Genomic DNA, 256,769 nt, shown 5'->3' on the forward strand with positions numbered 1-256,769 from the left:
AAAAATAAACCAAAACCCCAAACTAGTAGATGTTTCAACATAGATTTGGTGTTCAGAGTATGGCAAGTTATCTCATTAACACACTCTATTAATTTTGTTTTTCTTTTTCATTTGTTCAAAATATTTGAAGAATTATTTTGGGGCTAGAGAGATAGTACAGTGGGTAGGGTGTTTGCCTCCTAGGTTCAATCTCCTGGCATCCCATATGGTCCCTACTAGGTATGACCTCTGAGCACAGATACAGGAATAATCCCTGAGCACCACTGAGTGTGGGCCTTTAAATAAAGGTACAACAGAAATTTAAGTGCCATAAATATTAAGCTAAAAATGGGTCTTAAGTATTCAGCTTTTTTAATGTTATTAAAACCTTTATTTTCAAGGTTTTGTATTTATTTAGTATTAGGTAACAGAACTCAATTTTCAGGCAAAATCTCTAATTTTGGTTGCCAAGAGAATTTTGAAGCTGAGAAAAATGATTTAGCTTAAAAATTTTTTCTTCCTCTTTTGATTACAAAAAATAGAGCAAAGAATTTACACATGTCTTTGTGAACTTGTATATGGCGCAATACTCAAATATCCAACTAAAACAATGAATTATATTTATAAGAAAATGTTCCGGCTGCTTGAACCCTGAGCATAAACCGGAACCTCTGAAACTTCAGACTCTACATACAACCAGAAGGCCACCCATGCCCTGGAGGACAAAGGAAATAGCTAAACTCTAATGTATATTCAAAGCAGCCCAAACACCCAACCAAAGGAAGTTTCCCATATGGAACAACTTGCATTTGTGTTAGCAAAAGATTAATGTGTTTACAGCTGATGTTTTATTTATGCTTGCTGAGTAAAATTTATAAGATCCTGTTTGGGTAACGTTTTTACATGACTCGTGCTTTCAGTACAAAGATAATGATTAGCATTTTACATGTGCTCAATGCTACCTCTTTACCCCTCCCTATTTCCTGCCCCCAGCTTATGCTATTGAGTGCTTTCAAGCTGTAATTGGTGGAAAGTTGAATGATGTACTTGTAACACCCCCCCATGACGTTATTTTCCCTTAAATGCTAGTCTCGCCCGGGCAATAAATCCTTTTGGACAGCGTGAGTTGTCTTAAGCTCTCTCCTTACTAACCTCTTCAAGTTTACTTCACAGATCGGCCTCTGCTCTAGGGAACCCACAAATTACCAGCGACCTTCAATTCCCAAACCCCCGCGGGTCGGGGGTCCCTCATCGGGGGTCACAAGAAAATGCACAGTATAATGATTTGGAGGGAAAAGTATACAAATGTCAGAAAAAGTAAATAGATATGTATTCATTTCTCTTTAATTCAACTAATTTCATCAGTTAACCAGTAATAGTTTTTGAAAACTGGTATAATGGCTCTCTGGGAATTATTAGCTGACAATAACAGTAGTTTGAAAAGAACACAACCTTGTAGAGGAAGAGGACAGACAAATTTGAAACATCAAGGAACTATCCCGAGAATGCTAAGATATCAAGCATTGTAAGCAGGACAGGGTTTCATAGAAAGATTTAAAATCTGTGCACAAGGGCCTAAGGGAATAGGGATATTGGGGTGGTTTAAACGCTTTATGGAAAAGTAAAAATTGAGCTGGGCCCTGGAAGAATGGTTGATCATTACATGGGAGTTGGATGGAAACTGTGGCCCTTGTGGCAGAGGCAGTAAAGTGGCCAATTGTCAAGTGAGAACATCTGATTTTTCAAAAAGGTATACGTTAAAGAGTACTGAGCAAATGCAGCTACCCCCCAGAAAATGTGGTGATTAGTCGGGAGCTGAGAAGTTGCTATGCTGTAATGTGATTTTTTGTTTTGTTTTGGCCACAGCTGTGACACTCGGGTTACTCCCGGCTATGCGTTCAGAAATTGCTCCTGGCTTGGGGGACCATATGGGACGCCGGGGACCGAACCCGGTCCGTCCTAGGCTAGCACAGGCAAGGCAGAGTCTTACCACTTGCACCACCACTTTGGCCCTTGCTGCAATGTTTTAAAACCATGCTAAGCAGAGCCCGAGAGATAGCACAGCAGTAGGGTGTTTGCCTTGCATGCAGCTAATCCAGGATGGGCAGTGGTTCGAACCTCAGCATTCCATATGGCCCCTTCTGCTGGGAGTGATTTCTGAGTGCAGAGTCAGTAGTTAACCCCTGAGTGCCAACAGGTGTGACATCTCAAAAACAAAAAACAAAACAAAAAAATGCTAAGCATTATGGAGTCTGAGGAAAAATACTGTAATTTTGTAGCACTGTTGATCCTGTCTCTTATTTGAAATTATGATATTTTGTTCATCATGGCTTTTTAAAATTTCTTCTGAGTTTTAAAAATAATCATTAAAATATTGTTTTGGTTTCTGTGATTTTTGGTACATTAAGACCTGTACCCATTAATGAGTGAGAGAAGTAGAGTGCCTGTCTCGAATATAGGTTGTGTGTGTGTGTGTGTGTGTGTGTGTGTGTGTGTGTATGTGTGTATGTGTGTGTGTGTGTGGCAGGTCGGGGGCATTGATGATGGGAATGTTGCACTGGTGAAGGGGGGTTGTTCTTTATATGAATGAAACCCAACTACAATCATATCTGTAATCAAGGTGCTTAAAGATATTATAAAAAAAAGAAATAAAATTAGAATAATCCTTGGGGGGAAAATAAAGACCTGTACCCATTGCCTAGCCTTCCAATGTTCTAATTATGAAGTGAAATGGTGGGGGCATGGGCAAGGGCTTTATTAATTATAGCTTAATAATGTTATAAGTATTTTTGTTAGCAGATATTATTTGATATAAGCAATTAAGAAAATAAGTTAGAATTTTAAGATTAACATTAATTAATTGAGATCTAGAATTTTGGAATGTGGATAAAAACTGGCAGAGAAAACATCCTTTGTGTTCTTGAGTCAATCAGGAAGAACAATTACCTTGTTGCTGCAACAAATGCAGGTCAAGCAGAAAAGGGACTTGGCCTGTATCTCAGTGGGTAAAAATGAACTCTGTGTGTGTGTGGGGAATCATGAGACTAGAGGTTGCTGTTCACTTAGATAAAGGTCTGGTGCAACCCACCTGGTCTAGCCAGAGAGACTGCCACTCCATTTCAGACAGGTTCCACAAACAGACCCCACAACGTGGGCCTGAACACATCTTCCATAAAACCAGATTCCATCCACACACATGATTTGTCATGCTAGAGCCTTGGATTCAATCCTAGGACCACTCTCTTTACTAAGAATGAACACTGAGCAAGAAGGAGCCCCCCGTACCACAGGATGTGGCCCCAAATCCCAAACCCAAACCAAGCTAAGAACAACAACAAAAACAACAAAACCCATACCCATCAGCCCTGCTTCAAGAGAATCTGCTCATGTGTGTGCAGTGTTCCCACAGGACTTTCGCCCAAGAAGCAATGGAAAGTTCATGACCTCTATGTCTCCGGGCGACTTGGATCCAGGAGGAGAGGAGGTGGCTGGCTGACATAAAGAATATTAATAGTTCACTGAAGATGCAAAATCTGAAAACTGCAAAATCTCTCTCTCATTAGTAAACTAGTGACTACTGGTCATGTCACAGACTGAGAGGAGGGACAAGGGTACAGGCTGCTCCATGTGCTGCTCAAGGGTGCGCTGCTCCATTATTCGATGCGAACCTCCCAGTCAACACCAACACTCAGCAAGAGGTTCTCCAGATGCAGGGTGGACGTTTTGGCACAAAACGTGAAAGCCACAGGCTGATCTTTACTATCTACATGTCAAGAAAACAAATAACAGGAGACAATGAACAAATAGCAGTAAAAATATTTCCTTTGAATATGGAGTGCCTTTGATTCTATCATTAAACTTATGTCCACTTAGGAAAATGCAAATTAATAGCATTTTTAGCCATAGATTTCTGTATTTTCCTTTTGGTCTACCTAGTTATGCTGAGAGCCAGGGGGCTTCTCCCAGTGATATTCAACTTAGCAGTGCTAGTCTTGATGCTTAGGTGCTTGGTATCTAACCCTGCAGTTTTACTTGGCCTGGAAGTGCTGGGGGGACTTTCTGCAAATGCCTTACCTGCTGTTCTATTTCTCCAGCCCAGACTTCTGAGGTTTTTTTTTTTTTATTATTATCTTTATTTAAGCACCATGATTACAAACATGTTTTTAGTTGGCTTTCAGTTATATATATAAAAAAAAAACCCTTCACCAGTGCAACCCTCCCACAAACAATGCCCCCCATCTCCTTCCTCCCCCACCCCCTTCCTGTCTTTGAGACAGGCTTTCTGCTTCTCCTATTAATTAATATTGCCATGGTAGTTGTTAGTGTGATTATTTCTCTAACTGCATTCTCCATTCTTTGTGGTAAGATTTCTGAGGGTTTTGGGGGAGGGGGCTGGAGAGATAGCATGGAGATAAGACGTTTGCCTTTCATGCAGAAGGTCATCGATTCGAATCCCGGCGTCCCATATGGTCCCCCGTGCCTGCCAGGAGCAATTTCTGAGCATGGAGCCAAGAGTAACCCCTGAGCACTGCCGGGTGTGAACCAAAAACCACACACACACACACACACACACACACACACACACACACACACACACAAAAAAAAAAAAAAGATTTCTGAGTTTTTAAAACATGAACATGTTCTTCATATTGTGTGTAAGATTGGTTAAAAAAACTATTAGGAACTAAGTGATTTGTTCAGAAATTTCAATAGATTTAATAAAGAAAACATCCCATTCCATGCCCTTTAATACATGAATAGGATTCTCTAGGGCTTCTATCATAGTTTAAAACATCTTCAGAGAAATTATATTATTTCAAGCTTCAAAATAATGTCCTTTTGGTGAATATTTATAGCTTACCAGGAGCAGAAAGAAGCAAGATGATCTTACTTTTTTTTTCATCCTAGTATACATTTATATGCGTATATATGTAAATATGAATTAGAATATATAGTATATACACACATTCTTTGAGGGTCACACGCAACAGTGTTTCAGGGGCTATTCCTCATCTGGTGCTTGGAATCACCTTTGGAAATGCTGGGGAGCCATGAGGTACCAGGGATGGGAGCATCCCAGAAAGTGCGGTGTCAATATGGGCTAAGCACATCAAGTCCCTTTTAGGAATTATCCTTGCTTTGCTGCAGATACATGTATGTTTGTTAAAAGCAAGCGGCCTGTTTCCTTACCAGATGAGTGGGTGGTCACAGAAGATGGCTGCTTTTTGAGACCTAGGACTAAAATCTGCTCCACTACGCACTTGCTGGGATAATGACCTTTTTTGTCAGCACATCTAAAACAAATTAAATACAAATGTTATTAGGAAAAAGTTTGTATTGCTTAGGTCAGTGTCTTTAGTTTTACCAGATCTCCGTATGAAGTTATAACCCACGTAATTATCATATTTACAAAGATAAAGACAGATGGAAAAAGATGACTCTATATGTGGAAGACTAATCAACCAGTGGCCAATCCAAGCTCCTGGTAATAAGTCATTTGGACAAGGAGATAAACTAAGGTCACCAAAGTCACAAATATGACTTGGAAATTGTAGTCAACTTGTAGGAAGTAAGATTATTAATGGATTGTTGAATGGGCTAACAGGAATTAAAAGTAGCTCACGTTCTTTTAAAAAGTAGTTAGTTATTTGGTTTTAGGGCCACATCCCAAGATGCTCAGGGATTACTGCTGTCTCTGGGCTCAGGTGTCACTGCTGGTAGGTCTGAAAGGCTACGTGAGAGGCAAGCACCCTAGCTGTTGTTGTACTATCATTCTGGCTCCATTTTGTTTTGTTTTGTTTTGGGGCTATGCCCAGCAGTGCTCAAGGGTTACTCCTGGCTCAGCTTTCAGGATTTGCTCCTGGTTGGCTCAGAAGAACATATGGGTTGCCAGGAATTGAACCTGGGTCCGTCCTGGGTCGGCAGTGTGCAAGGCAAATGCCCTACCACTGTGCTATTCAAGCCCCTGGCTCCACTTTTTAATTTTTTGTGCCACACCCAGATATACTTAGGGGTTCCTCCAAACTCTGTATTCAGGAATCACTCTGGATATTCTCAGGGAATCATATGGGTCAGACGCATGCAAAACAAATGCCCTATCCATTGTACTATCTCTCTGGCTTCTCCTTTTTATTTATTTATTTTGGTTTTGGGGCCACAACCAGTGGCACTCAGGTTACTCCTGGCTTAGTGTTCAGAAATTACTTCTGGCAGGCTTAGGGAACCATATAAGCTGCTGGGGGTTGAACCTAGGTCGGCCAGAGCAAGGCAAATGCCCTATCCACTGTGCTACTGCTCTAGACCCTCCTTTTTTATTTTTTAATAGAGGAAGAAAGGGAAGACAATTTTATTATGTAAAAAATAAAATTGGGGGGCCAGAGAGATAGCATGGAGGTAAGACATTTGCCTTTCATGCAAAAGGTCATCGGTTCGAATCCTGGCGTCCCATATGGTCCCCCTTGCCTGCGAGGAGCAATTTCTGAGCGTGGAGCCAGGAATAACTGCCGGGTGTGACCCAAAAACCACACACAAAAAAATAAAATAAAATAAAATTGGCTAGAAACTGTCCCTTTGACTTTAATAGTATACGTGTTGAGAAGACATTCCTTGCTCTAGTTCATATTTGTTGTCCCTTTATCAAAAATTAATTTATCATATAACTGGGGATCTATATCAGGATATTCAATTCTTTTTTTTTTTTTTTTGTTATGGCTTTTGGGTCACACCTGGCAGTGCTCAGGGGTTATTCCTGGCTCTATGCTCAGAAATCGCTCCTGGCAGGCTCGGGGAAACCACATTGGATGCCAGGATTTGAACCACATCCTTCTGTCTATAAGGTAAACGCCTTACCTCCTTGCTATCTCTCTGGCCCCAAGATATTCAATTCTATTCCACTGATCTGAGCGTCTGTTTTTATCCCAATACAATGCCGGTTTTAATTATTACTTCTTTGTAGTAGTTTGAAGTTAGGGAAAGTGAAGAATTTCATCTTCTCTTTTCCAAGGATTAGTTATTTCAGGAGGTTTATTGTTGTGTATAAATTCAGAAATGTCTGATTTATTTCTTTGAAAAAAGATCATGGGTATTATTATAGTACTTGCACTGAATTTGTACTATGTTTTCAGGAATATTATGTTGCCATTTTATGATGTTAATCTTCCCAATCCATGAGCAGAGGATGTGTTTCTATTTCCTCATGTCCTCTTTTATTTCTTGAAGTAGTGTAGTTATAATTTTCTTTATATAGGTCTTTCACATCTTTAGTTGATTCCAAGGTACTTAATTTTCTGATGCACAATTATGAATTTTAAAAATATCTTTAGTTGATTCCAAGGTATTTAATTTTCTGATGCACAATTATGAATTTTAAAAATATCTTTCTTCTCTTTCATTACTTGTATATAGAAATACCATAGACTTCTGCATATCAATTTTATAGTCTGCCACTTTATTATAAAAATCTATTGTTTCTAAAAGCTTTTGTAGACTTTTTTTTTTTTTTTTAGTTTTTGGGTCAGACCCGGCGGTACTCAGGGGTTACCCCTGGCTGTCTGCTCAGAAATAGCTCCTGGCAGGCACGGGGGACCATATGGGACACCGGGATTCGAACCAACCACCTTAGGTCCTGGATCGGCTGCTTGCAAGGCAAATGCCGCTGTGCTATCTCTCCGGACCCTTTTGTAGACTCTTATAGGATTTTATAAATAGTATCATATAATCTGCAAATAATGAGAGCTTGTCTTCTTCCTTTCCTTGATATCTTTTTCTTACCTAACTGCTATGGTAAGAACTTCCAGTGGTATATTGAATAGAAATGGTGAGAGTGGGCAACCTTGTCTTTTGCCTGATCTGAGGGAAACATTGTTAGTTTTCTCCATTGAGTATAATGTTTGCCATGGGTGTGTGGGAAGTGGCTTTGAGTATACTGAGGAAAGTTTATTTAATTCCCATTTTGTTGAGAGCTTTTTTTTTTATCATGAATGGGTGCTGGATTTTATCAACTGTTCTATCTGCATTTATTGATGTGATCATATGATTTTATTCTTTTATTTATTGATATGGTGTATTATGTTGATTGACTTGCATATGTTAAACCATCCTTGCATACCCAGAATAAATATGAGTTGGTCATGGTGTATACCCAGAATAAATATGAGTTGGTCATGGTGTATGACCTTGAAGTATTGTTGAATTCTATTTATTAGTATTTTGTTGAGGATCTTTACACCTGTGTTCATCAAGGAGATTAGCCTGTAATTCTCTTTTCTGTTGGTGTCTCTGCTTTTGGTATCAGGGTAATGTTAGCTTCATAAAGCTATTGAAAAGTATTTTTGTTTTTTTGGTTTCCTGGAAGAGCCTGAAAAGGATTGGCAGTAGGCCCTCTTTAAAGGTTTCAAAGAATTCACTAGTGAATCCATCTGGGCCTAGGTTTGTTTTGGGGAAGACTTTTGATGACCATTTCAATTTACTCACTAGTCATAGGTCTGCTAAGTATTCCAACTCATCTTGGTTAAGTCTTGGGAATTTTTTATCACTCTGATTAAGATGGGTCATCGAATGTTTTTGTTTGAATCTCTTATAGTTGGTACAGTTGGGACCACCAGGATGTGAGTGCATGAAGTACATCAAGTACTTCAGCTCTGGGAAATTCTCATAATGATGTCTTTATTGCTTCTTCAACAAAATCTGGCTCTCGGGGCCGGAGAGATGGCATGGAGGTAGGGCATTTGCCTTGCATGCAGAAGGATGGTGGTTCAAATTCTGACATCCATATGGTCCCCTGGGTCTGAGAGGAGTAATTTCTGAGTGCAAAGCCAGGGAGTAACCCCTGAGCGCTGCCGGGTATGACCCCCCCCCACCCAAAAAAACAAAACAAAACAAAAACAAACCCTGGCTCTCTGGGACCTCAATGATTTTTATGTTGTTTCTCTTGAATTCACCCTAAAGTTCATCATTTATTCATTTATTTTGAAACTTTTCCATCTTCTGTTGTTGTCTATAGTTTTTATGCACTTCATCTTCAAGTTTACTAATTTGGTCCTCAGCAGCTATTACTCTGCTGGTGAGGCCTTCCAATCAATTTTTCATTTAGCCTATCAAGTTTTTAACTTCTGACATTTCTGTTTGTATTTTTCTCATTTCTTCTCTCACACCCTCTTGTGTTTTATCAGCAGTATATTTTATTGTTTCTTTGAGCTTATTGAATATCCGAAGCATTTCCACTCTGAACTCCAATTCAGACAGTTTATATGGGGATTTACTACTGATTGGCTCTGCAGGATTACAATCTTAACCCACAATAAAAGGTGGGAATTGGTGTTGCTTTGTCTTGGTTCCTATTATAGTCTTAAGGTGAATCTTTCCTATGTCACTGTCAAGTCTTCCCCACTACCGGGAGATCTCAGGAAAGCTTTACGTAGGTACGAGGTTATCTTGTAGCCACTCACATGGTAAAAATAATTTCATAATATATACATAATAAATCACCCCCTTGTATGCTTTCTCTCTGTATGTTTAACGTAAAATTTGTTTAATCATATCTCAATTAAATTTAAAAATAAATTCTGTACAAGTGGTGTTTATTAATTTCTTTAGATAGTACCTTAAAACATCACCTATACATTTGAGTATAGCAAAAAGATTGCACAATTCATAGAAAATAGAAGCACGCTGCTTGGGCTGGAATGATAGCACAGTGGTTGGGCATTTGCCATGCATGCAGCAGACCCGGGACAGAACCGGGTTCGGTTCCTGGCATTCCCTATGGTCCCCTGAGACTGTTAGGAGAGATTTCTGAGGGCAGAGCCAAGAGTAACCCTTGAGCACTGCTGGGTGTGGCTCCCCCCAAAAAAACATAAAAAAAAAAAAGCAGAAAAAAAAAGAAGCATGCTGCTTTTTAAACTTTCATTACCTGTTGATCAAAAGACCTGAATCGAATGAAAACTTCCTGTGCAAGAACTCCTTCTGGTAAGAGTATTGGAAAGAGTGGCCATCATCAAGATACAGTTCACCCATGGCAGAACCCTGGAATGTAAAGCATAGATAGAGAATATACTTAGATAATTGCTTTATAGATAAACACTCTCCCTTTCATAGTAGACCCTTCTCTACTCTTACTGCACTCTCTACTCTTTGTGATAAGCTTCCTATTATGGAATCAAGGGCCTACTATGAAAGTGATAGTTGGAATTGATCACTCTGGATAAGAACTGGGTGCTGAAAGGGGATAAAGGGGCAAGCATGACACACCTTTATTAACAGTAGTGTAAACCACAGTATCAAAAATGAAGAGAGAGAGAAGAGAGCGAGAGAGCGAGATGTAAAATGCCCATCCCTGAGGCAAGCAGGGGAGGGGGGGTTGGAGGAAAGAGGGCATCAGGGAGGGTAAGAAGTAAACTGGGGACATTGGTGGTGGGAAATGTGTACTGGTGAAGGTTATTGTATATTGTGTGATTGTATCATGAACAACTTTATCTGTGGAATAAAACTATATTATGAATAACCTTGTAGTTGTGGTGTTTAAATAAAAACCAAACAAAACCAATGTCACTTTCCACATAGTAATCAATGCCAATTTTCAGAGCACCAAGAGTTGCATGCTTTAGAAGGGCATAGCAATCAGTTCTAGTTCTCAAGAGAACAATTCCAGGAAAGTAAGTTAAGCTGGATAATGACTCAGAAAAGCTTCACTTTGTAGGTGAACACTAGAAACACCTATCCCATGCTGCTCAGACCCTATTGATACCAGAGATATCCTAGCCATCTTGCAGTGTTGGTAATGGGGGCCTATACATCTGTTGGGAGATGCTGGAGGACCACATGATGTCTAAAATCAAACCCCATAGGATGATCAGTACCATATTGTGTTGTCTTCAGCCCTTTTCCATAATCTTTTTTTTTGTGTTTTGGGCCACACCTGGTGTTGCTTATGAGTTTCTCCTGGCTCTGTGCTCAAAAATTGCTCCTCGAAGGCTTGGGGAACCATATGGGATGCCGGGGATCAAACCAGGGTCTGTCCCAGTTCGGCAGCATGCAAGGCAAATGCCCTACTGCCATGCTATTGTTCAGGCCCCCTTCCATAGCTTTTTATTGCCCAGCTGTGTCCTGAGTTAGCAAAAGCCTTAATACTTAAAAAGAAAAGAAACCCCTATTCCATAGATGCTGTTCACCACTTTTATACTGTGTCAAGCACTCAAAAGGTTACCACCACAAAGAGAAACAAATGAGATATATAAAGGTAATAAATACCTCAGTGCTTAAAGCCACCCGGAGTCCATATGGGGAATCAGTCATGCATCCAGTAGATTTCCCTATAGTTGTCTTTATTGGCACTATACTTCCTCCTCGTTGAAACACTGGTATCTATAACAGAGCAACTCTCAGGAAAGGATTGTTCATATAAGGCAATTTCAAAGCAGAATTTAAAATTACTTTATTGCATAAGACATATTCTTCACAAGTGTAGACTTGAAGACATATTCTTCACAAGTGTAGACTTGAAGACCAATAAATTTATGAGCAGAGAACTTTGGGGGGGGGTTGTGCCACACCTGGTGGTGCTCAGAAGTTATTCCTGGCATTGGTAGGCTCAGGGGACCATATGGGATACTGAGATCAAACCTGGGTTGGCCGCATGCAAGGAAAACGCCCTCTCTGCTGTGCCATTGCAACAGCCCCTGAAGAAAAACATTTTACTCTCATCAATTTATTATCTAGTTTGCTCATCCTATATGTAGTCCTTCCTATTTTATATTTTTTTAATTTTTTCTGTCAATATAATAAAGTTTGTTTATTGGGCCCTGCCAATGAGTGAGTTTTTCTGTGTTAGTATGCCCAGATATATGAAAAAAAACCTGGGTGGGCCACACCCAGTAGTGTTCAGTAGTTATTCCTGGCTCTGTGCCCTGACTCATGGCACCCTGTTGGTGATCAGGGGACCATATGGGATGCCGGATATGAACTTGGGCTGACTCCATTCAATGCAAGCAACCTACTCAATGTATTATCTCTCCAACCCAATGTGTAAAATAATTTTATTTGGGATTGGGGTGTTGGGCCATACCTGGCAGTGTTTGGATTCACTCCATGCCTAGGGAATCACTCCTGGTAATTCTCAAAGTAACATATGTAGTGCTGGAGATTAAAGCAAGGTCAGCCATATGAAGGGCAGGCACTTTATACCCTATACTATCTCTTTGGCTCCAATAATTGAGTTCATTTTGCTGCTGACAACTTTAACCTCTTATATTATAATCTTTTTTTTTTTTTTTGGGGTCACTCCCGGTAAGGCTCAGGGGTTACTCCTGGCTATGTGCTCAGAAGTTGCTCCTGGCTTGGGGGACCATATGGGACACCGGGGGATCGAACCGCGGTCCGTCCAAGGCTAGCGCAGGCAAGGCAGGCACCTTACCTTTAGCGCCACCGCCCGGCCCCTTATATTATAATCTTATCTCTATTAATCTTCATATTATTTAGAACCTGTGATGGTGGTTGTATCTTACCTAAAAAAGAAAATTTCTTCATGAATTCCAAATGAATGGGCTATTTTGGTTCTAACATCATAACTCACAGTGTCTTTTGGACCCTCCCCCTTTCCCAATTGTAGGCAACCACTAATATGTTTGTCACTACATGCATGTGTTAGTAGGCAAAGCACTACTAACTGGCTTTTAATATACTGTAAAGAACACATGTGTCCCACCCACTAAATCCAGATGTTAAAGTCCTAATCTCCACTGTATTGTATTTGAAGATAGGAACTATCTGGAAGTAATTAAGTAGTTTTTTGTTTTGTGTTTTTGAAATGCCAGGGATTGAACCCAGTATACTTCATATTTGTATGAGCTTTTATCATTGAGCTGTATCCTAGACCTTAAGATAATTTAGGTTAAGTGAGGTCATAAGATCTTGTAGAGACATGTTCTTTCAATTCTGTGTTTTCTCTTGAACATACATATCTCTCTGTTTCCATCCTGGAGAAGCCCGTGTTCGATCTATTTTTTGTTTTGTTTTGTTTTGTTTTGGACCATACCCAGTGATGCTCAGGGGTTACTCCTGGCTGTGTGCTCAGAAATTGTCCCTGGCTTTGGGGGACCATCTGAAACACCGGATTGGAGGATTGAACCGTGATACATCCTAGGCTAGCGCGCACAAGGCAGCTGTCTTACAGTTTGAGCCTACCACTCTGGCCCCTCATGTTTGTTCTTAAATTTCTTTCTTTCGGGGTGGAGAGATAGCATGGAGGTAGGGCATTTGCCTCGCATGCAGAAGGATGGTGGTTCGAACCCCAGCATCCAATATGGTCCCCTGTGCCTGCCAGGAGCAATTTCTGAATGTAGAGCCAGGAGTAATTCCTGACTGCTGCCAGATGTGACCCAAAACAAACAAACAAACAAAAAATCTCTCTTTCTCTACCCTTACCACTAAGCAACTTTTGGTCAATAAAAGCCATATTCACTGAAAAATAAGTAATACAGAGCTCCAATAAGGTACAATTATTCTCCTTATAAAGAGAGTCTTGTGTATGCATGTGCTCTCTCTCTTTCTCACTGCCTTCCCCCACAACACACACACACAAAGTACACATGAGCTCTCTACAAACCAGGAGGCACTTTCATCAGGAAGATAAAAGTGATTGCTGGTTTGTTTTGCGAACTTCCAGCCTCCAGAACTACGAGAAAATAAATTGCTGTTGTTTAAGCTTCCTAGACACCACTATATTGTTATGACAACCCAAGCCGACTAATACAGCACAGTAGATAAAAATAATAGTATAAAAATAACTTACAGTGTCTAAAGCTACTGGGATCTTCACAGTACATGCACCTTGCCAAAGAGAAAATGTCTTCAAGTCATACCAGACCTGGAAGGGAACAGAAAGAACTAAAGAAGCACATAAATAACTTGGTTCATGATTTCATTATTTAGCAACACATTTATTCAATTGGATTTCAAATAACCAGAAGACAAAATAAGTGGAATTTAAAAAAACCTGAATATACATTATGTAGAATATATATTTGTAAGGATATATAAAATATAATTGTACAATCAACTTAGTCATTTATTTGTCCAATCATTCCTCCAAAAGTCATGTATGGATGAGCCCATGATGGTAGATACAATTCTTATCTGCAATGTTTTATAATACAGTAGGCTTATAAAATTTTATTTCAAGTAAAAGAGAAGAAAGAGAGAAAAACAAATTTAAAGAAAAAATTACAAATTAATTACAGTTGAGAAAGGAAAAAAAAGGCTTCAGAGAAAGAAACAGATCTGAGATAAAAAAAAAAAAGTGGAAACTGGGGCCAGAGATATAGCACAGTGGTAGGGCGTTTGCCTTGCAAGCAACCGAACCAGGACTGAAGGTGATTCGAATCCCAACATCCCATATGATCCTCTGAGCCTGCCAGGAGCGATTTCTGAGTGTAGAACCAGGAGTAACCCCTGAGCACAGCTGGGTGTGATCCAAAAACAAAACAAACAAACAAAAAAAAAGTGGAAATTGAGTTACTTTGTTTTATTTTTTATTTATTTATATTTTTGGAAGAGGGGGTCACACCCAGTGGTGCTCAGGGGCTACTCCTGGCTTTGCACTCAGAAATCACGCCTGGCAGGCATGGGGGACCATGTGGGATGCCGGGATTTGAACCACCGTCTGTCCTGGTTCGGCTGCTTGCAAGGCAAATGCCCTACCACTGTGCTATTTTTCTGACCCCTATTTTTTGTATATATATATATATATATACATATATATATATACATATATATATATATTCGGGGGACCATATGGGATGTCAGGATTTGAACCACCGTCCATCTGCATGCAAGGCCAACACTTTACCTCCATGCTATCTCTCGGCCCTACTTTATATTTTTAATTGAAAAAATTTTAATTACCCATCACTAAATGTTCCTGTGGTGGCTGGAAATGTTTATGGGTGAAAGGTGGTACACATTTTAAGACTAAAATTCAATCATGAACAACTTTGTAATCATGGAGTTTAAATAAAAGGGAAATAAACGGGAAAACTTTTTAAAATTAAAGAAAGTTACAAAGTTATTGATAGTTGAGTTTTAGGTATATAAAATTTCAACACCAATACACCACTAGTGTCAACTCCTATCATCAGTGCTCCCATACATTGTCACCCCCTTTTTCTATCCCCTCTCCCCTATCTGCTGCCTTGCCAGGCATATTACAAAGCTCACAGTTACAGCTTAGATCTCATATTTTCAGTGTTGCTGAATCTGTGCTTTTGATGTATAGCTATATCACTTTGACACATCACCAATATAACCAAAGTACTAACCCCTGTTTCCCCGTTACTTCCCTTTCTCATCTTCTTCATTCCCACCCTGATTTCATTTATTTTCTTATCTGTCCTTCAACTCCCTAGGCTCTGGGGTAAGACATCTCCCCTTTACTATATTATATGTCTTCATAAATTACTGAATTTCTAAAAGAAAAGGAAAAAAGGGGGCTGAAGTGGTGACACAAGCAGTAGGGTGTTTGCCTTGCATGCGCTAACCTAGGATGGATTGCAGTTCGACCCTCCGGCATCTGGTCCCCCAAGTCAGGAACGATTTCTGAGCGCATAGCCAGGAGTAGTAACCCCTTAGCATCACTGGGTGTGGGAAAGAAAGAAAGAAAGAAAGAAAGAAAGAAAGAAGAAAGAAAAGAAAGAAAGAAAGAAAGAAAGAAAGAAAGAAAGAAAGAAAGAAAGAAAGAAAGAAAGAAAGAAAGAAAGAAAGAAAGAAAGAAAGAAAGAAAGAAAGAAAGAAAGAAAGAAAGAGGGAGGGAGGGAGGGAGGGAGGGAGGGAGGGAGGGAAGGAAGGAAGGAAGGAAGGAAGGAAGGAAGGAAGGAAGGAAGGAAGGAAGGAAGGAAGGAAGGAAGGAAGGAAGGAAGGAAGGATAACAATCAACCCCCTACAGTACAATTCAGGAGTCAGAGAGTTAGTACAGCAGGCAGGGTGTTTTCCTTGCACACAACCATCCCAGGTTCAATCCCCAGCACCCCATGTGGTCCCCCAAGCTCAGTGGCAGTGCAGAACCAGAGTATGTCTTGAGCTCTGCTGGGTGTAGTCTAGAAAATAAACAAATAAGAATACAATTTAGGAATGAATTTTAAGACCTTATTGGGGTCTCTGTCAAGAGAAGGATTAACCACTAAGTACCAAAAATATCCTACAATGTAACTTAAGAGACCAAAATGAATAGTATAAAAACAAAACCTTTTCTATCTCTTCTAGCCCAGTAAAGTTCATGGCAGAAAAAGTTCATTTCGCAATTTTACCTCATGAGATTACCACAGCCCTTATATAGATGGGGTGGTTGCATCTCACTGTCCTGTGATATGAGACATAGAGGATTTAACTATCATTAGCTACAGTGAACTCTTAATTTAGTGAGACTGACATAATGTACTAGCGGTGGCTGGATTCAGTTTGTTTATATTATGTCAAGAATTTTTGTCTGTGTTCACGAAGGATATTGTTTTAAATTTCTTTTTCTTGCAATACCTTCTTTGGGAAATTCTCAGGGCCTTAAATAAATAATTATTCAGTTATCTACTACCTACCCACTGTTTTCAGAATGAATTAGAATGAGAGGTATAGAATACGTGTAAAACAGACCTAGAGCTCAGTGACCAAGCTCCTCACACAGCATGTACTTAGAGACCTATTTTATACCAGCTATCAGAAGTGAGCTTGACAAATAAATATCACAGACCTAAAGAAACCTACATTCTGATGGGAACCATAAATAACACACAAAATATATAAATAGCAAAAGGACATTAGAAGGTGGCAAATTCTGAGGAAGGAATAAAGGGGGATAAAGGAGTACTAGAGAGAATTTTCCTAGTTCTCAATGAGATGGCCTGTCATGTTGAATGGATATTTACAGAGGCCACAATGAGGATATATGAAAAAGAGAGGAAATGGGTATATAGACACATGGGAAAGACTGACCATGAGGACTCAGATGGCCCAACTGTTTACACAGTGAGATAATCAGCAGGTAAAGGGCCAGAAAGAAATAGAAAGGTCCAGAGGCTGGAGTGATAGCAAAATGGGCAAAGCTGTCTTATATACAGCTACCATGGGCTCTATCTCCAGTCATCCCATACGGTTCCCCAAGCCCTTCCAGGACTGAGATTCCTCAGTGCAGAGCCAGGAGTAAAGCCTGAGCACTTGTGGGTGTGGACCCAAAACAAACAAATGAACAAAGGAACAGGTCCTTTGACCCAGGATTTGTGAAGTTGTAGCCAGAGAAACCAGCATAGAGCACTACAGGAAACTGTTGAAGAAGTATATTATAATCATAGCAAGGTACCTGCAATGCTAGAGGCTAAGTACCAAGTCACTTAATGGGAACTTTGTGCTTTGCTAAAATCAACTTAAGTTTCCCAGTAGAAATGTTTGGCAGGTCACCTTATTCAGCTGACGTTATATTCAACCTTCTACTCAGGCTTCTACTTGGCTGGGGAGCTTAGGTAAAGCACCCTCATGTTTGTACTACTGATTATTGGAGAAAGCAAGTCGAAAGAAAATAACTTACAAATATTTTGGCAAAGTCTAGTAACTTCATATCAGTAATGGCAAGTGAGTCAGCTTAATGTTTCCTCTCAAAAACATATATTAATTTACTTTTTAATGCCTGGAAGGAGTAGATATTATCTTCTGTTATAATATATTTGACTAAGTTAAAGATCCTACAAAGAGGAAACTATCTGAATTATCCTGAATTTTCTCCCAAATGACTTAAAAATAAACAAAAAAGGAGAAACAGACACACAACGGGGAGCCTTCTTTGTGAGAGGCAGAGATGGGACAGGTGTGTCTAACTGTCATCCAGGGTTGGGGCATCACCACCAGCTGGGGGAGATGCAGGGCTAATTTCTTTTCTTTTTCTTTTTTCTTTTTTCTTTTTTTTTTGTTTTTGTTTTTTGGGCCACACCCGGTGGTCCTCAGGGGTTACTCCTGGCTGTCTGCTCAGAAATAGCTCCTGGCAGGCACGGGAGACCATATGGGATGCCGGGATTCAAACCAACCACCTTTGGTCCTGGATCGGCTGCTTGCAAGGCAAACATTGCTGTGCTATCTCTCCGGCCCCACAATTTCATTCACAGTTTCCAGAAAGAAGGAACCTGCTGAAAGCTTGGTTTTGGATTTCAAATATCTAGAACTGTGAACGAATACATTTTAGTTTGTATTTTTTGAAATGCCAAGATTGAACTCAAGGACCAAATATTCTGTGTGAACCCTGATGCCTTTCCCCAAATATTTGTCTTTTCAGTAATTAAGTTCATTGCCATGTGTTACAATACACTCAGAAAACAAATACAGTGAATATGTAAAGCTGAAATGAAGGAACAATGGGAGAGAATACTCCATATGGTTTGAGGCAGTGAGCACAGTCTGACTCAGTTACATCACCACTTGCCCAGACAGTCTGTTATATTTGGAAATGGTGCTCCCACATCAGCACAGTCTCTTTTGTGGCTCTTGCCCTTGTCTACCAACACCTGTGGTGGGAACCAGTGATCCTGAATGCTATTCTGGAACTGTGTCTTTTACTCTATTTTTCCACCTCTTTACTCACCTTACCTGGTCTGGTACCCACATTTTCTGCCCTGACTCTTCTCTTGGCTACTTTGGGATATTTGTCTTTGAGAGGTTGTACTTGTCAGTTTGCTTGCTTAATTTTGAGCCACAACCTTTTATGCTCTGCACCTGGAATCACTTTTGGTGGTATACTGAGGGCCATACGAGATGCTGGGGATCAGACTTGGGTGGCTGTCTGCAAGGCAAGTGCACTACCTGATGTACTATCTCTCCACCACATCATTCTCATGATTAGATTCAATGCTCTCTGCCCTGCAATCCATTGGGTTATTTCTACCTTTCCCCATTCCTTGGCTTGATTTACTGCCCTGGGATTTAGACTAATAAAAGAAGAGAGGAAGACTGGAGGAGCAGAAGGAAGCCACTTTTGTTATTTTTTACCCTTTCTGGTGTCTGGAGACAACCTTTTGGTACGAAAACTCAGAGCTCAGATAAATCCAGAAGCAAATCTTCATACTTTCCTCCACATACTTCTGTGCTTGATAGCTCATGGTAGACTAAAGATCGCATCTCACCTCAAACGTTAGTGTTTACAAAGATTAAATTATAGGTCTCAGTGTGAAGGTAAAGAAACATTTTGAGGGCCCGGAGAGATAGCACAGCGGCGTTTGCCTTGCAAGCAGCCGATCCAGGACCAAAGGTGGTTGGTTCGAATCCCGTTGTCCCATATGGTCCCCCGTGCCTGCCAGGAGATATTTCTGAGTAGACAGCCAGGAGTAACCCCTGAGCACGGCCGGGTGTGGCCCCTCCCCCCCCAAAAAAACCATTTTGTTTCTTCTTGGTGTCATCACTTATTCAACCTTCCTCCCTGGTTATCTATTTATGAAACACTCCTGGAGATACTCTGGCTGCCAGAAATCTAATCTAATCTGCTGGCAGCATAAAACCTACCTGCTGTACTATACTATCTCTCTGGCCCCAAATCCTTTTATTCATAAGCATCAATTCATCACAATGAAGGGATGAGACATAAATGATATATGGTATTTTGTCATTTACATTTACCTCATTTGATCCTGGCAGAAACACATCAACCATAGTAGCTTTTGGTTCTGTGACTGGATGAATTAATAGAGCACTTCCTGAACAATAAAGAGAAAATAACGTTTAAAATCATTATTAGTGGTCTAAGATTATCCTTTTAGTTCAATTGCACACTTTGGGGTTTTATTTATTCTTGAATAATTTTCTCAACAGATATATCAATTTTATATTTATATTTCAACAACATGAGGACTTTAAAATAGAAGGGGTCCCTTCTCAGTGATGCTCTGGGATTACTCCCTTTTTTTTTTTTTTTTTTTGGTTTTTGGGTCACACCCGGCAGTGCTCAGGGGTTATTCCTGGCTCCAGCTCAGAAATTGCTCCTGGCAGGCACGGGGGACCATATGGGACACCAGGATTCGAACCGATGACCTCCTGCATGAAAGGCAAACGCCTTACCTCCATGCTATCTCTCCGGCCCCTGGGATTACTCCTAGTTCTTCACTAGCAACTACTCCTGGCAATGTTGGAGTATCATATTGGGATGCCAGACACTGAACTCAAGTTTTGGCTGCAAGTAAGGCAAATAATACCCTACCCGCTATACAATTGCTATACAAAAGCCTAGTCTAAAGGAGGCTAACTAAATAACTATTATAGGGCTTAAAAATGCTTTAAATACTTAAAAATATATAGTTACAAGTTGGTATTTCAGAATGCCCACCAATTGGGTATTCCTATAAGTGAAAATTGTCTCATAAAAATTATTTTCTCAAAATACAAAATCAACATAATAAAATTCAAAATATACTAGCGTATCAAAAAATCCATCTTATAAATGAATTAATGTGATTTGCCCAAAACCCTGTTTTTTGTTTTTTGTTTTTGAGTTTTTGAGTCACACCCAGTGATGCTCAGGGGTTACTCCTGGCTATGTGCTCAAAAATCGCTCCTGGTTTGGGGGACCATATGAGACACTGGGGATTGAATCCAGGTCCATCCTGGGTCAGCTGCATGCAGGGCAAATGCCCTACCACTGTGTTATCACTTCAGCCCCCCAAAATCCTGTATTTTAAAGAACAAATATCTCTGTTTGCCCTTCCTCTGCTAAATTGGAAGGCCTAACAGTATTCTAATTGTGTGTTGTGCTTAAAGTGCTACTTTTTTTGTGTATTTGGCTTTAAAGACTGTGAACTTTAACTACCATGAACAGGTAGGGGAATTCCTATCTAAATTTTCAGGGATTCTACCTAGTGGTGTTTGGAAGATCATGTTAACAACAGGGATTGAACAAAGGGCTACATGAAAAAACATGCTCCAGCCCCTTGAACTATTTTCATGGCCCAAAACTGTGAACTTCTTTTTTTAAGCCACAGTTGGTGGTACTTAAGGCTTACTCCTGAGTTTAAGTTCAGGGATCACTCCTGGCTGATTTGAAGGGCCTAGGGTGGCAGGCATCAAACTTGAGTTAACTATATGACAGGCAAGCTTACATGCTGCACTATCTCCTGGATCCTGTGAACTCCTTTCTACAAAATTCCTAAAATTTATTCCCAAGTTGGAGGGAGGAGATTGGGGCAATATCTAGTTGTGCAAAGGAGCCATTCCTGGATCAGTGCTCAGTAGTCATTCCTAGCGACATCTTGGGCACCATATATGAGGACCAAACCAGGGTTGGTTGCATGAAAAGCAAATATTCAACCCCTGTAATAGCTCTCTGTCTCAAACTAAACTTCTTGAAGGTTTCTATGAATTAAACCAATTATTTGCCAAAGAGATATAACCTATTAGAGGAAGAAAATGCTCGAAGAAGTGGTTGTATATTTTGTTTGTTTTGGGACCACACCTGGTGATGCTAAGGGGTTACTGCCTGGCCCTGCACTCAAGATTCACTCCTGGTGGTGCTAAAGGGACCATATGGAATGCCAGGGATCAAATCCCAGTAGGCTGATGCAAGGCAAGTGCCTTATCAGCTGTCAGAAATCCTGGCTCTGAAGTAACTGTATTTTTACCTATAATTAACCACTTATGAATATTAGAATTATAGGAGAGATCCTGGCATAGTTTATCACAGACTCATTCTGCACCTAGCTGCTCATGTACTAGTAGTGTGAAAGCACTATCATATGTCTCCAATAGCATCACAGTTTGCTAGAAGTGAATCTTATGCTAGAGAAGAGAGAAGTGTAGCTCAACAAATCCAACTGTGGATACTCAGGTTCTTGTCCTTCAGCAATTGTTATGGGGAAGGCTATAACTCTCTTAAATCTGCATTAGTAATTTTTTGTTTGTTTTTTTGGGTGACACCAGGCAGCGCTCAGGGGTTACTCTTGGCTCTATGCTCCGAAATAACTCCTGGCAGGCTCAGGGACCATATGGGATCCTGGGATTCAAACCACCGTCCTTTTGCATGCAAGGCAAATGCCCTACCTCCATGCTATCCCTCCAGACCTGCATTAGTTATTTTTGATACTACATGTATGTGAATTCATTGACATTAATGGATTTGCTCTTTATTACTAAAGAGTTTATTACTGAGAGTCTATCAATAGACACTATGCTAAGTTTGATATGGCAAAGAAGACATGTTCCTTTTCCTCATGTAATTTACAATCAGTGAAGACATATTAAACAGTGAAGACAAACTGATTAAAGATATATGTATACCAAAAGAGCAAAAGTATATAAGTGGAACATGAAGATTACAGCACAGAAGTGACTGAACAAAGCAGATGGAATTAGAATGAAGAAGAGGGGCTGGAGTGATAGCACAGTGGTAAGGCACGTGGCTAATCCAGGATGGACCTGGGTTTGATCCCCAGCTTCCCAGATGGTCTCCCAAGCAAGGAATGATTTCTGAGTGCGTACCTGGGAGTAACTCCTGAGCATCACCAGGTGTGACCCAAAAAAAAAAAAAAAAAAGAAATGAAGAAGCAATTTTGATCAGGAAAGGTTTCTCAAAGGGTGTATATATTTAAATTGAGGTTTAAACAAGGAGTGAAGATCTATAGATATAGGAATTTTCAGTTTGGAGCCTCCAACACTTAAAACAGTATTCATCTTTTGAGCAATTTTCTGTTGACCAACACCTTTTCTGTTCCCAAGCCCTTTCCCCAAGATGATCAAATTTCCTGTTATGTATTTGGTGGTTAATCTATGTTACAAAAGAGCCACCTCTCACCACTTTTACTTTGCAGAGAAAATAAGGTATTTTACGTCTCAACCATATGATTTTCCCCCTACTTCCTGCAGTAATATCATAAAGCTTAGAAGTGTGCCCAGAGTAAAAATTCCAGGTGTATCTGCAGATAAAGTTAAATTTGGTAGTGATTCTAGTCATTTGAATAACTGAATAGACTAATTTTAACAGACTAATTTGAATAATTTAAATAAACTAATAGGCAATATTCTGAGAAGTGTTACATGACAACAGATTAGGTTAAAGTTATAATCTAGGGGCCGGAGAGATATCATGGAAGTAGGGTGTTTGCCTTGCATGCACCGTCCTGGTGGTTCAAATCCCGGCATCCCATATGGTCTGCTGCACCTGCCAGGGGTGATTTCTGAGTGCAGAGCCAGGAGTAACCCCTGAGCACTGCTGGGTGTGAACCAGAAAAAACAACAGCAAAAAACAAACAAACAAAAAAAACAAACAAAGTTATAATCTAAAATGACATAAAAAGGGGCTGCAGGGGCCTGGAGAGATAGCACAGCGGTGTTTGCCTTGCAAGCAGCCAATCCAGGACCAAAGGTGGTTGGTTCAAATCCTGGTGTCTCATATGGTCCCCCGTGTGTGCCTGCCAGGAGCTATTTCTGAGCAGACAGCCAGGAGTAACCCCTGAGCAACGCCGGGTGTGGGCCAAAAAACAACCCCCCCCCCCCAAAAAAAAAAGCACAGCAGTAGGGCATTTGCCTTGCACGTGGCTGACCTAGGATGGACTTTGGTTCAATCCTCGGCATCCCATGTCGTCCCCAGAGCCAGGAGTAACCCCTGAGCATCACAGGGTGTGGCCTCAAAATAAAATAAAATAACATATAAAATATATATTATCTAAAAATCTTAGTGGCAAAATGTTCGATATTTCTGATTTTTGTGATTAAGGATTATCTATAGCAGGGGTGGTGAACACGCGGCTCTCGAGCCGCATGCAGCTCCCGGCCAAAATGAATGCGGCTCTTTGCCTCTTATCATCATTTTGTATACTGTGGCTCTTGCCAAGTTTGGATTTCGTTCTGCTGCTTCTGAGGAGGGACCTCTGAGGAGAGATCTCCGTGCGCGGAGTCCCGCCCCTAGGCTATGTCATCCCGTCTCCCATCCCTCGGAAACAACTGCACGGGCCAGCGAGCGGGGGACCCATGTGTCACATGTTAGGGCACATCTTGCCGTCAGTTCTTAGTGTGGAGGATGCAACACACACTCACATCACTGCAGGATTTTGACCCTCACTCAAAATGGCAGATGCTTTTGTGTGAGTGTTTGTCTGTTTTGGCAAGTCACTGCGTGGTGTGGCTCTCTGACTCTCAGTTTAAAATTTTGGCCTGGCTCCATGCTCAGAAATTGCTCCTGGCAGGCACGGGGGACCATATGGGACGCCGGGATTCGAACCGATGACCTTCTGCATGAAAGGCAAACGCCTTACCTCCATGCTATTTCTCCGGCCCAAATTTTGGCTCTTTGTGTTGAACTTGTTCGCCACCCCTGATAGTATTCTTATCTATAAAATATAATGAAAATAGTCGATATTTATCATAATAATTAATCGAGAAATGCTCACCCAGCATGTACTCATCTTCCACACCAAAAGTTTCTAATTCCTCAGGGAACTCTATCCACAGAGGCCTATGTGAAGAAAAGAAAAAATTTTGTGTCACTAGATCCTTTATTGTAATTCAATCTTCAGTTTTTAAATAAATATACAAAGGAAACTGGAAAAAACTAAAGGGACAAGTCTTTTTTTTTTATGTGACTCATGCTTTTATGAGCCAGTGCTTATTCTATATATTTTTCTTATGTGATAGAGTTATCTGTTAGCTTACACATTCCAATGAAAGACTGATACATGCAGTTGCAAATTACATTATTTTCAAATTCTGGTCCTTGGAATTTTTCTTTCTGTTTGCTGTGTGCTGGGATGTGCAGAATCAGTGTTCCAACCAAGTAGAAATGCCTGACACTTTTTGTGTCAAACAAATATAATATTTGCAAAATAATTTTAATAGTGATAAAATTAGGTAAAGTTACCATTTGTGGGATTATGACTGAACAACTCTCAGATCTGTGCTGTTTTTCATGCCATCACTTTGGTGTATCCTTAATCATTCTCAATTTAAATGAAAGAAAACTGGCTTTTTTTTTTTTTTTTTTTAGGCCACACCCAGCGGTGCTCAGGGGCTACTCCTGGCTGTCTGCTCAGAAATAGCTCCTGGCAGGCACGGGGGACCATATGGAACACTGGGATTCGAACCAACCACCTTTGGTCCTGGATTGGCTGCTTGCAAGGCAAACGCCACTGTGCTATCTCTCCGGGCCCAAAACTGGCTTTTCTTGTTTTCAAGCTGGAAGCACTTGGAAAGTTGAGAAACTTCTGAATATTTAAAAAGTTTTTACTGATTACAATCAATCTAGGAGGCATTTGGGGCTTATAAAAATAACAAAATTGGGGGCTGGCAAGGTGGCACTTGAGGTAAGGTATCTGCCTTGCAAGCACTAGCCAAGGAAAGATCTCGACCTCGGTTCGATCCCCCGGCGTCCCAAATGGTCCCCCCAAGCCAGGGGCAATTTCTGAGCCCTTAGCCAGGAGTAACCCCTGAGCATCAGATGGGTGTGGCCCGAAAAACCAAAAAACCAAAAAAACAAAAACAAAAACAAAAATAACAAAATTGGAACTAGAGTGATATCAGAGAAGGTAGAGCATTTGCTTTACATGCAAGCTGACCCAGGTCTTTGGCATCTCATATGGTCTTTCTAACTCTTCCAGGAGTAATTTCTAAGTCTGAGCACTTCTGGGTGTGGCCCCCAAACAAAACAAAACAAAAATAATAAAATTGAGACCAGAGAAATAGCTTAATGGGTTGAGCACATGCTCTGCATGCATGAGACCCAGGTTTAATCCTCATCATTGCATGGTCCCTGACATACCCTATGAGCATTAAAGAAACTTCAATGAATTCACTGACTTTTGTAATAACTTTTCCTATTAAATAAATGGTAACAAAACAGTGACTGCAATGAACTTGGCTAATGTCAAGAAACATCAGGGAAATGTTCAACAAATACAGACCATAGATTATCCTTATGTAGAAAAGGATAATCAAAATAGTTTGGAGGTATAGCCTTAGAATCTATGTAGTTTTACTCTGGGGCACATCAGACTGTGCTAGTTCTAGTTCACTGCTCAGGGATAGCTTCTGACATTACTTGGAGTATCATTTGATGACAAGTATTGAACATTGGCATCCTACATTGCAAAGAATGTGCTTAACCTGTTGAGCTTCCTCTGGCTCATAAAGAGTGGGGAAATTTTTTTAAATCCCAGGTGGATACAAAAAGTTCTAGTTGGTTCTGATCTGAGTCAGATATAGGAACTAGAAGTTTTGGTTTCTCTACATACATTGTTCTAGAACCTAGAAAGTGTGTGTGTGTGTGTGTGTGTGTGTGTGTGTCTGTGTGTCTGTGTGTGTCTGTGTGTTTAAAATCCTGCCCTCAAAATAGAACCATGATGTTATTTATATATCAGAAAAATAGTTGTTTTTGTTTTTGTTTTGTTTTTTGTTTGTTTTGGGGCCACACTCGTTGATGCTCAGGGGTTACTCCTGTCTATGTGCTCAGAAATTGCTCCTGGCTTGGGAGGACCATATGGGATGCTGCTCTGGCCCCAGAAAAAAATTTTTTTTAATCAAAGTTGATAGCATCAAATTTTGGTATTTAAACGTGAGAGTTTATCCATAAAATAAACAGTTTATTTAATTCAGTCATTCACATTTCTTTTAAAAAAAAAAACCCTTTGTCATTTGCTTATCAAAGAGTAACATGTATTGTGGAACCAGAGTGATAGCCAGTGGTAGGGTGTTTGCCTTACATATGCTGCCAACCTAGGTTCAATTCCCGGCATCCCATATGGCCCCTCAAGCCTTCCAGGAACCATCTCTGAATGCAGAGCCAGGAATAACTCCTAAGCGCCACTGGCCCCAAAACAAATAAGCAAGAAAGAATAATGAATCACAAAGTAGCCAGGAATCTAGTTTTATCTCCTGTGACCTCAACTGCATCACTCTGCTCACAGTTTACTACTTAGTGAGTTGACTACACTTGATTAAACATGTGACTTTTTTTAACTCCTCTCTTAAAATCACAGTGTAATTATTTATCTATCCCTCGAAGCTGAGGGAAATCTTGCACAGATTTGTTGCTGGACTCTAACTGTTAAAAACTTTTTACCTCATGACAGGTTGGGAAGCCACATGTGCCTGGTAGAACAGAGAATACAAATAGGGCAGGAGAGTGTAGCGAGCTCTGATGGCCTCTCGGATGAGCCTGGTGGGCTTCTGCCCGAAGAGCCAAGGTTCCCGCCTCTTAGTATCCTTGGTGGCATGTCCACGGAAAAAGGGCTGGTAGGCTCCAGCTTGATACCATCGCACTAGAAGCTCGACCTCTGGATTCCCAATGAAGCCACCTACATCAGCTGATAAGTCAAATAAAAGCTAAATGAGGAAACCAGATAATTCTTATAATTACAGGATGACAGGATAATGAGGCCTCAAATTAGGATGCATTTCTTTTTTTTTTGTTTTGTTTTGTTTTTGGGTCACACCCGGTGACGCTCAGGGGTTACTCCTGGCTATGCGCTCAGAAGTCCCTCCTGGCTTGGGGGACCATATGGGAAGCTGGGGGATCGAACCACGGCCCGTCCAAGGCTAGCACAGGCAAGGCAGGCACCTTACCTCTAGCGCCACCGCATGGCCCCCAGGATACATTTCTTAACAATTCATACTGTATTCATATTTTTTGTAATAATTCTATGCAATTTTGTGGCATGATGTTTCTTCTACTTGTAATTTTTATGTGCTTTCATCACAAATGCAAAGGAAACAATAAAAATTTCTTAACACAACCCCCCCCCCCCCAAATCCATACTATATATGAATAGTCTTTTCTTGCCCAAAGGTCTGGATTTTTCCTGAAAAATCAACATTCTTACGTGTTCCAGAACTTGGATAACACTTTAATTGCAAAATGCCTAGATAAATTGGTGTTTGGGGACAAGGAAATAAGAAATTGTTTTTCTTTCATAGAAAGAGCAGAAGAAAAATAACTACTAAAATCTCTATATATAGGAATCTATGTAAAATATATCTTTAATAAAATATAAAGAGAACCAAAGGCCCTTAAACAGGATACATATTTCTTCCACTTGGAATCTGAGTACATCTCTATTTGGGGGGCGGTTTGCTTTTGGGGCCACAGTCAGGGGCACTCAGGGGTTACTCTTGGCTCTGCATTCAGAAATCACCTCCTGCAGGCTTAGTGGACCAATGGGATGCCAGGGATCATACCCAGTCCATCCCAGGTAGATCACGTGCAAGGCAAATGTCTCACCACTGTGTTATTGCTCCAGCCCAAGAATTGATCATTTTACCTCCACAAAAAGAGATCCCAGTAATGCTGAGAGTGAGTAACATTGGGATAGAGATTTTCAGGTAACTCCATTCTGCTCTGTTGTCACCTGTCCAGACAGCACCTAGGTCACCAATAACAAAGTATTTAAAAAAAAGACTCACAAATAAAATGAAGCATTTAATTTCATATGTATATCACCTACTCTTTTGTAATAAACTAACATTAAGGAACACATTTCTCTTATCTTAATATGTATATTCTGATTGATGAAGCCCAGATTATTATTTTTCTTTTGTGTTTTATGGTTATTTTTGGTTTTTATTTTGCTTTGTTTTGTTTTTGGGTCACACCCTGGTTTTTGATAACCCAGTGACACTTGGAGGTTACTCCTGGCTCTGCGTTCAGAAATCGCTCCTGGCAGGCACAAGGGACCATATGGGATGCCGGGATCTGAAACCATCCTTCGTCCTGAATAAGCTGCGAGCAAGGCAAATGCCCTATGCTGTGCAATCTCTTCGGCCCCTTTTATGGTTATTTTTATAACTGAAAACATTTATTTTTCTTTCACTAAAATTTTATCTTGAGGACATAACTGAACTGTGTCATCACCCATTAAAATGGAATGTTTCTTGAGTATGCATATCATCTTTGCATAGGGGCCATACTAATCTTTTTTGTATCATTCCAATTTTAATAGAGGTGCTGCCAAAATAAGCATGGATTTAGGGTTTTTATGCTCTCCCCATTATCTCTTTTATATCAAACACACAAAGGTGTACTTTATCTAAGAACATTTTTGTTTTACTTAAATGATTCAGGACTGCATCCTGGGTTTTTTGCATTCTTTTTAAAATTACTTTTTATATAGTATTAAGGGGGAGGTATCACCCTCCTGTACATGATATAAATTATTTGGTAATGTAAATTAACTAATCATATTATGTCAAACTATTTTCTGAATATTCTGTTCCATTTAGTTACATGCCTATCCCTCCATCTTCAATATTCTCTAAGTTAAGGGAGTGGATACAGATCATCTAAGAAAGATATAATAGTAGTGTAATATATTCATATTTATTGAACCTTTACTGAGTCATTAAAGGCTATTTTCTTGAATTAGTCCACTTAATAATCAAAACAACCTTACAGGTAAATATATTTACTTGATTTTACAGAGGAGGGAAATGTGGCAAACAGCAGATATTATAGTTTACTTAGAGTTATATTGTTATTAAGTGGTAGAGGCAGGATTTAAAGAGTCTGACACTGGGGCTGGAGAGAAAGCATGGAGGTAAGGCATTTGCCTTTCATGCAGAAGGTCATTATTTTGAATCCCAGCATCCCATATGGTCTCCCGAGCCTGCCAGGAGTGATTTCTGAGCATAGAGCCAGGAGTAACCCCTGAGAGTCGCCGGGTGTGACCCCCCCCCAAAATAAAATAAAATAAAATAAAGTAGAATAAAATAAAGTAAAGAGTCTAACACTAAGGTCAGTGTTCTTGTCTATTGTTTCTGTTCATCTTTTATTTACATGTTTTTCAACTTTTCTTTGACCAGAGTGTCCCCTTCCAAAACTGTTTTCTTTCTGTGGGACCCTCTCCCATCCTTCTTCTTGGCCCCCTAGGCTCATGCTGTACTGTGTTCCCTGTTTAAGTGATTTTCACCTGTGGTCCCTTTGGAATATTCTGGGAGCCCATTAGGGGTTTCATTGACTTGCCATGGTTTAGTTGATATGAATTTATGAAAGTTCCATATCACTATAGGAAGTCATAAAGGAAAAAAACCCAATTTTACTAAGTCTAGGTTGCTCTGGTAATATTTTTGTCTTACATTCTACCAAAATATTTTTGGTAAATATTTTTGTTTTTATATTTCTTAGAAATTTTAGGCTGTACTGTACATAACAATGAAAAATATGTGCAAAGGACCATGGTTTTTAAACATTACAATAATAATTTCTCCTTGACCTTTAATAAGTTATCTACATAATTACTTTGAACTCCAATAAAATGATAATATTCTTTAATTCTCAAGAATTAAAGTTCATATAAGTATGCAGATGTCTTTAACATCTTTTTACTGTTTAGCCAGAAACTCTGGCTGATGATCTTATCATATAATAACACCATGGTATTCTTGACAATAGCTCATTCAATATATTTTGGGGCAAAGATAATAGTTTTACACAGAACACTGATGACAAGGCAATGGACAAATATTTAAGAGAAAAAAGATTCCTCAGCATGCATATATATTTAACATCTGCTTATAAGTATTCTTTTAAATACTTCATTTATTTTAATGGTTAAAATAATATGTGTAGGGGCCAGAGAGATAGCACAGCGGTGTTTGCCTTGCAAGCAGCCGATCCAGGACCTAAGGTGGTTGGTTCAAATCCCAGCTTCCCACATGGTCCCCCGTGCCTGCCAGGAGCTATTTCTGAGCAGATAGCCAGGAGTAACCCCTGAGCATAGCATAGCCCAAAACTTACATAGCCCAAAAACAAACAAACAAAAAATAATATGTGTAGATAATTTGAAAACGAGAGATATATTGATTATAAAAAATAACTCATGACCACCAAGATAATATACTTAATTATCTTGCTTACTACCAACATGCACTTTTTGTTTTTGTTTTTGTTTTTGGGCCACACCTGGCGGTGCTCAGGGGTTACTCCTGGCTGTCTGCTCAGAAATAGCTCCTGGCAGGCACGGGGGACCATTTGGGACACCGGGATTTGAACCAACCACCTTAGGTCCTGGATTGACTGCTTGCAAGGCAAACACCGCTGTGCTATCTCTCTGGGCCCCAACATACACATTTTAATAAGATTCAGAATATATACAAACAGATAGGCCTTCTGTTTTTTCTTTATTATATCACAAACATGTTCTAGTGAAATTATTATTAGATAATAATTTTACATAGCCATATAATAGTGTATACCATATGGATACTCTATACTTTTAACTATTCCTTTTCTTAATTATTGGGAGTTTCCTTTTTTGTATTAGGGACTAATGCTGCAATGAGCATCTTTGAAGAATCTGAAGAATTCTGACAGATCTCTGTCTGAAGTAACAATGGTTTGTTCTTTTTCTGAGTACCAGCAATGTGGAGCAGGAAATCTAATCATATCTATGGTTCAGTAAAGGCTGGATTTTTCAAACTAAGACCTAAGCTCTGTCCAAGGCCGGGGGACTTTAAATAGCCTACTTGCCACAGGTGGTTAAGTTGACTTAGATTTGCTTTAGCTAGTAAACCTGATACAGTTATAGACGATCCTGACTACAAGCAACAGCCAGGTCTATTTTAAGTCATATTGCTAAGTTGAACAGGTGGTTAAAGGAATGTCATAAAAAATGTTTCCAGTGCTTGCTTCGGCAGCACATATACTAAAATTGGAACGATACAGAGAAGATTAGCATGATCCCTGCGCAAGGATGACACGCAAATTCGTGAAGCATTCCATATTTAAAAGAAAAAAGAAAGAAAAATTTTCCACTGGTTTTGATACCTCAGAAACAGGCTCACAGATGTCCATCCCAGCAAATAGATACTCCAAAGTATTCTTCCAACATCTAAGTGGGAATTTCTTTCATGGAAAATAAGTAACTAAAGTTTGTTGTTGTTGGGCCACACATGGTGGCGCTCAGGGGTTACTCCTGGCTTTGCACTCAGAAATTGCTCCTGGCAGGCTTAGGGGACCATATTGGATACTGGGGATCAAATTCAGGCCTGTCATGGGTCGTCTGTGCATGCAAGACAAACGCCTTACCACTGTGCTATCACTCTGGCCCCAGGTACTAACCTTTATTAGTGTTATCTTTTTCTGTCTGAGTAAAATGATTTTGCTCTTCCAAGTGACAAAATACTTACTCTAGGGCATATTGCTCTCTATGATCTAGGGTCAATCAATGGTCACAGACAAAATAGGCAACATATACAATCATCTCATAAGACAGATTCCTAATTTATGTTCTTAAGTCTGATCATAGGAGCCATCCCTTACCATACTTCTGTGATCCAGCAAAGAAAGAACGGGTAAGAACAAAAGGTCTCTCCCTCCCTTTAGATCGTTGTATCAGTCCTTCTGCAGTAGCCATTTGCTATAAAATCAAAGGATAAACATTTCTAAGACATTACTGAGTCAGAGCATTATTCAGACAAACATCCCTTGTAAGTTTATTTAGCAGGCAAAAGAAATGGATGTACATTTCAATATGAACATAGATCAAAGAGAAACTTTCCTATGAGAGGAACAGAAAAATGATTAAAACAGCAATAAGATAAAATATAATAATCTAGCAGTTTTGTTTTTATTAGTAGTAAAATTTTTATAAGATTTTTTTCATGTAATCTATGCCAGTGATTTTCAATTTTTTTATTCTGAAGACTGGTATCAGTACATATACCAGCAGTGAAAAACCTTCTTTTTTTTTCCTCCCTCCCCTCCTCCTGAAAAACTTTCTTTTGAGAGATAATTTTCACTGATGAAAAAGTCCCAAATAAATGTATTGAGATTAAGTAACTTGCCAGACCTACATAATAAACTTTCTAAAGTAAATTGCAATTAAAGCAAGAGAATATTTGAGAAGTAAACATATGCTATACAAGTTTTGTGGTATCTAGCTGGCAGATCTCACTGGAAAATAACAACTGAAGAACAACCTTAGGAATCTAGGTATATTCTTAAAATGACTAAGAACGTGGAAGTTACATCTCACCTCATGAAGCTCACCACAAACAGGGATGAGTTTAGTTAGAGAAATAACTACATTTTGAACTGTCCTAATAATGAGAATGTATGAGGGAAATGGAAAGCCTGTCTAGAGTACAGGCAGGGGTTGGATGGGGAGGAGGGAGATTTGGGACATTGGTGATGGGAACGTTGCACTGGTGATGGGTGGTGTTCTTTACATGACTGAAACCCAAACACAATCATGTATGTAATCAAGGTGTTTAAATTAAAAAAATATATATATAAAGAAAAGAATTTCCATTTCTAAAAAAAAAAAAAAAGAATGATAAGAGGCAAAGAGCTGCATTCATTCTGTCCGGGAGCGCAATGCAGCTTGCCACCCCTGGTATATATTATACTATGTTTTACTATTATACTATATATATTATATTACTGCAGGGGCCATATCCTATAAATGCTCAGGGGCCCCAGGCCAATGTACCACCAAAAAAAAAAAACAAAAACAAAGTAAGAATTATAGATATAAAAAGGCATGTGATTTCCAAGACTTCCGGATGTGTGCAGAAAATGGGAGGCAATTACATCATTTTCTTTTAAGAGAGCTAAGGACTTAAGGAAGACTTTCTACTTTTGTGGGGGTCACACCCGGCTGTGCTCAGGAATTACTTCTGGCTCAGCACTTAGAAATCGCTCCTAGCAGACTTGGGAGATTCTATGGGATACCGGGGATTGAACCCGGATCCATCCTGGGTCAGCTGTGTTCAAGGCAAACACCCTACCTCTTACTATCGCTTTGGCCCAGACTTTCTACTTTTAAAAAGTATATTTACTGGGATTGGAGTGATTACACACACAGTGGATAAGGCATTTGCCTTACAAGCAGCCAACCCAGATTCGATCCCTGGGTATCCCATATGGTCCCCTAAGCCTGCCAGGAATAATATCTGAGTACAGAGCCAGGAATAACCCCGAAGCACTGCTGAATGTGGTTGAAAAACCAGAAAAAGTATATTTATTAAAAATAAATGTTTTAGATATTATTTTTTGCTATTAACATAAGACTTTTGCTATATTTAGACATTTAAGAAATTTAAATCCCTTTTGTGAGGGGTCCCACAAATGGCATTTCTCAGGAACTAGTCCAAGTTTGGTGTGTATGTGTGTGTGTGTGTGGTCACTCTCCAGAGGTTCTTGGAGGAGCATACAGTGTCAGAGATTAAATCTGAGATTCTGGCAGGCAACACATGTACAAAACAAATGTTTCAATTGCTTTTATGTATGTATACACTGACAACTTAAATAAAATATTTCTGGAGTAGTTTCCACTGCCACTTATTAAGCTCCTACCAAGGAAAAATATTTTTGTGATTGATCAGTTTTATGTTGCTGGGTTTTTTTGGGAGGGGGAACAAACCCAGTGTTGCTCAAGGCTTACTTCTGATTCTGTGCTCACGGGTCACTCCTAGTGGTGCTTAGGGGACCATATTGGGGTCTGGGAATCAAACCTAGGTCTGCCACATACCTTAAGGCAAGTACCCTAACCACTATATTATTACTCCAACTCTGAGGAAAACGTTGGTATATTTTTAATCTCACAAATCTGTAAATTTATTAAGTTCATTATAGAAGGAAAATATGCAAAAGGAGACATAATAGAGAGCCTTAGGTTGGTCATATTGGTGTACTTTCCTCAGAGAACTAGAAGTTGAGATTTCATTTAACTTAGTAATACTGCTCCTTGTAATATACGCTAGGGGCCCAAAAATACAATGCAGAAAAGGCATCTGCACTCTCATGTTCACTGCAGCACTATTCACAATAGACAAAAATCTGCAAATATACAAGAAAGGATGAGTAGATAAAGAAATTGTGATATATCTATACAATGTAATACTATGAAGCACTTAGGAAAAATGAAGTAATGAAATTTGCTTAAACAGAGTTAGACTTGGAGAGTGTTATGCTGAGTGAAATAAGTCAGAGAGAAAGGGACAAATAGAATGACTGCACTCATCTGTGGGATATTAAAATAAATAACAAAACATAGAATGAGAATACCCAAAGAGAATAGAAATAATGATTGGAAATTACAGTTAAGACATGTGAAAATAGGGGCCAGAGCTATAGCATAGCAGCAAGGTGTCTGCCTTGCACGCAACTGACCTGGGACGAACCTGAATTTGATTCTCGGCATCCCTTGCGGTTCCCTGAGCTTGCCAGGAGTGATTCTGAGCACAGAGACAGGAGTAACCCCTGAGCACCACTGCCAGGTGTGGCCCACCCAAATAAAATAAAATGAGGGGCCGGGCGGTGGCGCTGTAGGTAAGGTGCCTGCCTTGCCTGCGCTAGCCTAGGACGGACCGAGGTTCGATCCCCCAGCATCCCATATGGTCCCCCAAGAAGCCAGGAGCAACTTCTGAGCGTCACAGGGTGTGGCCCAAAAACCAAAAAAAAAAAAAAATGAATGAAATTTAAAAAAATGACATACGAAAATAGTTGGACATGATCACTTTGAGCAAAAACTGGGAATTGAAAGCGAGTAAAGTGATATGCATGATATCCCTTCAGTAACAGTATTCCAAACCCATAGTGTCTAAAAGGAAAAAGAAAGACAGAGAAAGTGTCTGCCATGGGGACAGACTGTGTGATGACAAGAGGGTAATTGGGGGAAATTGGTAGCAAGAAATGAACACTGGTGAAGGAATGGGTATTGGAACATTGTGTAACTGAAACTCAACTATAAACATTTTTTAATTATGTATCTTATGATGATTTAATTTTTAAAAAAGCTTCATACTGGTACAACTTTGTAACTGCCTTTGTTGTCAGAAATGACATGTAAAAAATGAACAATGTAGTATGATTTTTACAAAGCAAATGACTTTCAATCCAAAATGTAGGACATATCTCTTTAGATGTCTTACCTGATAAAAACCATAGATGTTGTGAAGTTCTCTGTGCTCCCAATTGCCATGATGAATGGCATTCTTCTGCATCGTGAGCTCTGGTCCCCTAAAGACAGAGGGCTCATTCATGTCATTCCATATGTAGAGAATGTCAGTAGATCCCTACAAAGAAAGTTGTGGTAAGAATACTTCTACAGTACTTTCAGTTTTGTAACTTAGAAGGGTTTTTCTTTTTCCCAGTAACTCAATCTGCTATGAGAGTGTGAAAGCAGTCCTGAATAATTTGAGAAGTAAATAGTCATGGTGAAATTTGGCTCCAGGTGGCTTATCCTTGATCAAAGTGGTTTTCTATATATCAGTATATGATTCTCTAAAACTGGAGTTTAGTGATCAGGAGCTCAGCCTGGGAAATAAACAGATATGAGCCCAAAGCTTGAGTGCACTGCTTACAAGTAGATAAATGAGCAAATTGGAAAAAAGCTTAGCAAGTTTTAAAACTTGTTCATGGGCTCAATTTCCTCATCTTCCAGAATATTTATATCTTGAATATCAGATAGATAATGAAGATAAAATAATTCACATCAAGTGATTAGCACATAGCAAATAAGTTATATTTACACATTATATTCATGTACTCATACCAGTTCTGTTTTTTTTTCCATTTCTTTTGCAGCACCAGGGATCAAGCACGAGGCAAGTGCTATACCAATGACTTTGGTCCCAATGGCTCTTTGTAAAAAATAAAGAAATTTAAAAGTTGGGGGAGCCTTGGGTTATGTCTAGCCATAATCAGGTGCTATTTCTGTCTCTGTGCTCAGGAGTCACTCATGGAGGTGCTCAAGAAATACAAATATGATGGCAGGGATCAAACAAGGGTTCTTTTATTTATTTGTTTGTTTATTCATTCATTCATTTAGGTTTTTGGACTACACCAGACAGTGCACAGTGATTCCTGGCTGTGCACTCAGGAATCACTCCTGGTGGGCTTAGGGATCATATGGAATGCTGGGGATCGAACCCAGGTCAGCCATGTGCAAGGCAAGCACCCTACCTACAATGCTAAGGCTCCAGCTCCAGGGTTCTTTGTTTTAAATGGAAGCATAATTGACATACAACACTATTTGTTTTGTTGGTTTATTTGGTTTGTTTTTGATCTACATCTAATATTGCTCAGGGGTTACTTCTGGTGGACTTGGGGAAAACATATGGAATGCTGGGGATCAAACCTGGATTGGTTGTGTGCAAGATAAATGCCCTATCTATTGTAATACTGCTCTTCCCATTATTTGTAATGATCACAATATAATGATTTGACATCTGAATCTCTTGCTCTTGTAAGATTAAAACAATAATTTATCCAGGCTGGAGAGATAATACAGTGGGAAAGGTTCTCGTTTTGCATGCAGTTGACTTAGGTTTGATCACCAGCATTCCATATGGTTCCCCAAGTTCACCAGTATAATTCAAGAGTAACTCCTGACCACTGTAGGTGTGGTCCCCTTCAGGCCCCCACAAATTAATTTACCCATAGGAATAGCATTGGAATGACTTGGACACTTTAGTGGTAATGGGAAACAGTAGCTTTAAAAATAAATATCATACATGTTAACATCATTGTAATCATGTTATTTAAATATAGTAAAATATTTATACAAATAAGCAAAATAGGATTTGAAAAAAAAATGTACCTTTTCTTAGGTTGTTTTAAGGCCATACCCTGCATTATTCTGGGTTTACTCTTGGCATCTGTGCTCAGGAATCATGCTTGGCAGTGATTAGTGGACCTTATGTGGTGCTGGAGATTGAACCAGGGTTGGTTGCATACAAGGCAATTGTCTTTTTTTTTTTTTTTTTTTTTGGTTTTTGGGCCACACCCGGTGATGCTCAGGAATTACTCCTGGCTGTCTGCTCAGAAATAGCTCCTGGCAGGCACGGGGGACCATATGGGACACTGGGATTCAAACCAACCACCTTTGGTCCTGGATCGGCTGCTTGCAAGGCAAACGCCGTTGTGCTATCTCTCCGGGCCCACAAGGCAATTGTCTTAATCTATATACTTACTATCTCTCAAACTCCTATATCTTTTATTTATTTATTTACTTTTGATTTGGGAGACACACCTGGCGGTGCTCAGGAGTTACTGCTGGCTCTGCCAAGTATGCAAGCATTATTTATCAACAATTACTGAGTGAAACATAGAAGAAATTTGATTTAATCACACCTTCTTTCAGCCATTCAAGTAACTAAGAAAAAAAAAAAACGGGAAAACAACAGTGACCAGAAAAATAATGGTAGACAGTGATTATGGTGCTGGCCTTGAACACAGTTGACCTAGATTTTATTCTTGGATCCCCATTTAAGCACAGAACAGGATGATATGGAATGATATGAGCATGATATGATACTGAACATAGCACGGTATGATCCCAAAGCAACAACAATGTCAACAAACTAATAAAAATACAACAAACCTGATAAAAAGAGAAAGCAAAAAGACCCGAATACCATTCTCGGACTTTGGGATTGGTGAAATCCAGGTAAGAGGAGAGACCTATAGAAAACAGATGAGTAAACAACCTGTGAGAAACACTGGTCTTGACAGAACATGTTACTGTAAGAAGGCTGGATAATCAATGAGTCCCTTATATTAAATGGAAAGATAGTGGAAATAGAGGCATACTCTTGAGAGAAGAAGATGCAGGCAATACTGAACTGGGCACAATGCTTGAGTTTTCAACCTAGAGGCTCAGAGACAATGTTCATAAATGAAAAAAAAGATGGAGCCTGTCTTCACTATAGGTCTAAGATAGTCGGACTATGCAAGCAGATATATTTTAGTGCATCCTTTTCTTAAAGAGCAGAGAAATTTTTTTATTTTTCAGGCCACTCCCAGTGGTGCTCAGGTGTTACTCCAGGCTCTGCACTCAGAAGTTACTCCTGGGATGGTGCCAAAGAGATAGCATGGAGGTAGAGCGTTTGCCTTGCATCCAGAAGGACAGTGGTTCTAATCCTGGCATCCCATATGGTCCCCTGAGCCTGCCAGGAGCTGTTTCTGAGTTTCTGTTTCTGAGCTGTTTCAGGAGTAACCCCTGAGCGCTGCTGGTTGTGACCCAAAAACCAAAAAAAAAAAAAAAAAAAAAGAAAAGAAAAGAATGAAAAAGAGGGCCAGAGAGATAGCATGGAGGTAGAGCGTTTGCCTTTCATGCAGAAGGTCATCAGTTCGAATCCCGGCGTCCCAAATGGTCCCCCGTGCCTGCCAGGAGCAATTTCTGAGCATGGAGCCAGAAAAAACCCCTGAGCACTGCCGGGTGTGACCCCAAAACCACAAAAAAAAAAAAAGAAAAAAAAGAAAGAAAAAGAAAGAAATTACTCCTGGAAGGCTTGGGGGACCATGCCAAAGTTAGAGTCTAGTTGGCCATGTGCAAAGGCTAATGTCTTGCTTGCTGTACTATTGCTCTGGACCCAAGAGAAAAAAATTTTTTTCTTGTTTTTGGGTCATACCCGGCAATGCTCAGAGATTACTCCTGGCGCTAGGCTCAGAAATTGCTCCTGGCAGGCTTGGGGGGACCATATGTGATACCGGGTTTCAAACCACTGTCCTTCTGCATGCAAGGCAAATGCCTTACCTCCACGCTATCTCTCTGGCCTGAGGAAAAAAAATTTATAATTGTTATAATTAGGGAAAAAATAAGTTTGGGGGTTTCTTCATAGCAGTGATTTCCAACCAATGGTCCATGATCTGGTCTGTAATAATTTTGTGCCAATCTGCAAAAACAGTTATTGATGTTTACTCACTGGGACACCTGAATCATATTGCAGAATGGGGTGGGACAGTGGAGTGGAATACTGCTTGCTTCAATGAATATAAATGCTGGTGTATATCTGCTTTTTTTCTCCCATTTTCACTGCTCCACTATTGTTCTAGAGTGCATAGATTTGTGATAGGATGCGTTGATCTGACAGAGTAGAGATTTCCTTTTGTCCTTGAGTTTCAACCAATAGTATAATAATTTCTGGAATAAAGAATCCAAAGCTGCCCGGGGTAGTTGAGGTCACTCATGAAAGATTGGTAATTTAAATTATGAATAAATAGTACAAGACTACTTTTTTCTCCTCATTTCCTTTTGCTCAGTTAAAATTTTATTTGATTACGTTTCCACTGTGCTTTGCTAGTTTATTTTTATTTATTGATAAATGTCTATGAGGCACATTGCAGTTGGCATTATGAAACACATAAAAAAAGAAATACATCTTTCTTTTTTTTTTAATTTTACTTTGTTGAAACCATTGTGATTTAGTTGAGTTTCAGACATACAGTGAATCAGGGTCAATGCCATCACCACTGTCGACCTTCCTCCACCAATGTTCCCAGAGTACATCCCCCAGGCTGTTATTATAATAAGCCCATTTAAGTTTCGATTGTTAAAGTTTGGGTCTCTTGATTCTATTGTTGTTGCTTTTGGCTTGGATATTTAGTTCTATCTTTTTTTAACACCACAAATGCACTTGAGATCACTTGGCCCCCGGATTCCATTCTTTTATGCTTGTATTTCTTCTCCTCTACTCAGTTTCTTTCTTTCTCCTTGCTATACTCTGGGGCCAAGGGTGTTTAAGAAAACTCCCATTTAAGACCATGGCACTTCTTCATGCAGTTATTCTAAATACCACATATAAGTGATATCATTATGTATTTATCATTCTTCTGACTTACTTCATTTAACATAATATCTTCCAGTTCCACCCATGTTGCAGCAAATTACATAAATGACTTCATTATTTCTTATAGCTATGTAGTATTCCATTATATATATATGTAACACATCTTCATGATCCACTCATTTGTTGTTGGATATCTAGGTTGATTCAAGTATTAGCTATTGTACTGAGTGCTACAAATGAATAGCAGTGTATGGATACATCCTTTTGGATAAATGTTTTTTCTTTTTTTTTTTTTTTTTTTTTTTTTTGGTTTTTGGGCCACACCCGGTAACGCTCAGGGGTTACTCCTGGCTATGCGCTCAGAAGTCGCTCCTGGCTTGGGGGACCATATGGGACACCGGGGGATCGAACCTCGGTCCGTCCAAGGCTAGCGCAGGCAAGGCAGGCACCTTACCTCTTGCGCCACCTCCCGGCCCCATGGATAAATGTTTTTTCTGTCCTGAGGATAGATACCCAAAAATGGGATTGCTGGGTTGTGTGGCAGTTCAATTTTGAGTTTACTGAGAACTGTCCATACTGTTTTCCATAAAGGTTGAGTCAGGCAGCATTCCCACCAGCAGTGTATGAGAGTTCCTTTCTCACCACATCCCCACCAACACAGATTGTTCCCAGTAGAAATACATTTTTTAAAAGGACTTCAGAATATAGCACTTAGAAGAAACAAGAATGATGGTCATGACCGTTCATTAACAGGTAAAAACAAGTGGAAATAGAAAGTATATAATGTGGAATCTTACCAGGCCAGCATATCCCTTCAAAGTCTCCCTCATCATGATTTCTCACAAAGAAGCCCTGTTCTTTGGCCTTAGCATACACTGAGTAGTTGGGGTCAATTTTGATGTGAGGGTCACTAATGACCACAAGCTGTCAGAACAGAAAGGTTTGAAGAAGTCATTAGTTTCATATAAGTTACATGCTTATTTATGGTTTACTATAAATTAGGGGTTCAATTTTACTCAAAAAATAACTATTAGTATTGAAATAGTCAAGATTACTGGTTTCCAACCTTTTGGCAACAGACCATTGCTGATTCACAGAAATTCATGCCAATCTGTGAAAAAAAATCATTATTGTTTGTCTTAGCACTATCGGTGACTAAAAACCAGAGGAGGATGAAGAGATAATATAGGGGATTAAGTCACTTGGCTTGAATGTAGTTGCACACCATCTTTATCCCAAATGTGGTATCCCAGGCACTGCCAGGAGTTACTCCTGAGTACTTCTGGGTGAGGCCCCAACTCCCATTTCCTAAAACAGATAAACTGAATGGATCTTAATGAAGCTCTTTGATTTTCTGAATCAATGCTACAGTCATGGTGATAATATTATAGAAAAGAACCACCAGCAGATTTAGCACTCATATGATTTGAATTAAATATTGCTTCTCAAAAGTTCAAGACTATCAATTGAATTTTTCTGCTCAGTTTCTAGTTAGTTTAAATTTAAGTAACTATAAAATTTTCATTTTATTGTATTTAAAATATGTAAAATTCTATGGTAAATTATGGTTTTTCTCTGCTTTAATATTCTACAAGATGTTTCTTTATTGTTTGTTTGTTTGTTTTGTTTTGGGGTCACATCCGGCAGTGCTCAGGGGTTACTCCTGGCTCTATGCTCAGAAATCGATCCTGGCAGGCTCGGGGAACAATATGGGCTTCTGGGATTTGAACCATTGTCCTTCTGCATCCAAGGCAAACACCCTACCTCCATGCTATCTCTCCGGCCCCATCTGCAAGATATTTATAATTTCATTGATGTGTAGAGGTAAAAAGGCTAAAAAACGTTGTAACTTCTAATGTATTTGTAGAAATATAGATGCCAAAACGATACCAATGTTGTTTTATAATTGCTACTGTCCAAACGATACATATTCTTTTGGGTTTCATTGTTGTTTATTTATTCCTGGCAGTGATTGAGCACCATATTTGATGCCAGGGATTGAACTTGAGTTGGCCACATACAAAGCAAGCACCCTACATAGTATATTATTGCTCTAGCCACACCCCTGTCAATACATATTCTTTTTATTTTCTGGCCCAGTGCCAGAAAAGCATTGAGTACTCAGTTATTACTCTTGGCTCTGCACTGAGGAATTACTCCTGGCAGTGCTATGGTACCATCTGGGATGCAGGGGCTCAGACTGGGTCATTTGCTTGCTAAGAAAGCATTCTACCCACTGTATTATCAATCCAATCCTCCTAATAAATATTTTTTAATTTTTTAATTTTATTTTATTGAAAGCATTTGATTTACAAAGTCCTTCATAGTTGGGTTTCAGACATATAATGAATCAAGGCCAATCCCACCACCAGTGTTGACCACCGTGGAGTTCAAATTTAAGTAATCATAAAATGTTTGTTTTATTATATTTAAAATATGAAAAAGTCTATGGTAAATGATGACTTTCTTCTGCTTTAATATTATGCAAGATTTTTCTATGTTCCTGAAGTGTACCCCAACTACCACCCTTTGCTCCCATCCTGCCAGTATAACTGGCCCATTTAAAGTTTAGATGGTTAGAGTTTGGGTCTCTTGATTCCATTGTTGTTGACTTTGGCTTGGCTATTTAGTTCTGTCCTTTTTTTCCTCCACCAAAGCACCTGAGACTGCTTGACCTCTGGCCCCCATCTCTTCATATTTCATCTGAATGAATATGAAATTTCATATCCTCTTTCACTTAGTTCCTTTCCTTCTCCTTGCTAAATTAAACTCTGGGGCAAGGTCAATGCACATTCTTAAGAAAGCATTTACCAAGCTTCTGTCTATGCTGATGAATGCTATAAAAAAGGGTTTTAAGTAGGCTGGATTTTGACTCCTTGTATATCTATAGTCCAAGATAATACTGACAAAAGCAAAACTAAGTAGAAAATAGCTTGGGGATGGAGCAATAGCACAGTGGGTAAGACGTTTGCCTTGCATGGGTCCCCCGAGCCTGCCAGGAGTGATTTATGAGCGCAGATCCAGGAGTAACCCCTAAGTGCTGCCGTATATGGCCCAACAACAAACAAACAAACAAACAAACAAATGAACAAAAACTACTCACTATTCAAGTGGTATACTTAGAAAAGAGTGTCAGAAAGGCAGTAATTAGAGCTCTGTAATTAAATTGTTTTAGCATTTCTCTCTGCCTTCTAATGCTTTAATTTCCCCTATTTTAGAATCTCAAAAACACTTGATTTGAGTAGAACAACCTTCTAATTTTTCTTCCTCATCTCTATTCAAACCTATTCCATACACTAAGTTTTAATTCTCCATTGCTCAAATTTAATTACAAATGTAAAAATACACATTAAAAATTCATCAGCTTAACTTTTTGGTTTGGGGGTACACCTGGCTCTGCACTCAGGGATCACTGTTGGCAGGCCTCTGGGGACCTCAACAAGGAGTGTCTGTGATGGAGCCCAGTTAACCACATGCAAGGTAATTTCTTTGATCCTGTCTGAACCACCTTTAACAAACAGTTCATTAGTGTTATATACATTCTAATTGTTGTACAACCTATCTTCAGATCTTGCAAACTAAAACTCTGAGCTCATTAAAGGATATCTCCCTGTTCCCTTTTGATCTTGATCACCATCATCACCATTCTACTTTTTATTCCTATGATTTTGATTACCTTCAATGTTAAGTGAATTGGCTTATTTCACTTAGTATAATGCCCTCAAGCTTCATCTGGTAATGACACATACATATAAATTTTCTGTTTTTGTTTTGGGATCACACTTACCAGTACTCAGGGCTCATGCCGAGGGATCGCTTCTGAAAGTACTTAGGGTGATATGTGATGCCTCTGATCAAATCAAGGTTACTTGTGTACAGGCAAGTTCAATAACCCCTATACCTTCTCTTTTGGCCCTCCTTTCCTTTTAAGGTTATTCAGAATAATATTATTCTGTATTATAATCTTATGTAGACTATTTCATTTCTATATAATGAAATGTAGATACCATAATTTAACCTTTATCAGTAGACACTTGGTTTTAAAAGTGTCATGATGGGTTCTGGGGTAAACTTGTGTATAATAATATTAGCTTGAGCCCCTTGTTTTCACTTTTGAGGTTGTATACCTAGAAGTAGGATTTTTGTGTCATATGATATGTTTTCTTTTAAAATCTTGAGAAGAGGGAACCAGAACAATAGCACAGTAGGTAGGGCTTTTGTCTTGCATGGCATAAACCTAGAATAATTTCTGAGCACAAAGTCAGGAGTTATCAGGAGTTACCCCAAGCACTGACAGATATGGCCCATAAACAAACAAACAAGCAAATTGAGGAGGGGCCAGAGTGACAGTACAGTGGGTAGGGCACTTGCCTTGCACTCTGATGACCTGTTTCAATCTTTGGTGTTCTATATGGTCCCACATGGCCTGAAGTAATTCCTGAGTGTAGAGCCAGAAGTAACCTCTGAGCACTGTGGTTTTGAGGAACTGTCATTGTTTTCCATAATGGCTGTCTTTAACACTTCCATAAATGACAAAGTGTCCTTATTTCTCTATACAACCAACAGTTGTTCAATTTTTGGGGAAATAACTATTATAATAGTGTAAAGTGGCATTTCATTTGCTCAATGATGATGCTGAACAGCTTTCATGTACTTGTTGGTTTTAGGAATATTTATCAAAATTCTTTACTAAATTCTTAATCATAGTATGTTGTTGAGTTATAATTTTTTTCATATAATCTGAGTAACAATTCCCTTGTTCAAAACATTTAATGTCTCTGAACCATACAGAGATTCCACTAACAAAGTCAGATTACCAGTAATCAAATCTCATACATGCTTTTTCTTCCGTTTTAGAGTAACTCTGCTACTTTCCACACAATTTCAGGTGGTCTAGCCTCTAATCACTTGTGCCCCCTCCATCTCCACTTTACTAATTAGGGACACGTTTCTCAGAGCTGTGCACATCTAAAATATACACCTTGTAGGTTCTATATTTCCTGTTTTCATCCAGTTGTTTAGCAACTTCTTTCTCTTGATCCTACCCTGACTTATCTTTAGTCATTATGTTACTGGCTTGTTTTGAGTTCATTGTAAACTACATTTCTCCTTACCCAATATAAAATTCCAAAGGATTCATCATCACATTCCCTTTTACATTACTGCAGCAACTTTAATTTTTTTTTTGTTTGTTTTTGGGTCACACCCGGCAGTGCTCAGGGGTTACTCCTGGCTCCATGCTCAGAAATTGCTCCTGGCAGGCATGGGGGACCATATGGGATGCTGGAATTTGAACCAATGACCTTCTGCATGAAAGGCAAACAAACGCCTTACCTCTATGCTATCTCTCCAGCCCCACCACAGCAACTTTAAACACTTTGAAGAACTTAGTCAATAGCTGCAAATACAGGCTCTGGAGTCAAGCACATCAGGGGTTAGATTTATACCCTGCTACTTATTCATTGTATGTCTTTGTTCTAAATATAAAATTAACTCTAAATCTCAGTTTATTCATCGAGAATTAAAATAAAAATCTATCCCATAATTTTGGATAATGTGTTTTATCATAGGGCCTAATCTTTAATAAATGTTCATAAGTGGTTGTTACTTATTGAAAAATTAGAAGCTAGCAGAATTGGCTTTGATCACTTGTGTAAGGTCTGGAGATCAAAAAAGTAGGCTGAAAGACAACTTCCATTGCAGAAAGTTGCCTGTAGAAATACATTTACATGATACATATGCTCCATTATACAGGGTTCCTTTCCTTTCCCCTTATCTCAATTTCCTTCATGTCCTCCTTCTTTCCATTATTACTACTACTATAAATATCACTTCTGCATTGTACTGTCCAAGGATTGTCCTCCTCCCCATTTCCTATTTTAGTTCTTTTCTTGACCAAACTAACATGTAGTATTAACAGATAGATAGAATCTGTCATAAAAAAGTAAAATAAAGAATATGACTCTTTTCCAAGTTTAACTATTAAAAGTTTTCAAGTCTCACCGTTCTATTCTAGCCTTTTGCCCTTACCTCACCTGGACATGCTGACAAAAAAAGCCTTGGTACTCCCTCTCTCGATGCCAGCAAAAAGTCGAAATCAAACAATCCCCAGAATACTCTCTATCACAAAATCAGAGCTTGTCCCTTTTCCAGTTCTTGAGTTAGTCTCAAACCAGGAACAAGCCCTGCTTACCCCTAGAGAGTCTCAATATTTAATTATTTCATACTCTCTTGGTACTGATGAACAATCATCCGTCTTACATCAAAATTAAATTGTATGTGTGTGGTGATGGGATATAGTACATCATTACAGGGTAATGGGGCTGAATTCTGGGTATCTTCATTCTTGTGAGGACTTACACTTAGTCTAGGAAAGATGGGGTCCCCACTGTTTCACCATTGCTCTTGTGTTTTCACAGAAATAATTATATTAGAAGGTACTGTTTTCATGGCTTTTTTAATTAGACAGTTTTCTATTAAATTGCCCAAGAAAGTTTTAAACACTGAAAGAAGAAAACTTTTATGATTGCAAGCCTCAGAAGTGTTTCCTTACCGCACCTTTCGATTTTTGCTCCTGAGTAGTTCTTGCATCCTGTTGGGGTTTGGGAATCTTTTCTGGTCCCAGGTGAAGTACCTTTTGCCCTTGGTGTGCTCTATGTCCAGCCACATGACATCGTAAGGAATGTCATGTTCATCAAATCCTGCATCTACTTTGTTTACATCCTGCTCATCTTCATAGTTCCAGCGGCACTGATGGTATCCCAGGGAGAAAAGAGGAGGCATGGCTTGTGTTCCTAAAAAAAGGAAAATGAAAACTGGGCATCTATGTCTGAAACAAAAGATCAATATTTTCTTTTAACAAGCATGACCACAGTAGTTTTGATAGGGATTGCAGTAAATCTGTAGCTTTCTTGTGGTAGTATTGCCATCTTCATAATATTAAGTCTTCTAATACGGGGCTGGGAAGGTGGCGCTAGAGGTAAGGTGTCTACCTTGCAAGCGCTAGCGTAGGATGGACCGTGGTTCGATCCCCCGGCGTCCCAGGGGCGATTTCTGAGCACATAGCCAGGAGTAACCCCTGAGCGTCAAAATGGGTGTGGCCCCCCCCCAAAAAAAGTCTTCTAATACATGACCACAGATGTCTTTCATTTAGCAGGGGTCTCAAACTCAATTTACCTGGGGGCCGCAGGAGTGATCCTTGAGTGCAAAGTCAGTAGTAAACTTTGAATATTGGGGGGTGTGACCCAAACAACTAAAACAAAACAAAACAAAACAAGATTCCTTTAGGGCAGGGCCACAAAATGTTGTACGGAGGGCCGCAAACGGCCCCCGGGCCGTGAGTTTGAGACCCCTGATTTATGGGCATTCTTTAATTTCTTTCAGAACTGTTTACTAGTTTTCAGCATACAAGTTTTTCAGTTCCTGGTTAAATTTATTCTTTTGTATTTTGTTCTTTTGAACAAGACAAGGCAACAATGTATTTCAAACCAGTGTTTAAAAGGGAAAAAAGGAAGAAGAAAAAAGAAGAAAACAAGGAGAAGAAAAATGTTTGCCATAAAGGCAGACAATGGAGGAGGGCAGGAAGGAAACTGGGAACATTAGTTGGGGGAAATGTGCACTGGTGAAGGTCGTTGACATTGTATGACTGAAACTCAGTCATGAACAATTTTGTAGCTGTGTATCGCCTGGTGATTCAATTAATTTTATTTAAAAATAAAGATAAAGTGATTTGGTGTTACAATGATAAATGTTAATGAAGAAGAAAATAGAAAAGATCATAGTAGAATAGAAGCCATCTGAGATAGAGAAAAAAAACAGGAGTTAAGTGTTCCAGAGAAGACAAATGGCATGTATTAAGGATTAGGGAGTAGTGAGTAAGACTTAGCATAATGTATAACTGTGATGAGTGGAATGAAGGTGGGAATAAAAAGCTCCTTTAAAAGCTTTGGTGTATTCATAAATTCTACATGATATAACATATAACAAATACTAACTTACAGTACATGGCAAGAAGAAACATGCTAACAATAAAATGACACTTTTCCATGAAAGTACCTGTAAGGTATGAGTACTGCATAAAGACATCAGAAGGCGTGGGTCCTGTTAGCAGAAACACATCAATAATTCCACTCTCTGACATCCAATGTACATCAGTTCGAGATCTGACCTTTCGTTCAGCAAATGGGTCCACTGGGTTCTGTGTCTATTAGGAATGGAACCAAGGTCTAAAAATTTTTCCTCTAACCTATACCACCCAATCAAATGCAATAACTCATTCCTTTAGTAGTTACTATTAATAGTCACTGACTTTTTTTTTTTTTTTTTACAAACTTTGAAGCCAGAGAGCTGCCCGCACAAAGCTAAGAGTTATGATAAAACTGCACAGGTTTTGTTTCTTTTGTGTGTCTTGTGCTCAGCTTACCTCTACTGCAGGCTCTGTATTGATTTCCACTAGTGTTTCTGAGGCATTCAGCCATAAAATACCAAGTGTTCTGCCCAATTTGTGGGCTAGGAGATAAGGCACAGAACCATAAATGCCCATTTTGTCATGTATTTTATACCCATAGACATCCAAGTTATAAAGACGGTAAGCATCCCCATCACTGAAACACACAAAATAAGGATGATCTTTAATTAATTCAAAATAATATTATTAAAATGATCACTACTAGATTACTAAATTATTAATGATAAATAATATAAATAATTCATCAGCCTCTTCAAACATGGGTCCTATGCATCTTTCAAGGCTCAACTTCCCACTCCCCTAAAATTTTCCTACCACTGCTTTGGCATTGACTTACTCCAAAGAGTGATTCCAACACCCAGACGACTCAGCAACAGTCTGCATGCAGGGCAGATTGCTCCACATTTAATGGTATGCTGAAACTAGAGGATGCTCCACATCAGCCTGACATCGATGAAAGAAATGCATAGAATCCAGAGTCTTTAAATATAAGAATCTGATACTAACAATAGCTAAAGTGTGAAAAAGTTTCATTGGGACCATGGAGAATGACTCAGTTTGGACGGACTGGTATGCCTGGAACTCAGAGTTGGTCTTATGCCAATAAACTTCTGGGGTGAGGCCTTTTTGTAATCAGGTCAAGTATTTTTTTCCATTTTCCCCATTTTTCTGGACCTATGCAAACAACGGCAATTGCCACTATCACACCTTTACTATATATTTTTACTCTTCTTAATCAAACTTGGAAACTATAATTCTTCTCCTTTAATTTACTTGGTATCCCCTTATTGACAATTGGCTTAAACGATCTTATATTCTAAATATATATTTATATATTTCTGACTATCTCTTGGGGGGAAAGACTGTTCCCTGTAAAGTCTCTACAATAGCAAGTATACAGTAAGTATAACAAATTTTGTAAGTAATTTTCTGCCAGTAAGACAAAAGGGTGCTACTCTGATATGCTTCATAGTGCTGAGTAGGAAAAGGGTCAGGAATTAAACTAGGATGGTAAGCACAAAGCTCAGGTTAGTGTGAGAGCAGCATAAAGTGACTGGTGCACTCACTGCAATACACACCCATTAAGTAAACAGTCTGAACTTGGAAAACATGAGTGATAGACCTTTTGTTTTCTTGGAATTTACTTCCTCTTAGTCAGATGTATTTGGCATATCCAAATAGTTTTAGTTTGAAATGATGGTGAAAGAATTACATTTGAGATTCCAGGATTTTCCATTTCATTTCTTTCTCCATTCACTTTACCAAAAAATTTTACCAATTTTTTTTTGGGTAAAAACCATTTTCTAGGTCAGTGTATTTTCACAGTATTTTTCACAGAGTTCCATAGAAAGACCTCTAGAGATAAAAAAGAAACTCACAAATGTTTCCAATTATAACACAGCACAAAACAGCTCATTAAATTTTTCCCTATACTTTTAGGTTCAACATTATAGCTTTTATTATTGTTTTATTATTATTGTTTATCATTTATAATATTTACAATATTTTATAATATAATATTCTTATTATAATTTATTGTGATTTATTTGTTTATAATTTATTATAATATAATAATTTTATAATATATTCTATTATCTTGTTACATCTTATTATATATGACATATATTATATATAAGATATATTATTATCTTATAATATCTTATTATTATTTGTTATTGTTGTTTTATTATTCCTCCAAAATTAAAGTCCACTGTTCTGAGTGACCATTCAAGTATAATTCTTTTTTTTTTTTTTTTTGGTTTTTCTTGGGTCACACCTGGCAGCGCTCAGGGGTTACTCCTGGCTCTATGCTCAGAAATTGCTCCTGGCAGGCTCAGGTTACCATATGGGATCTGGGATCCAAATCACCATCCTTCTGCATGCAAGGCAAACACCCTACCTCCATGCTATCTTTCTGGCCCTCAAGTATAATTCTTTTTTTTTTTTTTTGGTTTTTGAGCCACACCCGGTGTTGCTCAGGGGTCACTCCTGGCTGTCTGCTCAGAAATAGCTCCTGGCAGGCACGGGGGACCATATGGGACACCGGGATTCGAACCAACCACCTTTGGTCCTGGATCGGCTGCTTGCAAGGCAAACGCCGCCGCTGTGCTATCTCTCCGGGCCCTCAAGTATAATTCTTAAAGCTACACTTGGAATATCAAAAAGGAGAAGTCAGGCATATATTAGGGTTTTTTTGTTTTGATTTTTTGGGCCACACCCGACGGAAATCAGGAATTACTCCCGGCTCTGCGCTCAGAAATCACTCCTACCAGGCTTGGGGGACCATATGGGACACTGGAATTCTAACCACTGTCTGTCCTGGATTGACTGCTTGCAAGGCAAATGCCCTACCCCTGTGCTATCTCTTCAACCCTTGTATATTAGTATTGACTCAGACATATAACATACTTTCTTTTTTTTTTTTTTTTTTTTTGGTTTTTCGGGCCACACCCATTTGATGCTCAGGGGTTACTCCTGGCTAAGTGCTCAGAAATTGCCCCTGGCTTGGGGGGACCATATGGGACTCCGGGGGATCGAACCGAGGTCCTTCCTTGGCTAGCGCTTGCAAGGCAGACACCTTACCTCTAGCGCCACCTCACCGGCCCCAACATATTTTCTTTTAAAAAAAAAATTACAATCCAGAAACCAGAGCCTCCTATAAAACTTTTCGCTTTACCTAGTATTTTTAAGTCGATGTGATTCTGCATGTTGTGGGATTCCATAGAGATGTTCAAATCCATGCAAGGAGAAATCCAATCCAATGGATGTAGGACCTGTTGGAACCAGAATACATACTGAAATTAGCTTTTCAGTGAGAAAAATCAATAAAGGAGACTCAGTTAACTTTACATCTAGCAAGATGACTATGATGATTATGGACTAGGAGTAAGAATTTAGTTTTCTCTTATTAATCCCCTTAGTTAATTAATTAATTAATTTATTACCTTTCCTAAGAGGTTGTATTCAGGTGTAAGGATATAAAAAATACAAAAGGCAGGGGCCGGGCGGTGGCGCTGGAGGTAAGGTGCCTGCCTTGCCTGCGCTAGCCTAGGACGGACCGCGGTTCGATCCCCCGGCGTCCCGTATGGTCCCCCAAGAAGCCAGGAGCAACTTCTGAGCGCATAGCCAGGAGTAACCCCTGAGCGTCACAGGGTGTGGCCCAAAAACAAAAACAAAAAAAAAAACAAAAAAAAAGAATGAAAAATACAAAAGGCAGCATTTTAGACAGTTCTCTTGTATTTCCTTAGTTGAGTGTTGGATCTTTGTATTCTTATTTATGTAAAATCTCTTTTCTCTCTGTACAACATGATTACAGTTTTAGATTATTTCCTAAACTAAATTTTTCTAAACCATAATGTCTGTTTCTTTGATTTAGGATTTTATATAGTTTAAATTTTTTTCTAGCTGTATCTTCTGCCTGTTCATTAAATCTTAGTGTGTTTAGGGACTGTAATGTCAAGGGGTTCAAGAGGGCCTTTCCAGTCTCCTCAAATTATCCATGGCCTATGTTTAAAGATCACATTTCCTCTAATCAAAGTCCTTTATTTAATGGTTTTATTATAAGATTTAAATTCATTCTTAGGTAAAAGAATCTGGCATTAAATGGTTATATATTTGAAATGGTATCCATAGAGTATTTAAAAAACATATTGCTATATTAAGGAAAGCTTGAAGATTCCCACTTGTAAATTTGAGACACTGTCAATTCTGATCTTAAGAGAGGCTACAGGTGTAGACGTTAGAACAGGGGTTCTTCAGGAGTTAAGGAATTTTATGGGATATTGAGAAGGAAGGAGGGACATTTTCCACCCAACTATATAGTCCCACGTATCTGAAAGTCATCTCTTAAAAAGACTAACTGCCTATTTGTACATCTGGCCCACCTCCCACTGAGCCAAATTAAACAATGTCACAGACAGGAATAATTATGGCTATTGAATTAAGGGGTGGTGTTTAGTTGAAAACTACAGGCTTGAAATGTTAGAGCTGTTTAGCTTTATAAATTGGTATGCAACAGTTGAAACTCAGAAAAGTAGAATGTGTAATTTGAGGTTCTTGACTTCAGATTGTGTGTGGACCTAGAACCCTCCTGAGATTATAAGGCCCCCCGAGGCCTAAATGAGTGTACATTCCACAGAAGACCTATAATCACCATTGCTCTTTTGCAATGCACTGAAGAACTGAAGGAATCTTCAAATATAAGACCTTCTTGATCTGACAGAAGTATTTGTTTAAGTGATAAGGCTCAAAGAGTTCCATAGTGTAACATTTAGACGTTTTGGAAAGAGATGTTTTCAGACTAAAACAGTGTCTATTTTACCGTTAGCTTTGATATCCACAAATCCCCTAAATTCCTCTTCCCACAGGCCTAGATCTTCTTGATTTTCCTGTTGGCACAGAAAAATGGGAAACAAATAGAGTTTATAAATTGTAAGAAATTTTGTGACAACAGCATATTTCGTTGGGGTTATTGAAAAACTAGTCTGAAAAAATTAGTTAATATTTTTCTTGGTTTGTTTTTGTTTGGGGGCCATATCCAGAAGTGCTCAGGGATTACTCATAACTCTACACTCAGAAATTACTTCTGGCAGGATCAGGGAGACCATATGGGATACCAAAGATCAAACCCAGGTTGGCCGCAAATGCCCTACCCACTGTACTATTGTTCTGGTTCCTATATTTATCTTTTTTATTTATTTACTTTTTTGGTTTTGGTCACACCTGGCAATATTTCAGGGCTACTCCTACCTCTGCACTCAGGAATCACTCCTGATAGTGTTCAGAGGACCATATGGGATTCTGAGAATTGAACCTGGGTTGGCCACATGCAGGGTAAGCACAAACCCACTGTACGCTTTCCATCTCCCTGAATTAATCTTTTAAAAAATGGATCAATTTAAAAAGTGATAGCATAATTAACAAATTAAATTGTATTCTAAATAAAATCTCAGAATCTTCCAAATCCAAATAAGCAAAAAAAAAGAAAAAAAGAAAAAATCTCAAACCCCAAACCCAAACCCCTACCTCCAGTTTCTGGCAACTACCATTCTACTTCCTGTTTCTATGAAATTTGTTATTCTAGATATATATTCTAGATATATCTTTTTTTTTTTTTTTGGTTTTTGGGCCACACCCAGCGATGCTCAGGGGTTACTCCTGGCTATGTGCTCAGAAGTTGCTCCTGGCTTGGGGGACCATATGGGACACCGGGGGATCGAACTGCGGTCCGTCCAAGGCTAGCGCAGGCAAGTCAGGCACCTTACCTTTAGCGCCACTGCCCGGCCCCAATTCTAGATATATCTTAATCTTTCATATAGTATTTGTCTTTTTCCATTTGCATCTTTTATTTAGTGTAATGTCAATATTCATCCTTTTTTTTTTGTTTGTTTGTTTTGTTTTTTGGGCCACACTTGGCAGCACTAAGGGGCTACTCCTGGCTCTATGCTCAGAAATCGCTCCTGGCAGGTTCGGGGACCATATGGGATGCTGGGAATCGAACCCAGGTCTGTCCTGGATCAGCTGCATGTAAGATAAATACCCTACCACTATGCTATCTCTCCAGCCCTTTCATTCATTTTTTTTTAGTGTATGTCAGAATTTCCTTTCCTTTTTTTGGGATGTGGGTGGGTAGGGGATAAAGGGCTCTTAACCAGAGCTCAGAGGATCAAAGACCACTCCAGATCATTCTTCATCCACCAGGCTGGTGGTTCAATGCAAGAGGATTCAGTCACTGCCTGCTCAGATTATGTGGGCTCCCTTGGCATTGCATATCCTGGTGTCCAGAGATTCTTGGGGGACTGTGTGGTGCTGGAAAGGAACTAGGCTTGGTCCACTCCTCTACTATGTCTTGGCTTCTCTTTGTTTTTTGAGTTGCATAATACTCCATAATTTATGTATGTATTCATCTGTCAGTGACAGATTTCTAGATTGTTGTCACCTTTATCATATTGTAAATAATGATGCTATGAATGCAGGCAGATATGTATCTGTTTGAGTAATTACTTTTACTTTTGAACATATACCTGTAAATGGAACTGCTGGGTCATGCTGTAATTCCAGATTTAACTCTCTGAGAAACTTCTATGTCACTGGAAATAAAAATCTTTACATAAACCAAAATGATAGAAAAGATGTTTGGAGGTACAAACACCAAGATCACCAATTACAGAAGACTGATTAAAACAAGTGTTAGAACAGAACTTCCAGAACCGTAAAAAAAGACTCTATCCTAGGCTCCATCCTATGACTGTGCAAACACCAAGATCTCTAGTTACAGAGACCTGCTTTTATCATCCATGACCGAGTGGAAAGTTTCCAGACATCACAAAAGGGCCTAGGGGAGAGTAAAAGAGCATGTACGGACCCTGTAGTTATTCCCATGACAGTATGCCTCAAGGGCAGAGAAACCCTATATCTCTTAGGCCAAGGGAATTCCATTTCTAATCTCCCCAATACTTACTGTGCCTATGCAAAAAAAAAAAAAAAAAAAGCGGGGGGGGGGGGGGGAAGAAAGCACAATTTTTTTTCTTTTTATTTCAGGCTTGTGATAATTGTTTGGTTGTTGTCTGTATTGCAGTGGTGCTTTTCGGTTTTGTTTGTTTTGTCATTGTAGTTTTGTTTTTGTTTGTCTGTTCTTTTTTTGTATTTCTTTTGTCTTTCTGTGATGTTTTTCTTCCTTTTTCTCTTTCTTCTCTTAAATTGTTATTTATAACCCGCTAGATGGAGTCCTCCCAGTTTTTAATTTTAAATTAAATAATTTTTATTCTGACCAAAATAAATTACAAATCTTTCACAGTAATATTTTAGGTACATAGTGACATTGAATCAGGGACATTCCCACCACCAATGTTGTCCTCCCCCCACCCCTGTTCCCAGCATGCATCCCATATCCCCCTCCTTTGACCCCCAGGCTGCTAGTATAAGTGGTCCCCTCTGTGTCTAGCTTGTTGCAGATTGGATTTTGATTTTGTTGTTGTTGGCTTTGGATTTGGTGTTTAAGTATGATCATTTTTCATTTCTGCTCAATGTTCATACACCTATTTGGTCTTGGTACTCTCCATTATTTCCCCCTCAATTTGTGAGGCAGAACAAGATGGTTCAGTTATGTGGTTCTGTTTGGACGGGAAGAAAAAAGAAAGAGAAAAAAAAGGGGGGGATAAAAATCAAACAAGAAATGGGAGGAGTCCTTCTGGAGGCTATAAATATCAATTTAAGAAAAAAGGGAGAAAGGAAGTAAAACATAAAAACTATACAAAAAAAATTGAACAAAAGAACCCAAAAAACACCACAGCAATAAAGACAACAACCAAATAAAAACCACAGTCTTGAAATAAAAAACAAAACAAAACACACAAAAAAGAAAAAAACAACAATAACAAAAACAACAATAAAAATTAATTTGTGCTTTTTTTTTTTCCATAGACACAATAAATATTGGGGAGCTTAGAAAGAGAACTCCCTTGGCCTAAGAGATAATGGGTTTCGCCACCCTTGAAGCATACTGTCATGGAATAACTATAGGCTCCATACATGCTCTTTTTCTGTTCTCTAGGTCCTTTTGTGCTGTCTGGAAACTTTCTGCTCAATCGTGGATGATAAAATCAGGCCTCAATAGCTAGAGATCTCAGTATTTCCACAGGTCATAGGATGGCAACTAGAGTGAAGTCTTTCTTTATGTTTCTAGAAGTTCTGTTCCAACACTGTAATTTTAATTAGTCTTGGTTTTTGCACTGATCCTGGTATGAAGCCTAGGATAGAGTCTTTAATTATGTTTCCAGAAGTTCTGCTCAGTTGCAGTTGTCTCAGCCAGACCTCTGGGATAACTATGTGCTCAGAAATCGCCCCTGGCTTGTGGGGACCAAATGGGACACCAGGGTATTGAACTGCGATCCTAGGCTAGCGCTTGCTAGGCAGACACCATACCTCTAGTGCCAAGTACTTCTCTGGCCTCAGTGCCAATGTTTTTTTTTTTTTTTTTTTTGCATGATTTTTTTGTGCTTGAAATAAAGCCAATGGTCTGTCTTACAAATGAAAAAATAAATGTAGACATACATAAACTAAATAAGGCAAGCAAAGGCTAAATGGTGTGATTTATTGATAAAGCACTTAACAAGCACCCATCTGTGGTAGAAGGGTATTTTTACATAAGGACATCTCCACATAAGGATGAGGATGGTGAAAAATACTAAAAAATTATGAATAGCTCAATCTAGATTACCTGAGAGATATTAGTTGATGCATCCTCTTCATTTTCTTTGGTAACTCTGTTTTAATATAAATAAAGTTGCTTCATTCATGTAAAGACTGATAGAACTTTCCTTAATAAAAATATTTTCGTTTCTGTTTCAGATCCCCTTAAATTACTTATATATTTTAGCTTATCAAAAATAACATCATTAGAAAATAAAAATATGTTTATAAAACTGAAAATTAATCCAACATCTTGACTTCTTATAAAGGACTTAAATTTCTTACATTTTAAAACTTTTGTAAAAATGTACAATAAATCTTTTAAAATTAAGAGTGTAATACATCTTTATAATATTTAAACTAAAGATAAGTTAAGTAAATGTAGTTCAGTCAACCCAATGTTATCCTACCACATGGCAATTGAATTTACTGCCTTTCAGATGATTGTGACAACTTATTCTATTATTCAATCTAACATTTTAGAAAAAGAATGTATGTCCATTTGTATTTCTAGAATTTGTTATGTAAATTACCTTTTGTAAATTAAATGATATATCTATTCATTTATCTATTCATACTAATTATACATTTTCTTTACTATAAAGCAGTATAAAATACAGAGAGTGTATGCAAAGTTAAAAAAATTATAAATACAAATGTGAACAACTATGAGCATTTCTCTGAGTAAAAGCTACAGAATGACTTGTTCTTTTGAAGTTCCTATGGGCCCCTTTTCAAATGCCTTTGCCTCCATCCTCCAATCTTCAGACATAATTACTAAATTTTGTGCAAGCTATTTCCTTACAGTTTTTTTTTGGTGGTGCTCAGGGGTTATTCCTGGCTCTGCATTCAGTAATCACTCCTGGTGGGCTCAAGGGACCAACCCAATTCCCGGGATGCCTGAGATTAAATTCACATTGACCACATGCAAGGCACATACTTTACCCACTGTATTATTTCTCTGGCCCTCCTTTTCAGTTTTTTAAATAGTATTCTCACTTGTGTTACAATTCCTAAATATATATAATTTGGCCACCCACATAATGGGAGAAACTATTCACCCAATACCTATCAGATAAGGGGCAAATATATAATATATACAAGGTACTGACAGAACTTTACAGAAAAAAAATTTAACCCTATTAAAAAATGGGGAGAAGAAATGAACAGACAATTCCTCAAAGAAGAACTACAAATGGTCAAAAGACACATGAAAAAATGCTCCACATCACTAATCCTAAGGGAGATGCAAATCAAAACAACAATGAGGTACCATCTCATGCCACAGAGACTGGCACACACCACCAAGATCAAGAACAATAAGTGCTGGCGGATATGTGGGGAGAAAGAAACTCTCATTCACTGCTGATGGGAATGCCATATAGTCCAGTCTTTATGGGAAATAGTATGAAAAAAAAAACTGAAAACTGAACTCCCATCTGATCCAGATATACCACTCCTAAAAATATACCCTAGGAACACAAAAATACAATAGAAAAAAAATGCCTTCTGCACACCTATATTCATTGCAGCACTATTTACAATAGCCAGAATCTGGAAACATCCCAGATGCTTGACAACAGATGAATGGCTAAAGAAACTGTGATACAAGGGGCTTGAGTGATAGCACAGTGGTAAAGCATTTGCCTTGCACATGGTCAACACAGGACAGACCCCAGTTCAAATTCTGGCATCCCATATGGTCCCCTGATCCTGCCAGGAGTGACTTCTGAGTGCAAGCCAGGCATAACCCCTGAGCGGCACTGAATGTGAAATGGAGAGGGGGGGGGCGGTGTGGTGATGCTAGAGGTAAGGTGCCTGCCTTGCCTGCGTTAGTCTAGGACGGACTGCGGCAGTTCGATCCCCTGGCGTCCCAAATGGTCTCCCAAGCCAGGAGCGATTTCTGAGCGCATAGCCAGGAGTAACCCTTGAGCGTCACCGGGTGTGGCCCAAAACCCAAAAAAATAGAAAGAAAGAAAAAGAGAGAAAGGAAGGAAGGAAGAAAGGAAGGAAGAAAGGAAGGGATGGAGGAAGAGGGAGGGAAGAAGGGAGGGAGGGAGGGAGGCAGGGAGGAAGGAAGGGAGAAAAGAAAAAGAAACTGTGATACATATACACAATGGAATACTATTCAGCCATCAGGAAAAATGAAGTCATGACATTTTCCTACACATGGATGGACATGGAAACTATTATGCTGAGTGAAATAAATCAGAGGAAGAGTGATAGACACAGAATAATATCACTCATCTATGGGATTAAAAAAAAGATATTATTATAATAACACCCAGAGACAGTAGAGATGAGGGCTGAAAGGACTGGTCCATGGTATGAAGCTTATCACAAAGAGTGGTGAGTGCAGTTAGAAAAAAACTGCACTGACAACTATCATGACAGTGGTAGTGAGTGAGAAAAATGGAATGCCTATCTCGAATATAGGCAGGGGATAGGGGAGGAGGGAGATGGGGGGCATTGGTGGTGGAAATGTTGCATTGGTGAAGGGGGTTACTTTATTTTATAACTGAAAACCAACTACAATCATGTTTGTAATCATGATACTTAAATATATTAATTAAAAATTAAAATGTAGGGGCTAGAGCGGTGGCAAAAGCAGTAAGGCATTTGCCTTGCATGCAGCTAACATAGGATGGACCATGTTTTAATCCCCAGTATCCCATATGGTCCCCCAAGCCAGGAGCGATTTCTGAGTGCATAGTCAGGAGTAACCCCTGAGCATCACCAGGTGTGGCCCTAAAAGCAACATAGATATATATTATATTTCTGGTGTTCCCATATGGTTCCCCAATGACTGTCAGCAGTAATTCCCAAGTGCAGAGCCAGGATCAACCCCTGAGCACCTCCAGGTGTGGCCCCCCATAAAAGCAAAACAAAAATTTATATATGGTTATAAATGATAAAGCCAGAGAAATAGCTCAGCGGATTGAGCACATGCTTTTCATGCATGAGCACTGTAGGAGTGACCCCCAAGCACCAAGTCAGGAACAGCCCCCTCAGTGCTGCCAGATTTGGCTTAAAAATTAATTTATTGGTATATTGCTTTCTCATTAAAATTAATTTAAGAACAATTTAGGTTCACAGCCACATTGAAAAGATAAAAGAGGTCTCATACACTCATTATTCTCAAGCATCCATAATCTTCCCCAATTTTAGCATTCCACACTAGAGTGGTACATTAACAACCAGAATCCATAGTTTATGAGGGTTCATGCTTGGTACTATATAGTCTATTGGTTTTGATAAATGTATAATGCCATGTATTCGCCATTGTAGTAAAAATAAAAACAAAATTCAGTTCGCTGCATAGACATTCTCCCACTTCATTGGCTCATGGCATTCACTCATTTTGAAGACAGATTTTCATATTGTCAAATAGTTTAATGACCTTCTTGTCTTTTTAGTACTCGATAGCTTGTTTCTCTTTTCCTTTTATTTTTTGAGTCTCAAAAAATAAAATCTCGGGCCGGGCGGTGGCGCTAAAGGTAAGGTGCGCCTGCCTTGCCTGCGCTAGCCTTGGACGGACCGCGGTTCGATCCCCCGGTGTCCCATATGGTCCCCCAAGCCAGGAGCAACTTCTGAGCACATAGCCAGGAGTAACCCCTGAGCGTTACCGGGTGTGGCCCAAAAACAAAAAAACAAAAAAAAAAAAAATAAAATCTCAAGTAGTGCTCAGGGGCTCTGGGCCACTCCTGGTAACTGTTGGATAACTGGACTGGTGTTCAATGCTAAGGACCAAGGATGCATTGCTGCTAGGTTCCTGTGGTGCTGAGAAATACCAGAGCCAAATGGAGCAAATCAATTTTCTTTCTTTCTTTTTTTTTCTTTGTTTTTTGGGGGGGGCACACCCGGTGATGCTCAGGGGTTACTCCTGGCTGTTTGCTCAGAAATAATAGCTCCTGGCAGGCACGGGGACCATATGGGACACCGGGATTCGAACCAACCACCTTTGGTTCTGGATCAGCTGCTTGCAAGGCAAACGCCGCTGTGCTATCTCTCCGGGTCCGCAAATCAATTTTCTATGGTGACATGTTTGTTCTTTATATTTATGTCTACTATCTACTAATTAGATATATTGCCTTATAACATATTATTCTCAATCATGTTTGCTTAAGTTCTTTATGGGTCAAATACTTTACAAAAATACCTTTGCTTGGGAGGATTCTGCAGGTGCTCAAAGTATAACTGGCCCAGGGAGTTTATGCTTATCACAACCTCTTTTTTGGACACAAAGTCTATCCTGAATGGGTTTTCAAAGATACAACACTTCAGATCTCCTTTTCCATCTTCCAGTACTAGACTACCTATATCTCTTGAGCATGAAGTCAGCCTGGAAAAAAAAAGCAGGAAGAAACAAATTAGTTGCTATAATGCAATTACTCAAATGCAAGTAATTAGTAAGTCAATATTAGTGTAATATAGAATATATAAGGCATTAGAGAGTACTCAGAGCATGGGTTTAGATATCAGAGAGAGGCTAACTTTGACATAGCTTTTACATGCACTAGATATATAAATTTGGCAAATGAATATTTCTGTTTCTTGGTTTTCTAACCTTTAAACTGGAAATAATAAAGGCAAAAATGGGATTTTTTAGAAGAAAATGAATAAACACAATCATGCACTTAATTCAGTTTGCACAGTGCTTGATACATAATAAACACTCAGCAAGTGTTAGCCCTTGTGACCATGATAGCTTGGATCTGGACAGTGTAGCAATAATTTCATGCATAGAATCTAAACACTGTTTTTCTTCTCATTCAAACTATATATTTAGAAACTGAGGAAATAACATAGGTTAAAGGACTTAACCACAGAGTCCAAATGAAGATAGACATAGATTACTCTTTCATTTATTTATCACCGGGCTCTCACCAGGTCCAGTTTAACATACTGATAGTGTGCTTTGAATCCTCAGGAATTATATAAGCTCAGAGTCAGCATTTACAATCACACCAGGGTCTAGTTTGTTTTCCCCCCTCTGGCATCACCCTGGAATTGATCAGAGTCCTCCATAGGGAAGGTTAGAAAGAATGGCCTATGTTCTTTGTTATGGTGGTGGTGATGCTAGGGGTCACACTCAGCAATGTTAAGGATTGTACTTGGTAATATGGTTGATATTGGGGACAGAACATAAGGGTATCACATATGTAAGGCGAGTGCTTTATTACATCTTCATCCCCTTAGCATATGTCCTCATTATGTCCTTATACAGTCCATCTTGACAATTTCTAGGCCTCTTTAAAAAACAGTTCAATTGTGAAAATTGAATCTGTATTTATTCAAGAGGTTATGTAACTCACTGTTTTTTTTAAACCTATATAAAGATCTTTCAGAAAAATATTGTCTCCCTATTTAATTTATTAATTTTTTGTAGTGGTGGTATTATTGGTATGTGTCTCATTTGTTGATATTCCATGTGCCATATACTTCTCTTGTGGTGCTTAAGATCATACTCAATAATGTAAAAGTGGTGTCAAGGATCAGATCTACAGCATCATATATACAAGACATGAGCTCTACTGCTGAATCAACATCTTAGGCCTAAACTGACAGAGCATAACAAATAAACCATATTTACTACATTAAGCTAATATCACTTTGATCCCCAAACATGGCAAAGCAGATAGTGGATGATTAGAAAATAAAACGGATAAGTACAAAATAGAATTATTTATCCCACAAATAACTAAAATCCAATTCTATAAGTGATTGTAGCTTTGGGTAAATAAAATGTGAGGAACATACAAAATTTACAACTCAAAGTATGGTAAAGAATATATTGAAGAGCATGGAAGGTATTTCAGCAGTAGAGCACTTTCCTGGCATGTATGAGGCTCTGGATTTGATTCCAAAAACTGAATATATGCATATGCATGTATATGTATATACATACATGAATATATAAGATACCCTGTTCTTTGGCTTACCTTACAGTGCTTAGCTTGCTTGTGAGAACATCAGGAACTTCATACCTAGGTTTCAGGGGAGTCTCTTCATTGATTTTAAGTCTGAAAATATTTCCCTTTATACTATAAATTTCAGCCAGGAGAGGTACCTGGAAATGAACACATGGGATTAACTTCATCATTTTTTCCCAGTAATATATATAGAATTTTGGACAAGCAATGTTCAAAGCTTTACACAATAATATTATAATAATTAGAAATTATTAGATGCAGGGCCAGTGAGGTGGCACTAGAGGTAAGGTGTCTGCCTTGCAAGCACTAGCCAAGGAAGGACCGAGGTTCAATCTCCTGGTGTCCCACATGTTCCCCCCAAGCCAGAGGCAATTTCTGAGCTTAGCCAGAAGTAACGGGTGTGGTCCCAAAAACCAAAAAAAGAAAAAAAAGAAATTATTAGATGCAAGAAAACTGGAGAATGATATCAGTCACTCCACGTATGTACTTGTTTAGCTAGACCTATGATAGAAATACCTTTTCATGTTATATGGTTCTGTAAATATGTAATTGTCCAGAATAGGACCTATAATGAATGAGATGTTTGTGATTCTACTGAAAAAGATGCATAAACTGAAAATTTGGGACATCTGGTCTCTGTGTCATAAGCTATGACATATCTTTTTTTTTGTTGCTTTGGTTTTTTTTGGGCCACACCCGTTTGATGCTCAGGGGTTACTCCTGGCTAAGTGCTCAGAAATTGCCCCTGGCTTGGGGGGAGTATATGGGACTCCGGGGGATCAAACCGGAGTCCTTCCTTGGCTAGCGCTTGTAAGGCAGACACATTACCTCTAGCGCCACCTCACGGGCCCCAGCTATGACATACATTAAGCATGATAATGGTGTTGAAACCATAATGACTGAATTTAAGATGAGAGAAAAATGAATAAAGATGGTTATTTGCTTGTGAAGTACTTCAGAAGATGAAATATTGTGACTTACAGTTTTCTTTTTTTTGGGGGGTCACAACTGGCTGTGCTCAGGGGTTACTCCTGGCTCTATGCTCAGAAATCGCCCCTGGCAGGCTTGGGGGACCATATGGAATGCCAGAATTTGAACCACTGTCCTTCTGCATGCAAGGCAAATGCGTTACCTCCATGCTATCTCTCCAGCCCCGACTTAACAGTTTTCAATTACCTAATCCTTCTGACTTTCTCCCTGTTCACCTGCTAAGGTTTGGATACTCAGTGAATTTGTAATTTGTTCAGATTCCAAAACTGTGTCATATGTGTAACAGTGACAAAAAGTATAGGTGCATGACAGGCAATGCAGCAAATTTAAGTGAAAATTATGGTTACTAGCACTGTGACCTTGACCAAGTGACTCTCTAGAATTCATTGTCCTTATTAGAATGTGGGATAACACAATGTACTTCTTCATTATAAAAAATAAAAGGAAATTTGTCAAATAGTTACAACAGCCTATAGCTTGATATTCATATTAGTGTGTGTATGGATAGTAACTGCTCCACTGCTAAGTCACACACCTATACTACTATTTGTATTACATTTAAAGTAGTATTAAATAGGTAAGAAAAGGATGACATTTTTAAAAATAATATCTTTATTTAAACACCTTGGTTATAAACATGATTGTGACTAGGTTTCAGTCATGTAAAGAACACCTCCCTTCACCAGTGCAACATTCCCATTACCAATGTCCCAAATCTCCCTCCACCCGACCCCACCCCCACCTGTACTCTAGACAGGCTTTCCAGTTCCCTCATTCATTCACATGGTTATGATAGTTCTCAGTGTAGTTATTTCTCGAACTGCACTCACCACTCTTAGTGGTGTGCTTCATGAAGTGAGCTGGAAGTTCCAGCCCTCCTTTCTTTGTCTCTGAGGATTGTTGCAAAAATGTCTTTCATTAGAAAAGGATGACATTAATTTTCTAACAAAGAATTTGGGGGTGGAAGAAATAATATAGAGGGTAAGGTGCTTGCCTTGCACATGGAAGACCCAGGTTCAATCCCCAGCTCCCTAGATAGTCTCCAAGCCTGCCAGGAGTGATCCTTGAGCACAGCTGAATATGGGTCCCAAACAACAAAAAGTAAATTTTTACATGTATTTTACCTATTTTACTTTATTTTATTTATTGGTTTATTTATTTTCGGTTTGGGAGCCACAACTCGTGGTGCTCAGGGGTGATTCCTGGCTCTGAGCTTAGGAATCACTCCTGGAATGGAATGGGTGATCATAAATATGACGAGGATTGAATCTAGGTTGGACATGGCAAGCACCCTACCCACTGTACATTCACTTTGGCCCTCTATTTTACATGTAGTTTTAATTAGTTTTTATAGATTTATCTCATTTAAGCAAAATTACCAAGAAAATAAATTCTCTAGAAATTATTTGCTCTTACCTTCATTGTTTCATTGATAATTTGGAACCTGGTGCTGTCTTTGTCTGTTGTGACTGATTCCAATGATGTCCGATAGGTGGACTTCCTGGAAAGCCAGTGTTTCTGACGTCTATAGATAGAAACAAAGTAGGCAGATGGCCATTAGTCCCTTAAATTATTACAATGTTAATGCCATTAAAGTTTCCTATGCTAATAAATAAATAGAGCATACATACACAGTACTATAATAAAAGTATTAACAGAAGTATTATTTTCAGAATGCTAACAAAATTAGTAACAATAAAAAGAAACTAATACGATTGTTCAGTGTGACATTGCTCAAGGATGGTATTTTGTTCCCGTTATTAAAAATGTGGGGCAGTTTTAATAGATGACATATATGAGCTTGTTACTTTTCCTCATTCATTTCATGAAATGTATACCCTACTAGAAATAAAATAAATTCTAGGGGCTGGAGAGATAGCATGGTGGTAAGGCATTTGCCTTGCATGCAGAAGGATGGTAGTTCAAATCCCGGCATCCCATATGGTCCCCTGTGCCTGCCAGTGGCGATTTCTGAACCTAGAGCCAGGCGTAACCCCTGAGTGCTGCCCAGTGTGGCACAAAAACAAAAACAAACAAACAAAAAAGAAATAAATTCTAATGGAGATTCAATATAATCTAGTGGTTTAATAAGGTGATAAAACTTTATTAAAGAATCCCTCTAAGACATCTGTTCAGAATAAAAACAGTATTTTTTCTTTTTCTAGATGTCAATAAAGATAATGACTTTTTACCCTCTAGAATAAGGTGAATAATTAAAAATTAAAATAATAAAAAAGGGCTGGAGTATTTCTTTTTTGTTTGTTTTTTTGGTTTTTGGGCCACACTCGGCAGTGCTCAGGGGTTACTCCTGGCTGTCTGCTCAGAAGTAGCTCCTGGCAGGCACGGGGGACCATATGAGACACCGGGATTTGAACCAACAACCTTCGGTTCTGGATCGGCTGCTTGCAAGGCAAACACCGCTATGCTATCTCTCCGGGCCCTGGAGTATTTCTTAGTGTAGAGCCAGAAGTAAACCCTGAGCATCATCACATATGGCCCCAAACCAAAATAAAATTATTAAATATTTGATGGTATTTTAATATTTATTTAATTTTAATAAATATTTCAGGACTGAGGGACATTAAAGTAGAAGAGCAAACATCTAGCATGTATAAGGTCCTGACTTTGATCTCCAGCACCATATGTCCCTAAGCACTGCAGGATATAATCTTCTTTTTTTTTTTTTTTTTTTTGGATCACACCCGGCAGCGCTCAGGGATTACTCCTGGCTCCATGCTCAGAAATTGCTCCTGGCAGGCTCAGGGACCATATGGGTTGCCAGGATTCGAACCAATGACCTTCTGCATGAAAGGCAAACACCTTACCTCCATGTTATCTCTCCGGCCCCAGGATATAATCTTAGTAGTCCCCAGCACTGCTGATACAGCTCTTGTGGTCTTTAAACACCAATGTGCCCGAGAAACACCACGTCATCTATAGTGAGCACTGACAGTGTGACACTCACTGCCAGGCCAAGCACTGCTTTGAATGACTGCTAAAAAATTATAAATATTTTTAAGGACTGGAGAGACAGTATAGCAGGTAGGAGACTTGCCTTGCTAGTGGCTGACCGGGGTTTAATTCCCAGCATCAGCCCTGACAAGAATAAAGACAAGTTTCACAAACCCTGACAGGAGTGATCACTGAGCCAAAAGTAATCCCTGACTAAGTACCAGTTAGGTATGGCCTTTAAAAGCAAAATAAAAATAAATAAATATTTGTGTGTATGTATATATTCTGGGGAAATAGGCAATCAGTAATATAGTGACATACAAAGTGATATAATCCCTATTAAGGACTATCTAATAAAGTTGAAAATTCAAATGCATTTTCTCTTTGGTCCAATAATATCATTTCTGTCAATTTAGCCTATAAAGACATATTAATGTATATAAAATATAAAATATATATTTTTTATTCTAGAAGTGTTATTATAGAACAATGAATTAGAAAAACCAATGGGGTTTAGTAATAGTAAAGAGATGCGATAAATTATAGTGCATCTACTGAATGGAATAATATATAACTATAAAAAGAGAACAATTTCATGCACCATATGTAGAATAAATTATGAAGTAGAAAAGAACAAGACATACAATAACTTATCTGGAAAAAACCTAGTGTAATAAAATTGGTTACACAAGAATATATACATTTATAAGAAATCTTAGAAGGCTAAGAATTAATAAATATAGTAATTTACAGTGACAAGATGTGAACGGGGTTATAAGAGAAATAAATAAAATTAACAATTTTCATTGCTATTTAATTTTTTTTTTTTTTTTTTTTTTTTTTATTAATTATTTTTTTTATTATTTTAATTATGACAACAAAGATGCAAAGAAAGAGGACAGGGTAAAGTTACAGTGGAAGCCCAATCACCCATAAACAGGATTCTCAGTAGTTCCATCGATGATATCCCAGCCTTGAACTTTCAGTCAAAGAACATTAAGAAAAACAAAACTGAACCCATGTACAATACAATTACTTTGTCCCTCAAATCCCCAGTTGTAGTACATATTGTTTCTTAGCAGCACACCATATAATCTAAAGATATTAGACTTATGTAACTCTTTAAACATTGAGGGCAAAGTACATTTATCTAGTTCCATGCACATGCTTACTAGTTTAAGTTAACCTCAAAAGTTTTAATGGGTTGTTTTTCTTAAGGATTGGAGTCAAGAGAACATAGTAAAAAACGATATTAAAGTGGCATTTGTTTGCATAGGCCCACCAAAACATAAGGGACATGGAAAGACAAATTATGGTCTAAATACATGGAGACCCTACCCCTGAAGTTTCCTGGCACAGGACTGGCTCTAGGCTCCAGGCAAACTAGTTTGTCCAATTCAAGTCATAGTCTGTAGTGGCAATACACCTCCATTCCTCACATAGTCTCTGTTGTTGGTATCATTCTTCTGTATTAAAGATCCTGGAGTCTGCATATCCCATATTGCAGTCAGGATGGTGCAGAGCATCCTCTCGTTTCACCTCACACTTAAGGGGCAATAGAGAGAACCATGTCCTGTAGAGCAGGTCATCGTTGTTGTCATGTCTTCTCGCAGGTCATTGTTGTTGTCACGTCTTCTCAGTGTAAACGGAAGTGTCTTATTAGGAGGTCGATGTCACACCCTTGGTAGTGTCTTTCCTGGTAGAGGACTGCTTCCAACTGTTGCTATAAAAGACCTTGGATGTTTCGTAGATAGCTTGCCTGGTTCCAGCGTGAATGGAGAATGCCCATTCAACTGAGGCCTATGCCAGGTCATTATATCAATATTCAGGGTGTAAGGTACATTGTAATGAGATTTATTAGATAATAACTAATCTGTATGTATAGTGTTTTCCCATTTTAATGTGTCTATGCAAACAAGGATCAATGCCACGAAGCGTTATTGGTGCATCTGGACGCAATAGGAACAAGACCAGCAATTTCCATGACATAGTTCAATCATAGGCATCAAACTGAGGGATAGTTCCACCACAATCCTTACTGAACAGCTTACAAAGAAAAGACAGGATGAAAAGTGGATAGAAACATCATGGTAGAAGAATATATAGAGAGTTACAGCAGTTAAAGAAAATAACCATAAAACATTCAAAAAATATATGTGTTCAATATGTGTTCGATTTGTGTCCTTCTAAATAGTTCTGGGATTTGTAAGATCTACTGTATGTCTTTAGTCAGAGATTGAAGCTGTGTGTTACTGAAGTTAAGAAGGGTAAATCTGGGGTACTGATGGTTGGGAGGAGCATATGATCGCGCGGGGGCGCTAGCACCCGCGCGGTTTCAAAATGTGGACTGGTATGAAAATGGCAGTGATAGACTGAGTATAGCTGAGAAATTATTTGCCTCACCCCAGATCAAACTACACCCCCTGATCCACCCTCTAGACCCGGCCTGGGAGTGGGGAAAACCCAGGGTGCCCCATGAGCTCCTCCCAGAAACCCACCTGGAGATCCGGAGGAAAGGGGGAGAGGGGGTTCGGGTGACCCAGGTCCGGGCCCCCCACCCTAGGCCAGGCCAAAAGGCCGCTGGCACATACGGAGGTCTGCCAGCTGCCCGCCCGTGCTGCTAAAAATCCAGCTCCAGGAAGGGAGAGAGACCCTCCCAAGCCCAAAGGACAGGGATTTAAGCCCAACCTAGGCCGGTCCCCAGACCCGGCCTGGGAGTGGGGAAAACCCAGGGTGCCCCATCAGCTCCTCCTAGAAACCCACCTGGAGATCCGGAGGAAAGGGGGAGAGGGGGTTCGGGTGACCCAGGTCCGGGCCCCCCACCCTAGGCCAGGCCAAAAGGCCGCTGGCACATACGGAGGTCTGCCAGCTGCCCGCCCGTGCTGCTAAAAATCCAGCTCCAGGAAGGGAGAGAGACCCTCCCAAGCCCGAAGGACAGGGATTTAAGCCCAACCTAGGCCGGTCCCCAGACCCGGCCTGGGAGTGGGGAAAACCCAGGGTGCCCCATCAGCTCCTCCCAGAAACCCACCTGGAGATCCGGAGGAAAGGGGGAGAGGGGGTTCGGGTGACCCAGGTCCGGGCCCCCCACCCTAGGCCAGGCCAAAAGGCCGCTGGCACATACGGAGGTCTGCCAGCTGCCCGCCCGTGCTGCTAAAAATCCAGCTCCAGGAAGGGAGAGAGACCCTCCCAAGCCCGAAGGACAGGGATTTAAGCCCAACCTAGGCCGGTCCCCAGACCCGGCCTGGGAGTGGGGAAAACCCAGGGTGCCCCATCAGCTCCTCCCAGAAACCCACCTGGAGATCCGGAGGAAAGGGGGAGAGGGGGTTCGGGTGACCCAGGTCCGGGCCCCCCACCCTAGGCCAGGCCAAAAGGCCGCTGGCACATACGGAGGTCTGCCAGCTGCCCGCCCGTGCTGCTAAAAATCCAGCTCCAGGAAGGGAGAGAGACCCTCCCAAGCCCGAAGGACAGGGATTTAAGCCCAACCTAGGCCGGTCCCCAGACCCGGCCTGGGAGTGGGGAAAACCCAGGGTGCCCCATCAGCTCCTCCCAGAAACCCACCTGGAGATCCGGAGGAAAGGGGGAGAAGGGGTTCGGGTGACCCAGGTCCGGGCCCCCCACCCTAGGCCAGGCCAAAAGGCCGCTGGCACATACGGAGGTCTGCCAGCTGCCCGCCCGTGCTGCTAAAAATCCAGCTCCAGGAAGGGAGAGAGACCCTCCCAAGCCCGAAGGACAGGGATTTAAGCCCAACCTAGGCCGGTCCCCAGACCCGGCCTGGGAGTGGGGAAAACCCAGGGTGCCCCATCAGCTCCTCCCAGAAACCCACCTGGAGATCCGGAGGAAAGGGGGAGAGGGGGTTCGGGTGACCCAGGTCCGGGCCCCCCACCCTGGGCCAGGCCAAAAGGCCGCTGGCACATACGGAGGTCTGCCAGCTGCCTGCCCGTGCTGCTAAAAATCCAGCTCCAGGAAGGGAGAGAGACCCTCCCAAGCCCGAAGGACAGGGATTTAAGCCCAACCTAGGCCGGTCCCCAGACCCGGCCTGGGAGTGGGGAAAACCCAGGGTGCCCCTTCAGCTCCTCCTAGAAACCCACCTGGAGATCCGGAGGAAAGGGGGAGAGGGGGTTCGGGTGACCCAGGTCCGGGCCCCCCACCCTAGGCCAGGCCAAAAGGCCGCTGGCACATACGGAGGTCTGCCAGCTGCCCGCCCGTGCTGCTAAAAATCCAGCTCCAGGAAGGGAGAGAGACCCTCCCAAGCCCGAAGGACAGGGATTTAAGCCCTACCTAGGCCGGTCCCCAGACCCGGCCTGGGAGTGGGGAAAACCCAGGGTGCCCCATCAGCTCCTCCCAGAAACCCACCTGGAGATCCGGAGGAAAGGGGGAGAGGGGGTTCGGGTGACCCAGGTCCGGGCCCCCCACCCTAGGCCAGGCCAAAAGGCCGCTGGCACATACGGAGGTCTGCCAGCTGCCCGCCCGTGCTGCTAAAAATCCAGCTCCAGGAAGGGAGAGAGACCCTCCCAAGCCCGAAGGACAGGGATTTAAGCCCAACCTAGGCCGGTCCCCAGACCCGGCCTGGGAGTGGGGAAAACCCAGGGTGCCCCATCAGCTCCTCCCAGAAACCCACCTGGAGATCCGGAGGAAAGGGGGAGAGGGGGTTCGGGTGACCCAGGTCCGGGCCCCCCACCCTAGGCCAGGCCAAAAGGCCGCTGGCACATACGGAGGTCTGCCAGCTGCCTGCCCGTGCTGCTAAAAATCCAGCTCCAGGAAGGGAGAGAGACCCTCCCAAGCCCGAAGGACAGGGATTTAAGCCCAACCTAGGCCGGTCCCCAGACCCGGCCTGGGAGTGGGGAAAACCCAGGGTGCCCCATCAGCTCCTCCCAGAAACCCACCTGGAGATCCGGAGGAAAGGGGGAGAGGGGGTTCGGGTGACCCAGGTCCGGGCCCCCCACCCTAGGCCAGGCCAAAAGGCCGCTGGCACATACGGAGGTCTGCCAGCTGCCCGCCCGTGCTGCTAAAAATCCAGCTCCAGGAAGGGAGAGAGACCCTCCCAAGCCCGAAGGACAGGGATTTAAGCCCAACCTAGGCCGGTCCCCAGACCCGGCCTGGGAGTGGGGAAAACCCAGGGTGCCCCATCAGCTCCTCCCAGAAACCCACCTGGAGATCCGGAGGAAAGGGGGAGAGGGGGTTCGGGTGACCCAGGTCCGGGCCCCCCACCCTAGGCCAGGCCAAAAGGCCGCTGGCACATACGGAGGTCTGCCAGCTGCCCGCCCGTGCTGCTAAAAATCCAGCTCCAGGAAGGGAGAGAGACCCTCCCAAGCCCGAAGGACAGGGATTTAAGCCCAACCTAGGCCGGTCCCCAGACCCGGCCTGGGAGTGGGGAAAACCCAGGGTGCCCCATCAGCTCCTCCCAGAAACCCACCTGGAGATCCGGAGGAAAGGGGGAGAGGGGGTTCGGGTGACCCAGGTCCGGGCCCCCCACCCTAGGCCAGGCCAAAAGGCCGCTGGCACATACGGAGGTCTGCCAGCTGCCCGCCCGTGCTGCTAAAAATCCAGCTCCAGGAAGGGAGAGAGACCCTCCCAAGCCCGAAGGACAGGGATTTAAGCCCAACCTAGGCCTGTCCCCAGACCCGGCCTGGGAGTGGGGAAAACCCAGGGTGCCCCATCAGCTCCTCCCAGAAACCCACCTGGAGATCCGGAGGAAAGGGGGAGAGGGGGTTCGGGTGACCCAGGTCCGGGCCCCCCACCCTAGGCCAGGCCAAAAGGCCGCTGGCACATACGGAGGTCTGCCAGCTGCCCGCCCGTGCTGCTAAAAATCCAGCTCCAGGAAGGGAGAGAGACCCTCCCAAGCCCGAAGGACAGGGATTTAAGCCCAACCTAGGCCGGTCCCCAGACCCGGCCTGGGAGTGGGGAAAACCCAGGGTGCCCCATCAGCTCCTCCCAGAAACCCACCTGGAGATCCGGAGGAAAGGGGGAGAGGGGGTTCGGGTGACCCAGGTCCGGGCCCCCCACCCTAGGCCAGGCCAAAAGGCCGCTGGCACATACGGAGGTCTGCCAGCTGCCCGCCCGTGCTGCTAAAAATCCAGCTCCAGGAAGGGAGAGAGACCCTCCCAAGCCCGAAGGACAGGGATTTAAGCCCAACCTAGGCCGGTCCCCAGACCCGGCCTGGGAGTGGGGAAAACCCAGGGTGCCCCATCAGCTCCTCCCAGAAACCCACCTGGAGATCCGGAGGAAAGGGGGAGAGGGGGTTCGGGTGACCCAGGTCCGGGCCCCCCACCCTAGGCCAGGCCAAAAGGCCGCTGGCACATACGGAGGTCTGCCAGCTGCCCGCCCGTGCTGCTAAAAATCCAGCTCCAGGAAGGGAGAGAGACCCTCCCAAGCCCGAAGGACAGGGATTTAAGCCCAACCTAGGCCGGTCCCCAGACCCGGCCTGGGAGTGGGGAAAACCCAGGGTGCCCCATCAGCTCCTCCCAGAAACCCACCTGGAGATCCGGAGGAAAGGGGGAGAGGGGGTTCGGGTGACCCAGGTCCGGGCCCCCCACCCTAGGCCAGGCCAAAAGGCCGCTGGCACATACGGAGGTCTGCCAGCTGCCCGCCCGTGCTGCTAAAAATCCAGCTCCAGGAAGGGAGAGAGACCCTCCCAAGCCCGAAGGACAGGGATTTAAGCCCAACCTAGGCAGGTCCCCAGACCCGGCCTGGGAGTGGGGAAAACCCAGGGTGCCCCATCAGCTCCTCCCAGAAACCCACCTGGAGATCCGGAGGAAAGGGGGAGAGGGGGTTCGGGTGACCCAGGTCCGGGCCCCCCACCCTAGGCCAGGCCAAAAGGCCGCTGGCACATACGGAGGTCTGCCAGCTGCCCGCCCGTGCTGCTAAAAATCCAGCTCCAGGAAGGGAGAGAGACCCTCCCAAGCCCGAAGGACAGGGATTTAAGCCCAACCTAGGCCGGTCCCCAGACCCGGCCTGGGAGTGGGGAAAACCCAGGGTGCCCCATCAGCTCCTCCCAGAAACCCACCTGGAGATCCGGAGGAAAGGGGGAGAATGGGTTCGGGTGACCCAGGTCCGGGCCCCCCACCCTAGGCCAGGCCAAAAGGCCGCTGGCACATACGGAGGTCTGCCAGCTGCCCGCCCGTGCTGCTAAAAATCCAGCTCCAGGAAGGGAGAGAGACCCTCCCAAGCCCGAAGGACAGGGATTTAAGCCCAACCTAGGCCGGTCCCCAGACCCGGCCTGGGAGTGGGGAAAACCCAGGGTGCCCCATCAGCTCCTCCCAGAAACCCACCTGGAGATCCGGAGGAAAGGGGGAGAGGGGGTTCGGGTGACCCAGGTCCGGGCCCCCCACCCTGGGCCAGGCCAAAAGGCCGCTGGCACATACGGAGGTCTGCCAGCTGCCCGCCCGTGCTGCTAAAAATCCAGCTCCAGGAAGGGAGAGAGACCCTCCCAAGCCCGAAGGACAGGGATTTAAGCCCAACCTAGGCCGGTCCCCAGACCCGGCCTGGGAGTGGGGAAAACCCAGGGTGCCCCATCAGCTCCTCCCAGAAACCCACCTGGAGATCCGGAGGAAAGGGGGAGAGGGGGTTCGGGTGACCCAGGTCCGGGCCCCCCACCCTAGGCCAGGCCAAAAGGCCGCTGGCACATACGGAGGTCTGCCAGCTGCCCGCCCGTGCTGCTAAAAATCCAGCTCCAGGAAGGGAGAGAGACCCTCCCAAGCCCGAAGGACAGGGATTTAAGCCCAACCTAGGCCGGTCCCCAGACCCGGCCTGGGAGTGGGGAAAACCCAGGGTGCCCCATCAGCTCCTCCCAGAAACCCACCTGGAGATCCGGAGGAAAGGGGGAGAGGGGGTTCGGGTGACCCAGGTCCGGGCCCCCCACCCTGGGCCAGGCCAAAAGGCCGCTGGCACATACGGAGGTCTGCCAGCTGCCCGCCCGTGCTGCTAAAAATCCAGCTCCAGGAAGGGAGAGAGACCCTCCCAAGCCCGAAGGACAGGGATTTAAGCCCAACCTAGGCCGGTCCCCAGACCCGGCCTGGGAGTGGGGAAAACCCAGGGTGCCCCATCAGCTCCTCCCAGAAACCCACCTGGAGATCCGGAGGAAAGGGGGAGAGGGGGTTCGGGTGACCCAGGTCCGGGCCCCCCACCCTAGGCCAGGCCAAAAGGCCGCTGGCACATACGGAGGTCTGCCAGCTGCCCGCCCGTGCTGCTAAAAATCCAGCTCCAGGAAGGGAGAGAGACCCTCCCAAGCCCGAAGGACAGGGATTTAAGCCCAACCTAGGCCGGTCCCCAGACCCGGCCTGGGAGTGGGGAAAACCCAGGGTGCCCCTTCAGCTCCTCCTAGAAACCCACCTGGAGATCCGGAGGAAAGGGGGAGAGGGGGTTCGGGTGACCCAGGTCCGGGCCCCCCACCCTAGGCCAGGCCAAAAGGCCGCTGGCACATACGGAGGTCTGCCAGCTGCCCGCCCGTGCTGCTAAAAATCCAGCTCCAGGAAGGGAGAGAGACCCTCCCAAGCCCGAAGGACAGGGATTTAAGCCCAACCTAGGCCGGTCCCCAGACCCGGCCTGGGAGTGGGGAAAACCCAGGGTGCCCCATCAGCTCCTCCCAGAAACCCACCTGGAGATCCGGAGGAAAGGGGGAGAGGGGGTTCGGGTGACCCAGGTCCGGGCCCCCCACCCTAGGCCAGGCCAAAAGGCCGCTGGCACATACGGAGGTCTGCCAGCTGCCCGCCCGTGCTGCTAAAAATCCAGCTCCAGGAAGGGAGAGAGACCCTCCCAAGCCCGAAGGACAGGGATTTAAGCCCAACCTAGGCCGGTCCCCAGACCCGGCCTGGGAGTGGGGAAAACCCAGGGTGCCCCATCAGCTCCTCCCAGAAACCCACCTGGAGATCCGGAGGAAAGGGGGAGAGGGGGTTCGGGTGACCCAGGTCCGGGCCCCCCACCATAGGCCAGGCCAAAAGGCCGCTGGCACATACGGAGGTCTGCCAGCTGCCCGCCCGTGCTGCTAAAAATCCAGCTCCAGGAAGGGAGAGAGACCCTCCCAAGCCCGAAGGACAGGGATTTAAGCCCAACCTAGGCCGGTCCCCAGACCCGGCCTGGGAGTGGGGAAAACCCAGGGTGCCCCATCAGCTCCTCCCAGAAACCCACCTGGAAATCCGGAGGAAAGGGGGAGAGGGGGTTCGGGTGACCCAGGTCCGGGCCCCCCACCCTAGGCCAGGCCAAAAGGCCGCTGGCACATACGGAGGTCTGCCAGCTGCCCGCCCGTGCTGCTAAAAATCCAGCTCCAGGAAGGGAGAGAGACCCTCCCAAGCCCGAAGGACAGGGATTTAAGCCCAACCTAGGCAGGTCCCCAGACCCGGCCTGGGAGTGGGGAAAACCCAGGGTGCCCCATCAGCTCCTCCCAGAAACCCACCTGGAGATCCGGAGGAAAGGGGGAGAGGGGGTTCGGGTGACCCAGGTCCGGGCCCCCCACCCTAGGCCAGGCCAAAAGGCCGCTGGCACATACGGAGGTCTGCCAGCTGCCCGCCCGTGCTGCTAAAAATCCAGCTCCAGGAAGGGAGAGAGACCCTCCCAAGCCCGAAGGACAGGGATTTAAGCCCAACCTAGGCCGGTCCCCAGACCCGGCCTGGGAGTGGGGAAAACCCAGGGTGCCCCATCAGCTCCTCCCAGAAACCCACCTGGAGATCCGGAGGAAAGGGGGAGAAGGGGTTCGGGTGACCCAGGTCCGGGCCCCCCACCCTAGGCCAGGCCAAAAGGCCGCTGGCACATACGGAGGTCTGCCAGCTGCCCGCCCGTGCTGCTAAAAATCCAGCTCCAGGAAGGGAGAGAGACCCTCCCAAGCCCGAAGGACAGGGATTTAAGCCCAACCTAGGCCGGTCCCCAGACCCGGCCTGGGAGTGGGGAAAACCCAGGGTGCCCCATCAGCTCCTCCCAGAAACCCACCTGGAGATCCGGAGGAAAGGGGGAGAGGGGGTTCGGGTGACCCAGGTCCGGGCCCCCCACCCTGGGCCAGGCCAAAAGGCCGCTGGCACATACGGAGGTCTGCCAGCTGCCCGCCCGTGCTGCTAAAAATCCAGCTCCAGGAAGGGAGAGAGACCCTCCCAAGCCCGAAGGACAGGGATTTAAGCCCAACCTAGGCCGGTCCCCAGACCCGGCCTGGGAGTGGGGAAAACCCAGGGTGCCCCATCAGCTCCTCCCAGAAACCCACCTGGAGATCCGGAGGAAAGGGGGAGAGGGGGTTCGGGTGACCCAGGTCCGGGCCCCCCACCCTAGGCCAGGCCAAAAGGCCGCTGGCACATACGGAGGTCTGCCAGCTGCCCGCCCGTGCTGCTAAAAATCCAGCTCCAGGAAGGGAGAGAGACCCTCCCAAGCCCGAAGGACAGGGATTTAAGCCCAACCTAGGCCGGTCCCCAGACCCGGCCTGGGAGTGGGGAAAACCCAGGGTGCCCCATCAGCTCCTCCCAGAAACCCACCTGGAGATCCGGAGGAAAGGGGGAGAGGGGGTTCGGGTGACCCAGGTCCGGGCCCCCCACCCTGGGCCAGGCCAAAAGGCCGCTGGCACATACGGAGGTCTGCTATTTAATTTTGAACCACATAAAAGTATTATCTATTCAAAGACATACATTTTTTCTTTTTTTCTTTTTTTTTTTTTGGTTTTTGGGCCACACCCGGTAACGCTCAGGGGTTACTCCTGGCTATGAGCTCAGAAGTTTCTCCTGGCTTGGGGGACCATATGGGACACCGGGGGATCGAACCGCGGTCCGTCCAAGGCTAGCACAGGCAAGACAGGCACCTTACCTTTAGCGCCACCGCCCGGCCCCTTCTTTTTTCTTTTGTCTTTTTTCAAAGACATATTTTTTTATTTTGCTTTTTGGGCCACACCCTGTGACACTCAGGGGTTACTCCTCGGTATGCACTCAGAAATCACTCCTGGCTCAGGGGACCATATGGCACGCTGGGGATTGAACCAAGGTCCATCCTGCATCAGCCATGTGCAAGGCAAAAGCCCAACCGCTGTGCTATCACTCCAGCCCAAAGACATAATATTTAATATTAGGGGCTGGGGATGTGGCTCAGCGATAGAGTGCATGCCTCACACTAGGGAAGCTCTAGATTCAAATCTAGTTTTAGAACACTTTGACTTTAGGGACTGGAGTGATAGCACAGTTGTTAAATACTTGCCTTGCATTTGGCAGACTCCAGTTTGATCCCTGGCATCCCATATGGTTCCCCAAAGCATAACCAGGAGTGATTCCTGAGTACAGAGCCAGCGCTAACCCATGAACATCAACGAGTATGGTTAAAACCACCCCAAAAATGATTTTTAAAAATGACTTTGACTTTTAAAATAAAAATACTGTTAATTAAACAAAATTATAGTTTTTATATAATATTAAAGGTTAATATCTCCTATCTGATCGATTCCCTTCCCAGTGATTCTCAACCAGTCAGATCAGCAGTTCACTGCAAGGGCCAGAGGACATATTGAAGCTTCTAAAAGGCAGGGAAAATAGACACCTGGAAGACAGGCAGGGGTGGAGGAGGAGAATGAAGAGGGGCATTGGTGGCAGAAAGGTTGCATTGGTGAAGAGGGGGTATACTTTATGTGACTGAAACCCATCTACAAATATGTTTGTAACCATGGTGCTTAAATAAAGATATTATAAAAAATAAGATCCTCTCTTAGTGGTCTTGGAAAGAGCTGGTCCAATAACTTGCTTCATTCTAAGAAAACTCTAGTTTTTCCCCCAGAAAAATTAACATAGGGACAAAGTCACTGCCCCTTTTGATGAGATTACTAAAGTCAGTAGTGAAAGAGAATATAAAAAAAGGAGAACAATGGATAATTTGCTCATAGACTCACTTTCCTGCTCTGAGGGTGCTTTCAGGGCCTCCCCAAATTCCTTCCTGAGGATACATATAAACCAGACAGCTTCTGGTTCTGACACTCAGACCCTGCAGTGCTAGAGATTGCCCAGGCCATCATGGTGGTACTCAGAGCTTCAGGGTCATTCCCAGTGATGCTTAGGGGCCACCAGGCTACACCTGGTGGTGCTTTACCTTGTGGCATTAGGTACAAGGGTCTGCAGAAAGTAAATCATATACCTTAACTTCTAACTACCTCTCTGATTCCTCATTGAATTTTCTAATTAGTTGTTTTATAAAAGGGTTCTTTTTATTTCATTTTACTTTATATTTTTGTTGTGCTGAAGGCAAACCCAGGGCCTCATACATGCACTCTACCCCTGAGCTAAATCCCTGAACCCTGATACCTTCTTTAAAAAGCCTATCTGCTCTCAAAATTAAATATCTATTTTGAAGTTCTGTTATAAATATTTTGAATCACTCAGAAATTATTTCTACTCCTTACCTGTAAAAACCAATGTTGCTACAGTCTTTGAAAATATTTTTCTCCACAGCTTCATCTTCAACACTAAATAAAAAGACATTTTCAAAAACTTATACAAGGCTTGTGAATCCAATTTTTATACCTTCTTGCCAATAGCCTGGGCATGGTGAATACCTCTGCACTGCAAAATTGTGTCATAGTCATAACATAAATCAACAACACATATGCTGCAGAGTTACATGCTGTCTAAAAGCACTCAATGAAAACAGAACATTTGGGCTACTCTGACAGCAACTGTAAAAGGACACAACCACGTATGAGGAAGAGTTCTAAGAAAATTATAAGGGAAAGCTATAATGTAAACAATAAAATGTAAGGAGAAAAAATAAGTTTTCCAATTAAACAAAAACAATTCACACTATTCAATAAATATTTTCATAATATCTTACTATGCTTTCTGTGAGAGCTCAGTAAGCAACAATCATAAATCAACTTGACAATTGCTTTAACAGAAGCAGGTGGAAGATAGAATAGAAACAAATGTAGAAGGAATGGAAACAGATGTAGAAGGAAAATCTTTTGCTTTTTTTTTTTAAAGATGGAATGCTTCACGAATTTGCGTGTCATCCTTGTGCAGGGGCCATGCTAATCTTCTCTGTATTCTTCCAATTTTAGTATATGTGCTGCCAAAGCGAGCACATCTTTTGCTTTTTAAAGACAATTTGACAATCAAGGTCCCAGTGTTTGTAAAAATGTTTCCAGAGATGTTTCTAGATCAGAACATTAACAAGATGTATATGACAGCTACTTGAGTTTAGTTTCAACATAAGTTGAAACCAACACAGACTATCAGAAAAAACATTCTTTTTAATGCGAAGATGTTACTGAATATAGCAGCATTTTGCAAGTCCAATGATTAATTAGGTAGGCAGTTGAACAGAAAATTCAAAATATTATGAAACAAGGCCAGATACATTTGTCCATACTTTGAAAAAGTTTTCTATGAAGTAATAAAAATTCTTCTGAACTCAATCTTTGTCACTGCTTCCTTTAATAGAGTGTGCAAAGATAAGAGAAACCTGCTCTTTCATTCAAGAAACTTCCTTCTTTTATTATTAAGAAAGGAGCTCTGGAGTGATACAGGAAAAGGTGGACATAAGGTGAACTTCAAACACACTTAGGATCATAACTATTTCATGATTTTCCAAAAGAATCATAACATTTTGTGAGGGAGTTTAGTATTAATGCCAAGGTACTGTAAATCAAGAAACAAACTCGATAAAGTGCATAAATACAAACATGCAAAAAAGAAATAGTGCAAATAAAATCTTCAAAGCCAAAATGTTGCTTCCATTTACTCCCAGATTCCCCTCCTTCCTGCCGATCAAGATCTGTGCTGGACCAAGGGATTTTTTTTTTTTACCTTATTTCTTCTTTCTTAGCTGATGCCATGGCTTCCAGTCTCTTCACTGATAGGACTCCTGGGTAATGTCCCCGACACTTTTTGGAACGGTGATTGGCCTTTGCTAACTTACAACTAACACAGCACACAGCAGCTAGTCAAGTTTCTGGGAAATGTGAACCCTTACAGACCTTAAATAATGACAAACTGGGCCCGGAGAGATAGCACAGCGGCGTTTGCCTTGCAAGCAGCCGATCCAGGACCAAAGGTGGTTGGTTCGAATCCCGGTGTCCCATATGGTCCCCCGTGCCTGCCAGGAGCTATTTCTGAGCAGACAGCCAGGAGTAACCCCTGAGCACTGCCGGGTGTGACCCCCCAAAAAAAAAAAATAATGACAAACTAACTCTTGCTCCTGGGATTCCAGGTCCAAACCAGAGTATAATCTCTATAGGAATTTGCTTGATAAATTAACAGCTGATCAGACACTTTCTTTTTAGAAGGGTAATTTTCTTTGCAAGGCAGGATGCAGCTACGCAAAGGATCCTTAGCAAGAGAACAAGGAAGTTCACGTGCAGCTTGGCAGGCTGTGTTCAAACTTCTGAAAGTTCATCTCAAAGTTTTGAGAACAGAGTCATTCTTTGCACTTTCAGTTTTCAGTAAGAAGTACCAGTTCTGTTTTTGCAGGAAGTTATCCTCCGGCCAAACTGCAGTGATCTCAATACTTTTTAGGGTTAAAAGAATGCTCTCTAGAATAGAATTCAGTTTAGGAGTTTCTGAATCTTACTCGAATTTTTGTTTGAATACCTCTAGAATTGAAAAAAAACAACAACAACAACCCAAAACCTCACTACTGGACTCTGATCAGGTAGCTCGAGTTATTCTCTCTCGAACAGTGACCCCAGCTTCTGACTAGGATTGACAAAAGAGGCCACTAGGGAGAACTGGAGGAGAAATCAAAAAATAAGCCAGGTGCTCGTCCGGTTGCCCGAGCCCTTTAAACACTGGAAGAGAGAATAAACGACTTGGGCGAAAGTGGCTTCTGGCGACCATCCTGTCTTTTGCAAGGTGACAAGAGTGTTTTGACAGGACGACGCCTGCGCAGTAAGGCCAAAGCTCACGCCCTTGACGTCACCGCGTCGCAAACCCATCAAACCTGGCCAGAGTTCGAGGACCCGGAAGTCCCGCCTTCAGGCGCAGAACCGGAAGTGGGCGGGAGAAACCGGAAAAAGGTGCAAAGCTCTCGCTTGGCAGCTCCTACGGGGAAGATGGCGACGGCTTCGTGGCTTCTGGCGTGGTCCGTCCTTCTTATTCTTCTGGGGCCTCAGCAGCCTCCACTGTCATTTCTCACTATGGGACCGGCCCCCGTCGAGGCTGCTGACCGATCTAAGTGGCACATTCCGATCTCCATGGTGAGTATTCGCGTCGGGCGCAGGAGCCCTGAGGGAGTGCTTAGGGGGGTGGGGCTACGGCGGCTCTCGAGGTCCAAAAGGCTTCGCTCGAGTCCTCTTCGCCGACGTCTGTGTTGGTTGCTGCGGAAATCTGGACCCCTCTGGTGCTGCTTTGCCCCGAGGTGGCTCTACTTCCGAAGGGGTTCTATATATATAGGCTTTTAAAAAATATCTAATATTTATAGTGAGTGCTCTGTATTTTTGCTACCAAGTTTTATTCATTGTATATGTCTATACAAAATTTTTTCTGAAGGTCCTTTGCAGAACTTTCTAAGTTATTGGGTATGGAAGTTTTCATCTTGAGGTTCATTATTTTATACAAGCTCATGATGTCATTACGAGAAAACTTTCAGTCTTTGTAAAATTTTATACATACATCTATGTTTATATTTTTTTGTTGTTTTGCTTTTTTAGGCCACGCTTGGTGGCACTAGGGGTTACTCCTGGCTCAGCGCCCAGAAATTATTCCTGCAAGCTCGGTGGACCATATGGGGTACCAGGGATTGAATCTGGGTCAGCTATGTACAAGGCTAACTCTCTACCCATTGTGCTATCCCTCTGGCCCTTATATATACCTGGCAAGCATTCAGGAGTTACTCCTGGCTCTGCACTCGGAAATTGCTCCTGGTAGTCTTGGGGGGGTACCATATCATATGGGATGCTGGGATTCGAACCACTGTCCGTACTGGATCGGCTGTGTGCCAGGCAAATGTCCTACCACTGTGCTCTCTCTCCAGCCCCTCGGTTTTTATTTTGAATGTGGAGGTAGGTGGCTCTTCTAAGCTTTATTGTGTCTGCCATAAGGAAGCCCAGGCATTTAAAATACCTGTCGAGTCAACTTGACAATGGCTAGACAGGAAGGGGTAGGATTCTAAAGCATTGCCAGGATAAGCATTGCCAGTCTGTCTGTTGGACAGTGATCTAAATGGGATGCAGGGGTTATTTCTACTTTAAATCACCTTTAAAGTGAGATCTCCAGTGCAACATTCCTATCACTAATGTCCCAGCTACAATCATATTTGTAATCAAGGTGCTTAAAAGAAGATATTAAAATAATAAATAAATAAATAAACAGAGAACTCCTTTCTTGTGAGCAGACAAGTCCGATAGAGGCTAACGATGTTGAAAATCAAGCCCCAGTTCTGCTCCAGCCCCGTTCTTGCTGTGCTCTGCTCAGTGCTCACAGCATACACATATTTAAACTTTCCTTTGGCACGCCTTGTTTGTTTAGTAATACTCTTCCGGTAAGCATTCACTTCCCCTTAAACTTAATTTGTAGTTAGAGCTTGCTACTGGCTTGCAAAATAATTTCGTGGAAGAAACAGACAGTGAAGGAAAAACTGATTAAGGAAGTGGCATGTGTTGAAGTTTGACGTTGGAATTTCTAGCAGTCTTACTTCTGTCAGCTTGATGATGGCTGGGGGAGAATTCAGTCCTTCCCGCCAAGCTGTAAAAACCTGCAGGTTAAGATATAGCTGAATTTTACCAAAGGAAGGCTACTGATGTCATTTTTTATTTTTATTTTTTAAAGAAAACTAACACATTTTCTAAATTTAGGTCTTATACTACCACTTATAGTTTGCTTCAGAATTAAAATCACTCGATGCTAATTTTCTTTTCTTTACAGGAGAAATATCATTTTAGTTTTGGAAAAATTCTCTTCAAAAATACAACTATTCTACTGAAATGTGAGTTCTTACATTTATCAAGTTCTTACTAGCATTTTTGAGTGATCTTTATACTTTAAAATTACAATATATCTCATACTTCTGATCTACTTTCATTCTATTGGAGTTGAACCCCAAATAATCCATTGCATATGATTCAAACATAAAATTTGAAATTTGGTAGTCTGGCACTATATATGTGTATATATATATATATATATATATATATATATCTTGATAACTAAGGATCTTCCCTCTAAATGGACTTTTGAATATTTGTGTGAATTTTCTTTTCTTTTTTATTTCATGGTATCTAAAATACACAAATTATGATAGCTAATTACCTGCATTGAGTTATAGAAATAGCATGAGTTTTGCTCTTGTGTGCTTGTTATGTGTTTATTGAACATATGACCTAAATTGATCTGGCCTTTGGTATTGAATTAATGTATTCAGTAAATCTTTTGTTTACAAAAAGGGTATTTACCACCTGTATCTTGGGAAGTGGAATCTCAAAGATAACAAGAACTAAGAATTATAGAAGACATGGGGCCTGAACGGTGGCGCAAGTGGTAGGGTGCTTGTCTTACATGCGCTAACCTAGGATGGACCACGGTTTGATCCCCTGACATCCCATATGGTCTTCCAAGCCAGGAGCAATTTCTGAGTACATAGCCAGGAGTAACCCCTGAGCATCACCAGTTGTAGCCCCCCCAAAAAAACCAAACAAACAAAAAGAGAGAGAATTATATACGACAAAACCTATCTATCCAGTAGGAAAAGTACTGCATCTAAGCCCCAGATATTCTTTTATATATAAAAAAAATCTTTTTAAAATTTTTTTGAAAATTGGAGTACAGCAGGTTGGGCTTTTGCCTTGCATGTGGCCAACTCACGTTCAGTCCCCAGCATCTCATATGCACCCCTCCTAAACTGCCAGGAGTAATTTCTGAGTGCAGAGTCAGGAAATAACCCCTGAGTGCTGCTGGGTGTAATCCAAAAACAAAACAAAACTTTTTCTTTTTAAATAAATGGATTTATTTTAGAGAATAAATTAAAATAATCAGCTTTCTTTCAAGATAAGAGATAAAATCCAGATTGTCTATTAGTGCTCTCTCTATGAAAGTATCTCCCTATGAAAGTACAAAGTTGTTTTTTGGGGTGTAAGGGTGGGACCACACCCAGCAGTGCCCAATAGGGCTTCTTCCTGGCTCTATGCTCAGGTGGCATTCCTGGCAGTTCTCCAGAGACCATATACAGTAACCCAGAATGAACCCAGGCCAGCACCATGTCAGCAAAGCTCTATTTAGCAAAATACTATCTGGCCCTAAAAGTGCCAATTATAAATCAGAGATAGATGCTGTTATCCTTTTGATAACTTAATAAGTTATCACTGTTTAGACAGCATGAATGTGCTAGAAAAGGCCTGCCTCTGGTTGATTTTACACTGGGGGGGAAGTAGAGTTAAAAGAATACTTGTGAAGAAAGTACACAATTCATAGTAATATAATCTTCGATTTGACTCAAATCAAATATGCTTCAACACCTTTCTTGTGAACTTGTTTTTCTAGGGAAGAATATCTTTTAGGGATAGCTGTATTTTGACATTTTGAATAGTCTGATGGCCTATATGCTATTATATATTTTTTATTATGTACAATATTTTCTAACCTTTATTTTTTTTGGGGGGGGAGGAGTTTGGACCACACCCAGCGATGCTCAGGGGTTACTCCTGGCTCGTGCTCAGAAATTGCTCCTGGCAGGCTGGGGGACCATATATGGGATGCCAGAAATCGAATTCAGTTCGTCCTGGATCAGCCAAGTGCAAGGCAAATGCCCTACCATTGTGCTATCTCTCTGGCCCCTAACCTCTATTTTGATTATAGGCTGTTTTGATAAATTATATGAGCATCATATTTTGAAGTGTCTGTATTTCATAGCTTTTGGATAATTTACTGCCTCTTAATAGTGACAGTAACTTTCTCTGATTTCTAAAGTTTCTCATACTTACCTTAGCTCTAATTTTATACTTTTGTGGGTGTGGTTGATAACCCATGGAATTTGTAGGTCCGTTTTCAATTTAAGGTTTGAGCTTGTATTTTTTTCCTTTTTTTTTTGAATCAGTTTTTTTTGCAACCAGGTGTTGTCAATGAAAGTTTACAGTACTTTCATATGCAGCGGTGCTCAGGAGTTACTCCTGGCTCTGCACTCAGGAATCAATTCTGGCGGTCTTGGGAAAAACATATGGGATGCTGAGGATCAAACCTCGTAGACTGCTATCAAGGCAAAGCCCTACTCACTGCAATTTTACTCATAACTCTATTTATACTGTCTATTTTTTATTTAATTAATCTTATATCTGAATGAGTAATGTATGCAGAGTTAAAAATTCTTTTTTTTTTTTTTGTTTTTGTTTTTGATTTGTGCTATAGCTTGCTGAACCTTCTTTTAGGCCCTGCCTTTTTGTTTTTTTTTTTTGTCTTTTGGGGTTTTTGAGGTTGCTTGGTTTTGATTTTGATTTACACTGGTGATATTCAGGGGTTACTCCTGGCTCTAAGCTCAGGAATCACTCCTGGCAATGCTGGAAGGGGGGGGGGAGGGAATATGGGATGCTGGGGATCAAACCCATGTCTGCCATAATCAAGACAAGTACCTGACCCTCTGTATTATTGCTCCAGTCCTGCCTTGCTATATTTTGTTAAGAACCCAAAATACTTCTCTGTAAGGCTCTGGAATCAATCCCTGGTTCTGGAAAAAAAAATGTTACTAGGTAATCATGCCGACAAACACGTCACCATGTTCAAACTGGGCCAGCTCCATAGACTTTTCTCAAATGAGATGTAAATTGAGCCATGAAAGATTATGGCTACACTGACTCAAATAGCAAAAACTGTCCATCTCGGGAGAAGGTAGGCCAAGCACCTGCTGTGCCAAAGCCATGCTTGCCGCCTCCATCACCCAGAATCACCGTCTGCTCTGCCTCATCACTGACCCTCTACAATTCCCTTTGGGACTTCAGACTGACCACACTTCAGATATATGGTTTGGAGGCTGATATCACCAGACCATTATGGAACAAGTGAGGCACCACCCGCCATCTTTCTTCTTCTGGAAGCCTGGCAGTTGTAACCACACCCACAAATGCATTCACCATGTTTGAATCCGGCCAGCTCCACAGACTCACTCTTTTCTAGAACGAGATGTAAGCCAAACTATGAAAGATTATTGCTCCACTGGCTCATACAGCAGGAAGCTGGCCATTTCGGGAGGAGGGGGTGGGCCAAGTTCCCACCATGCCAAAGCCACGCTTGCTGCCTCCATCATTCAGAATCACCGTTTTTCTGATGGCCCTGCCTCATCACTGACCCTCTACGATTCCTTGTGGGGACACCAATCTGACCATACTTCAGGTACGCCAGTTATTTGGGCAGACATCACCAGGGTTTTTGGAGCGAGTATGGGCATCCTCCTGTTTCTTCCTTTCTCCAGAAGGCCTGCCAGCAAAATACATGCTCCTAAAAGTCGTAGTATTAGTATAGTGCTTTGAATTTCAGACAACTTTATTTCTTTGATGCTGTCATCCCTAAAGGAACACTCCAGTTTAACAGAATGGACAGCTAACAACAAGAGCTTACTAAACTTTCTGCCATTGTATTAATACTTCATTGGAGATACAATAATTTTCACAAATGTGCTTGCTACTCTACTTTTTCTTTCATTCTTTTTTTCTTCTCTTACATTTTGTTTTTTCTTTCTATATTTTTTTCAGTAACTTTGCTTTCATTTATCTGGAAGCAAATGTATTATGATCAGTTGTCAACTATGGGATGTGTTTTCTTTAAATAAAAAATGTCAAAAAAATGTTACTGGACACAGTTATCGTGTTTAGCTTTGTTATATTTACATAAATAAGTGTCTCTAACTTCTCCTAGGTAAAATTGTTAAATCAATCACATTGTCATATTTAGGCTTCTTCAATCTTCAGGCTAATTGCTTGTTAGACTAGAATATGGTGCTTAGTGAATTTATGTGAAGCTTTATGATTTTGTGAGGTTTCTTGAGGTCTCATAAGGTAGGTTTTAAAAGGAATCTAATCTTTTATCATTGCTAGGGGTAGGGCTGGGGTTGTTGGACCAAATCTAGATGTGCTTCAGGGTCTACTTCCAGCTCTGTGCTCTTTTTTTTGTTTTTGTTTTTGGGTCACACTCGGCAGCACTCAGGGGTTACTCCTGGCTCTAGGCTCAGAAATTGCCCCTGGCAGGCATGGGAGACCAGGATTCGAATCACGGTCCTTTCCTTCGGCATGAAAAGTGAACGCCTTGCCTCCATGCTCTCTCAGGCCAGAGCTCTGTGCTCTTTTTTTTTTTTTTTTTTTTTGGTTTTTTGGCCACACCCGTTTGATGCTCAGAGGTTACTCCTGGCTAAACGCTCAGAAATTGCCCCTGGCTTGGGGGGACCATATGGGATGCCGGGGGATCGAACCTCGGTCCTTCCTTGGCTGACACTTGCAAGGCAGACACCTTACCTCTAGTGCCACTGCGCCAGCCCCAATAACATTTCTTTTTTTTGTTTTTTGTTTTTTGTTTTTCGGGCCATACCCGTTTGATGCTCAGGGGTTACTCCTGGCTAAGCGCTCAGAAATTGCCCCTGGGTGGGGGGACACCGGAGAATCGAACCGTGGTCCTTCCTTGGCTAGCGCTTGCAAGGCAGACACCTTATCTCTAGCGCTACTTCGCAGGCCCCGAGCTCTGTGCTCTTAAGATCATTCTCAGTGGTACTTTCGAGGGCCATGTGGTGCGAGGAGCAAACCAGTGTCAGCTGCATGTAAAACAAGTAACTTAACCCCTATTTTTAATTAGTGAAATTATTATTTTTACTACCTTTTGTTGGGGGACATATTGACGGTATTTGTTCCTGTCTCTCCTTAGGGAGTACACCTTTCTGTGCTTGGGGACCATAGTAGTGCTAGAAATTGGACCCCAGTTGGTTATGTGCAAGGCCAATGTCTTACCAACTGTACTATCTCTCTTGTCCTCTAAGCTGCCTTTTAACAATCTTGAAAATTATCTTGCGATATCCTTAATGGTAATTTTATATCTTCATGTAGTCTTTTTAAGGTCTTTGGCAATTATTCTTATTTTTGGCCTACTGGGTCAATATATATGTAAGTATATGTAAATGCTCTATTCATTAGGTATATGAGTAGGTATATGAGTTAGTCTTCACTGCTTCTCTTTTTTGTATGAATAGGATGGGATCACTACCTCCCACAGTATTCAGGAGTCCTGGGGGTCCACCAGTGATTCTGGAAAGCCAACTTGGCTTTCGAATTAGCACAACAGCTTGCAGTGCTGGTCACTCAGCAGTGGCCAGAATATCCAGGCCACTCCAGTGGTGCTGGAGGCCACCTGGGCCACACCTACTTGGATGGGGTGGCCATGTGGGGCTGGGTACGGAATCCAGGTCAGGTGCATGCCTGGCATGCCCAGCCCCAACTACTATTTTTATTAGCAATAAATACATACACCTTATATGGTTACTATTCAATTATTTTTTACCTATATTACTTCATTGCCTTATATTTGGAGAAGGGATGGACTTTGCTATTTAATCACCAGCAAATAATGGGATGCAGGATGTGAGGGTAAGAGTTTAGGGAAAATTCTGAGAATTCACTTTTTAGAGGCTGGAGCAATAGTAAAGCAGATAGGGTGTTTGCCTTATATATGGCCTACTTGGGTTTGATCCCCAGCATCCCTGGCATCCCGAGCACAGCCATGAATAATTCCTGAGTACAGAACTAGGAGTAACCCCTCAGCACCACCAGGTATGGCCCCAAAACAAGACAAAATAAAACAAAAAATAATTTATTATTCTCATTTTTTTATAGTTGATGGAGAACCATGTGAAGCTTCTCTGAATATAACTTGGTATCTGAAAAGTGCTGATTGTTACAATGAAATCTACAACTTAAAGGTAGGAAACATAAAAGTATAGGATTTATTTGGACTTGAGTTCATTGGGTCCCAGGACCTCTTAATTTTATTGAGAAAGGATACATGTATAATATTTGCATACATCCCATTCTACTTCAGTCATTTAAAAAGGTCTGACCTAAAAAGTAAAAATTTAGGGCCGGAGAGATAGCATGGTGGTAAGGCATTTACCTTGCATGCAGAAGGTCGGTGGTTTGAATCTCAGCATCCCATCTGGTCCCCTGAGACTGCCAGGAGTGATTTCTGAGCATAAAGCCAGGAGTAACCCCTGAGTGCTGCCGGGTGTGATCCAAAATCCAAAAACAAACAAACAAACAAACAAAAAGTAAAAATTTAATAGCATCTAATAATCTTTAGTCAAGAATTTTATTTTTTTTTTTTACTTGTTAGTGCTCATGGGACCATGCAGTTTTGGCGATTGAATCCATGAGTTTCCCTTTTTTGCGAGTTGGGGAGAGGGGTTGGGCCATACCTGATGATGTCCTACTCAGTGTAGTCTATTCCTCCAAACTCGGTTTTCTTCTTAGCTGTAGTGTTTACAGATCTGTTAGTAGAATGGTCACACTCCCTTATCATGGTACTCCTTACATCTGCCTAGAAGTATTCAGGAATCATATATGGCACCAGGGATCTCAGACTATAGAGTTCCCAAACTCCAAAGAGCAGAGCTGCCAGTATTGAGCTCAGCATGCATGTGGCACAGGGATTCATTTCAACTTTGATCTTACACTGCTTATGCAAAGCAGGTGTTTGAAAGCAGCATTCTTCACCATTTTACTCCCACAGATCAGCACTAATCCATGGGTCAGAGGTTGAAAAACCTGTTTTGAGGCAATAAGCTATTTCCCCAGCCACCAACTTGATACTAATTTTTATTTATTTATTTTGGGTTTTGGGTCACACCCGGCAGGGCTCTGGGGTTATCCCTGGCTCCACACTTAGAAATCGTCCTTGGCAGGCTTGAGGGACCACGCGGGATGCCGGTATTTGAACCACTGTCCTTCTGCATACAAGGCAAACACCCTGCCTCCATGCTATCTCTCTGACCCTTGATATTAATTTTTAAAATAGCGACTTCCAAGCTAGTTTTGTACTATAAGCAATCCTTTATCTTTTAAAGATCTTATTTGTGAAAGATAAATTCTTTGTATTTTCTCTCTTTTTTTCAGACAGGAAACGAGGGCACACATTTCGATTCCTTTAAGGACAAAAAGGGCATGTCTGGAAAATATCAAACATCATCAAAATTGTTCCAGAACTGCAGTGAACTATTTAAAACACAGGTAGTATTAAGTAGTGATTGGAGAGAAAAAATTAGAGGCATGTTCTGACAAGTGCATAATTAGCCACTTATCTTATCTCATCAAAGATAGGATGTTTTCCTTTGTGTGTAAAAAGTAAACTCTGATTTTTTTTTACTATAATAAATGCATGTAAAATAAAAATTGCTTTTCTAACCATTTTTAAATGTGCCTGTCAGTGATACCAAGTACAATTGTATAATTCACTTTGTGCAACTTTGATCCTGACATCTTCAGAGCTTTTATTTCAAATTGACACTTCCTAACTAGTAACAATAATAGTTTCTCCACCTATTTATGTCCCTATTCTACAATTATTCGTCTATCTTTATAAATTTGACCATTCTTGATACATCAAGTGAAAAGCTGGTGTTTTATTGTTTTTCTGCTTTCATTTAGCAAAATATTTTCAGGGTCCATGTAGAAAACATTAGAATTTTATTCTTTAAACATTAATGTTCCAGGGGCCAGAGGTACATTGCAGGTAGGGTGCTTGCATTGCACATGGCTGACTGTAGTTTGATCCTTGGCTCCCAGGTGTTCTCCTGTGCCCCACAATAATGATTCCTAAACACAGATCCAGGACTACGCCCTGAGCACCACCAGATGTGGCCCCAAAATATAAACAACCCCAAATAATTGTCGAGTGTATGTATATAGCACCTTTCGTTTATGCAGTAAGCATTTTGTTTTCTAATATAGTACTTTTTGTTTATACATATCGACATTTTTTACCTGTGTGTGTGTGTGTGTGTGTGTGTGTGTGCGCGCGCGCGTGCTTTTTGGGGGGCTACACTTGGCATCACTTACGGTTTTCACTGTCGGGTGCCCTATGTACTGTATTATCGTGTGTGTGTGTGTGTGTGTGTGTGTGTGTGTGTGTGTGTGTGTGTGTATGTGCATGCTTTTTTGGGGGCTACACTTGGCATCACTTACGGTTTTCACTGTCGGGTACCCTATGTACTGTATTATCTTCCAACCCCATAAACCCCAGTTTTGGAGGCTTAAAGTATGGCATTTGCCTTGCACTACTGACTCAGGTGCAGTCCTTTCCTCCACATAATATTCTTTGTACTCCATCAGAGCTCCACTGAATGGTCCAAAATTATCCCCCTATGTTTTCTTTTCCTTATTTTTTTTTTTTTTTTTTTTTGTGCTGGGGATCGGATCAATGCTAGATCAGGTCTTACCCATGCAAGGCGTGCATTTACCATGGAGCCACATGCTTAGCTCTAATCCTCCAAAAGAATCCATCTCAAAATAATTTTTTTTAAGTTTTGTTTTTTGGCTATACCTGGCAGTGTTTAGAGGTTACTCATGGTTTTGTACTCAGGAATTAGTCCCGGTGGGCTCATGGGATGCCAGGGATTGGCCTGAGCCAGCAATATGAAAGGCAATTGCCTCACTCACTATACTATCACTCCGCCCCCACAAAATTATTTTTTAATTCTCTTGTTACCTTATCTAATTGGTATGTCTCCAGAACTGTCAGCATCTGTAATTCTAAAGTAAAACAGTTGAATTTCACATCTTTTTGGAGTGGGAGTACAGGACCTTTCCATCCTGGAGATATGTGACCAACTGGGTCAGACACTTAGTGGTGCTTGGGGGAACCGTGCAGTGCCAGGGATCAAACCCAGGGCTTGGTTCAAAAACATGTTGTAGTCCTGGAAACATATCTCTAAAATTCTCTTCTTTTTGGCAGTGGTGAGGTGGGTATCTGGGCTACACGTGGTGGTGCTCAAGGCTTACTCCAGTCTCTGTGCTCAGAGATCACTCTTGACAGTGGCTCAAAGCAACATGGGGAGAAGGGAGATCTAACTGGATTAGCTCCTTGTTAGGTATATGCCTCATCTGCTATACTATCTCTCTACCACCATTCTTGTTTTTTTTTTTTTTAATAAATGACTTTTTTGTTGTTGTTATTGTTTGGGTCACACCCAGCAGCACTCAGGAGTCACTCCTGGCAGGCTCTGGGGACCATATGGGATGCAGGGATGTGAACCAAGGTCTGTCCTGTGTTGGCCGCGTACAAGGCAAATGTCTTACTGCTGTACTATTGATCCGGCCCCTAAATAAATGATTTTTTTTTTTTTTTTTTTGGTTTTTGGGCCACACCCGGCATTGCTCAGGGGTTACTCCTGACTGTCTGCTCAGAAATAGCTCCTGGCAGGCACGGGGGACCATATGGGACACCAGGATTTGAACCAACTACCTTTGGTTCTGGATCGGCTGCTTGCAAGGCAAACGCCGCTGTGCTATCTCTCCGGGCCCTAAATAAATGATTTTTAATAAATACAATTTTAATCACTGAGTTCTTCCTCATCACTGAAATATGTGCTTTCTTTATGTTGGGTGCCTTGAATCACCTGATGTTGAGGGACCTGCTACACTGGATTTCCATTTATTTTGCTCTTCAATTTTGGCTTGCTGGAAAGCTATGGCCTGACAAAGGCTGTCAAGTGCAGGATCCTTACCTTCATCTTCACGTGCTTCTATTTCGTTAATTTCTTCTTTGTTCAGGGATTTTCTTCTTTTTCTTTTCTCTTTATTTGGAGGTTCACGTTATCCCAAGTGTATTTTGGGGATAGGCATAACTTAAATGTCTACTTTCCTCACATTCATAACACCTAGTTGTGTCAAAGTAGCTTTGTCTTTGGATAAACTCAGCTGCCCTTTCGTTGTCAATAGCAATTCTTGCTTTTATCACTCTACCAAATAACTGTTGTTTACGGCTCTGGTATAGTTTTGTGCAGTCTTATGCAAAAACAAAATAAATGCAATCCCTTTACTCTTCCTGTTATCTTTATCTTTCATTATAGTAACTCTGGTAGTGCACAGGTTCATTCCTGATCATTGCTCAAAAGTGATCTCTGGCAGTGCTCAAGAGATTTACAACTTTGCTGTACTTGGAAAATATCTGGTATAAGTCATTGTTGGTCAGGGAAAAGGGCAAGTTGGAAACATACATGGTTCTTTTACTTGGGGCCAATCCACCACTCATTTCTTCAGGTCAGCTGGCTAGGGAGCTCTTTTTTCAACTAGGACTGACTCCGATTCATCTTCTCTAACCACAACTGAGGCTTCACAGCTCAGGGAGAAGTACTGGAGCAGCATTATTTCTGGGCTCAGACTCCACCAATTCTGAAGAAAAAAATTGTATAATTATTTATGTTTTAATACTCTGTATTTCTATTTTAGTTCACAACAGATTGTGGTTAATTGGAAACCTTATGTTTGTTAATGTCTATCACATACTTAATACATATATGTAATATATAATGTGTTTTGTTCTGTTTCTGTGAGTTTTTGAGATATACTTTTTACTATTTTATATCTTTAACTTCAGTTTTATGTTTCTCATAGAGCTTTTCTGCAGATTCTGTTCATCGTCTGCCACTTTTAGGAGAAAAACAGGAGGTAACTATCTTCCTAGTTAGATATTTTTGAGAGTACAGTAAAATTTCTGAATTAATTTTTCTCTTATTTATCTTATTTAAAGGCTAAAGAGAATGGAACAAACCTTACCTTTACTGGAGACAAAATTGTGAGTATTGTAGGGATTTGGGGGCATTGGACACATACTGTTTTTTTGTGCTTATGTATTGAATTGTCTTGGTATGCTGACATTTAAAAAGAAACAAGAGGGGCCGGAGCAATAGCACAGAGGTAGAGCACGTGGTCAGTCCAAAACAGATCTGGTTCAATCCCCAGCTTCCCATATGCACCCCCAAGACAGGCTCAATTTCTGAGCATAGGAGTAATCCTTGAACATCACCAGCTGTGGCCCAAAAAAAACAAAAAAAAGAAAAGAAAAGAAACAAGAATGTAAGTTGCACACCAGAATGTTTCTCATAAGTGATTTTTGTCGGGCCCGGAGAGATAGCACAGCGGTGTTTGCCTTGCAAGCAGCCGATCCAGGACCAAAGGTGGTTGGTTTGAATCCCGGTGTCCCATATGGTCCCCTGTGCCTGCCAGGAGCTATTTCTGAGCAGACAGCCAGGAGTAACCCCTGAGCAATGCCGGGTGTGGCCCAAAAACAAAACAAAAAAAACAAAAACAAAACAAAACAAAAAGGTACATAAGTGATTTTTGTCTTGTTAACTTTGTTTTATATATTTTCCATGTTGCTATGATCTCTAGATTCCCTACTTTTAATACATAGGGTTGTGACCCCATGTAGAGTCTTATAACTTAAAAGAATGCATAAATGAAACTTTTGTTACTTACCAGTAAATTTTTGACTTGCATACCTTTTTTTATTTTTTTGCAAACCTATTTTATATCTTTATATGCCTAAATTTGTGTAAAATTTCCTTGGGTGAAGAGGAGTTGAGAGTGGCAAAGGTTTTTTTGTTTTGTTTTGTTTTGTGCCATACCTGGTGATGCTTAGGGGTTACTCCTGGCTCTGTGCTCAGAAATCGCTCCTGGCTTGGGGGACCATATGGGACCTTGGGAGGATTGAGCCATGGTCCATCCTAGGTCAGCCAGATGCAAGGCAAACACTACCGCTGTGCCACCGCTCCAGCTCCAAGAGAGTGGCAAAAGTTTTAAGAAGCCCTGCTATAGAAAACATTAGAATGTACAGCACAGGGAGCTTGGGGGAAAAAGAAAAAAAAAAAAAAAAAGAATGTACAGCACAGCAAACTTCCATACAAACAATGGACTTTGGTAACTCAATGTAGGCTCATTATTTTATTGCAATTGAATTTAATACATTAATATACACACACTGGTACAGAATACTGATAGTGGGAAAGACAGAAAGTACACTGTAAAGGGAGTATGCAGAGATCTTTATTTTTTTTTGGTTTTTCGGTCACACCCGGCCACGCTCAGGGGTTACTCCTGGCTCTATGCTCAGAAATCACTCCTGGCAGGTTCAGGAACCCATATGGGATGCGGGATTCGAACCACCGACCTTCTGCATGCAAGGAAAATGCCTTACCTCCATGCTATCTCTCCGGCCCCGCAGAGATCTTTTTGTACAATTTTGTTGTGAAGTTAAAATGCTCTTAAAAATTAAAATTCATTAATTTGAAAACACCACTATATTCACATTACTGTTTACATTCAGCATTGGAAACAATTTAATCAAAGTATCAAAGTGTTCTCTTTAATCAGTCTAAGAGAAAGGGACTGGGAGAGGAACTTTCAGTTGCCTTGTGTAAAGTCCTATAGTCCAGCCATTTAGCATGTATGGCAGAAAAATCCTTCGAAAGGTTCAGGTTTATGTAAAAAACTAACTGACCTCAGAACAGATTATTTTTATGTAATCAGTTCTGTAATCATAGCTAGTGTCTATGCTTCCTTGATCTTGTGGGACAGTTACTCTTTTAGCATATCAAGATCAGATTGAACCTTGTCAGAAATAATTTGGGTAATATTGAGAAGGGAGTTCAACAAGGGAATGATGATCAGGAATTGGTGTTTGTGATTCACTTCATTTCAGTATGAATTTTTAAGGTGATAAACATAATCTTGGTGATTTTTGTTTGTTTTGGGTCACTCTTTAGTTCATGTTATCTATGTAAATGTACCTTACAGGAATTTAGTAAGTTTAGTTGAGGGTTTTTTTGGGTAAAAATGAATCATCTTTTTGTCATATATTTAACTATGCAAAATGTCTAGCCTCCCAGTAATTTATAATTTATCTACTTTATTGTATGTCCCTTAAACCTGTTGTACTTTACTGTTACAATGAATGACAGTGAAGGATTCTATGTTTTTAGGCACAAGCTAAGTGCAAACTTTTCATATCATGATTTTTTATTTTAATTCTTAGAACTTGTAGATTCGGTGCCTTTTTTCTTTCTAGGTTATGCATGAACCATTGAAAACATGGCAAGATGCACCATACATTTTTATTGTCTATATTGGTATTTCATCCTCAAAGGAATTACCAAAAGAAAATTCACTGAATAGTCTTTTCACCAGTAAGTTAATATTGTTTCTCTTTAACCTTTATCTTAGTACTATTTAATTGTGTGCTCTGTGTTTGGTGACCAGTCTGAAATTGCTTTAAGAATTAGAAATATTTTATTTAAAATAGTAGAAAATGAGCCAGAGAGATAGTACAGTAGGTAGGGCACTTACCTTGCCAGGATTGATCCTGAATGCAAACCAGGAATTAGCCATGAACCCTGCTAGGTGTGATCCAAACCTTCTATCCTACCCCTCTAGTTTATAAAATAGAAATATTGGGGGCGGAGAGATAGCATGGAGGTAGGGCATTTGCCTTGCATGCTGAAGGATGGTGATTCTAGTACCGGCATCCCATATGGTCCCCCAAGCCTGCCAGGAGTAAACCCTGAGCGCTGCTGAGTGTGACCCAAAAACCAAAACCAAAGCCAAACGAAAAAAAAACCCACTATAAAATAGAAATATTAAAGGAAAGAAGATATACTATATTTTTCACTCTGTAAGACGCACTTGTCCTTAAGACACAAATAGTTTTTCTCTTATTTATTTTGTTTAAAGGCTAAAGAGAATGGAACAAAGTAATTATGTAATTATTATATAAGTAATAAGCACTTGTTAATTTATTACAAGTAATAAGTAATTTTATTTGCTAGTTATATTTATATAACTAATAAGTAATATTAAAAATATTCTAAAGCAAAAGGTGTACTAAAATATTTAATAAACTATAGCAGAAAAATATTTCAACTATGTTACGTGAACAGCAGTCAATGTGACATTAAGAGTCATTATGACTGTCATTAACAAATGGAGAGAGTTTAAGTTTCGAATACTCTTCTAGTTTTCTGGGAACCCCAAGAACTCCTTAGTTCCAGGTACATTCGCTCCATAAGATGCACAGTCATTTTCTCCCATCTGGGGGCTGGGGAGTGCATCTTATGGTACGAAAATGTTATGTCCAATTTGCCCATAGAAAATAAGTATAGAATTTTGGGTGAATAAAGGTATTTATTAGACTGTCTCTGGATGTCATTTTTCAGTTGAGATTTTTTTTTTATTTTTTAATTACGCTTAGAATTTATCCAAGTAGTTTTATCAATTATAATTTTAAAATATTCATAGCTTATTTAGTAAGGCCAAATCTGCTTCAAGTTCTTGTTAATGTGTCGGCATGTATCATTTAATGTTATAATTTATACCTATCCAAAACAGCACATTATAATGTAGCTGTAAAATTGAAGTAGGAAGGGGCTGAAGAGATAGCATGGAGGTAAGGCGTTTGCCTTTCATGCAGGAGGTCATCGGTTCGAATCCCGGTGTCCCATATGGTCCCCTGTGCTTGCCAGGAGCAATTTCTGAGCGTGGAGCCAGGAATAACCCCTGAGCACTGCTGGGTGTGACCCAAAAATCACACACACAAAAAAAAAATTGAAGTAGAAAAAAATAGTTACAAGAGAGAAAGAGGACATAGGTCAATGGAATGAAAGAATAAAGTTCTTTCAATGAAGGAAATAAAATTCTGTTCGTTTTAGAGTGATATTTTGTTAGAGTAGTTCTAGGCTGATTAGGATTTGTATAGAAAGTACATCAATCTAGTGGGAATAAAGAATAAAGAACTTTTTCATTTCAGATACTGACTGTAGTAGAGGCATAGGGGCCTTTGTGGGACACAGTATGAACACTATGAGTTTCCAAATGTTCTATAAATATAATGTCTACACAGTTGGAAATGGCTAAAAGTAAATGATATGACAGTTTTTTCATTTATTTAATCAACTCATTCAAGATTTTTATGTAATTTCTGTATTCTTAACATTAATCCTGAGCACTGTGTTTTGGCAGTGACTGTTGAGGTGAAGGGTCCCTATGAATACCTCACACTTGAAGATTATCCATTAATGATTGTAAGTATACTCATATTCTTATAATTTTGGAGGGCAGGGATGGTGTAATGCGGGGCATTAAATATGGGCCGCTAGGGGCTGGAGAGAGAGCACAGTCGTTAGGTCATTTGCGTTGCATGCGGCCAACCCAGGATGGACTCCGATTCGATTCCCAGCATCCTATATGGATTCCTTCCCAGAGCGATTTCTGAGCGTGGAGCCAGGAATAACCCCTGAGCACTGCCGGATGTGACCCAAAAATCCCCCCCACCCACCAAAAAAAAATGTGGTCTCTAAAGTGCATAAGGCATATACTTTACTACTGAGCTGTAGCTCTAATCCCAAGACTCATATTCTTTAACTTTAGCATTAGATGAGTTAGGCTTGTATATATGCCTATATTGTATGGCATTATGCTTTATGAGATTACTAGAAACTGGTTGTAGTTTCTTTACTTCTTCCTAGAATGTGACCTTAGGAATGTCTGCAAATCTCTCTGTCTTATATTTTTTATATTTGTAAAGTAAAGATGCATAATTTATAGAGTATCAGAGTGAGAAAGTACCACAAAGATCATTTCACATCCCATATTCTCTAGGATCCAAGAGGGGTACTTTTTTGTTTTTTTTTTTGGGGGGGGGCATACCAGCGGTGATCAGGAGTTACTTCAGGTTGGTTTCAGGGGACCATATGGGGTGCCAGGGATCGAACCAGGGCTGGCCATGTGCAAGGCAAACACGTTATCCACTCTACTATCATTTAAGCCCTCAGTGGCACTTCTTTTAATCTTGTTCTTTTTTTTTTTTTTTTTTTTAACTATATTTTTAGTACTTTTCATCCTTTATTTTGGTGTGATAACTGACCTGGAAGTTTTCACACACTTAGTTGTAATCATATTTTGTTGTCTCTGATTGAATACGTTAGTCAGTACTCACACTGTTAAACTCTAGGAACTCAACTTTAGGCTCATGCTCACTGGGCAAGCCACTGAGCTATCCTCAAGCTCAACATTGTGTTTTCTTTTCATTATGTATGTCTATACACCTGTGTGTATGTGTTGTATATTTGTCTGGCATTTGTGTGTTTGTATTTATTTCACAGTAGTTTTAAATTTCCTTTGTTCTTGAATACTGTTTCTTCATTTCTCTTTTCAATTTTCCTACTTTGTCATGTTTCATTACATTCAGATGTTTCCTCCTCACCCTGTCATGCCTTTTTTCCCTCTTCAATACTATTTCATTTTAAATTTTAGGTTGTGAGCTCAGGAAGTTTTTTGTGGGTTTTTTTTTTTTTTTTTTTTTTTTTGGTCACACCCAGCAGTGCTCAGGGGTTACTCCTGGCTCTATGCTCAGAAATTGCTCCTGGCAGGCTCGGGGGACCATATGGGATGCCGGGATTTGAACCACCATTCTTCTACATCCAAGGCAAATGCCTTACCTCTATGCTATCTCTCTGACCCCTTAGAAAATATGTTTAATATAGGACAAATAGTCCCTTTTGATGACAAGTCCTTAGGTAGTTTCCTTCTGCACAAGAGGGAACAGTTTTTGTTTATTTATATATGAAGTACAAAGAAGTAAATAAAAGGAATACTTTTAAAATAGACAAAACAATAGGTATGTTTTTGGTAGTTTGTTGATTCTAAAATGTCTCATGCTCTAAAATGTCTCATGCTCTCTATTCTTTTTTATTTTTTCTACTTGGCTGACAGTTTTTCATGGTCATGTGTATTGTGTATGTCCTGTTTGGCGTTCTGTGGCTGGCATGGTCTGCCTGCTACTGGAGAGATCTCCTTAGAATTCAGTTTTGGATTGGTGCTGTCATTTTCCTGGGAATGCTAGAGAAAGCTGTTTTCTATGCTGAGTTTCAGAATATCCGATACAAAGGAGAATCTGGTATGTAACCAAAAAGCTTTTGTGAATGATCAGCAGGTAAGATGTGGCTATTTTCCTAAAGTCACAGTGATTGAGGAATAGTTTGGGAGGTGGGGGCATGGGTGCCTCACTGAGCAGTCCTTGGAGGCTGCTCTTGGCTCTGTACTTAAGGGACCATAAGGTGCCATGATCAAATAAATCTGAGCCTCTTTCATGGAAAGCATATACTTACCATGGTTCGTCCTAGGTTAGTGCGGGCAAGGCAGATGCCTTTACCCCTTGCACCACTGATCCAGCCCCCGAATTTGGTAATTTAAGAATAGTTCTGGGCCGGGTAGGTGGCGCTGGAGGTAAGGTGTCTGCCTTGCAAGCGCTAGCCAAGGAAGGACCTCGGTTCGATCCCCCGGCGTCCCATATGGTCCACCCAAGCCAGGGGCGATTTCTGAGCACATAGCCAGGAGTAACCCCTGAGCGTCAAACGGGTGTGGCCCAAAAACCAAAAAAAAAAAAAAAAAAAAAAAAAAGAATAGTTCTACTGATATATTTGCAGAAGTTACAGTATTATTGACATTTTGAGAAAAATTATAAGCATTGATGAATTTCAGTTGCTGTTGAATTGTGTGTGTGTGTGTGTGTGTGTGTGTGTGTGTGTGTGTGTGTGTGTGTGTGTGTGGCGGGATATGTTGTTGGATATTTAAATCCAGGATTACTATTGATTTTTAAGATACCATTATTGTATGCATCTAAGAATTGAGGTAAATGCTGTCAATTTGATTAAAGGCATGTCTTAATTTTCAAGATCTTAAAATGTGTATAGATAGAGGGTGCATTTCAGAATAAAACTCAGTAGTTCCAAAAAATTAGGAGTATATGTACATTCACTAATATAAGTCCAGAGACAGAAGCTGTTACATATTAAATTTTTTATACTTTTATTTTATTGAAGCCATTGTGATTTACAAAGTCCTTCATAGTTGGATTTCAGACATACAATCAGGACATATTCAAGTTTTTTTTGTGGTGGCTTCAGTTCTCTTTTGTAAGATCATTTACTAATTATTGTTGCATGATATACTAGTGAAATCTTTTTTTATTAATATCTTTATTTAAACACCCTGTTTACAAATATGATTGTAGTTGGGTTTCAGTCACGTAAAGAACACCCCCCTTAACTGATGCAATATTCCTACCACCAATGTCCCAAAGCTCTCTCCTCTCCACCCCACCTAGTCCTTGAAATGCTTTAAAAATAGATTAAAAATGAGGTAGAAATTATGTGTTACTTTTTTGTATATAGCTATATTTTATATTATATAAATCACATTAGATCAGTGGTTTATAGTTTTTTTTTTTAATTATAGTATCATGTATTTGCTTTTAAATCCAGTGTTAAAAAATGAAAATTCGGGGCTGGAGAGATAGCATGGAGGTAAGGCGTTTGCCTCCTATGCAGAAAGTCGGTGGTTCAAATTCCGCTGTCCCATATGGTCGCTTGAGCCCCCCAGGAGCAATTTCTGAGCATAGAGCCAGGAGTAACCCCTGAGCACAGCCGGGTATGACCCAAAGTCCAAAAAACAAGAAAATTCCAGGTTTGATCCCTGACATCCATATAGTACCCCAAACTGTCAGAAATGATCCCTGAGCACAGAGCCAGGAGTAAGCCCTGAATACTGCCAGGTTTAGGCCAAATGAAAATAAAATAACTAGAAACTTGGGGCTGCAGTGGTAACTCAACAGAGGAGAATGCATGCTTTGTAGGAGGATTGGATTTGATCCCCAGCATCTTATGGTCCCCTGATCACTACCAGGGACAGCCCTCAAACTCTGAGCTGGAAATCGCCCTTGTGCATTGCTGGATGTGACCTTCTGTGTAAAAAAATAACTAGGAAACAATATGAAAATGCTAATAATAGGATGTCTTGAATTTTTGAGAACGCAGTGTTCAATTCACATAATGTCAATGTGAAATCTGCTGCTTTATTAGACTATTGGTCATGGCTGCAGTGTTTTTTTAAGAGATACTGGGGCCTACATTGGTAGTCATTTGGTATTTCTGGTTTTTATCACTGAGAGGTTTTAATAGTTAAGTGACAGTAAGTTTTCCATGGACTGTCATGAAGTTTTACATACCACACCAGGTCATAGATCTGGTTGAAATATACTGCCTTAGCCGCTATAAAATGTTCATGTAGTAGGGTAAATTATTCTGCTGAGGTTTAAAGAAAATGGGGGTAAAGGGGAGGAGGGAAGATAAATTGAGCATGTCCAGTTTGCAGTACAAATAAGTTATAGCAGTATATATATGGGAAGAAATTGAGGAAGTATTTTTTTAGTAGGATTACTAGTGCTTATTCTGAATAGTATTAGATTACTTCTGGAATGCCTTTTTTCATACCTAAATTACAGTTCCCTTTTTACCTTTTTCCTTTATAGTTCAAGGTGCACTGATCCTTGCAGAACTACTCTCAGCCGTTAAACGTTCACTGGCTCGAACCCTTGTCATCATAGTCAGTCTGGGATATGGCATAGTTAAGTAAGTACTAATTTCTTGCATAGAAGGGTAAATTAAAATGCTGATTATATTTAAACAGTAGCACAGGTTCCTAATATAGTAGTTCAGAAAGAGTTAAAATAAGAACTATTTCTGAAAGAAAAAATTTGTAAAAATTTGTAGAAATTTGGTAAAAAGTGTTTTATTTTACTTCTTAGAGCTTGGTGAATATCTGCAGAAAAATCCACAGTGTAGTGGATGACATTGAAATTCCATTTATAGATTGTTTACTGTTTATTCTTCGACGATATTTATGCATATCATATTTTAGTGGGAAGACATTTTGCTGTAAGAATATAAAAATTTTTACTTTTTAAAAATATTTGTATTGGGACCCGAGATATAGCACAGAAGTAAGGCTTTTTTTCTTGCAAGTGGCTGACTCGGGATAGATCTGGTTCCATTCCTAGCATCCCATGTGGTCCTCCGAGCTTGCCAAGAGTGATTTCTGAGGCACAGAGCCAGTAGTAACCCCTGAGCATTGCTGGGTGTGGCCCAAAAACCAATCAATCAATAAATAAATAAAAATATTTTTATTAAGTACCTTCTATAACAAGATGCTTTGTTCTAGCTTGGGATATGGCAAGTAAATAAAAGATGGAGTTAACTTGTGAAGAAAGAAATGAAGACAAAAATAAGTGAGCAGGGAAAGAGTTATAAAAATGCTAGCTTGTCATTATATATAAGGTAGTTAGTGAAATTTAAGCATAGATCTTAAAGAGAGAGATTCTAGTTTGTAGTCAGATTCTGAATATATTTTCAAGGTAGATCTAGTTATGATATAAGCTGAAGAATCAAAAGTCTGATCTGACAGAGAGAAGAATCAAGGATTATGTCAACTGTTTTGGTTTCAAACGAGAATCGTGTGTAGAATAAGTTTGGAGTGGACATAGCTATCAATTCAGTTTGATATCCAAAGTGGGCATTAAAGGAAGAGAAATCAGGGCAAGTATATAAATTTGGTAGTCATTGGGATTTTAATTATTTGTTTTTTATTTTTGAATCATACTCGAGTTCTCAGGGCTTACTTCTGGCTTTGCATTCAGGGATCATTCCTACTGGTAATCACAGAACTAGATATAATGCTGGGTATTTTATGGCAGTTTGTCCTTGTGTAGGCAAGTCCATAACCATGTTCTATCTCTCTCCAGCCCTGGTAGTCATTGGAATTTTATTTGTGTGTGAATATAGAGAAAAAGTCAAAGTACTAAATTGAATATTTCTTACTATTTATGAGTCAGTAAAACAGAGTAAAATTGGAGCAGAGGACATTGAGGAGTAACCAGTACTGTGGAGATCAAAGTTGAAGACTTTTCAAGAAATATATGGTTAATTGTCAGATAAGAACATTACTGGATTTTCTTTTGTCTTTAGGGCCATACCCCACAGTGCTCAGAGCTTACCTCCTCACTATGCTTGTGCTTGGGGATCACTCCCGGTAATGCTCAGAACCACTTGTAGTGCCAAGGACTGAATGAGTGTCAGCCCTGTGCAAGGCAAGCTCCTCTCTCTCCAGTATTATCTCTCCAGTCCTCATCATTGGACTTTTAATCACATGGGGAATATTAGTTACTATTACAAGAATAGTATTGGTGAAGTGGTAGAACTAAAGCCAATTGGAGTGAGTTTAGGAAAGAATAGGAAGTATAATTGGAACTAGCCAAATAGAGAAATTATTTCAAGGAGTTTTGCATTGAGTGGGAATTAAAGACATGGGAGCTTTAAATTCCCAAAATTAAAGTTTTATTTAAATTGGACTTAAGGAATGGGAGGCTTTAATTAATTTTAGTTATTTATTTTAAAATATATGAGTAATGGGGCTAGAGCAATAGCACAGTCGATGTTAACCTTGTAAATGTGGCCTTATACCTTGTAAGTGGTCAGCCTGATTTGATCCCCAGCATCCCAAATGGTTCTCCAAGCCTGCCAGTAGTAATTTCTAATTACTAATTTCTAATTCCTGACAGCTGCTGGATGTGGCCCCAAACCAAAAACAAACAAAAATATATGAATATCTCCTTTATGCTATTGTAGTTTTTAAAGACTAGTTTTCTAACTAAGTACTGTTGTTTCCTAAGACATATCAAGTGGTAAGAAAAATCCCTGTCTATATTGTACATTTCTGATGTGTAACCAGACCTACTAGAATAAATGTTGCTAAGTCATGATTTGAGGCAGTCCATTTCAAATAATAATGACTAATGAGCAACCTGAGTATTTTGTTAAATTTTAGTTCTTAATTCAGTTGAATTTGAAGATCAGGAATCTAAAATTTTCTTAAAAAGAAATCGCTCAAAAACTACAAGCTTATTGGATTTTGAGCTCGGAAATAGACAAAATCCAACTCGTTGCAATGGGACATCTGATTATATGATAAAGATTTATGGTGTTTTGAATCTCTCAGGCCATGGGAATTCCCTTTATTCCCCAATACTTACTGGACCTATGCAAAAAAAAAAAAAAAAAAAAAGTGAGGGTAACACCAAACCCTGCCACTCCAGCACTCCTTTTTCTTGTTTTGTTTTGTCTGTTTTTAATATTATTTTCCTTCTCTTTTTTTCTTCCACATTTTTCTTTCTTTTTCACTCGTGTGAATATTATTTGGTGATTTTTTTTTTTACTGGGTGCATTTTTTCTTTCTCTCTCTTTTTATTCTTTTTTTGGTATTTTTTTCTTCTCTTTTCCTTATCCTTTTTATCTCCAACAGAATCACATAACTTGAATCATTCAGCCTCATAAATTGAGGGGAGAAAATGATGATACCAGGAAGAGTCCTATAAACATGTAGTGAAAATAAAAAATGATCAGACTTGAACACCAAACCCAAAGTCAATGACAACAGAATAGATACCCAATCTACAACAAGCTGTAAAGTGGAGACCAGTTACACTAGTATTCTGGGGGGGTAAAGGAGGGAGATATGGAAAAAAAAAAAAAGATTTATGGTGTTTAATTTAGATTTTTCTGGCTTTACTTTAAAAAAAAAAAAGTCTGGGGCCGGAGAGATAGCATGGAGGTAGGGCATTTGCCTTTCATGCAGAAGGACAGGGGTTCGAATCCCGGCATTCCATACAGTCTCCTGAGCCTGCCAGGAGCGATTTCTGAGCACAGAGCCAGGAGTAACCCCTGAGCGCTGCCAGGTGTGACCCAAAAACCAAAATAAAAAGAAAGTCTGAACATTGGCTGGCTGATAAAACAAGTGTAGGAAGTATGCTACATGAGGGCCAAGATTTTTCCAACACCACAGGGGTCTTTGGTCCAGTGAATGGCGTTTGATAGTAATTCTTGCTACAAATAACTTTTTTTTTTGGTTTTTGGGCCACACCTGGTGACTCTCAGGGGTTACTCCTGGCTATGTGCTCAGAAGTCGCTCCTTGCTTGGGGACCATATGGTACGCCAGGGGATCAAACCTCGGTCCGTCCTAGGCTAGCGCTGGCAAGGCAGACACCTTATCTCTAGCGCCACTGCGCCGGCCCCTTGCTACAAATAACTTTTTTTTTTTTTTTTTTTTTTTTTTTTTTTTAGTTTTTGGGCCACACCCGTTTGAACCTCAGAGGTTACTCCTGGCTATGCACTCAGAAATCACCTCTGGCTTGGGGGGACCATATGGGACGCTAGCGCTTGCCTCTAGCGCCACCTTCCCGGCCCCAACATTTTTTTTTTATTGTGACTGAAGTTCATTACACAGAATTATTTACAGTACATAGTGACAATGAATGAAGGGCTTTCCCACCACCAATGTTGTCCTCCCTCCACTCCTGTTCCCAGCTTGTCTCCCACATATCCCTCCTTTACCCCCCAGAATCCTAGTGTAACTGGTCTCCACCTTACAGCTTGTTATAGGTTGGGTATCTATTCTGTTTGGTGTTCCAGCTTGGTCATTTTTTATTTACACTACGTGTTCATATGACTGGTCCTTGTATCATCCTTTTCCCTCCTCAATTTATGAGGCTGAATGATTCAAGTTATGCTATTCTGTTGGAGATAAAAAGGTTAAGGAAAAGAGAAGAAAAAACTTGGTATCAACTACTAAAATAGAAAGGAAAAAAAAATCACCAAATAATATCCACAAAAGTGAAAAAGAAAGAAAAAAGTGGAAGAAAAAAGAGAAGTGAGACAGTATCAACAAACAAACAAAAAATAAAGCAAAACAAAACCAGAAAAAGTGGTGTAGTGCCAGGGCTTGGTGTTACCCCACCATTTATTTTTTTTTTTTTTTTGTATAGGCACAGTAAGTATTGGGGAAGGAAGGAAATTCCTGTAGCCTAAGAGATTCAGGGTTTCTCCACTCTTGAAGCATATTGTCATGGGAACAACACTGGCTCCATACCTTCTCATTGCCATATCTCAGGGATACAAATAACTTTTAATGTGTACGTTTAGATATTATGTACACATGTGGAAATATGGCCTGATTCTAATGTTTCAATACCTAGGTGAGTCTCTTAGGTATGTATGACTTGACCTTTCTTTTTATTTATTTGGTTTTTGGGTCACACTCAATGGCGCTCAGGAGTTACTCTTGGCTTTGCACTCAGAAATCACTCCTTGCAGGCTCTGGGAACCATAAGGGATGCCAGGGATTTGTTTTGGGTTTGTTCAGGGTCAGCATGCAAGGCAAACGACCTACTGCTTGTTGATAGATATGCAGGAATTTTTATACTCTTGAATATGTTACAGAAGTCTCTATAATAAAAAGTTGTTTTGTTTGTCTTTTAATGCAGTAAGAGGGACTTACACTATTATGTATTCACTGTCTTGTTTTCTTTTTGATGGGAAGTAAAGGGTGGCTCCCAAGTAGTGCCCTGTAGGTTTGAACATCCTTACACAGGTGATTCTTGGCCAACCAAGCTAAGATCCAGAGCCCTGGCCTGTGGATGCATTGCTGGTCAGGTCCTGCTGTGTTGGGGATACCTCGGCCACCTTAGCAATTCTAGTCAGATATAAGACTATATTTGGATCCAGCAAACCCAGGTTGAGTGCATGTGCCCCTATAAGATCTCATAGCCCTCCCTATTTTGTTTTAAGACTTACATCCTTTTGAGAATTTTCCCTCTTAGTTAGAGATAAAGAATAGTGTCTTTATCAACTAATATGTTTTAGCCTTCGTAATTCTGTTTTTCCGTTTTTTGTCTTAGAGCTTTTTTACTCAACCATCTTTGTTTCCTCGCTAGACCTCGCCTTGGAGTCACACTTCACAAGGTTGTGGTGGCTGGTGCTCTCTATCTTTTGTTCTCTGGCATGGAAGGAGTCCTCAGAGTTACTGGGGTGAGTGAGTACAACTTAGTCCGAATTTTTGTGGTCAATACAAGAGCATCAATTTAGATTTAAGGATTTGAGAAGGTGGATTAGAAATGCCGATGGGCTTTTTTTTTTTTTTTTTTTTTTTTGGTTTTTGGGTCACACCTGGCAGTGCTCAGGGGCTACTCCCGGCTATTTGCTCAGAAATAGCTCCTGGCAGGCACGGGGGACCATTTGGGACACCGGGATTCGAACCAACTACCTTTGGTCCTGGATTGGCTGCGTGCAAGGCAAACACCGCTGTGCTATCTCTCCGGGCCCGCTGATGGGCTTTTTTTTTTTTTTTTTTTTTTGGTTTTTGGGCCACACCCGTTTGATGCTCAGGGGTTACTCCTGGCTAAGTGCTCAGAAATTGCCCCTGGCTTGGGGGGACCATATGGGACGCCGGGGGATCGAACCGCGGTCCGTTCCTTGGCTAGCGCTTACAAGGCAGACACCTTATCTCTAGCGCCACCTTCCCGGCCCCGCTGATGGGCTTTTTTGCTGTTTTTTTTTTTTTAGGTCACCTTTGAATTCTGATTTTCAGAATGATACATAATTCATTTTTCTTTTTAATCTTTCAGATCTTTATAAATCTAATGGATAACTGGAAATGAACACTTTCCCAAATTAATCATTTGCTCCTCTTTTCATGCCTCTCGTTGTGAAAGTGGCAAACATTGCAATCATGTACTTACTGCTAATCTTATTTTTATTTTAGAGTGATGGTGTTTTTTAGCTTAACTTGAACTTTAATTTCAAAAATGTTCTTAAATTTAACTACATTAAGTTCACCTTTTTTTTGTGGAGCACATAAGTAATTTTTGCAAGGGAAGGAAGACAAAGTACAACATTTATGTTATAGCTAGATTAATGTGAAAAAGTGGGCCCCACTAGATCATTCTAATAATTTTTAAAAGATCATTACTCTGTTAACTGTAACAGTGATGGTAAATGCTATAAATCTGACTTTGTCCTCAATAATACTGGGTTCAAATAAATTGACCCCTAAATAAAATATTTTATTGATACAAATCATACTATTCTGAATAGGATTTTCTTAGACTTTTAGCAACTTTAATCCTGTCAAATGCATTTTCTTTCTTCTATAGTTTTTTTCTTATTCCTTGACTCTGATAATAAACCTGGCCCTCTCATCAATTGATGCCTGTATCATTTTATGGATATCCTTTGCATATTACCCTAAATAATTGGGGAACTTATATATACATATATAAAATATAAAAATTATTTGTACTTATGTCTATGGAGATGCATACACACACACACACATACACACACATATATATACTGGTAAAAACAAAACTTTGAGGACAAATACTTGCCTTACATTTTATTTTGAGGTGAGGTTATGATTGTATAACTGTATTATTATGGAATTCATTCTTACGATGTTAAAGATGCATTAATTTAAAATTTGAGATGGTTTTACTTACTCTAAATGAAATAAAAATGATAGGAAAGGATAGAACTTCCTATATGAGCTTTGGGGTTTGTTTAGTTATATCACTTCTCAACATGGATCTTAGTTTGCTAGGAACTCTAGTGGTGGTTGTCTCTTTATCGCTAGTAGCATGGTTCATTGTGTTGAGATTATAATTCAGTCTGTACAAATTTGTTGATGTCCAAAGTTGTTGATGGTTTGTCAGAGGGAAAAATAAAGTAGGTGTTAAGTATCTTTTATTTTCTTTCATTTTGAGTATAAATTCATTCCAGATGATTATAAAATATGCCAGAATCATGTGGTAGTTTCTTCTTTGTGTCTGTCTAGACATCTTTTTTTTCACGACTTCTTTTTCTTTGTCTGCAGGCCCAGACTGATCTTGCTTCCTTGGCCTTTATACCCTTGGCTTTCCTAGACACTGCCCTGTGCTGGTGGATATCCTTTTCATTGGCTTGTTTGATGGTGCTTTATTTTTTTCTTGGAGATGGGTTCCATTGATCTTTCTGCAAAGGTGTATTTTGGTTGTTGCTTTTGTTTGTTTTAATTTTGTTGATTTTTATCTTTGCCTGGCACATAGGATAGTTTGAGTTTTAATAACCTGAGGGCACAGGTAAGCAGTTTTTGGTTTCTTTTTAGTTTTTGGACTTATACCAAAAGTTGGTAATTGTAGACTAAGCACGAAAGAAAATTTTTTGGTATTATTTTGTGTCTGTGTTTTTTTTTTTAATGGGGTTATTCTACCTTTTTCTTTTCTTTTCTTTTCTTTTTTTTTTTTTTTTTGTTGTTGTTGTTGTTGTTTTTGGGCCATACTCGGCATTGCTCAGGGGTTACTCCTGGCTGTCTGCTCAGAAATAGCTCCTGGCAGGCACGGGGGACCATATGGGACACCGGGATTTGAACCAACCACCTTTGGTCCTGGATCGGCTGCTTGCAAGGCAAACGCCGCTGTGCTATCTCTTCGGGCCCACCTTTTTCTCTTTTATTTATTTATTTTTTTTGGTTTTTGGGCCACACCCTGTGACACTCAGGGGTTACTCCTGGCTATGCGCTCAGAAGTTGCTCTTGGCTTCTTGGGGGGACCATATGGGATGCCGGGGGATCGAACCGAGGTCCGTCCTCAGGCACCTTACCTCCAGCGCCACCGCCCGGCCCCCCTTTTTCTCTTTTAAACTTGTGTGCCCTACTAGTGTTAGGATCATTGGATGTTCTGATTCTACTTTTCTTTTCTCTAGCAATTATAAAGGCATTGAAAATTATGAACATATTTTGATACTTAAAATGTGGGCATTCATACTACATAATTACAAGGTTGTTCACTATTTAAGTTTGGCAGATTTTTTTTTTTTTTTTTTTTTGTGGTTTTTGGGTCACACCCGGCGGTGCTCAGGGGTTACTCCTGGCTCCAGGCTCAGAAATTGCTCCTGGCAGGCACGGGGGACCATATGGGGCGCCGGGGACTCGAACCGATGACCTCCTGCATGAAAGGCAAACGCCCTACCTCCATGCTATCTCTCCGGCCCCAAGTTTGGCAGATTTTTAACCCTTTATGTTGTTTTGTGCTCTCATTCAAAAGGTGACTTGGGATTGTATAAAGATTTCTTTTTTTTTTTTTTATTTTTGGGCCACACCCAGTGACGCTCAGGGGTTACTCCTGGCTATGCGCTGAGAAATCGCTCCTGGCTTGGGGGACCATATGGGACACCAGGGGATCGAACCATGGTTCGTCCTAGGCTAGTGTGGGCAAGGCACTATTACCTATTACCTTACCATTTGTGCCACCGCTCCGGCCCCTGTATAAAGACTTCTTTATTTTGAAATAAATATCAGTTTGTTTACAGGTAGATAAAAATTTTTATTTCAGTAATTTTTTCCTGTAAAGTTCAACCTTTATTAGGAATTTAGCCTATTAAATGAAGGATCTAATCTTCTGAATTTATGTTTTGGGAATTGTTTTGAATTTATTTTTATTTTTGTGTATTCAGTCCTTTATGCAATTATGCAAAATTATTGTCTGACAGAATATAAACAAGATTATGATTTTATGGATTTGAGTGAATTGTCATATCAAAAATATTTGAAATTGAAATGTTTTTAAATTTATATGACCAAAGCATTTCTGTCAAGTGTGCTTTGTGAACCTCTCCAAGTACTGGGAAGAGTGGAAAGAAAAAAATGAGACTGGAACATCAGACAAGAAGATATAACCTGTGAGCAGGCAGTAAAGTCCCTATCAAAAGGCAGCCTGGATTCCAACTCATTTGTATATGTGGTCATTTTGAAAACTGAATATGACAGTAGATACCATCTTTAGTAGAAAGATGCTTTCTGTGGCAGCTTTTATTTGGGAATAATGTTCTGAAAATAAAGTCATTTTTTTAGTTCATGTCAGCTAGTTGTAATTGTATTGTCCTTTCAGTTCAGGTTAACTTATGCAAACTGTTAGGCAAATTCTCTAGCATAGCATAACTAAGTTCATACTTAGTTATGACCCTAGAAAGACTTCACATGAAGTCTGAATAGAAATACTTGTCCTCAAAGAAAGAGACAAGATGATGCTAATTCCTATTTCTTTGCCTTTTACTCATTTTTATTTTCTTTCTTTTGTCTTCTTTTTTGTTTTATTTTGTTTTGTTTTTGAGTCACACCCGGCAGTGCTCAGGGGTTATTCTTGGCTCTGCATTCAGAAATCACTCCTGGCAGGCACAGGGGACCATATGGGACGGGATTTGAACTCCCATCCATTCTCAATTGGCTGCATGCAAAGCAAATGCCCTACCACTGTGCTATCTCTCCGGCCCCTCTTTTGTCTTCTTACACAATTTTTTTTGTCTCTGTAGTACCTTTCCTTTTTCATTTCTGTTTTTCCTCTTACCTTTTGCATCTTTATTATATTCTGGTTCTATCATCTCTTCAGTGTCTCAATGAAAAAGACTTCCTTAATCATAGTGACACTTGAGGTTTGTGAGACTGAGAATAAGAAAGCTGTAAAGGCCTCTGGATTTTTAGCTATAGCAGTATGACCCCAGATTCTCAAACTTGAATATTAATTTACTTGCTTATTGTGTTTTTCTGAATGTTAATTTCCTTGACTTGCAAACACATATTTATTAGCTTGACTCAAACAATGAAGCTGTTAAAACTTCGGAGGAACATTGTAAAACTCTCCTTGTACCGACATTTTACCAACACACTTATTATGGCAGTGGCAGGTATGTTGGGGACTTTCTCTTGTTTAAAAATAGTTCTTTAAAAACGGATTCTTAACTTAAGAGGCTTGGTTCAGCTCTTTATAATTACATGGAAAATTTTGTATTTTATATGGGAGAAAAGGATTTTAGTTTTTGTCATATCAAAGGGTCTTCAAAAAATATTGAGGGCTGCTTATTTCAAATATCCTAGCTAGAAATCAACTATATGTAATTTTAACTCAGTATATCTCTTCTCTCCATTCTTTTTTTTGTGTGTATTTATTATTCTTTTTTTTTTTTTTTTTTTTTTTTGGTTTTTGGGCCACACCCGGTGATGCTCAGGGATTACTCCTGGCTATGGGCTCAGAAGTCGCTCCTGGCTTAGGGGACCATATGGGACGCTGGGGGATCGAACCGCGGTCCGTCCTAGGCTAGCGCAGGCAAGGCAGGCACCTTACCTCTAGTGCCACCGCCCGGCCCCTCTTTTTTTTTTTGTTTTTTTGGGTCACACCTGGCGGTGCTCAGGGGTCACTCCTGGCTGTCTGCTCAGAAATAGCTCCTGGCAGGCACGGGAGACCATATGGGACACCGGGATTCGAACCAACCACCTTTGGTCCTAGATCGGCTGCTTGCAAGGCAAACGCCGCTGTGCTATCTCTCCGGGCCCTTGTTTATTATTCTTAAGGTCACATCTAGTGGTGTGTCAATGGAACATTCCTGACTCTATGCTTGGGGGTTGCTCCTCTGAGGACTGTGTAGTGCTGGGATTGAACCTGGGCCTCTCACATGCAAAGCATGTAATCAGCCCACTGAGCTCTCAACTCAGCTCAACCCCTGTATTATTCTAGAGGTAGATTTACTTGAATGCCATATTACATTTAGTTTTCTTTTAGAAGACTTTAGTTTTAGTTCTAAAACTTTTAGATCAGGTTACCTTGCTGTTATATTACATTTCCGTATCACTAAGTACACATAAAATAACAATACACTAGTTATATTACATAATAATAGATTACTTAGATCATAGCCAAACTAGACTGGTTTGCCTGCTTTTTTGGTTCTGGTACCAGACCTTTTTGTTTGTTTTGGGACCACACCCACTTAATAGTACTAAGGGCTTACTCTTGACTCTGCACTTGGATCACACCTGGTGGGACTTGGAGGGACATATGGGTTGCCAGGGATCAAACCTAGGTCTTCCATGTGCAAGGCGAATGCCCTACCTACTGTACTATTTCTTTGCCCCATTATAACAGATTTGGTATATAGTTGGAACCAACTTTTCCGTTTGGTGTTTTAGTCATCTGACCTACTAAAGAAAAACAAGCAATGCTGTGAATATGAAGGCTATATTAGAAATATAATATATCATAACATTAAAGATATAATAATAAAAGAAGAAATTATATCAATAATGCTGGAGAAAGCCATATTTACAGTATTTTTATTTTCCAATTCTTAGGGTTGCTGAAGTAGCATATAGTATTCAACAATTCTTTCAGAGAAGGGAAGTGGTAAATATGAATTGTGTTAAGTAAATTTGTATACTATAAATTCATATTAAATAAACAAATCTCTTTAGATGATTGTGTTAGATCAAGGGATACAAATATAGAGGACACTATTTAGACAGAATCAGAAAATGTAGCTTATAAACAGTATTATGTTCTGATCAGGTTTTCCACTTTCTCCTAGCATCTATTGTGTTTATCATGTGGACAACTATGAAGTTCCGGATAGTAAATTGTCAGTCGGTGAGTCATAATCCTTTGCATTTACAAAATGTGTTGTATTGTGCATGAGCTATATTGATGACAATTTTAAGATTTGACAACAATAAAAGAGTAGATCTAGGTTTACACTCTGAAAATTAGACTGCTTCCCTCATCCTAAGTATTCCAAATAATATAGTTGCTTTGCTGTATGATTTTATAGCCCATAGTCTGTCATCACCCAATTTTACCTAAGCTAAAAGTTCTTAAATAAGAAATCTAGAGTTCTAAGCCTTAATTATTAAATATTAGCATAAAAATGCTAATCGAGGGCCGGTGAGGTGGCGCTAGAGGTAAGGTGTCTGCCTTGCAAGCGCTAGCCAAGGAACGGACTGCATTTCGATCCCCCGCAGTGCAATCCCCCGGCGTCCCATATAATCCCCCCAAGCCAGGGGCAATTTCTGAGCGCATAGCCAGGAGTAACCCCTGAGCATCAAACGGGTGTGGCCCAAAACAACAACAACAACAAAAAAATGCTAATCGAAATAGAAGCTTTGATCTTAAGAGCTGTGGGTAAAATTTCACAAGTAGTCTTTCTTTGGAGTAATAACGATTTTATTACATGAATTCATAATATTTAAACATTTAAATAAAAAATATTTAAAAAGCAACCTAATGTTACTTATTCTTACCCTGTATAAAAATTCTTCTCAAAAGATTTTCAGAGCTATAATGAAATACTGAAATGTATTTTCTTCAGTTGTTGCCTTTTCTTTAATAACAGTAGACACTACAAGGGAAGAAACTCTCGTTTTATAGACCAGTGCTTAGTATAGTGCATCCCACATAACAGGCTTGCTGTGAATATAACTTGAATGCATAATAAGTGATTTGTACTTTCCCCTTTTGGTAGGATTGGAGGGAGCTGTGGGTAGATGATGCCATCTGGAGGTTGCTATTCTCCATGATCCTCTTTGTCATCATGGTTCTCTGGCGACCATCTGCAAACAATCAGAGGTAAACACTTGTTCCTATTCCAATTCTCCTGACCTTGAATGATCATATTTAGGGTAGTTCAAAGGGTGATTGTAAGGGTCATGTCATAAAGTAGAGGAGACTTCATTATGTGTAGAATCAGGATAATTGGATTCCTGTCTCACTTAGTTCTTCTATATATTTGATTGGGTGTGAGGGACTGGGGCTGGGGTTGTTTGGGCCATAAGCCATAGTGTTCAGGGCTTACTTCTGGCTTTGTGCTCAGGATTCACCCTTAGAGGTGCTCAGGGGACCAAAGTTGTGTTAGGGGAGAATAGCATGTAAGGCAGGTGCCTTAACCCACCTTGTACTGTCTTACAAGACCAGAACAATTTCTGTGGATAGTAGAAAACTAATGTAAATGACTTTACAATTAAAAGTTCATATGAATTTGCTTTATCCAACTAGGCACATCATACTTTCAAGGCAAGTGTCTTAAACTGTACTATCTCTCTAGCCATTTTGTATTCTTCTTAAGAAGTACTTTCTAGGGGCTGGGCGGTGGCGCTGGAGGTAAGGTGCCTGCCTTGCCTGTGCTAGCCTAGGATGGACCACGGTTCGATCCCCCGGCGTCCCATATGGTCCCCCAAGAAGCCAGGAACAACTTCTGAGCGCATAGCCAGGAGTAACCCCTGAGTGTCACAGGGTGTGGCCCAAAAACCAAAAAAAAAAAAAAAAAAAAAAAGTACTTTCTAGGTCTCCTGAGAACTCAGGAGTGATCCCTTATTAAGCTATGAGTAAGCCCTGAGCACCTCTGTGCATGGCCTGAGAAACAATCTTTCTAGGGTCTGGAAAGATAATTTGAAATGGTGGAAGACATGCTTCAGTGCCTAGCACCTCATGGTATATTCTTTTTTTTTTTTTTTTTTTTTTTGGTTTTTTGTTTTTGGGCCACACCCGGTGGTGCTCAGGGGTTACCCTTGGCTGTCTGCTCAGAAATAGCTCCTGGCAGGCACGGGGGACCATATGGAACACCGGGATTTGAATCAACCACCTTAAGTCATGGATAGGCTGCTTGCAAGGCAAACGCCGCTGTGCTATCTCTCCAGGCCCAAGATTTTTATTACAATTTGAGTTCATTGATTAAGACAGTTAATATATCATTTTTTGATATACTGTATCTTTATTTGGTGCTTTGGTTAGATTTGATAACTTTTTTTTTTTTTTTTTTTTTTGGTTTTTGGGCCACACCCGGCGGTGCTCAGGGGTTACTCCTGGCTGTCTGCTCAGAAATAGCTCCTGGCAGGCACGGGAGACCATATGGGACACCGCGATTTGAACCAACCACCTTTGGTCCTGGATCAGCTGCTTGCAAGGCGAACGCCGCTGTGCTATCTCTCCGGGCCCAGATTTGATAACTTTTATCTGAAATTCATTAGAAAGTTTGACTGATGTATACATACTTTCCAAATAATTCATGTGCCACAGAGATGAAAAAGGGCAGGCATATACATCTTATATGTGGGAGCCTCTGGTTGGATCCCTAACCTCAGGGTCCTCAGCATTATGCTAGCTATTTCTTCTGAGCACCTGTGTGGTGTGGCCCCAAAACAAAAAATAAATAGGTAATCGTTAATTGTTTTCCAAATATATAGGAATGTTATTCACTTTTGTCTGCTTCTCATATTACTAATCCTCCCACATTATCTTATTCTGAAATTTTCTAGAATAAGAAACTTTGATCCTTAGACTGACCCATATGCCAAGTATGTTACAACTAAATTGTGTAATCTCAGGTATACCAGAACAAGTGTGTGTGTGAGCCAAGCACCTGAAATATGCAACATCCAGTTATTGCAACAGCAGTGAAGGGGGAAATAACAAAAATCCATCTTGTATATTATAATAATTTTTAAAAAGTATAATAATAATTAACCTCATAAAATTCAAGCATTCAACAGTGGGGCAATTTTTATTTTTTTTCTAATCTTATTCCTTCTACGTATCTTTGTTTGGTCAGGTTTGCCTTTTCACCATTGTCTGAGGAAGATGAAGAGGATGAACAAAAGGAACCTATGCTGAAAGAAAGCTTTGGTAATGATAAAATTCACCATCTGTTTATGCTTTAAATAAGCCTCTCTTATTTTATTCTTTGGTTTTTGGACCACACCCAGCAGTGCTCCGGGTCCCCCTGGCTCCAAGCTGAGGGGTCATTTCTGGCAGTGCTTGTGAGACCGTATGGGATACCAGGGATCGAACCCAGGCTTGCCACATGCAAGGCAAATGCCCTACCCACAGTGCTCTAGAACCAGCCTTTCTTATTTTTATAATTTTATAAGGTTATAGTGCTTTAGTTATAGTATAACATCTGGGAGTATCAAAATCAAAGTAGTTTGCTTTGAGTAGTTACATAGTTTATAGTTTGAGCTATGTTATACCTTAATTTTGTATGTGGTAAAGTTAGGGGGAAGCAACTTTGTTAAGGATTTGGATTTTAAAATGAAACCATGATAAATTCTGTAAATATTTATACACTAAATATGCAGTTTACTCGCTAGAAATGAGCTATGAATTTGATTTTGAACTTCTTGACATAAATGTAATGATGGAGAAATATATGTTGCTTTGAAATAGGTTTTTTTGTTTGTTTGTTTTTTGTTTTCTTTTGGTTTTTGGTTTTAGTTTTTTTGGGGGTCACACTTGTTTGATGCTCAGGGCTTACTCCTGGCTAAGCACTCAGAAATTGCCCTGGCTTGGGGGACCATATGGGATGCCGGGGGATCAAACCGCGGTCCTTCCTTGGCTAGCACTTGCAAGGCAGATACCTTACCTCTAGCGCCACCTCACTGGCCCCATAGTTTTATGAAACCAGTTCTATATTGAAATATTTAACTGATTCACTTATTTTTCTCCTACAGAAGGAATGAAAATAAGAAGTACCAAACAAGAACCAAATGGAAACAGTAAAGTAAACAAAGTAGTAAGTAGGAGTTCTTTCCTTTGCTTTTCTATCTATCCTTAATGATTATTTCCTTTGTGGTATTTAGGTTTGCTGTATGAATCTTTTAATATATATTGCATTTGCCCTTTTTATTGGGGTGCCATATCAGGCAGTATATCAAAGCTAGACCTGGCTGTGGTAGGCCCTTTGCAGGAACTCAAATATAATAAGCCATTGGCCACATCTAACCTTTATATTTTTAAAAATAGCAGGTTATTCTGCTTAGGATCTAGTTATCTTGAACTGGATGGTTTGCTTCTATGCCCTGAACAAAGTACCAAATCAGTCTTAGGTTCTTTTAAATAGTTTTCATAATGAAATCACACCCCTAATAGTGGTCAAGGAGTAAAGATCAAAGTTTCTTTCCACTGTAAGGATTTTAGAATTTATCTGTTTTAGTAATTAAACTTGGAGCAAAGTTTACATGACACAAACTATGTAAAAACCATTGAGAAAAAAGTATTTTAAGGGCATACATTTTGGGTATAGTTTTTAAAATGAAATTCTTTTAATTTTTCTATTAATTTTCTATTTTTCTGTTTGTATAATTTTTATATTTATATTATACATTGCTATATATTATATATAATTATATATAATGTTTTCTATTAGAAAATATTTCATATTTTAATATATACATTAATTTTCTATTTTTTTATCATGTGAATACTTCTTAAAAGGGTGACAAAATGTTAAAATGCAAGATTTTGAGACTTCCTTAGATGCCCTCATGAGATGTGTTATTTGTACAATTTAGTAATGACTATTATTTGTATGTTCTCAACAGGAAGATGATTTGAAATGGGTAGAAGAGAATGTGCCTTCTTCTGTGACAGATGTGTAAGTTTTTCAATCATCATCACAAGAATCTAATTTCAAATGTATCTCTTACTGAATTTGTTGGAGACCATACTAATGAGAATGTTCATAGTTAACTTTAGAATTAAAGTATTAGGGCCAGGGCAAGGGCCAGAGCAATAGTACAATGGATATGGTGTTTGCCTTGCGCACGACTGACACAGTTTTAATCCCTGGCATCCCATATGGTCCCGACCTAGTTAGGAATGATCCCTGAGCATAGAGTCAGAAGTAAGCCCTGAACACAGCCAGGTATGTCTCCAAAACAAATTTTAGGACCAAAGAGGTAGTACAGTGGGTAAGGCACTTGATCCATATACACTGAACACGGGTTTGATCCCTACATGTCCCCTGAGCCCAACTTAGAGTGAGTGATCCTTGATGTATAGCCAGATATATGACCCCTCCCCCACAAAAGAAAAGCAACAGGGGCTGGAGTGATAGCACAGCAATAGGGTATTTGCCTTGTATGCTGTCAACCTGGGATGGACCAGATTCAATCCCCAGCATCCCATATAGTCCCCTGAGCCTGCCAGGAGTAACCCCTGAGCACTGCCAGCTGTGGCCCAAAAACAAAACAATAAAAACTTAGATTAAATTAGACTATTACATTTAAAAGCGATAAAAATAAAGATTAGAGGGTCAGAGCAATATCACAGTGGTAGGGAGTTTGCCTTGCATGAGGCCTACCCAGTATGGACCCAGGTTCGATCCCTGGCTTCTCAATGATCCCTCGAGCCTGCCAGGAGCGATTTCAGAGTGCAGAGCCAGGAGTAACCCCTGAGCACCACCAGATGTGGCCCCAAAAGAAAAAAAAAACAAAAGATTAAAAATTGTGTACAAAATGGAGCCGGAGAGATAGCATGGAGGTAAGGTGTTTGCCTTTCATGCAGGAGGTCATCAGTTCGAATCCCGGCGTCCCATATGGTCCCCCGTGCCTACCAGGAGCAATTTCTGAGCGTGAAGCCAGGAATAACCCCTGAGCACTGCCGGGTGTGACCCAAAAACCACACACACAAAAAAAAATTGTGTACAAACAAAACAAATTATTATTTGTCCAGATGACATTACTAATCAAAAAACTTATTCGTGGGGCCGGAGAGATAGCACTGCGGTGTTTGCCTTGCAAACAGCCAATCCAGGACCCAAGGTGGTTGGTTCGAATCCTGGCGTCCCATATGGTCCCCTGTGCCTGCCAGGAGCTATTTCTGAGCAGATAGCCAGGAGTAACCTCTGAGCACCGCTGGGTGTGGGCACCCCCCCCAAAAAAAAAAAAACAACTTATTCTTTCTGTAAGCAATGTTTTTTCTTATGTACTAATTAGCAGTATAACTAATACTTCCAGTCTCCTTCAGCCATTTTTATTAGATCGTTCAGTTGAATTAGTAAAGTTGCACATCTTTATAAATTAGAAATTTACAAATAAACAGCTGGCTGATCAGGAGATTTTGTTTTGTGAACCTAGGGTTTTGAAAGATGGTTTGTTTGAGGAAGATAAGTAATCTTATGTTAATGGTTGAAAGCATAGGATTTGGGGTCGGTATCCTTGAATTGTAGGTCCAATTCCAAAATATACATATTCTGAGATTCCATTTTCCTCCATTAAGAGAGAGAGAGAATGCATTGACTCTAGAACCTCACACATTTAAGACATTTCTGTCATTGAGCCAAATATCCCCAAATGGGTATATTTTTATTTTTATTTATTTATTTATTTTTGGTTTTTGGGTCACACCCGGCAGGGCTCAGGGACTACTCCTGGCTTCACAAGCTCAGAAATCGCTCCTGGCAGGCTGGGGGAACCATATGGGATGCCGGGATTCAAACTGATGACCTTCTGCACGAAAGGCAAATGCCTTACCTCCATGCTATCTCTCCGGCCCCATATTTTTATTTTTTATGAATTGTTTGGAATAGAGGCTAGAGAGCTAATATAGCAGAATAAGACATTTACCTTGCACGCAGCCAACCCAATTCAATCCCCAGCATTTCATTTGGTCCCCTGAGCCTCTTATGAGTGAAATTTTGTTTTGTTTTGTTTTGGTTTGGTTTTGGTTTTTGGGTCACACCTGGTGACACTCGGGTTAATCCTGACTCTGTGCTCAGAAGGCCTGTTCGGGATTGGCCACATGCAAGTCAATTGCCCTACCCCACTGTGTTATTGCTCTGGCCCTTATGGTGATTCTTAAGTGCAGAGTCAGGAGTAAACACTGAACACTATTAGGTGTGGTCCCCAAACCAAAGATAAATAGAAGTATGGAATAAATAGCACATAACTCAAACAAATTAGTCTAGCATGTATAAGACCTTGGAGACAATCCTTGCCACTGGGAGTGTGGGGTGGGGCTGGGGATTAGATTTAACTTTGAATCTATATAATGCAGGACATATTTTGTCTGTACAACCCCCAGTTACTGCTGCTTGTTTTTTATTTTATTTTATTTTATTTTATTTTATGTTTTATATTTATGCTCTCTTTGGCTCTCATAGCACTTAATGAGAGTCAAATCTTAACTATTAAAAACTTTAAATTGCATTCAATCATTTGAGCTGCTTATGAGTTTATCTTACATTGTTCAATTTGATGTTTATCTCTCTGCAGAGCTCTTCCAGCTCTTCTGGATTCAGATGAGGTTAGTAAATAAATCATGTACATATAATGTGGTTCTGATGACTTTATCAGGGATCATTAGTTACATATTCTGGGAGATTTTATTTGATTCAGTAGTGATCACAGGAAGCTGTTTTAGCTAAAGATGTATGAGACTAGAAATAACTGATATGAGGACTGAAAGGTTGAAGGAACTTCTTATCTGTATATGTCATTATTTTTTGTGGTAGGGAGGGTACTTTGAAGCAGTGTTCGGACAGTCTATAGGAGCTACTCTTAACAATACTTGGAGATCTAAACTGCTTGAACCTATTGATGCTAGATGTTGCAAATCAGCCCCTGATGAGGTTGATTGATGGAGGGATGGAGGATGAGGCCTTTCTCCTCCAGCTCGGACCACACGTCTGTTACCCTGTCTAGCCGGCCATTCTGAGGTGAATGCAGCGGGAAGAAAGCCAACAGGCAGTCAGGCTTCCGAAGAAAACAGCTCTTTATTCCATAAAGAGGCCGAAGCCAAAAGGCCTAAGAATAGGCCCTAGGAAAAAAAGCCCCTCACCTTCCACATACCCTTGCTTTTATGCCCCAGAATCAGGTACCACCCACTGGTGGGATCAAATACCACCCAATGGTGGGAGCAGAATCAGGTACCACCCTAGGGTGGGAGCAGAATGCCAGGTCACACCCTAGGGTAGGGCACAATCACCGATCAGGGTAGGGTCAGTAACATAATAATCCCATAAAAATGTTTACATACACAACACTAGGGACCAGAAGGCCTTATATGATTATCCTGCAAATTTATTCCTGCCTCTCTTTGTTGGATTTTTTATTTCCTGGATTTCAGACTTTCTCTTTTTTTTTTTTTTTCCTCATTTCATGAAGAACATCTTTTCTTACTTTCCTAATATCATACAAAGGATGTAAGTTATTATTTTCTTTCTAATTTTATTTTACTGAGAATTCAATATTCTTGTTTTATACATAGGATTGCTTGGGAATTCACGGGCTACTCTTCTCTCTCTCTCTCTCTCTCTCTCTCTCTCTCTCTCCTCTCTCTCTCTCTCTCTCTCTCTCTCTCTCTCTCTCTCCTCTCTCTCTCTCTCTCTCTCTCTCTCTCTCTCTCTCTCTCTCTCTCTTTTTGGTTTTTGGGTCACACCTGGCAGTGCTCAGGGGTTACTCCTGACTCTATGCTCAGAAATCGGTCCTGGCAGTCTCGGGAGACCAAATGGGAAGCCGAGATTAAAAACCACCGTCCTTCTGCATGCAAGGCAAATGCCTTATCTCCATGCTATCTCCTCGACTCTTAAGGGCTACTCTATAGTACTCAGCAACCAACCTTTGAGTTAACCGCCTGGTCTTAAAGGGTTCTTTTTAAGTTTGCTTTGTTTGTTTGTTTGTTTTTGATTGAAATTATATCCAGTGATACTTGGGGCTACCCCTGACAGTATGAGGGTAACGTGTGATCTCAGGGATGAGCCCAGGCTTTTCATGCAAAGCATTAATCTCTAGAACTATTTGATCAAATGTAATTTAATTAAATTATTTATTTGAAGACACCATTCTTAACAGTGTTTGGAGGACCATACACTGGCAGGGATTCAAGTGGGCTTCCTGTATGCAAAGCAAAAGCCTTTGAGCCCTTTCCTTGACCCTGTCAAATTTTATTGAGTTACATATTCATTATGATGTATCAGGATTTTTTTGTTTGTTTGTTTTTTTGGGCCACACCCCTTTGATGCTCAGGGGTGACTCCTGGCTAAGTGTTCAGAAATTGCCCCTGGCTTGGGGGGACCATATGGGACGCCTGGGAATCGCCGCAGTCCTTCCTTGGCTAGCACTTGCAAGGCAGACACCTTACCTCTAGCGCCACCTCGCCGGCCACGGATTTTTTTTTTTATATACAAGATAATTTATCTGATATTTTCTTATAATCTCAATGTTGCAGTAAAAATGCTTGTGACTAATTTTTTGACTAGATCTTGTTAAATTTCTGAATCGGCACTGTACAAGTAGTTCAAGTACAGGTTAAGGTTGCCTTGAATTCAACCCTGCTTCAACTTCCAGCAATGCATGTGGTCCCCGGAGCACAGTCACTAGAGTGATTCCTGAGTATTGTTGGTTTGAGTATTGTTGGGGGGAGTCCCTGAGTATTGTTGGGAAAGCCCCTTCCCCCAAGAAAGATAATAAAATGTATTCCTGAGTCAGGCGATGTACAATTTTGGTAAGGATTGATCTAAGCAGATATTTATGTAATCATATTAACTTATTCTAAAATATTCAGTTCCTTTTGATGTCCAGAAGTGTAGAGATTTGATTCAGTTAATTGTAAATAATTGTGTGTTTCTTTGTGGGTGGTTAGAAGCTCTTGTGCAGGGGCTGGAAAGATAACACAATAGTAGGCGTTTGCCTTGTACACAGCCAACCTAGGAAAGACCTGGGTTCAATTCTCAGCATCCCATATGGTCCCCCAAGCCTGCCACAAGCGATTTCTGAGCACAGAGAGAGCCAGGAGTAACTCCTGAGTGCTGTCTGGGGTGGCCCATAAAACGAAAGAAAGAAAAAAAGAAAGAGAGAGAGTAAGGGAGGGAGGAAGGAAAGAAAAGAAAGCTTATGACGCTGGAGAGATAGTACAGAGGGTAAGGCTGTCTACCCAGCTGACATGGGAACTATCCCTAGCATCCTATACAGTCCCCTGAACATGGTCAGGAGTAGTTCCTGAGCACAGAGCCAGGATTCAACCCTGAGCATTGATAAGCCTGGTCCCAAACAAAAACAAAAAAAAAAATAAGAAACTCTTGTGCTAACTAAATATCTGTGGAAAATCTGTGTTCATTACTTATGTAGAAGCTATTCAGGTATCAACCATTAAAAATAAATATACTGGGGCCGGGCGGTGGCGCTAGAGGTAAGGTGCCTTGCCTTGCCTGCGCTAGCCTTGGACGGACCGCGGTTCGATTCCCCGGTGTCCCATATGGTCCCCCAAGCCAGGAGCAACTTCTGAGCGCGTAGCCAGGAGTAACCCCTGAGCATCACTGGGTGTGGCCCAAAAACCAAAAAAAAAAAAAAAAAAAGTGAATATACTTCAAATAAATCTTTTTTCCCCTTCTAGGAACGAATGATCACACATTTTGAAAGATCCAAAATGGAGTAAAGAGAAAGAGTTGAGGAGGAAGATGGCTGTATCTAGGAAGACATCAGTTTCTGTGTCAGTTGTCTATACTCTGTGGGATTAAAGGAGGCAATGACACCTCATGTTTGGGATTGAAGCTAGTGAAAGGTGTAAGAAAAAGGAGATAAAAACAGAAACAAGTCCATCGGATGAGGAAAATCTGCAAGTTTCTTATTTACAGTTTGATGCCCAAATTTCTCCCACACCCTGACATGGATGTTTATTCAACTTATTGTGTGTTGTTCCTGAACTTTCTATAATGTTTCAGTTGTTTAATCTGACAAACTAAAAAGTTTAACATCTTTTAAAGAACTACGACATCAAAACCATAATATGTAATTCCCAGGCAACTGCCTGTAAATTTTATTTATTTAGGGAGTTACATACATGATGGGGCAAATTGTTAATTATCTTTCCATTTCCTGGGTAACTAAGATTACATTTTGCAAAGGTACCTTTAAGGAGAGGTGTGGGGAGGAGAGTCCTGCATTAAGGAGCCATGGTTCTATTGATGATTAAAAAAGGAAAAAAAAAAAACTGTTACAGAATGATTCAAATCATTTTTAAAAAAAGTAAAATCAAGTGCAATTTTGTTTACAAATGGTGTATATTAAAGATTTTTCTATATCAGATGTACTTTAGAGAGAAATATTAGTTTAACTCTTTTGACATCTGTTACTGTGACATATCCCATTGCTGGCAATGCGGTGCATACTCCAGAACTTTTAACCACTGTTTTGTAAGCCTCCAGGGGCAATGTTTTGGAGTGCTCCTGTAGGTAATGCTTTGTTTACCTTCCTGCCTTTCACCAGGTGTTACTGATGCTGAGAAGCACTTTATATTTGAAGTGCTTGTGAATGAGCACCCTGTGTAAGGGACTACGAAGCTTCAGAAGCAGGAGCTAATATAAAGGAAACGGGTCCTTCTGGCTTAATTTAAACAATTTTTCCGGCATGGAAGTGGTATGGAGACCCTGGATTGCTGCTCATCTTTTAGGATTGACCTTGTATCTGGTACTGGTTTAGAAACTGTTAATGAGAACCAGAACAGTAACACAGCAGGTAGGACATTTGTCTTGCATGCTCCCAACCCTGCTTCAACCCTGGGTATCCCATATGATCCCCATGAGCCTGCCAGGAGTAACCCTGAGTACCACCAGGTGTGACCCAAAAACAAGACAAAAAAAAACTTAATGAGAGAGATCACAAGGTCATGGGATTCATGTGAAACATTATTTTTTGCCTTTCCGAGATTTTTGTTCTACATAGAATAGAAAGTTCATGCCACTTTTTAATATTAAAAAATTTTAACAAACTTATATTCCTCTCATTTGTTTCTCATTCCCCCCCCCCCCTTCCCCTCCCTTTTGTTGTTGCTGTGCTGTCTGGGCATCTAACACTTGGTTATAGTGTTCTCATATTTGATTGCAGTGTTGACCAGGGATCATACATGGTTAGTGGCAGTGCCATCAGGATCACTTTCATGTGAGATGGGGCCATTCTGGAGATTGAACAGAGCTTCTCATTCAACCACTGGACCACATCACAAAGCTGTTACATTATAATTTTTTAAAGACTTTCTCTAAAATTTGTTCCGTCAAACCCTTATAGGAATATTTCTTCCATAGGTTTTATTTATCACCTTATTTTCTGTTAAAACCAAAGACTACATGATCACCAATCTTCCCTACTCTTACTTGCAGGGCAAGTGGTAATATTTATGTAATATTTCACTATTGGGCCAGAGCAATAGCACAGTAAGTAGGGCGTATGCCTTGCACACTGCCAAACCAGGGATCAACCCCTGGAATGATCTCAGTTTAGAGCCAGGAGTAGTCACATGTAAACTCCCCTGGATGCGCCCCCCCCAAAACAAAACAAAACAAAACAAAAAAGTCACCCAGGCAATAATATTTCCAAAGAATATTTGACAAACTAGTTATAATCTAAGGTTAATCCATTAGCAAATAACTGATTTCACTGTCCTTTGTGTCCTTTCATGAAAACTTAGCAAGTGACAATAGTTTGCTTTAGGATATTAGCCAGATATATAAAGGTTTACTAGGAAAATTATTGTTTTAAAGAATGTAGGGTAAAAATTTTGTAACCAAGATAATTTTTTTCTTATGATTTCTTACAGTGATTTGTTATGTAATCTTAGAACAGGTTCAGAGAAATAGTATATTGCCCATTTTTTCTTTAGAATTAACATTGTTTATTTTGTTCTTGATCTGCCTAGAATTAAATGGCCCTCAAGCACAGCAACTGGTGATTCTAAAATTTTAAGGTGTTCAGCTTCTATAATGAAAATTAGCCAGAGCACAAAATTTATTTATCAAATTTATCTGTTTTTAATATTTGAAAATAAAAAACTTGTTAGATGATCAAAGAGTATTTAGGACGAGGGATGGCAATGCATTTGTTCATTTCACCAATTCCTAGCATCAAAAACCACAAAATCAAAGCTAGATATTTAGTAAAGATGGGGCAAAATTCCTGTTTCACTGATCATAGCTTTATTCCTTTTTTAATTTTGAGACAAAATGCATTTAAGTGCCATACCTCTGTTTCATGGAGCAGGGAGAATATAAATATACTTACATGTATTATATAATATATATATAATTTTTGCAGGGCTCCTACGTTTAAAGTATGTAGTCCTTGGGGACCAAAATTGTTGGACACCCTCTCACCCACCCACCCACACATGCTAGTGGCATTGGTGGTTCATTGGGTTTCTGTAAGGATCAAGACCATTTAATTTAGAGGGTGCCCTCCCCCTGTGTGCTGTAGCCACTCCCAGCAATCCTGGATTCAAAACTCTAAGATGCTCATGTATAGAGCCTACCTCTGAGCTGTCTCCCTGGACTCTGAGTCTATATGTTCTTTAATAGTTTTGTATATTGGCAGAACTCTAATAACTTCTAGTGATGCTGGAGAACTTGCAAGACAAGTTTTTTTTTAATCTGCATTATCTCTGGAATTCTTGAGACTATGTAACTTCCTCAGAACTGGAGAGATAGTACAGCAGGTAAAGTGCTTACGTTGCATTGGCCTTCCTGGGTTTGATTCTCAGTGTCATCATATCCGGGTCCCCAAACACTCCTAGAGTGAGCCCTGAGCACAGAACCAGAAGAGAACCACAAATATAACTGGGTGTGCCCATACATACCAAAAAATAAGTTTTTCAGTGATCTTGATGTTGATCTAAAGCCACTAACCTCAAACAACCTTTAAAATTTAAGTACAGGGAGCTGATGCGATAGTATAGGACATAGGGCATTTTCCTTGCATGTGGCTGACCAAGGTTCAATTCCCAGCATGGTCTCCAAGCATCACCAGGAGTAACTCCTGAGCATTGCCAGGTATGGCCCCCAAACCAAAATAAATAAAATAGAATATAAGAGTCTGGAGACTCTTATCTACAACAGGTAGGACGCTTCCTGTGCCTGCAGCTGATCTGGGTTTGATCTCCAGCATCCTATGTGCTCCCCCCAAGTCCTGCCAGCAATGATCCCTGAGCACAGAGCTTGTAGGGAGAGGCCCTGAGTGAAGCCATGTAGGCTCAACATCGATGAATACTTGAGGAGGTCCCTGAACTAGTTCACTCGTTTCTTGACTGTCAAGCATTATGCAGCACTCACAAAGCTAGGTATGCATGGAACACTGCCACTTTGCAGAAAAAAAGAAACCAAGACTTGCAAAGAGAAAACTTCTAAATTTACTAAACGACATCTTTGTTTTTAACTAAACGTTAAGCATCATGATCACAAACATGCTTGGAGTAGGGATGCAGTAAGTGGCACATGTTTACCCCATTCGCCATCATGCTATGCATTCCTCAAATTAAGATCCTTCTCTAACATCGTGAAACCTGAGATGACCCGACCACAGGAAGTCCTAGGAAGCCAAGCAGGTCTTGTGTTGACTTTCCTGGAGGACCCCGTTGAAGTCTGGCCGGAAGGGGCGGGTCTTTGCGCCGGAAGGGGCGGTCCGGACCAAACCGGAAGTCCGGTGCTGAAGATGGCCGCCTCGCCGCGGGTCGTGTAACCGGGTGAGCCTTCCCCTTCTTCCCTTCGGCCGGTTCTGGCGCCAGGACCCGTCGGCACTCTCCGGGGGACTAGACGACGGCCGCGGCTCTCCGCCTGCCGCCATGCACGACGCCTTCGAGCCTGTCCCGATCCTAGAGAAGCTGCCCCTGCAGATCGACTGTCTGGCCGCCTGGGGTGAGCCGAGGGCCAGGGCGGTCTCTCTCTGTCTCTGTCACTGTCACTGTCTCTCACTCTCTCTGTCTCTCTGTCTCTCTGTCTTCTCTCTGTCTCTGTCTCTCTGTCTCTCTCTCTTTCTCTCTCTCCTGCAATGATCAAGGGTATTGATTATTGCTGATCAGTGATCAAGCCAATGTATTTGCCACTTCTCTCTCTCTCTCCCTCTCTCACTCCTCTCTGTCTCTTTTCTCTCCTCTCTCTCCCCCCTCAGGGTTCATGGTGCTCTGCTGGGGCTGTTTAGAGGCCCTCCCTTTTTTGGTGCCAATAGTTCAAGGTGAAGTTCACAGCCCCACAGGCCCCTAACTTGTCCAGATGATGGGTTTGTGCTGTCTTGTAGTTGAGAGACAGAAAAGTCCCCCAGAGAAGCATTGAGCCAGCTGACAGCATCTCCTCTCCACCCCTTTATTACTTTAACCTCAGGGTTTTCCTCATTCTTTATTTACTTGTCATCCCTAGCTATGACAAGGGAACAACTCATTGTTGTTACTCTAAAGTCTAACGCTAGGCTCACTGAGTAATCACTTACTTCCATTGCCAGCCGGAAGAGCATTTATTCCTAGGACATAAAAATGTCCTAAATAGGACATAAAAACGGTATTAGGACTGTCTGTTTATTTTCTTTCTGGGGCCACACCGAATGATGTTCAGGGGTTACTCCTGGCTCTGCACTCAGAATTTACACCTGGCAGTACTCCGGGGACCAAATGAAATGCCAAGTATAGAAAGAACCCCGGTAGGCTGTATGCAAGGCAAAAACACCTTACTTTTTGCACTACTGCTCCACCCCAGCATATTCTTCCTTAGATTGTTTCCTGCTAAAAGCAAGGGCACATGTCTCTCGGGTGCTCTGGAATTAATAATTCCAGGGGTTAGCAATGTTATGCTCTTATTTACAAGACTAATCAAAAATGATTTGGGGCTGGAGAGATAGCATGGAGGTAGGGCGTTTGTCTTGCATGCAGAAGGATGGTGGTTTGAATCTGGCATCTTATATGGTCCTCCGAGCCTGCCAGGAGTAACCCCTGAGCGCTGCCGGGTGTGACCCAAAAAACAAGATGATGATGATGATGATGATGATGATGATGATGATGATTTAAGTCTTTCCTGTTAACCTCCAGGTCCTCCAGAAATTGGAGGGAGGCAGGGAGGGTAAGGAGGAAAGGAAACGAAGGGGGAGAGAGGGGGGAGAGAGGGAGGGGACAGAGAGAGTCCTGCTTTCACCAGCTATGAGGAGAATATCTGCATTATTTGGAGGCTAGGGAGCAGAGAGCTGGAATATAAAGTTTGCGTTTGGGAACTCTGGGTACAAACCCTTGGTAGCACATAGTCCCCTGAGCATCCTAACCCTGTCCTCGCACTGTCAGGTATAGTTCAAGAAAAAAGGGGAAACTCTCCATTTTATGTTAAGTGCTCTTTGTAAATATTAAAATTTGAGAACAATAATTAGGACCTGAGACTACACAATGAAATTCATTCCACTATTTCTTCATCAAATATATATTTGATGCAGGACCATCTCTGCTAGGAATTGAAAGACAAGGATGGTAAGAAATATAGACTGGGATCTTAGGACACAGTGGAGACAAAGGCCTATGAATAAATCTTGGTATAAATTAAATAATGCTAGAGACATAGGCTCCCTATTACAGGGACAAATGTGGGGGAAGTGCCCCTAACTCAGAGGTCTCAAACTCAATTTACCTGGGGGCCGCAGGAGGCAAAGTCGGGGTGAGGCAGGGCCGCATAAGGGATTTCACAAAAAAAAAAGTAAGCGAATAATCGCGAATACTGCAATATTTGAAGGCCGGCTGCGGACCACAAAATGTTGTATGGAGGGTTGCAAACAGCCTGCGGGCCGCGAGTTTGATACCCCTGCCCTAACTTATTCTAGGATGCAGGCTTCAAAAAGATGGCTATAGCTGTTTGTCATATTTGATAAGCTTGTCAGAATTTAAAAGTTTTTGTTATATATTTGTTTTGCTTTTGTGCTTAGTATTGACTCCTGAATGGATTTGGAGACATTATATGGTGCTGGGGATCAAACCCAAGTTGGGTACATACAAGGCAAGCACCCTACTGTTGTAGTGTTGCTCTAGCCCAGGCATTTGTTGTTGTTGTTGTTGTTGTTGTTGTTTTAGGGAGGGGAGAGCACATCCAATGGCAATCAGACATTACTCAGCAGTCACTCCTGGAAAGCTTTGGGGACATATGGGATACTGGGGATTGATTGGACTTGGGTATGTCTTGGTATGCACAGCAAACACCTACTCACTATGCTATTGCTCAGGCCTAATCCATGCTTTTGTTTTGACCCATACCTCTGGCTCTATGCTTAGAATTACACCTGACTTTGTGCTCAGGAACAACACCTGGTTGTGCTCAAGGGACCATATGTAGTTCTGGGATTCTAACCACCACCACAACCATATGGTAGACAAATGTCTTAACCTTTGCATTAGCCAGTGATGGCTAACCTTTTTGAGCCTGCATGCCCAAACTGCCACACAAAACCAAAAGTGCCAGCATGTCAATTAAACCTTAATAACAAGATTTTACTATATAAAAACTATGTGGCACGTGCCACATATCTTAATTATAGACCTTCCTGCATGCCAGCTGCAAGGCCTTCACGTGTCACACATTCACCATCGCAGGCTTTAGCTCTCTGGCCTTGTCGGCATTCTTGACTCTAGTCCCCTTTTTGGTTTTTGGGTCACACCCGGCCACGCTCAGAGGCTACTCCTGGCTCTATGCTCAGAAATTGCTCCTGGCAAGCTCGGAAGACCACATGGGATGCCAGGATTCAAACCACCGAGCTTCTGCATGCAAGGCAAACGCCTTACCTCCATTCTATCTCTCCGGTCTCCGCTTGTGAACTCTTAATGTATATATCAACCTCTCAGCAACTCTAGTTTTTACAGTAAAGATTCCCTGCACCTCTAGTCTTTAGGAACACTGGTATGAAATGGTAGGTAGCTTTTTGTTGTGCTTTAATTATCTATCATATTAGGATGAGTGTCCATTGCTTCCAAGGATGCTGTGGTAGGTACTGAAAGCAGTAGGAGTCTTTTCAGTCTTCAGCAGCAACAAATGTTACCAATTATTATTTCTTTTATCTACTGCAAAGTTTCCCAAACTTACTTAACCTACTGCTCCCTTTTCATGAAAAAAAAAATAAAAGGACTGTGTATCTGGAAATCTATCTTTAAATGAACACATCAATATTACAATGGGTTCAGACTTGCCTTGCTTATAACTGACATGAGTTTAATCCCATATAGTTCGAGGATACACACCAAAATTGATCTCTGAGCACAGAACCAGGAATAAGCCCTGAGCACCCCAGAGTGTACCCCCCAAACAAAAAAAAAGATGAAATTTCAGATACCCATAACATTTATAATAAATAAATGAACAGCCACTCCCTCCCTAGGATATTATTGCCCACCTTGGGAAAGATTGTCTCCACTGTGCCCAAAGATGGAAGGTTTTATTCAGGAATATCAAGGGACACAAATCATGAGTGCTAGATAGTATTTGAGCTGGAAGATGCCATAAGTTATCTGGGAAATAAGGCCTTGAGAAACAATAGATATTTGATAATAAATGTATTATAAGCGTTTCAATAAAAATGAAAAAAAATGCAGTGCTTTGGACTTTGATTTTCTGTTTTGGTAGTACAAGTTCATGGGCCTTTTAAGTTCTAGCATGACATCATTGAAGAGTGAGAGCATGTGAGGCTCAGGGATCCTGGGGAGATGCTATGGCAAGGCTACTTCATGTGCAGAGGATAATTTGAAAGATCTAGATCATTATCTTCCCAAAATTCAGGCCCTGAATCAATAGCATCAACATCACCTGGAAACTCACTAGTGCAAACTTGCTACTCATTTTCACAACTTCTGAATCAACCTGAGAGTAGGGCCAATGAGTCTCTATTAGAAGACCCTTCAACATTTCTGACACACACCAAACTAGGAAATACTGACATAGCCTGTCATTTATAAGATCATTGTAGAGACACACATATCACCTGTATCTCCCTCTCTGAAAATGTGTACTTTCCTACTTTCTTGGGTTTATTTCACATATCCATACACCCATTTAAAGTATGCAGTATTACTCATGTCCATTTCCTCACAGGCCTACCTGCCCTATACAGCCATTCATCTTTTGTCTTAGAACAGGGGTCTCAAACTTGCGGCCCACGGGCTGTTTGCGTCCCTCCGTACAACATTTTGTGGCCCAAGGCCAGCCTTCAAATATCGCAGTATTCGCGATTATTCGCTTACCGAATAATTACAATAAAAATCGCATTAGTAAGAAAAAATCGCATTAAACATTCACATACCCCGAGCAGTTCCGTTTGGGGTATGCAAATGTTTAATGCGATTTATTTTCTTACTAATGCGATTTTTTTTATTGCGAATATTCAGTAAGCGAAATCCCTTATGTGGCCCTGCTTCACCCCGACTTTGCCTCCTGCGGCCCCCAGGTAAATTGAGTTTGAGACCCCTGTCTTAGAAGATTTCTGTACATCTTACAAATTTAATATAAACCTGTTTCTGGACATTCTACATAGATGCTGTCATACAGTGACTTTTGCCTGACTACATTGAGCATATGTTTTCAGGTTCATTGTTCATTCCTTTTCATGACTGACTAATCCATACTATGGGTGTTTGTTAATCCATTTATCAGTTTATGAACATTTGGGTTGTTTCACCTTTACCTGTGAAGATTTACATAGTATTGTGTGGTTACATGTTTTCAATTTCACAGATGTGCCATTAAGTAGATTGTTGGGTCATTTGATAACTCTGGTCTGTTTTTGTTTTGGGGCCACACCAGCAGCACTCAGGGGTTACTCTTGGCTCTATGCTCAGAAATCACTCCTGGCAGGCTCGGGGGACCATATGGGATGCCAGGAATTGAACCCAGGTCCATCCTGGGTTGGCAACCTGCAAGGCAAATGCCCTATCCTTGCTCAGCACTCAGGAATTACGTATGGCAATGCTTGGAAGACCATATTGATAGACCATATGGGATGCTGGGGATCAAACCTGGGTCAGCCGTGTACAAGGCAAACGGTCTACCTATTGTACTGTTGCTCTAGTCTTGTAAACACAACTTTTGAGAAACTGACAAAACTAGTGTACAAAGTGATAGTACCAGTTTATATTCCTTTTAACCGTTTATGAAGGTTCTTGTTTTTTTTTCTTTTGGAAACATTTCTATTGTCTGCTAGGCCATCTTTTTTCTCTTCCTTCCTTCCTTCCTTCCTTCCTTCCTTCCTTCCTTCCTTCCTTCCTTCCTTCCTTCCTTCCTTCCTTCCTTCCTTCTTTTCTTTCTTTCTTTTTTTTTTTTGCTAACTTGGTATAGTATCTATTTCCCTTAAAGTTATTATGCCTTTAAATGGTAACTTCTGACTGGTATATTTAAGAGCAATGAGCTTGATTTCATGATTATTCTCCTTTTTATGATTACATAAATTTTTTATCATATTTTTGGAAGATCAGCTTATTTATGTCTTGTTTAGCCAAATCCTATTATGCTTAGGGGTTACTCCTGGCTCTGCACTCAGGAATTGCTGCTGGCAGCAATTGCTAAGAATGCTGCTTAAGATGCTGCATGCAAGGATACAAGCCCTACTACCAACTGTACTATCACTTCACCTCAGATCAGCTTAATTTTGAAACGAAACAAAACAAAGCAAAAAAAGCATGGAATTTAATTCTCTGAAATGATATCCATAGCAAATGTTTTTGTTTGTTTGTTTTAGACTACACCTGGTGATGTTCAGGGTTTATTCTTGACTCTGTACTCAGGAGTCACTCCTGGCAGTGTTTGGGATACTGTATGGGATGCCAGAGATTGAACTTGGGTCATCTGTGTGCAAGGCAAGCACCCTACCTACTGTGCTATCACCCCACCCCCACCCCAGCAACATTGTTGATTGATTCTCAGACATTTTTCTTTCTTTTTTAAATTAAATTATCGTAAGATACAGAGTTAAAAGTTATTGATACTTTGTTGCATTAAATAATTAACGATGGGGCTGGATGGAAGTGGATGCCATACCAGGCCACGTGGCTCCGCAACCCCCATCCAGCCGGCGGGCCCCAGGCCCAGGTGAACGGCGGAATAACTCACTCACAGGCAGGCATCAGGAAGCATCAACTTTATTCATGCCCTATTCACCACATGTGTGTGGCCTATCTTATAACCTTTCAAGCATTGCTATTCTTAGCTACCCTGCATCTTAATTTCTTTCAGCCATCTTCCTTTGACCTCCATCCTGGTCAAAGACCAAAAGAGGCAAAAACCCAAAAGCCAGAAAGCTCAGCAGGGCAGACAGGGACCGAATCCCCTCGGTCCAAGGCTTATCTAACTTTTTCAAGACCCCTCCCAGGAATGGGCGGGGTCTTGCAGGTAAGGTCACACATAATATCTTGTTCCCAAGACCCCTCCCAGAAATGGGTGGGTCTCAGGTAGCTACACCTAAATCCAGGGTCTCAGATAGGTACACCTAGAATACTTTAGTTTCTATTATAGTGTTCCAACACCCAACCCTTCACCAGTGTTCATTTCCCACACTAGTTTTCCCAGTTACCCTCTTGTCATCTCACCCCCACCTCCAGCCTTTCTTTATTCTCTCTTTCTATTTCTCTCTTCCTCCCTCTTTCCCCCCCTCCTCCTTTTTCCTTTTAGGCATCATGGAATTCTCAAACATTTCTTGACTCTAAACATTCCTTAGCTGTGCTGAAAGCCTATTATCAGACACAGCTTCTCTCCCCCCCCCCCCCACATACTCCCTTGACCCTCTAGTTCATTACAAGCCTAGCCAAAGAAATAGTTGATGATTTCTGAAGGGAAATGATTCAAAGGGCTGTCTTTGCCTGGTGGAGTCCTGCACATGATTGCTTGAACCAGGACAAAGACAAGCAAAAGGAAATAGATTAATTGGGGTTGGAGAGATAGCATGGAGGTAGGGCGTTTGCCTTGCATGTGGAAGGAAGGTGGTTCGAATCCTGGCATCCCATATGGTCCTCTGAGCCTGCCAGGAGCAGTTTCTGAGTGTAGAGCCAGGAGTGGCCCCTGAGCACTGCTGGGTGTGACCCAAGAACCAAAAAAAGAAAAGAAAAAGAAAAGAAAAGAAGAGGGAAATATGTTAATTAACCTTTTACAGCTCTTTTCTTTTACAGAGGAATGGCTTCTCGTTGGGACCAAACAAGGACATCTTCTTCTGTACAGGATTCGAAAAGATGTTGGTAAGTGACAACTTTTCAGAATTGCTGCTCATAAGAAAAGCATGTTTTACCAAGCAGTGAGGGGAAGTGGAGGGGAATCAGACTAGAGGTGCTCAACTTAGTGGTAGAGGGTGGTGGAAGGTCTTGGGCAAGAGCTGGTATACTAACTTTATATATCAAAACCATAAGGTTTAATGTGACTTTAGCCATTTTACATAAGCAAAAAATTTTGTGAGTTTTATGTTTTTATTTCTGTGTGTGTGGAGTGCATACCCAGCAGTGTTCAGAGGTTACTCTTGGCTTTGCATTCAGGAATACCCCCTGGTAGCTCAGGGGAACCAGATGAGATGCTGGGGATCAAACCCAGACTGGCTGCATGCAAGGAAACTGCCATATCTGTTGTACTATCTGTCTAGCCCTCCTAAAAGAAATTTTTAAGAGGTTTTAATAGGGAGCTAGAGTGATAGTCAAAGCAGGGAAGACTTTTGCTGCATGCAACCAACTTTGGTTCCATCCCAGGCATGCTTTTAGTCCCCTGATCTCGCCAGGATTGATTCCTGAACATCACCGGGTGTGGCCCAAAAACAAAAGCCAAAAAGTTTTAATAGGCAATAGATAATTGAAATCAGTGATGGCTGGGCCATTAAAAGGTGATTTAGGGCTAAGGTAGTAATGTGAGAAAGTAGGAAGAAACAGTTCAGAATCTCTAGGATGTTTTAAGACTATATTCACACTATTTCCATCTAGGAGATGGTGTTGGGTGTTCACTTCTTGAAGGTTAACTGCGAAATATTAATTGAGCGAATCAGATATTTTTTCTTGATTGTTTTGGGGAATGGAACATGCCCAGTTATGCTCTGGTATTAGAGCTCTACTCTCAGCATCACTCTTGGTGGGCTCAGGGGACCATATGGGCGCAGGGATCCAATTCAGGACATCCACATGCAAAGCAAATGAACACCCTACCGACTGTACTATCACTGTAGCCCCAGAAAATAAGATTTTAGTGTAAATGGTATAATAGGGAAGAAATTAAGAAATGTTGATTAAAAAGCTCAATTTAACGTAAAAGGCATAGTTTGAGAGAGAGGGGGTGGGGGACTGGTTTGAGTTGAGCTTCTCCTTGGCCACATGCCAATGAGTTGGTCTTTCCAGTATCCGTTTCCTCTTTTGTAAGTCATATGTCTCACAAAGTTATGGTCATGTGAGATAATATGCCTGAAATGACTTCAAGAAGTAGGACTCTGATCAAAGTCTCTTTGTTACTAACAAAGTAGAATAATAACGAAGTATCTGGAATGTGTTTTTCTAGAATTTTCTCTACTAGTGAAAAAAGTACTTTGTTCCCTTTTCCTAATTTTATTTCTTGTCTTATATGGAAAAATTAATGTTAGACTCTTTTATCCTGGAACTATAGAACCTATAGAAATCTGCTCTTACTGTTAAAATACATTGAACTATGTGAAACTCATCATTTAGTTACATAGATACAAAATTAGATTTAATAACTTTCAACCTAGTATATATAATTTTCTGTAGCTAAAAGCAAGAGTAGAAATAGTTTTTTTGGTTTTTTTTGTTTGTTTTTTGATGCCTAGAATATGGATAGCATTGGGGAAAAGAGCATCTTGTATTGGAAATGAAAAAGATTTTTCCTTCTGTTTATCTTAATTAACTTCATTGGCTAGAAACGTATAAATTAGACTACCAGAAGACAACAGATTTAGAAGAGGAAAAGACAAGTTTATTACATGTACACTATACATATACTTTAAAAACTCAATGATGCGTACCCTATCTCACCACATAATCACCACATATTTTATGCCTTTATTTTTTTTCCTCTTTGCAAAAAAAAAAAGCGGGATTGCTATTATATGGATCTTTGTTTTTCTTTTGGAGCCACATCCAGTGATGCTCAAAATTTATTCCCGACTCTGCACTCAGGGATCATTCTTGGTGGGCTCTGGGAACCGTATGTGATGCTGTAGATCGAATTTGGGTCTGCCATATGCACAGTATACATCCTAATTAGTATACTGTTACTCTGGTCCCAGAAGATTCATTTAATTAAGTGTTTCAATTTTCCTTCTAATTGGAGTCAGCAGACTTATTCTCCAAAGGGCCAAGTAATAAAAAATTTTAGGTCATGATACTTAATGTGCCTTCTAATCCCTGCTATTGGTAGCAAAGTCATAGGTGATTTGTAAATAAGTGGATATGTCTGTGTTCTAATAAAACTTTTTTTTTCTCTTCACCCATAAGCACTGATTCTTCCCTATTTCCATAGTTTTGCCTTTTCCTAAACTTCATATAAATTAAATATACAGAATGCAATCTTAGAACAGCTCCCTTCATTGAGCCTTGTTTACCAGTTGATCATCCAGGTATTTATTTATTTATTTATTTATTTATTTATTTATTTATTTTGAGTTTGGTTTGAAATCATGTTAATTCTTTTTATTATTTTTTTATTTTATTTATTTTATTTTTTTTTGGTTTTTGGGTCACACCCTATGGTCTTCCAGGGACCCCGACCAGCGGGTAAAGCTGGGGGACCACGTCAGTAATTCGCAATTCTCGAAGAAGAATCCGGCCTGAAATAGAAGAGGGACTGGGAAATGAGACTCGAGACGAGGGTCCGATCAGGAGTCTGTTTAATAAAAGAAAAATTAGACCTTTTATAGACAATGCAAAACAGAGAGAGTAGGGGCGGGGAACAGTAGGAATTGCTGTAATTTTCCACGGGAACATCTTGATTTTCCAAGGTTAATAAGATTATCATCAGTCAAGAGATTTACATTATTTTTGAGCAACAAAGTACAAAATATAATCTCAGCTTGGGCCTTTTGACCCCTGTCTTTACAAGGACATCTTGGAGCCTAGTAACTCCCTAGCTCTAGGCTATTTCTATTTCTTTGGATCCAAGGGCAAGGAAGGCCACATGCAGCTTATAAAAGCACTTTGGCTAAGATTTTCAGAAACTTCATTTTGATTAGTGAGAGGGCTTTTTAATTATTCCAAACAGTCTCCAACAACACCCGGCAGTGCTCAGGGGTTACTCCTGGCTATCTGCTCAGAAATAGCTCCTGGCAGGCACGGGGGACCATATATGGGACACCGGGATTTGAACCAACCACCTTTGGTCCTGGATTGGCTGCTTGCAAGGCAAACGCCGCTGTTCTATCTCTCTGTCTTTTTATTTTTTAACTGAAATGTGTTTATAATCATGGTGCTTAAACAAAGATACTATTATAAGAAAAATTAAAAATAAATCTTCAGTCTATTTTCCTTTTTTCTTCTCTTCTTTTTCTTCTTTCTCGTCTTCCTCCTCTTCTACTTTCTCTTTTTTTTGTTTTTTGGGTCACACCCGGCGTTGCTCAGGGGTTTCTCCTGGCTGTCTGCTCAGAAATAGCTCCTGGCAGGCACGGGGGGGGGGGGGGGGGGGGGGGGGGGGGGGGGGGCGCACCATATGGGACACCGGGATTCGAACCAACCACCTTTGGTCCTGGATCGGCTGCTTGCAAGGCAAACACCGCTGTGCTATCTCTCCGGGCCCATCTCTTCCTCTTCTTCCCCTTCATCTTTTCTTGTCTTCTTTTTCTTCTTTCTCGATCTCTTTCTCTTTTTCTTCTTTCTCTTCCACTTCTTCATCCTCCTTTGCCTTTTTCTTCCTCTTCTTATTTCTTCTTACTCCTCTTCTCACACTTCCTCCAACTCTTCTTAATATTCTCTTCTTGAGTCTCTGGGACTCCAATGATTCCTATGTTGTTTCTGTTGAGTTTATCAAAGACTTTAATTTTAATTGTTCACATTTTTTGAGTAGTTTATTCATTGTCTGATCATTTGCTTTAAGGTTCTTTTCCAATCTCTTCTGCTGTGTGGAGTTGTTCTACATCTCATCCTCCCCCTCACTGACCCCATCCTGAGCTGCTGTTACTCCCTTGGAAAGGCTTTCCATTGAGGTTTTCGTTTCATTTACTGAGTTTTTCAGATCTGTTGTTTGAGTTTGGAGTTTTCAGAGTTCTATCATTGTGGTCTGTTCAGCTTGATCTATGCTTGCTTTGAGTTCTTTGAACATCCTCCATTTTAATACTCTAAACTCCTTATCTGAGAGGCTTTTCAGGTCATCTTCATTCTCTATGCATGGTGTTGTCATGCATTGTTTCCCCATTACAACACTTGTATAGTGGTTTTTACTATGTGCTGTGCTGGGTTTCGTGAGTTAGAAGATGCATGCAGCTGCATAAAGAGGCGGAGGGGCCACTCCTCTGGCTATGGCGTCTTCTTGGCTGTCTTGGGCAGAAATGCAGACAGGGAGCAAGACAGCAGTCTTTTATAATGGCTCTCTGGGTTTGGGCCCTGGAGATTGTGTTCAATGGCATCTTCTTGGTTGTTTTGGGCAGAAAAGCAGCATTCTGATAAAACATAATTTATAGAAAGTTCAGAGAGCTGTGTGTGTATATATATGCTTATGAAGCTCTTGTTTCAGTGTTTTAGCTTTCAGATCCAAAAGGTTATGTGTCTGTGAGATCTTGTTTGTTCAGTAATTTGAACTATGGATTTATCCAATATTCAACAACTGTTATTTTGACACTGTCCAGTGTGCTTAGATTCTGTGCAGTCCAAGGAGGTAAGAGCCTTTTAGTCTTACTCCTTTGAGCCTCAAACACTAATACTATAATAAAGTGATTTATTTTATGTGCCATATTTTATGTGAATGGTGATTAATTAGAAACTTGTAGTTCAAAAATCAGTCTTTCAGCATAGTGTAGTTCTGGTAGTAGACTTGGAGCGTTGATGGCTCCTTGTCCTGTGATCAGTTTTTTTTTTTTTTTTTGGTTTTTGGGTCACACCCGGTGACGCTCAGGGGTTACTCCTGGCTATGCGCTCAGAAGTCGCTCCTGGCTTGGGGGACCATATGGGATGCCGGGGGATCGAACCGCGGTCCATCCAAGGCTAGCGCAGGCAAGGCAGGCACCTTACCTCTAGCGCCACTGCCCGGCCCCTGTGATCAGTTTTTTATGTAACCTTTGACAGGTTAATTTTCCAGTCTTCAGTTTCTTCACAGGAAGTTTAATCTACCTATTACTACTGTAGCATACATCAGTGCTACATCAACAGTTTTTGACTAGTCCTTTTTTTTGAGGGTTTGGGTGGAGGAGAGAGAAGAGTTCCCAATCTATGCTTAGAAGGCCCATGACCCACTCGCTGTGACATCCAGCCAGCTGGGAATGAAGGATGTGTTGCTACTCTGGCCTTGTGATATGGGGACCACTAGAGTCACAGTGATGAGCCTCAAGGATCTTCAGAGCTTTATTCACTGATACTCAGGGACCATGCAGTGTTAGGGAATTGACTGCAGATCCATGCATGTAACCCTAATTCAAGTGCCATTTGCCTACCCTCTGACTGCTTTTTGTAGTGAAATAATTTGCCCCAAAGTCCTGTTCTATAGGGTAAGACATGCCAGATTTTTGGTAGCTTCAGTGAACTTCCATGGTTGGTCATTTCTGCTAATACCAAATGAAGGTGCATGAACTCCCTCCTAAAATTGGAGTTGTAAACTGCTTGGTAAACAGGACTATTTCAGGTCTCTAGCATGGAGGAATCTCAAAAGATTTGTGTATTGCAACATTTTTCATTATAGTTATTTATTTTTCTGTATTCTAAAATTCTGAATAGTTCTTTTCTATTCACAGGTTGCAACAGATTTGAAGTGACACTAGAGAAATCCAATAAGAACTTCTCCAAAAAGATTCAGCAGGTAGGCCCCGGAGGTGTTTGTTCCTATGATAATTGACTTTTGGGAGATCCTGTTAAAACTAAACTTTAGTGACATGACTAAAGTTTATTAGCGCTAACAAATTCTTTGAATTGTCAGCTTTTAGTCCTCTCATATGTTCAGGCATCCCTCTCCATCCAGCCATGTGCTGGGATCCTTTTTCATAAATAGATAATATTATTGCACATAAATATTGTCAGCTCTCTGTCATTGGTGTAGATGCTTTAGTTCCTGGTGCTGATATCATTGTAGCTAAAGTAGTTATTTGCTAAACCTTGTCAGAAATGTTTTGAGTTTAATGATTTTCTCTTTTCCAGATCTATGTGGTTTCCCAATTTAAGATTCTGGTCAGCTTATTAGGTAAGAAAGGGGTTACATTTATATCACATGTGTTCAAAAAATATGAGACCTAATTAATCCTTCAGTGGTCAAGTCAGTAGTAAACTTAACAATGAAACCGGTATGTTGCAAACAAAAAAAGATAAAGTAGGACACATTGGGGCTGGAGTGATAGCACAGTGGTTGGGCATTAGGCTTATATGCTATAGACCTGGGATGCACCAGGTTCGATCCCCAGCATCCCATGTGGTCCCCCGAGCCTGCCAGGAGAGATTTCTGAGCACAGAGCCAGGTATAACCCCTGAACGCTGCCGGCTGTGGCCCAAAAACCAAAAAAAAAAAAAAAAAGTAGGATACATAGTTAATAAGTAAAGACACAAACATTCCGTATAAACTTGAAATTTTCTCCCTAAGGAGTGTCACTTATTCATTCATTCATTCATTCGTAAATCTGGCAAGTATTTTCTAAACCCTACTCCATGCAATTCTTAGGCTAGGCTTTGGGGATAACAAGTTGAATAAAAAGTAGTTTCGGGGGGGGGGGGATAGTTTTTGATTCTGAAACTTAATTTGTGTTATGAATACCAAAATGGCAAAGTAATTAATACCTACTCAGTGAGACACATTGCAGTGAGAATTTATTAAAAAGCATCGTAGGATCTTAGTAACAAGAGGGATCTCATAGTATGGATGATTAAAATTTCAGTAAGAGTAGAGGGTATTATAGATCTAGGGAACAACTTGAGTAGTGGCCCTGAGATCTAGCTTGATGTATATATATTGGGGAGAGTGCCTAGGTATTCAGTGAGAGACAGGTAATTAACTTGGAGTCTTGTTTGATAGCCTTGCTTTTATGGTAGGTAGGGAGTGAATTGCTTTTTGCCAAACAGAGTTGGAAGCTTCTCTCATCTCTCTAGTGTTTAGCCTAGGACACCAATAGTAGAATAATAATAATAATAATTATTATTATTATTATTATATTTGGGGGGGGTTGGGCCACACCTGGTGGTGCTCAGGGGTTACTCCTGGCTGTCTGCTCAGAAATAGCTCCTGGCAGGCACGGGGGACCATATGGGACACCAGGATTCGAACCAACCACCTTTGGTCCTGGATCGGCTGCTTGCAAGGCAAACACCGCTGTGCTATCTCTCCGGGCCCAGAATTATTTTTTTAATACATGTCCCCTTTAAGTCTGTTTAAATATTCAGGGAAGGGGGCAGCAGTCACATATCAGGAAATGTCCTTGAGCTAGTGGCTTCTCAGAAACCGAATCTGGTAGTGAGCAACAATTCACAGTGGGACTGGAGAGATAGCACAGCAGTGTTTGCCTTGCAAGCAGCCAACCCAGGACTTAATGTGGTTGGTTCGAATCCCAGCGTCCCATATGGTCCCCCGTGCCTGCCAGGAGCTATTTCTGAGCAGATAGCCAGGAGTAACCCCTGAGCACTGCCGAGTGTGACCCAAAAACAAAAAAACAAAAACAATTCACAGTGAAGGGAGGTGAGGGAAAAGGAACCACCGAGAACAAATCAGCAGCAGCAACAGTGGCAGCTTCTTCTCGGGCTGAGGCAAGGCGGACTGGGAATCTGTCTTTTCATTTTGGGAGCTGGTTGGCAGCTAGCTGGGGTTGGGGGAATGTTCGGATTCCTGAAGAGTTAAGAATTGAAGGTAAACAGATCAGGAGTGAGAAAGTAAAGGGCTAGAAAAGGATTTGTAAAGTAGTTGTGGCGGGGAGGGGGGGGGGCGGGAAGAGAGGTTATATATAACTGGGAAGGACAATATACAACATAGACATTATGTATATTACAGACGGACATTAGACAGACATTGAGGTGACACATACACTCACGCACAAACATAGACCATAGACAGACACTGAGGATCAATCTCTGGGTTAGAGTTGAAAAGCTGATGCAGGTGGAATGGGTCAGAACACTTAAAAAAATATAAAGCCGACAAGTCAGATGTAAAGGTTTTCCATTTTCTAGGCAATCGTCATTGGTGAGGTAAACTTTACTGAAGAAAGGCTTCAAGGATTAGATTGTGTATAGAGCATTTTTAAAAGCAATCGTAATTTTCAAGTTTAGAAAACGAAGTCATATGGTAATGAGCACTGTAAGAGGATTCTACACCAATGAAGAATCATCTAGAGGGTCTTGAGAATCCAGGTTTCTTTTCTAAAAGCAAACTAAAATCATGAGCATTATGGTATAATGGTGAACTATGTAAAATTGTAAACAAATTACAATAACATACTTGATGAATGAGCTCTGTAGTACGAGTATATGACATGCAGTTGCAGCTTTCATTGTTATCTGACTGGCCCCAAAAGGCAGACGGTCAGTGATGGCACTGGAACCCAGAAGGAGGCTAAGAGAAGACTAGAAAGAAAGCCCCATTCGTGCTAGGACCAGAATTATTTTAAACTTCTTAGGAGAGAGTTGAGAGAGAGAGAGAGAGAGACAGACAGACAGACAGACAGACAGACAGACAGACAGACAGACAGACAGAGAGACAGAGAGACAGCTTGGGGAATTATATGGGGTGTCGGGATCAAGTCCAGCTCAGTTTTGTCCAAGGTAAGAACTTTACCTTCTGTCTTCATTACTTCTTGCCCTGAAGTAACTTAAGTCTTTATGAGTAAAACTATATAAAATTATATAAGGAGATCCTAGTGAAAGTATTTTGCTTGCTTTGCTAGAGAGCAATGGGATTGTACAAAATTCACAGATTTCCTTCTATATTATTGGAGTCTCCTATTATAAGTAGACTTGAAGCCATTTCTTTTTTTTTTTTTTTTCTTACCCTCCACCCCCAATGTGTGTGTGGGGGGGGAACCCTCTAACCTCTGCAAAGAACCTTCCTCACAACCCACCCCCAATGCAAACCCCAATCCCAACTCCGGGTGTGTGTGTGTGTGTGTGTTCCTCTGCAAAAAATGTTTCTTAACCTTCCTTAATCCCAACTCCGGGTGTGTGTGTGCGTGTGTGACCCTATAAGAATGTTTCTTCATCTTCCTCACCCCCAACCCCCAATGCAAGAATTCTACCACTGAACCACCCATGCACTCCACCCCCAATGCAAACACCCCAATTTCTTTCCAGCAGCAACAATTCCACATCTAGGTATCCCCCCCGCTACCCCTCTTTTCTTCCCAAACAAGAAGCAAGCCCTTCTTCTTGCTCCTGGAGATCCGGGTGAACCCTTTGGCCCTCGCGGCTTAGCCTGCTGGAGGTTTGGGGGTGCGCGTGGCTGGCCCGGGGAGCCCCAAGACGCGGGGGTGGACGCGCGCTCAGGCTCCTCTTCCTCCACGCCCCTCACACTCACTCACATGTCACGGGGCAGAGGCTCAGAAGCGCGGAGGATGGAGATCTACGTGCCTGGGGGCCGGGACACAGGGCCAGCGAGCGGCCGTCCAGCTGTTGCACACCTGTAGCGCGTGTCAGCCAGCGGCGCTCCTCCCCCCAACACCCTTGAAGCCATTTCTTACACAAACATTCTACACAAACTTCTTAGACTTGAGAGATTTTTTACTCAGTGCAACCCAAATTTGAACCAGATTGTCAAGTTCAAAGGACTAAGGCTTCAAATCGTTTATAATGTTTTTATAATTATAAGTTATATAATTATAATGTTTAAAGTATTTTAATTCTGATAACAACAGTAAATCAGGGCTAGAGTCATAGGACAGCAGGTAGGGCACCTGCCTTGTACACAACTGACTGGGTTTGATCCTCAACATCACTTATGGTCCTCCCAGCCCGACTAGTGCAGAGCCAGGAACAAGCCCTGGGCATGGTAAAATGTAGGCCTCCCCACAAAAAAAAGTTGGTATTTTTCTTTTTTGGTTATGAAAGCTAGCCTAAGGAATGAGAATTATGATGATAAGTCATAGTGCTCTTTCTCTCCTTTCAAACAGAAAATAACATTTATGTCCATGACCTGTTGACATTTCAACAAATAACTACAGTGTCAAAGGCAAAGGGAGCATCACTGTTTACCTGTGACCTCCAGGTATGTTGGGGCAAGATGACATGCTTTTAAAGTTGCTGTTCTATGCTGCGGATGCACCTCAGCAGTAAAGGCCTTCCATGTGTGACACAGTCCAATTGATTTCTGTCATGAACACACAAAAACATGCTTTGATAGTCTTTTGCATAATTCTGTCATTGAATGGAAAGAATAACATGCATGTCTAAGCCTAGCAAAATCTCCAAAGAAATTAGTTGGTTTTGTATTGGGTTAAAGAAATGCTGCCGGGGCCGGGCGGTGGCGCTAAAGGTAAGGTGCCTGCCTTGCCTGCGCTAGCCTTGGACGGACCGCGGTTCGATCCCCCGGTGTCCCATATGGTCCCCCAAGCCAGGAGCGACTTCTGAGCGTATAGCCAGGAGTAACCCCTGAGCGTTACTGGGTGTGGCCCAAAAACCAAAAAAAAAAAAAAAAAAAAAGAAATGCTGCCTTAATATGTGGTTTGAAGTTGAGACATTTGTCATCCCTGTGACAAATTCGAGAACCAGGCAGCTGGGTGGCAGGAGACAACTAACCAAAGAGAAACACTTGTAGATCAGTGGGAAATCAAGAGTGTCAGGAACATATCTACAGGACATTGAAATGACTTGTTTTATTTCTTTTTTTTTTTTTTTTTTTTTTTTTTTTTTTTGGTTTTTGGTTTTTGGGCCACACCCGTTTGACGCTCAGGGGTTACTCCTGGCTATGTGCTCAGAAATCGCCCCTGGCTTGGGGGGACCATATGGGACGCCGGGGGATCGAACCGTGGTCGTTCCTCGGCTAGCGCTTGTAAGGCAGACACCTTACCTCTAGCGCCACCTTCCCGGCCCCGACTTGTTTTATTTCTAATTTTTATTACTTACTGCTTTACCAAGTTGTTCCCAATAGTCATTTCAAGAATTAACTGTTCAAACACCAATCCCACCACCAGTGTGACCATCCCTTCACCAATATCATCAGTCACCCACCCACCAAGCTAGCCTGCCTCCATGTAGGCACAAGTAAAAATTACTTTATATTACTTATTATAACACAAAGGTAATTAGAATTCTCAAATCTGGAGTTGGAGCAATAGCACAGCTGGTAGGGCAGCCAACCCAGGTTCGATTTCCAGCATCCCAGGTGGTCTCCTGAGCCTGCCAGGAGTGATTTCTGAGCGCAGAGCCAAGAATAATCCTGGATTGCTGGGTGTGGCCCCCCAAAAAAAAGAATTCTTATTTTGGGGCTGGACAGATAGCACAGCGGTAGGGCATTTGCCTTGCATGTGGCTGAACCTGGGACGAACCAGGTTCAATTCCTGGCATCCCATATGGTACCCTGAGCTTTCCAGGAATAATTTCTGAGCACAGAGCCAGGAGTAACAACTGAGCATTGCCAGGTGTGGCTCAAAAACCAATCAATTTATAAATAAATAAACTTAAAAAAAAAAAAGAATTCTTATTTCAAAACAACACAGGTCAGTTTGATACGGTTGTTATATCTCTCCATGGTATTACTAAAGTCATTGTCTCAGGATTTACTGGGCTGTGGTTTGGTGCTAATTGAGCTTTCTGTATTACTGTTTAGTGTCATGGAGGCAGGTAGAGTACTGTGTAACTTCCCTTCAGATTTCTTGTGGTACTACTGGCTGATACTACAAGATATTGAGGTGTTGTGCTACCACATGGTTTGGGATAAGATCTAAAACAAATTTGGTGCCTTGGAAGTTTGGTAAGGCCAAATCATGGAGCTGGACCCTTTCTGCTGTTGGGCTGCTGTAGTTCATGAAGAAAGGGGAATCTGCTGCCCTCCCTTCTGAGAAGGCCACGGTGTTATCAGTCCAGACCAGACTATCTGAGAAGTATTGTCAGGCATTATGAAATGACTCTTTTATACATGTTTCATGGTCATTATCTTTAGGAAGTTGTTATTTAGGAAGGACATTTTCATGGATGGATATGGAAACTATTATGCTGAGTGAAATAAGCCAGAAGGAGAGAGATAGACACAGAATAATCTCACTCATCTGTGGGACTTAAGAAAAATAAAAGATGGGGCCGGAGAAATAGTGTGGATGTAGGGTATTTGCCTTGCATGCAGAAGGACAGTGGTTCGAATTCTGCCATCTCATGGTCCCCCGAGCCAGCCACGAGCGATTTCTGAGCGAGAGCCAGGGGAAACCCCTGAGCGCCACTGGGTTTGACCCAAAAACCAAAAAAATAAAATAAAAATAAAATACATTATTGTAATAACACCCAGAGACAATAGAGAGGGCTGGAAGGACATGATATGAAGCTCCTACCACAAAGAGTGATGAGTGCAATTAGAGAAATAATTACACTGACAACTATCATGGCAGTGATGGTGAGTGAGAAATAGAATGCCTGTTTCGAGTACAGGCAGGTGGTGGGGGATGAGGGAGAAGGGGAGCATTGTTGATGGAATTTTGCACTAGTGAAAGGGGGTGTTCATTTTAATAAGTAAAACCCAACTACAAACATGTTTGTAATCATGGTGCTTAAATAAATAAATTATTTTAAAAAATAAATTTAAAAAATAAAATAAAGTATCTTGGTTTAGGCTCTAAAAAAATGAAGAACATTTCTTTAATTTTACCAGTTCATCACTCTCACATTCCTTTTTTTGTTTGATTTTTTTGAGCTAAAAAATGCTTAAGGGTTACTCCTGGCTCCACACTCAGAAATCACCCCTGCTGGGCTTAATACTCAATTATCAATAACTTTGTAAATCACTGTTCTCCTTAATTTACAAAATAAATCTTAAGACGTGTGATTACAAAGTTGTTCACAATAGAGTTTCAAGCATACTGTGTTCCAACACCAATCCCACCACAATTGTTACCTTCCCTCTATCAATGTCCCATGTTCCCTACCACTCTCCAGCCTGCTTCCTTGAAGTCACTTTTTTTTTTTTTTTGGTTTTTGGCCACACCCAGCATTGCTCAGGGGTTACTCCTGGCTGTCTGCTCAGAAATAGCTCCTGGCAGGCACAGGGGACCATATGGGACACCGGGATTCGAACCAGCCACCTTTGGTCCTGGATCGGCTGCTTGCAAGGCAAACACCGCTGTGCTATCTCTCCGGGCCTGAAGTCACTTTTTAAAGTCTGGTTATCGTCATTTGAGTCTTACGCTTATAGTATTGTTGTCTCTGTGTATATATACAGATACCATACCTCTAGACCATTACCTCTTTACCACTGTGCCCACGGTTTCTCTCATAGCATTTTTTTTTCCTTATATACATAAGCACTGTAAAGGATTGCAAGTGGGGAAAAGGGAGATAGGGTTAGGAGATTAGGGTGCATGTCTACGTGTGCCCAACTCAGTTTCAACTCCTGGCAATACATGGTTTACCATGCTTCATAGCATGTAGCCCTAAAGCCCCTACCATTACCAGAATGGCCCAGATATCCCCAGCACTGAAGGGCCTGAGTAGCATACATGCTCAGGCCTTTGCATCGAAATAAGGTCTTTCTTTGGCTGAGAAGTCCTGATGCTGTTTCTGGGCCACGTTAGTACTGCTTGGGATCACCCACTCCACCACCAGAAAAGAAGAAAGGGATCAAAACTAATGGCTTGGGCCCGGAGAGATAGCACAGCGGCGTTTGCCTTGCAAGCAGCCGATCCAGGACCAAAGGTGGTTGGTTCGAATCCCGGTGTCCCATATGGTCCCCTGTGCCTGCCAGGAGCTATTTCTGAGCAGACAGCCAGGAGTAAAACCAAAAAAAAAAAAAAAACAAAAAACGAATGGCTTATCCCCACACTGTGTGTTGATCAGCTGCCCAGGGAAGACAATACTCTTCAGTCTGTTGTTGCTAAACACAGTTTAGAAATTTGTCTTGCTTTGGCTCAGTTTGAGTTAGCAGATTTTCAGATTAGTATCTAACCTCTAATTATCTGTTTTGTGGTCATTGTCCAGCGCACAGAGACTGGGGAGGAGATGTTGAGGATGTGTGTGGCTGTGAAGAAGAAGCTGCAGCTTTATTTCTGGAAGGACAGGGAATTTCACGAATTGCAGGTAAAGTCGAACAGTCCATTGCTTCCTAGGCAGTGGGTGAGTGGCAGCTGCTACTGCATTGGTCCACAGCTTAATGAGCTAACTTCCTGTTTATAGTGAAGGACAGGACCCCACTGGCACTGACCCCAGATGAGCATTCTATTGTAAATACACAAGAACTTATTTTTGCCCACTTGTCAGTCTTCCAGTCTTCAGAGGTAGGACTAATGTAGTCCAACCTTTGTTCAGAGGGGTTTCTTCTCCGGTGAGCTTTGACCTGTTTCCTAAGCTCCTTGTTCAGTTCATGGGCGATTACTATTTTTATTTTTGATTTGATTTTATTTTTTTATAATACAGGATTTTAACCTTTATTTTTATTTATTTATTTATTTATTTATTTATTTATTTTTGTTTTTGGTTTTTGGCCCACACTCAGCAGCAGGGGTTACTCTTGGCTCTGCACTCAGAAATCACTCCTGGCAGGCTCAGGAGACCACGTGAGATGCATGTGATCGAGCCCAGGTCCATCCCAGGTCAGCCGCATGCAAGTGCTGTGCTATCACTCTGGCCCCAATTTCTATTTTTATTAAAGGCTATTTCCTGGCCTTGTGCCTGTAGAATTGAGTTCAATAAAAGTTAGAGTGATCTATAGAACAGAGGTAAAAGAACAGCAAGTGATTTTATTTTTTTTTTAGCACATGGTTACCAAAAGAAGCTACTTTATAACACTTTGCACCTGAACTTCTGCTCTTTTTCAGGGGGACTTTAGTGTTCCAGATGTACCCAAGTCCATGGCCTGGTGTGGAAACTCAATCTGTGTGGGTTTCAAGAGAGACTACTATCTGATCAGGGTAAGCCGACCGTCTTGCATTTGCCCATTTGTCTTGGGGTACATGGTTATGGGGTAACTTGTGTTTCTGAACCTATGATCAGAGACTGGGTGCTTTTGACATAACAGGGTTTGTGTTTTTGTGTCTAATTATTTTTCACAAATAAAAACTTGTGAAACTTAGATAAGAGAATCAACTATTAGTTCTCTATATAATAGATTTCCCATATCTTGTATCTAGGGATGGAACATAGTGGGGTGCTGCTTGCCTCTCTCAGCAACCTTCTCATGGATGTCAGTATTTATGAATTTTAAGCTAATTATGGTAATATAAATATTGTAACATAAGTATTTTTAAGAATTCTAATTTCTTGCCCCCAAATTACTCTTTGTTTTATTTTGGTTTTGCTTCTGGGTCACACCCAGAGTGCTCAGAGCTTACTCCTCTTGCCTCTGCTAATTAGTCCTGGTAGTGCTCTGAGGACCATGTATGGGTTCTGGGAATCAGATCCATCAGATTGGGTGTGTGCAAGGTAAGCACCTTACACAACTATGGCTCAGACCTCCTCCTTAATCTTTTACTACCTTTTTTTGTTTTGTTTTGTTTTGTTTTGGGGCTACACCCAGTGACCCTCAGGGGTTACTCCTGGCTATGCACTCAGAAATCACTCCTGGCTTGGGGAACCATATGGGACGCCAGGGGATCAAACCGCAGTTTATCCTAGGTTAGAGCATGCAAGGCAAATGCCCTACCGCTTGTATTACTGCTCTGGCCCCTCTTTTATTATCTTTGATCAAAGTAATTTTATTGTTTGTTGTCTTACTTTCAAAAGTCATATGTATTAAAGAAAAAGGAAAATAAAGGAAGAACAAATCATTCATAAACCCCAACTCAGAAAAATCAACTCAACCCTTTGATATATTCCATCCATTTATAAAAAATACCATGTAATACCACTTTTTACACCTTGCTTTCTCTTAAGTGGAAGTTATCCAAAACATTCTCTCTCCCACCTCCATCCAGGAGCCCCCCCCCCAAATATACTTCTGTAGAAGAGACCAAGGTACCATTCACTTAAAAAATAGCCTACAGTTCTTAGTTTTATACCTCTCTCCTAGTCCACACTTTTGTTTGTTTGTTTGTTTTTGGGTCACACCCAGTGGCACTTGGGTTACTCCTGGCTCTGCGCTCAGAACTCTCTCCTGGCAGGCATGGGGGACCATGTGGGATGCTGGGATTCAAACCCCATCCATCCTACATCGGCTGTGTTCAAGGCAAACGCCCTACCACTGTACTCTTTTCAGCCCCTCTAGTCCACACTTGGCCTTTCTGAGACTCCTTACCACCTCAGCCCCCTCTGTATAGCTCTTGTTCTTTATAGTTAATATACTTGTTCCTTACTTTTGTGGTTGGACCCTCCTTTTATCACCATTAGAGTCATGGATTCTTAGAGGAGCCACTGCTGGATCCAAATTGAGGCTGACAGGGTATATTCATGCCAGTGGGAAGCATTGGAGTGGAGAGGGGGGTTAAGGGCAAGGACTTGGCCCAAAGTCAGGGTCAGCATTTGGTCCTCTCACCGCCCTGGGCATAGCATTGCCTTTTTTTTGTTTGTTTTTTGGCCACATTTGGCAGTGCTCCGGGGTCATTCCTGGTGGTGCTTGGGAGAAGGCTGGGGATTAAAACTGGGTCAGCCTTGTGCAAGCTAAATTCCCTATCTGCTGTGCTATCACTGTGGCTCCATGGCATTGCCTTGCTGAGTCGTTCAAGGGTTGCAAATCATGCCTCAGGACTAGGCTATTCAGCAATTCTTCGTTTACATATAGTAAAAAGAAAAATTTTAGATGGACACTCCTTTTGGCAATGGCCTTAATTTGTATAACTGTATTTCAAAAGTTCAGAACAGTTCCATCACCCCCAAAGCCTCTCATACTGTCTTTTTGAACTTAGCTCCTGCCCTCCACCTCTGTCTCTGGTAATCACAAATCTCTGTTCTCTTACAATTTTGTTTGTTATCAAATATCCTAAGTGGATTCACATAGTAGAGAAGTTTTAGAGTCTGTCTATTACATATGAAATCATTTCCATAAGATTATTATCTCTGCCTGTGGCGCTGTTGAGAGCCTAATAAATAGTTTGGGGGCGAGGTGGTCAGGGTCTTTTGGTAGAGTTTACTGGCTGGCTCCAGATGTTTTTTGGGAGATAGTAGTAGACTTACAAAGGACTCTGCACCCAACCTTCTTTGCCTTTATCCTCCTGTCTCTGGATTATTTGCTGCAGATAAATGTTACCAAGATCTCCCCTCAAGGGGACAGGGGAATGGAAATCAGTTTCTCATTCTGGAGCTCTTTGAGGATACACTGATAACCAATCAAGGGGTAAACAGGACACAGCATCTATCTTTTTTTTTTTTTTTGCCTAATACATCTGCCATCCATGATATGGCTGTGTATCCATGTGTTCTTCATGGCTGCATAGTAGCTCATGACATGAATAGACTGTAGTTTGTTTATCCCTGCAGCAGATGAAGATCACATTTTGTTTCCAGTTTTGAGACGTGACAAAGCCACTTAAAACATTTGTGGACAGTTTTTGTGTAAATGTATGTGCGGCTTTACAAGCCACTGACACATAGGCAGCTGGCCCATTTCATGTCCTCATCAGCAGTCGGCAAGTAGTTACAATTGTTCTGCATCCTTGCCAGCACCTGGTGTTGCTGTTTGGCAAGTGAGATAGTCTTTGCTGTGATAGAGATAAAAGGGAACGGGTTCTACTGTGATGGCAAAATTTGTCTATACTCTATACATTTCCTTATGGTAAATATAAGTTTGAGGTTTTTATCTGGACTTTTCCAGGCCCTGGTGAGAATGCACGGCATGACTCACTTTGTGTTTTCCTGTAGGTGGATGGCAAAGGGCCCATCAAAGAGCTCTTTCCAACAGGAAAACAGTTGGAGCCATTGGTTGCACCTCTGGCAGATGGAAAAGTGGCCGTGGGCCAGGACGATCTCACCGTGGTGCTCAATGAGGAGGGGATCTGTACACAGAAGTGTGCCCTGAACTGGACAGACATACCAGTGGCCATGGGTGAGTAACAATAGAGGCTGTTTCCCATTTGGGCCTGGGGCCTGTCCTCTCAGACTGGAGGCTTGGCAGCAGCCCAAGCAGACACCGGTGTCTGCACTCTCACTTCCCCTTCTGGAAAGGAGATGAGTGTTATAGGAACATTAAAAACAGGATATTCTGGCCTGGATAGGGAAATAGGTTTTGCTTTAGAAGGGTGGAAAATGTAAATCAAATGGTATATTTTAGGAAGTGATTGTCTACTGCTATTTTTATTTCTTAGTTCCTGTCTTTTGTCTTATCTTTAGTGGTTTGATTGTGTGCTTTGCAAATAGATTACCTATGCCAGTCAGTGAAAGCTCCCATTTCTACCTGGAGCACATGTATGTCAGCATTGCAGGCTTTTGATGTGGGACTACTGTTGTTCTCACAGGTATACTCTGTATCCAGTTGTCAGTCTCTAACACGTTAGGTGTTTCTGCTCCTCACCACTTTTTGTCATAGGATTGCCTGGAAGCAAATGACCATCCTTGAAACAGTTCATTTTCAGTCAGAAGTTTTTTTAAATATTTCAAATATTTTTATTTTATTTTATTTCAAATTTTGGTTTATTTTTGGGCCACATCTGGTGACACTCGGGTTACTCAGGGCTATATGCTCAGAAATCACTCCTGGCTTGGGGGACCATATGGGACACTGGGGGATTGAACCACAGTCCCTCCTAGGTCAGCCACATGCAAGGCAAATGCCCTACTGCTGTGCCACTGCCCCAAATATTTTTATTTTAAAATTTGAAAATATTTTTAAAAATAACCAGTTGCTGCTGGTCTGGATAGCTGCTAGCTTACTAGACTTTGTATGTAAGAGGCCTGCACTTGGTCACTGGCACTGCACTGTCCCCTGAGCACCTTTGGGAGTAACACCCCCTCCCCTCAAACTACCACCAGATATAGCCTGACAACTTAAAGTTCTAAGGTTGTGCTTATGGCCTAAAATCAAACTCAAACTTATTATGGGAGTCATTTTGGAGGTGGTGGTTTGGGTTTTGGGTTTTGGGTTTTTGGGCCACACCCGGCATCTCAGGGCTTACTCCTGGCTCTCTGCTCAGAAATCACTCTTGGCAGGCACTGGGGACTATATGGGATGCCGGGATTCAAACACCATTGGTCCTGGGTTGGCCGCTTGCAAGGCAAACACCGTTCCGCTGTGCTATCTCTCTAACCCCAAGAGGTGGTATTTTTAATCTCTTAGCTGATGAGAAAATGAGAAAGAAATATTTCATAAAAGCAGATAAAATCTAGAAACTTTTTGTATATCTTAGGTGTAGCTTCAGTGGACCAAGCTGCCATGCAGCTTGAGAGTCCCTACACTAATAAAGAGTAAGTGCTTCTGGGCAGGGACTTCCTTTGAGAAACACTGCTGAAGGCACTGGGCACTGAGCAGGTTCCAATGTGGAAGAAGCTCCCCAGAAGCACTTGGAGCTTAACTCATGACATGCTGGGCAGGACTTAGCTTTCAGTAGTGCATGCTCTGAACTTCATTGTGCTCTTTATTGCTTCCCTGCTCATTCAACTTAGACCCCCCCTCACTGTGCTGCCACCTTTCCCTTTCCTTCCACAGCCTCCTTCTGTGAGGATGTCTTGCTCTTCTGAAATCTTTCTGTCCCTCAGGCCCTCTTGGTCATATTCCCTGCCCACGTTTCCTTTTTGGTCCCACACTGCCCTCTGGCGGCTGTGTGACTTCAGAGTTTGTCTCCTCTGCCTCTAGGGAGCATTCAGAGTAATGCCTCAGACCTCAACACTTCCCATACATGCTTGCCAAAGAGACGAATCACTGTCATTGGCAGTCATTAATTTTATTAACTTTTCATTTAAAAAAATATATGTAGGAACCAGAGAGACAAAGTAAGAAACCAGGTAAGGCACTTGCCTTGCGTATGTACCCAACTTGAGTGATTCCCAGCACAACATAGGGTCCCTCCAGCCCTGCCAGAAATAATCCCTCAGCACAGAGCCAAGAGTAAACCCTGAGAACTATGAGATATGGCCCCAAACTCTGCTCTCTCCTCAAAAAATTTGTGTTTAGGTACCAGGATTTATAATACCATTCATAATAGAGATTCAGACATACCCTGTTCAGATTTCCACACCCACCACCAGTGTTAGCTTCCCTCCACCAATAGTACCCTTTTGGCAGGCTTCTTTTTTCTGGTTTTTTTTTTTTTTCGGTTTTTGGTTTTTGGGCCATACCCATTTGACGCTCAGGGGTTACTCCTGGCTGTGCCCTCAGAAATCGCCCCTGGCTTGGGAGGACCATATGGGACGCCGGGGGATCAAACCGCGGTCTGTCCTACGCTAGTGCTTGCAAGGCAGACACCTTACCTCTAGCTCCACCTTCCCGGCCCCTCTTTTTTCTTTCTAGATTTGGGTCACATGCTTACAATGATATCAATGCTTATGACTTTGATGTACAAGTTACTTCAACTCTCCACCATCAAAATGTCTAAGACCTTTGACCGATATTTCTGTGATCTCTGTGTTACTTTCTGTTTGCCTCATCATTCCCTCTCCCTCACTCCTCCCGTACATTCTCTGACACCCATTGTTTAAGTGCCTGATATGCCTGGCCAGAGCGATATTGCAGCCGGTAGGGTACTTGCCTGGCACAGGAGCTACCTGAGTTTGATCCCTGGCACCCCAGCAGTCCCCCTAAGCCCTGCCAGGAGTGATCCCAAGGCACAGAGTAATAAATACATCACATTCAGTGGTATGCTAGGCTAACTCTTGGCTTTATACTCTGGAATCATTTCTGGTTGACTCAGAAATGGGTTATTGTCATATGGGTTGTTGGCAGTCAAACCAGATGAGCGTGTGCAGCCCTACCCATTCTGTTATCACTCCAGCCTCACCATGCTACTCTTTTTTTGGGGGTGGATTTGAGGGGGTCACACCCAGCAGCGCTCAGGGATTCCTCCTGGCTCTACGCTCAGAAATTGCTCCTGGCAGACTCGGGGGACCATAAGGGATGCCAGGATTCGAACCACCATCCTTCTGCATGCAAGACAAATGCCCTATCTCTATGCTTTCTCTGGCCCTACCATGCTACTCTTTTTTTTTGGGGGGGGGGGGGGTTTGGGTCATACCCGGCAGCGCTCAGGGGTTACTCCTGGCTCTACACTCAGAAATCGCTCCTGGCAGGCTTGGGGATCAATGGGATGCTGGGATTCGAACCACCGACCTTCTGCATGCAAAGCAAACGCCTTACCTCCATGCTATCTCTCTGGCCCCCCTACCATGCTTTTCTTTTTTTTTTTTTTTTTTGGTTTTTGGGCCACACCCTGTGACGCTCAGGGGTTACTCCTGGCTATGCACTCAGAAATTGCTCCTGGCTTCTTGGGGGACCATATGGGGCACCGGGGGATCGAACCGCGGTCCGTCCTAGGCTAGCGCAGGCAAGGCAGGCACCTTACCTCCAGCGCCACCGCCCGGCCCCATACCATGCTATTCTTTTTTTTTTTTTTTTAAATATGGAACGCTTCACGAATTTGCATGTCATCCTTGCGCAGGGGCCATGCTAATCTTCTCTGTATCGTTCCAATTTTAGTATATGTGCTGCCGAAGCGAGCACACCATGCTATTCTTAAAGGAAAAAATTCTTTGTTTTTGGTTCTTTGAACTATACCTGGTGGTGCTCAGGTCTTACTCTTTTACATGGTGTCAGGAATCAGACCAGGGCCAGCACACTGCTGGACAAGTGCTTCCTTTACTATCTCTCCAACCTAGTAAATTTTTTTTTCGTGAGAATTTTATGGTTTGGTCAGTTCTGCTTTCTCTCTTCTCAGGAATTTTCTGTACCCACTCTCTTTCACTGTTGTTACTGTTGTGTTAACCAAGAGTTGGATCATCTTGTAGCTCTGGGGCTCATCAGTAGTTATACATAAGTTGTAGTACTATCACACCTCTGTGCTCTCTGAGGTTTGCACTCCTTTAGCTATAGTGCTTGCCAGGGGGAGCACTCTTAGTTAAGGCACATGGTTAACCTCTAACTTATCCAAGGTCATTGCCCTGCCACTTGGGTGTTTGTTGGTGATGATACTTCCTGGCCTGGGGTGTGCTTGCCAGGCTTTGCTCCCCTTCCTGTGGTGTTTAATCATATGTGCATTGTGGCTGGAAATCACTTTCTGGTATTGAGGATCATAGCTAGCCGGGTTGTTGCCTCACAAACCAGCAGTTTGAACGCCTCACCTTCAAGGTGAGGTGGTGCTCTCAGCCCCAGCACCAGACATCAGGCCAGCTCTGCTTTTGTTTATTCTGTCCTGACTTCTTAAGCACAATCTGTGGGATTATTTGGCTTTAATCAGCATTTCGAATTTTGCACTGCCACTGTCTATACAATAAATTACAGGAAGCAGAGTGGGTATTATTAAATAGTGCTTTCAATGGGGCCGGTGAGGTGGTGCTAGAGGTAAGGTGTCTGCCTTGCAAGCGCTAGCCAAGGAAGGACCGCAGTTCCCCAGCGTCCCATATGGTCCCCCCCAAGCCAGGGGCAATTTCTGAGCCCTTAGTCAGAAGTAAACCCTGAGCATCAAATGGGTGTGGCCCGAAAAACCAAAAAAAAAAAAACACAAAAATAGTGCTTTCAATAGATAAGTCTAAAGAATGGAGAAGAGGGGTTTAACCAGAAAACTGTTATTGGGTCTTGGGGTCATGGCTAGTTGAATACAAGTGTAATTTAGGTATGTATGATACCAGAAACATGGTCATAAGAGGCACAAATATCAATCGGGAATGTAACAGTCTGGAAAGGTTTTCTGAGAAGTCCTCAGGGTTCTGAAGACAACTCCCAGTGATGCTTATCTGCATAGGTCTGATATAGAACTCTTATTTAGCATAACTTATGGGGGAAAAGACATTCACTTGCTAAGAGATGAGAAGCAGTTATGTAACCTCCAGGGTTGATAGGGGAGTGGCAGCTGGCTGTCAGGCCTGGCTTTGAGAATCATGACAAAGGAGCAAGTTAGCTCTTGCCCATTTCTGCCCATGGAACTAGAACAGTGGAATTGGGTTTTTCTCAACAGAACTGGATTTTTCAACATTCTGCTGCCTACAAGAAACACATTTCAATAGTCAGAACAAACATAGACTCAAAATCAGAGGTTGGAGGGAAATCAGCCAAGCAAACAGCTCCCTTAAAAAAGCTGGAGTGGCCATATTAATATCAGATGACACAAATTGTAGACTCAGAAAATTTATAAGGGACAAAGATGGACATCTTGTAATAATCAATGGATATGTACAACAGGAAGAAATCACACTCCTAAATATACACGCACCCAGGGAGGGACCAGCAAAATATTTAAAACAATTGTTGACAAATCTGTAAGAAGACATCAGTAGCAACACAATAATAGTGGGAGACATCAGCACCTCCCTATCATTCCTTAATAGGTCAACCATGCTGAAACCCAAAAAGAATATACTAGCTCTGAAAAGAGAAATGGAAGAAATTATATGGCTCTTCACCCCCAGAAAACTGGATACACATTCTTCTCTAATAGACAAGGTTCATTTTCCAAAATAGAATACATACTGGCCCATAAAACATACCTCCATAAAGTCAAGAGGATAAAAATTGTACAGACTACCTTCTCAGATCACAAGGCACTGAAATTAGAAGTGAACTACAAAGGGACAAAGAAGAAAAACTTTTAACACCTAGAAATAAAACAGCTCACCACTGAACAGTGGGTCCGAGAGGAAACCAAAGGGAAAATTAAAATTTTCAATGAAGACACAAATTATCAGAATTCATGAGACACAGCAAAAGCTGTACTAAGAGGAAAATAATATTTTTGAAGCACACATCAGGAAGGAAGTAGGGGCTTACATAAATAGCTTAATGATACAACTTATGAAATTAGAAAATGACCAACAATAGGAACCAAAAATAAGTGGGCAGAAGGAAATAACAAAGCGTAGAGCAGAAATCAACGAAGTGGAAATCCAAAAAAATTTTTTGGAAGATTAACAAAAGCAGAAATACGTTCTTTGAAAAAATAAATAAGATTGATAATCCATTAGCAGAAGTCACAAAGAAAAGGAGAGAGAGCATCTTAATAAACCAGATAAGAAATGAAAAGGGGAGATCACTACAGATACTGCAGAGATTCAAAAGGTAATTAGAGAATACTTTGAGAAATTCTATGCCCACGAAACATGAAAATCTGGAAGAAATGAATAAATTATTGGACTCTTATAATCTTCCACATTTAAACAAGGATGATCTAGCATATCTAAACAGACCCATCACTACTGAGGAAATTAAAATGGTAATCAAGGGCCGGAGAGATAGCATGGATGTAAGGTGCTTGCCTTGCATGCAGAAGGACTGTGGTTCGAATCCCGGCATCCCATATGGTCCCCGTGCCTGCCAGGAGCGATTTCTGAGCGTAGAGCCAGGAGTAACCCCTGAGCGCTGGCCAGGTATGACCCAAAAACCAAAAAAAGGCAATCAAAAGTCTTCCTCAAAACAAAAGCCTGGGCCCAGATGGATTCATTAACTAATTCTTTCAAACCATTCAAAAGGAACTACTACCAATTGTTTTCAGGCTCTTTCATGAAATTGAAGAGACGGGAACTCTCCCAATAGTTTTTATGAAACTAACATCACCCTGATACCAAAACCAGACAGAGATGCTTCGAAAAAAAAAAAAAAAAACTACAGATTTTCCAATATCCTTGATAAACACAGGTGCAAAGATCCTCAACAAAACTTGATTTTTCCTTCTTATGCAAGAAATTTTTGTATATCACATGGACGACCATCCCCTCTTTGTGACCATCCCCTCTTTGTGTATCAGTCACGTTGTAGCTTCTGATGTGGTATTTAACTTGTGGGCCTTTTAGAGATCCCATTTAAATACAGCTAAACAAAATAATTCCCCAGAAAAATTCAGTAAAACTGAAGTCCCAGATCAGAACTATTACTCAACATAGTCTCTCTTGTACAGAACACCAGACTCCCTACATTATTGCTGTGTTGCCTCGATATGTGGAGATCCGGACATTAGAGCCCAGGCTTCTGGTTCAGAGTATTGAGTTGCAGAGGCCCCGGTTCATCAGCTCAGGAGGGTAAGAGGTTTCTTTATTCTCCCTGCCATGCCGTTTCAGAGCTTTAAAATCAGAATGTCATTATAAAACCTTTTCTCTTTCACTCTTTCACTCTGCCACCTCTAGATCAAACATTCTCTACGTGGCCAGCAATCATTTTGTATGGAGACTTATTCCTGTCCCCATGGCAACCCAGATCCAGCAGCTTCTCCAGGACAAGCAGTTTGAGTTGGCTCTGCAGCTGGCTGTAAGTCTTGTTCGGGCTTCAGAGATTTGGTTGTCTCTCTTCCTCATGATTCAAAGTAGAGGATTTGAGTTTGGAGAGTCATACTGGGACTAGACACAGAGCTTAGAGTCAGTCTGACTACCATAAAGATCTCTGTGATCCCAAGTGATTTCACTATTTTAGTTCACTTCTTTATCAGATAAAAGGCAAATGTCAGTTAGAATAACCGTATCTTGGGGCCGGAGAGGTAGCATGGAGGTAAGGCGTTTGCCTTTCATGCAGAAGGTCATTGGTTCAAATCCTGGCATCCCACATGGTCCCCCCGAGCCTGCCAGGAGCGATTTCTGAGTGTGAAGCCAGGAGTAACCCCTGAGCACTGCCGGGTATGACCCAAAAAAGAACAAAAAAAGAATAACCGTACCTCAGAATTAACAGGAGAATAAGTCTGCAGAAAAACTAAAGACAAGGTAAAATAGTAAAATTTTCAAAGTAAGTTTGGGAGTAGAGTTTGGTGGTAGGTTCCCAGATATTTTTTTCAGCAGCAGCCTGTGTATGCATAAGTAGGACACCTTCAACAAATTGAGCTGCTGCATTCTGTTAGTTGGACTAGTCTTCTCTTTCTCACTATCACTCTCTGTGAATGTTTTTTAACAGCAGGATTGTGGCCTTGGGGTCCAGAGAGCTAATTCAGAGGGTAAGATGCTTGCTGTATACACAGTTCATCAGGTTTGAGCCCTGGCACCTTCAATTCAGACTCAGAACATACCTAAACCTTCAGAGGGCAGTTCTTCACCAGACCCCAGCAAGGACAAAACAGGCCAGATAATCTCCAGTTCTCAGTCGGCTGAGGAAGGCACCTTTTGGTCTGGTCCTTTAAAGAGATTAGGAGCAGGAAACAGGGACCTTGAAGAGTTCCAGAATGAGAAAGAAATAGCAAATCATTTGAGGACATTTGAGACGTGCTCTGATTGGAACAGATATGGGTGGGAATGTGGAATGAGTTAAGTAAGGAGGTGGTTGAAAGCCAGGCCTGACATCCTGCTGACAAGGAATCAACCTAGCTAAGGTCAAGGGATGAAAGAAAGGACAGAGAAGAAGGCATTAAGAGATTTTTTGAAGGAAGAAAATTGGTTCAGTAAAGGTTGATTAGAGAAGTTCTAAAGAAGAAGAAAGCAGGAGAGAATAATGAACTTCATGTCTTACTTAACTGTGTCCACCACATTAAATACCTTTCATCCCTGGAGTTTATCATTCCCCTATCATATCAGGCCTTATATTTTATACTTTATGCTAAGAACACATTCCCTACCTGCTATACTATCTATTCAATTCCAGTCTTTCCTTGTTTTTTGTGACCTTGTCAATTTTCAGGGGTGCTTTTGAATTTTATTATATTTGAAAATTGTTAAAATATAATTGTGCTATTGTATTTTAATTCTGCAATTACTCATTAGACTAGGTGTAGTTGTAGGGCAATCTATGAAGGCAGATACCATTGGGCTGTGGCTGTCTGGTCTACTTTTGCATTGAAACCTCTTGAGATGTTGTGTACTACTTTGTATCTCATGACTGAATATTTGTTGAGTCAGTATTTTCTTATCTCTTTACCCTCTTGTTAGGAAATGAAAGAAGATTCTGACAGTGAAAAGCAGCAACAGATTCACCACATCAAGAATTTGTATGCCTTCAACCTCTTCTGCCAGAAGCGTTTTGATGACTCCATGCAGGTCTTCGCTAAACTTGGCACAGGTAACAAGTGGTATGCCATTTTAAGAAGCTAGTAGAAGGAAGAGACTCTGAAAAAGATGGGGCGAAACCTTCATTCTTAGAACTGGGCCTCTAAAAATGGGGAAGGTTTAGGGCTGAAGAGATAACATGGAGGTAGGGCATTTGCCTTGCATGCAGAAGGATGGTTCAACTCCCAGCATCCCATATGGTCCCCCGAGCCTGCCAGGAGCAATTTCTGAGCATAGATTCAGGAGTAACCCCTGAATGTTGCCGGATGTGACCCAAAAACAAAACAAAACAAAAAATGGGGAAAGTTTAGGTCCACCTAAATTGATTGTCATATCTATTAGGAGCCCGTGGCTGACTGTTGGCAACTTACTTACTTGTAATCTAAATCCCACGAATCTGACCTCACCCGTAAATATACAGACTTCTATTTTTCTACAATGTACCACTCCCCATTTGAGAATGGTGACACATAATAATTTTATTCAGAAATATGTGTCTGAGTATAACCAATTAAAGTCCATTCTAAGCAAAAGCCATATATGAGTTTTTTGGGTTTTTTTGGGGGGGGTTTGTGGGTCACAATTGGTGGCACACAGGGGTTACTCCCTGGCTCTGCACTCAGAAGTCGCTCCTGGCAGGCACAGGGGACCATATGAGATGCCGGGATTCAAATCACCATCTGTTCGAATCAACTGTATGCAAAGCAAACGCCCTATCACTATGCTATCTCTCTGGCCCCGCCATATATGTTGTAAATATATTCTGTGGTATGTTATCTAATTCTTTGCCTTAGTAATTTTTTTTTTGACATTTAAAAAAATTATCAAATACATTCATCTTTTCTTGTTTTTTGGGACATGCCTGGCTTGCTCTGTGCTCAGGAATCACTCCTGACTGTGCTTGGGTCTATATGAAGTGCAGGGGATCAAATCTAGGTTGGACCATGTGCAAGGCAAATGCCCTCCTGTTGTACTATCTCTCCAACCCCTACATTTATTTTCATTCTGTATACATGTCTTAGAATGTAGTTTCAGAAACATAATGTCATGTCACTTTTATAACATTTTAATGGCACATTTATATTAATGCTTGAAGTATTGAAGTACAGAGTCTGTCTTTCTCTCCCCCCTCCCCCCTTTGAGCCACACATCTTATTCTTGGTTCTGTGCTCAGGGAACCACATGAGATGCTAGATCGAACCTAGGTTGGCCACATGCACGGCAAGCACCCTACTTGATGTACTGTCAATTCAGGCCCCACATTGAGTCATTGTTTTCTTATTTTTAGCCACTCCCTGTTCTGTTCCTAGGGGACCAGGTGGTACGGGGATCACACCTGGGCCTCACTCATGCAAATCATCCACTCAGCCCATTGAGCTATCTCTCCAGCCCCACAGTGATCATAGAGTCATTCCTTTGAAAAGCATTAACCTGGGACCGGAGAGATAGCACAGCAGCGTTTGCCTTGCAAGCAGCCGATCCAGGACTTAAGGTGGATGGTTCGAATCCTGGGGTCCCATATGGTCCCCCGTGCCTGCCAGGAGCTATTTCTGAGCAGATAGCCAGGAGTAACCCCTGAGCACCTCTGGGTATGGCCCAAAAAACAAAAACAAACAAACAAACAAACAAAAAAATTAACCTGAAATTTACTATGTGGTATAAGACTGTCATAATAGTCCTTTTCATTTTCTCCTTAAATTGCTGGGCTCCTTTCTAGGGAATCATGTTTACCTTCCATGTAGATCCTACCCATGTGATGGGCCTGTACCCAGACCTGCTGCCCACAGACTACAGGAAACAGCTGCAGTATCCCAACCCGCTGCCAGCACTTTCCGGGGCCGAATTGGAAAAGGCTCACTTAGCTCTTATTGACTACCTGACACAGGTAGGTTGAACAGAGGTACATGGAAGGGTTTTCCTTGGAGTTGTAATGCGTGCTTGGCGGCAGGAATTAAGGATCTTTCATGTTGCCACAAAGCATTCCAGTAATAAATACTGTGTATCTGAACCTGAGATGAGCTCTGATTCTTCCATACACTTTCTGCTTTCTGCTGTTGACTATTTTACTAAATCCTGATATTGGGAAATAGAGTTTGGTTCCTGGTAGAGTCACAATGCACTGTTACAGGAACTATAAAAAAAAAACAAAAAAACAAAAACACATTTCAGATGTGAGGAAAAATGATTTTTATTGGCAACATACGTAATTTTAGGAAAAATATCACTGTGCACAGAAAACCTGAAAAGCAAAGTATAAAGCAAAAATATAAACCATTTCTAATTATTACCCAGAGAAAAGTGATTGTCATTTCAGAGTTGTCCTTCCAGACTTTTTATATGACTTTGTGACTTTTTTTTTTTTTTGGTGTTTGGGTCACACCCAGTAGCACTTGGGTTATTCCTGGCTCTGCACTCAGAAATCACTCCTGGCAGACAAGGGGGACATATGGGATGCTGGGATTTGAACCACCATACATCCTGGGTCTGCTGTGTGCAAGGCAAATGCCCTACCGCTGTGCTTTCTCTCCAGTACCTAATTTATAACTTTCTTTTTGTCTATTACAACAAATGGATATCAAACTATGTTTTAATGTTTGCTATTTTTTTATTTGTAGAAATTAATTTAGTAAATTAATTGACTAAGTTAAACTTTCACTTGTTTTGGGAAAGGCCTTTTTGTCAACAAATAATCTTTTGTAACATCTTTTTTAAGAGATATTTAGATTTTAGGGGCCGAAGAGATAGCACAGCGGTAGGCCATTTGCCTTAGATGCAGCTGACCAAGCACATATCCGGGTTTGATCCCTGGCATCCTATATGGTCCCCTGAACCTGCCAGGAGCGATTTCTGAGCATAGCTAGGAGTAATCCCTGAGTGCCTCAGGGTGTGGCCCAAAAACCTATATATGTTTATATAACCTATATATGTATATATTTTTTAAACTTAAATATATTAAAATTTGAATATTTTATGGGAAGATGGTGAAAAATTAAACTCAGTGTCATTGTTGAAGCGATTTAACCCAAATTTCTTTTTTTGTTTGGTTTTGAGCCACGCCCAGGAATGCTCAGGGCAGTGCTCTGGGGACCAGGTGGAGTGCCAGAGATCAAACCCAGATTAGCTCTCTGGAAGGCAAACTCCCTACCTACTATGCTATCATTTGGGCCCCTCCTCACCCTAGATATCTGCCATAGAAGACTTTTATTTATTTCCTACCTATTATGATTTGGAAAACTTTCTTTTTTTGTTTTGTTTTGTTTCGTTTTAGGGGGTCTTGTGGCCTGTGCTGACTAAATAATCTACCAAGCCTGTGGCCTTATAGGAGGTCCCCTGGTGCCAGGATCTTAGCCTTAAATCTCCAACACACTTTCTTCCCTTTGCATTCATAGGTAGCATGTGAAGTTAACTAGCACTGATATTGGAACATCTCAAACCATGGGTGTTGCACAAAATAGTACATGCTGGGACTGGGGAGATGACTCAGAGAACTGAAGCACATGTTCTCCTTTCAAGAGCCCAGGTTTGACACCTAGCACTGTAAAGTAAAAATATGAAGTCCACGAGTTGAGTGAGGCTGCCCCCAGGCACTATGTTTCTAACAGGGGTCTCAAACTCAATTTACCTGGGGGTCGCAGGAGGCAAAGTCGGGGGTGATCCTTGAGTGCAAAGTCAGTAGTAAGCCTTGAACATTGGTGTGTGTGTGTGTGTGTGTGTGTGTGTGTGTGTGTGTGTGTGTGTGTGTGTGTGTGTGTGTGTGTGTGTGTGTGTGTGTGTGTGTGTGAGTGACTCAAACAACTAAAACAAAACATAAAAAGATTCCTCTAGGGCAGGGCCACAAAATGTTGTACGGAGGGCCATTTGGGGCCCGAGGGCCTCGAGTTTCAGGCAGATGGGTCTGATGAAGCAGGGTAGTGGTAAAGAAATAATACACAGCAGTCAGAAAAGATATTAATTGGAGTTAGGTCTCTCTACCATCTGCTCATTCTTTCTCCCAAGCCCAAAGGCCACACTCCTTGCTTTATTCAAACCAATATCCCCAATCCCAGGTGGGGGAAGGTTGTCTGATACTAAAGCAATTATCTGTGGGCTTTACATCTCAAAGGAAAAGGTTAGGAAAAAGGAAGTTGGGGGAAGGGTTACACAGCACCACATAATCCCTAAGTACCATCAGAAATGGTCGCTGAGTCATTTCAAGAGTAGCCCCTATGGAGAGATAGCACAGTGGTAGGGTGTGTTTGCCTTGGATGTGGCTTCCCATATGGGTCCCCCCACCGCCCCCCCCAGCCTGCCGGAGTGATTTCTGAGTGCTGTTGGGTGTGGCCTACAAACAAAAATAAAGAGTAGCCCCTAAGCACCACTGGAGGTGCTTCCTTGAGGCTAGAGTGATAGTATAGCTGATAGGGAATTTGCTTTGCATGCAGCTGACCTGGGTTCAATTCCCATCCTATATAGTCCCCTGAGCCAGCCAGGAGTGATATCTAAGTGCAGAGCCAGGAGTAACCCCTAAGCACCACTGGGTCTGACCCAAACACAAACAAAAGTTGAGCTTCCTGATGAAGCACCATGACATGAAAATTCAGAATGATGGGCCCGGAGAGATAGCACAGCTGCGCCTTGCAAGCAGCCGATCCAGGACCAAAGGTGGTTGGTTCGAATCCTAGTGTCCCATATGTTCCCCCATTCCTGCCAGGAGCAATTTCTGAGCAGACAGCCAGGAGTAACCCCTGAGCACTGCCAGGTGTGGCCCAAAAACCAAAAAAAAAAAAAAGAAGAAAAGAAAATTTAGAATGAGTAAGAGGAAAAACTAACAGGAATAGCTGATTGGATATAGACATCCTATCAATGGAGTTAGGAGTATATGGAATGCTTTGTGTTTTCCGGTGCCAGAGTTTGAACCAGGGTATCATACATGGCAGGCGAGCATGTCACCACTGAGCCACATCCTCAGTCTCAGGGTAGGATTCTTTGGGAGAATGATAGAAATGTTTAATTCCTTGATTGAGGATGGTAATGAGCATGTAAAAATGTGCCCAATAGTACGTTTACATTGAAAAGATGCAGTTTATTGTGTATGATTTATATCTCAGTAAATTTTTCTTGATTGATAAGAGAGCCAGAGAGATAATGTAATGGGTAAGGAGCTTGCCTTACAAGAAGCCAGCCTGGGTGTGATTCCTGGCACTGTATTTCTAGCCCTGCCAGGAATGACTCCCATGAAGAAAGCCAAAACTAAACCTTGAGCACAGCTAGGGTTTCCCAGAAATAATTTAAAGTCAAGCAGAAAAAAAGGGCTTTAGAATCAGACCCTTATTAGAATTGGCCTCAACCAGTTCTGAGGTGTTTAACACCTATGTGCTGAGTTTTTCACTTGTAAAGTAGAAGTAATAGGGTCTGGAGCTATATATAGTACAGTGGGTAGGGCACTTGCCTTGCATGCAGCAAATTGGGGCTCAATCCCTGGCATCCCATACAATCCTCCAATTCTGCCAGAATTCTTGAGTGCAGAGCCAAGAATAAGCTCTGAGCACCTGTGGGTATGGCCTGAAAACAAACAAATAAGGAATAATAAACAAACAACCAGGCAAGGAATAATAATGTGCTTACATTTTCTTTTTGTAAAGTTAAACTAGGATAATATGTAGTGTTTTGCCATAGTGCCCAACATATCATTGGTGTTCAAAAAACAGTTGTTCTTGGGGCCTGAGAGAGAGCACAATGGCTAAGGCACTTCTGACCCCACGGTTCCATACAGCTTCAATATGGTCTCTAAGCATTGTCAGTAGTGATTACTAAGTGTAGAAGCAGAAGTAATTCCTGAGCACTGAAACAGACAAACAAGCAAACAAGTTCTTGTAACTATGGCAGTTTTGCAACCATCCACTTAGTTCCGATAAAAATGGTCTTCCAGTCTGAGGCCAGAGTAGTAAGTATGATCTGACTGGAGGTATTAGGAATGAGGTGATCAGACATTCCGGCCTTGAGCGCTGCATTTTTGGCCTTTGCAGAAAAGAAGCCAGTTGGTCAAGAAGTTGAATGACTCCGACCACCAGTCCAGCACCTCCCCACTCATGGAAGGCACACCCACCATCAAATCCAAAAAGAAGCTGCTGCAGATCATCGACACCACCCTGCTCAAATGCTACCTGCATGTGAGTTGTCCCAGAACCCAGCACCCAGAAGCCCCCAGCCTTGAGATGGGGGGATGCCCCATTGGGATCCTTGCTTCTGGTTGAGTGATGAGAGTTGCCTGGACTGGACCAGATTTCTGTGAGCTTGGGAGTGCAAGAAGGCAAGAAACCTGGACACGAAACATGTGTTGTGAGACAACCTAGACAGTATCAGAGCCCCTTGCTGCAGCCTGATAGAGGCTTGAGTGCTTTCTCTTGCTTGAGCTTCTCCTTTGCTCCTTCAGCTTGAGGCAGGTGTGGGCTCAGGAAAGGGCTAGGGCGGACTCCCCCGGAAGCTGTTTCCACGGAATCCCCTGCTTCCTCTGCAGACGAACGTAGCCCTGGTGGCCCCCTTGCTGCGCCTGGAGAACAATCACTGTCACATCGAGGAGAGTGAGCATGTGCTGAAGAAGGCCCACAAGTACAGCGAGCTGATTATCCTGTACGAGAAAAAAGGGCTCCATGAGAAAGGTGACCGGGAATCACTACCTTCGGCCTGCTGTCTCCCGGGGGGCTGTGCCTTCTGCGGGAGGCTCACAGCCTGTTCTTGGGCTTCCCGGGCAGCTCTGCAGGTGCTGGTGGATCAGTCCAAGAAAGCCAACTCCCCGCTGAAAGGCCATGAGCGGACAGTGCAGTACCTGCAGCACCTAGGTACGGTGGGAAGGGGCCCTATCTGGGTCTGGCCACTCCATCTCCTCCCTGTGGGTCTCGTGCTGCCTTGCCAGCCCCATCTTGTCCTGTGTTACCCCAGCTGGGGTAAAAAAAATTCCCAGTGGTGGTGCCACGGCCAGCTCAGAGTGTAGCCAGCCCCGAGGATACTGAGCAACCCTGGTGCTGGTGCTTGAAGAGAGCTTTGGGCTCTGGAAAATTCACTTTGGGTACCCAGTCCAGCTGTCCCCCTGCCCAAGTGGGCTTCCCCCGAGACCACGCTTGGCTTTTCCCCCAGGCACAGAAAATCTGCATTTGATCTTCTCGTATTCAATGTGGGTGCTGAGGGACTTCCCAGAGGACGGCTTGAAGGTAGGTCCCAGAGTCCTTCGAGGCTCCTTCCCTAGAGAGAGGTGGGAAATTTTGTGTTTCTTTTTGCCAGTGTGAGGTCCAGTGTGGTCAGGGGAAAACCCACAGGTGTCAGGACCCATGACTGAGGCTGCCATACGCTAATTGGCTCAATCTACCTTTTGTGTGTCCTCCCCAAAAGTTGGTCCACATCATGCATATGTGTGCCTATGGGGGAGGGTTTTATCTTTGTGGTTGCATGCCTGTGAGTGGGGTTTTGTGCCTGTGAAGGGTTATGTGCCACAATGCCTATAGAGGCTTTATGTGCCTATGGGGGTTTGTGTGCCCGTGAGAGAATTTGTGTCCCTGCAAAGAAGGTTGTGTGCCTGTGAAGTGTCTGGTAGAGAGTGTGTACCTAGAACCACAGTGAGATGAATCTCTGGCTTGTCCCCACAGATCTTTACTGAAGACCTCCCAGAGGTGGAGTGTCTGCCACGGGACCGAGTGCTCAGTTTCTTGGTAGAAAACTTTAAGGGCCTGGCTATTCCTTACCTGGTAAGATATTTTTTAGTCTGAACTGAAATGATTCAAAGCTGGGCAAGCAAGGCCAGGTTTGGGCAGTTCAAATTGGGGCCCCAGGGACTGGCAGACATATTAGGTCAGGGGTTTCCTTGGAAGAAAGATACATCAGACCAAGCAGGGGGAAGTGTGACTTTTTATTGCTGCCTTCTAAACTTGGTCAAGTGCAGGGAATTAAGGGAGAATACTGTTGAAGAAAAAAGTCAAAGTCACATGTGTACAGCCACATTATGACCAGAGGATATGCACATAAGCTTGAAATACCAGAATACAAGCATTTTCTCTTAAATGGACAGGCTAATTTGGAGATTGTTGGACAGAATTGGGGGTTTTAGATTGGAAATCATGAATATAAGTGTAGGTTGCTGGATTGTGTCGCCAATTTCCTGCTGATTTTAGGTAATTGGTGTAGCTTAATGAGGGAGACAGTCTGGATGACAGGGTCTGTGGTCCTTTAAAAACATGAGGCAGAATGGGTGACCTGGCAGGTCATGGGCAGGGTACCAGGCAGACCTGTGTCTCCCACAGGAACATGTCATCCATGTTTGGGAGGAGACGGGCACTCGGTTCCACAACTGCCTGATCCAGCTGTACTGTGAGAAGGTGCAGGGTCTCATGAAGGAGTATCTCCTGGCCTTCCCTGCAGGTACCTCAAAGGAAGCAGGAGCCCACTAGACTGTGGTGGGGTGCCTGACCGGGGAGCGGTAAGCGAACCTCACCCTTCTGTGCAGGCCCACTGGGAGAGAGGGTCATCAAAGACAACAGAGCAGCTAAGTGAGGACACAAGAGACCTCCGTGTCTCACAGGAGATCTCATCAGGATTGAATTGCCCTGAACCCTGTGGGGGGTGGGAGTACGGATGACATGGAAGGACAACACAAGGACAGTGGAATGTACAGACGATACATCTGTCTCTCAGATACAGCTAACCTCACACAAACTGGTTTGCTAACCAGAGTGTTTCTGGACCGCTATTTCATTTGCAACTCCAGGCTGATGTTTGGGAACCAGCAAGAGCCGTAGACTAAGGGAAATTCAACTGAAGTGACTAGGCAGCCCTTTCTGCTTACTGTGGTCAGGTGACATCTTTGAGCCCTCAGCTCCTTTATTTTTTCTTGACAACCCCACCCTGCTGCCTGACTGTGTCCTTTTGTTTCTTTTTTTTTTTTTTCTAAAGGTAAAACCCCAGTTCCTGCAGGGGAGGAAGAGGGGGAGCTGGGTGAATACCGCCAGAAGCTACTTATGTTCTTGGAAATTTCCGGCCACTATGATCCCAGCCGGCTTATCTGTGACTTTCCCTTTGATGGTGAGTCTCTGGTTTAGTGTCAGAAGCCACTTTAACTGATATAATGGAAAAAAACCTGCCTTAGTCTTTGCATGTTTCCTAGCACTCAAAAATAGCAGGGTTTACGGAGAGCCCTGTTTTAAGCTAGTGCTAGTCTCTCCTCAGACTCACTTTGGGACCAGATCTCTGAGGGGTCCCATTTTGGGGTATAAACCACACATATGCTCATTTATAACCAGATTGAAACTGGTTTGTTGCTCTGGTACATATTCTTGGCCGTGTTCATTGTTTGGCAGTTTTAGTAATCACCCTAATTTGTCTAAAAAAAATTACATCTATGCATTGTGGGAGCTCAGGGAACTTATACTTGTTTTCATCGCTGGATGTCTGGCACAGTTTAGGCACTTACACTGTGCACATAACTGTTGAGTATTACCATCTCAAAAGTGATTGCCAGGGGCCGGGCGGTGGCGCTAAAGGTTAAGGTGCCTGCCTTGCCTGCGCTAGCCTTGGACGGACCGAGGTTCGATCCCCCGGTGTCCCATATGGTCCCCCAAGCCAGGAGCAACTTCTGAGCACATAGCCAGGAGTACCCCCTGAGCGTTACCGGGTGTGACCAAAAACCAAAAAAAAAAGTGATTGCCAAATTGATATAACAGGTGCCAGGGCATGAATCTGAGGTGTGGTCCAGAAACCAAAAATGAGTCTTTCCCCTCCTGTTTTCTTTTTTCCTTTTCTGTTTTGAGGGTGTGCCCAGTGGTTCTCAGGGCTTACTCGTGCCTCTGAGCTCAGGAATTACTCCTAGCAGGCTTGGGGGACTATATGGGATACCAGGAATTGAACCCAGACTGGCAGTGCATTACCCGCTATACTACCACTCCAGTTCCTCCCCTCTTTTTAAAATTTTAGTCATTTTTTTTTCTGGGGGAAAAAAGTATGTAATGAGAATGTATCTGCCCATTGTTTGGTACTTCCAGTCTGGTGCTCAGGGAAAGGTACCAGGACTCTTCTCTCCTCCCTTTCAGGCCTCCTGGAAGAGCGCGCCCTCTTGCTGGGACGCATGGGAAAGCACGAGCAAGCCCTCTTCATCTATGTGCATGTCCTGAAGGATACGCGGATGGCTGAGGAGTACGTTGACCTGGCCTGCCTCATGTGGTCTGGAAAAGCAGGTCCCACTGAAGCAGGGGTGCTTGGCCTGCAGTCAGAGCAAACCTGACCTCTACATTGGCCCTGAGGGTGGGGAAGGGGACTCTGAGGTGCTCACACCAGCAGCCTCGATGCCCTCCAGCCTTGTCTCACCACCCTCTCCCTTGCAGATACTGCCACAAACATTATGACCAAAGCAGAGATGGCAACAAAGATGTAAGTGTGACCCTGGTCCCAGGGAGCGTGTGTGCCCTTTACTGTTGCTCCTCCCTCCCCCCCCCCCCACCTTCAATAGGTGAGGAATAGGAACTGCTGAGTTGAAAGAGAATCTGAATAGGCTCAGTGCCCTGGGGAATCGGGCAGGGAGATAGGTAGCATTCTGGTTTCCTATGAATGGCTCTAGCTTCCTTCCCTTGCCATCCATGTGATTATGAGAAGCACCCCATCATCCTCAGGCTCTCAGGAGACCTGGCTTGTGTAATAAATTTGTGCCTTTGGAGAAGGATTGGCCACTGGTTCTCCAGGGAAGCCAATGCAGTGCTTATAGGATAGAGGATCTGCATTTACTCGATGGACCACTGGCTTCCTTCTCACACCCCTCACTCTCCAATCTACCTCCTTAATAAGCAGACAGAAAGTACCCCAATACTACCTCCCACTGAACTTTACCAATGGCCCCCTGCCACTGAGTATTGACTAGATCACATATGGATCTGTGAGCATCTGCATACATTTTTACTCGTCTTGCCTAGGGTGGTGGTGGTAGTGGGTTGCTACTGGGATCTGGAAGGTCAGAGTCAAGGACAGCACACAGGAGAGCCCCAGTCAGAATTCTCACACCCGGGCCTAGGGCTGGGAGCAGTAGAAAGTCAGGCCATGTTTCTTAAGTTCATCTTCACTGACCAGAAAGTGGGAGGCATTCTGTTGTGCACTAGTGTTGCCTTCAGCAGAGTGCTTCAGAAAATACCTCACCCTGTTCCTTCTACCGTTGTTGGTTTTCAACGCCACCACTTGACTGACTTGACCAAAGTCTTTCAAAAAGGGAAAAATTACGCAACTTAAACACTCTCCATAGCAATCACTGTCGGACCAGATTACTTAGCTCTAGGTGTGTCGTACTGGAAATCCTCAGATGTTGTTGCCATTGTGACATATCTGGCTGTACCTGTGCCACAGGTGTATCTGTCCCTGCTGCGGATGTATCTGTCACCCCCCAGTGTTCACTGCCTGGGGCCAATCAAGCTGGAACTGCTGGAGCCACAGGCCAACCTCCAGGCAGCCCTGCAGGTCCTTGAGCTGCACCATAGCAAGCTGGACACCACCAAGGTCAGGTGGTATCTGAGGAGTGAGCACTACAGGGGGTGATGACAAGTGGAGGTCGACTGTGGGGTCCTCAATGTCTCCCCTGTTCCCGTCTCCACTCTCACTTCTAGGCCATCAACCTTCTGCCAGCAAACACTCAGATCAATGACATACGCATATTTCTGGAGAAGGTCTTGGAAGAAAATGCACAAAAGAAGCGGTTCAATCAAGTGCTCAAGAACCTTCTCCATGCAGAGTTCCTGCGGGTACGAGCCTGCCAGACTCTACGACACTCAGGAGTTCAAGGCAGTGAGCCCCGAGTCCCTGTAGACACAGCACAGGCAGAGCCTCAAAAGAGATCCTGCCATTCTCTGCAGGTGTTTCTGTGGCAGAGTCAAAGCAGGTGGGAGAGGGGTTCCACTTCACTTTTCTCTGCTCTTGCAGGTCCAGGAAGAGCGGATCTTACACCAGCAGGTGAAGTGCATCATCACAGAGGAGAAGGTCTGCATGGTGTGCAAGAAGAAGATTGGGAACAGGTGAGCCTCTTTGCTTCTTCTGGGCAGCACCCCCACCCCATTCTTGCGTAGGGGGACTTTGACCAAGAACACCTCCTCCCTCTTTCGGCTACTTCTCCTTGCTGATCCCCATTGGGGGCAGTCTTTTGAACACAAGAGACCTGTCATGGAACTGTGGACCTTGCCCTTCTCTGATAATAGAAATGATACAGCCATTTGGCCTGTGCTAGTTGTGTGGGGACTGATGCCCTTCTCTTTAAGGAGGTGCCACTGAAGGAAAAGAACTTTTCTACCTACAGCCTCATAACTTGTATGAAATTCCAAACCAGCATATTACTTGTTTTACTTTTTGTAGATGATGCTGGGGATCTAACTCAGGGCCTCACAACATCAAGGCCAGTGCTATACAACCAAGCCACATCCTGGCCTCATCATATGGGGTTTTCTCTTTAGATTTGGAGGTTCTCTTTTGGTCCTTTAAAAATACAGTTTAGATGACAAAGATACAGTATTGTTTTTAATTATGTTTATGGCTGTGCTATACAAAATTTCTGTACCACATCCTTAACCACCAAAGTGCCTAAAGTCCTCCAGCACTGTCCTCTGTCACTTTTAACTTCTAGTCCACCTGCTAATCTCCTTTCCTTCAAATTAGAGTGGAGGTCTTTTACCTTCTGTGACTTAACTTGTTGCCCTTGGATAGAAGCGGTCCATATGCTTCCATATTGCTGGTGTAGCAACAGATAGCCCCACACCTTCGAACTGCTTAGCTCTCATCCCTTTATCATGTGACCATGAGCCCAGAGATCCTAGCAACATCCTTGGGTCAGGGTGGGCTACACTGGAGCCCCCTCTAAGATAGGTGCCTATTCTCAGTACTGGAGGGGAGATGAATCTTATCCTAAATCACTTTCCTTCCTGTAGCGCATTTGCAAGATACCCCAACGGCGTGGTGGTGCACTACTTCTGTTCCAAAGAGGTGAATCCAGCCGATACCTGAGTGACAGAGGCGGCAGCAGACAGACAGCTCGGCTCCCTGCGAAGAGAAGGGGCGCCCAGCCCTGAGGCTCATGTCCTGGCATGTCCAGCTTTATCCTAGAGGAGGAGAGATTCATTTCCCCTCGCGCATCATTATGTGGCCAGCAGTTCCAAAGAACTGAAGACTTGCTTGAATTGGAGGCTGGTGACAGACACCATCTTGCCTTTGAATATTGATCACCAGAGCAAAGACACATGTGTGACCCCAGGGTGGTTTGTTCAGAATTTTCTATCGAGGGACCTGCAAGACCCTTTGGCGCCACCAACGAAGTGTTTCAGGCCAAACAGTTTGTCCTGATGGTTATGTGTCCATCACGGTTGGTCCCTGTGTGGCCCAATTGTCTTCCCCCCCCCCCCCCCCCCGTCTGTTCTCCTTCTCTTCCTATTTATTTTTTTATTTGTTCTCTCCCCTCACTGCTCTGCCCAGGCTTCCTTTCCCATTTTCCTGATATGGAAATAATATATTTAAGGTAAAATGAGAAATGAGGATGTCTTTACTTCCAGAGGTACTTTGGTCAGTTTCCAGTCTGGCACAAGCCTCTCTGAATACTCTGTACTGAAAAGCTTATTCTCAGTGGTGTTCTCAGCACCTATAGGTGGCATGTCTGTCTGAAGACAGGATGTGGTGCCATGCTGGGCATGTGCTCTCACAAAGGCCCCCAGCACCCCTCTACCACCTGGGCAGCTGGCTTAGGAGTGTGGATTACTCTGTGTTCTAGGACATTTCTCCTCACCATTGTGTTGCCATACCTACAGTATGGCCCAGTGAGCAACATCATTTTGTGTTCAGGCACTGGGGATTGGGGAGGTCACTCTTGGAAGTTGTCTGTGAGTGTATCTACACCACATGGAATTAACAGATCAGAAGCCATTGGTAGGTAGATGGCATCAGGCATGCTGAGAAGGTGCCAGGGATGCAGGACAGCAGCTGTAGGGTTCAGGAAATGACAGTGCTGAAGAGAGGGGTGGGTGTTGTGAGGGAGCCAGCCTCCCAGGGGTCACCCTTTGTGTGCCCAGGATTAGTGTCCAGCACTGCAGGCTGGGCATGGCTACACCCCATTCTCACTAGGGCTTTGCAGACTCACAATGCTGATACTGTTTCAGTAGTGGCCCATCTGTGGCCACTGCTACAGTGTGACCCTCCTCACACCATCCATTCAAGCCTGAGTTGTAGACCAACAGGTGGTGTCAGTGGACTAACCTCCTCCAGCCCACTGTCTTTGGGGGGGTCCAAGGGGGAAGGGGTGACAAACAATTAATTCTGCTTTGGTTGGGGAGGCAAATTTCACCTCCAGGCCATTTCATCAGCCTTAGCTACCAGAGCCCTATCAGCCCTGTTTGCACCAGCTGGGACCTACCTCATCCAGGAGCAGCAGCAACAACCTCAGGCTTGCTCCCCCACTGGGCAGCAGGAACTTTCCCTGATGTGTGTGCCCCTGTGCATGTGATGCACCCCCAAAGCTGGGGCCCAGGTGCTGTAGAATAAAAACCTGCATCGTCTTCCCTCTGGGTCACACTAGCTTTCCCAGAGCTCCTTCCCCAGATTCTCTTTGCCTTCCATGGAAGAACAAATGGTAGAGGCCAGAGTTGGAAAAATTCAAAGTGGGGTGTGGATGAAAGTCTCACAGTGAATACCAAGAAGGAACCAACACCATCTATGCTTCTTCCCACCACCTGTGTGGCCTGATGGGAAACGTGGCCCCTGTGACTACCAGGTTAGCAGCAGAACTAGAGAGTGTCCCACATTGTTGTCTCTGCTGGGCAAACAGGCCAGCTGATCAAGCTAGTTTCTCCTATATAGTTTCCCCTTCAACTGAGTGGAAGGTCAGAGAATTGGTGGGTTTAAGGGGGCCCAGAGATGAGGAGCGAGTGAAGTGTTGGTAGGGTCCTCCTGTATCTCTCTGAAGCCATCAGTGGCCATTCAGCCTTTTCTCTGGGGATTAAAAATGCTCAGGAATTCAGGAAGCCTGGGCAGAGGTCTTCCAGCAGGGTTCGACAGCCCAGAAAACACATCTTCAGGCATGCAGTCACTGCCCCCTCTATTTCTGTCCCCTCCTGCAGGATGCTCAGGTATCGCCAAAGGAGTGACTGGCATGAGACAAGACATCCAGATGGTTCTTGGGTTCACTTTCAATAAAACAAAAACAGACCTTTCCCTTTAGGCCTGGCCAGTAGCATTCATGTCCCCTTTTGTCCTGGTAGTTTCAGTTCTGAACTTGCCCTTGGGGTCACTGTGGAGTTTGAATTCTCTCTTTAAGTGATGTTTCTTTAGTTTCTCAGGAGGGATGTAGGGAAAAGCAGAGATGAAGAAAAACGTATCTCTCCCTGACTCGCCCCAGAGAAAACTGGAGACTCCTCAGCTGGGCCTCTAGATTGCCCCTACACAGTGGAAGGCTGCTGTTGGCCTTGTCAGCTCCATCTGACCAAAAACCACTTGCTGTGCCTGCACCATCTTGGAGGGGGCCTGGGCAGAGTGCAAAGAATCCTTACTTAGCCTGTGTTTCTTAGGGATGTGGACACATCTCCTGACCCTCACTTCGATGGTTTTTGCAGATCAGGCCAAAGCAGTGCTGGGTTCAGAGAACAAATAAAGGGGTTAGAAGCAATTTCAAGTGAAAGGGAAACTGAGCCAGAAACTTTCATGCTTCTGTTCACACTGAGGCATCAGCACTTAACTGGAAGGCTTATTGGAATTTCAAAGAATTTGGGTTCTGCCCACACCCAGTAAATTAGACAATCTGTGGTGTGGGGCAAGTATCAGCAAGCAGATTGATGACAATCAGGGGGCTGGATGTAGAGGTGAGCATGCTGGTTCCCCATCTTGCAGTGGGACTCAGGTGACTCTTGCCATTGAAATTGGGCTGCAGAGAAATTGCGAGCAAGTGAAACTCCACCTCCAGCACCAGCAGGTCACCTGCCCCAACCTCTCAGCTCAGCAACCAGCTCTCCCTTAACACGCCCAGGTGCCACCAATCAGACTTGAGCTAGCAATAAGGCTGTAATCAGTCTGGAGGAGAAGAGCTGATAGGGCCTCCTGCCATTTTTCAGTTTTGAACTGAATGGCAGCCATGCTCTGGTGGTTTCCAAGGTGGCTGGCAGACAAGAGCCTGCCCCTCCTGGGAGCAGTGTTGGTGCAGAAGAAGAAGAAGAGGGAACTTCATTGCAAGCGATGGAAGGTAAAGGTACTTGGCCTTTCCTGGGAAGAGAGCGAGAGGCCCATTGGTGTGTAGCCCCAACATGGAGTTTTGATTTGGGGTGGGATCCATTTGCTACAGACAGTCTAGTGGAGCTTAAATTAATACAAGTAAAATAATTATTAATAACCAGCTAATTGCAAGGATCTACTTGGCTTTCTGAAATGATTCGGCAAGAAGATAGGAGCTGTGAGAAGCTGTGCAGGAATTGTACAGCTTTGAGCCTTGGGGCATATTTCTAGCCCTGCGTTTGATGCTCATGTGGCCTCCTGAGTACTGCCAGGCCAAGAACCGCCAGGAAGGGAATGTACAAAAGAAAAATTTATAGGCAGAAAAGGAAAACTTAAGAACTATGGGGGACCATTTCGGGAGAACGCGATATGCATACATGAGGGAATGGGAGAGCGTCTTATGACCAGATACACCATTTCCCCCAGGGCACAGGAAAGGTTTCTTATTGGTGCTGATCTCTAAGCTCCAGAGTGAACAGTGATAATTCTGCACTCTATTATGCCAGCAGGGTTCAGGTGATTATAGGGTGCGGGAAATTAAACTTGGGTCAAGTTCTTTGCATACATCATTCCATCCCCAACACCAAGCACTTTATACAGCTTCTTACTGAAAATTCACAACACTGTGAGTTTATCATCAGAACCCCCACTTGAAAGATGGGGGAACTGAAGCCCAGAGAAGTAGAGTCACTTGCCATGGGCCATTCAGTCTATCCAGGGGGACTGATCTATAGGAGCAGGTTTGTCACCAATATGCTGAACTCTGTGCTGAGACCTACCTCGTCTCAGGGACAGCTGCCCTGAGCTGGGCCCACAGCAGCATTAGCATTGGACCAAGCCCTGCACCTGACTTCCTGGAACTGAGGCCCAGGTGTCATGTTTCAGCAGGAATCACACCCCTACTATGACCTCCAGGTAAAGGTGTTGAAGGCCAGAAACATCCAGAACGCAGACCCGGGTGAGTGATCCTGAGTTCCACTCTTCCTCCCTAGTTTAGCCTGTGACCACCCACACCCCTGCAGTCCTAGAGAAAGAGTGTATTGGGATGGCATAGGAGGGTGATACAGGCGACTAGCCCCAGAGCAAGCAGGCAGAGCAGACCAGGGACTCATGCCTAAGAGCTCCTGGAGGTGCAGCTGTGAAGTGGCAGGTGCCAGCTCTCTCTCAGCATCTACCTCGGGAGAGGAAGCTTCACCCCAACTTCTAAGAACCCTCAAAGGCTGCTTTGCATGTGATCACCCCAGGGAAAGACTCCCACTCAGCAGAGTCCCTGCAGTGCCATGGCTGGAGTCATGAGGCACCTACACAGGGCAGCCCCTACCTCCCACCACCCCTCAGCAGCAGGAGGCCTGGAGACAGGCTGAGGTGTTGCCCCCCCCCCCCACCAGTGACCAAAGCCGATTGCTACGTGCAATTGCGGCTACCCACAGCATCCCCCAGCCCTATGCAGACCCGGACGGTGGACAACTGCAATGACCCCGAGTGGAATGAAACTTTCCACTACCAGCTGCACAGTGCGGTGAAGGTAGAGATCAGACCCCTGGGGCCTCCCCTGGGGATCCTCCCACAGGTCCTGCTGCCCTGCTCAGGGCACCTCTTGCCTGCTCTATCTCCAGAATGTCCTGGACCTCACCCTCTGCGACAGTGATGTCCTGTTAGATGACTCACTCATGCAGAAGCAATTTTCCCTGGATACCCTTAAGCCTGGGCAACCCTTCAGCCACACCTTCCAAATTAAGGACCAGGTGAGTCCCCCAGTCATACTCATTGCTGGTACTCAGGAAGGGGTGCTAAGCTGATTCCCTCATCCTGCTCTACAGCATGGATCCTGTTAGCTTTTTCTCCATTGCCTCTTGCCCATGAGCCCAGCACATGGGTGCAGCTTCATGCCCAGATGGCCACTCCTGCCAACATTGCCATCTAGACCATCAGCTCACATTCTTTTTTTCTGGGATACATCCAGTGATGCTCGGGGTTTACTCCTGGCTTTGCACTTAAGGAATCACTCCAGGGTGGGTTTGGGGGAACATGGGGAATGCCAGGGCTTGACTGTGTGCAAGGCAAATGCCCTAAACTGTACTATCACTCGGACCCCTCCAGCTCATGTTCTTGAACAAATAAGCAGTTTATGCCATTAGCCCTTTTGTGTCCACAAAAAGCCACCATAGTCTCCACAGAGCCCTGGAGCAGGCAGAGGGGAGGGGCACAAGGTTGGTCCCTAAAGGTCTCCAGACTCTACAAACTGATGCTCCCCCACTCTCTTTATAGGACCCGGGGGAGCTGCAGGTGGAATTTATTCTGGAGGAAAGGTGAGAGTAGGGGCAATACTCATAAATATCTCCTCCTGCTGACACTGGGACAGCTTTGGGCACATAGGCCCAGCCCAGCCCATCCACCCCTGCCACATGCCCCTGCACAATCATCAGTTCACACAATGTGCCACAGTCACCCCAGGAGGGAAATGATGTGTCACAAACCCTCCTCCTTTGCAGCCATCTGCCTGCCTCTGAGGTCATCACCAATGGGGTCCTAGTGGTGAGTGAAAAAAGGCATTTGGGGTGGCCATGTGTGAACCCAGCATGTCCACCTGCCTCTGAAGGGGTCAACTCGCCTCAAAGGGAAGGTGATGATGGGGTAGGGCACAAGGATGAGGGCAGGAGCTGCCTGCCTGGCTCACAGTCCCCAGTACTGCCCTGCTGAGAACTCAGGAAGAGTGCCTCAGACCCCCACCGCACCCCCACCTCCCTCTTTCCTGCCCCAGAAGGCCCTTACCTGCAAGGCACAGGCCTGCAGCTTCTCCTCTGCCCCACCTCAGGCGCAGCCCTGCATCCGAGTCCAGGGCACCCTTGAGCAAGACAGCCTGGACTCAGGCCAGCCCTGGGGGTATGGTGAGTCATGTGTCTTGCCTTGTCTCCTGGAGAATTAGGGAAGGGGGAGCAGACATGTAGCTCAGTGGGTAGGAGGAAATACTTTGCATGCTGGAAGCCTGGGCCATACACACAAGCCCACATGTCCCCCAAGCAGCAGTAGAAGCAAACCCAAAGCACAGGACTAGGAGCTGTTTCTGAGGAAAAGAAGAGGAAAATAGGTCCAGACAGAAAGTTTTTAAATGTTCCATTGCTCAGAGCTGACCTAGAGAAACAGGCAACTCTTTGCAACAATAAGATTCATATCTTTTTTTTTTTTTTTTTTTTGGTTTTTGGCCACACCCAGTGATGCTCAAGGGTTACTCCTGGCTATGTGCTCAGAAATCACTCCTGGTTTGGGGGACCATATGGGATGCCGGAGGATCTAACCATGGTCCTAGGTTAGCACATGCAAGGCAAACGCCCTACTGCCTGCACCACTGCTCTGGCTCCGAGATTCATATTTTATCATGCGACGTGTTTCAGCAAAGAGGAGAGGACACAGGGTCCTCCACTGCTGCTGCAATGCCATTAGCTTTATTATGTATCAGCTCAAGGCACTGCACCCTATGCTCAACTGGAGCTCAACATCCACTGAACCCATGATCAGTGACCAGAGCACTTCACTGGCCTGTGACCACTTGTGAGACAGGGCATGGGTGGGGAGAATGAAATAACCCCACTGAGAATTGTCAAGTCTGTGGCCAGGCAGATTCATTAGCTCATGTGGCCAAAGCAAACCCTCAAGAGCCTCCCTAAGGCTTATTCAGGGCAGTGCTGGGGCTGGGTCTTAGGAGCTGGGGGCGCAGGAAAAGAGGAAGAGAGGTCAGGGCCATTAGTGGCCAGCCCACTCCTGGGTGATCCCTCAAGAAGGGATACAGGAGCAGGATCAAAAGCCACACCAGCACCTCCTCCCCATCATCTCCAATGCCCCCAGCATCTGGCCCTAAGGATGTGTCAGGCTCAGCAGCAAGCATTTTACAGGATCTATCTTTAAGCCTTGTGAACTAGGCGCAATCACCCTGATTTCCTGAGATGCAGCCAAAGAGGAAACTCAGGCTGCAGGGATCCTGGGTGGCTGGTGCTGCCCCTGGGAAGTGCTCAGGTCTCTGTCCTGTGGGGTTGGGGATAGGGCAGGTCACCAGTTCTGAGAGTCTGTGTAATGGGAGCCTTGGTGTTGGCCTGGATCTGTGGCCCCCTCTGGGCTTCTGGGGGGTCTTCCCTCCTTTCCAGAAGGCTTTCAAGAGCCCCCCCCATTCTCTCTGCTCCCATAAACCCACTTCTTGGATACCTTCAGATTTGCAGCCAGTTGCATTCTCCCCTCACTGCTAATCACCCTGGAGCAGTGAGTATAGAGCTTGACTAGAAGCCCCTGAGATGGGACCCCCAGTTCCTAAGTGTAACCATGTGCTATGCTTAGAATATGGCTATAGCAAGGGTTTGCTATGTAGACTTATTATCACTTCAGAATGATCAGCCTCTGAGCTCCAGGAAGGGGCCCCCTCCCACCCTCTCCCTTGTCACTAAAGGTTTCCCACCTCCCCCTGGGTGTCCATGATGATCAGGGTGAGCTGATGGAACCCAAAACATCCCTCGTCAAGCCATCACTGTGGCTGTCAATGCCAGAGTGTGAAGGGGTGGCAAGGTGGTATTTCTAAGGGGTGAGGAGGAGAATTGGGATCACACCCCCACCCACTGGTCAATCACCCTCAGGCTCCAGGAACTTCCAAGTGGCCATTCCAGGGGCCTCTGAGAAGCCACAGCTCTTGACCCTGCAGCCTGCAGTGGAGGGGGGTCCCCCTGCCACCTTCTGCTTCCACGTGAACCCAGTTGTCAGCCGCAGGCTGGAGGTGGCTCTGGAGGAGAAGCTCCAGGTCCTGCAGGTGAGGGCACAGCAGCTGGTGGCCACTCTGGGGCTCTATGGCCCCCTATTTGGGGTGTTTCCTTCCCTGAAACTCGGGGTGTTTCCTTTCCCCCAGAGTGACCTGAGTGGGGAGCGGGAGATCCAGACCAGCAAGCTGGATGAGGGGCATCTCCTGCTCGCCTCTGTGCCCCTGGGCCAAGAGCAACAGCAGACCGTGGCCCTGGGAGAGGTAAGAACTATTTCAGGGATCCCCAACCCTACGGCCTCTAAGCAGGCCTGGAGGAGGCCCAAGGGAGGCTCTGTGAGCGGGGCTGGAGTCAGGCCAGCCCAGAATTCAGCCCAGCATGCTCAACTATGCGAGAATACCCAATGGAACATTGGGGCTTAGGGCTCTTGGAGGGAGGTTCTGTTGGATCCACCCAGGGGGGCTCCATCTCTTACAGGGCCAGGAGGTGACCCTGCGTATATCGGCAGAGATGAGGTGAGGAGCTCTGCAGCAGCCAGCTCCTGGGCTGGGCCTGAAGGGGGCTTGAGATGGGACAAAAGAGAGGACAGTGGGAATTGGTTTTGCTTCAGGCATTGGTGGGGAAAGTCTCTCAGGAGCTCCACAAAGGGCAAGTGTGGTCCTGGGAAACCCCTTTTCTTCTAAGGTTCTTCTCCACTTGAGGTTCTTGTCCACTCCTGACCCCCACAGGTCCGGGGAACTGGACCTTCGCCTTGGCTTTGACCTCTGTGACAGGGAGCGGCAGTTTCTGAACAAAAGGAAGCCAGTTGTGTCCAAGGCCCTTCAACGTGTGTTGGGGCTGAGAAAAGCTCCTGACAGTGACCAGGTAGGGGCACACGGCCTGGTCCCCAGCCTCAGCCTCAGCCCTGGAAGGACTGAGAAAAAGAAAACTTGAGGAAGGGATTGGACAAGGCAGGCCGAAGGCAATAGGCATAATCAAAAGAGTTAGGACACCCCTCCCCTTTCAGTGCAGGGCTAAAACGCTCTGCCAGGGATAAGGTTAAAGTTCAAGGTGTCACACATTGTGTTTCAGGGTCAAGGAGCCACTTCCTGCCACATAGAACAGACCCCCACATCTGTGCATGAGAGGTCCACACAGGGACCTTTCCTTATTCCAATTTGCTTCCAAATCAGGTTTCCCTCATGGCTGAGTCACTTTCTTCTTGTTGTCCCAGCACCCCTCCTTTTGGAGGACATCACAGTGAAATAGTGGCTGCAGGGATTTGCAAGTGGCAGGGTGGGGTGGTGGTAGTGATGGGGAGTCAGCTCTGCCTAAGGACTGGGGGAGGATCCCCTGGGAAACTGGGACAAGTTGGCGGGTTCAGAAAAAGCTGAGCATCTGGAAAGTTTCCCACAGTGACAGTTGTCACCATGGCTTTTACTGTCTCCAGGTGCCCGTGGTGGCTGTCCTGGGGTCTGGAGGTGGGGTCCGTGCCATGTCGGCCCTTTATGGCAGCCTGGCAGGCCTGCAGGAGCTTGGCATCTTGGACACGGTCACCTACCTGAGTGGAGTCTCTGGGTCAACCTGGTAAGGGTCTGGAGATAGAGGGAGGCGGGAGGTGCTAGGTTTCTGCCCCCAGGAGGGTTAGGGGGACAGAAAAGGTTGCCAAGGTAGGGAAAACAAGTGCAAGTAGTAGGGAGGCAGGGTCCTTTCTTCTCCCCTGCTCCTGGACAGACAGCTTCCCCTCTCCTCAGGTGCATGTCCACCCTCTTCAAGGACCCAGCCTGGTCCCAGAAGTCCTTGCAGGGGCCCATTGAGCGTGCCCAGACTGGAGTCTGCAGCAGTAAGATGGGAGCCTTCTCTGTAGAGCAGCTGCAATACTACGTTTCAGAATGTCTGAACCACAGACTCTGCCTTATTGACATTTGGGGCCTTTTTATTAAGCATTTCCTGCACCAGGAGGTAAGAAATACTGAGTAAGATGAAAACCTGGTCCCTTTTGGCCCTGCCCTGTCATCGCAAGGTTCTGCCTTGTCAGATTTGCAAACTGTGCGGATGTCAGATTTGCAAACTGTCTCTTAGGCCCTAGTTCTCTCTAGCAGAGGTGAAGTCCTTTGGGGGCCTGGCAGTCTTTCTCTGTCCAGCCTCTGAACCCAGGAAGGAGAAGCTTCCTGCAGTTCTCAGTTGTACCTGCACATTAGAATCACCTGAAAAGCTTTTCAAAAACACCCACGCCAAACCTCCAAAAATACTATTCTTGGTTGGCCAGTAGAACCTTTGCACAGGAGCCTATAAGATAGACAAGTCCTTTATCCTTCTTACCTTTAACTAGTTTCAGAGCTAGTTCCAGGGTCTTTGTGACTAACTCCTGCCACCAGGTGACTGCTGCTAGAATTGCAGGCCTGGCTGCTATGTGAGTGAGAGAACCTGGTGGGTCACCCGATTTCTCATTTCTAAATACTGAATCTATGTGTCCTAGTGGTTTTCAAGACACAACACTCATTTTTTAGTTATTCTTTTTTCTTTGCATAAAAATGCATACATAGAAGATAAGGGACCTCTGCTGATGGTACTCTACCCGACTTTCAATGTTGGATTCTGGCAGTTCGATGCCACCACTCAGGTACAGCCAGCAGTGCTTCAGGTACCTTGTGGTGCTAGGGTTGGAACTCCAGTCCCGTGAGCTATCTGCCCTGAACCTCGATGATTTCTTTTAGAAAAGGCTCACTGGGGCCAGAGAGATAGTACAGTGGTAAGGCATTTGCCTTGCATGTGGAAGGTCGCTGGTTCGAATCCCGGCATCCCATATGGTCCCCCGAGCCTGCCGGGGGCGATTTCTGAGCATAGAACCAGGAACAATCCCTGAGCATTGCCGGGTATGACCCAAAAACCTAGAAAAGGTTCACTAGGGGGCAGAACGATAGTGGGTAGGGTGTTTGCCTTGCTCAAGATCAATTTGGGTAAGATCCCCGGCATCCTGGATGGTCCCCCAAGCCTGTCAGGAGTAATTTCTGAGCAAAGAGCCAGGAATAACCCCTGGAAACTGCCAGGTGTTGCTCAAAAACCAAAAACAAACAAAGAAAGAAAACTCACTGACTTTCCTATTTCCTAAAGACCCCAGAATTACACAAAGCTCAAGGTAGTCTCTGTCCGTTGCAGCTTGATACCTGTCTCATAGAGCATGGGCCTCAACGAGCACACTCTCCCATGCCCAACCCTGCAAAGCCATCCTCAGCCGGTAATGGAAAGGGAGCACCCATGAAGTTAAGTGGGAAGTCCACACAGATTCTTTCCTGCCTAGGAAAGCCCTGCGAAGCTGTCTGACCAACAGGAGGCGATCAACCAGGGCCAGAACCCTTACCCCATCTATGCCAGCATCAACGTTCATAACAACATCAGCGGGGAGGACTTTGCAGGTGCCTGGATGTTGAAGGGCCCAGGAGACAGGTACCTGTGGTGGCAGGTACAGGTGGAGATGATGGCAATTGCAGGTAGCAGCATTTGTGATCACTGATAGATGCAGTTGAACTGTGAGTCACTGATGGCATCTGGGAGCCTTCTGCTCTTGGCCAGACAAGGATTCCAGCTGGAGTGCAAGGGCGGGGGGTGCTGGTGTCCTGGTGGGCAACCCTTGGTGACATTCCCTTTCCTCTGGAACCCAAGAATGGTGTGAATTCACCCCCTATGAGGTTGGCTTCCCCAAGTACGGGGCTTATATCCCCACGCAGCTCTTCGGCTCTGAGTTCTTCATGGGCCGACTGCTGCGACAGCAGTTGGAGCCCCAGATCTACTCCTTGGAGGGTGAGTTCAGGTGGGAGGACTGGGCTCTGGCAGGGGCTGGATTTGGGTTGGTGGAGCAGTGAGGAACTGGCCTTGCCTCTGTCAGGGATATGGAGCAGTGCCTTCGCTGGCAGCCTGCAGGACTTATTACTGAAGCTGAGCGACTTCAACCTGAATAAGCAACAAGGAGAAAATGTGGATGTCATAGGTGAAGGCCACCACCCTGGTCACTAACATGCCTCTGTTTCAAACACAAACCCTGGCACTAAACCCTGGTCACTAACATGCCTCTGTTTCAAACACAAACCCTGGGTGTCAGGACTTGGCTTTCCCATTGGACTCAGTGATGTCTTCACTTTTCACTTAGAGTCCTGGGGGGGGGAGGGAGGTCCAGAGATCAGTAGAGGCAGTGCATGGAGTAGGAACTCAAGGGCAGACCTTATGAAGCACAGTGACATGGTATATGACATGGGGTCACAACTTCATTCTCTGCTTGAATGGAGCTGGGGGCCCCATTAGGTTAGTCCTGCACAAGCCCACTGGGGGACTAGTTGATCTTGGTCCACACCCCTCAGAATAGGCCTCTGAGTGCGGGGGCCCTGCATAGTCAAGTGTGTGAAAGGTTTCTGATATACTCACACTCCACCTTCCTCTGCAGGCGCCATCATCCTTGTCCCATCCCAGACCTTCCTCCTTAGTGTCTGTCTCCTAAGTGGGTGGGAGATCTATGTACCAGGCTTTGAGTCCATGTAACCCACAGGAGGGGGTTGTGAAACATAGAAGGTGCTCAGAAGGCCAGGGTCCCTTGAGCACCAATAGAAACAGACCCCAACAGGGTGAGTGTGGGTGTGACCAAACTTCAAAAACAGTACAGAGGTGAAGGTATTTGCCATGTGTTCATCTAACTCTGGCTTGAGGTACTGCAAAAAAAATCTCTGAGTTCTGCCAAGTGTAACCCCTGAGCACAAAGCCAGGAGTATCCTTGAGTGCCTCCAGGTGTGGCCCAGAAACAAAAGAGGGCTATGGACAGAATGGGGTACTAGGGGAACAGAGGGATTGCAGAACAAAAGGGCATCACTTTATTCCTCATTGCCCCCCCCCCCCCACAGAGAACTACAAGGTACCTGACATAGAATTCCACATACCACAAGGACCCATCTCACAGGCTCTGCAGAACCTGTTCCAGAGCCGACCCATAGCATTCAAGGGCCACAACTTCCTCCGAGGCCTTGGCTTGCACAAAAGCTATGCGGACAGAAGGGAATTTGTGGCCTGGAAAAGTAGGTTCCTGTCTACCTGGGCTATAGCTTTGCCTGAGTCCCTGGCTGAGGGGCATTTGTTGGGTTCTACCCCTGCTGCCTGACTTGGGTGGGAGACTCCCTTGGCCAGAAAGGGGTGATCCCAGCCCAAGGTGCTTTGGGATGCATAGCAAGAAGGGCTTCAGCCAAGACCCAGCATCCCATGCAGAGAACCATCTGGACTCCAACGCCAACAAGCTCACACCCATGTGGAACCATCTGAGTTTGGTGGACGCAGGCTTGGCCATCAACTCCCCCTTCCCGCTGATTCTATGTCCACGTAGGGATGTGGACCTCATCCTGTCCTTCAGCTACTCCCGGTCCAAACCTTTTGAGGTATGGGGACAGTAGAGCACATAGAGGGATGGAAAGATCCCTCAGGGGTCCCAGGGGGCCAGGTTGGATCTTTTGGGGATCACTCCCTGAGGAAGGCCTGGGGTCCAAGTTGCCAGTGAGGTGTCCATGGCTGCTGGTAGCTTACTGGTTCAACTCACCATGCCTCCTTCCAGAGAAGGCAGAGGCCTGAGGTGGTTAAGAAGGTTAAGATAGGTTAAGATGAAAAGAAGGGGCCGGGCGGTGGCGCTGGAGGTAAGGTGCCTGCCTTGCCTGCGCTAGCCTAGGACGGACCGCGGTTCCATCCCCCGGCGTCCCATATGGTCCCCCAAGAAGCCAGGAGCAACTTCTGAGCGCATAGCCAGGAGTAACCCCTGAGCGTCACAGGGTGTGGCCCAAAAACCAAAAAAAAAAAAAAAAAAAAGATGAAAAGGGCCTCAAAGGGGCACTCAGGAGTGTTTCAAGGAAGACCCTCTCTGCACTGTCTACTCCAACCTGGAAGGGGCGCTGTCCCAGTGTTACCAAGGCAACAGCAGAGTCAGCCACAGATTTGGGGGGGCACAGGAAGTGCCTCCGAATGGCTGCCCAAGCTTATGGGTCCAGGCTGGGGTGGAGTGCCCAGGGTCAAGTATTCCCCTCTCTCAGGACTTACAGATGACAGAGAAGTACTGCAAGGACCGAGGCATCCCCTTCCCACGGATCAAGGTTCACCCCAAGGATTTAGAAGAACCTCAAGAATGCTATCTCTTTGCGGACTGTGAGGATCCCTGCTCGCCCATTGTTCTTCATTTCCCCCTAGTCAACCGAACCTTCCGCACACACCTGTCCCCAGGCAAGGACAGCTCCTGTCGGGCCCTTTGTGTCCCGGGGTGGACCTCTGCCTCTCAGAATTAGGGTGTGGGTTGCTTCTGACTAGCCACTCCCCAGGCCATTCCAGGGAGCCCTGGCCTGATGTCCCCCTCCTGCCCATAGGTGTGGAGCGACAGACAGCCAAGGAGAGGGACTTTGCGGAGTTTTCCTTCAATGGGCCTGACTCCTCCTATAGCACCATAAAACTCACCTACAGCCCCCTGGAGTTTAAGCGCTTGGTACAACTGACCCGATACAACGTCCTCAACCAGGCAGAGCAAGTGCGGCAGGCGCTGGAGCTGGCACTGCACAGGCGGCAGGGCTGGGGTGCTGACCTGGACTGCTGGTGGGAAGCTAACCTGTGGGCCTACGAGTGACTCAGGGAGCATGGGCTGCAGCCTTCTTGGGGTTTCCAGGAGGAGGGGGCATTTCATAGAAACAGGTGCTCTTGAAGACATGGGGAAGTGGTCAAAGCACATTGGATGTTGAGTGTGTAGGGCTTACGCCAGAGGCTAGCTGCAAGCTCACCCCAAGTGCAGGTGGAGCTCAGGTCCTGAGGGGTTCACCTCTCTTCTCAACCTGACTGCAGAGGAGTGCAGAGGTGTGGCCAATTCATCCACATACCCTGGCTTAAGCCCTGCATCCTGCTCCAGTTCCTGGAAGCAGCACTAGCATCAAGAATAAAGAGGATCTAATGGCTTGTCTGTCTAGGCCACTAACTCCATTTGTCCTCATCTTCTGGCCACACAACTATCCTCATGGCTAAACCTTTCCTGTCATGGTGATAGTGGTGGGGGCTCTATGATCACCCCTCAGTTTTCTAACTTGGGCCTCATCCTCTTGTCCCTAGCACAGCTACTACCTCACCTGTAGACTCACCATGTCCCCAGAGCTCTGGTGGTATGGGAGGTGCAGTCACTCAGAGGGTTTTGGGTGAATGTGCACTGAGCGGAGCACTCCCACTAGAGTAATTAGTACCAAGGAGAATTACCAATTTCAAGATGGAAGGAGCCAGGTTCAGAACCAACATTGAAAGGCTGTTTCTAAAAAGCTATTTTTTTTTTTTTTTTTTGCTTTCTTTGGGTCACACCCAGTGACACTCAGGGATTACTCCTGGCTATGTGCTCAGAAATCGCTCCTGGCGACCAAATGGGATGCGGGAGGATCGAACCACTGGTCCGTCCAAGTCTAGCGTATGCAAGGCAGATGCCCTGCTGCTTGCACCACCGTTCGACTCCCCCCCTTTTTTTGGTTTTAAAATTTTTTATTGAAACCATTGTGAATTACAAATCCTTTATAGTTGTATTTCAGGCATACAGTGACAATGAATTAGGGCCATTCCCACCACCAGTGTTGACCTCCTTCCACCAATGTTCTCAGTGCATCCCATACTTCCAACCTTAGCCCCCTGGCCTGCCAGTGTAACAGGCCCATTTTAAGTTTAGATTGTTACAATTTAAGTCTCTTGATTCTGTTATCATTGACTTTGGCTTGGGTATTTAGTTCTGACCTTACTTTTTTTCCTTCCATCTTAGACCACTTGGCCCCTGGACCCCATCCTCTTCTCTCTCTTTTTTTTTCTTTTCTCAATGTGTAGAAAAATGCAAAATTTGAGGTGAAACAAGGTAATTCATGTCCCAAGTTTCTATGAAAACGGTGGGAACCCCTATCTAGAAGGTACAAATAAATTTTTTTAAAAAAAGGGAGGATGGCAGGGTTGATTTTTGTTTGTTTTTTTGGTGTATGTTTTTGTTTTGATTTTTGTTTTTTATATAAGTACAGAAAATGTTGGAGAAATTAGAAAGGAAATAATCTTGGCCTAAAAGAAAACAGGATGTTTCTACCCATGAATCATCCTGTCATAAGACCAACTGCAGGCTCTGGGTATACTAAGTGTCCAGCCCTGCATTCTTTCTTCATGGACTACTCAATAGCAATTGTCACAGGCTTCTATTATTAAAGAGCTTGGTTTTTGTACAGATCCTATGTTGCAGCCAGGAAGTCATGAATTTTCTTCAGATTTCATCTCACTGTTAGGTGTTTAGGCAGAGAAACTTGCCCTGAAGACAAGTTGTTGCTGTTTTCTTCTTGTCAGGGTGTCATATGAACCCACCTGGAGCAAGTTGGTGCCAGGGCTGCATTAGGGCCTTCCCAGGTGGAAGTTTGACTTCTGGCACTGGTGCAGAAAACAGTGCTGTTCCAAGCATGGGATCCAAGGTTCGGAGTTGGACAGTTGATGTTATATCAGTTGAGGGCTAAGTCAAATCGCTACGACAAATATTCAGGGTGAAAGGCGCGCCTGTACTATAAAACTTATGAGTTCCTATCCCTATTAGATAAGAACTTCTTTCTATACATAAGATTTCCCCATTTTAATGTGCCTATGCAAAAAGGAACATGATACTACTGATGCATATGGGGATTAAAATAACAAGTTAAACAATCTCTATAACTTGGTTCTAACCTGAACTCAGATACCAAGAGAGGCTTATCTACTAGAATTTCCTACAAGCAGATCAAAAAAAGGGATGGGGACAGCTACCTCTACATACAGAAATATATACTAAGAATTATAACTGTTAAGAAAGTGCATCTAGGGGCCGGCGAGGTGGTGCTAGAGGTAAGGTGTCTACCTTGCAAGTGCTAGCCAAGGAAGGACTGCAGTTTGATCCCCTGGTGCCCCATATGGTCCCCCCAAACCAGGGGCAATTTCTGAGCGCTTAGTCAGGAATAACCCCTGAGCATCAAATGGGTGTGGCCCGAAAAAAACAAAAGAAAAAAAAAGAAAATGCATCTAAAAATATTAAAGAAAAAGAAAATGCATCTAAAGAAATAGATAAAGGAAATATAGATATCTCCTTTTAAGTCTTCTAAAATAGTTGAGGGAGGGGCCGGAGCGGTGGCGCTAGAGGTAAGGCGTCTGTCTTATAAGCCCTAGCCTAAAATGAACCACGGTTCGATTCCCAGCATCCCATATGGTCCCCCCAAAAAAATAGTTGGGAGAGAGATAAAATCTTTTGGAGTCTGAGAAATAGTTCAGGTATCAGGTAGTATCCTCGAGTAAAAGGAATTTTTCAGTCACAAAGTAAACTTCCTGGGTTTGTCTTTCCAAAAAATAATTTTGTTGAGGGGCCAGAAACAATAGTACAGCAGGTCAGGCATTTGCCTGGCAAGTAGCCAACTTGGATTCAATCCCCAGCATCCCATATGAGAACAGAGGAAGCAGAGGAGAGCTATGTCCTGGAGCCAGAGTCCCAAAGGAAGCAGCCAAGGTGATAGGGGTGAGGGGCCCTAGCAGATGAGTGTGGGGTCAAGACTAGGATGTGGCCTTAGATGCAGGAGAGCTGAGCCTGCTACTGGGGTTCAAGCTCAGTGAAACTGAGAGTGAGGGCAATGAGAGGCACACCGGACAGGGACAGGTAGTGTGGTCATAGTTATGTTGATGAGGAGAAAACTGATATGGGTTGTGGGAGAGGGGGTGGGAGAACCTGGTGACAAAAGGCATAGGTCGTGTGAAGCGGAGCTCAAGGGAAGAGCAAGAGATGAGGAAATCCTAAAGGTAACAAGTTTTGATTGTGAGAAGGAAGAATTTCTGTGTGTTTAGTCACTGGTGAATATGAGCCATTGAAGAAAGAATATAAATGATGCTTAGAGAGAATGGAAAGTTCCAGGCCAATTCAGATGCCTTCATGACCTTGAAGCCACTGCTATTTTTATTATATTCTTTTAATTTTATTTTTATTGATTTTTAAAAAGTCATCATGAATTACAAAGTTATAGTTAATGATGATTAATTTTAGGCATACACTGTTATAACCCCTGTCCCTTCATTGGTGTCTACTTCCCTTCTTCACCAGTGTCCCCAGTTTTCTTCCTGCCCCCCCCCAGCTGTCGCATTCTTTTGATATCATCATTTTATAATCATGTCTTTAATTGAATGTGGATTTTTTGTTTAATTTTGGGTCATACCCAGCAGTGTTTGGGATCTACCCTTGTCTTAGAGCTCAGGGGTCACCCCTAGTAGTGTTTAGGGCCCTAGTAGTGTTCAGGGAATCCTATGGTGCCAATGCTGAGGATGGAAGCTGGTCCTCCTGCATGCCTAGCTTCTGCTCAGCCTGTTGCACCTGTTCTCTTGCCCCTACATGTTTACTTTGTACTGTTTTTTTTTTACATATACACTATACTTAATTGTCACAACAATTCTATTTTTTAACAAAATCTTTGTTTTGTTTTTGGGTCACACCCAGCAGCGATGAGGGGTTACTCCTGGCTCTATGTTCAGAAGTCACTCCTGGCAGGCTCGGGGAACCATATGGGATGCCAGGATTTGAACCACTGTCCTTCTGCATGCAAGGCAAATGCCTTACCTCCATGCTATCTCTCTGGCCCTGTCACAACAATTCTTTGAGGAAGGTTATAGCATTGTTTCTTTTTTTGTTGTTTTTTTGTTTTTTGTTTTTGGGCCACACCCGGCGGTGCTCAGGGGTTACTCCTTGCTGTCTGCTCAGAAATAGCTCCTGGTTGGGGCCGGCGAGGTGGCGCTAGAGGTAAGGTATCTGCCTTGCAAGCGCTAGCCAAGGAAAGGAAGCGACCGCGGTTCTATCCCCCGGCGTCCCATATGGCCCCCCAAGCCAGGGGCAATTTCTGAGCACTTAGCCAGGAGTAACCCCTGAGCATCAAACAGGTGTGGCCTGAAAAACCAAAAAAAAAAAAAGAAAAAAAGAAAAGAAATAGCTCCTGGCAGGCATGGGGGACCATATGGAACACCAGGATTCGAACCAACCACCTTTGGTCCTGGATCGGCTGCTTGCAAGGCAAATGCTGCTGTGCTATCTCTCCAGGCCCAGCATTGTTTCTTTTTACAGATGCAGATACTGAGGCTTAGAGAAATGTGGTTACTTATCTAAAAACACAAAAGTCAAAGGTGATGAAGCTAGATCTTAACATTTTGCTAGAGGGACTGAAGAGATAGTACAGTGGTAGGGTGTATGCCTTGCATGTGGCTGACCCAGGAGGAACCCCCTTTGATTCCCAGAAACCCATATGGTTCCCCAGCCTGCCAGGAGTAATTTCTGAATGCAGAGCCAGGAATAACCCCTGAGAGCCTCAACCAATCAATCAATCAATAAAGTTTTTTTAAAAAAACTTTTTGTTAGATCTCAATGTTAAGCTATATCTTAACGTTTTAATGACAGTTCTCTCTTTGGGAGAACTTTTAGCAATGCTGGGAATTTAACCCAGAGCCTCACACATGCAAGACAAGTGCTGATTTATATCACAAGTCAGATCTTGAACTCAGGACTAAAAAACAAATAACAATTCAAAGGGCCGGAGAGATAGCACAGAAGTAAGGAGTATTCGAATCCCAGCATCCCATATGGTCCCCCGAGCTTGCTGGGGGCGATTTATGAGCATAGAGCCAGGAGTAACCCCTGAGCGCTGTTGGTTGACCCCAAAACAAAACAAAACAAAAAAATTCAAAACACTGAACTCCACATCAGGTTGAATCTTTAAGTATAGCAAGTGTCTGGGCCATAACCATAGAGAACATTAGAAAAGGTCCAATATTGAGAAAAAGGGAAAAAAGACTTTATAGTCTTTTTCAAGAAATCCAGTGTAGGTTAATATAGTACATGTGTGTGTATGTATGTTTGTGTATAAGAGAGTGAGAGAAGGAGGCAGGGAGAAAAAAGAGAAAAGCTTTGTGTGTGTTCATGTGTGAGATGTGTGTGTGCATGAGAGAGAGAGAGAGAGACAGAGAGACAGAGAGACAGAGAGACAGAGAGAGACAGAGAGAGGAGAGAGGGGGAGAGAGAGAGAGGAGAGAGAGAGATGGACCTGACTAGTTGCTATCACACCCAGACCTCCACCTCATCTTCCACTTCATGCCTCGTCAGGCTAAGGACTGTGACTTCCTATGACTTGAGCGGTTGTCAAGACCCCACCCACTGGCTCCCTGAGTTTTCATAGGGCACTTCCTGGGCCAGGTTCCAATTCTGCCAGCAGCAAGGTCCTTAGCTATGAGTAATTTCAGGGAGCTTTTTTGCAACCCTCCCATTCCAAGGGCACAGGGGCCATCCTCATAGCCAAGTGGGAACCAGGCCTGGGGGTGGGGCACGGTGGGAGAGCTGGGAAGTTGGTGAGCACTTTCTGTGGGATAAGCCTGGAACTCAGGAGGGTCGCTGAAGGATGACCTGACTGGAGCTAGGAGAGGACAGTGGGGCACCACTACTAGGAGTGATCCCTGAACTGGGTGTAGCCAACACTCCCACCAACAAAAGGGAAAAAAGTTCACAGGCTCTTCAGAGATCTTGTACACACTCTTTGCTGAGGTGTGTATGTGTATGAGGCAAAGAAGAAAATGAAGGCTTAAAAGAGGTTATGAGCCTGGAACAAGAATATGACCGACAACAATGAGGTACCATCTCACACCACAATAAAGAAAAAAAGAAAATGCCTGAAAGGGAACCTCAGGGCAGGAGAGAGAGAGAGAGAGAGAGAGAGAGAGAGAGAGAGAGAGAGAGAGAGAGAGAGAGAGAGATCAGCAGGGTGGATTTGGCCTCCTTACACAAGTACACATAAGGAGGTGACACCTCAGAGGGACCCTAAGTGTGTGTTCAGGAACCAGGAAGTTTCATCTCTCTGCATGACTCTTTCCTCCCTGAAATCTATGGGTTTGAGAGATTTGGAGTCTAAGAAGAGCTTCTATTGGGGGGACAATAAAGAGCCCTTCAAAACTTAAGGATCTGACTACTGGTTGCTTTGGGCCCTGGCACTGGTAAGCTAGCTTTACAGGTCAGGAAAGTAGACCAGCATGTCAGCTGATCCCAAGCACTCTGGGATTCCAGTGCTACAGGGAGGTGCTGTCTGCTCCTGTGACTTCCTTGGCTTGCCTGATCTGTGATTTTCCTTCTACCAAATGGTAGCATGTGAAATGGCTAAATAGAACAAGCCTGGTTTTAGCAATGGGTGATGGGTAAACATGCAGCCTCAGGAGTGAGGATCTGGGGTGCTCCACGGGATGGGACAACCCCTTAGACAGATGTGCTAAAAGGAAAACTTAGAATGCAAAGTATAGGACCAATCTGATAATCAGCTTTAGCAGAGCAACCAGCAGTTACTTTTATTAATGCCTGTATCTCCAGAAATTGGGAACAATCAGAGTCTTGTGAAAATCATTTCTGGATTGAGCAAAATTTTTTCAAGGATGTGGTCCCCATAAAAAGTGCTCAGGAGGGGGCCAGAGAGATAGCATGGAGGTAAGGCGTTTGCCTTTCATGCAGAAGGACGGTGGTTCGAATCTCGGCATTCCATATGGTTCCCCGAGCCTGCTAGGAGCGATTTCTGAGAGTAGAGCCAGGAGTAATCCCTGAGTGCTGCTGGATGTGACCCAAAAACCAAAAAAAAAAAAAAAAAAAAAGTGCTCAGGAGGTTCAGGAGCCCCACCAGTGATTGAGCCAACTGGGCCAGCAAAGAAAGAAACTCAATGCAGGGGCTAGGCACTTAATAGTTAATTGTAGTTAATTCCTGTTTGATCTCCAGAGCCACATGTTCCCTCAGCATCACCAGGAGTGACCCCTGAGGCCCCCAAGCATTGTGGGGATGGCCTGAGTAATCCCCAGCACCACAGGGCCTGACAGCACCACATTTCCAGAGAGTCCAGCTGATCCAGCTCCAGTAGTGTGTGTGTGCCCCAGTCGTTGTCGAAGGCAGGTCTTTGAAACTGGGCCCTACACAAACTGAGGCTCACTGTTCCTGAGACAAAATCTGTGTTTGACAGACGGTGGTCCAGGTCCTGACTCTTTCATGGAAGCATCTGATGATGTGAAAGAGTATCTCCCTGTTTTTTATCCCACTCCCATTTCTCACCCTCCCCCCCCCCCCGACCTCTTTGAGCCACCAAATTCTGAGCTTCTCTCAAGTTTTTTTTTTGTTTGTTTGTTTTTTGGTTTTTGGGTCACACCCGGCGGTGCTCAGGGGTTACTCCTGGCTGTCTGCTCAGAAATAGCTCCTGGCAGGCATGGGGGACGATATGGGACAGCGGGATTCGAACCAACCACCTTTGGTCCTGGATCGGCTGTTTGCAAGGCAAACGCCGCTGTGCTATCTCTCTGGGCCCTTCTTTCAAGTTTTAATGGCAAAAGGAGAATGTCCCATCCCACCTGGTCAGCTGTGCATCCTATACCCCTGTCACTCTTTTGATTTTATTTCTAGATATCAACTTCAAATATGCAGTGTGAAGATAAGAAAATACTGAAAATAGCAAAGGAGGCTGGAGAGATAGTACACAGGTTAAGATACTTCCTTTGGACATATCTGAACCTGGTTTAATGTCCATCCCCCCAGAAGGTCCCCCATGTGCCAGCAGAACCCCTGAGCAAGAATCAGAAGTAACCCTTGAGTACCATTGAGTGTGGTCCAAACTCTCCCTCCATCAAAAAATTAATTAATTAATTAAATAAACGGAAATAAAAGAAAAATAAAGAAAAGTAAAAAGGCGAATAACAAATTAAGGGCCAGAGTAACAGAGAGTAGGGCATGTCTTGCACATGGCTTACTAGGGTTTGATTCCTGGAACCCCCATACGGTCCCCTGAACCCATCAGGAATAATTCTTGAGTGCAGAGCTTGGATAACCCTTGAGCAACATGAGTGCAGCCCACCTCCCCCCAGTAAAATGTTAGGATGTCCCCAGGGGCTGAGTTGGGAGCTAAGACAGTGAATCCCTGGAAGTTCAGCGTCTGTCCCTGTTGTCTGGAGCTGGAGGAACATACTCATTAAGGGTTGGAAGTGTGGGTAAGATGGGCAGGATGTGTCTGAAGTTCAGAGACCCTTTTCTCAATGTGCTGAGCTTTAAAGCCTTATTTTGGAGACTGGATTACAGAAAAAAAAAAGATCCTCCTTTTAGTCTCTCATTTTCAGCTTTATGTTAGGGTAAAAAATACCAGAAGCACATTTACAAGCTCATTTAAAAGCCTATTCCAGGGGGACAGGTAAGCTGAACAGTAAAAGGAGAGGAGGGATCTCACCTGGGCCTCAGCTCTAGCTGGGCTCATTCTGGAGCCCCTACTGGTTCCTGGGGAGGGGCATTGAAGGCTGGGCAGTGGGAGAGAAGACTCTGTGGGGTGCAGGCTCTGTAGGAGTTAGAGGAGCCCACAGGCCTCCTAAACCAGGTCAAGCAGATGGCTGCCCTCCAGTGGGGGTTATGGTTCCATCTTCTATTTAGCTTCCACGCTTTAGATGAGTCAATGCCGGGTGGAGAGAGAAGGCGCAGTTTATACAATTCCTCATTTATATAATTATATAATTCCTTCTTCATTTCTCATGGTGCCCTTTTTTTTTAACATGGCAGGTAACCTGAAACTGCACAGAGACCCCACAAAAGGTTTTCTGAAATCCAGGGTTGTGGGAGGTCATCTCAAAAGTTTAAAGGAAGGTTTGTCTATTGAGGGTGTTGTGTTAGTCATGCTGGAAAGAGTTTAGCTTGGATTTATGTTTTAAAAATGTAGATAGGACTTAGCTGATATATATAGCATATATAATTGTGAATTAAAATAGAGAAACTACAAACATTATAAATTTGAATTGCTCACATACTATTCTACTGTGTGGAAGATCATGAAAAGAGATGTCAGAGAGAAAAGGCCCAGTAGGACAGTGTGTGTGTGTGTGTGTGTGTGTGTGTGTGTGTGTGTGTGTGTGGGCGGAGGTAGGTCATAGGAGAGACCACCAGAGATGGAGAATGCAAGGAAGTGGGATGGGGACAGAGGAATTCTGAAGGGAGATTGGTCTAGACATCAGTAATATGAGGGTATGTTTTGGGCTACACCCAGAGGAACTTAGAAGCTATTCCTGACTCTGTACTCAGGCACTACTCTTGGTGGTACTTGGGGATCAAATGCTAGAATGCACACTGAGAGTATAAGTGGCATGAGTTCTATCAGCTCCAGAGCCTACATTAGTTTTGTTTTGTTTTGTTTTGTTTTGTTTTGTTTTTGGGTCACACCCAGCAGCGCTCAGGGGTTACTCCTGGTTCTACACTCAGAAATTGCTCCTAGCAGGCTTGGGGGATCATATGGGATGCCGGGATTCGAACTACTATCCTTCTGCATGCAAGATAAACACCTTACCTCCATGCTATCACCCCGGCCCCTACATTAGTTTTTGGGGGGAGTTTGTTTGTTTGTTTGTTTGTTTGTTTGTTTTGGAGAGAGGGCACTCCTAATTCTGAGCACAGGGAATCACTCCAAGTGGTCTCGGGTAACCATATGGGATGTCAAGGTTCAAAGTCAGGTCAGTCACATACAAAGAAATTAACTGCTGTACTCTCTGGCCTCTACATGAGGAGTTTCAGTGACACACTCCAAGGTTGGGACAAGGTTTGTGTTTATTCACCTGCCCTTAGTCGGAAGCAACATTTTCTTATTAGATGGCTGGGTCAGGTGTCTTTCCCCTGCTTACTCAATCTTCGTAATAGTCCTAGACTGAGAAAGGCCAGTGCTCTTTTCTGCTGAGACCTGGACAGGAAATGGTCTCCTTTCCATAACAGCAGAGCTGAATAAGCACTTCCTCATGAGGTAAGAGTGCAGAACTGCCTGTGCCTTGATAGTGGCACTAGTTAGTTCTGAATCTTGACACATATTTTATGCAAATAAATCTTTTCACCTTTCCCCACACCTGCTTCAGACCTTCTATCTGCAATTGAGATTCAGCTGGGCATCACTTTGCCTCCTTCTCCACCCTAAACCCTTCTATCCTCTATGACACTGTCATCTGAACGCTTATTACCAATATTTGTAGATGGGAAAGAACCAGGGCCAAGAGGGACAGCTGAGAACTAGAATGACACCTTCAGGCAAGGCCTGATCCGGGATTCTTTTTTTTTTTTTTTTTTTTTTTGGTTTTTGGGCCACACCCGTTTGACGCTCAGGGGTTACTCCTGGCTATGTGCTCAGAAATCGCCCCTGGCTTGGGGGGGACCATATGGGATGCCGGGAGATCGAACCGCGGTCCTTCCTTGGCTAGCGCTTGCAAGGCAGACACCTTACCTCCAGCGCCACCTACCCGGCCCCGATCCGGGATTCTTTTATATTTCTCCTTGCTTCTGTTCCCATCAGAGAAAGACCATATTGCAGGTTTGATTAAGAGCCCTGCGTATGGGTTAGATCCCTGAGTTGACCCAGCAGAAGTTTCAACTACCTCAGTTTTCTCATTTGTAACATCATCACCTGCCTCTTAGAATTTGAGGAATTAATTAATATAGCATATATGTATAAAGCACTTTGAACAGTATAACACACAAGGTATCCATGTTCTAAGGATCCTGAAGTTTATGCAAGTTTATAAAATTGGGACAAAAGTTTTAGTTTTAGGACTAGAGAAATAGCACAGCAGTAGGGCATTTGCCTTGCAAGCAGCCGATCCAGGACGAATGGTGGTTCGAATCTCAGCATCCCATATGGTCCCCTGTGCCTGCCAGAAGTGATTTCTGGTGATTTCAGCACCAGGAATAACCCCTAAGTGTAGCCAGGTGTAACCCAAAAACCAATATATATATTATACATGTATTTTAGTTTCAAATAATACAAAACACACAAAGTTTAAAAGGACAACAATACCTAAACTTTGCAAAATTTTAAATAGCATGATGGGGCCAGAGAGATAGCATGGAGGTAGGGTGGTTCAAATCCCGACATCCCATATGGTCCCCCAAGCCTACCAGGAGCAATTTCTGAGCCTAGAGTCAGGAGTAACACCTGAGCGCAGCTGGGTGGTACCCAAAAACCAAAACCCCCAAAATTTAAATAGCATGTTATGTTTACGAATAACCATTAATAATTTGCCCTATACCTTTTTCTTTTTGATTTGGCAACATATTCCTTGATTGCCTTTCACTCCAATTTTGTAATACTATTTTCTTTGGCACAAATAGAAAGTAATCTTTTCTCTTACCAGGCTGATTGAGTTTTGTTTTTTAAAATTACTGATATTCGGGGCTGGAGAGATAGCACAGTGGTAGGGCATTTGCCTTGCCTGTGGTCAACCCAGGAGGGACCCGGTTCTCATCATTCCATGGAGTTCCCCAGCCTGCCAGGGGCAATTTCTGAGTGCAGAAGCCAAGAGTGACACCTGAGTGCCACTGAGTGTGGCCCAGAAACCAATCAATCAATCAAAAAAGTTTAAAAAAATAAAATAACGGGCTCGGAGAGATAGCACAGCGGTGTTTGCCTTGCAAGCAGCCGATCCAGGACCAAAGGTGGTTGGTTCGAATCCCGGTGTCCCATATGGTCCCCCGTGCCTGCCAGGAGCTATTTCTGAGCAGACAGCCAGGAGTAACCCCTGAGCACCGCCGGGTGTGGCCCAAAAACCAAATAAATAAATAAATAAAATTAGTGATATTCATTAGTTAAATAATGGCCACTTCTTTCTGCTCATGTTTTGGGAATGTGATATAAAGCTCCAGGATTGGAGGCCCAGAGAGATAGCACAGAAATTAAGGCATTTTCCTTGCATGTCGCCAACCACTAATGGCCTCTAAGCACTATCAGGAATAATCTCTAAACTCAAAGCCAGATGTAACTTCAATAATCCCCATCAAAAAATAAAAGCCCCGGGGACGGGAGAGATAGCATGGAGGTAGGGTGTTCGCCTTGCATGCTGAAGGACAGTGGTTCGAATCCCGGCATCCCATATGGTCCCCGAGCCTGCCAGGAGCGATTTCTGAGCGTAGAGCCAGGAGTAACCCCTGACCAATGCCGGGTGTGACCCAAAAACCAAAATAAATAAATTAATTTAAAAAATAAAAATAAAAGTCCAAACAAAGATCAAAAAATATTCAGGATAGATTGTTGGTAAACTTGGGAAGATGCCTGGCTTAGATTCTATAACCATATTAACAGACTACCCCAAACTTTATGGCACAAACAATAACCCCCATCCTAGGTTGGTAGAGTCTGTGGATGAGACATTCAGAAAGGACCTGAAGAGGGCCAGTTCCCAAAAGTCAGAAGTAAGACCTAAGCAGTGCTGGGTGTGCCTAACTCCCTCCAGAAAGAAAGGCAGGAAGACAAAGGATAAAAGGGAGGAAGGAATGGGGCCAGAGAGATAGCATAATGGTGTTTGCCTTGCAAGCAGCCGATCCAGGACCTAAGGTGGTTGGTTCAAATCCCGGCGTCCCATATGGTCCCCCGTGCCTGCCAGGAGCTATTTCTGAGCAGATAGCCAGGAGTAACCCCTGAGCACCGCCGGGTATGGCCCAAAAAACAAAAAACGAAAAAAAGGGGGGGGGGGAGAGAATAAGGGAGGAAATGCAGACCCAGGGGTTTATTCCCCACTAAAGACTTAGTGATGAGATCTTCAGATTCAGTGTCAGATCATGGCTCTTGTGGTCCGACTTCTCAATCAACCTTGGGCTCTCAGTTCTAATAGAATCTACCTATTAGCAAGACTGCTTCACTTTTAGGTCCCAAGCTCAGGGCCAAGCATAAGACTTTCGTCATCTCCTATTACTTAATACCTAGCTACCAGATTCAAAAGGAGAATTGGCTTTTATTAATTAATGTATTTATTTACTTTTATTTTTTTATTTATTTTTTTTGGGGGGGTCACACCCAGCATCACTCAGGAGTTACGCCTGGCTCTATGCTTAGAAATCGATCCTGGCAGGCTCGGGGGAACATATGGGATGCCAGGATTCAAACCAATGACCTTCTGCATCAAAGGCAAACGCCTTACCTCCATGCTATCTCTCCAGCCCCAATTAATGTATTTATTTATTTACTTATTTATTTATTTATTTATTGCCACACTCCACAGTACTCAGGGCTTACTCTTGGTTCTGTGCTCAAGCATCATTCCTGATGGAGCTCAGGTGACTATATGGGGTACTGGGGATAAAACCTGGGTCTGCTTCATGAAAAACAAGTGCCCTGCCTGCTGTACTATCACTGGAGCCCTCTTTTGTTACTTAAAATAATTAGTTTTATTATTTTTTGGGGGGGCCACACCCAGCGGCACTCAGGGGTTACTCCTGGCTCTGTGCTCAGAAATCACTCCTGTAGGTTCAGGGGATCATACGGGATGCTGAGGATCGAATCACCTTCCATCCTGGGTCGACCACGTGCAAAGCAAAAGCCCTACAGCTGTGCTCTTTCTGGCCCTTATTATTATTTTATTTTAATTTTTTAGGTTTCTCAAACACTGTTCAGAAGGCCCAGGGCACCTTCTATATTCAGGGTCTGCAAGTGCTGGGGGCCATAGGGCCATCCCCAATGGTGTTTGGGGGACTATGTAGCACAGGAAATCTAACTTGGGGCTTCCATACGCCTGGCATGTGCTCCAGCCCTTGGTTATCTCCTTGACCCTTCTACCACTTCAACAAATTTTATTATTGGGCCAGAGATAGTATAGTAGGTAGGCATTTGCTTTGCATATGATTGACCTGGGTTTGACCTAGCCAGAAGTGATTCCTGAGTGCAGAGTCAGGAGTAACTCCTGAACATGGCCAGGTGTGATTCAAAAACAAAGCAAAAAAAAAAATGTTGTAAAAATCAAAGTGTGGGGGCTGGAGAGATAGCATAGAGGTAAGGCATTTGCCTTTCATGCAGAAGGATGGTGGTTCGAATTCAGCATCCCAAATGGTCCCCTGTGCCTGCCAGGGGTGATTTCTGAGCCTAGAACCAGGAGTAACCCCTGAGTGCTGCCAGGTGTGACCCAAACACCAAAAAAAAAAAAAAAAAAAAAATCAAAGTGTGAAACGTTCTGTAAATTTCAGGTCTGTGTCATTAAAAATCAACCTCTGTATATGCCACATTAAATTCACTCCTGATATTCTGGTTATACCCTTCAAATAATTGACTCCTTTCACCCAGTTTACCCACTGTTCTCTCCCTTTGTCTTCTGGTAACCACTAATTGATCCCCATCTAAAAGTAGCTTTGTTGTTGTATAAAAATTATTTACTTGGGCCCGGAGAGACAGCACAGCGGTGTTTGCCTTGCAAGCAGCCGATCCAAGACTTAAGGTGGTTGGTTCTAATCCCGGTGTCCCATATGGTCCCCCGTGCCTGCCAGGAGCTATTTCTGAGCAGACAGCCAGGAGTAATCCCTGAGCACCGCCGGGTGTGGCCCAAAACCCCGGAAAAAAAATTATTTACTTGACTTCATTGTGTACCATATCTGAGTGGGTCATCTGACCTTTCTCTGTCTCGCATATTTCTCTGATCATCCTTTCTAGAACAGCGATGTCCCATCCATGTTGCTGCAAATAACAGGATTTTACCCTTGACATACATGCCTATCCTGGTAGGACTCTGCTCTGTGCTTCTACCACATCTACTTCGTTCAATCATCTGTTGTTGGGTTGCTTTCAGCTACTGGTTATTATAAATAATGTTGCAATGAACATGGGAGTGCAGATGTCACTTTGAATTAGTGTATTTGCTTTCTTCAATAATGATTTGTTTTTGTTTTGTTTTGTTTTGGGTTTGAATGTTTTTGTATTATTTTTATGTTTTCCTTCCTTTTTCCCTTTCTTTTCTTAAACTGATTTTTATAGTCTCTAGAAGGATTCTTCCGTTTTTTGCTTGTTTGAATTTTTACCCCCCTTTTTTCTTTTTCTTTTTTTTCTGACACCAAATCCAAAGTCAACTACAACAGAATTGATATCCAATCTACAACAAGCTAGACACAGAAGGGACCACTTATACTAGCAGCTCGGGGGGGGGGGGGGGTAAAGGAGTGGCGATATGGGATGAACCTGGAAACAAGGGTGGAGGGAGGACAACATTGGTGGTGGGAATGCCCCTGATTCAATGTCACTATGTACCTAAAATACTACTGTGAATGATTTGTAATCCACTTTGGTCAAAATAAAAATTATTAATGAAAAATATAAGTAAGTACCAGAAATGGATTGGTTTGGGGGCCACACATGTAGTGCTAAGAGGATTTTGTTAACTCTGCGATGAGAGATCACTTCTGGTGTTTCTTGATGGACCATAGACAATGCCAGGAATCAAATCCAGATCTACTGAGTGCAAGGCAGGTGCCTTACTTCCTGTGCTACTTCTCCAGCCCCTATATTTTTATTTTTTGAGAAATCTCCATACTTATTTCTAAAATGGCTTCACTAATTTGCTCTCTGCTATGCCAAGCAGCCTCTTCTCTCCACATCCTCTCCAATTCTTGTTTCTAGTTTTTAAGGGGCTAGCCATTCTCCAGTAGGAGATGATAACCTGTTGCCCATCTATGTGACCACTCTGGAGAAGTGTGTCCTATTCAAATTTTTTTTAACTAGGCTATTTCCCTTTTTGCCTCCATCTCTTGATGACAAGAGAGGCAGGGTTCTAGATAGCTCTAAAGTTTTAGATGGCTCTATCTCTAATAGAGATATTATTGAGTGCACCCATCTTTAGAAACATAAACTTTATTACAAGATCAACCAAGTTTCCCTCCCACCTGAGTCACTGTGGTAAAGGAATTTTGATCTCTTTTGAAAATTGCCATCTGATCATATCCTGTTGAGTAAAGTCAGTCATAAGGAGAGGAACAGATGTAGAATGATCTCCTTCATGTGTAGGACTAAAAGATGCACAGAAAGGTAGCAACAAAGGGCCAGAGGCAACACAACAGGAGAACTGATAAACAAAATTGAGTTTGTGGGGAGTAGAGATGAATGGGAGAAAAGCATTGGGAACCTGGGGGAAGGGAAGTTTTGAGGACCTCCCTGGTGATGGGTGTGGGGTTGGAATTATGTACATAGGAAGTGAATCACAGTACCTCAGTCAATTAAAAAAAGTTGAACATATTCAGAAACATTCTCTGCACTTACAAAGAAAAAAAAGGAAAAAAATTAATTCTATTCCAATAAACAAAGTGATAGTCTTAAGAATTTTATTAAAAACATTTCTTGGGGCTGGAGCAATAGCACAGCGGTAGTGTTTGCCTTGCATACAGCTGACCCAGGATGAACCTGGGTTCGATCCCTGGTGTCCCATATGGTCCCCTGAGCCAGCAATTTCTGAGCACATAGCCAGGAGTAACCCCTGAGTGTCACTGGGTGTGACCCCCCAATAAAAAAAGAAAAAAAAGAAAAATACATTTCTTTCAGGAGAGAACTTCTGTTTTGATCATGCATCAATAAAAACAAAACCTTCCACTTAGAACTTTACATGTCTGAGTATATACATTATCCACAGCCTGTTGCCAGCTCTATGTATTCCCACTTTATTTCTCTACCTTTCACAATTATTGTCGAACCACAGGCCTCTGGCCTTGCATCTCTTTGTCACAATGCTGAATGAGTTGGCACAGTGGGTGGTAACTGTATTTTAGAAACTCTTTCTAAACCAGATTGGCTAGCAAGAATTTCATTTATATGAAGTTGACAGCAAGCCATAAAACCATGTCTCTATTAAAAGAAAGGAAGTATATCTCTAACTCATCCTGTCCTTAATCAGATCATAAAAACACCCAGTCACTATAGGGGAGGTGTAAGGGGGCAAGACAAGGGTCTTAGCTACATTGGGAGTGGAGACAGCTCTTTTTCATTTTTTTTTTTTCGGTTTTTGGGACACACCTGGTGACACTCAGGGGTTACTCCTGGCTATGCACTCAGAAATCACTCCTGGCCTGGGGGACCATATGGGATGCCGGGGGATTAAACCTCAGTCCATCCTCAGTTAGCGCTTGCAAGGCAAATACCCTACCGCTTGTGCCACTGCTCCGGCCTTGTGAAACAGCTCATTTTTGTGGATCTCACATCTATAGTCATGGGAGGATGTCTGGCAGTTAAGATTCTCTCAGAGCTTTGATAGGCAGGAGGAGGGACAGTCCTTATTCTTAGAGTTGTTATGAATTATTATTGTTGTTACTGTGCCTTATTAGTAAGCGAAACTCTACTATAGGTACTTATGTACAGAGAAATATAGTAGGAATGGAACTCAGAAATGTTTTTAATAAAATTCTCAGGTATGGAAACATTCACTGGTGGTCTTGGAATGTCCCCAGAGGGTTATTCAGGTATTACTAAGCTTTATGTGACAGATTTGTTTTAGGATGTGAGTACCACAATCCAACACCCAACTACACTAGTCAGAGCTACTTAGTCTGTTGGGTCACATATTCATTCTTCTGGCAGGAGTTGGTATGGCAGCGCCCCATTCCTGGGGTTGGAAATGCAAGGAGTGATGAATGACTAAGGAGAAAAAAAAATGGATGTTTATTCCCAGGTGCAAAATTTGAGAGTTATAGGATGGAGGAAAAATAGCAAGGAGAAAGAGATTTCCAAGATGGAAAAGGAGGTAGTCAAGACCTCCTCCAGGCCTTGGTGGCAGCTTGGGTGGGGTCTGGTGTGTGGTGTCCCTGCTATGGGATCCTGGTCTCTGGATGAGTAACATGTGGTGGCAGCCCTGTCAGGCCAGCCCAGCTGCTGATCCTGCTCTAGATCATCTCCTGCACGTCCTCTGTTCCTGTTGTTCCCTCATACCTGTGTCCCTCTGTGCCTGTTTCCTAGACATAGCTATGTTCAGATTGTTTGGGAGAAAAGACAAAGAATGAACTGCTTTGGTTTTTCTTTTCTTTTTGGTTTTTGGGTCACACCCGGCAGTGCTCAGAGGTCACTCCTGGCTCCAAGCTCAGAAATAGCTCCTGGCAGACTTGGGGGGACCATATGAGATGCCGGGATTTGGGCCACCGACCTTCTACATGCAAGGCAAATGCCTTACCTCTATGCTATCTCTCCAGCCCCTGGTTTTTCTTTAATTTATTGCATTACAAAGTTGTTCATGATGGAGTTTTAGTAGTACAATATTTGAGTACCCATTCCTTCACCAATGTCTATTTCCCTCTTCCAGTGTCCCCAATTTCCCTCCCTCCACCTCTCCTAGACTGCCTTTTTCTTTTTCCCTTTTAACCACTATGATTTGCAATAATGTTACTGAAAAAGCACTGTGCATATCACTTTATTTCTTTTCAGGATCCAATTCTTGTTCAGAGTGATCACTTCCCACTATCATTATAATAGTGGCCCCTTCTCTGCCCTAACTCCTCTCACCACATTGCGGCAGCTTTCTGCTGAAGAAAGTGTACATCTTTGTTTTGCTGACACTGATCCAGCCCTTTGCCTTTTGGGCCCCCATGCAGTAAAACCCAACTTGACATCTAATTCATGCCAATAAACAGCTATTGAAGTGCTTGTTTCTTCTCATTCATTCAGTGCTCTGTGCCCCCAGAGATTCTCTTTTCATCTGTGGTAGCTACATTAGACTGGATAGTAGTATGTCTGAATGAAGACAAACTAAGCATGGAGATACTCTGTTTGAAAAAAAAAAATCTCCATAGTCCTTTTTATGCTGATCACATGTTGAATCAACAGTGATTTGGAGAACTGGGTTCTGTAGCAGGTATTGTTATACTACATTTTACCTTAACTTTTTTTTACTTTATGAAGGTGGCTACCAGAAAATATAAGCTGACTATGGGGCTTGCATAACCTCCTATGCCCACACATACATGGCCATGTAGCTTTGATATTGTTTTAAAATCTATGGGCTCTACCTGAAGTCTCATCCATGGTCCTTACACATTAACCATCTGGTATCTCCCCAGTTTTTCAGAATGGGATATGGAGGAGCATCATGTTCCTTCTTCATCCCTCCAACTGAGTCCCAGGGTGCCCACCTTTGTGGGTGTGGAACTAACTGGGTCTCCTTATGGGTGGGAAGAGCAGACACGGGGTCACCTCATAGGGGAATTGCTTCTCTTCTCTCCACTCTCTCAACAGCTCTGGGAGATGTGAGTTCCTGCCTCGGGGAGGCCCCTGCTCAGCACCTCTGTACCCCTGGAATCAACCTAGAACAGGCACAGGCCACAGAAGACCTGGGCACAGGGCAGTAATGGTGTGTGTCTGTGGAGGGCAGAGCAGGCTGAACCCCAAAAAGGGAGTGGGAGAGAGCCCAGGTTCTGATCCAGAGAGGGTCATCTCGGGCTCATCCACAGTTTGGGTGGATGAGGCTTGAGTGAGGCTTCCTCTTAATTGACTTGGGAATGTATTATTTGCTCTTAATAATTTTCAAAATTTTTTGTTTTTTTTTTTTAATTTGATATTTGTCTTTGGTTTGTGCAAAGTAAAAGCATTTCGCATTACTGGTGCCAAAGCAATAATATAGCAGGTAGGAAGGGCACTTGCCTTGCACATAGTTGATCCAAGTTTGACCCCTGGTATCGAATATGGTCTCCCAATCCTGCCAGGTTTAATTTCTGAGCACAGAGCTCAGAAGTAAGTCCTGAGAAATGCAGAATGTGGCCCTAAAAAAAAAAAAAAAAAAAAAAAGTATTTCTAATTGTTAAGGGCATATTAGCAATCATGCTGTAAACCATTTGAAAGGCATCTGAATGAATTCTCAGAGGATAAGGCATTTGCTTTGCATGTGACTGACCTAGACTTGAACTCTGACATCCTATATAGTTCCCTGAGCTCCATCATGAATGAATCCTGAGCATAGAGCCAGGAGTAAGTCCTGATCACCTCTGATTGTAGCCCCAAAACAAAAACAAACAGAGGCCAAGCGATAGTACATAGTACAACGGGTAGGGTACTTGCTTTGTTTAATCCCCAGCATCTCATATCAAGTCTGCCAGAAATGATTTCTGAGCAGAGCCCGGTGTAACTCCTAAGCATTGCAGGGTGTGTGGCCCCCAAATAAAAAAACAAACAAAAACGAACTTCTCGGACCAGCCAAAATGAGGGGCTAGATCCAAAAGCTAGAAGCTAGATCTAGCTAGAAGCTAGATCCAAAGCAGCCAGATCACTTGCCAGCTCCTAGAAGGCCATTCTGCTCTGTGGAAACTGGCCCCACTCCTGGCCACACTGAACTTCCCACCGAGGAGGTCAGATCTTGGATCTGCTCATGGCCTCCTCCCCTAAGGTCAACCTAGTTTAGGCTGGGCTTCAGGGACCTCATAGCTCTGCACCCCACCTACCCATTCTTCACCCCTACCTCTAAGGAATCTGCTTCCTAACTTCAGCTCTGAACCTTATCCACCTGCAACTGCAGCTGCAGTCTCAGCACCCAGTTCTGTAAGGGTGCTCCACCTGTGAGTCCTGGAGCCCTGCCAGAGCTATTTGTAAGTGCAGCTTCCTCAGCCTCTTGGGGAAGACAGAAGATGCTGGGCTGAGGGAGTGACCCGGGGGTGGAGCCTGACCTGTTTATAGGACTGAGTCTCTTCAGAGGCTGGCAAAGTCTCAACCCATCGGAAAAGACATTGACAGCCCATCAGCGAGTTGGGTCCAGTGAGGAGCTGGAGGATTACAATGGACAGACTGACCTCCAGGGGACCACCTGGCCATCCTCACCAGGTAACAGTAGGGCCAAGTTTATGGGCAGGGCCTGGGGGTCAGGGCACATTCTGAGGTGACAGATAAAATGACAAATGAATGCAGCTAGAATAGAGATGCCCACTCTTGGTCTGGATTCAGCAAAGTTCCCAGATCTGGAGTCTCAGCCATGGCCCTGGGTGGAAAGATGAGAGAAGATCTGTGCCAGGTGTTGGGAGCGGGGTGCAAGGGAGAAGCAGCCCCGAAGTCCCAGCCTCCTTCTCTTTCCTCCGAGGCCTCTCCCACCTCCCCACCGAGTCTCACATATCCCATCAGACATACAAGCTGTATGTCACATACCCACAAACCCACAGCCCACCCCCATGGCAGGGCACTTCCAGAATTGTCTGGAGCCCAGGGACCAGCTTGTGTGTCTCAACCCTCCTCCACAGTCAACTAGTCCTGGAGCCCAAGAATATGTTGCTGTGACTCACTAGGAGGCCTGTGAACTGCTCACTGTCCACCCAGTCCAGGCATGGTCCCTTTTTATTTCATCTCTCTAGAGGAAATAGATGTCCCTTTCCTGCTACCCTCTGCCCAGTCCACCTAGTCCAGGGTTGAGGTTGGAGATGTGGGCTTGATGATCTTGAGAATCTGCTACACCTGGAGTCACCTGCCTCTAGCTCCTATTCTGGGGTCTTCTGAGGCTAAACTCCCCATCCCCAGCCTCACCCCACCATCACAGCTTCTTTCCTGCCTTGGCAGGGGGCAATGAGCAGCCTCTGGAGGTGGGGATCCAACCTTCCCTGGTTCTGAGGTCTGAATATGCTCTGGCAGCAGAGTGAGGCTGGAAGGACAGGCTGGGTGCCTGGGACTTGTTCTGGGAGGGGCCTCTGTCTAATCTAGGAGCATTTGTTCGGCCTGACTCAGGAGCTGCAGGCTCCAGACTGTGCTTACTGGTTCTCCTGACCCACCCAAGCCCCACCACCACCACTCCAGAACTCACCGACAGCCAATAGGAACAAAAGGTTCTGTTCACTTTTCTCTCCAAGGAAGACCCGATAAACCTTAATCTATGAGATCCAGTCCCTTTTATGGTGGAAGATGTTGGAGGGACCCCAGGGTCCAGAGGGAGATGGGAATCTAAGCCTCTTGGGGAGATGCTCTCAGGACCCTAGAGGGTGCTGTGGGGTCCCTAGTGGAGATCCTTCTGTGTCACTTTGTAATACTCAAGTAAGAAGTAATAGGGGGTGCCAAGCCAAGGCAAAGTGCCCTCTGAGGAAAAACTCAGATTCCCTGACCCATCAGCTAGGTCAGTCCTATTTGTCAGAAACAAATGCATCGATTCTTGTATCTAGAAAGGTAAAGGTAGAGGGTAGAGATCGAGCTCCAGAAAGGAACATACCTTGAGCAGAAGCAGAAACACGAGCACTGTATATACAGTAAGAGTAACTGTGCAGAAACTGCTTTCTAGGGCACTAAACACACTGTAGGATTTCACTCCATTAACCTCAGTGCTGCCAAGCCAGAAGCAACAAGAAGCAACAAGAAGTTTGGTGATTTGTCCAGGCCCCCCATGGGGGACAGAATTATATGCAGACTATCTGCTTTAGAGCCTGTCTTTGACCATTCTTTTTGTTTGTTTGTTTGTTTGTTTTGTTTTTGTTTTTGGGCCACACCCGGTGGTACTTAGGGGTCACTCCTGGCTGGCTGCTCAGAAATAGCTCCTGGCAGGCACGGGGGACCATATGGGACACCGGGATTCGAACCAACCACCTTTGGTCCTGGATCGGCCGCTTGCAAGGCAAACGCTGCTGTGCTATCTCTCTGGGCCTTGTCTTTGACCATTCTACTTCACTGTTCACTGCCCTTCTGTCATGGAGACCCTTGCTGTGGTACTGCCATGGCCCTTTCTCTGGAGGCTCCATGCCAGTGACCTTAGAGATGAGGTTAGGCTCTTACCCCAGAGAATATGCAGGAGGGCAAGGATTGCTTTGAGTGGATAGGAGGCTCCTGGAGACTGAAATCCGGGAGGTGGGCACCAAGACTCCCCTGGTGACTGGCTGGGAATTGTGCAATTATTAGCAGCCCCAAGTGACTTTGGAGCACCCCACAGGTTGCAGTCCGAGGAGCAAGCATGAAAACATACCACCCCTGCAGGGCCCCAGACCCCAGATCTGATATTGGATCCCTGGGGCTGTAGAGATAGCAAGCGGTTGGACGTTTGCCTTGCATGTAGCCAATCCAGGATGGATGGTGGTTCAAATCCCGGCATCCCATGTGGTCCCCAGAGCCTGCCAGAAACGATTCCTGAGTGCAGAGCCAGAAGAACCTTTGAGTGCTGCCAGGTGTAGCCCCCTCCCCCCCAAAAAAAGCTGATGCTGGATCCCATCAGCACTTCTGTGGTGGGAAGGAGGGAACTGGCGTGAGGTGTCTAAGGTCACAGACGTCCCACTTCTGACCTTGGGTGGGAGGCAGTTGGAGTTATCCCCAAGAAGAGCGAGCATATGAGCCTTCATGGCTGAGCTCAAGAGCAGATGACAGGCATGGTGGGGAGTCAGGCTGATGCAGGCCTCAGTGGGTGGGGCCCAGTCCTGAAAGCTTTTCTGTCGCCCTTTGTCCTATATGGTGCAATGCAGGGTGTAATACTGGTCCCCATGGCACAGAGCCAGTCTCTGCCAACAGCACCACTCCTGGTGGGAGGGCCAAGGGCCATTCTGGTAGGGGTGTGAAGCAGTTTTTGTTTTAGTCATGGTGCCACCTCCCAATCAGGAAAGGATGAAGATCTGTGAGACAAGCCAGTTACACCTCAGTTCTCTCAGTGTAAGGCAGAGGGTATAGGAGCTGAAGAGACTCAACTTATTCGGATGGGCCTTGGTGGCAGCGCCCTGTGGGCACCTACAGAAGATACCCCATTCCTGTGTGTTCTTCCACAGGGCTGTCTTGCCTGTCTCAAGCAGTTGCCATTTGTATTCCTGGGCCCTTCAGAGCCCTTCTAGACTGGCTCTTCCTATAGCACCAGTTCTTGCAGCCCAGCTCCACTGGGCCCAGTTCTACCTGTAGCACTCACATATCCCCCAGGCCATGGCCTCATCAGTGGTTTCCAGGACACAGCTCTGTCCTGCTAGGCCTATTTTGGGCTTCAACTACAGGAACTATATCTGGGGTCCCTTGGAGAGCCATTGTGCCAGGCCTAGGAGAACAGACATGTCAGGTGCCTAGATCCCAGCAATACCGATGACCTCAGTGGTCAGGGCTTGGGAATTCTTGAGTCCAGCAGGGCTCAACTACCGTATTTTCCGGCGTATAAGATGACTTTTGAAACAAAAAAAAAGTCAACCGAAAATCGGGGGTCGTCTTATATGCTGAGTATATCCCGAAAAATGTTTCAATATGCCGCTAAACGAAAATTGTCTGAATATTGCCACAAAACGAATTTTCCAACTCGATCCTGCACCAATCACTGCAAGGCTGCTCGGACCGCCTCTCTGACTCAGCCAATCCAAGCAGGCTTTTTATGCATGCAAATTAGACAATGTTCTTGACCCGAATCTACACTGTCAAAAGCCTGCTCAAATTGGCCAGAGTCAGAGAGGAAGTCTATTACAGTATAACCTTTGAACCTTTGCTTGTTGTGATTGGCTCACTATGGTACATACAGTTGCAGCACAGGAACGTTCTGTCTGATACAGCGAATTTAGGCCTAAAAGTATGTTTTAACTGCAAAATTAGGGGGTCGTCTTATACGCCGGAAAATACGGTATATCCTACCCGCTCTCTGCCCTATGTTCTGCTGTGGAACTTCCACAGACAGTAGCTCCCTCCTCCTCAGCTGTCTGTGAGCTGACCAGTTTTACCAACTTCAAGACTCAGGAGCCTGGGGAAGAGAGATAATGCAGAAATAAGGCCCTTGGCCAGCATGCAGCCATTCCAGGTTCAGTCCTTGGCACCCTGTATGGTTCCCTGAGCATCATCAAAAGTGATCTCTGAGTAGACTCAGGAGTAAGCCCTGAGCACCACTGGGTGTGGCCCAAATAAATGCACAGGGACATTTCCCCAGGATACCCTTCTCTGGGATAGTTTGACATGCTTCTCTATAGCCAAGAATACAAGATAGCTGAGTCTTAGGCCTGGGCCCAACCTTGAAGCTCTGCAATTTAGCTTCTTGTGCAGGGGCAGGAAGAGGGGCCTGAACAGTAAGACACGCTTCATCAGACAGCTGCCATCTTTAGAGCACTTGGAGCGGGGTTCTCAAAGTGGCATGTCCAGGGTGGAGATGGTTCATCTGCTCTTCACTCACAGTGCAAGGGCAGGAGTCCCACACATTCTACCCCCAGAAGGTCTGCTCCTCTTCCTGTAGAGCCAGCACCCAGGAATGAGTGAGCAAGGCTGTATAACCCTGAAGACCCCTGGAAGCCTTTCAGAGCCCAGGCATAGGTAGGAGCTCCGGAATGAACAGCCCATTGACCCCATTTCTCTGCAGGAGAAGGTCTCTTCTTGCTGCCAACTCACTGTGAGAGTGCTGGAGGCCCGGAACCTTCGCTGGGCAGACCTGTGTGAGTCTCTTGGATGCCTGGCTGGGGTGGTCAGACCCAGAGAAATGCCCAGACAGGTGCCTTGGGCTGGAAGGGCACCCCCAGTGGCCCCCTGAAAAATTCCAAGAAAGGTTGTGAGGAGCTCACTTTCACTATGGGATCTTGGCTTGGCAGTGAGCGAGGCAGACCCATATGTGACCCTACAGCTGCCAACGGCCCCTGGAATCAAGTTCAAGACCAAAACAATCACCAACTGCAATCATCCAGTGTGGGATGAGGCCTTCAGTTTCCTGATTCAGAGTCAAGTCAAGGTAAGGCCAGCACCCTGTACCCCTTGCAGGGTTGTTCCCCTGCCTCACTCAGGGACAGATCTGAGGATGGAAGTCACCTCACTCCAGGGGTCCATCTGAAGTACTGAGAAGCATTGTCTGAGTACCAATATTGTTTCTAGGAGGAAAAAAACAATGGACCCCTCTGCTGACTGTGGGTTCACTTCCAGCCAACTAAACTCCTTTGGAGTCAATGGGGCAGGAGATAGTCTGTCTCCCTGTACATACTGTACATACTGGCATATACCAGGGCATGTGGGGAAAAAGGAGGGCTGGAGAACTCTCTGAAAGAATTTTATTTTATTTTATTTATTTAATGAATTAAAAAAATTTTTTTTGGTTTTTGGGCCATACCCGGTGAAGTTCAGGGATTACTCCTGGCTATGCACTCAGAAATCGCTCCTGCCTTGGGGGACCATATGGGATGCCGGAGGATCGAATCATGGTCCATCCTGGGTCAGCTGCGTGCAAGGCAAATGTGCTACTGCTGCTCCATTGCTCTGGCCCCAAGAATTTTTTTTTTTTTTATCAAAACAGAAGTTAACTGGAATGGAGCCAGAGAGATAGGATAGCAGGTAGGGCACTTGCCTACTATGTAGTTCACTCCGTGGCACCACTTATGGCCTTCTGAGCTCTGCCAGGAGTAGACTCTGGGCATAGAACCTGGAGTAGGCCTTGAGCACTCCTGGCTGTGGCGTCAAACAAAACAGAATTAGCTGGGAGAAAGTGACATGAGGGATTTGCTGGATTTCCTTTTACCGCTTTAAATTTCTACAATTGTTTTTATTTTGAAATCCAATGTGTGCTGACAAACAGGAAGGAGGGGGGTGCAACAGCAGCTCGGAGTAAATGCTGGTTCCCATGGGGCAACTGCAGGGTCTGGGCTAGATCTCACAATAAAGCAGGTGATAAAGTTTGTTTTCCCAGAGTATGTGGAAGTTATGCTTTGAGGCTGGGGAGATGGCTTAAGTGGTAGAACATGCTGAGCCTGCATAAGCCCTTGAGACCCATTACAGAATTGCAAGCCCCCCAAACCCCACCAGTCCAACATCATATCCAACAATAGCTCTGCCAGGAATGGCTTTTTCAAAAATACATATTACTTGGTGCCAGAGAGATAGCACAGCAGTAGGGTGTTTGCCTTGCACGTTGCCGACCCAGGACGGACCTGGGTTCAATTCCCTGCATCCCATATGGTTCCCTGAGCCTACTAGGTGCAATTTTTTAATTTTATTTTGGTGTGTGTGTGTGTGTGTGTGTGTGTTTGTGTATGGTCATACCCGGCAGCACTCAGGCTCTACACTCAGAAATAGCTCCTGGCAGGCTCAGGGATGCCTGGGATGCCGGGATTCGAATCACCGTCCTTCTGCATGCAAGACGCCTTACCTCCATGCTATCTCTCTGGCCCAGCTAGGAGCAATTTCTGAGTGCAGAGCCAGGAATAATTCCTGAGTGCTGCTGGGTGTGCCCCAAAAAACAAACAACAACAACAACAGAAAAAATACATATTATTTGTCAGTCCCTTCATCAAATGTGAACACCTTTATGTCAATAAAAGTGTACACATGGAATAAACACAATGTGCCCTTGGAAAAAAAGACTCAGCAAAGCTTGCTTTATACAGGGGTGCGGGTCACAGAGCTTCCATTTGTGTGTCCAAATAAAGCACTATTTGCGGTGTACTTTAATGCTTACTTAGCACATTTTCTTTATTACTTTGGGGGGGGGGGTCTTCTGGCACTGTCTAACCTGCTTCCACACCAAATTAGCTGTTTACTTGTGCTAACACCATTATTGTAGGTGTGACTTAAAGTGCTGGGTGGTGTTTGAGTTCAAACAATAAAAAATTGTATTTTCAAAAGAAGCACTCTCTGCAAAACAATAAAATGAGGTCTACCTGTAATGTGCTAAACTGCTTTTCTGGTGCCTAGAATGTTCTGGAACTGACTGTCTATGATGAGGACTCGGTCAAGGAGGATGATGTCTGTCTCCTGTTTCACTATGACCTGTCAGAAGTCCTCCCTGGCAAGCTGCTCCGAAAGACCTTCTCCCAGGTGCCTGCAAGCCCCCATCTGTCTGCTCCAGGCTGAGGCCCCAGCAGGATTTCTGACATCTGCTGGGATCCTTCCCAGCCAGATGACAGAGAGGTGGAGATGCCTCCCATGTACATTTTAATTAAAAAGGAGCAGGTTTACTTGGTGACAGAATGAATCACTCAACTGGAGGAGTTTTAGTGTGGTGGGAAGGAAGGCTTTTGGATGTAGAACTTTTTCCTGCTCCTAAGAGCATGCTCTGGTCCTACCTACCTCTTGCTCAATGCCCCTACGCCCCCTATGCTCATGGCCAGCTATACAAAGGCCTTAGGACTCTTTCTCCTGGAGGTAGGGCTGGGAGAAAGAAGGTAGAATTTTGGGGCCTGGCGTCAGATTGAGGAAACTGAAATAACCCTAAACCTCTCTCAGCTTTGACCTATTGCTCCTCATTCCCTGTTTTAGATGAGCTGGCTGGGAGTAACATTCCCCCACTCGGCCTCAGTTTCCTCATCTGTGAAACTGGGAGTTTGGGAACAACACAGGAAATGTCCCCTGTGGGGGCGCTGGAGAAGATGGTTAGCACCTGTGAGAGTCCATGTAAGAGTCAGAAACATGTTCCTTTGATTTCAGGGACAGGAGGAACTGGATGTGGAGTTCATGATGGAAACCATGTGAGTGGCCTCACTCTGCCCAGGCCCTATCTCTGGACATGGGTTGTTTCTGATTTCTGGCCTCTGAGGCAGACCTTCTTATTGGTCTACCCTACAAAGATGAGCTGTCTCTGCTCTCATTGAGGACAGGGGGAGGGCGAAAGGAGTCTTCTCAGAGAAATAGAAGAAAGCCCATGTTTGCTTTGCTTAGCCATTCCCAGCCATCTGTAACTTGGAGAAGCATCATCCCTCATCTTGTGTCATGTCTTGGACTGAGAGACCCACTTGGTGGCAGCAGGGGGACCCCCACAGGGCTGGGAGAAGGACACACAGGTCAGTTCTGGTTGCACACTGCCTTTGAGAGACCTAGACTTTGGATGCTTTGCTTTTCTAGGTCGGATCACCCAGAAACCCTCATCACCAACAATGTCCTTGTGGTAATTATACCTCCTCATGCTTGTGAGGGGTCCCAAGAGAGGGGCCCCAGAACCTGTGGGGACTCAGGGGCTGGGGGTGGTGGCAGCTGCCTGGGATTTGAGACAGAAGGTCAGAAGATCAAAGCAGTGCTGGGTTTTGTGGTGAAACCACCCAAGGCCTTGAGTAGATGAGGCAAGATCTGGCCTGAGACTAGATGAGGGGTACAGTGTTAGGGGTATCCCTGGAAATCTTTGGGTACCTGTGATGAGCTTATAGTTCTGAGCCCCCTGAGTGGGACAGGGAGAAATTGCACAGGTCAAACTGGAGTGAGGCTACTGAGTAAAGACTAAAAGTGTTTCTCAGGAGTCCGCTGGGTACTTTGGGGGTGGGACCCGTCGTGAGTCAACTAGCATTTCCTTGGGGTGAGGGTCAGTCCTGGTTAGCTCTGCTCAGGTACAGCAAACTCATGGGACCACAGATTGGAGTAGGGTAGAGAGAGAAGCCTCAGCTCCGAGGGTGGTTCCTGTCAGGAAGAAGAGCTAGGTCTTCCTGAGTGGGGAGTGCAGCACCCCACATGGAAGGGGGCGCCTGGCTCAGGGCTACATAGACTGGCATTGAAGAGCTTGTGTTACTTTCTCAAATATGTGTTCTGTTGAGTTGCTGAAGTCGGCAGGCTGGAGACAGGGCAGCAGCTGCATCTCCTCAGTGGACAGGGGGCTGGCAGAAGACAGCCTGTCAGATGTCCTCACTGTCACAGCTCTGTCATCCTGGAGGGCAGTGACTGCATTATGAATAGCTGTGGGCAAGGGCAACTTCCAGAATAAGGCTACAGGGAAAACAGAGCCAAGAGAGAACTGAGCTTGGTGTTGATATTCCTTAAGACTCTAAAATTTGGCACATCTAGGAAAGCTGGGGTGAGGGGAGAGATAAGGAACTTCCTTGGCCATTCCAAACCATTGCTTTAGCAGCTAGAGCAAATCAAAAGTGTGTGTGTGTGTGTGTGTGTGTGTGTGTGTGTGTGTATAGAAAGTTCTGCTCTCCACTTCTAGCTCCATGTATGAATGGGGGGGGGGATGAGGCAGAGGGACCTCAACTCCCCCCACAGTACTCCTAGTCCATGGCGTGGTCTGCCCTAGGCCAGAGAGCTCTCCTGCCTGGATGTTCATCTGCACAGCACAGGAGACACTGCTGAAGTAGCAGGTGAGACCCATTTATAGCCAGATTTAGGAAAACATGGGGTGCTGGGAAATTGCTTGACTGCTCAGGGTGGGACTGGGCAGTGGACATAGTTGAAGGAATGAGAAGAGGGGCTGTTGGGCCTAGTGGCTTTGGGAAACATTTCTCATAATCCTGGTCCTTATTCAGCTTTCTGGGCCACTACCAGGCCCAAGCATTGCTGCTAACTCTATGATCAGAATTGGGCTTTAAAACTCATTTTTTTGGATGGGGGATTTTGAATTTTGTGGCCACACCTGGCAATTCCAGTTCTGCCTTGAGGGACGATGTGGTACCAGGCAGGTCGATTGCATGCACAGCCAGCTCCTTAATGCCTGAACTATCTCTCAAGCTCTAGGTGTCCAGACTCTTACTGACCTTCCCATTCTGTCTCCAGACCAGGAAAAACTGGAGCTGGACCTGGAACTGAAGGGATCCTATGAAGGCAAGCAGACTTTGACACTGGACACAGCCCCTTTACGTTTTCACCACCTGGCAGCCCAGGAAACAGAGCTGAGCACATGCCTGAGGGTGGGTCTTTCTCCAAATTTCTCCCAGGAGAAATCTGCAGTTTTTCAGAAGGTTCTCCTTTGAATATACCGTTTTTAGGACTGAGACATAGTATGATGGGGCCATACCTGATGTAGGTTCAATTCCTGATCCTATATGATTCCCCAAGAATTGTCCTAGAGTCCTCCAGAACCTCTGGAGATATGACCAAGGTGAGTCCTAGTACCATATCTTTGAGCTCTTGCATTGAACCACCAACCTGGTTGACACAGTAGGGACCTTTTGGCCTCCTGAGCACCACTTAGGAGCATGCCCCAAATAAAGACTTGCTTAGTTAGTAATGCCTTTATGTATTTCCATTACACTTACTAACATTATAAAACATTTCCATTTATAAACTCATGTATAATTCAGTTCAAATAAGAAGTAACTAAATATTAGACATTGCACTGAGTATATGCTAGGCCTAATTTCTATAATTATTAAAATTTTGAAATATTGGGCAAACAAAATGGGGGCTACAGAAATGATCCACTGGATAAGGCACTTGCCTTTTATACAGCACCATATGTTTGGTCTCCTGAGCAATGCCAGGTGTGTGAGCCATGAGCACTGATCAGGAATAAGGCCTGAGGACTTCTAGATGTGACCCCCCCCCCAAAAAAAAACAAGCAGTTATTCATTGTACAAAGTGTTGTGATAATTTTATAATCTCAGAGACATGTGTCTGGTCAGTCTAAATATTATTTTTTCGGAGGGCACACCTGGTGACACTCAGCAGTGGTTAGTCCTGGCTATGCGCTCAGAAATCAATCCTGGCTTGGGGGACCATATGGGGTGCTGGGGGATTGAACCACATTTCATCCTGGGTCAGCCTTGTGCAAGGCAAACACCCTACTACTGCACTATCACTCTGTCCCCGTCTAGATAGTCTTTAAAGATTTGTTGGATAAATAAATGAATGGATGTTTTTTTCTTCCAGAGCTCCAAAAGCAGTGGCTGGTTCTCAGACAACTCAGCAGGGCACCTCACTGTGCCCCTCAAATCCTTGGCCAGAGAGAAGGAAGTAACCATTGATGTTCCTGCTACAAATGTAAGTGACCTCAAGTGGAGAAAACATGCCAGGGAGATAAACATGAAGGCTCAAGACACCCCCCCCCCCAACCAGATGATTCCTGTATCTCCGATATGTCCCCAACTAGGGCCATTTGCTTTGATTCCAGGGCCCAAGGCTGAGCATGCAGCTCAAGGCTGAGAGCTGGTAAGAAACAGTCTTGTCTGTGAAATAGTGAGGTATGGCTATGGGGCAGGGCCACTGTGTTGGGAAGGGGGTTCTTATGGCTGGGAGGCTATTTGACTGCTGCTGGGGCCTTGGTCCTCAGGGCTGAGCATGGCAGATGCTTGTGACCCCAGATCTCTGTTGTTGCAGCTCTGAGGAGCTGGCTGTGCACTTGGGCTTCGATTTGTGTGCTGAGGAGCAGGCATTCCTGAGCAAGAGGAAGCAGGTGGTGGCCAAGGCTTTGAAGCACGCCTTGAAGCTGGACAGAGACCTGCAGGAAGATGAGGTTTGGGAAAACAGGGCTGTGGAGAGGGACTCCCTGATTTCCTATATCCTCTCCTGATTACTCACTCCAGTCAGCAGAGACTGGCATGATAGGGTGAGGGGACCTATTCTGTGGTGCTCTATCCTTTCCACTGTGTGACTGGGCTGTAGTTCTAACTCTGACTCTATCAGGAGCCAATCAGGAGCCCCCCCCCCCTTGAAGAGAGGTGACAGTTCCATTCCTACTGGTGTAACGACAGCCTGTGTCCATGTCTAGGTCCCCATCGTGGGCATTGCAGCTACAGGAGGAGGTGCCAGGGCCATGACCTCCCTCTATGGCCATGTGTTAGCTTTGCAAAAACTCGGCCTCCTGGATTGTGTGACCTACTTCAGTGGCACCTCGGGCTCTACATGGTAAGGGCCCTGGGGATTTTAGGGATTTCTATAGGGGGGAATCCTGAGTGTTCTGTAAATGGTCTGTTCTGATGGGGGCCAAGGGTATCTCAGAGAGTTGAAAACCAGACACATGGAGGTGCTGCCTAAGCGATGCCACTGGGTGGGTGTCCAGAGGTAGGAAATTCCATTTTAGCCTGAGCAACACCACCCACTGGCTGGGTGACACAGCGATTCATTTCCTCTGATTCTCAGTTGACACAACTCCAAAGAGAGGTAATAAGAGTAACATTCCCCCAGAGGATTGGGAGGGTCAGCCCAAGCACACACTTCCTATTTCTGACTCATCCCAGGAAATCCAGATAGTTACTCTTGGATTTTTTGAGTTTTGTTTTTTGGGGATTGGGCTTTGGGGCCACACCTGGCTATGTTCAGTGCTTAAATCCTGGCTCTGCACTCTGCTCTGAGCTCAGGACTTAGTCCTGGCAGGGTTCAGGGTATCATATACAGTGTCAGGGATCAAACCTGATTGGGTGCTTTCATGACAAGTGCCTTAATCCCTATTCTTTCTCATGACCTGACCATTCTTTCTAATTATTATCACCTCCTTTAAACCTTATAGCATGGGGCCCGTAGAGATAGCACAGCGGTGGCGTTTGCCTTGCAAGCAGCCGATCCAGGATCAAAGGTGGTTGGTTCGAATTCCAGCGTTCCATATGGTCCCCCATGCCTGCCAGGAGCTATTTCTTAGCAGGCAGTCAGGAGTAACCCCTGAGCACCGCCGGGTGTGGCCCAAAAACAAAAACAAAAAAACAAACAAAAAACCTTACAGCATGTTCAAGGGTAGTTTCTTTTATTGTCCTGAATTCTTAAACTGTGAGTTGTGACCCTCAAGTGGAAAATGTCACGAAATTTTGTTTTAAAATGAATTTCTTTATTGTTTAGAATCAGCAAATGTTTGATTTGTATGCCTATTTTCTGTACTAATCTACCTCGCCTGCATAAAATTTCTCACGAGGAAAGAGGTTTATTTTTTTGGTTTTTGAGTCACACCCAGCAGTGCTCAAGGTTTACTCCTGGCTCTACATTCAGAAATTGCTCCTGGCAAGCTCGGGGGACCTTATGGGATGCCAGAATTCGAACCACTGTCCTTCTGGATGCAAGGCAAATGCACCATCTCCATGCCATCTCTCGGGCCCCTAGAGAAAAAAATTTAAGAAGCCTTGGTATTATAGATAAGGAAATTAAAGCCAAGATACTATTTCACTTAAAGACAGCACTGGGATGAGGTGATATGTTTTATGTAAGACATTCATTCCTGGAGCTCAGGAATTCAATAGCTCAGCGTAGGCCATTTGCCTTACACACGGCTGACTAGGGTTCCATCGATGGCATCCCATATGATCCCCTGAGCCTGCCAGGAGTTTTTTCTGAGCACAGAGCCAGGAGAAAACTGTGAGTGCCACCAACTATGATCCAAGAACCAATAAATAAATAACTATATTCATTTTTTATGCCACTGAAACACAAATTTACTAGGAATAAAAGGAAGTTCATCAAAGGAATTTCAGTGGCAATTAACCACTGATATTTTTTCTTTTCATTCTTCATTTATATTTTGTTTTTTGGGTCACACCCAGCTTAGTAAGGGTTTACTCCTGGCACTGCACTCAGAAATCGCTCTTGGCAGGCTAGGGACCATATGGAATGTCGGGATTCGAACCCACATACGTCCTGAGCAGCCACGTGCAAGGCAAATGCCTTGATGCTGTACTATCTCTCTGGCCCCTCTTTTTTTCTTTTTTTAATTAATAAATTTTGTAATTGAATCACCATGAAATACATAGTTACAAAACTGCTCATGATTGAGTTTCAGTTATATAATTTTCCTACACCCATTCTGTCACCAGTGCACATTTCCCATCACAATGTCCCCAGTTGCCCTCCAGCTCTCTCCCTTTGTCTCTATGGCAGACATTATTTTTCTCCTTCTCTTTCTCTCTCTTCCTTGAAGGCACAGTGGTTTGCAATATTGTTACTGAAGGGGATCACCCATATACTTTACCTTCTTTCAGCACCCAGTTCTTGTCCAGAATGATCATTTCTTTCTTTCTTTTTTTTTTTTTTTTTTTGGTTTTTGGGTCACACCTGGCAGCTTTCAGGTGTTACTCCTGGCTCTATGCTCAGAAATTGCTCCTGGCAGATTAGGGGGACCATATGGGATGCCGGGATTCGAACCACTGACCTTCAGCATGCAAGGCAAATGCTTTACCTCTATGCTATCTCTTCAGCCCTCAGAATGATCATTTCCAACTACTATTGTCACAGTGGTATCTTCTCTGCCCTAACTGCCCCTCTTCTCTGTGGCAAGTTTCCTACCATGGATTGTCCTCCTGGCCCTCGTCTCTATTGTCTTTGGGTATTATTACTATATTATCTTTTTAACATATACCACAAATGAGTGCAATCATTCTATGTCTATACTTCTGTCACTGACTCATTTCACTCAACATAATATTCTCCATATCAGCAAATTATTCAATATATACATCCATTTTTAAGCAAATTTTATTACTTCATTTAGTAATAATATGCCATTGTGTAGATGTTTCGTAGTTTCTTTATCCACTCATCTGTTCTTGGACACTTGAATTGTTTCCAGATTCTGGCTATTGTGAAGAGTGCTGCAATGACCAATTATTTATTTATTTAAATTATTTTTATTTTATTTTTTTACAAACATGAGTGTAGTCTGATTTCAGTCATATAAAGAACCTTCACCAGTGCAGCATTCCCACCATCAATGCCCCCTACTCCCTCCTCCTCCATCCCCTGACTGTATTCAAGACAGGTGTTCTACTTCTCCTACTCATTAACATTGTCATGGTAGTTGTTAGTGTTGTTATTTCCTTAAGTGCATTCACCACTTTTTGTGGTAAGCTTCATATTGTGATCCAGTTCTTCTGGCCCTCATCTCTGGGTATTATAACAATAATGAATGACCAATTTTTTTTAAAAGAGCATAAGGACAGGCTTATGATGATGAGAATAAGGTCTAGAACCCTGCTTTACAATTCAGAATCCATGGCTACATTCTGCTACTTGCCATGTGGTTCAGACGGAAACTCAATCTAAATTGAGCTGTGTAGTAGATGTTAAATAAACAGGAAATTTTTGAAGGATTCATTTGAATTTGTCTTGATTTTTTTTAACATTAATTCCATGCTGAAGATAATTTTGGATAGGTTGAATTTAAATATATTATTCAATTTCACTTTATATTTTTAAATGTAGTTACTAGAAAATTTTAAATTACACAGATGACCCAATTCTTTTTTTTTTTTTTTTTGTATGAGCTGATCTAAGAAAATCTTCCTTTGTATTTTCCACATAGATGAGAAAAGGAAGAGGGTGTAGGAATGTGGTCCATGGCCAGGCCTAGGCCTTCTACTGTCCTTTTCTTTTTCTCACAGGACAATGGCCCATCTCTACGCAAACCCTGAGTGGTCACAGAGTGACCTTGAAGGACCCATCAGTCATACTCGGGAGCATCTGGCAAAGAGCAAGCTTAAGACCTTCTCCCCTGAGCTCCTAGCAAGATACCACCAGGAACTGGAGCAACGGAGAGAGCAAGGCCACTCCTCTACCTTTGTGGACCTCTGGGCCCTAATGCTGGAGCATATGCTACATGGCCAGGTAGGGCTTTTAAGCCAGTGGGTGGGATATGTGCATGGGTTATGCGTTAGGTAACATAAGGCACATGGTTACTAAAGGACACTCATATCAAAATAAAAAATGAGGACTGGAGATATAGCACAGAAAGTAGGGCATTTACCCTGTATGTGGCTGACCTGAGTTTTATCCACAGCCTCCCACATGGTCCCCCAAGCACCACCAGGAGTAATTTCTGAGAGCAGAGGCAGGAATAACCTGAGCACCACCAGATGTGTCCCTTCCTCATTAAAAAAAAAAAAATCCCATACACACAGAATATGAGTCTCTAACTTTGAGATGATTTCTTTCTGAGTCAGGCTATTCTTCAATTAGCCGCCAGGAAATGAAAAAATTTAGATCTCCCAAGAGTTAGAGACCAAGAAGAGCCAAAATCAGTTAAGTAAATTTTTGTGCTGTTGTTTATTAAGTCGATGAGGACCAGAGTGATATTACAGCGGGTAGAGATTTTGCCTTGCATGCTGCTAACCTGGGTTCAATCTCCAGTATCCCACCTGGCCCCTTGAGCATCCCCAGGAGTGATTCCTGATTGCAGAACCAGAGAGTAACTCCTGAGCATCACTGGGTATGGCCTCAGAAAGAAAAACACCACCAGTCAATGAGATTGCTGCAACAATTTGCATTACTATACTGCAATATGAAATGTACTTTCCCCCCATTCCTTCCTAGTACTGCTATGAGCCCAGACCCTGGAGGCCAGAGTGATAGTACACCTGATAGAGCACTTACTTGCCTTGCAAGCAACCAACTAGGTTCCAGTCCCAGTACCCCCAAATGGCTCCCATATGGCCCCAGAGCCCACAAGAAATGATCATCCCTGAGTGCAGAGCCAGGAAAAAGTCCTGAACATTGTTGGTGTGGTCCCTAAAATAATAAATAAAAGCCCAAATTTTCTGGGAATCAAATTCCCACCCAGGGTCTATTACTAGCTTGGTGTTCTCAGGCAACTTACTACTTTCTCTATGCCTCCATTTTCTCACCTGTACACTAAGGATGAGAATTTTTTTTTTTTTTTGGCTTTTGGCTTTTGGGTCACACCCAGCAGTGCTCAGGGGTTACTCCTGGCTCTACATTCAGAAATTGCTCCTGGCAGGCTCAGGGGACCATATGGGATGCCAGAATTTCAACTGATGACCTTCTGCATGAAAGGCAAATGCCTTACCTCCATGCTATGTCTCCGGCCCCAGGATGAGAATTTTTTAATACATTACTTTTTTTAAGGAGTCTTAGTAAACTAACCTCCAAATTTTACATTAATTTATATAATTATTAAAAGCAGTTATTTTCCCCATATTATTGTTTTACTCTCTATAATTATTTAAACAAAACAAACAAAAGACAAAAGTACATTTAAGATGTATAGCAACAACAACAAAAAAACAATGATCAGGGGTCGGAGAGATAGCACAGCGGTGTTTGCCTCGCAAGCAGCCAACCCAGGACCTAAGGTGGTTGGTTTGAATCCTGACGTCCCATATGGTCCTTCATGCCTGCCAGGAGCTATTTCTGAGCAGATAGCCAGGAGTAACCCCTGAGTGCTGCCGAGTGTGGCCCAAAAACCAAAAAAAAAAAAAAAAAAAATCAAATATGGTAGTATAAAAAAGATTTTGTGGGGGCTGGAGAGATAGCATGGAGGTAAGGCATTTGCCGTGCATGCCGAAAGACAGTGGTTCGAATTCCAGCATCCCATAGGGTTCCCTGAGCCTGCCAGGAGCGATTTCTGAGCATAGAGCCAGGAGTAACCCATGAGCGCTGCCACTTATGACCCAAAAACCAAAAAAGAAAAAAGAAAGAAAGATTTTTGTGGTATCAGTTTTATCAAGAATGGTTTATCTGGGCCCAGAGAGATAGCACAGCGGCGGCCTTGCAAGCAGCCGATCCAGGATCAAAGGTGGTTGGTTCGAATCCCGGTGTCCCATATGGTCCCCCGTGCCTGCCAGGAGCTATTTCTGAGCAGACAGCCAGGAGTAACCTCTGAGCAATGCCGGGTGTGGCCCAAAAACAAAACAAAACAAAACAAAACAACAACAACAAAAAAGAATGGTTTATCTTGTAAATGAACCAAAAATAAACGTGCATCAAATTTGTTCCTTTTATTCTTGTTGACAAACATTGATATTTAGGACTGACCATTATTATTATTATTACTATTATTATTTTGGGTTTTTTTTGTTACACCCAGCAGTGTTCAGTGGTTTCTCCTAGCTCTACACTCAGAAATCAATCCTGGCAGGCTCAGGGGACCATATGGGATGCTGGAATTCAAATCATCATCTTTCTGCATGCAAGGCAAATACCTGACCTCCATGCTATCTCTCTGGCCCCCCTTTATTATTTTTTAAAACTTTATTGATTTATTGATTGATTGATTTGCTGTTGGGCCATACCCAGCTGTGCCCAGGGCTCACTCCTGGCTCTGCACTCAGAAATCATCCCTGGCAGGCTGGGGGACTACATGGGATACCAAACTAGGTTCGTCCTGGGTCATCCACATGCAAGGCAAATGCCCTACCATTGTGCTATCTCTCTGACCCCCATTATTATTTTTTGTTTATCATCAGGGCTTACACCTGATTAAGAAATCTGGCTGGTTAGATCACAGAGAGAAGTTATGCTTTTCTGGCCCCCACCCTAGTCTCTCAGTTCATCCCCTTTCCTTCATCCTCAAATTTTCATATGTATATCTAAATCTGTACATTTTATTATACAATATACATTTTGTACATAGTTTATATAACTTAATTTTATGTTGAAATATCTTTATTACATATATCTTAAAATATATATCTTTAAGATTATATAATATTACTTGCACAAATGTTTTTGGTTTTGGATTTTGGGCCACACCCAGAATTGCTCAGGAGTTACTTCTGGCTCTACACTCAGAAATCTCCCAGGCTTAGGGCACCATATGGGATGCTGGAAATCGAACCCGGGTCAGTCCTGGATTGGCAAGGCAAACTCCCTACTGATGTGTTATCGTGCCAGCTCCCATTCTGTAGACTTTTAAATTTCTGTTTGCTTTATGGGTGTGAAATTAAATCTTTTTTTTTTGTATTTGTTTTTTGTTTTTTGTTTTTGTGTCATACCCGGCAACTCTTTTAGAGGCTACTCCTGGCTCTATGCTCAGAAATCACCCCTGGCAGGCTCAGGGGACCATATGGGATGCTGGGATTTGAACTACTGACCTTTTGCGTGCAAGGCAAACACCCTACCACAGTGCTATCTCTCCGACCTTGAAATTAAATTTTTTTAAAAAAAATTTAACTTTCAATCCCAGGATACATGGAATAAGAATGTCAGATTTAAGGGGCTGGAGAGATAGCATGGAGGTAAGGCATTTGCCTTTCATGCAGAAGGACAGTGGTTTGAATCCCGGCATCGCATATGGACCCCTGTGCCTACCAGGGATGATTTCTGAGCATAGCGTAGAGCCAGGAGTAACTCCTGAGTGCTGCCAGGGTGACCCAAAAACCATAAAAAAAAAAAAAAGAATGTCATATTTAGACATTCTATTTCTTTTTCAGTGAATTTAGAAATTTAGAGACAGAGGTAAGAGAAGAAAGAGAGGAATAGATGTTCAAAAAACAACAACAACAAAACAAAATATAGGCTTCTCTGGCGGGGGGGGGGGCGGGGGGGGGGAATGGCCTATTTTTGTGTGTTTTGGTTTTGGGCTCCATCTGCTGGCACTCAGGGATTATTTCTGGTGATTCTTGGGATACCATATGAGGTGCCTGCAATCAAACTTGGGTAAACTATGTGCAAGACAAGAGCCCTAACTGATGTAGGGCTGTTTCTCCAGTACTAGAAATTTTATTCAAAAGAGAAATTAAAAGAAAAATATACTAATACACATCAATCAAGAAGTAGAATTTTCTAGAAAGGGCAGAAAGTTTACAGCAGCCAATAAAACCTTCCAGTGGAGATGCTATTTCCACTATTCACTTTATGGAGTGCCAAAAAATGCAGTTTGATCCCAGGCCATAAAAAAGTCTTTTACTTCATTATCACTTGATTTTTTTTTGTTGTTGTTGTTTTTTGTTTTGGGGCCACACCCGGCGGCGCTCAGGGGTTACTTCTGGCTATCTGCTCAGAAATAGCTCCTGGCAGGCACAGGGGACCACATGGGACACCTGGATTTGAACCAACCACCTTAGGTCCTGGATCGGCTGCTTGCGAGGCAAACGCTACTGTGCTATCTCTCTGGGCCCACCACTTGATATTTTTGGTGATGATTTATTGTTTGATTTGGTGTACAAGATTTATAGTATTTTTGTTTGTTTTTTGGGGCCACACCCATTTGATGCTCAGGGGTAACTCCTGGCTAAGTGCTCAGAAATTGCCCCTGGCTTGGGGGGGACCATATGGGATGCCAGGGGATCCAACCAGTCCTTCCTTGGCTAGCGCTTGCAAGGCAGACACCTTACCTCTAGCACCACCTCTCCGGCCCTGATTTATAGTCATTTTAAAAGAGAAACAAAAGTTCACAAGAATAAAAAAATTTGTGATGTTATTGGGAAATAAGCAGCTTTTAAAATTTTGCTTCATGAAATTTCAAGTATTGTTTATTTCTTGATGATTAGGCTTTCCCTATTTTTGAGTGTGTTGGAGTCACGTTCAGCAGTGCTCAATGGCTATTCTTGACTCAGTGCTCAGGAGTAATAATACTATCTGGTGGAATTGCTCCTGGGTGCTTCCAAGCTATAAGCTGCACGATTTCCTCCTCAGGTGATGGATCAGAAGTTGTCAGGACAGAAAGCAGCACTAGCACGGGGCCAGAACCCTCTTCCTCTCTACTCCAGCCTCAACGTCAAAGAGAACAGCCAGGAGACACTTGACTTCAAAGGTATGTCCACCTCAACCCATCAGTACAATGCATGATACACACAGCACATGTGTACACATGGAATATACATTTACACACATACACAGTGCAGTGCAAACATGCATGCATCATGCATATACATTTGTATAGATGTACAATACAACATGCATTGGCAATAAATATATTACCTAATCATGTGCACACCCTCCCTGCATCCTGCATGTCTCCAGAGAATCATAACATACAACTCCACAATAACCACTCAGCCTTTCAGAAGGACCCATTGGGTGACCTTAGGGGCTGGTGCCAGGAGAGCTCATTGTCCTGGGGCTTGAGCAGGATGTGGATCAAAGGACAGATTAGGAGGGAATCAACCCAGGAGTCAGTCAGGAAGGGAGAGGGCTGAGTTTGGGGGTTGGGTGAGTAATCCCAGCACCTCTGCCTGCTCTCCTTTCACTCTGCCCCCACCTCTGCAGAATGGGTGGAATTCTCCCCCTACGAAGTAGGGTTCCTGAAGTATGGAGCCTTCGTCCCTCCTGAAATCTTTGGCTCTGAGTTCTTCATGGGGCGTCTAATGAGGAGGATCCCCGAGTCCCGCATCTGTTTTCTGGAAGGTAAGGGGGCGGTCACTAAAGACCTGGTGTGTCCCCAGACTGTGCCTCTGCCAGCCAGCATGGAGGCAACCTCTGTCTTCATGTTTGTCAGCTGCTCTTGCCCTGCCCAGGGAGGTGTGGTAGGGCCACCTGTCCATCCACATGCCAAGATAGGAACCCCTGCCTGCAGCGTGCTGGGGGGTGGGGGCTCTAAGGCCCTGGGCTGACTATCAGTGGATGCTGGCCATCAGGTATCTGGAGCAACGTTTACTCCCTGAATCTGCTGGATGTCTGGTACAACATCACTAGCTCTGGGGAAGCCTGGAAGCAACACATCAAGGCAAAGATCAGGAAGCTGGGTAAGGAGGAGGTCTTTGTGGAGGCTCAAGGGGAGGCCCCCTCCCCTTTAGGGCCTCCTACTGGGTATGTATCTGTTTCTCTGGGTGCAGAGGAAACCCCTGCTTCCTCGGGGGCCTCCTCGAGGACCTCCTCATGGCTGGAGGCCTCATGGCTGCAGCCTGGCACAGCACTGGCGAATGCACTGAGGGGATTCCTGACCAACCGACCTCTGCATCATCAAGGCTCCAACTTTCTCCATGGGCTCCAGTTGCACCGAGACTACTGTTGTCAGAAGCCCTTCTCCACCTGGGCAGGTGAGGCCACAAAGTTGGGCCTAGTCCTAGGTGGAGCTGGGCAATGGGTGGGCTTGGCAGAAGCCTAAGAAACTAAAGAACCTGCTTCTGGATAGGTCCTAGAGGTCCAAGGAAGGGCAGGGATGGGCTGTGTATTCCCTCAGAAAGACAGTGACTGGAGAAAAGAAAATAGGAGGCCGCCAGGAGGAAAGGTCTGGCCCTGACTCTCCCTGATTCCCACCAGACAGCCAGTTGGACTCCTGCCCCAGGCAACTGACCCCCCAGGAACCCCAGCTGTGCTTGGTGGATGCCAGTTACTTCATCAACACCAGCTGCCTCTCCCTGTTCCGGCCTGGCCGCAAGCTGGACCTCATCCTCTCTTTTGACTACTGCCTGAACGCACCCTTTGAGGTACCTTCAGCCACAGTGCAGGAACCCAGTTCCCCTTCCCACACTGGCCAAGCATAGGGGAGATTCGTCAGCATCCCAGGTCATAGGTTCAGGCCTATTAGATCTTGAAGAAAGAGAGAAGTGACTAGACTAGAGATGAGCCCAGGTTCTGACCAAAGTCCTTGTGTAGGAAGGGCCATGAAATGGTGGATTCCAGGCTGCCTGGTTCACCCTGATGGGAAGAACTGGACAGAGACAAAGACCCTGACCCATCCATCCCCACCCCTATATCATCCCTGGGGACTCTGTGCAGAGTGGGGGTGTCAGGGACACAGAAGCAATTCCCCATGAGACCTGTCTGTCCCCACAGGCACTGCAGCAGACTGAGCAGTACTGCCGGGCCCAGGGCCTGCCCTTCCCACGTGTGGAGCCCAGCCTGCAGGAGCAACGCCAGCCTGCCCAGTGTCACCTCTTCTCAGACCCCGACTGCCCTGAGGCCCCTGTTGTGCTGCATTTCCCACTGGTCAACGCTGCTGGTGAGGCAGTCCCGCCCCGCCCCCTCCTGTACTTTCCCCCCTCACCCCCAACTTCTGCAGAGGCCTCTGTGGGCATTCACGGCACTGTCCATGGTTCTGACCCCAAGTCCCTTACTTCTTATTCTCTTATCACCCAGGCAGCAGAGTGGGTGTCCTCTGGCTGTGGAATGGGGGTGGGGGGAATCTAGCATGTCTGTGACTTCCCTGCCACTGTTGGGGCACCAGGTAGCTGGAAAACTTCTTCAGGACTTTCCAAGCCAGGGGCCAGAGCAATAGTACAGTGAGTATGGCACTTGCCGGGCACACAGCTGACTCAGGTTCAATCCCTGGCACTCCACATGTATCCTGAGCCTCACTAAAGGTGATCCTTGAGTACAGAGACAGAAGTAAGCTGTGAGCACCACTAGGTGTGGTCCCCAAGCAAAACAAAACAAGAAAGGTCTCTCAGGGTCGGAAAGATAGCATGGAGGTAGGGCATTTGCCTTGCGTGCAGAAGGTCGGTGGTTCAAATCCCGGCATCCCATATGGTCCCCTGTGCCTGCCAGGAGCAATTTCTGAGCATAGAGTCAGGAGTAACTTCTGAGCGCTGCTGTGACCCAAAAACAAAAAAAAACAAAAACAAAAAAGAAAGGACTCTCCAAACCAGAAGGTCCCCTCTTTTGGGTCTCCTCAACCATACAGAGGCTTCAACCACCTCTCTGCCTGCACCCCTTCTTCGCTGGGGTCTGTGCTCCAGGATGCAAGAAGTTTGTACCTGCTTTTTATGCCTTTATCACACATAAACACACCTCATTTGCTGCCCAGTCCTTGCTTTCCTTTTGGTGGAGAAAGTTTTGTTTTTGTTTTTGTTTTTGTTTTGTTTTTTGGCCCACACCCGGCGGTGCTCAGGGGTTACTCCTGCTGTCTGCTCAGAAATAGCTCCTGACAGGCACGGGGGGACCATATGGGACACTGGGATTCGAACCAACCACCTTAGGTTCTGGATCGGCTGCTTGCAAGGCAAACACCGCTGTGCTATCTTTCTGAGCACAGAAAGTTTTATTCTTGCCTGTATTCCTCTACTTCAGCTCCCACCCACACGAGCAGACCTCTGCCAGCTTTGAACACACACACACACACACACACACACACACACACACACACACACACACCTCACGCCCTGAAATTTGTCTTCCTGCAAACACTGTATTTTACAACACTGTTTACTTTCAGAGTCTCCATGAGTTTTAAAAATCGTTCACTAGGGGCCAGAGCAATGGCACAGCAGTAGGGAGTCTGCCTTGCATGTGATTGACCCAGGATTGACCTGGGTTCAATCCCGGGCGTCCCATATGGTCTCCCAAGCCAGAAGCAATTTCTGAGTGCATAGCCAGGAATAAACCCTAGACAGACACATTAGAGTTTATGAACTGAGGGTTGCATAGGAAATGTAGGGAGCAGCAAACTCATCATGGCTCAGTATAGTGCCCCATTAGTAACATTGAGATGTCTTCTAGCAGAGGACTGGGAAGGAAACAGTTCACCCTTTCCATGGGGAGCCTCTTCAGGGACTAATGCTAACCCTGACCCCACTGCAGATGGCCCTCACAGCTCTGCAGAGCTTCCTGCTGGCAAGGCGGATCTCACTAGCATCAACTCACCATATGCCCTGTGCAACATGACCTACAAGGAGGAAGACTTTGACTGCCTGCTGCAGCTCAGTGAGCACAATGTACGGAGCAGCCAAGACTCCCTCCTGCAGGCCTTAAGGATGGCGCTGGGACGCCGGACCAGGGCCCCACAGGCGCAAACTTGAGGTTGTTCAAGGGCCACACTTGTCTGTTTTGCTTGCTGGGCGGTCGAGTTCCCAGGTTCTCCCAGGTCTGAGCCAACCCTCAAAGCCCAGAGCCACCTTCGTTCTATCCAGAGTCCACTGGCACCTTGAGCTGATATTCAAGGAGCTGAAATAAACTCCTCCGTGGACCAGTGCGGACCATGTGGATAATAGCTGGTTTCAGAAAATAAGCACTCACATGTGATTCTTTGCAAAACCTCTAAAGAGAAAGGATTGGGGGTACAGGCTAGAGCAGATTGGCGGGGGTCCAAGTGTGAGAAGGCATAGCTGTCCTGAGACTCCTCCTCTTCATTCCTGTCTTCTAGCCCACATTTTATTACAATACAATTTTTTGCGAATAAAATGAGTACAACCATTATGTGAAGCTTCTTTTTTCTTTCTTTCTTTTTTAGTTTATAAACTCTTACTGATACTACTTAAAAACAGCATGCAACAATTACACAGTGTCCATGATTGGGTCATGGAATTCAGTACTGTTTTTGAGCAACTTCAGTGAGATATTGTCTACTTGTCCCATAATTTCTCTGTCTAAGATGTATAATTCTAAAGTATACAATAATAAAGAAATCTTTTACTATGTATTCACAGTTTGTGCCATCCTTTGTTCTGCTTCATGCCCTGGACAAATTTCTGTCTCTATAGGTTTGTCTAGCCTTCACTTGTCACATAGATGAGTCCTACAGTATGGATCCTCGACTTTCTAGCTTCTGCCACTTGGCATAATGTTTTTGAGATTTTTCCATGCTGCAGCAATTACAGCACTTCATCCGTTTGTGGCTCTATCCTTTTGTGTATTTTTCTTCTGTATGGACATAGCACATTTTTATCTATTTATAAATCTATAAACACTTGAATTATTTCCATTTTCTTATTATTATAGAATATACCACTATAAACATTTGTGTATTCATTTTGTGCACAAAATTAATTTTTTAGGGGCCAGAGAGATAGCATGGAGGTAAAGTGCTTGCCTTTCATGTGGAAGGACAGTGGTTCTGATCCCGGCATCCCATATGGTCCCCCAAGCCTGCCAGGAGCAATTTCTGAGCATAGAGCCAGAAGTAGCCCCTGAGCGCTGCCGGGTATAACCCAAAAACCAAAAAAAAAATTTAATTTTTAATTGTTCTGTGCCTAAGTATTAAGTTGCCAGATGATATGGGATTCTTTGTTTAACCTTTTGAATAACTTCCAGAATCTTCCCTAAAATCTGTACTCTTACACAGTCCTGGCAGTATTCTAAGAGAATTCTAATATCTCTGCCTCTTTTCCAGCACTTAAACCATCTGTCTTTTTCTGTTGATTATGGCTTAGCAAATTGGCTTAGCTAATACGTTTCACATGCATTTCCCCAGTGACTGAAGATGCTAAGCATCTTTTCATAGATTTATTGGCCTTTGGTATAGCTCCTTCAGAGATATGCTTATTAATATATTTTATAGACTTTCAGTGAGACTATTATATCTTACTATGAAATTTCAAACATACTTTATTTTACATACAAATATCAAAATTATATTTTTGTGGGGTTGGAGCCATAGCACAGTGGCAGGGTGTTTGCCTTGCATGCAGCCGACCTGGGACAGACCCAGGTTCCATTCCCGGCATTCCATATGCTCCCCTAAGCTTGCCAGGAGTGATTTCTGAGTGCAGAGCCAGGATTAAATACTGAGTGCTGCCGGATATGGCCCAAAAACCAATATATATAGTTTGCGATAGTTCCCCTCCCTATCTGTAGATTGTCATTTTGCTTTCTTGAGGATATCCTGTGAGTGCACAGTTTTAAATATTGATGAAGCCTCATTTGTTTTTATTTCTTTTTTGATACTTGTGGGGTTTTTTGCTTTTTTGGGGGGGGGGCACATTCAGTGACACTCAGGGGTTACTCCTGGCTATGTGCTCAGAAATCGCTCCTGGCTTGGGGGACCATATGGGACACTGGGGGATAAAACCACTGTCTATCCTAGGTTAGCTCATGCAAGGCAAATGCCTTATACTTGCACCACTGCTCCAGCCCTGCTACTTGTGGTTTGTTGATTTTTGTTTTGTTTTGTTTTGTTTTGTTTTGGGGGTCACACCCGGTAGAGCTCAGGGATTACTCCTGGCTCTATGCTCAGAAATTGCTCCTGGCAGGCTCGGGGACCATATGGGTTTCTGGGATTCAAACCACCGACCTTCTGCATGCAAGGCAAATGCCCTACTATCTATCTCTCCAGCCCCTACTTGTATTTTGTAAAAAAGACATTGCTTCATCTAACTCATGAAGATTTGCACCTATGTCTTCTTCTAATAGTTTTAGCTCATATCTAGGTCTTCGATTCTTTTGTTTTGTTCTGGGGCCACACCCGGCAGTACTCAAGGGTTACTTCTGGCTCTGTACTCTGTGCTAAGGAATTACTTCTGGAAGTGCTCAGGGGTCCATTTGGGATGCCGGGGATCAAACCCAGTTAAGTTGCATGCAAGGCAAATGCCCTACCTACTGTGCTATCACTCTGACCTCAGTCTTTGGTTCATTTAGATGACCTTTTTTTGTATGGTATTAAGAAGAGGTTAAGTTAATTCATTAGGTTATGGCTATCTAGTTATTGTAGCTTAATTTTCTGATAAGACCATTAAGCTAAGTTAATTCATTAGGTTATGGCTATCTAGTTATTGTAGCTTAATTTTCTGATAAGACCATTAAGCTATCTTGACACCTGAATTTAAAGTCAATTACCAAAAATTAATTTAAATTAAACCAATTAACCAAAACATGAAGATTTATTTTGAATTCTAATTCCAGTTCATTTATCTGTTTATTCTTATATTTATACCATACTATCTCAATTAGCTTTATAACTGTAATAAGTTTTTAAGTCAAAGACCTCAAATTTTGTTTTATCCTTTTCAAGTTTGTATTTCTATTCTGGGTTTCTTGAGTTTTCATATAAATATTAGGTTTAGGGCTTAGCTTGTCTTTTTTTTTTTTTCAAGAGACAATAGGAATTTAGATGGAAATTGAACCTGTCAATTGAGTTAGGTTGTACTTATATTTTAGCAATTTAAATTTTCATGTTTATTAACATGTAATGCCTTTCTATGTACTTAGTTTTTTTTAAATGATCTTTAACACTGGTACATTATTTTTATTTTGTTTTTGAGATGTAGAGAGTTTGAGCCACACCTGCGGTGCTCAGAGAACCATATGTGGTGCCAGGGACCAACCCAGGGTAGGTTGTATGCAAGGCAATTGTCTTAAACCCTCCTGTATTATTTCTTTAAACCTCATATTTCATAGTTCTTCAGTGTACAAGTTTCACACCTATTTAGTTATATTTATTCTTAAATATAATTAATTCTAAATAAATTTTTTATTCTCATTGATTATACTATAAATGGAATTATTTTATGAGCTTTATTTTTATTATGATTGCTTTTACAGAGAAATATAATTAACTTTTATATATTAATCTTACATCCTATAAACTTCATCTTTCCAAAGTTCATTACTTATTTCTTTCTTTTTGTGTGTGTGTGTGTTTTGGGCCACACCCGTTTGATGTTCAGGGGTTACTCCTGGCTAAGCGCTCAGAAATTGCCCCTGGCTTGGGGGGACCATATGGGACGCTGGGGGATCGACCCGAGGTCCTTCCTTGGCTAACGTTTGCAAGGCAGACACCTTACCTCTAGTGCCACCTCACCGGCCCCATTACTTATTTCTTTCTGATAAACGCATACCTTTTATTCCTTTTTCATTCATATAATTTTTCATTCATATTTCTTTTTTTGTTTGTTTGTTTTGGGGTCACACTGACAGCACTCAGGGTTACTCCTGGCTCTATGCTCAGAAATTGCCCCTGGCAGGCACAGGGAACCATATGGGATGCCGGAATTCGAACCACCGTCCTTCTGCATGAAAGGCAAACGCCTTACCTCCATGCTGTCTCTCTGGCCCCATCATTCATAGTTTAATTAATTTTCATTCATTTAAATTCATATACTTTTTATTTATATAATTATATATAGTATAGTATAATATATAAACTATAAATTATAGTATAATTGGAATTATAAGTGATAAAACCAGATAGCTTTGCCTCATTCCTAATATCAGAAGGTAGTATTTAGCCTTCTACCATTGAATATAAAATGAAATGTAGTATCTCTTAGATGCCCTTAAATAGGTTTAACCTACCTTCTATTTCTTGTTTCTTGAGTGCTTGTGTGTGTGTGTGTGTGTGTGTGTGTGTGTGTGTGTGTGTGCGCGCGCGAGCGTGAGCACATGATGGGATTGGACCAAAGCCACCAGTGCTTATGGATTATTCCTGCTTAAGGAATCATACGTGGTACTGGAGATCAAATCAGGGTTGACTTCAGACAAGGCAAGTGCCTTCACCCCTTTAGTGTCTCTCAGGCCTTCTTGAGTTCTTTTTATCATTAAAGGTCTTAACTGTTGTCAAGTACATTATTTGTGTTTCTTGAGAGAACTATGTAGTTTTGTTCATTGTTCTATGAGTACATTGTACTAGTTATATGCCTCAGAACGATGGTTTGGTAAAGGACAGATCTCATATACAATGGTGGTCCTAGAATTTCTTTTGCTGAATAATGTCATAACCATTATACACATCCTAGGATTTACACCAGTGGAAACATCCTATCTCTTGTGTTGACAGCATCTCTGATAACCTCGTTTTCCTTTGTGCTTAGTTTAGTCTTAAGTGGCTAAATGATGGATCTTGAAAGTACAAAATCCACTTTTAATTTTCCTGGAAAAGACCAAGTGTGTTAAATTTAACACAAAAAGACCAAGACTGAGCTGGAAACAAAATTAAAATTGGTTAAGAACACAAAAGGGGGGCCCGGAGAGATAGCACAGCGGTGTTTGCCTTGCAAGCAGCCGATCCAGGACCAAAGGTGGTTGGTTCAAATCCCGGTGTCCCATATGGTCCCCCGTGCCTGCCAGGAGCTATTTCTGAGCAGACAGCCAGGAGTAACCCCTGAGCACCGCCGGGTGTGGCCCAAACCCCCCCACCAAAAAAAAAGAACACAAAAGGGGGAAATCAGTGATGGTCATTGCTTTGCCAATCAGACATGTCCCATTTTACCCTAGCTAGCTTTTGTTTTTATTTTTGTTTTTGGGTCACACCCAGCAGCACTCAGGGCTTACTCCTGGCTCTATGCTCAGAAATCACTCCCGGCAGGTTCAGGTGACCATATGGGGTACTGGGATTCAAACCACCATCCTTCTGCATGCAAGGCAAACAGACTATCTCCATGCTATCTCTCTGGCTACCCTAGCTATAATCTTGAAAAACAAGAACACAGTGAAGAAAGTGGTTCAAGGATCTGAGTCAGGACTGAAGATATAATACAGGGGTAAGGCACTTGCCTTGCAAGCAGCTGACCTAGGTTCAATCCTTGGCACGTATATGTTCCCCCAAAGAGAAGAGTGATCCCTGAACACAAAACCAGAAGTAATTCCTGAGTACTACTGGTTGTGGTCCAAAACTAAAACAATTACAATTTAGTTCATAAAAGTTGTGTTTATAATATCAAAAAAAAGCTGATTTCCACTATATATTGAATGTATTTATAGCTCTCAATTAGCAGTTTAGAATTGCTAATTATTATACAATGGGAGAGTGTATAATAATAGGATTGCTTGTGTCCAGGCAATTAAAAATGCTTCTTTGGCAACACTGATTATTGAAGGAACTGACTTTTACAAATTTGCCAGAGCAAATCTTCAATATGGATAAAACCTTCTTGTTCTGAAACAAAGGACTGAAGGAGTGCCGGAGAGATAGCATGCAAGTAGGACATTTGCCTTGCATGCAGAACGATGGTGGGGCATCCCATATGGTCCCCCACGCCTGCCAGGAGCGATTTCTGAGCATAGAGCTAGGAGTAACCCCTGAGCTCAGTCAGGTGTGACCCAAAAAACAAAAACAAACAAATAAACAAAAACGACTAAAGGACTTTTGTCCAGGTCTGTGCCAGGTTTCAAGGCTTTTAAGGACAGGATGACAATTGTGGTTAACAATACTTTGCAGGCTACACGTTAAAACTATTTGTTTGCACACACTGCACACTGCCAGTTCTGCAAGAGCAGAAAGAGGTCATGGAGCAGTAAGATGTCACCAGGCTGTTCTTCCAAGTTGCTTCCTGTATTGCTGTGCCAGAAATAGAGAACTGTTTGGAGGGTAGTACAAACTCTGTGGCATTTGCACAGTGACAAAATCAGCTACAGAAGCTACCCTGTTTGTCTGTGTTTGTCTCTTTCCTTATGATTCATTTCACTCATCTGATACTTTATCTATGTAGCTCTATCCATGTAGCATCAAATAGCATGACTTCATCTTTCCTTACAGTCAAATGTTATTCCACTATGCACATAGACTATAGTTTTTTCATCCAGTCATTTGTTCTGAGACACTTGGCCAACCTTACTTTGATCTTTATTTGGTCCTGGAGCACCACCAAGAGTGGTGGTGAGCACTGCCCAGGTGTCCCAAACTAGACCACCACCCAACAACACAAACACACACGAGCAACTTGCTGGAGATGGCTAAATTCAGAAGTAACAGAGCCAGGAATGGAGTTGACACCTCTAAAAGTCAATGCCACACCATCTTGCCTCTTTTAGCACTTGCTGCATGTCCTGCTGTTGCTCTGCTAAAGAGAAGTACCCTGGGCTCTTAGGAGACGATACCTAGGTACCTGGAATGTCCTTCTTGATGGGAATGGGAGCGTCTCTCTTGGCCTACCCTAGGAGATTTGGTGACTGGACTTACAGTGTGGTTCGTGATGTCGGTCTGAAACAGGCATCAGCAATTCTGGCTTCCAGCTGAGCTGGGACTAAGGATCTAAATTGACTTCTAAGAGGGCTTGAACACTGAAGATTCATCGTGCAGATAAAAGCTCTAGATGATGAAGGGGCTAGTGAGCCTCCCTTGCATCAGTACTCGTGCATATACTCATTCACTATGTAAAGGCAACATAAATGCAAGGCAACTTATCCTTGAGTCCATACAGACAAAACACCTCCTAGGTTTGATTCCAAATTGTATCCTCCTTTGTCTGATTTTAAATTTTATCTTTTTTAGTCTGGTTCCTAATTTTATTTATCTATTTTAAAAATCCTTGAGACCAGAGAGTTAGTACAGCAGGTACAGCACTTGCTTTTCACAGGCTGACCCAGGTTTGACTCCCAGCATTTCTGAATGCAAGCCAGGAGTAACTTTTGAGCATTGCTAGATGTGTTTACTTCACCCCCGACAATTTTTAAAACAAAACAAAACAAAACAAACAAAAAACACCTGTTACCGGGACTCAATAGACTTATGTGATTCTGAGGTTTGAATTGGTGTCACTACATGCACAATTATATTGTTTATCCACTGTTCTATTTCTCAGGCCTTAGGAATTGTATTTTATAATCTGGGGGTGGGGGTGCCTGCATTTGCAGAATGACCTCTAGAGGTCTTTAGTTTGTTCCTTCCAAATAAGCATCCCCGTGACTCCTCTCTGTTCACACCCTGTGCAGTGGTTGCAAGCAAGAGGGTGTGACCAGGACAAGCCTATCATGGTATGTCATCTCTTTGGTATGTGCCAAGAACTGACTGGGACAGAGTTTAGACATGAAACTCAAGCAAATTGATCAGAGTCCTTCCCTGGGATTGGAATTCGAGAAGAAAAATAAAATCTCTCCTGGGGTCAGATCAAGTTATAATACAGCAGGTAAGGCACTTGCCTTACACACAGCCAGCCTGGGTTCTATCCCCAGCAATACTTATGGTCTCTCAATACATGATTCCTGAGTACACAGCCAGGAGCAAGTCCTGAATACAACCAGAATTGGCCCTACAACTCCCTCCAACCCCCCCCAAACAGTGTTTTTTTAGAGTTCTGAAAAACAGTGAGATCATTGGGCAAAGAGAAAGAGAGGGGACAGAAGCAGAAAAAAATCTGAACTGCTCTCAATTCCAGGTTCTATCCTTCCTCAACTTCTAGGGAGCTTCATGTTTTAATTTTATTTATTTATTTATTTGTTTGTTTGTTTGTTTAGTTGATTTAATCTAGCATATTTCCCAGCAAGACGAATCCGTTGTACTTTAATGTTTTTTTTTTTTTTTTTTTTTTGTGGTTTTTGGGTCACACCCGGCAGCGCTCAGGGGTTATTCCTGGCTCCATGCTCAGAAATTGCTCCTGGCAGGCACGGGGGACCATATGGGACACCGGGATTCGAACTGATGACCTCCTGCATGAAAGGCAAACACCTTACCTCCATGCTATCTCTCCGGGCCCTTACTTTAATGTTTAATTGGATCCTGATACCAATAACCAGAAGAAACCTGACTAATCTCTGAGCAACTGGGTGGATGGAATCCACGGAATTGCCAACCGGAAGGAAGGAAGAGCATAGTCTTCTGGGAAGTGTGAGCCCAAGTTGAGTCTGTGCGTCTGGAAATGGCTCTGCAGTCTTGCAGTGGCAGCAGGTTTTATCACTTATAAGCTGCCCCCAGGAAATGACTAGTCCCGAGTAACAACATGCCATCACTCTTTGGGGTTTCAGTGGAGGTCATTTGTTTTTTAGTTATCCATCAAAATGACCTGAAACTTCCCCTTTTCTTTTCTTTTTTTTTCTTTTCTATTCTATTCTTTTCTTTTCTTTCCAACAGAACCACATAACTTGAATCATCTTGTTCTGCCTCATAAATTGAGGGGGGGAAATGGATGCTACCAGGACCAAACAGTCGTATGAACATTGAGTGGAAATTAAAAAAATGATCAGACTTGAACACAAAACTCAAAGTCAATGACAACAGAATCAAAACCCAATCTACAATAAGCTGTTCAAGGGGTGACCAGTTACACTAGTATTTGGGGGGGGGGCAAAAGAGGGGAATATGGGATGCATGCTGGGAACAGGGGTGGAAGGAGGATAATATTGATGGTGAAAATGCCTCTGATTTTAATGTCACTATGTACCTTAAATATTACTGTGAAAGATTTGTAATTCACTTTGGCCACAATAAAAATTATTTTAGGGACCAGCGAGGTGGCTCTAGAGGTAAGGTGTCTGCCTTGCAAGCGCTAGCCAAGGAAGGACCGTGGTTCGATCCCCCGGCGTCCCATATAGTCCCCCCAAGGCAGGGGCAATTTTTGAGCGCTTAGCTAGGAGTAACCCCTGAGCATCAAACGGGTGTGGCCAAAAAAAAAAACAAAAAAAATTATTTTAAAAAAATGCCCTGGAACTTGGAGCCAACCTATCTTAGGAATATTTCTTTCCTTCCTGAATTTCTTCCTCTCTTGATCATGGCATGTCCCCGAGGGATCAAGGATGCTTACTTGGTCCAAAGGAATGGCTCCTGGCCAGTAAAATACGAAGGAGCAGAGAGCCCAGCTCCTGCCCTCAAGGTTTTCCGCTGCTATGATTCTTCTGGCCACAGGGTGTCGCTGTTAGAGCGCAGTTTCCACGCCACAGCTCAGATTGTGACCCTGGGTTCACTGGTCTCTCTGCCTACCCTTGGTCTTTTTTTTATTATTATTAAGAAATAATTCATTTTATTTCATTATAAACAACTCTGATTAATCATAAAAAATACAGAAAATAGAATCATTAGATACTTTAAAGGAGTTGTAATATTAACATTTGACATCACTTAGGTGATTTTTTTATTTTATTTATTTATTTATTTTTGATTTTTGAGTCACACCCAGCAGCATTCAGGGGTTACTTTTGGCTCTAAGCTCAGAAATCGTTCCTGGCAGGCTCAGGGGACCATATGGAATACCGGGGTTTGAACCACTGTCCTTCTGCATGCAAGGCAAATGCCCTACCTCCATGCTCTCTCTCCGGCCCCTTTATTTATTTTTAATAATATTTTTATGCAAGCACCTTGATTACAGACATGATTGTAGTTGGGTATAAGTTATATAAAGAACACCCTCTTCACCAGTGCAACATTCCCACCACCAATGCCCCCCATCTCCCATCTCCCACCTCCCACCTAGCCTGTATTCGAGACAGGCCTTGCACAACATAACACGGACTCCCCCTAACTTGGGTCTGGGGGAACCAGGACATAGCAGAGTTAGTCCCACTAGCAGCTCCTTACCTTGCCAGGGGGGGAAGGAGGGTGGAGTCTGCTGTCATTTTCTAGCTCTTTACTCTGGGATCCTCAAGCTGTGATGGTTTCACCAGCCACGGCCTCTTTCAGCCAGACCTAATGCCAGGGTGCAGGGTCCCAGAGGTCCCCACAGAACCTCTTTAGCTACACAAAGGTCCCAAGTTACCTTCCCTCTGTAGGGTGCATTATGGCCTCTGAAATGAGAGGCATTTGCCTTTAACCCAAGTGCTTGCTCATTGCCTGTAAGTGTGTATAGGAGGAGACAGTGCGAGGAGATTAAGTGCCTTAGAGGCACTGCTAAACTTCGGAGCTGGTTCTTCTGAATGGAGGGTGTGGCATTTTGGGGCACAGTTGAGGGTACTCAGTACTAGTCCTAAAATCTGCTCAGAGATCACTCCTGGGTTCTCAAGAGACCTAAAACAGTGCCAGAGCGATTACTAGCATTCACAGCATGCAAGGCAAGTGTCTTACCCCTGTACAATCTCTTAATCGTCTTTTTGTTTATCTTTAAATTTATTTATTTTTGGGTCACACCCAGTAGTGCTTAGGGGTTACTCCTGGCTCTATGCTCAGAAATCGACCCTGGCAGTCACAGGGGACTATATGGGAGGCCGGGATTTGAACCACCGTCCTTCTGCATGAAAGGCAAATGCCTTACCTCCATGCAATCTCTTCGGCCCCTTATTTTTTTATTGTAGATTAGGGAGCATGATTACAGAAATGTTAATGTTCGTGGCTTTAGGAGCAAAGTTAATGTACCTTTAGCACAGTGGTTCTCAGACAGTGGGGCGCGCAAGGCTCCCTAAAAGGGGGGGGCGCGTTTGACCTCGGCAAACACTGTCATAACAAGCTAAGTTCCGAGTTTATGTCTCTGTATGTCTCTGGAGCTGAGAGTTGCTGTGTCCTGCTTCAAACCCCGCTTTGAAAAGCTATGCATTGCAAAACGTGCTCATTGTAGCCATTTATCCAGACATCACCTCTGATGAAAAAATTAGCTCTAAGTATTTTATATATTTTTGTTTTGCAGGTTTAAGTTGTGTTTTTTTTTTTTTGTTTTTTTTTTTTTTTTAATAAAGATACTACTTACAGTCGTGCATGGGGCGCAAAAAATGTTTTCTTCTTCCTAGGGGTGCATGACAGAAAATAATTGAGAAGCACTGTTTTAGCACCACCAAAGTGCCTCAGGCTTCTCTGCCTCACTCTTTAAGCTGCCTCTAGTCCACCTCTTCCTTCCTCTCCACTCTCCTCCCTCTACTTCTTGGTAATCTCAGTTTTGCAATTAAAGACCAAGGGTTTCCTCATTCCCATGTTACTATTCCCTTGATTTGGTTTTTTCCGATGACTGAGGTCACCTGGTGTTTATTCCCCACAAATTTACCTCACTTAACATATGCCCTCAATTCCATCCAATTTATGGCAAGATTTCCTCTTTTCTTAGAATTGTGTAAGATTCCATGGTATAAATATATTACAGTATTTTTTCTTTTTTTTATTAATTTTTTATTTTTAATTATGAGAACAAAGATGCAAAGAAAGAGGACAAGGCAAAGTTACAGTGGAAGGACAATCACCCATAAACAGAATTCTCAGTAGTCCCTTTGCTGATATCTTAACTTTGAACTTTCAGCCAAAGAACATTAAGAAAAATAAAACAGAACCCATGTACAATTACTCTGTCCCTCAAGTCCCCAGATTGTAGTACATAATATTTCTTAGCAGCAAACAAAGCAATCTAAAGCCATAAAACTTATGTAACTCCTTAAACATTGAACGCGGGGCCGGGCGGTGGCGCTGGAGGTAAGGTGCCTGCCTTGCCTGCGCTAGCCTAGGACGGACCGCGGTTCGATCCCCCGGCGTCCCATATGGTCCCCCAAGAAGCCAGGAGCAACTTCTGAGCGCATAGCCAGGAGTAACCCCTGAGCGTCACAGGGTGTGGCCCAAAAACCAAAAAAAAAAAAAAAAAAAAACATTGAAGGCAAAGTACTTTTTTACATTTCCATGCACATGCATATTAGTTTAAGTTAACCTCAAAAGTTTAAGTGGGTTGTTTTTCTTAAGGATTACAGTCAAAGGAGCACAGTAAAAACGGTGTTAGAGATATATTACAATATTTTTAATCAAATCATCTGTTGTTGTTGGGCATTTGGGTTGTATTCAGAATATTGAACACAACATTCTGGTTACTAAACAAAATGCTACAAAGATCATTGGTGTGCATACATCCATTTTGAATTATTGTCTTATGTTCTTGGGAAAGATGCCAATCACTGGGTCCTATGGAAGTGCTATTCTTTTGTTTTGTTTTGTTGTTTGTTTTTTGTTTTTGGGTCACACCCAGCTGCGCTCAGGGGTTACTCCTGGCTCTTCTATGCTCAGAAATCGCTCCTGGCAGGCTCGAGGGACCATATGGGATGCTGAGATTCAAACCACCGTCCTGCATGCAAGGCAAATGCCCTACCTCCATGCTATCTCTCGGACCCAGGAAGTGCTCTTCTTAATTTTAAAAGATATTTATACTGTTTTTGATAAAGGCTGAATCAGACAAAATTTATGCCGAGTGAATTAGAATTCTTTCACTTTGCCTCTTCTCTAGCACTAGTTGTTTCTAGCTTTTATGATTTATTGCTCTCACTGGTGTGAGATGGTAATCTCATTGTCATTTTGATTTAGATTTCCCTGTCAGCAAGTGACAAAGAATTTGCAGACTGACCTTGTATCTTTTTCAGGAAAGCCTCTATTTATCTCTTCTCCCCATTTTTTGAGGGGGTTATTGTTTTGCTGTTGTTGTTGGACTTTGTGAGTACTTTATGTACCTTAGAGATAAGTACTTTAATTGATGTACTGTGTGCAAGTATTTTCGCCCATCCTTATTTTAGCCTTCATTTATTGTTGTTTTTTTTTTTTTTTCATTTATCTCATTGACTCCTCCGAGCTCTATGTCTTGGATAGCTTCTTTTATGTGTTTTTTTCTTCAACTTATTTTATGGATTCTAATATCATCTCAAGGTCTTTAATCCATTTTTTTTTTGGGCCACACCCTGCGGCGCTCAGGGGTTACTCCTGAGCTCAGAATCACTCCTGGCAGGCATGGGGGACCATATGGGATGCCAGATTTCGAATCACTATTGATCCTGGGTTGGCTGATTGCAAGGCAAATGCCCTACCACTGTGCTAACTCTCGTGCCCCTCTTTAATCCATTTTGAGGTGACTTTTGTGTATGATGTGAAATATTATCTAGTTTTAATTGTTTTGCAAGTGGCTATGCAGTATTCCCCGCACCATTTTTAAAGAGGCTTTCCTTGCTCTAAGTCAATATCCTTCTTTGTCAGAGATTAACTGCCATACAACTGAGGGTTTGTTTATCTTTGGGCCTTTGATTTAGTTTCATTGGTCTAAAAATCTAGTATCATGATGTTTTGATTTCTATAGCTTTAGAGAATGCTTTAAAGTCAAGGATTGTGCTACCATATAAATACATCCACATGCCACATTTCCAACCCCAGATGAGTGGGTCTGAATCAGGGTCACCATGAGAATTAATAAGCCAAGACAGTCATGAGGGAGAAAATTATGAAGTTGGGTGGCTTCTAGCCTTATGGTCTCTGGGCCTGCCAAACCAAAACCTTTCTTTATTAACCAGCTCAAATCTAAACTGAAAGGAAGAGGGACAAGTGAAAGACAAAAGTACATATCAAGTTAATCTAGTCTAGGGATACATTTTTGGGGGGCTACATCCAGTGATGCTCAGAGGTTACTCCTGGCTATGCGCTCAGAAATCACTCCTGGCTTGGGGGACCATATGAACACTAGGGAATCAAACTGAGGTCCATCCTAGGTCAACCACATGCAAGGCAAATGCCCTACTGCTGTGCCATCGCTACAGCCCCTAGTCTAGGTATACTTTTACATGTCAAAGGGATGAGTGAAAAGGAAAGACAAAGCTGGATTGGTTTGGGGTAAAAATAAAGAGTGATTCAACATCCTATCTTCTCTTTCTTTCTTTCTTTCTTTCTTTCTTTCTTTCTTTCTTTCTTTCTTTCTTTCTTTCTTTCTTTCTTTCTTTCTTTCTTTCTTTCTTCCTTCCTTCTTTCTTTCTTTCTTTCTTTCTTTCTTTCTTCTTTCTTTCTTTCTTCTTTCTTTCTTTCATTTTTTTTGTTTTGTTTTTGGGCCACACTGGTGCTGAGGTATTACTCTGGGTTTTGCACTCAGAAACCACTCCTGGCAAACTCAGGGGACCATATGAGGTGCAGGGAATCAAACCTGGGTCAGCTGCATGCAAGGCAAATGTCCTACCTGCTGTACTATCACTCTGCCCTTCCTATCTTCTTTTATATTGGAACTGCTTTAGCTATTTCTAAACTTTTTGTTTTTGTTTTTAGGTCACACCCGACAGCGCTCAGGGGTTACTCCTGGCTCTATGCTCAGAAATCACCCCTGTCAGGCACAGGAGACCATATGGGATGCCAGGATTCGAACCACCATCCTTCTGCATGAAAGGCAAATGCCTTACCTCCATGCTATCTCTCCAGCCCCTGAACTTTTATTAGTTCCTACAAATTTAAGTAATGTTAGAATGGTTCTTAAAAGAACAATTTGGAAAATGTCTACCTATAACTTCTTGAGATTAAAAAAAAGTCATTATTTTACTGGGATTATTTTAGGAGAAATTATAACAGAACTGAAATAGATGAAAGCAATATTAAACTGGGCTATTAAAGCTACATTTCCTGGAATGGAGGATTAAGGCAGAAACGGTCTAACACTGATTATAGCCTACCATTTGCCAAGTGTTAATCCTGACACTTTGATGTATTGACTTTATCTTTATTTCTGTTTTACAAAGAAACTAAGATAGATAGAGTGGGTAACTGGCTAAAACTAAGCCACACCTCCAGGCCAGCTCTTTCATCCAGTTTGGAATTAAGGTGTTACGGAAAATTTAAGGGGTTGAGATTTCAACCCAAGGTGGGTAGAAGAGAAAGGAGTTTATTTCTAAGGACCAAGAGTTCAGATATTTTTAACAACTATTGGCCCCAAACAAAGGGTCCATTCCATTTCTATAACTTTAAATGTTATAGCAAGCAAGTGGGTGTCCACAAGTAAAATTGAAGTTAAAGTTGATGTGGATTTGGAGAACAAAGTGCTTTTGCACAGAACTGTTTTTGCTTCAGTTACTATGTTCTTGTGGTTTGGGCTTTTCTTGTGCTCAGAATTCTTCATCACCTTCCTTTACACGCCCTTATGTCATAAATCCCTGCCAGTCACTCTCACATTCCAAAATCTCCATTAATTTTTTTCATACTCTATTTGACCACTAGACGGTCTTCAGATTATCTTCCATTTAACTCTATATCTCCTGCTTCCAGTGTGTGTGTGTGTGTGTGTGTGTGTGTGTGTGTGTGTGTGTGTGTGTAAAATTCTCTCCACAACACTTGCTGTAATTTGACTGCCTCCAATCAAGTGATGAAACATATTAACCCATTCATAGCATTTTGGGAGCAGGAAGAGCAGTGGCCCTAATAATGGTGTGATCTTTGCTCCAAAATATCCACTTTTTCTCACACTAGTCCTGACTAGCAGAGAACCAACATTCTTCTTGTAACGCCACAAATTTTCCACTTTTCTGCTGCGAGGAGGTCTATTGGGTCCTCAAACTTTTTAAACAGGGGGCCAGTTCACTGTCCCTCAGACCATTGGAGGGTCTGACTATAGTAAAAACAAAACCTATGAACGAATTCTTATGCACACTGCATATATCTTATTTTGCAATGAAGAAACAAAACAGATACAAATACAATATGTGGCCCGTGGACCATAGTTTGAGGACCACTGGAACTTCTGTAGTGTCACTGTGGCTAGGGAGTCTAATTGGTTTTTCAACCTTATCACCATCTAATGAACTAGCCTCATATCTTTCTCTATCTGTAGGGAAAGTTGGCTAATCTGGACTTGCTGGACATCTAGAACAGCAGTCCCCATTTTGGCTGTAATTGCCAGAGCAAGTCTTAAAAGAATGGGCAGGACAATAGTTTGTTTGACTCTTGAACTTGATTCTCTGGAAAGATGTATAGATCTGGCATCAGAAAGACTAATTGACAAACTGCATTTGCAAGAGGCATGTGAAGGTTTTTTCTGGACAGGGAAAACCTACCCTTTTGGGGTTTGCTGCCTTGCTGCCTTTGGCCTTAAGATGATATACAATGGGGGCTGGAGAGATAGCATGGAGGCAGGGCATTTGCCTTGCATGTAAAAGAATGATGGTTCAAATCCCGGCGTCCCATATGGTCCCCCAAGCCTGCCAGGAGCGATTTCTGAGTGTAGAGTCAGGAGTAACCCCTGAACACTGCTGAGTGTGACCCAAAAATAAAAATAAATAAGTAAATAAAAAAGATGATACAATGGGATTTGCTGGCAGGGTTGGTGCTCAGCATTTGGCTGGTGTTCAGCTAGGGCTCTAATTTAGATTGAGAACCTGGCTCAAGGCTGGTCTCCAGGTCTGGGTCACTTTGTGACTGGGGGAACCCACATATTCTATCCCACTAGGATTTTCCAACCTAGCTTGGGCCCTTCTCTAGCTTTACCCATTTGGAAGCACACAATTAGTAGAACAAGCATTTAATACAAATAAATAAGATTGCAATGTCTAGACATAACAGGTTCAGTGCTACCCTTCTTCCCAGTCCCCTGTGTTCAGGTACAGCAGTTCTCAAGCCTATATAGCTAGGATTACAGTCACCAGAATACTGAGCCATTGTTGTATATGAAAACATTTCCGTAAGATTATTCGTTGCCTGTTGTCCCACCTTGACCTTCCAGGTGGGGGCGCTCTTGAGAGCAGAATAAATAGTTTGGGAGCGAGGTCTTTTGACAGACTCCAGGTGTATTTTGGAACTGGCAGTAGGCTGACAAAGGACTCTCTGCGCCCAACCTTTTACCCCTTTTCCCTCTTGTCTGTGTGGATTATTTGCTGCGGATAAATATTACCAAGTGTTGCATGAAATAATTAACGATGGGGCTGGATGGTGGAGGATGCCATCCAGCCCACATGGCTCTGCAACCTCCATGCAGCCGGCGAGTTCCAGGCCCAGGTGAAATTACTCACTCACACGCAGCCATCAGGAAGAATCATCTTTATTCATGCCCTTGCCACCACAGGTGTGTGGCCTATGTCAACCTTTCAAGCACAGCTATATTTTGCTAGCCCTGCATCTTATCTCCCGTTAGCCATCTTCCCTTTGGGCTCCATGCGGCCCAAAGATCCAAAAGCCAGGAAGCCAAGCCGGGCCAAGAGAGAAACGGCCAAAAGACAAAAGGGCCGAATCCCTTTCGTCCCAGGCTTATCTAACTTTTTCCCGACCCCTCCCAGGAATGGGAGGTCTTGCAGGTAGGGTCACACCTATTATCCGGTTAAGACCCCTCCCAGAAATGGGTGGGTCTTAGGGTACACCACAACCAAGATCTCCCCCCACAAGGGGATTGGGGGATGGAAATCAATTTCTCATTCTGAGAGCTCTTTGAGGATACACAACTAACAAATAAAGGAGTAAACGGACCCCACAGCCATAATGTTGTAAGTCAGCATGTCGGGAGTGTCAGCCTCTGGCTGGACAGTTGGTGCTCTTCACTTCAGATAAAACGAAGTCTTCCCTCTATGTTCAGTGCTTCTCAGATGATCCATTGCTCAGGGGCAGGCAATGCTGCCTTGGTGTGTGGGTGGAAATAATAATAACAAGTCTGGAAATAATCTAGACTCCACTATTTCCTCATAAGTAAAACATTTGGACAGGAGTGGTAGGCTCACCATTCTTTACTGGTAAATGAGTGGCTGGGTTTAGGCTATGGGTCTTTTCAAGGTATAACAGCAGATTGAGGGGCAGAGAGTGCTGTCTACCACATTCCCCCTATTATGATCATCAAACCACCAAATTCTAGAGGGCTTCATCCTCAGTTTCTAAGGGACAGTAGCAGGTGGGAAGCAGTTGGAGTTTAATCTTAGCAATCTAGGACAAGGGAAAAAATCTCTTCAAATTTCTGCCATGCACAGACCAACCAGCTTCTGCAGGTGGCTGAAGCAGAGCTGAAGATCTCTTTCATCTTGGTTCAGCCAGAGATGGGAGGATTCTGACTGGCTCTGGCTTCAAGTTAACTCTTATGGGCTGGGCAGAATCTCCATCACTAAGTCAGAGAATATAGCACTAGTTCCCATAATGAACTGGGTCACCATTAGTTAATCAAGTTTTATTTGAATCATCCACAAGGATAAATTTAAATCAAGCCTGTTAGAGTATAATTGTTCACTCATTTCTACAGATATTGCATCTAATTTATACAGAAGGCAAATTATTGAGAGATAGTTTTCTCTATACCATTACTGGTATCTACTAAATAATCACAGATATGGGTTAAATTTACTTTGATAAATATTGCCAGTCATTTTGCTTAACACAGTAAGAAATAGACAGGTTTTGTTTATCTAAAACTTAGGTTAAGTTTAGATGCACTCTCTGGCCTCAGAGGTAAAAGTCAGAGTATGGTGGCTTTGACTGGGGGACATCTCATCATATTCTCCAAACAACAGGTCTCAGTTTGTTTCAATTTTTCCCAACCGCATAGGTTTGGTCCTTGTTAATAGCTTTTTCTTCCTTTGGGTCAGAGTCTGATCTAGACCTCACTTGATCAGTTGTATTTCTTGTGAGCCTTTAGGGTCTTCTAAGTCAAAGCCAAGGTAGCTTAATGCCTGTTCCAAGTCCATCCAAGACCCTTGATGGGACCCACCTTTTGGGGTGTCAGTACTTAAAGACAATCTTAAGCAACGGAAGCTTTAGTTAAGTTAATATGACAAATTCCCAGCTCTTGAATATTTACCATCAGAATCCACTGGCCAGAATTTTGTAGTTGATTAACTTCCAAATGATCTATCTTCCTGTGTCTATGCAAACAAGATATTGTCATGATATGTCAATGCAAATCCATGAGTTAGTCCTGAATACTACTGGGTGTGGTCACAAGAATCAATGCAAAATCCTTGACAGCAAAAATAATTCTAGTTTGAGGACAACCAGAGTCTGCCAACTCTAAATGTGCCTCTCTGGGCTGAAAGATTATTTTGAGTAAAACATACTTTAAAAATACTTTTTTTTGGGAGGAGGGTCACACTGGCAAAGCTCAAGGGTTACTCCTGGCTCTATGCTCAGAAATCGCTCCTGGCAGGCTCTGGGGACCATATGGGATGCCGGGATTCGAACCACTGTCCTTCTGCATGCAAGGCAAAAGCCTTACCTCCATGCTATCTCTCCAGCCCCTAAAAAAAACTTTGAGTAAAACATACTTTAAAAAAGCACCCAACCCTAGGAACACAAAAATACAATACAAAAACCCCTTCCTTACACCATTATTCATTGCAGCACTATTTACCATAGCAAGACTCTGGAAACAACCAAGATGCCCTTCAACAAACGAATGGCTAAAGAAACTGTGGTACATATACACAATGGAATATTATGCAGCTGTCAGGAGAGATGAAGTCATGAAATGTTCCTATACATGGATGTACACGGAATCTATTATGCTGAGTGAAATAAGTCAGAGAGAGAGAAAAACGCAGAATGGTCTCACTCATCTATGGGTTTTAAGAAAAATGAAAGACATTCTTGCAATAATAATTTTCAGACACAAAAGAGAAAAGAGCTGGAAGTTCCAGCTCACCTCAGGAAGC

The 256,769-nt window shown here is 43.0% G+C and overlaps 5 protein-coding genes, 4 non-coding genes and 1 pseudogene across 11 annotated transcripts; 5 read left to right on the top strand and 5 right to left on the bottom strand.

Annotated features, from left to right (window-relative positions):
- Positions 1-3,445: 3,445 nt before the first annotated feature.
- GANC (glucosidase alpha, neutral C) lies at positions 3,446-80,921 on the bottom strand. The gene is made up of 24 exons (XM_049781508.1): positions 80,760-80,921; positions 79,358-79,420; positions 65,476-65,584; positions 63,079-63,206; positions 61,296-61,478; positions 57,165-57,210; positions 53,268-53,334; positions 51,624-51,720; positions 48,902-49,082; positions 48,535-48,682; positions 47,038-47,273; positions 41,277-41,403; positions 38,292-38,371; positions 35,839-35,982; positions 32,225-32,321; positions 28,230-28,331; positions 27,032-27,275; positions 24,369-24,433; positions 19,615-19,691; positions 13,766-13,840; positions 11,227-11,340; positions 9,890-10,002; positions 5,170-5,273; positions 3,446-3,742 (listed from the first exon to the last, which is right to left on the bottom strand). Exons 1-24 carry the CDS (start codon positions 80,786-80,788, stop codon positions 3,633-3,635), a joined length of 2,739 nt encoding a protein of 912 aa, XP_049637465.1. The 5' UTR covers positions 80,789-80,921; the 3' UTR covers positions 3,446-3,632.
- LOC126021719 (U6 spliceosomal RNA) lies at positions 28,822-28,928 on the bottom strand. Its single transcript, XR_007500205.1, has one exon. It is a non-coding gene; the product is annotated as a U6 spliceosomal RNA (small nuclear RNA).
- Positions 31,584-31,690, top strand: LOC126021480 (U6 spliceosomal RNA). The gene has a single exon (XR_007499993.1). It is a non-coding gene; the product is annotated as a U6 spliceosomal RNA (small nuclear RNA).
- On the bottom strand, positions 79,929-80,035 carry LOC126021487 (U6 spliceosomal RNA). The gene has a single exon (XR_007500000.1). It is a non-coding gene; the product is annotated as a U6 spliceosomal RNA (small nuclear RNA).
- A 1,042-nt stretch (positions 80,922-81,963) lies between the features above and the next one.
- TMEM87A (transmembrane protein 87A) lies at positions 81,964-126,289 on the top strand. Of its 2 annotated transcripts, XM_049781550.1 has the most exons (20): positions 81,964-82,147; positions 83,814-83,874; positions 89,744-89,829; positions 91,019-91,132; positions 94,517-94,570; positions 94,653-94,697; positions 96,969-97,086; positions 98,915-98,976; positions 100,667-100,850; positions 103,263-103,362; positions 108,556-108,649; positions 110,493-110,561; positions 113,227-113,335; positions 115,010-115,068; positions 115,940-116,043; positions 118,022-118,095; positions 118,920-118,981; positions 119,790-119,842; positions 122,463-122,493; positions 125,581-126,289. In XM_049781550.1, the coding sequence occupies exons 1-20, from the start codon at positions 82,004-82,006 to the stop codon at positions 125,620-125,622; spliced, it is 1,665 nt and encodes a 554-aa protein (XP_049637507.1). In that variant the 5' UTR covers positions 81,964-82,003; the 3' UTR covers positions 125,623-126,289. The 2 variants fall into 2 exon arrangements, 1 of the variants encoding a protein (XP_049637507.1); XR_007499582.1 differs by lacking the exons at positions 115,940-116,043; positions 118,022-118,095; positions 118,920-118,981; ... (1 more) ...; positions 122,463-122,493; positions 125,581-126,289 and having other exon boundaries at positions 113,225-113,335.
- Positions 93,454-94,154, bottom strand: LOC126020098 (zinc finger CCHC-type and RNA-binding motif-containing protein 1-like; annotated as a pseudogene).
- A 3,349-nt stretch (positions 126,290-129,638) lies between the features above and the next one.
- Positions 129,639-219,786, top strand: VPS39 (VPS39 subunit of HOPS complex). 2 transcript variants are annotated; one of them, XM_049781510.1, is made up of 26 exons: positions 129,639-129,865; positions 137,113-137,178; positions 142,860-142,924; positions 143,260-143,302; positions 147,201-147,295; positions 151,210-151,308; positions 152,046-152,138; positions 155,020-155,203; positions 162,189-162,309; positions 162,415-162,535; positions 164,134-164,263; positions 165,993-166,135; positions 170,256-170,399; positions 170,747-170,888; positions 170,982-171,068; positions 171,364-171,437; positions 171,870-171,968; positions 172,521-172,638; positions 173,170-173,298; positions 174,303-174,405; positions 174,594-174,639; positions 175,600-175,749; positions 175,857-175,991; positions 176,170-176,261; positions 177,165-177,240; positions 219,772-219,786. In XM_049781510.1, the coding sequence occupies exons 1-25, from the start codon at positions 129,793-129,795 to the stop codon at positions 177,238-177,240; spliced, it is 2,628 nt and encodes an 875-aa protein (XP_049637467.1). In that variant the 5' UTR covers positions 129,639-129,792; the 3' UTR covers positions 219,772-219,786. The 2 variants fall into 2 exon arrangements, with proteins under 2 accessions (XP_049637467.1, XP_049637466.1); XM_049781509.1 differs by lacking the exon at positions 219,772-219,786 and having other exon boundaries at positions 177,165-177,761.
- LOC126021450 (U6 spliceosomal RNA) lies at positions 158,700-158,806 on the bottom strand. Its single transcript, XR_007499965.1, has one exon. It is a non-coding gene; the product is annotated as a U6 spliceosomal RNA (small nuclear RNA).
- Positions 181,106-192,474, top strand: PLA2G4F (phospholipase A2 group IVF). Its single transcript, XM_049781683.1, has 18 exons — positions 181,106-181,441; positions 181,872-182,008; positions 182,100-182,228; positions 182,752-182,792; positions 182,976-183,018; positions 183,245-183,371; positions 185,103-185,482; positions 185,697-185,734; positions 185,948-186,083; positions 186,649-186,785; positions 186,953-187,160; positions 188,500-188,614; positions 188,862-188,999; positions 189,085-189,204; positions 190,088-190,258; positions 190,446-190,612; positions 191,255-191,441; positions 191,582-192,474. Exons 1-18 carry the CDS (start codon positions 181,360-181,362, stop codon positions 191,833-191,835), a joined length of 2,610 nt encoding a protein of 869 aa, XP_049637640.1. The 5' UTR covers positions 181,106-181,359; the 3' UTR covers positions 191,836-192,474.
- PLA2G4D (phospholipase A2 group IVD) lies at positions 212,711-236,916 on the top strand. The gene is made up of 20 exons (XM_049781586.1): positions 212,711-212,813; positions 217,258-217,327; positions 217,481-217,617; positions 219,567-219,689; positions 220,299-220,339; positions 220,713-220,755; positions 221,872-221,935; positions 222,348-222,481; positions 223,443-223,567; positions 223,698-223,721; positions 223,890-224,025; positions 224,281-224,417; positions 227,870-228,092; positions 232,860-232,977; positions 233,433-233,570; positions 233,801-233,908; positions 233,999-234,202; positions 234,426-234,592; positions 234,942-235,107; positions 236,685-236,916. The coding sequence occupies exons 1-20, from the start codon at positions 212,769-212,771 to the stop codon at positions 236,900-236,902; spliced, it is 2,421 nt and encodes an 806-aa protein (XP_049637543.1). The 5' UTR covers positions 212,711-212,768; the 3' UTR covers positions 236,903-236,916.
- Positions 236,917-256,769: the final 19,853 nt, after the last annotated feature.

This window comes from Suncus etruscus, chromosome 10 (genome assembly GCF_024139225.1).
Source record: "Suncus etruscus isolate mSunEtr1 chromosome 10, mSunEtr1.pri.cur, whole genome shotgun sequence".
In the NCBI taxonomy this organism is placed as follows: domain Eukaryota; kingdom Metazoa; phylum Chordata; class Mammalia; order Eulipotyphla; family Soricidae; genus Suncus; species Suncus etruscus.

Coding starts and splice junctions, on each gene's coding strand:
- TMEM87A (XM_049781550.1), top strand. CDS start 82,004: ATGGCGACGGCTTCGTGGCTTCTGGCGTGGTCCGTCCTTCTTATTCTT. Junction 89,830..91,018: donor ATGAAATCTACAACTTAAAG/GTAGGAAACATA, acceptor TCTTTTTTTCAG/ACAGGAAACGAGGGCACACA. Junction 94,698..96,968: donor CCTTTACTGGAGACAAAATT/GTGAGTATTGTA, acceptor TTTTCTTTCTAG/GTTATGCATGAACCATTGAA.
- VPS39 (XM_049781510.1), top strand. CDS start 129,793: ATGCACGACGCCTTCGAGCCTGTCCCGATCCTAGAGAAGCTGCCCCTG. Junction 171,069..171,363: donor GCAGTACCTGCAGCACCTAG/GTACGGTGGGAA, acceptor CTTTTCCCCCAG/GCACAGAAAATCTGCATTTG. Junction 172,639..173,169: donor TCTCCTGGCCTTCCCTGCAG/GTACCTCAAAGG, acceptor TTTTTTCTAAAG/GTAAAACCCCAGTTCCTGCA.
- PLA2G4D (XM_049781586.1), top strand. CDS start 212,769: ATGGACAGACTGACCTCCAGGGGACCACCTGGCCATCCTCACCAG. Junction 220,340..220,712: donor GAGTTCATGATGGAAACCAT/GTGAGTGGCCTC, acceptor TTGCTTTTCTAG/GTCGGATCACCCAGAAACCC. Junction 232,978..233,432: donor GGAGACACTTGACTTCAAAG/GTATGTCCACCT, acceptor CCACCTCTGCAG/AATGGGTGGAATTCTCCCCC.
- GANC (XM_049781508.1), bottom strand. CDS start 80,788: ATGGCATCAGCTAAGAAAGAAGAAATAAG. Junction 61,479..63,078: donor AGCAAGCTAAGCACTGTAAG/GTAAGCCAAAGA, acceptor TTTTTTTTCCAG/GCTGACTTCATGCTCAAGAG. Junction 57,211..61,295: donor CAGAATCCTCCCAAGCAAAG/GTATTTTTGTAA, acceptor ATATTAAAACAG/AGTTACCAAAGAAAATGAAG.
- PLA2G4F (XM_049781683.1), top strand. CDS start 181,360: ATGTTTCAGCAGGAATCACACCCCTACTATGACCTCCAGGTAAAGGTG. Junction 185,735..185,947: donor CGTATATCGGCAGAGATGAG/GTGAGGAGCTCT, acceptor TGACCCCCACAG/GTCCGGGGAACTGGACCTTC. Junction 189,205..190,087: donor AGGTGAAGGCCACCACCCTG/GTCACTAACATG, acceptor CCCCCCCCACAG/AGAACTACAAGGTACCTGAC.